Consider the following 282500-nt stretch of genomic DNA (forward strand, 5'->3'; position numbering starts at 1 on the left):
TGTGTGTGTGTGTGTGTGTGTGTGTGTGTGTGCGTGTGTGTGTGTGTGTGCGTGTGTGTGTGTGTGTGTGTGTGTGTGTGTGTGTGTGTGTGTGTCTGGACTGTGGCTCTAATTGTTTTCTGTTGTACTCTCAGCAAAACCGGACCCTCCCAGTGGTCTGACTCTGTCTAATGCTGAGAGGGTCAGTGTGACTCTCAGCTGGAGCCCAGGACTCTCCCACAACAGCCCCATCACAGGTACCACACACACGCACACAAACAAAACATGCGAATTTTGGTATCTGTTGTCATGTGCTGATAGTGGAAGCAGCTGAAGAGGACATTTTCATTTCCTGCTGAGACTCTTAAACCTTATGAAATGTTCTGGATTTTTCTGAGATGACTGAAAAAGGAGTACAGCAGGCCACCAACCTCCACCAATCACACTCCATCTTCATCAGTTATGAAAAACATGGGTAACGACAGCGAGACCTGGATGGGCATGATTGGGAGGAAAGGCCTCCCCGATCTGAACCCGAGCGGTGTTTTGTTATTGGACTTCTGTGCAAATCACAGTTTGGCCATAACGAACACCTCGTTCGAACATAAGAGTGTCCATAAGTGCACGTGGCACCAGGACAATCGGTTTTGTAATCGTATCACCAGACCTGCGACCATATGTTCTGGACACTCAGGTAAAGAAAGGGGCTGCGCTGTCAACTGACCACCACCTGGTGGTGAGATCGATCAGGTGGCGGGGGAGGACGCTGGATAGACTCGGTGCACCTAAATGCGTAGTGAGGGTGTGCTGGGAACACCTAGCAGAGGCCCCAGTCCGTGAGATCTTCAACGCACACCTCCGGCAGAGCTTCAACAGCATTCCAAGGGAGACTGGGGACATTGAGTCCGAATGCACCATGTTCAGCATCTCCATTGCCAAAGCTGCTGCATTGAGCTGCGGCCGCAAGGTGGTTGGTGCCTGTCATGGAGCGCTGCTGACTTTGACTGAGAAAATTGTCAGACGGTGGAAGGAATACTTCCTGGACCTCCTTAATCCCACTGACACGTCTTCCGAGTAGGAAGCAGAGTCTGGGAATGAGGGGGATGACCCGCCAATTTCCAGGGGTGAGGTGACTGAGGCAGTTAAACAACTCCTTGGTGGCTGAGCCCCTGGTGTGGATGAGGTCTGCCCCGAGTTCCTGAAGGCTCTGGACGTTGTAGGGCTGTCCCGGTTGACACGCCTCTACAATGTTGCATGGAGATCAGGGGCAGTACCTGTGGACTGGCAGACCGGGGTGGTGGTCCCCATCTTTAAGAAGGGGACCGGAGGGTGTGTTTCAACTACAGGGAAATCACACTCCTCAGCCTCCCTGGGAAAGTCTATGCCAGGGTGCTGGAGAGGGGAGTTCGTCCACTAGTCGAACCTCGGATACAGGAGGAACAATGCGGTTTTTGTCCTGGTCGCGGAACACTGGACCAGCTCTTTATCCTCTCCAGGATACTTGAGGGTGCATGGGAGTTTGCCCAACCAGTCTACATGTGTTTTGTGGGCTTGGAGAAGGCATTCGACCGTGTCCCTCAGGGTGTCCTGTGGGAGCTGCTGCAGGAGTATGGGGGTGTCTGGCCCATTGCTACGGGCCATTCAAACCTGCAACAACTGTTGCAAGAGCTTGGTTCGCATTGCCAGCAATAAGTTGGACTCGTTCCTGGTGGGTGATGGGCTCCGCCAGGGCTGCCCTTTGTCTCCGGTTCTGTTCATAATTTTTATGGACAGGATTTCTAGGCACAGCCAAGTGGCGGAGGGCTTTCGCTTTGGTGGCCTCAGAATCTCATCTCTGCTTTTCGCAGATGATGTGGTTCTGTTGGCTTCATTGGGTGAGGGCCTCCAGCTCGCACTGGAACCGGTCCGTCGTGATGAAGAGAGAGCTGAGTGTAAAAGCGAAGCTCTCAATTTACCGGTCGATCTATGCCCCTACCCTCACTTATGGCCACGAGCTGTGGGTAGTGACCGAAAGAACGAGATTGCGGATACAAGCAGCGGAAATAAGCTTCCCATAACGGGTGGCTGGCCTCTCCCTTAGAGATAGGGTGAGAAGTTCAGCCATCCGGGAGGGGCTCAGAGTAGAGCTCCTCCACATCGAAAGGAGCCAGCTGAAGTGGTTTGGGCATCTGACAAGGATGCCTCCTGGGCGCCTCCTGGGTGAGGTGTTCCGGGCATGTCCTACCGGGAGGAGGCCCCAGGGCAGACCCAGGACACGCTGGAGAGATTATATCTCTCGGCTGGCCTGGGAACTCCTTGGTGTTCCCCCGGATAAGCTGAAGGAGGTGGCTGGGGAGAGGGAGGTCTGGGCTTCTCTGCTTAGGCTGCTGCCCCCGCGACCCAGCCTCGGATAAAGCAGAAGAAGATGGATGGATGGATGAACACCTTAGGCATTCCTGAAACAAACCATGTTGCTCATTCAACTTTATTTAAAACGTATTTATTTGAAAATTACAAAGAGTAAGAACAACATTGAAAAGAATGTCTATTTCAATAGCGGGAGTTAAATTCTGGAATGAGTTAAAAGAAGTAATAAAGGTCAGTAGTGATATAAACCAGTTTAAAATAAAACTCAAACAATAAATTTTAAATAAGTATAAGAATGAAGAAAATGCAATTAACCCAAGACAGCAGTCAAACTCATGTTTATTTTCTTCTGCAAATTAGCAAATCTAAATATAGTTTTAGTTGAACATGTGAAAATACTTTTTGAGATGTTATGTTCTAAGTTGAAGGCGTTGTATACGTTTTTGTTGTTCAAATTTAGATGATGAGGATGTAAACCTGAGGGGGTAGGGCTAAATAAGTATATACTTCTGCCTACTCCTTTTCAAACAACTGTATGGAATGATTTTATGAAACGTTGGTGAATGTATATGTTTGAAATAAAAAAGAACTGAACTGAACTGAAAAACCGACCTACAGCTGAAAAACAGCTGATGAACCGGATCATGTCTGACTCCTTCCAGAGTTCATCATACAGGCTCGGGAGGAGTACCACACGGAGGAGAGGAAGTGGACATGGGAGGAAATGAAGAAAGTGCCAGGCGACTTCAACCACGTGGAGCTGACCCTCCATCCATTCTCCACCTACCGATTCCGGGTCATCGCCATCAATGAGGTTGGCAGGAGCAGACACAGCAACTCCTCAGACCACCACAGCACGCCACCTGATGGTAAAGAACAATACCTCAACTTGTGCTGTGCAAATGTTGGTATAGATCCAATATCAAATAAATACAGGGCCAGTACTGCCAATACCAGTACTGATACCAAAGCTTAAAGGCAGCTTATGTAGGGAAGAGCAGCATGATTTATGAGATTCTGATTTCAACTGTGATTTTTAATTTCCACAATAATTAGTTGACACAACAAAACACACTCTTCAGCTTTTCGTGTATTTTAAATTGGGAGGTTTTTTAATTTATGTTTGCTATAGGACATAAATAAAATAGACGTGACCGTGAACATCACAGGTGCATGTTTGAGGTATACACTTTATTTAACACAATTCACTGGGCTACGTGCTGCAACTAAAAGATAGAAATAAAAATCGATCCTATCATGATAGTATCGATCCGATACCAGTACCAGCATTGGTATCGATCCGCCCACCTCTAGCCTTAAGTGATAGGATCCATGTGTCAGAGGCTGGAAAAGACTTCAGTGAATGAAACAACAATATAAGCTAGCAGCAGATGTGATGAGCTTTAGAGTTACAACTGCTACTAGCAGTGATTTTTATAGACTGTGTCCAGGAGCTCAATATGAGGCGTGGCATTACCCACCGGTTTTTGGAACAGCAGTTTATGGTCATCACCGTGTTGTTCTTCTGCAGGAAGTTTGTTTCTGCTGTGAAGTTTTACCATGGAGTCTGACTCACAGCTGAGCCTCAGGCTGACATTAGAGGGACGGAAAATGTATTTACCATTAATTACATTATCAGTCTGAAAGTTTCACAAAGAAATATAAAACATGGTTGATCAATGGTCATGGAGATCAATAAAGAAGATCAATACAGGATGACTGAAGTGTGTTTATTAAACTGAGATATTTTCCTTCACCCTTTTAGTTCCCTCCATCAACCCTACAGGAGTGCGCAGTAACTCCTCAGAACCAGGGACACTGGTCATCACGTGGGATGTGAGTACGTCAGCGTGTATGCAGTGGGCTCGAGTAAACATCCTCTGATATGTTTCATGAAAAGCACAGTCCACGGGCACTTCATATTCTTACTTTCTGTTGCAGGAGATAGACAAGCGTTTCCATAACGGCCAGAACTTCGAGTACGAGGTGCTGTGGAGGGAGGCCGATGGGTCAAATGTAAACTGGACCTCCAGCCGTGTGAGGTCTCCACCGTTCATAGTGAACAACACAGGAACGTACACACCGTTTGAGATCAAAGTCCGATCTGTCAACGATCTCGGAGGAGGACCGGAACCAAAGTCGGAGAGCGGGCACTCCGGAGAGGACAGTACGTCATCCCAGAGCTTCATCCCTGTGGCCGAGTGCTGTAATGGGAGGGCCTGTTATTGTGTGTAACTGGGAACCATTACAGGGCTAAAGCCTGTGTGCACCCACTGAGAGGACTGGAACTAAAGCTCATACATACACATATAGAGACAGTACATGATATCTACAAGTCAGTAATACTGATGACAGTGAGCCAGTTCTGAAAATATCAACTTAAAACAATCTGAGTTAACCATGTTTATCCATACAGCTTATGAATGCCATCAGTCATAAATAATCTCACTGCAACAGCTTCATGAAGCATCACATCACAGCTCTTTCTGTCAAAATGTCAAATCTAACATCTCTTGTTGGAGTGCCCGGCAGCTGTACACATGAATGCTTTGCTGCTGTGCAGGCTGTTAATCACTCAGAGCATATAGTGAAGTTTCCTGTCAGTGCTTAGATCCTGCTGGGAAAATGTCTTTAGGTCAAAAGTCAAGAATCTCAATGAGTGGATGATGGGAATGATGCAGCTGAGGGTTTAATGTCTCACGCTGAATGTTCGGCATGTGAATCAATAATTGCCTCTTTTGTAATGTTGTCATTTTGATGAGAAATACGAGTTTCAGCTCGAACTGACTTATTTCTGTTTAGGAGGTTGCACATGCGTTCTTTCACAGGCTTAGAGAACTGTTCAGTTAGAGGGTAGTTAGGAGGTAAAAAGGTGATGACTGCCAAGGTCATTCCTCACAGCAGTCATCACGGTTTCCTTCAGTTACCTCGAGCTCTGAGGTCTTCACTGGTCTTTGGAAAGCTCAGTGTTTTATCAGCAGCAGCAGCAGCAGCAGCAACGCGTGACATGACACCGTCCAAAGGTTCTTACCAACGGGCTAAGCTTCTTCAGTTCTAGGGTCAAATGGTGGAGAGTCCCAGATTTAGGCCATATGGGAGTGTCCCCCCCACAGAGGGACAAAAGGACCCCCTGATGATCCTCTAATCACATGAGCCAAGGTGTGAAACTGGGTGTGGGTCACAATCAGCCAGAGTTTCAGGTGAGCTCATTGTGAAACCTGACCCCACCTTATTATGTCATTTCCTGAGGTCAGATGGCCCAGGGTGTGAGTGGGCGTTAAGGCATCTGGGAAGGATCTCAAAACTGGATTATAGATTGCAGACAATTGGTGTCACAAGCTCCGCCCTCTGTTCAAAGATGGTCGCTCACAGTGGACATAGATGCTTCTTTCACTCCTCTTTCAAACCATCTGTCCTCTCTGTCCAAAATGTGAACATTGGCATCCTCGAAAGAGTGTCCTTTATCCTTAAGATGCAGATGGACTGCTGAGTCTTGTCCTGTGGAGGTGGCTCTTCTGTGTTGTGCCATGTGCTTGTGAAGTGGCTGTTTGGTCTCTCCAATGTAGAGGTCTGAGCATTCCTCGCTGCACTGTACAGCATACACCACATTGTTAAGTTTGTGTTTAGGAGTTTTGTCGTTCGGGTGAACCAGTTTGTGTCCAAGTGTGCTGCTGGGTCTGAAGTAAACTAGGATGTTGTGCTTGGAGAAAACTCTCCTGAGTTTCTCTGATACACCGGCTACAGAGGGGATGACAATGTTTTAAGTGTTTCCTTTGCATGTGTGTGTTCCTTCTTTTTTCCTTCAGGCTTAGAGGGAACATGTTCTGCCCGGTGGTGTAGGGTCCTAATTACTCCAAGTCTGTGTTCCAGAGGGTGATGGGAGTCAAAGAGGAGGTACTGGTCCGTGTGCGTGGGCTTCCGGTAAACTTCGATGTTGAGGTTTCTTCTCAATGCGCACAGCACAGTTCAGGAATGACAAACAGTTATCCTTTGTGTCTTCCCTAGTTTGACACAAAGGATAACTGTTTGCCATTCTTTAGGAGTTTTCTCCAAGCACAACATCCCAGTTTACTTCAGACCCAGCAACACGCTCAGACAGAAACTGGTTCATCCCAAAGACAAAACTCCTAAACACAAACTTAACAATGTGGTGTATGCTGTACAGTGCAGCGAGGAATGCCCAGACCTCTACATTGGAGAGACCAAACAGCCACTTCACAAGCGCATGGCACAACATAGAAGAGCCACCTCCACAGGACAAGACTCAGCTGTCCATCGGCATCTAAAGGTCAAAGGTCACTCCTTCACACATCTGTCTTCTCTTGGCTCGTGTGATTAGGTAGAGGGTCAATAGTGGGTCCATTGTCCCTCTCGGTGGGTTACTCCCAAAGAGCTTAAATCTGGGACTCTCCACCATTTGACCCTAAAACTGAAGAAGCTTCTCGAATGAGAGGTGAAACGTCTTCAAGCAACTTAAAGAAGTCCAGACGCTTTTCTTTCCAAGCTCCTTAGACTACGATGACCTGGATCAATGAGGACCTTCACAGACACATGCTGTTAAACTATTCATCATTTCAGGTTCACGTGCTTATATTATGACATCACCGTATTGCTTAGAAATATCCTGACAATCACAGACAAGTCATTACTGCAGCAATGGGTATTTACTAGTGTAATGAATTCAGCAGAAATTCAGAAGTTTGTCTCTGACAGAAAACCGTGCACACACACATACACATGTTGCGTATTCATATCTTGTGTGTAACTGACATAATGCTTTCCCTAGCCCCTTACCCTAAACCTAACCATAACCCAGTTGTAACCCTGACACTAGAACCACCTTTTTTAGTTTTAAAAATGCCTTCAGACTTGTGAGGACCAGAATTCTGGTCCCCATGAAGGCTGTTGGTCCCCACAACTATAGTAAAAGTCCAACTTTTGTCCCCACAAAGATATCAATACACATTCACACACACAGTCATAAACTGCGAGTTTGTGCAAATAACATCGCTGCTGTGCTGATTTCTTATGTTCATGCCTTGCTGCTTCTCTCAGAGCCAGAGGAAGCGCCGACTGGAGTTTCAACCACCGTGATGAACAGCACCATCAGAGTGAGCTGGAACAAAGCCCAGAGGGTCCGAGGTTGGCTGCTGGGATACAGGGTAGCACTTCTCATTGAGTTTAATTACCTGACTCACATCACAGAAATGCTCTTAACATTTAAATCCTCTGTTCATGTAAGGTTATTACTTGGTGCGATGTTTCAAAAATTTAATTGGACTTTGGCTTTGAGCCTCTGCCCATCTTTAATACTGAGAAACTTTATAATCTTTCTGTCAATCAAACCCCAGAAAATAGTCCCGAGTGGCATCTTTGATTAGTAGAATAATGGATGAAAACACAGGCTGATAAAAGTTTTTATCGTGTTCTGAATTTTTTAATTTCATTTTCAGCTGTAACTTTATCAAAGCACATAAAGTGTGTTCATGTTTCTCTATGCTTGTTTCAGATCTACTATAAGAGGCTGGCTCCCAAGGCCGAACGGAGCCGGAGGTCTCTCAGACAATCCCAACATGAGGAGGACAGAGGAGAAAGATCTAAACAATTGAGTGAGACAGACGAGCACAGCTGGCAGGTGGAGGAGGTTGACCATAGCAAGACCTCAGCGGAGGTGACGGGACTGCGACTGTTTTCTGAGTATGAGCTGACGGTCACTGCGTTTAACAGCAAAGGGGAGAGTCCTCGCTCCCCGCCGCACCACTTCCACACGCCGGAGGGAGGTGAGTTTCAACCAAACACTGCTGTTTGAGGGTCATGTGACCATGGATCGAAGTGCAATTTGACAGGTTCCACAAGTCAAAGGTCAGCTGATCTGAGCAGCATTGTGTAGTAAGTTAGCTGTCTGCTTTAATTACCAATTATTTGAAGGTATCAGAATGCTGCTCTTGTTCCAGCCCATTGCAACCTCTGCACCTGACCCAAAAGCTTACGACACGACATTCATATCCGAGCGGACTTTGACATTCAGACAGAATAAAGTCAACCGAACTTTCTTCCCTCGTGTCTAAGAGTTCAGGATCAGTTCTCAAGTTACACAAACCTCACCTGGAACTGTTCTGTGTGTGCAGTTCCTGGTCCTCCTGCAACTCTGGAGTTTGAAAGCCCGACAGAAAAATCCCTGATTCTCTCCTGGAGCCCTCCAGCTGAGACCAACGGCATTCTGCTGGGATACATAGTGCAGTACCAACGGGGTAAGGTCTGATCCTGGCTGCGTCATGAAAATAAGATGAAGTTTAACGATTGTGACTTTTCTTTTTGTGTTCATCCTTGAATTCTGTTGTAACTTTACTTTCTGGTGTTTCCTTCAGATTTCAATGTTTTTCTTTGTCCCTGTTTAAGTTTTATTTATTTCACTTTCTGGGAACAGCGTTTGGCCACCAAGCGTTCTTAGTCATGTTTTTCTGCCTGGTTTGTGTTTCATCTGTAGAGGTGGAAAGCAAAGACAGTCCTGTGGAGATACTGAATGTCAATGATCCCACAGTAAAGCACATCACGCTGGACAACCTGGACCCCGACAGCCATTACATCTTCAAAGTAACAGCATGCACAAAGAAAGGAAAAGGCCCTCCCATCACACGCAGGGGAGCCACCCTGCTTGATGGAGGTGAAACTTCAGAATTCTGCCTCACACCGTTTAGTGTTCGGCTTTATTTAGTGAAATAAAACCAAATTCTCAAATTGACCTTGTTTTCTCCACCCCCCTGCCTTCTAGAGCCTCCGAGAAACATCACAGTAACCTCTGGTAACGCATCAGTCCACCTGAGCTGGGTGCCCGGAGAGAGAAACCGAAACCACGGCTTCCACATCCAATACCTCAAGAAGAGCGGTAAGGACAGGACGGCTTGCAGGGAGAGGAAGTTTGAGGGGGTCTGTGAGCATGTGTGGACAATGACTCTTAGAAAGGGGAATAAAGGAGCTGGAGAGTAAGGAAGGAAAACATGTCTGAGTCCTTCTCAAAGTCTTGATAACAGTTCCCGGCGGTGATTCGACCAATTATTTTGAAGATCCTGACTCTAAATGATCGAACAGAGGTTTAAACTTCAGTGTTGAAGAACAGCATGCGGAGGCTCAACAGTCAAATCTGAAAAAACTCTCAAATGTCCAAAAAATAAACCTTTAAGGCTTTTTTCTCTTGAAGTTATACTTTGGTCTGAGAACATGACAGCCTGACTAATGGTTCAATCCAAAGTGAGACGAGCCTGAAGAACCTGCAGTGAACCAAGAACAAGTAAACAGCTCCCAACTTGTTATGATGATAACAAGTAGATTAAACTGTCACGACTCTCTGATGTTTCATGCGTATCCAGTGATTTGAATATGAATTTTCACACTGTTTTGCTTCTGCAGCGTCTCTGGATCAACATCACAGCAGAATTATTAGAAAGAGCAGAAGAATCAGAGACAGTTCATTAAATGAGAGGAGGAACAGCTTTAGGATTGATTCCTACTATGTTCTTCATATGTTTCATTCTTCTCTGCCGTGTGGCTGCAGGAGGCGGTGGGTGGGAGAAGTCAGAACAGGTCAACACTACGCAGGGTTTCTATATGCTGACGGGCCTCCAACCAGGAGCTCAGTACCACCTGAGGGTCATGCATGGAAACTCCACTTATTGGCAAGGCGAGGCAAAGACCGTGGAACCATGTAAGTATGCAGAGTAGTAGAGGTTGATGCCACAATCTTCACAGATTCACAAATCTAGCACTGTCGACGTCCTGATGCGTGCTCAATCATCCAGGTAAGTAAATCCCAAAAAGTTAATTCTGTTCATCTGGACGTAACGTTTTCAGTGGGAGAAACACTTCATCACTGATTTAAGCGACTTCTTCAGTCTCAGCTGACTGCAGGTTTCCCCAACCTTATAAACAGGACATTTGTATAATGACTGAAACCAGCCCACTGAAGGAACAATGGGCTGGGAGGTCAGTTCCTTGATCATTAGTATGCAAATTCTCTGAACAAAGCTTGACCTGGAGCTTTGATCTGGTTGGAGGATTGCCAGGATTTATACATTGGAGAAAGTAAACAACCTCTGGCGAAGCGGGTGTCACATCACAGAAGAGCTACCTCGTCAGGCCAAGACTCTGCAGTCTATTCACACCTACAGGCCAGTGGACACTCTTTCAATGATGAGGATGTAACATCCTGGATAGGGAGGAACGCTGGTTTAAGGGCGGAGTCAAGGAGGCCATTTATGTGAAAAGGGAAAGACCATCTCTGAATCGAGGAGGGGGCCTAAGGGTCCATCTGTTACCATCTTACAATGCTGTGATTGCAGCCATTCCCCAACTCTCTGTGAATGGGACTCATGACCATTGATCAATGAGCTTTGATCAGTGGTTGTTGATCAATGGTCAAGAGAATTTGCATATTAATGATCAAGGAACTGACCTCCCAGCCCATTGTTCCTCAGTGGGCTGGTTTCAGTCATTATGCAAATGGACTGTTTATAAGATTGAAACCTGCAGTCAGCTGAGACTGAAGAAATCACCTGGATGATGACGAAGCGTTTCTCCCACTGAAAACGTTACGTCCAATGAACAGAATCAACTTTTGGGACTAGCACTGTGGAGTTTTCAGGCGGGCTAATCTCGCTACCTGTGTGAAAATCATAATTCCAAACGCGTCTGGACTTCTTTAAGTTGCTTGAAGACGTTTCACCTCTCATCCGAGAAGCTTCTTCAGTTCTAGCGTCAAATGGTGGAGACACCAACTGTCTGCCATCTTTAATCCAGTTCTGAGATCCTTCCCAGACGCTTCCTGGGCCATCTGACCTCAGGAAATCACATGTTAGGATGGGGCTAAGTTTCACAATGAGCTCACTCGAAACCTTGGCTGATTGGGACCTACACCTTCACACCTTGGCTCATGTAATTAGGTAGAGGATCATTAGGGGTCCTCTCGGTGGGTTACTCCCAAAGAGCTTAAATCTGGGATTCTCCACCATTTGATCCTAGAAGCTAGAAGCTTCACAGATGAGAGGTGAAACGTCTTCAAGCAACTCAAAGAAGTCCAGACGCTTTTCTTTCCAAGCTCCTTAGACTACGATGACCTGGATGACTGAGAACCTTCACAGACATCATTCCAAACATTTCTGTGACAGTCTGTCTCTGTTCTCTCAGTGCCGTCAGAGATAACCGGCAGGTTCGCCACCCAAGGCTGGCTGATTGGACTCATCAGCGCCATCGTGCTGCTGGTTCTCATACTGCTCATCCTCTGCCTTATCAAACGCAGCAAGGGCGGCAAATATGCAGGTACGCTGTGGTGCGCAGCTGGACTCACACTCTCTGACTCACACAGACTCTAACGCAGAGTTAAAGGTTTCTTTTTTTCACAGTGAAGGACAAAGAAAGTAAGGAGGTGGACTCTGAAGCTCGACCAATGAAAGATGAAGCCTTTGGAGAATACAGGTGGGCCTTTTTGAATGTCACTCATGATTACAGGCTATGCTTGAAATGCATTTGCTTCCACACAGAACAAAGTGCTACGGTGGCCCTGCAGGTACAAAATACAGCAAGAGCACAAAACACAGAGCGACCCTGCGATTTGAGTCAGTGTGTTGTTGTTTAGTTTTTGCACAAAAATCCTTCATGTCGACACAACAATGAGATCAGTTATATACAGTATGTTTTTATATAAACAGTGATAATATCCCTGCAGTAAATCATATTATGAAACTTTGTTTTGTTTCTGAAACATCGAGTTTGACGGCTTCATCTGAGCGTGCAGCTCGTCATGCTCGCAGCTCTGCTTCCTTTCATTCACTTTTCTTTCTCCCTTCAATGCTCTGCCTGCAGATCCCTGGAGAGGTAGGACAGTTCACCCCTCTGTAGCACTCACATGTGTGTTTGTGTGTTTGTGTCGAGAAGCTGTTTAGATTTAATGAAACTTTTCATTCTGTGTGCATTTCTTTGAGTTTTTGTGTAATTAGGCATCATTTGCATAATCAGCCTGCAGTCCTTGAACACCAGGAAGAATTTTATTAACATTTTATTCATGTGTTATTTTATACTATGTTATTTCATATTTGTCTTTTCTGCATTTTTAAAATTGTTTATTTTATATCATTACATTTTTTTTATTTAAATACTTTAAATTTATTTAAATACTTATAATAACTTGATCCTCCTTAACATGATGAACTGTTAAAGAGGATGTACTTACCCATGCAGTTTCTTTCTTTCCATTTTCAGTTTGGGACATATTTCACAAATTTGACACAGTTATGATGTCACCGTGTCTGTGTGATGCTACACAGCATGTTCCTGCATTTATCAGACTTCACTTTTTGTCTGTGAGAATTTACACTGAATCTCTGTGCCGTCCTCCAGCGATGGCGATGAGAAGCGCTCGGACAGCCAGCAGTCTCTGGAGGAAAGTAAGATGGGCAGCGTCGACTCTCTGGCTGAATACGGGGACAGCGTGGACATCCAGTTCAACGAGGACGGCTCCTTCATCGGCCAGTACAGCGGCCGGGCATCTGTTCCCCACGGCAACGAGAGCTCGGGCCCCGCCTCCCCCGTTAATGCAGTCCCACCTCCCCCCGTCGCTCCCTCCATGTCGAGCATCCTAAATCGGCCCAGCTAGAGACACACATGGCCAAAACACACACACACACACACACACACACACACACACACACACACACACACACACACACACACACACACACACAATGTCAGTACATTCCATTGGTTTATGCAGTGAAGCTGTTTACAGTTTACAAACACACACAAAAACACACACACATACAACCGCGTGATTAGAAACTCGTATGAGCGAACAAACTGAGTGAGGTGAGGGCGAGAGCTGCACCAGCTGCTCCTGAGCTCGGTGAGTCAGGTTACATGAGCTCAGTCTGTTTGCAGGATTGTTACTGAACATGTAAAACTTCTGATTTTGTAACAACTGAGATGGTGTTCGGGACGCGTAGCCCGCCGAAGACACGCAGCGAATGTTATTCTGGTCTGCAGCATCTGATTCAGCTTCACATGTCAGTAACTACTCACATAGATTAACACCCAAATGAGTACATGGAGACAGTTTAAGAGCTATGAAACTTCAATTGAATTCATAATAAAGGGATACAAAACAGACTAGTTCTTATGTAGGATTATTAATGAATATTTAAAATTCTGGACTAACTTTTTGTAGTCAGTGACCACAAAGCAAACAGTTTGCTAGTCTGGAAGAACCAAGTGACAGCTGATTGGCTAACGGTGAATATCAGCTTAAACATAAAAATAAAATAATAAAGCTTATTAATACTAATTCTGATAAAGGATCCATTCTCTGTGCATTTTAGCTAATACAGTTTGAGCTTCTGATGTCCTCTCCGTACCCTTCATGACGAGTTCTGACACCTCAGCATATCTCAAACTAGAAAGTCACCTGAGCGGCTGCAGGTGGAGCTCCCTCTGAGGTTCTTTGGCTCTAACTGACATACATCTCTGGATTTATCTGGACTTCACCAGGTTTGTAGTGACCATGTTGTGGTTTGTTTACACGATGGAAAGCTTTGTAATTGGGCAGAAACAATTTACTGTTTACTAAAATCTTTCCTGATTTGATGAATGTAATTGCGAATTAAGCCGGGACTCGCTGAGATGGCCTTAAAGTGAAACCAGTCTCAGTCTCATAAGGAAATGAGTTTCATGGCTCAGAGTGTTGCGTCTGATTCTTGGTTGCTCCATCTGTCCACCAGGACAAAGCTGCTCTTTGACTTTTTACCTTAGAGTGGTGTTTGCACATGACGCAGTAAAGTTAGACTTTAAATAGAAACTTAGAGAAGCTGGTGCAGCTCAGCCCAGGAGACGGAGATGATTTATGGGAGAGCGTCACAAAGAAAAAGAAAAAATCTGGGAGTTTTTCATCTTTCATCTTGGACCAAATCACTTTATTTCATCGTAAACAAACATTTCAGTCTCTTTTTGTTTCCTTAGCATATTTATATGTCGATTTTTTATATTTATGTGTTTTTGTTACCAACTTATGTATCTGAGTTTGCATGCATGCGTCATGGAACGGTTTTTACTATTGATAGATGCATGCCAGCTTCCAGGCATTTCTAAAGCATTTCATTGATATTTGAGTTAAAGAGCGAGACTGTTACGCTCTGTGTGTGTGTGTGTGTGTGTGCGTGCGTGCGTGCGTGCGTGCGTGCGTGCGTGCGTGCGTGCGTGTGTGTGCTTGCTCTCCATCCCTGCCCTTTGACCTGCAGAGAGGGGAGCTCTGTTGCCTTAGGAGAGTCCAGATGAACCTCCTCTCCTCCCTCTTCCTGTCAGTCATCTCTCCTCAGACGCAGCTTCATGTGTAAAAGTTTTCAGCGTTGCAGTTTCTGCAAACGTCCATTAAACCCTGTAAACGGCCAGCAGACGGCACAGTTCACTGCTTCAGATGTTTCAGGGCTGCCTTTGAATATGATTGGAAAAATTCCTATGCATACACACACACACACACACACATACTGATGAACACATGAAGTGGAGGCCCACATGGCGGGTCCTCTGTAGCAAAACGGACCCTCTGACGGAGCGAGGGAGGAGGCAGAGGAGAAAGAGGATCAGATGTAATCGCTCCCTGAATGTAAATAGAACCTTGAGATTGTCAGTTTTTTTATTTCCATTGCTTCTTCTCTAAAATCATTGAATTGCAGTTTGTCTTTTTATCTTTTGCTCTGTTTGATTTTGTACTTGTATTTTGTATCAACACCCTCCCCTCCATCGTCTAATCTTAGGTTTTCCTTTCGTGTCGCTCAGTAGCCTCGAGACGTTTAGAGAAGATTAGAACCGTAGAGAGAAAAACACTCCCCTTCATTCATTCAGTTTCTTTATAGCGCGTAGCAATGCAGCAAATAATACTGATTATTAAAAAGCTATGTCATAAATGTTTCTACAGCTCGCTGAGCTGTTTAATGGCAGCGGGTGAGATGATGTTCTCTGGATGGACCCGCACCGGAAACAGTTTTATAGCTCAGAGGGTTTATTTCGTTGCCTTGGACACGCTGCACTGATGCCAATGCGGATCAAAAAAAATCAATCCGATGAAAATATGTGTCGCAGGATTACACACAGGGAGCCCCGTGTTCCCACCCACAGCTGACGCTTATTCTTACAGTCTGTCGAGCAGAGAGACAAACCCGACGAAGCGATTCACGCAAACCAAGCAGAAAAGACCAAAACCAACAACCACTTACTGTAGACATAAAACTTTAAACGACCTTCCAAGATGATAGTTTCCCATAAAAACAAAGTTCATTATTATCCAGCAAATAAATTCTCATTATAGTTGAATTCGTATTTTGCGCTGTAGTGAGTGTTTGTGACTGCAGGAGGGTGAATGGGTTTTCCCTCCATCTGTGGCTCTGAGGTATAAACTGGTCCCACACCATCAAACACGATATTATTCCTACTTTTATTTTCACTTCAAACAGGCAGGAGCAGTGCATTTGTTGGGAAGCAGGGAATTACATCACTGGTTCTCTACTGTGTGTCTGTGTGACCATAACCTACATCTAAAGGATGGATGTAGTTTTTGGGCCTCAAAAAGGTGAAGTCAACCTAGAAGTGCCTCAAACCTGCATTCTTTCCAAAGCCCAGCAGGGGGCGACTCCTCTGGCTGTATAGAAGTCTGTGACTCAGTGACAGGCCTGTCCTACATTTTAGGACAGGGCGTCTTGTCCCCTCAATGCTCACTTCAGGGGTCAAAAAAACAATCCTACTACAGAAAACTAGATTTTTGACAGTTTCCAGACAAAAAGTGAGCCCACATCCAGCACTGGTTTTGGTCTTTTCAGTGGATTTTCCTGCAAAAGAAAAACTACAAGCGAGCTAGAGAAAACTAGAGTGAACTCATGGACAGGGAACTGCGTATCTCGAGCTGAATAATCACTGCTGATTGTGAAATAACAGCAGCGAGCAAACGCTCGTCTTCCTTCATGTACAATAATCCAAAGTCCGACCTCATCTTGTTGCCTTGATGGACGTCTCCCCGCCCTCGACCCCACTCCCGTCCGTCTGTCTCTCTGCTCTGACTCTGCTGTACAGCCCTGTCTGCCTGTTTTTGTCACAGCCTTTTTTATACGTACATGGGGAAAAAACAACAATATTAAAAAACACTTAAAAAAGACAAAAATGTAGTTATGCATAATAATTCTGCTTACAATAACAACAGTGCTGTAATCTAATCAGCCACGATGATGACGTCAGTGTCATCCTCATGTGGTCAGTAACACAATGAACCAGTATCACAGGATCAAGCAGGGAGGTGAAAGTGGGAGGATGGGAGAAGAGGAGTCACACATATGTATACAGGGGCGGTGCGTGGGGTGGGAGGGGGTTACTGCAATACTGAGGTGTGCTGATGTTGTAACTGCTTGTTGCGTTGTGCGCTGAGCTGTATCTGATGAACTAACCCAGCTGTCAACTAATAAACACGGACTACGCATATCCTTAACTAGTGGCTCATTTGTGTGTGTGTGTGCGCGTGTGTGCGTGTGTGTGTGTGTGCGTGTGTGTGCGTGTGTGTGTGTGTGTGCGTGTGTGTGTGTGTGCGTGTGTGTGCGTGTGTGCGTGTGCGTGTGTGTGCGTGTGTGTGTGTGTGCGTGTGTGTGTGCGTGCGTGTGCGTGTGTGTGTGTGTGCGTGTGTGTGTGTGTGCGTGTGTGCGCGTGTGTGTGCGTGTGTGCGTGTGTGTGTGCGTGTGTGTGTGTGCGTGTGTGTGCGTGTGTGTGCGTGTGTGCGTGTGTGTGCGTGTGTGTGTGTGTGTGTGTGCATTTTGAAAATGTACACTTCTGGAGCTGTTAAAGAGTTCAGTTCAAGTCTGACCAAAGTTATAAACCTCTTTACATCCTTGACTGTCCCGGGATGTTTGTGTATTTGAATGCACAAATCTTAGGGAACATATTTGAGTCTGGCTTTCATCCAACCATACATCTTGATGTATGCTCAATCATCATTCAGTCATTATGCAAATGTACTGTTTATAAGATTGGGGAAACCTGCAGTCAGCTGAGACTGAAGAAGTCACTTGGATGAGTGACGAAATGTTTCTCCTGCTGAAAAGCTACGTCCAGATGAACAGAATCAACTTTTGGGGGCATCATCCATCCATCTTCTGTTGCTTATCCAGCAGGTCTTGCAGGGTCAGGATTCTAATCAGGGACACAGCTCCTCCGGGGGGACACTGAGGCATTCCCAAGCCAGCTGAGAGGCATCATCTCTCCAGCCTGTCCATTCTGTTTTTGGCCTCCTCCCAGTTGAACATGCCCAAAGGCAAACTACCTCAATCAGCTCCTTTGTGAAAGATTTAGGTGTACTTTGAATTCCTGCTGAATGATCAAGCTGCTCATTTTGGTACCTCGTATCCAGAGCTCCTTCGGTCACAACCCTGAGCTCACGGCCACAGTTTAGGCTGACTTCATGCTAGCACTCTGCCCTTTTCTGGCTGAGAACCGTGGTCTCAGGCTTGAAGATGCTAATGCCCTCTGAGCTCCAAACTGTTCCACTGTACGCTGAAGGTCATCGTTTGATGAAGCCAAGAGAAAAACCAGGTCACCCACAAAAGGAGATCCTAAGAACATCCATCTCAGCTGAGTTGCTGTTTTGAGTCTTTTGGTTCAGCTTCCATTATTATTCTGGTATTTTATTTCTGGTGAATGGACTGCTTCTTATATAGTGCTTTTCTACTCTGAGCACTTTACACAACGTGTTCATTCACTTTTTCTATTCTTCTAACAATCACACACATTCACACTCCGATGGACGCATCGGAGAGCAACATGGGGTTAGCATCTTGCCCAAGGATATTTGGCATGTAGACTGGAACAGACTGGGATCGAACCAACAACCATCCAGTTAGTATGTGACCTGCTAACTGGATAGTTGCTGCTCTCCACCAAACGTACGCTGGCCAGTTTTCACACATGCACTGCAGCCATGAGTTTTTCTCAGCTGGCAGACGAACTGCACCAGCCTCACTTTAACTCATGGCTCATTCTGTAGGAAGCATCTTTTAGTTACGTACTTTACTCATCAGTAAGAATCGTGGATGATGTTAGCCGTCTTATTGCATGCTACTCAACAGCAGATGGATTTGTGCGTGTCAGTGTTTCAACATTTCGCTCGATTGATCTATTAAAGCTTGGATTTGTAGCAACAAGTTGACCATTCACATCCTGTCTTCCAAACCAAGCACATTTCTTTAAAAGGAAAATACGTCTTCTGATGCTTGAAGTAATGATATTTTTATTGGATACTTAATCAACCTTCCATCTGTAAGAGGAAAAAAATAAAAGGATTAATAGCCACACCCTCATGCTCACGGTCAGTATGAATGTTCAAACAGCTGATAAGGGGCTTTCAGTGTGGTGAAATGCAGGAAGTGCAGAGCAGGAAGTGATTTCATTTAAACACACAGCACCGCCTGTGTGACATCACAGCAGTATTTAGACAGTTAATGTCCTCCTAAGAATTTCTTTCTCAGTGTTCATCATTCAATTCAATTTAAATATCGACGCTACGCCTCTGTAAAATAGTGTGTTTCAGTGAAGCTGTAAACTTATGCCACATTCCAGACACCTCTGAACTCGGATGTCAGAACTTGTCACTCCTCAGTTAACACATTCCAGAAAAAGTGTGGAACAACAGGATCTGCTTTGGTTCTTTGGAAGGTAGAGAATACAAGACATCATCAACCACAGAGGCTGTGAAAACAGAAAACCTGAGTGAGCAGCCGGCAGAGGAAGTAAACAGCTTCTTCACCCGCTTTGAAACACCACAACAGCAGCGCTCATCTGCCTCAGCCCTGCTCCCATCCTCATCCTCACCTTCCTGCACCGCTCCATCACTGTAACGGAGCACGAGGTCAGACGTGTGCTCCTAGCAGTGAACCCCAGGAAGGCGGCCGGTCCAGACGGAGTACCTGGCAAGGTACTAAGAGCGTGTGGCCACCAGCTCACCCTCATCTTCACCAGACTCTTCAACCTCTCACTGGATGAAGCAGCCATCCCATCCTGTCTAAAATCAGCCACAATCATCCCAGTGCCGAAGACGTCTCCCATCACCAGCCTGAACGATTACCGCCCTGTGGCCCTCACACCGGTAATCATGAAATGCTTCGAGAGACTAGTCCTTCAGCACATCAAGGATTACCTCCGCCCAGAATTCAACCCGCACCAGTTTGCATACCACGCAAACAGATCCACAGAAGACACCATCGCCCTGCATCACGGTATGGTACGGCAGCTGCACTAAGGCTGACAGAGCGAGGATTCAGAGTGTGGTCAAGACACAAAAAATCATCGCTCAAAGCTGCGAGTCAACAGAAGCTGAACAGCTGCAGACTAGTTAAGTAGGACTATCAGACCAATGAATTCCAAAAGAGTGCATCACAATTTCCTGCTCAGCTGGATGTGAATCTGTAAGGAAAACTGGAACGACGCTGTTAAATACAGACACGGTGGAGAAAACGTGACGTATCTAATCTATAAATGCCCATTAGTGCCGCCTTGGCCTGGGTTACCTTCCCTCCACTCATTCATACATGTGCCTACAGTGTGCATTACTTCACACAGAAACATCCCAGCTAAAAAATAAGAACACCTGCTGGCAGGTAACGACCAGCCGCCCTGCTGCCAGCCCTTATTCAATTAGAAAGGCCACATTGCCTGTCACAGCACCTCCCTGTGGTTACATATAGAACTGCGCAGGCTGTCGCAGCTTTTAGCAAACATGCTGCATCTTTGTGACAATTTATTTCCTCTGTATTTACATTTTCTCATATCCCACTTTTTGTCCTGATAATACAGACTACTGTCTACACAGCCCTCCACCAAATCTCAGCATAAGGCCGTTCTTTCTGATTCTGGAAGAACTGTTAAAGCACATATTATCATGTACAGTTAGGAAGAGCAGATCCCAGCAAACTAACTACGGAGCAAGGAAGAGTACGTCTGCGTTGGACACATTAATAATGCTGACACGAATCTACAAACTCTGCAGGACAGATATTCAGTATTTTATCTGAGGACTGTTTTCTAATGCTGGAAGCAAAAGTGTTTAGGATGTCACGTGTCCTGTATGTCCTGTATGTCCTGTATCCGCTCTGTAATCGTATTTGTGCAGATTTATTAATCATGTTCAGGTCCACACGATTTCTGTGAGACTCTGCTAAAGACAATCAAATGTGGGGCACAGTGTCTGAGGGTGGATCACACTGTGTATGTCCACCTCAGACACGTCACCATGGGAAAGGGTCTGACTTTTAACTCTCTGTGACGTAAAAGCCTGCGACGAGCCGTCTGCGTAGATTTTGCGTGTTTAACGTCAGCGGTGAGTTCTGCCTGACTCTGGCTCAGCTGTCCTGGAAAGTGAAAGCAGTGCAGAGGGCCTCAGGGGCCATCGGGGGTCGGAGGGTGTGGGGGTTGGGTGCATTCCCGCCGACAAACAAACCAGCTCCTTAACGGCCAAAAAGCACGTGACCAAGCGTCCTCCACACGAAACAGTCCCGTGACCTTTCGGGTAACAGTGTCGGGGGGCCCCTTTAAGACTCTGTGACAGGATGACGGCAACGAGGTGAGAGCAGAGCGCGCGCAGCATCACGACAATCCCCACAGGAAGGACAAAGAGGAGGAGGAGGCGTGGCACACGATGGGCGCGTCATTAACGCACGGGCTCGTGCTGATGTTTACGATGACAGAGGCGTGAGACGTTAAACCTGCAGGACTAGTTAGTCTGTGACAACGAGGACCGGCCTCTCCGCTCCGCCCAGCACCGTCTGGCTGGCTCCACGCTGCCTGAGCGGGCAGAGACACGCACCGTGGCTGCATGCAGCAGGCACGGAGTCATAACACACAAACAGATATTGCGACGCGGTGAGCCACGAGCAGATCTGCGGGATGATGAACGGAGGGCGGATCGCAGCAGCCGGAGGAGACACCCCGGGGGCCGCGGGGAGGACGCTCCGGTTCCAACGGCCGCACGGTGAGTGACGGGCACGCGTGCACGCGCACTGCGCATGACCGGGATGTAAGAATAGCACCCTGGTTATGTAATAAAACACACACACACACACTTCCTCTTATTTCATTCATTCCCGCAACACACTGTGTGCGCGTCACCGTGACGCAAACTGTGGATAATGTCATTGATTAGCGGGCAGAGGGCGTGATCATCATCATCATCATCAGGAATACTGTTAAAGCCAATCAGCGTGCGCGCGCACACACACATTATATAAGGACTGCGATATATCGGGCCTGCTGTGAGCGCGCATATATGTCACAGCGCGCGGTCTTTGAGCTGCTGTCAGGCATGTGCTGGGTGGTGCTGCTGGTTTGATAAGACACGGCCCGCGTGGGGAATGGAGTCCAGGGAGCAAAGCGCGCACCCCATGCGACGGCGGCGCGTGCGGTGTGAGAGCACAGGTGAGGTTTGTTTCCCTCATTCAGAGAAACGCACCGCTGACCTCCCCCAGGTCGCACACGTGACCTGAAGTCTGGCTCGATGGTCACGTGAAGTGAGAGCCAATGCAGGGCCGGATCCGCTGTCTGAGAGGCCGCGGGCAGAAATCCGAGAGTGGGCACCTTTTAATGCTGGAGGAGTGGACGACTTTGAGCCTGCGGGGTGGGGAGCGTGTGCTCGCACGGCCACTCTTATTTTTATAAAAACGCAGCCTGACCAGCAGCAGGTCCTGTCTTTGGACTCTTATCAATGTGTAAGCGGGGGATGTTCTGCAGTGTGGTGGCGTGGCTACAGCTCACTGCATGGTCAGCATGTCTGGGCCTTAATCGCCACCGTGTCAGTGCTGGGTTTCACTCCTGTGATAAGAAGCAAATATGTAGTTGAGAGCAGGATCTTCTGCAGTACGTCGTGCGGTCAGGCCTGACTAACGGTGACTGATGTACGCCGTGCTCTTTTAAACTTCAGGCCGTGGTCATGTATAAAACCAACAGCAGGCTGTAGCATGCTGCTCGTGTCTAAAAATATAGTAAAATTGAAATTTCCTGCATGGTTTTGGCTTCACTTCAGTTAATGACGACAAAGTTCACGTCCCGGCTCGGCTGCAGGGAGGTCTTTCCACTCTGAGGTCTGTTTGGTCAGCCTGTGGCAGCTCGTGTGTGACTGGCGCTCTGTGATGGTTTCTGTCGTGTTGACATGATTCAATCTCGCTCCGAGCCGTCTGTGACGTGTGCAGCGCTTTTAAAAGACGTGTTTATGTTGAGCTGAGTATAGCAGTGAATGCTTGGCTGCTTTGCTCTGTCGTGGCTGTAACTTGGGTGGGTTTCTTTTTTAAACTAATAAATGTGACTTTTGTCCACTCCGAGCTGATAAAATTCCCGAAGGCATTTTTGGTCAGTTTTCAGTCCTGACTAAAAACACAGACACACTGCATGCCTTTCACACAGCTTCCTTTCATGAAGGAAGGAAGAGGCATGAAGACAACAATGCTTCACTGGTTTTTACTGAAATCTGACTTGTGGATGGATTCAGTTTGTGTCCATGTCAGTCATTTAGAAATAATCAGGCGGAGCATCTTTGCCGTGTTGGGTGTAAACCACTAAACTACAAAGCCACTAAAATATAAATGAGGTACTCAGGCCTGAAAATAAACTTTACGTTGGCAGAAGAAACGTAGCCGTTTGCTTCATTAGTCTTTTTTTTAAACCTCGGTGACTGAAAACTGATGACCTCTGACCTCAGATTCTTTGGTTTTTAGTGTTCGGCTCACTGTTGAAGAAAGCTGTGACGTGGGAACAGAAGCGTGACTTCGTAGGAAATGTTCTTGCTCAACTTCAACTTCTCTGAGCTGTTGATGACTTGAGCAGATGTGCGTTTCACATGTGACCCAGCTCCTGTTTGCTCACTGGGAGCTCCAGCAGAGTAAACAGCAGCTGCAGGAGCTGCTTATGTTTACTGACTGATCTGTGTTTATATGTTCGGTCAGTACTGCACATCATTAATATTTTAACTTCTGTGTAGAAGCTAAAGTCAGACCCAAACCACTAAAATGGCATGTTTTCCCTTTATTTAACTCTCATTTATTTGTCCCCAAAATTCAAATAAAAGTGAGTGATCCATCCACGGATCCATGTTTTCGTGACGGTGGGAAGGTCGAGTACCCGCCGAGAACCCACGCAGACAACAACACGCAAACTCCACACAGAGCGACTGCAGCTGGCCACTGGTGCAGTGGTGCAGTGGTTAGCGCCGCTGGCTCACAGCGAAAAGGTTGTGAGTCCAGTTTCAGTTCTGTACAAAGCTGTGTGTCTGCTGCAGCGTGCAAACAAGGACGGTAACAGGATGTAGTGTGACGGGTGTTTAATCTGAAGATGCTCGCCTTGAGCTGTGTGCAAAGGTCCACGTGTTGGTCTTACCTTAGATAAGCTTTCTGTTTGCGTTCTGATTTTATGTGTTTATGGCAGCATCACGCTGAGGAGACGAGTGGAAGCCTCTATCTCCTCACTCCTCAGAACAGCGTGCCGTCCTGTCGGCGAGCCTGTAACGCCTGTTTGCTGCCGTCCTGTCATTTACTGCCATCTTGTGGCCACTGTTGGTTACTGTCTCTGAACACTAGCTTTGACAAAAAAAATTGATGTCTCTAATAATGAAGTTTTTTGGGGGGTGACAGTCATGTCAGGTAGACTCAGACCTGACCTGACTGAAGACCTCAGTTTCCCTTCTCACTTCCCTCTTAATCGCTCTCGCTCGCCCTCTTCTGGTGTAATGTCTGCTGAGCGCCGTTTTATGCACTTCCGGTAAAGCAACATGTAGACTTCAGCTGCATAAGTATTATAGCGTCCCTCCTCCTCTGTCTGTCTGCGTCACTCTGTGAGACAGAGCAGGACAGGAGGAGCTAACTCGACTGTAAATAAGAGCCGTCTGCTGAAAGGAGATAAACTGAGATAACGAAGGGAAAACTTTTTTCAATGTTGCTTAACTTGCAAAGGAGTGACGTTCAGTACCGTGCAACAATCGTGAGCCAATTTCATTTCTCTGTATTCTGCTGGAAAATGGATGTAAGGATTTATTGAAGCATGTTCAAAAAGATGTGTGGGATTAAAACATATCAGGCAAAAATGGATTTCTGTGAATGTAAAATGAATATTTTGGTATGATCGCCTTTATTTCTCTGAACTCTCTCAGACAGATTTCTGTCATTTAAGTGTCTCCAGTCATTTCTCTTCAGGCCTCTAGAAGGACGTTAGGAGCTCTTCTCAGACTGTTTCTGCTTTGTTTTGTTCTCTGTCAGGATGATCCCACACTGCTGTAGTAACGTTGAGGTGTGGACTGTGTGGAGCCCAGTCTGATGGCAGTGTTTCACTCTGTTTTCCTGCCCGGGTATATTTTTACTGCAGGTATTCTCCTACTCCCAGTCAGGTGCTTTGCAGATGGCTTTAAATGGCTGCTGCATTTAGAAGTTTTAGCGAACACCACTCGCTCCACTGCAGCCTGAACCATGACAGAGCCTCCACCGTGTTTCACAGACGTCTGCAGGCTCTCACCAAAAATGTAACTTGGCACACGTCAGCCGAGAGCTGCACAATTACTTGTATTTGATGTCCCAGAATTAAATGAGCCATCAAAGCAAAGGCAAGCCAGGCGCTCCCTAAATAAGCAGCCGACCACTCGTCTATATGAGCCAATCACAGCCTTTCCCTGCTCCATGCCTGGAGCAGCAACACGGAAAATGTATCTGTGTGTGGCACTGCAGACATGGTGTTTGGTAATACTTCATTTTTAAGGCAGCTGATGTTAAACATGAAGGCATCACATGCACAGAGTGCTGCAGAGTTGTGTCTGCAGCACAAACAACAACAACTTCTTCGGCCAGCTGAGGGACTCCATCAGCAAAGACTCCATCAGCAAAGACTCCATCAGCAAAGACTCCATTAACATAATTAATGCATTAAAGCCAACGCTGCAGTGCAGCTCAGACATGCTGAGGTCACCAGAGTCTTTCACAGCAATGCAGAGATTTGTTTACAGTGTAACACACATTTTGTTAATCGTGACAAATAGTTGTGGTCTCAGTGTTGATCACAATGATGGCGATTATCAGTTAAGCTGTAACTGTGCAGCCGTACCTCAGCCTCTCCTCCGGGGTTTGTCCTCCATTCTCCGGTTTCTTCATTTATTTATTTAATTTTTTAACGACACACTGAACACTTTGCTTAGATATGCTAAGATTTTATCCAATAGCTCTTTGGAAATTCGTTCATTGGTGCAAAAATACTGTTTTATGCAGGTCAAACGGTGTAGTCTTTGGCATGTTTTGTGACACATGAGTAGTAGTAAAGTGTCTGGAGTTGGGTTCATTGAATGATTCATTGGTCAGCAGTTAAAACATTCCTCTGAAAATGGTCAGGTACAAGGAGTGGACTGAAAATGGGAGAGAACAAAACAGGTTTGGCTCCTTGGAAGCAAAATCGTCTTGATTTTGCTACGTCTTGCAGCACTGTGGTCACGTGAAGGTGGATTAATGATGGTTAATGCAGAAAGGTCAGGATGTCCAGGCACAGTCTGATCTGCTCGTTTCTTAAAGTGTTTTTGTTTGGTAGAAGCTGTTTTCCACACATGCAAAAACATGACTGCCTCTAATAATTACATTTAAAATGCATTTAATGAATTTGTGCAGTTTGGATTTTCTGCTCTTGTTTCTTTTTAATTACATTCAGTCGTGTGTGTGTGTGTGTGTGTGTGTGTGTTTATCTCAGGACTGGATTTAAATACAACAAACAAGTCAGTCACCACCCACATGGTTGATATTAATGAAGGCCTAGGTCATGTGACACACACACAGGCCTCGGCTGCTTTCATTGGGTGTCAGCTGATAGAATCACAATAGAGCCGCTCAGCATGGTTGTTACCCGTTTATCACGTTACACCACAGTGCTGCTGAAGCTCCTCCCACTCTGATGTGGTGTGAGAAAGTTCAAAATCTGAACACAGCTGGGAGAGCGCCTTTATCCCGTCCTCCTGTTCACACACACACACACACACACACACACAGAGCGCAGATACAGAGGAGAGGTTCACACACACAGACACACACACACACACACAGCTCAGATACAGAGGAGAGGTTCACACACACAGACACACACCTGGCTGTTGAAGCCATGTCGCAAACACTCACTCAGAATCCTCTGGAGAAGACCTGGGGTCCATGGATGCAGAGCAGGCTGAACAGACGGCGAGGCTGTAAGTACACAAGCGCACACATGCAGCACATGTGCGTGCACACACACACACACACACACACGGTTTGCGCTGTGATGCCTTGTTTTGCTTTGACATGCTGATACTTGTGCGTTTTCTTCTGAACAGCTTGTGTGGATTCACCAGGTGTGTGTGTCTGTGTGTGTCTGTCTGTGTGTGTGTGTGTCCTGACGGCCATTCACCCTAAAGGGTCGCTGCGTGATTGCGTGCGGTCAGACAGACTCAGACTCAACAATAACACGACAAATGTGCATTTAAAGAATTTTGTAAAGTACAAAGTGAAATTAAACATCTAAAGAATCACAATAACAAAATATTTTGAAGAAAGAGTTACAAAGTATGAAAACTAGGCTGTTGGTGGACAAGTGTGTGTGGCGAGGCTCAGCCTGCCCGAGCGGGCGTTTTGCCCGCCCAATCAAACGTCAGGACCGCACGTTTCTGTTTAACCGGCAGCGCAGAAAAAACACCAGAATCATTTCTAGCTTATGATTGGGTGGCAATTTTCCGATCTTCACCCCCTGACTGAAGGAAAAAATTCCCACCACACATTTATAACCTTATCAGTGCAGGAGCGTCTGACTCTGACCTCAGAGCGGTCGTGGAGCTGCTGATTCTCTGCTGTAAAGTCCACATTTCTGCTGCTGATGTGACGTCTGTATATATCTGAGTGCATGCAGAGGGCTGTTGAAAGTAAGATCCCACACGGAGCAGCTGTCAGAAGAAGAAACAAACGAATGTCAGGTTCCTCTCAGATCTTCCTTGAAGCTTTCACTCAGACGTGTTAACATTTTGCAGCTTTGTAAGCATTGAACGGGCAGCCTAACAACGAGGGGGGCGACAGCAGCAGCCAAACACCTGAAGAGGAAACTCACCGTTCCTCACCACACGTGAACAACCAGTGCTCACTGCTGCTTTCTGAGTGCTAAAGTTTTTATTTGGATCCTTTACCAAAGTAAAAGCACAAGAATACGTGTGACATTTCCCTGTGACTGCTTCGTCTGTGCAGTCGGTGTGTCTGCAGCCTGCGGTCGGAGCTGTGGAGATGTCACAAGATGGGTCTGAGTGGTTTTAGGGTGATTTATGGTCTTAACTCCACATCAATCGGTAATCAGGTGTGATGTATTTATGTACAACAGACACACAAACACAGCGTGCTTTACAAAAGCCAACGACAGCAAGAAATGAGATCAGTGCTGATGTGGGAAAAGGAAAAACACAGTAAATGAGAAGAAAACGTATTTCAAAGAACAGCAGTAAACTTCACTGACTTCAGCTGCACTTCCTACTTAAACTACAGTAAAGTGCACAAAGGTTGGGAAACAAACAGATGAAACTGAAGCGATGAAGAAGAGAGAAGCTGGCCATGAGCTTAAAATCACCTCCTTTCTGTACGGCGAACGTGTGTCTGTGGGAGGAAAGATTACAGCCTGTGACTCTGAAAAATGACTCGCGGTCAGACGGTGTTCCTTCTTATCACCAAAATAACGTTTAGTCCAGCTCGAACCCTCCGTGGCACACTTGTACTGACGTCAGCGAAGGAAAGCTGTGCAGTCAGACATTGTTTACGAGATGAGCCGAACATGGTTGTGTTGTTGCTGCCTCTCCTTCACAGCCAGGCATTAACTTTTAGATCAGGATCGTACGGAGGACCGAGGCTTCAAAGAAATGAATGAAATAAAAAGGAAGTAGTTCTAATGTCTTTGACACATTTTTACATAAAAAACAGAAATGAATTTATAAACATTTACTTAAATGTATTTATTTATTAAGAGAACACCCAACAACCATATGTCCCCTTTAAACAAGCACTTTGGCAACAGCGGGAAGGAAAAACTCCCTTTGAACAGGAAGAAACCTCCGACAGGCTCAGGGAGGGGCGGAGCCATCTGTCGAGATGCTAGCATTGTAATGTAGTAGCTGGAGTATTTTGCAGGCTTGTGTCAGTATTTATAAGACTGATGTGTTTGAAATGTTCGTCAGACTTCAGATGGTAAAACTTTCACGGCTTCTTTGAGACGTCGGTGTGTTTTCCTCCTCGGACACCTGCGCTGGTCACCTGTAGTCACCGTCTTTGTGTTTGTGCGTTTCAGCCTCGGTGCCCCAGTTCACCAACTCCCCGACCATGATCGTGATGGTGGGCCTCCCGGCACGAGGGAAAACCTACATCTCCACGAAGCTCACCAGGTACCTGAACTGGATCGGCGTCAAAACCAAAGGTATCGGCTGCCAGCGCGGGGCTAAACTGACACACCAGGCCGTCGCCACACAGATGGAAACGCATCTGTTAGTGTGAGCTGTAACGCAGCTCGTGTTCGCAGGTGCTGTTTGATGCAGCTTGGAGTGATTTCTGTAAACCTTCACACAGACTCTGACTGAGCAGCAGAGTAATAACGTTTCTCAGGTCAAAGCTTTGTGAATAAACAGGCAGGTTACAGAGATGCGGATGAGAGCAAAGGAACTGTTTGGCCGCGGCGTTTCTGGCTGTCCGGACTTTATTTGGTCTGCTGTGTGTTGCCAAAACACTTCCAGGGCGCTGAGGCCTCCTCAGGACTCTGAAGGTGCTCTGCGGTATTTGACACCAACATGTTGGCAGCACATCCTTCAGAGGATCCTAACACTGTCAGATTTCAAGGATCTAAAAAGTTCATTCCAGTCAGCATGGCTCTGATGAGTCTGTTGATGACATTTTAAATGATAGTAAGGAGATTTCCATCCTCGGTCATAACAGCTGTAAGCTGTGCACATACTTTCTTCTTCATCAGTGCAAAAATCTGTTATTCTCCACACGAGTTTTCCATCTGCTCTTCTGTTCACAGTGAAGCTGTACGGTTTTATGGAGCAGAGCTTGTGTTTAGAGACCGAAGCAGAAGTTTTAACATGGGAGTCTATGCAGGGTGGGCAACTCCAGGCCTCGAGGGCCGGTGCCCTGCAGGTTTTAGATCCCACCCGGGGTCAACACACCTGAATCACATGATTGGTTCATTCCCAGGCCTCTGGAGAACTTCAGGACATGTTGAGGAGGTCATTTAGCCATTTGAATCAGCTGTGCTGGATCAAGGACACGTCTAAACCCTGCAGGACACCGGCCCTCGAGGCCTGGAGTTGCCACCCCGGGTTTATGGGGACGGACTGACTGCTGGAGCTTCTGCTGGATGTTAGAGGAACTGCAGTTTGGTCTTTTTCAGCCATCTGAAAGCATCGTGGGTTAGAACGTGTGCTGCTGTCAGCCACAGTTACTGCTCCTTGTTTGTGTTGTTATAATCCTTCATGGCTCGTTCTCCTAACCTGTGATGGTCACTGCTAAAAGCCAGCAGATGGCATCCTCATTAGCATGTTTAGCTGTAAGTTTAGTCTCTGAGCGTTGTTAGCTCATTGCTACAGATCCAGACCCTGTCACTGTGTCAGCAGGATTGTGTTCTCTGTGTTCCAGTGTTTAATGTGGGGCAGTACCGCAGACAGGCCACCTGCTCCTACAACAGCTACCAGTTCTTCAGACCCGACAACGAGGAGGCCATGAAGATCCGCAAGTACGAACCCTCAGCTGCACGTGTGCCACACCTCGGCATTAAGGCGTTAGTGTGTGAGGCTGTGTTTATGAAACCCACAGCATGTTGCTTCAGAGGAGCCAGACTACGCCGTCATTTTTAAAGTGCTCGTGAGCAATACGAGTCCAACTCTCTGAAGGTCTTTAAAAGTTACTGTTTGGACATTTGCTGCTTTTTCTCCCGTTTTCAGTCCAGTTCTTGTACCTGAGCTGTGAGTCGTTTAGGCGTAAAGACTGAAAGTGACCGTATCAGATATTCATTTTCAAGCTTGTTAGAATCGTTCACACTTTGTTTTTAGACTTTTGTTGTTGAGTCATAAACTGGCCTTAAATAATCTGTGACACAAAGTGAGATGGGAGCTGGAGCAGTTCACTGCAGAGCTCACCGTCCATGATCTCGGCCCCTCAGCCCCTTCTTCAGTCGGTCGCACTGACCTGTAACTCTCCACAGTGCTGCTCACCTTCCATTTGATGTCCTGCAGATAAGATGAGCTTTTGTAGCGCTCACAGTGGTCAGATCGCAGCAGTATGTAACAGACTTTAAACACTCACAGCTGTCCAGCTGTTCTTTGGCATAACTGAGGTGCATGAAACTCAACACACGTGCACATACGTGGAAATGCAGCATGAACGGCTGAAGCTGTTTCCTACTTTCCTACCAGCATGTAAAGATATGAGGGGTGAGTCCCGCCTGCTGACAGTGTCATACATCGTTAACGTGTCGGTTTCTGTGTCGGCACGCAGGGCCTGTGCCGTCGCTGCCCTCCAAGACGTGTGCGAGTACATCAGCAGGGAGCAGGGTCAGGTGGTGGTGAGTCAAACTCAAAGTTTCCTCCAAACTGCTCAGCAGCACGTTTTTGTTTGTAGTGGACACACAAACACAATATTACAGTGACAAATCAGATCTCCCTAAAACGCCGTGAACACAAGTCATCACATCCTTGTGTGAGCAGCTGTTAAAGTCGGTCAGCGTGGTCTTATTGAGTTTGTCTCTTGAAGGTTTTTGATGCCACGAACACCACCCAGGACCGCAGAGAGGTCATCCTGAACTTTGCCAAAGAAAACGGCTACAAGGTCAACTTTCTTTCTTTCTCTTTATTAAAAATAGAAATGTGTTCGTCAAACCTCTGTGACAGCTTTTGTTTCCCTTCCTGTTCAGGTTTTCTTTGTGGAGTCGATATGTGACGACCCCGACATCATCGCTGAGAATATTAAAGTAAGTGAGCCGAGGCGAGTCGCTGCTCGGAGCCGGGATCCGGTGCGCTTTCAGTTTGTTTTTGTTGGAACGGGCTGAACCGAGCTCGCTGTGCCAGCCCGCGGGTGTCTTGGCAGGACCTGGACTGGTTTTTGTTCCACAACAAAAGCGTGGAGAAACCCTTCCTGCAGCTTCTCCGTCCTTTTCTCTTTTCTCTTCAGTTTGGCTCGTTTCAGACTTCATGTTGTGCGTGCAGCTCACGTCTCTCTCAGCATGTGCCCTGCTTTAGTCGTGACTTTTCCCACTCTCTCTGCCTGAAAACAGCAAGTGAAGCTGAGCAGCCCGGACTACGCCGGCTGTGACAAAGAGGAGGCTGTGGCCGACTTCCTGAAGAGGATCGAATGTTATACGATGACCTACGTCCCCCTCGATGACACCAAGGACAGGTGACTGCCTCTGCTGTGGAAAATCAGCTTCTGAGTCACATCCACACCTCGTGGTTCACTGTTAGCGTGGAGGCAGATCAGCCACACTCTCTGTTCATGCTAAACTCATAAAATAACCTTACACAGAGAATTTGGAATTAAACTCCATCATCATCATCATCACATCAATCACTCTGCACAGTCGATGTTGGTTTGAGTTGATGCCTCTGAAGCCCATTAACCCTTTAAAGCCGGTCGGAGCAGCACGCTCCATTTTGTGTAACTATTTTTAAATCCCGGTAGCTCTGCAACCGTGTAAGCTAGCGCAATAATTTGTTTTGCATATGAAACCGGAGGAGTTGTACTTACATCTGATGCCATCAGCTTGTCCTCGGTCACGGTTTCCTTCCACATATAGTTTTGCAAAAACTGCATAAAAAGCACTTGCAGGAACAAAAACATAATATTCCAGAAACACGCTTTGCCGATCCGATCAGCTGTTCGTAACACTTCCTACGACCATCAGCGCGAACTATCGCATGTCCGCCATGACCTGCCCGAAACCGGAAGTGACGTCATTTTGCGGAAATGTAGTTTGTTTGTTTGTTTGTTTTTACCATCGTGGCCTCATGAACCTATACTTGTGTTTTTAAAAGTTATCTTTGACTTTCTGAATTTCTGTGTGGTTTCTGGGATGCTGAGGACTCATATTGCACTGCTGGAAATAGTTTATTTTGATGCATATGCTGTTATTTTGTAAATTTGCATTATAATATATTTTTTCGTTTTTCCTGCAGTATATGAAAATTGGTGTATCTCAAAAATAAAACTATGAAGACACTTAAAATAAATTTCCTTTGGAGGGAAACTAGTTTGTGTATTTACAGTTTTGAGGGATAAGCCTCTTAAATTTCTCTAACTAGAAATATATGTTAAAAAAACAAAAACGATTTTCAATTTTTTTGTAGTTTATTGCACTTTTTTGCAATTTATGTAATTACTATGCACTTAATGCAGACATATTATTAAAATTTGGGCTGTAATGGTTGTATTGATGTATAGCAACTTGAAATGCTCCCAAAAATGGCTCCACAGCAGGTAAAAATATAATATAAGCTCTGGCGGACTTGGTGCTATGGTAGGTCTTAAAGGGTTAAATATGACAATATGTTTAAATTGTAATAAATTGTGGAGCGAGAGCTTTACGGACGTCCGTCTCAGCTGGTGCAGCGGTTGCACGAGCCAATAATACGGCAGGATTCCTCACATGACTGTGGCTCAGGAGGCTGAGCGGTTTGCCCACTAATGGGACCGTCTGTGGTTGAATCTTGGGTGAGATCCTGAAGTCGTCCCTGAGCATCCATCACACTGAGAAAAAACAAAATGCGTGTGCATTAAGTACAAATGTAACTAAGTACAAATATGATGGCAGAAGAAATGAACAACTTTAAAGAATGAAATCTTTATAGGAGCTTCACATTGATACATCGCTGCGTGACAGGTTGTTGGTCCTGCGTCTTCGGACTGGGCGATCTGTGTCTTTGTTACGTAAACGCACCGTTGTGTCCAGCAGAGGAAGTTAAAGAGGGCTGACGCTTTTGGGTCTCTTTTCCTCGTCTTTCTGCAGGAACTTGTCTTACATTAAAATCTTCAACGTGGGCAGCAGATACCTGGTGAACCGGGTCCAGGACCACATTCAGAGCCGGATCGTCTACTACCTCATGAACATCCACGTCACCCCGAGGTCCATCTACCTGTGTCGCCACGGTGAGAGCGAACTGAACCTCGTGGGTCGCATCGGAGGCGACTCTGGGCTTTCCTCTCGCGGGGCGAAGGTTCGTTTTTTGTTTTGTTTTTTTTTTAAATGCACCTGTGATCTCGGGTCATGTTGTTGTCAGTGAGATTTTTCTCTTGTCCGTCAGTTTGCCAGCACTCTGGGCACCTACATGCGTGGGCAGTGCATCAGCGACCTGAAGGTGTGGACGAGCCACATGAAGAGGACCATCCAGACCGCAGAGGCTCTGGGAGTCCAGTACGAACAATGGAAAGCTCTCAACGAGATCGACGCCGTACGTAAAGAAACGGCTCGGCCGCTTCACGTAGATGATTTCTGCTCGTAGGAGACGAGTCTGACTTCCTGTGTGTTTCACTTCAGGGGGTTTGTGAGGAGATGACGTACGAGGAGATTCAGGAGCATTTCCCCGAGGAGTTCGCGCTGAGGGACCAAGACAAGTATCGCTACCGCTACCCTAAAGGAGAGGTGGGTGTGGACCCTGCGTACACCTGCTGGCCAGCAGGGGGCAGCTGCTCTGGCTGTGTAATAGGAGTCACTATGAGTTTAGGTCTCTGTTGCATGTTTTACTGAATAAAACATTAAAGCGATTAAAAAATAAATCTGGTCCCATTTTGAGTCAGATAGTAAATCCGAGTGTTTGACGACAAGAGGAGCCTCGTTCAGCTTCACGCGTTGACAGCAAAGTGACTGATGTCTAACTGTGTGTGTCTCAGTCGTACGAGGACCTCGTTCAGCGTCTGGAGCCGGTCATCATGGAGCTGGAGAGGCAGGAGAACGTTCTAGTCATCTGTCACCAGGCAGTCATGAGGTGTCTGCTGGCCTACTTCCTGGACAAGAGTGCTAGTAAGTGGTTCTTCTGCAGTGGCTTTGCTGAGGCTTTGAGCCTTTACGCTCATGTTTGTGATCGAAAGGTGATTAAAACCAATGTTGTTTTGAATTATTCCCATAAATATCACCCTATGAACCCACCGCTGAGAGTACAGGATCACTTCTTATTTATCTTTCACAGGATTTTTTCGATAATGAAACAAATGAAGAAACGATGATAGATTCCCCGAGTTAATTTCTCTGTGGTTAGAGTGATGGCAGCAGGCATGCTGTGGATAAACAAACATTTCTCTGTGTTCAGACGAGCTGCCGTACCTGAAGTGTCCTCTGCACACGGTTCTGAAACTCACGCCAGTCGCTTACGGTCAGTCTCGCCTTCTTCTGCCTCTGACTTTAACGTCCTCCTCTGTTAGTATCATTAAAACAAGCTCTGCAGCGTAAACTAGCAAACACAAAGTAAGATGATGAAAGTTGTTTTTGAACGGCGTGCTGGTGGAAGAAGTCACGACGTGCAATCACAGCGTCCGTCTGTTGTTCCCTCAGGTTGCAAAGTGGAATCCGTCTTCCTGAACATCGAGGCCGTCAACACGCACAGAGACAAGCCGGTGGTAAATATGAAATATGATTTTTCTTCTTTTAAACACAAACGGCTGAACACAAGTCGTAGCGTTAACGAAACCTGACACTGACCGAGGTGCAGAGGAACCGCCCACACTCGGTGAACTAATGGTTTTAATAAATCACAGGTGTGTGTGTGCGTGTGCGTGCGCGTGCGTGCGTGTGCAGCCTGCATTGATTCAAAGCGCTGCGACTCTGTGCATCAGACTCAGTTTGACTTTCTTTCCCAGAACGTCGACGTGGACCGAGACCCGGCCGAGGCCCTGGAGACGGTCCCTGAACACATCTAGAGGAGGCGGGCAGGGAGCTCGTTTTTATTCACTGATGGAAGTGGCCTTTTATTGTTTTTTAATTTAAGTAATCTTAGAGATCATCGCTGTTGTGATTGTTGCTGTTGTGACAGTTTGAAGCTTCACAACACTGAAAATGAGACATTTCTCTGTGGTAGCCTCTTTCCGTTGTCGATGCACTTTATAACGCAGGACCGAGGCCGGGTGAAGAAGAGGTCTCGTCTACTGTGGGAAAAAAAACAAAGTAGTGCTGAACATGTGCCGGGGGGTCTGCGTTACCGTGTTCCCTCCTCGACTCTTCCTTACCTGTACCTGTGCTGTAACCAGTGTCAGTCTGAACCGTCATTGTAGGAAGTTAACTGTCCACACTGACATACCGAACACGTGGTGCTGGTTACCGTCAGCGAGTAGAGCGTTGTTACAGATCCTTAAAGGACAGGTTGAAAGGATTTTTAGAATTGCTGAAAAAGTTTTTATTCCTGGCAGTAAAACCGTCATGTTTGCTCTGGTGGTAAATGTACCAACATTTCTATTCTGATCTAATCGACTTCTTAAAGCCACATTCACGCATTGAAGCCGGACTTCCACCATCACGCCCGCGGGCCTTCTTCCAGGGCAGAAATAAAACTCTCCCTGAGTCGTGTGTTTGGCGCCTCGATGCTGATAAAACACCCAGAACACGCGCTCTAAAACAACAAGGAAACACTTGATGATCATCAGGGGGGGGGAAAAAAAAAAAAAAAGAGTTAAAGTCAAGACAGAAAGCAGTTTAAACACCTATAAAACTGGAACCCAGCTATCGCCACCTGGTGGCCTTCAGACAGAATGCAGGTAGATGCATCCATGTTTTTACCGTGTCTGCGCCTCGGGACTTCTGCGAGCCTCAGCTCTGATTACCTTCAGCCTGTTCAGAAACTGTGATGATAGTTTAGTGTTTTAATCTCTTTTTAAACGGCCCGCGTTCATTTAAAAGAAAAGAAAAAAAAGATGGAGGAAAACCATCCCTACCCGGATATCCACAGGCGACTGGAATATAACCTGAGGGGTCGGTGATTGGATTCAGCAGGACTGGCTGACAGTGTTTGGCTGAATGTGGTTTTTGGTAGTTTTCAGTATTATTCATTGTAAAAGATAAAACAGGAACGAGGCCTTCAAAGCACACGACCCATAATTCCTGCGTAAAACATGAGGGGACAGCTGGTCCTGTAACTGCCCGATACCTCAATGTGCCTCATAAACACACAATCCATGACTGCTCTATGCACCCCACTCTTTAGTGGGGGAGGGAGGTCTGGTGCATCTTTTTTATTTTTTTCTGTGAAGTTACACTGACTGTTCGTGGTCCTGATGATGTGTCCGTCCGCTGTAGTCCTGCTCTTTGTCTCCTGGACTCGCTGATCCAGGATCACTGGTATCATGAACTCACCTACAGGCAGGTTGATGTTAGGAGGGCGAGTGGTTCATTACAGGCAGCACAGACTGGTGTCGTACTAAAAGTCACTAAAGATCAATGAAAGCATCAGTTAGATGCTGGAATCAAAACGGCCACATCCTGTGGTCATTCGAGGGACTGCGTTTGTGGTTCCAAGCATCGGATTGCTGCTCGGATGAGACGCTAAAAACTGTGCTGCTGATGAACGCTGCAGAATTAATAAGCTTCATGATGATAGTGAAGCCAAACACCTGCGTAGGCTTCCTTTGCAAAAGGAGTCGCACCACCCGTGTTAACACCTTCAGGTGTTCTTAATAATAGTATACAGGATCAAATATACCTCAAAGCCTGCAGTTTAGGGATGTGCTCACCTGAGAAACTGTAGAAAAATGCACATTTTCCAGAGTAGGTAGCTCAGGGTTACCATGGTGATATGCTGTAGTTAGGTGAACCAAGTTCATGATACCAGTAAACCTGGATAGCGACTAACACTATTACTCAGATGTGATTGGAGGCCTCTGTGTGCTGGAGCATTATGTTCTGCGTTGTGCAGAATCACCCGGTGTAGCAATAGAAAATCAAACCACCTCAGGGGATCCTCATCTTCACAGTGTGAGTCAGTTTTACTGTGAGTGGTAGCAAACCTGCAGTGTTGAACAGTAATTCTGTGTTTAAACGAGACTCGTACAGTAACCCCGCCCCGTGCCGCTGTGTCACCAGCAACCAGTCAAATCAATGCAATCACTGTTGTTGGATCAATTATAAAACTTTATTTTATAAACGTGAAAAAAACCTGCTGTTACGTTAAAATCCAGGCAATAAAATCTAAATGGATACTGAACATTTGTGGGGGTTTTTTTCTCATGTTTAAAACGAAGGCTCACACGGGTCCAACACGAGGCTCTAATGTAACCGGGATTCACACTGTAACACGACCAGTCCACACAACGCTGCTGGTGCAGCTTCTCTTTCACACACGATAAATAAAAAGAAGGCAGGAGAAACTGTCAGGTGGTTATCTCTGACTGCTGCTGCTGGTGGAGGCCTGGCTGGAGTTGGGGAGGGAGTGGGCCTGTCTGTACTGCTGAGTCCAGGTCTTAGGGTCCTGTTCATGAAGCTGAGATCGGACACAAAAAACCATCATTAGTAGCCACAGCTTCATCTGCAGGTGTAGGCGTGCTCTGCTCAGCAAACTTACTTCACCCATGAACTCCAGGATTTTGGCTTTCGACACCTCTGCGTCGGCGCGCTGACCCCAGCGAAACTCGTGCTCGATGGGCTCCGTGTGAGGGATCCGCACGTACTCCAGGTACCTACACACACACACGCACGCACACAGGAATCAAACTGAGCATTAACAGAAAAGATGTCAAGTAAATGAGTGTGGAAGTCGATATAAACTGAACGTGAGCAGCGAGCTGCTCTTCACATCTTATAGAATAAAACATGATCTTCCTATAAACTAAGGTCGGGCGAACTGAAACGTCGAGGCTGATCATCACATCTGGTTACAGAAGTCGAGGCCTCCCAACAGGACCTGCGATCGCCCGCCTGATTATTTATGAGCTGAAATATAAAACTGCAGATAAAACTTAAAGCAGTAAAGAGACTTTGGGGAAAACCCATCAGCCACATTATAAGTGCTGATGGGCCGTCCACCACCTGTGACAATAACAAATAAATTCAGCCGATAAATCTGTTCAGTCTCCAAATATCTGAGTCTTAAATCCTTATCAGCCGGGTTCACTTACAGATGTTGTGCCTGCTTCCACTGACAGCTGTGGGTTTAACTTCAGGGTAAATGAAAATTTTTACATTTTGATGAAAACCACTTTAAAAAAAAGAAACCCAACATCAACAGATCCTTTTAATCCAGACTGAGGAGTAATCATGTTAAATAATCATTATGAAACATCAGTGATGCTGCCAGCATGTCGCATGGAAGTCTTTCAGGTTGGAAAACATGAGTTACAATACAGCGAAAAACAACAGACGCTGAAGGAAAAAAGCCCTTTATGATCCACTGCAGCCTGTTTTTGTAGGAAAGCGATGCATCGTTCGAAAACAGACGCAGAAAAGTAACTGAAGACAAAATGTCAAAGAAATGCGAACCGAAACACAACACGGGGTTTTCTGACCGGTTTGGGAATGTTGGAGGAGCTGGTCCAGGCACGGTGCTGCGGTGCTCTGGCCTCCTGCGCCCTCCTGCTGCTCTGTGGTGTGGTATAAACCAGAGTCTACGGTCTGACAGACGCTGGCTCTGAACACACCAGTGCGCTACGACTACAGCGACCCTGCCGGGCTCGAACCCGCGACCTTCTGCTTACACGGCAGTGCCTTTAGAAGCCTGAGCCATCGTCCGACTGCAGGACGCAGGTACTTCACACCTGGCCTGTGCTTTCCAAGGTGGGGGAGGGGTTTACATGCTATCGGGTAATCAGATTACATCCAGTTCAGCGCAGTAACTTCACATCTTGAACTTTAAACTGTCCTTGATCATTTGTGGCTGACCCCACAGTGACCCGGTTACCACGGTGACAGAGCCCATGACTCGGGTTGCTTCCTACCTTTGACGCACAAACTCGTCGGTGACCATCTTCCTCACGTCACCAAACTCCTCGTGCTTCTCTCTGCGCACAGCAAACAGAAACGTTTAAAGTCAGATTTGTGCCGACTCCTGACGAGCAGCTGGGCGGCGACTGAGGGGCGTGGCCTCACCCGGGGTCCACGCGCAGCTTCCTCAGAGTGTTCCAGATCAGATCTGTGCGACGAGGGAAGACAAACGTGTCAAACTTGTGTCCTTCCACAGATCAACTCGCCTTTGTTTTATTTAAGGAAGACTGACACTCACTCTCTCTGACGACACCGCCTTTCATGAAAATGACGCTGAGGATCGCTAACAGCAGACCCATCTTTGGATTGGACGGGCTCCTACGCGCCACAGGAAACAGACACTTGTTACACAAATGCAGGTTTTCTGATGACGCACTGATGTTGGCTGTGTCAGAGTATAAAACACGCAGGTATTCAATAACTGAATCCTGCTGCTCGGCCTCAGCGTTTAACTGTTTAGGTTGTGATGTAACACATGATGTCACCACTAGATGGGGCTGCAGTCTCTGCCCAGTTTCTTAAAGCTTAAAGTTAAAGACCTCTCGGACTCCACACAGCGCACACAAACATTTGTACTGCTGATGTTTAGACGCTCGTTTCCCCGGTCTATGAATATATGCATGAATACTCACCTGACCGGCGAGGCTTTGTCAGGCGTCTCCAAATTATTGACCAATATGTACATTTTATTTTTAGGGTCGATTTCCACCAGCTTCAGGCCGAACACCTGGACAGAGCAGCAGATGAGCGCCGTGCTGAGACAGTTTCATTTGCAAATCGAGACGCCGATCATCTCTGACTCTACAAACCTGGTCAAACGTCCGCGCCGCCCTCTTTAGGATCTCGGGGTAAATGTTTCGGTAATCCTTCACCACATGTTTCACCAGGTCTGAAACGGCACGGAGACGACGTTATCTTTCATTACTGTGCTTTATACGCGTGTCTGGGACATCCACGGCTGCGAGCAAGGTTTTAAAACACCTCAGACTCACAACGTCTTCTTCAGAGCCCGACACGACACGCTGAGCACTTTTATTTTTTCAAACAAACTGAAGCAGCCTCTGTTTTCGTGGACACTTCTGTTCCTTAGCACTCAATTTAACTGTTACCCCCGTTTGATTTCACAGTTGAGCTGATATAACCCTCAGAGGGCTTTTCAGTGGAACGCTGCCGTGTATTCAAACGCTCCCTGGCTGCTGTCTGTACCTGCTCGCCGTACAGGCATCTTCTTCTGGTCCTTCACCAGGAAGTACTGCACCACCTCAGCAGTCTGCAGACGGACGAGTGACAGAAAAAAAGAAATTAAATACATTTTACTGATCATTAAGAATCAAACTCTGGATTTCTCCTGGTTCTGTACCTTTTGGTCGACCTGTGCAGGTGTGAGCTTCTCCAGCCCTCTCTGCACCTGTGACGTACTCGGCTGAGTGAAGGTCGCATCGTCATCCTCATCCTGAGCCACCAAGTTGCCGGTGTGTCTCTACGTGGGAAAAATGTACATGGAGTCAGTATCTGTGAAACTCACTGACACCCTCAGATTCAGCTTATTTTTCTGTACGGCAACTTTGCCTTTTATCAGCTGGCTGTCTAAAAGCTCTGGGAGAAGATGGAGACACGATATGGTTCTTGCAGTAATCGCCAAACACACAGACCTCCAGAGGGTCAACACCAAAAACCATCAAGTCCAACCAATCAAAGCTATTAGGTTTCAAAGAGAAGCAGCAGCGTCAACGAGCTCCTGGGCTGCATGCTGCCCCAAGCATCTGACTGCATCAGTCACTACGCTACGTTCACACTCCTTTCCTATGAAAGTTTGCTGCTCTGATTTCCCGGCAACGTCAGCGCAGTTTCTTTCAGCAGGTCGGCTCGGAGCCCACGCAACTTAAAAAAAGTCACTGGGAAGAGCGATCCAGCAGCTGAGACCAGTTCAGGATGGTTATGGTTGGTCTGAGCTTGCAGTTTGAACCCTCCACAGGTCAAAGCTAATCTTGCCTTTGCTGCTCCGCTGAGGCCTCAAACTCGCAGCCCCTATTTTGATGTGAAGAAATATAACGCAGTTTGACTCTTTCTGTTGGGGAGGTTTGTTTGTTGTTGAGTGAAATGTTAAAATAAGCTCTTTAAATGATTTATTATGAAGGTGACATGAGCAGAGAGCACAAACATGCTGAGGGATCGGCTGTGTTAGTTCAGCGAGTCACAAACTAATGTGAACACTTGTGTCTGTGTTTGTATTTTGTTACGTATGACAAAGTGTGTCTGTCCAGGAAGAGGACAGGTGTGTTTGTTTGCTAGTTCAATAAAAGGCTTCGGTTAGTTTGCAGTTTTGTCTTGTTATACAATATTTTAAATAAAAAAACAAACACTTTTGGAAATATTTGCGATTTCTTCTTGTTTGTTTTGTACTATTTGAACACTACGGTGAGATGACAGTGCCAGCAGTGGCCCACAGCTGATTTACGTTTGAGACCCCTGACTTAGGCAAAGTGCCGATGACCCTGAGGTACCCCGCTGAAGATGTGGAAGGTTTCCCAATAAAGTGACCATTCAGACCACCTCACCGCCATCAGGGACCGGCCTGTTCGTCCAGCTGCTTCAGCGGTTTCTGCTCGTAGCATCTCTGATGTTTCTCAGCATGTGTTTAAGAAACCATGCAGAACGTTTTCTCCAGTGAAGACAGAGCAAACATCCAGAGAGCTGGAGCTTGTTTCTGCCCCTCTGCATCACAGACATCAAATTACTGCACTTAATTCAAACTCTATATCCCATGATGCTGAAGCTCCTATCATTGGGACACGTGGAGTGGGTGTAATAATTATTTAACATATGCCCTCACAGTTGGAATCATTTTTCCTGCATGGGCTGCTTTTTTTTTTTTTCCAGCTGCTGTGGTTTGATCTGGACGTGATCTTGAGTTTATACAAAGGCGTTCACCACTTTACCCTAGCACCTCTCATTACTGTAACAGTGCAGACAAGTAAAAAGAATTTCTTCTGTGGTGGAAACGAAGGACTTACTCTCTGAGAGGAGCTCTGTGTGCTGGACGGTCTTTTCCTCTGCGTCATGGCGACACACCGCCTGATAAAGGAGACAGGTAGGATGAACAGATGTGCCTCTTTAGGTTGGACTGCACAGCATTTTAATTCCTGGCCCCCTGCACCACATCTCGAATAGTTCTGCAGTACATGCACTTTTCTAAAGTCTGACTTTCACATACATGAAGGGGAGGCTGTTTATTGTTATCTGAAGAGGATCAGCCTGTCACCAAAGGTCATTCTGTTTGCAGCTTTGCACAGCAGGAAATTATGGTGTGAGGTGATACAGCGTGTGCATCATCACTGGATTAAAAATGGTAAAATTGCCAGATGTGTCTGTACGGTGGCCCTGAGAGGCCAAACGGACTGCAACTTCAGGAAACACTTGCAAAAAGAAAACAAAACACAACGGAAATGTTTCTGGGGAGACAATAACCCGACGGACCAGTTGCACGAACCAAAACATGCTAACAAGTGCGCTGGGAGACACTTCAAGGAAGTGGATGAGAGGTAAATGTGCTGTAATCATATGATTCTAATAATACTACAGATATCTGGAATATACATGCATGCTTTGGTTCGTGCAACTGGTCCGTCGGGTTATTGTCTCCCCAAAGAGAACCCCCCCCCCACACACACACACACACACACACACACACACACACACACCACACAGGCCTCCTACCAAAAAAAAAAAACATTATAGAAGTTATAACTTAATTTGAATGTTATTGGTTGAAACATGTGCTTGACCCACAAGCCCCTCAATGCAGTGAAGAATCCTCTTCACCCTCTGCAGGAAAGCAGCCCACAGCATGTTTACCAGCCTCCGTGATTGGCTGTTCCGTCTCACGCCATTAAAATCTAAGTACCGTAAAAATCAGAGTCTGTTCATTTCTTTGTAAGAGAGCAAACCAGATGTTAGACTCAGCGCTGACCTGTCCCACACAAACACAGTTTTTGCCGCACATTTATTCTGTTAGGACCTGATCGCCGCAGCTACACCGTGTGTGTGCGTTTCGGCGCGTTTTAAACGAGAACGTCTGTAGGCTGAACAAAAACAAAAACCCGGAAGTGACCACAGATCCTTAACGCGAAAACCAGAGCAGACAGCGTTGCTAACTCCGTGCCCTAAAATACTTCACCCGGATTTCCCGGGATAAAGCGTGGCAAACAGAAGCTTCAAATAGTCCGTATGTTTTAGAAAATGACTCACTTTGATCCTCCACCCGTTCCAAACGGTCAGATTCCCGCTAATGGGGCTTGTAGGCGCGTGCTGATGACGTCATTTGCACTTGCCGCTTTTCCTTTCCGTTTCATTCGTCGTTGGTTTCACTCAGTGACTGTAAAAGTCATTGGTTTCATCTATTAATTAAATAAAAATTGAGTGGTTTTATTTATTTATTCCGCCTGTGACAGTTTGATGGTTTATTATACCGAGAAAATTATTTTTATTTTACAAATTCGCCGGAATAATATTGTTCATTAGTTTATGTGTAAAAGGACCTAATTGGCATAATTACTAATGAACAGAAATATGAACGTTTGATAAAGAGATAAATAATCATACTGATATAACTCATGATTATATGATAAAATTCATGACGCACACAGGAGGACAGGCGTGAGAAACTACTGAAATTTATTCTACAGACTAGCATATTTAAAATGAAACTAACAGGAATTTCAGAAATCCAAGAGAAGCTTCATACTTTATTCAATTAAATTGATATTTCTTTCAGACCTCTGCAACTGTTGACTTTTCTTCGGCTGTTAGCTTCTGAGATTGGTAGGAAGAGCACATGTGTAATTTTGAAATGAGCTTATTAACTTATCAAAAGCCTTTTTATAATAAGTTAAAAAGTCTTCTCGGCATTCCATTGGAAAGTGTACCAGCCTCTGTATGAGATAAATATAAGTGTCCATATTAAAGACGAAGCTACAGACCCTTTCATCCAACTATGAATATCTCCATGTAATCCTCTGGATGAGGAAAAATCACTTTCGTTATTCTTACTTTTTAAAATTATAATTAAAGTCCCATGTTTATTGTTGCGCCAGTCTGATATTTGAGAACATAAAATTTCTGGAAAAAGGTGCGTCAGTCTTAGAAATTCTTGATTTGAACAGTTTCAAAAGTAAAATACTTTATGTACTTTTAATTCATCACCATTTTTAATGATCAGCTTAGGCTTTTTATTTACCTAAACGTTGTACTACATGAGATTTTAGAGTTTTATTGAATAAAATATGCAAGTCACAGTAATTGACGTGTGAACAAGAAGCACAAACGTCCACCGAGGCATCTCTCTCTCTCTCTGAGCAGTGATATACTTAAGGGAATAATATTCTATTTTTATATAAACATGTAAGAGGGGATAACTTTGTAAACAACCGGACATGAATAACTTGAGGTTATTACATAATAGCAGAGTTTTCTCTCTTCCTCTTGAAAATACTTTCCTTAAAGATTTTGCACATTTTAGGATCAATAAAGGCAGAAATGTAAAACAGAGGTCAGAGGTCAAATGTGAGATGATATTAGGATGCAGCTATGATGTGAAAGTCACCATACACCGGTATCCTTTCCTCAATGTAGCCAGTACGAACAAACAAGCAGAATCTTAAGCACAGTTTTAAAGATAAAAAATGTTTTGTGAAAGTTTGACCTTATTTAACCTGGAAGAAGAAGTCAGAGGTCCAAAGTACCACAATATTTACAATCCACATGTACGATTCCCTATTTTTATCCACTTCCTTGTTATTGTTGTCAATATGAACAATGGGAAAGAGAAGTTTAAAATAGCACTATGCAGCATTATTATCATTTTGACCTTCAGATCGATCCACTGACCTTGAAGGAGACGTCAAATGTGGCATATTTCACATGTTTTATGTTACTTTGTAGATTTTGATGATACATATCACACTTTTAGGAAAAATTGGGGTTTTTTTGGCCATTTTTCACCAATAACTCCTAGAGATGACCTTGAAGACGCTGGTGGATGGAAGCTGAATTTCAATGGACCGTTAACATGACGCCATCTGCAGGATCTGAATTTATTCAAAAGTCTTTGTGTTTTCAGATGGGAAGACACACAAACACTGCCGGAAGCAGGACCTCCTCAGCAGAGGTAAGGAAGACTTTGCAGCAGTGAAGGACCCTCGGGTGTACTATTGCAGTGTAGTATTTTTACTTTGGACAGTGTTAAGAAACCACATCTTTCGCTCTGCGAACACCAGAGGGCGCTGTATCCCCTGTTTCAACCTTACCTGTGAATACACCTGCGGCAGATTTTTATAAGCTACAAAAATATAAAACAGTGGTTTAAAGTGCGCCATATGACTAAAGCAAAGACTTTATGGACATGTGAAGGGGTGACTGTGAAGATAAATTATTTACAGGAATAACTGTTCTTCTCGTTTCTGAGAACCTTCACAGACTTCTTCTCGTTTCCGCTCAGCTCTGAGAGACAAAGTCCACAGAGAGAGAGACGCGCTTAGACAGACACAGAGACACACACACAGACAGACAGCTGACAGTCGCACCCTCCCCTCCCTGGACAGCAGCGGTGTGAGGTGGTGAGGTTGCCCGGCTGTGTACTCGGGCCATGCGGGGTCAGCGGGATGGAGGAAAAGCCCAGAGAGTCTCCGTTCAAGAACTTCGTGGCTGGGGGTGTCGGAGGAGCGTGTCTGCTGCTGGCCGGACACCCACTGGACACCATCAAGGTGAGAGCTGCAGCCCGAGCCGAGCTTCAACACAGCTGATTTAGACCTTTAGACAGAAACATTCAGTCCACGTCCACGTGTGCCCGCGTGTGTGTGTGTGTGTGTGTGTGTGTGTGTGTGTGTGTGTGTGTGTGTGTGTGTGTGTGTGTGTGTCGGGGGGTAATGTTTCTCAAGAAGTCACGGGAAATGTCAGATCGTGGTGCTAAAGAGATTACCGACAAACCGGCTTAAACTGTTGCCGAGGCGGCCACCTGAACACGGAGTAATGAGGCTGCTTAGAGCCAGCGGGAGACTGTCGAGGAAATGTCACAGCGTGGGTACAAAGTGTGCAGCTCAAACTCCCGAAGTTAAAATCAGATTTCTGACGAAAACAAAGTAAAGGGATGAAGCATCACATGTATTGAACACATCACAATAGAAACGTCTCATTACTCTCACTGTCGCATTTTCACCTTTTCTAAAACGTATAACTTAGTTTTTTAAAGTAATAACTGCTTATGATTTTTATAACTTTATTATTCACATAATTGTGCATACTCTGTCAGCGCGCCCCAGGGCAGCTGTGGCTACAATGTAGCTGCCATTGCCAGTGTGTGAATGTGTGTGTGAATGGGTGAATGACTGAATGTAGTGTAAAGTGCTTTGGGGTCCTTAGGGACTGAGTAAAGCGCTATACAAATGCAGGCCATTTACCATATAGAAACTTTGAATGTGCAGAAATCTAATGTAAATGCTAAATACCAACAACCTATCGTTACAACATGGGCATTATTTTTAATCCAGATCTTTTTGTAGTCTATCTAAACCACGTCTGTGTGTTTGTGTGCGACACACTGAGTCTTTGTGAAGAAACAGTTTGATCACAGCATCGCAGTAACCGTCACATGAGCGCAGCACCGCCCTGTTTATCAGTGACAGAGCAGCAGATGTTAGTGGGTGTCTCCTCCTGTCTGACAGCACTCAGCAATCCTCCTGCATGGTCACTGTGTGTGTTTGTGCGTGTGTGTAATTCTTCTTATTTAAACTGTGTGTTTCAGGTGAGACTACAAACACAGCCCAAAGCCGCTCAGTATGTGCTTTACACAGGAACCTATGACTGCTTACGCAAGACCGTATCCAAAGAGGTGAGCGCTTTCTGCAGGACAGTCACACAGGCCACAGCCACGCAGCTCTGTTTTCAACATGTGACACATCAACTGAAGTATAGGCACTTTAATTAAAAACTAGAAACTCATTTAAAATCATTTGTGTGTGTGTGTGTGTGTGTGTGTGTGTGTGTGTGTGTGTGTCAGGGCATCCTTGGTCTCTATAAAGGCATGGGGGCGCCCCTGGCAGGTGTGGCTCCTATGATGGCCATCAGTTTCTTTGGGTTTGGTCTTGGAAAACAGCTCCAACAGACGGCTTCTGGAAAACCGCTCATGTTAGTTCCAACACACACACACACAAACACACACACCTTCAGAGAGCTGTGCATAAATGAATGCTGAAAACATCGAACTGAAGAAACACTGTGAAGATGAGTGGAATAAAACTCCACAGTGACGTGACAGACTCATGAAGTCACACAGGAAACAGTTGCTTCAGCTCATTGCTGTTAAAGCTGCTGAATCATGGGGTGCTCTTACAGCTTCTGCTTTTTGGCTTCATTTTTGTTTAAGAGTGAGTTGGTGTGAAGGCTCATGTGTTGTTGTTCATCTGAGGCTGAATTGATCCAATGTTAAGACCTGCTTAACACCTTAGAAGTGAAAGAGAGCGCACTTTCTCTTTAGCCCCGTCTGTGTTTGTAGGCTGGAGCAGACCTGTTACACATCCAGCTGTTTTTAAAATAGGCTCAACATCAGTAATGTGTAACTATCACAGCTAAAAGGCTAGATCCAATCATTAAACGTCACCTTAACCTTCAAACACTCCTCCAAAGCTTACACACTGTCGCTTGTGTGTTTCTCTATATATAACTCTCGCCCTGCCTCCCTTCCTTCTGTTGTCATTCGTTCATTTGAAGCAGCACGCCCCCTTCACACACCCCGTCCTGTTACCCTGACGTACATATGAAATGTTAAGCATGAGTTGGCGATCACTGGTAGCTTCTGTCTCACCTCTGAAGACTTTATAGCAACACAGTCAGCGTGTCTGTAGTTAAGTGAGCAGAACTACAGTATCCTGTGTTCAGAGAGGACCTGATATCCTTTGTTTCCTGGCACTGATGTTCCACTGGTGGCCATAGTTTTAATACTGAGCTCAGTGTGTCTACAGTACTTTTAATTAATTTTTACATTTTATTATTTAATTAACCAGGAAAGACCCACTGAGATTTAAAATCTCAGCACTAAAATACGTTGCACATAAAATTTGAGAAATTACGAAACATTATTGATCCAATAACGAGATGACTTCAGTTCAGGCTTCAAACTGGTCAGTTTCTTTTCTACTCTTGGATCTGTATGATGTCATAAGTAGCAGTCTCATTTTTGGTCTAGAAGCCCCACCCACCTTTCAATCCAACCAATCAGAAAGCTATTTCAAGAAGAGAAGCCCTAATCCACCCATCATAGCGATCTGATCTCTGAATCTTCATTTATTGTTGTAAGAATGTTTTAAAGCTGCTCTTAAAGATGCTCATGTGTGGAAGTGTGTCCAAATACTCTCAGGTTTCCCCATCAACACCCTACTGATGTGCAGCTGACTCACAGGCGCAGCAACAAGAAACTGCTCTTTGCAGACTAACTGGTGCAAATATTGCATCTGCAGCTACAGAGGCAGATGTTTCCCTCAGCTGCTGGTGGAGATTCAAAGCGAGCGAATATTCAAAAAATCCTGAATTGAGTTTGAAAGAATTCTGCAGCTGTGCAGAGATAGTTGTAGAAGCAGATGTTCCAGAGGGAAACAGCTGTTTCAAATACGTATAAGATGCTGTTGGTCCTGCTGACCAGGGAAACGAAAAATAATATTAATCTGGGTCATGGTTCATGATAACTGCCTGGAAGAGTACCCAGCTGTTACTGAGGTGGCTGCCTGGGAGTGAGTCTGACTTCTACACAGCTGAACTTCCATCACCTGCTCTGTTCAGGTACCATCAGATATTCCTGTCCGGCTGTCTGGCAGGAGTCTTCACTACAGTGATAGTAGCTCCAGGAGAGAGGATCAAATGCTTGCTACAGGTAAGTGTGTGTGTGTGTGTGTGTGTGTGTGTGTGTGTGTGTGTGTGTGTGTGTGTGTGTGTGTGTGTGTGCGTGTACGCGTGCAGTCAGGTTCCTGTGAAATAATTAGAATCCAAAGTAAACACTTGTTTTATGGTTGATTATAATTTACGGTGCTTTTTGAGAGCAAATGCTCTTCATTCACAGACACGTGCAGAAGTCGCTCTGCTCACATATCCAGCTTTAAACATCAGTTGCGTAACTTTTATTCGTGTGGTTATACCATAACCTGACTAGTTATAAACTAATATCCATGGGAGGCTTTAATCCAACACATATTTAAAGGCATGACTGACACATATATTTATGTATTTAAGTAAATGTTGTGAAATGTGTGTTTTCCAGGTGCAGTCGAGCGGTGGAAGGTCCAAGTACGCAGGTCCGCTGGACTGTGCGGTCAGGCTCTATAAGGAGCAGGGGATCCGCAGCGTCTACAAAGGAACTGTGCTCACTCTGATCAGAGGTACGCTGCACTGTGGTTTGTGTATCTGTATGTTTGTGCGTGACAGTGTTGTGTGACCTCGAGCAGAGGAGCTGAGGTGACCCGAGGTTTAGCGGTGTGACTGTTTCTCTCTCCATCTCGGTCTCAGACGTACCTTCTAGCGGTCTGTACTTCCTCACGTATGAATATCTCAAGGATGTCCTGACCCCTGAGGGTCAAAGGTCAGTATCCATTTGAACAGTTCTAACTCCTATAAAGACCAAAGATTTGTCAGATGCTGTAAATCTGTGCTTTCACTTCTCTCTGACTGTGTGCCAGTGTGTCTCAGCTCAGCACTCCCAGAATCCTCCTGGCTGGTGGTGTAGCCGGAATATTAAACTGGGTGATTGCTCTTCCCCCAGACGTGCTCAAGTCCAACTTCCAGACAGGTCAGAGCTGAGTCCAAGTGAAGCTAGTATTTTCATTTCGTTAGTAGATTTTTAGACCACATAAAACAAGGACACCATGACATCAGTCAGTGGTTTGTGACGTTTCCAGCTTAGCTTTATTATCTGGATAAGATTAACACTGGATGGGTAAACTGTGTGTTTGTGTGTAGCTGCAGATGGGAAGTACAGAGGTCTGGCTGATGTCCTGCGAGCACTGCTTCGAGAAGAAGGACCTAAAGCTCTCTACAAGGGCTTCAATGCAGTTTTCCTGCGAGCCTTCCCAGCCAACGCTGTAACACTCATTCAAATATTAATACATGCTTATCTCACCCCTGATATCAGTACAGTGCACACGTGTTCATCATGGCTTTCTTCTCCTCTCTCCCTCTCAGGCTTGTTTTCTGGGATTTGAGGTGGCATTAAAGGGCCTGAACCTGCTCGCACCGAGCTGGTGAAAGACGACGAAGCAGTAACTGGAGATTTTCTCCCTCAAACAGTGTTGGTGAAATAAATCTAACGTGTACTTTTAAACTTTTAAAAATATATTTTCCAAAAACGTGGCGTCTGTCATTGTTCCTGAGATTGGGAGCAGTGGAAACATGTACAATTTGAGAGACAGCTTCTTCAGTTCTAGAGTCAAATAGTGGAGAGTCCCAGATTTAAACCCTGTGGGAGTTTCCCCCCACAGAGGGACAAAGGACCCCCTGATGATCCTCTAATCACATGAGCCAAGGTGTGAAAGCGGGTGTGGGTCACAATCAGCCAGAGTTTCGGATGAGCTCATTGTGTAACCTGGCCCCACCCTATCATGTGATTTCCTGAGGTCAGATGGCCCAGGATGTGAGTGGGCGTTAAGGCGTCTCAAAACTGAAAGTTTCAGCAAATCTTCAGGTCCTGTTGTTTACAAGTTCCAGACCTTTTCTTCTTCTTCTTCTTCACAGCAGATCATCTGCCTTCATCTTCTCTGCCTTTGCATCCTCTTCTGTCACACCGACTCTCTGCCTGTCCTCCTTCACTACATTCATGAATTGTCCTTCTCTCTCACTGCCTCCAAACATGCCTCCCCCCTCTCCTCTTCCTTTGTCAGTAGTAGCAGAGTTTCCCAGCTGCTCGTATGCACCAGTGCAGTCATAATAATTGTACGTGTGTCCAGTATCCTGGTATGTACCCTGGAATGTGAAGTACATGCTATTTATTAGAGAGAATAATACAGTGTGAATGCTACACAGGCACAACTAAGCTCCCAAACAGACATTGCTGGATGGTGATGAGATACCAGCATCAGTATTTCTTCAATCCAAGTATTTAAATAGATGACGTCACTTTGCTAGACATGGAATTGCTTTAAATGGGCCACTGGCCCACTGCAGGGGCAAAGGGCTCCATCTGCATTTGTATATGAAGCCTTTGAAGAGATCATGTTGCCTCTGCGAGACCTGAACAGGAGTTGAGACCAAACAAATACACAGCAGAAATTATGCAAATACTGTTGCCATGACGGAGCACGAGGTTTTTTTCTTTATGGTCATTTTAAATAACAAGCAAAACAGACGATAATGATGAGACCAAAAATGTTTGTATGGAATCTAAAGATTGCATTGAACAAAATAAATTCAAATATAAACTGTTTTTACTAATTTTATTTTCTAATTCACTGAAAAAATACAGACATATTCATGAACATGCACTGTGGAAAGCTGTATTTTTAATTACTATTGTGCGTACGTTTCACATGTGAAAATCTGTGAAAACTTTATTTTACCAACAATTTTTAAAGATCAAAACATCACAAGAATATATAGGCCCTGCGGACATGAATACCACGGTCAGCCGAGCATTTAATCTTGACCTTCATTGTCAATAGACAAAAGTTTTAGTTTAGTTTATATAGACTAGATTTCCTTATCATCGATGCTGACAACATAACACAGAGGAGTGGGGGTGCTGAGTGCTGCTATTAACGCAGTACTTATTTATTTCATTTTCGGGGCTTTTGCAGTTTAGTATTATTGTAATAACTGGCTACTTCCAGAAGTTGTATCCTGATTGAATACTAAATGAGCCATCTACATATGTTGTGTTTAATTATTATTTTCTTACAGAGAAGGTCCGATTAAAGAAAAAAACCGTCACCTTTGGCCTACTTCCCAGACTCCGTTACCCATAAAACCTCGTTTCTCATTGCTGAAGAGGTTGATGGACTACATTAAACCCGTTTAAAGGAAATAACAGCGTCTTGAAGTCGTCTTATTTTATGGAGCGTTAACGTGTTTGAAAGAAACATAAATATAAATTGCGCGCATCTGTAATAAACAGGGAAAACGTAAAGTTTAACCGAAAACTACATTACCCATAGTTCAGCGCGTGATAACAGCTTCCGGGGTTGGTGACCATCAGCCTGTTAGCAGGAGACAGGAGAAAGGTGAGGAAATGTAAGATGTGGTGATGTTTGCAGCTGTCGGAGTTTTCATGTCTTTAAATGTTTTTATGCAGTTTCAGAAAAATTAACGACGAATTTTTTTTCTGCATTTCTGAGGAAATAAAACCCGTTTTTAGCTAATCTGACATAATGTGAGTGCAGCTGCCGAGCACCGTTAGCTGAGACAACACTCCTTTAACATTTAACTCGGATGAGTTAAATTTTGAACTATGAACTTTTTCGTTGTTTTCTTTCATTATCACGTCTCTCAGAAGTCAGTGTGCCGTAAACTTTGGCTAGGAGCTAACAGGCTAACGTTAGCCGGCTGCTCTTCCTGCTCACTTCATCCTAAAGCTGCGTGAGCTAATGAGACAGCTGTGAGACATAAATATAACCACGTGGAATTTATTCAAACTTAGTTTGGTCTCTTATAGACGATACAAAGACTCCAAAGACACAACTTTATAAATTTGGTTCGTTTTAAGTTTCTTTTGATTTTTTTGTTTGTTCTTTACTTACTTTACTGTTTCGCGTGGCTACGGTGTCCTAAAGGTCCAAAACATCATTTCAACAGGTTTTTGTTTTATTTTTGCATAGCATAAAACTCTAAGATGTACTCGAGGACACACGTTGTTCGGATAAACTGTAGTTGGCAGTGGCTGAGATACAAAAACGACAGTTTTCAGATAACTTTCCTGTTTCGTAGTTGGGTTTAAACCTCAGAGGTCTGAGTCACCATGCAGGATTTGACCGTATCAAAGTAAGTTCAGGGTTAACCCTGAGGTGTGCAGACAGGAGCATGTTGAGTCCTCTTTGAACATTTTCAGTGCAAATAAAAATCCTTACAGAAACTATACAGGGACTCACATGGAGTTATTATTATTATTATTATTATTATTATTATTATTATTATTATCGTTACATACGGTTATATGTGGGAAGCTGTTTTTCTTTTTAATCATATAACACATGGAGGACTTTGCTTTTCAAACGCAGCAGACAAAATGTTTTGTTGACAGGAAACAAAAACCAAACAAATAAAGTTGTTGCTTTTAATGAAGATTAGCTCTTACAGTATGACAGCAGGAGTTTGGTTTGAGCGCCACCTGCTGTCTCTGTCATTCAGCCTCCCCCTGCGTGGCTTTGTGTTCAGGTGAGTGTGTGTGTGGATGTAGTGTCAGCAGAGCGCCGTGATGCCCCTGGAGGTGAGATGGCCGTTCCCTCAATGCCCCGCTCTGCCGTGGAGGGTCTCCAGCTCACTGATCATGGGCATGGTGGGCTCCTACTCCTACTTCTGGACCAGTAAGTTATAAGCTGAATGATAACTTGTACACTCTCGCTTATTAGCAGCAAACTGCACTTCTTTAAAAAGAAAATCAAGTCCCTTGGTTGCCTCCAACGGTCTCTGGGTGTTTATGCTCAGTGAGAGCATGAGTGACTGAACTGTACTGTTAAATAAAATACACAGTACAGCACAGAGTCTACACGAGGACGAAGATAACAGTGATGTGGCTTCACAGAGGAGTTAGAGGGAAAGCGAGCTGCTGATATCAACGAGAAGAAAGCAAATTTTACGTTCATCTTAATTTTCTGGATGTCACTCAGAGAACCTTCGACTGATCCTGCCTCCTGCTCTTCTTCCTAAGAGTACATGAACTGTCTGACGGTCCACAACCACGAGGTTCTGTTGAACCTGGTTGACCAGAGGCCTTCGGACACGCCCCTCATCACTCTATCCAACCACCAGTCCTGTATGGATGATCCGCACATCTGGGGTAAGAGCAGACACTCGATCTGAAATCTCACTGCTGGTTAACACTTGGATGGTAACGGCGTGTGTTTGCGGCAGGCGTCCTGAGGCTCAGGCAGCTGTGGAACTTCAAAAAGATGCGATGGTGAGCTTCATCTCGTTTCTTCTGAGCTTCAGCCTGTTAATGTTTTAGAAGCAGGGACGTGTAATTTTCACTTACCTGTGATTGGACAGGACACCTACAGCATCTGACATCTGCTTCACTAAAGAGCTGCACTCCAGGTTCTTCAGCCGAGGGAAGTGTGTTCCCGTCTGCAGAGGTAAGCCCATCTGAGCGCATCACACCACATGAGCCAAGTATCCGAGCAGAAGTCTGAACGTCGGGCTTTTACTGTTTCAGTTTGTTGTCCTGTGAATGACAGAAAACCTTCAGCAGACGTTTTCTTTTTCTTTCTTTCCATTATTTAACAAGGACAAGACACGAACACAAGTATATCAAACATACTGTAAACCTGGCTGATTATAGCAAAACTGCAAATTTCCACAGTCATGCAGCCAGTCGCATTAAACTTACTAATAAACTAATAACATAAATATAAGAGAAAACAAAAAGCCTTGACATAATAGACAGAAATGAGTGAGGAATGCTCACAGACCTTAATGGGACAAGTCCATGTAGACTCTTACATGCAAACAGGCACACTGACATTGTTACACGATATTATTTAAGTGATCAAAACGTGTGTAAAACCGTTTTGTGTCTGTAGGTGATGGCGTTTACCAGAAAGGAATGGACTTTATTCTGGAGAAGCTGAACAAAGGAGAGTGGGTGCACGTCTTTCCAGAAGGTCTGTGAACCTCCTCCTCACATGTCGTTATTTTTTTTCTTACTGTGAAAATGAACTCTTCTTCTCTGATTTTATTTCAGGCAAAATCAACATGACGGAGGAATTCATACGTTTAAAGTGGGGTGAGCGCAGTTTGTGCGTCTCTGTTGGAGCAGATGTCGTGCTGTGATCATCAGTGTGAACATTTGTGCTTCTGTGGTTTTAGGTGTTGGTCGGCTGATAGCGGAGTGCTCGCTTAATCCGATAATCCTGCCGCTCTGGCACGTGGGTGAGTGACGCTCCTGTTATGGCTTCAGAATATCTCAGACTACAGATTAAGATGTCACCACAAGACATTAGCAAGGTAGCAGCAGTCTGATGGCTTAAGGTCGGCGAACAGCGCCACGCAGTGATGCAGGTACAGAGGAAACGCATCACTTCTTCTCTGCTTCATGTCAGGTTTGAGCGACGTGCTGCCCAACGTGGAGCCCTACATTCCTCGCACGGGCAAGGTGAGACGCCTTCAGTCTGACTCCAGGATGTGTTCGGATCTTTGAGGGTTTTTTGTTTTTCAACATATTTCGTTGTCTTCCAGAGAATCACCGTCCTCGTGGGGAAACCGTTCAGTGTCAAAGATCTCGTTGAAACCCTCCGAGCTGAAAACAAGAGCCAGGTGAGCACGGCTTCATCTAAGGTGCTGTCATGAAGTTCGCTGACACCAGCAAGTAAAAAAACAACAAAAAACTTCTTCTGTCAGATAAAACAGGAGGTTTCAGGACGTCACCATGAACACCATGATTGAATCCTAACTAACTCTCACAGATTTCACTTTCTCAAATGTAGAAAGTAATTATAACAGATACTGAATGTACGTTTCAAATTTTCCCCTCAGTTGGAAATGAGGAAGACCCTGACGGATTTTGTCCAGGTGGAGTTTCGGAGCCTGAAAGCCCAGGCCGAGGCCCTGCACAAGCAGGTAGAGACCAGATCCTGAGTCCTAGCCGTCCTGCGTTTGCCTGCAGACACTGGTCCTTCACACATCAGCCCTGAGGATAACACCCCATGTACAGAGAAGCTCCCACACCTCCACACGGAGACATCACTGAGCCTCAGAGTGTTTCGCTGACAGTCGTAAACGAGCATTTCTGTAACTTTGGATGCAACTAACTCATTTTGTAATTCAGTTATTGCTTCAAAATCAGGTTGGTCCACTGCACACCTAAACAGGACGAGTAGCACTGCAGATGTATGAATGATTGATTACATATGAATACATGGTTTCTCTGGGACCCTTTAGAACCAGAAGCCCTCAGGAGAATTTCTTTTACCTCCTTGGTATCAGAAGGCATTTTGATTTTGATGATTCAGCTTTTCATGTCATCCAACTTTGAAGTCCAGAGCAGCAGCAGAAGCTGGTGTTGAGTCTGAGGAGGAGAGAGGAGGTCGGGTGATGGATGGGCGAGTGAACCTCATGACCTTTGTGTGTGTGTGTGGGGGGGGAGGGTGCGGTGAACAATAGCCTTGAACTTTGTTTTTTTTCTTACTGGTGAAACACACAATAGATCTCAAAAAGGGCAGCAAACCAAGACTAGTTAACCAAGTCCCAGTTACTAGGGTGAGCACCTGGTGACTGCCTGGCAACCACCAGTCACTATGTATGAATAAGTATTTCTGCCAGGCTCTAAGTAACAAGGAGGTTTCACCTAGCAACAGACAGCAGCTGCTCACCAACGGGTCATGGAGTGCACGTTTTATCTGGTAACTTGTCAGTGTGGGAGAAATGATCCTGCTCTGATCGGGCTCTGCACCAGCTGAATGCTTTTCTCAGTTTTGCTGAATTGTTCAATTTTGATGATCTGTTTAATAACCAGTTCTTTTTTTCTTTAAGATGTAAAGCTGCTGTTGTTTAAACTACTAAATATTAGTACTCATCATGCTCCTCTGTGCATGAGGAAGTCAAAGTGCTGCATGCCAGATGTTTGCAGCTGTTATCAGAAAGATGCTCAGGCAGTAAATGATTGAGGTAATCGCACTGTTATGTTTGATCATTGGATTGCTCCTTGCTGTTTTTCAGTCATCTCTGAGTTGTGTTGATAATTTTCTTTTTCAATCAAAGTTTTCCCGTTAATCCTAAAACCCCTGAATGCTGCCCCATCACCGATGTACATAACTTATTTTATCACAGAGGACAAAAAGGATTTTATAAGGGACAAAATCTGTGCTAATTTTATAAGTGTATCGCCTTAATGTGATTGCCACTCTTTCCTATACTTGATGTGAAGTCCAATAAAGAATCTGACTTTTCTAAGTTTGAATTTGTTCCATTTGTGGTTCATCTTTAAACTCTGCACCAGTCTAACAGATCCACGAACAGTTTGGTGGCATAATGAGTGCTTAGCAAACCTTACACTTTATGTAGACCAGGGGTGCTCAATCCCAGTCCTCGAGAGCTACTGTCCTGCAGCTTTTAGATGCATCCTTGTTCCGACACAGCTGAATCAAATGAATGGCTTGTTATCAGGCCTTCTCCAAACTTGATGGCATGCTGAAGAGGTGATCAAACATTTGATTCAGCTGTGTTGGAGTAGGGATGCATCTAAAAGCTGCAGGACAGTAGCTCTCGAGGACTGGGATTGAGCACCCCTGATGTAGACAAAGTGTACATTAAGCCACTAAAGATGACCAGTTTATGCTAAATCGTGAATGTTTCCATATTTTTGCAGAACGTAATTTTTAAGATGTTTCTTTGAAAAGTTAAATATTCTCACTTTGGATGATTAATTGGACATGTCGAAGGGAATTACGGTTTCCAATATATCTGTTACAGTAAATAATACTTGTATTTGTATTTAAAAAAGAAAACATTTAATAACATTAAATGACATTGAAATAATAGTATCACGTGAACAATAAATCATGGTTATTTGCCATTACTACATTGTGTCTAATATTAGCAAAATAAAACAACACTTACAAATAATAGAATATTAAAACGTTGATACATTTGAAGTAAAAATAAAAATTCCTTTTTCACATCCGCCGCTGCGCCGTCTTGTCACGTGATCTGGTCAAGTGATCTCGTGAAACGTCACGAGCGTGCTGTCAGAGGCTGTAAAGATGGCGGCGGGGGCACTGCAGCGGCGGCGCATCACTGCGGCTGTGGCCGTTTTTCTCGCTTTATTGAACGTGTTGAAGCTGGCGAGCTGCGACGACCAGGTGCCGCTCCTGCTGTGGACCAGCGGAAGGTGCGTAGCCGTGAAGTTTTACTGATTTTGGTCCCGTTTCCGCGGCTCCTTCTGCGACCTCAGCGGCTAACGGTTAGCCGTGAGACAAACAGCGGACAAAAACTATGTTCTCTGCTTCGTCACCACAGTACACGGCCCGGAAAACGTTTAATTTCAGCGGACTGGCTGAAACACGAGGTTAAGTCAGAGAACGTGACATGAGAATATCCTGCAGGCCCAATGAGTGACGGGTGCAGTCCACCTGACAGCTAGCAAACACTCCTGCATCTGTCTGTGCTGCCTGACACACAGAAGACAGAGCAGCATGTGTTATCAAAGGCTTTCATACTGTAAAAACGAATAAATTATGTATTTGACGGCCTTTGATGGGGGTCTTCGGATGTGAGAAGTTCACATTGTGAAGTGCTTGGGTTTTTCTCCTGTTTTAATAATATTCAATCATCTGTATCTGCAAGAAAATCAGGAATGTGCTGTTTGACGTGATGCAGGTTTATCTGCAGATAATTTGGTCCTCTCTCATTAAAGGCCGTATAGGTTCTTGCAGATGGTTGAAACGACAATAATAAAACCGCTTCACTGTGAATCCATCAGATTCTGTCTGGTAGAGGACTCTTCTTGTTATGTAGCAGCACTTCATGACTCCTCCACCTGTGCTTGGTGTCTCCTGCAGCATCTCCCTGCCAGCTCAGGCTCCTCCAACAGCCGGGCACATCGTTGGGCAGCAGCAGCTGGCCTCCTACCTGGAGAAAGCTCTGGACGTCGGACCACATAACATAGTCCTCTTCCTTCAGGACAAGGTAAACCCTCACGCTGTTGTTGAGTGTCCTTGATTTTTTTTTTTTTTTAAATTTCTTCTGAGGCACTAAAGCTAAACACAAGCACAAATGCTCCTCGTCTCGTTTGCTCTTATATGGCCCCGCCCCGTTCATGTGCATGATCATGTAGCCTTTTCGCATTTATCAGAACTCTTCAAGTTTTGGTATTTCTTTATTTAATTTGGTCAAGACTTTTAAAACTAATGGCAGACGGCCTCACAGGTCAGCAGTGTTTGAAGGTTAAAACCGTCTCTCACAGTTTCTCTTTGCTCTCTGTGGTCTAAAACATTTATGACTCATTGTTTTTCCTCTCGGTCTTCAGATGAGCATCGAGGACTTCACCATGTATGGAGGAGCCTTTGGAAACAAGCAGGATAATGTGTTTCCAAACCTGGAGGTATTATCACGATGAAACAAACCAAACAGAACGTTTCCGGTTTACTCTCAGGTGTGTGTCGGTCACTCATGGTTTTTCTTCTGTCACAGGGAGCTCTGATGTCATCATCCTCCTCTCTGGTTTTACCTGCTGTTTCCTGGCCTGCATCCAATGCAGTGATTGGCCAGCTGCAGGACCAATTGGACACCTCCCCTCTGTACATGGACCCTGAGACGCTGAGCCAGCTGAGACTGAACGCCTCGTCGCCTGCTCTGCTCGTGTTCAGACTGCCCTACGGCATCGGGTCTGTTGACTGTTCAATAATTAACCGTTAATGGGATTTCCTGCTGTAAACATTTTATACTGCCAGTTACTTTGTGACAAATGATATGATCAGTCATCCTCTGTCTTGGACTGCAGCTGGTAGTTTTGCTCATTTTGAGCTCAGTGAACTGAGTTCACATAGAACAGCTGTGGTCATGTCCTCCACAGGCTTTGATCCTGTTATAATGGTTTCTAAACGGGCCTTGATGTCGCTGTTTGTACATTTTCTAAAAATTGAAATTCAATTTCTCAGACGTCGCACGGTAAAGTTAAAGAAGTAATTTTCTAGAAGGGAAATAACCCACACACTTCATCTGGATGAGCTTTAAAAACACTGAAGCCTCTCCTCCAAAGACATTAAGACTCATCCATCCTTCCTGGCCTCGTTTGTCGTTTCAGAGCTGATCTCTTGTCAGCGAAAGAGATTCTCAGTGGAAACGGTGAGTCTGTTTAATCTGACCCAGTGACTGTGGAGCTCAGACTCTGAAGCATGCGATTCTCACAATCATCTGTGAGCTTTTTATTTGCCATCTTTTCCTGTGACTGTTTTCTCTGTGACGCGTGTTTTTCAGATGAAGTGATTGGTCAGGTGCTGAACATCATGAAGTCGCAGTCTGTTCCGTATACGGCTATCTACACCGCCCTGCGGCCCTCCAGGGTGAGTCCGAGTCTCATTCAGAAACATTTATACATGTTTGCAGCCATTTGTCATACCTGCCCCCCTCCCTCCATCTTTCTTTTTCTACACAGGAGGCAGCGTCTCTCTCTATGGAGGCCGGTCTGGGTGGGGGGCGCTCGCTGCTGCAGGTCAGAGGGGGACACAAGGAGAGGGGTAGAGAACGGGAGAAGCAGCGGAGGACCCAGGAGAGGGCTGAAACGTACCCACCCGTCGAGTTCAAGGTGGAGTCACAGATACCTGAGCAGGACTTTGACTCTGCTTCCTTAAATCATTTCATATTTGTAATCGTGATTATTTATTCATTTGAACTCTTTTTCCTAAAGGCTGTTTTCTGTTTCACTGTAAATCCCACCAACAACAAACTGTTGCAGAGCAAAATCAGAACTTTCAAGTCATGAATGAAGTTAACGCGCTGACATTGACACGATGTTGGATTTGCAATAAAAATCCAGAATATTCTCAAACTAATTTGAAACTTGGGTCGGCAGCTCACAGGGTGGCGCTGACGTCAAAGATGTTGTGGCAGAAAATCCAGATGCCATTGTAAGGAGAACCTTTCTGTTCACTGGTTATTCTGCAGGAGGGGGAGAACAGCTGCATCCTGCTGTGGGCTAAAAGCCTGTCGGTGAGCATCCTGCGCAGCGGTCGCTGGGAGGAGCACGACCTCACCCCGTCCACCTTTGGAGAAGGCGTCACCCCCAACCTCGACGGCTCAAGCTGCGACAAAACCAAAGCCAGGTGCTTTTTACCTGTGACATAATACAATATGTAAAAACAATCATTCATGCTGTGATGTGAATATCACTTAGCTCTGACGCCGCTCAAACTGGAGTCTGAAATTCAAATGTTTTAAAATGTTTTGTTTTTCATGAAATGCTGCTGCGGGTGTAAATTTAACGTGAGTTTTTTTTCTTTCAGTTTGGTTCTGAATTATAAGAACGTGCTGAACCACCGCAGCTTCAAACTGATGTAAGTGACCAGGATTTTGGTCCCCAAAAGTGTAGTAAACTTCCTGTTTCTGGTCCCCATAAAGATATGAATACACACACACACACACACACACACACACACACACATGCATTATTATATTATATCTATACTTTTACATTTATCAGTCCTGCTGCACTCTTGAAAACTTCCTGTTTTGCTGTTAAAGATATTTGATGCTCTGCTCGTTGGTGTTTTTCAGCTTTGCTCTGAGTCAGCGGAATTACAAGGTGTCGGCACGGCGCTGGTTCACGCTGGACGCCGTGGAGCTGGAGTACGACGGTACCAAAGCCACGTTTAACGGCAGCAGGAACATTTACGCTCCCGCCGAGTACTCGTACCGCTGCGAGTCCGTCACCAACTTCCAGTGGCCGCTGCTCATCCCGCGCACATCCAAAGACCCAGCCAATCAGTGGAGGGTCTCCTTTGAAGACTTCCAGGTAAGATTGTTTGGTCTTTGGTGATATAATAATAAAAATCCAACATAAGATGTCAGGTGTAAAATGGTTCCTCTGTTGGATGTCTGCATGTGCTGACAGCAATGAGCAGAGCGACTTTCAGACCATATTAATTATAATTGCAGAAGAATACTGGTTTGAACTGGATTATACTGGTTTTATAACAGCTGGAAGCTAAAATTACAAATGAAATAAAAATATTAGCACACACTTTATTTGTAATGGTGGCCGGCCTTCCTGCCGTCTGATGATGATGATAATACATTTTATTAATGAGCGCCTTTCAAGTCACCCAAGGACACTTTACAATAGGATAAAACACATAATACACACTCTGAGCTACAGAGGCTAATTTTTCACATCCCCGCTCGTCTTCATTGGTCCAAAGGCCGTAAACCATGGCTCAGCCCCCCTCAGCTCATCAGTTGGGCTGAATTAGTGAAATGGATTCATTTTTGTAGGTGAAACTTCTCCCCGTGTTTCCGTTTATTCTGGACACGTGTCCTAGTATACTAGGATTCCTGTCTACGTCACGGCCCGGCTAAACCCGGCCCCTTGTAAATATTTATGATGCTTCCTCACACAACCCCAAAGAAGCGCATCTATTCATTCAATAAATAAATAGATTTAAAAAAAATATTTACTTATAAACATATGAGTATGTCAGTGAGATTTCTGGCCTGTTATGTGAGTCTGAAATGAAGCAAACGCCACATTTTGAACCCCTTCTCCTTCTCGCCGTCAGATTCAGGGCTTTAATGTGAGCGGTGGTGAATTCTCATACGCCAGCGACTGCGCCGGCTTCTTCTCCCCAGGGATCTGGATGGGTCTGATCACCAGTCTGCTCATGGTCCTGGTGCTCACCTACGGCCTGCACATGATCATGCAGCTGCGCACGATGGACCGCTTTGATGATCCCAAAGGCCCGGCCATCTCTGTGCCACAGACAGAGTAACACACCTGCACCACACCTGTCCACCCTCCACTCTGTCCTCTCACTGCAATGCTTCCACTCCTCCCCCCTTCCATCTGTATTTGGGCATTATTCAGTGCGATCATAATAAGGTTTTATTCACTGGTACATAAATGTGTCCGTTTATATTTGAAATATGGGCTGAAGCTGGCCTCAGTTTGTCCTCATGTGTCAGCCTCTGTAGGCTGGATGCTTTTCCAGAGTCCTGCCTCCAAATTAACTCCTTAATGATCTTTGAGAAACACACACGGACTCATGTAGAACATGAACAAATCTTTGGGTGATCCTCCAAACTTTATCCTGGACTGTGTTCACTGTAAATCAGCTACAGTCTGTAATATGAAGGGATGATGTGACAGCAGGGTCTCAAACCTGAGACCTTCCATGACAGTGTGACCGTGACCTCAGCTAACATCAGCAGGAACTTCTCAGCCACACGTCTGTTTGGTGATGATCACAGGGCTGTACACTGGCTGTACTGCTCGAGGGTCCAAAGTTGTGTTGAGAATTATTTACATTTATTTATTTACTTACTTATTGAGCATTAATATGATCCTAAAATGGAAAACCTAAACCTTCCTGTACTTCATGTAATATGATGTCATGTAATTGTTTTTTATTGTTTGCTGTTTCTCAGCTGAGTCTGAGGCTGCAGGGATAAAAACCTGCTAACGTCTGCATACATCAGCAGCACAGCTCTCACTCTCTGTGCTCCCTCTGATGCACTCGTGGTCCTGTGCATGTAGTCTCGGCCCGGACTGAAACAGTTTAATTTGAACAGTTTGTGCAGCTTTTGTTCTGTGAGGACTCTGGAAAAATCCTTCAAAAACACCTGAGGCGTAAACTGAGCCCAGTCCTCAGGCTGGATTCATTTAACACAGGAAAGGGACGACTGTACATACAGGAACAAATGTACGTTATAGAAAAAGTTATTTGTTGGTGAAACTGATGTAATTAGTGTGTTTGTGTTTACATTATTTGACCAGTGAGGTGTAGATGTTGAATGAAGGGAGCCCGCTCTGTTTATGGATGCTAAAGGAATCATTTCCACTCTATTTATTAACTCCAACATTCTCCATCAATTTGAGGAAAAAGCTGATAATGAAGCATTAAAGTTTCCAGTCCGAGTAGTTTTACTTGATTTTTGTGTTTATTACTGAAGTGCACTGAAACCTGTTCAATGTGGAATTCTGTCTGTTTTTTCCATGATGAGCATCGTCGATGTTTGGTCCTGTGCTGCTGTGACCTCCAATAAAACATCTGTGAAGATGGCGAAGCTCGAGTGTTTAATTTCAGTCTGTCTCAGAAGCGCTCGCAGGCCGTCTGAAGAGAACAGGGCTCACAGTTTAAAGACGCCTGTGCTGAGATGAGGGAGCATTAGTGCAGATCAGAAGAAGACTGCAAAACACAAATAGTTACGCTGAGCAAAGAAAGTCTTACTTTGCGAGTTCCCTTCACACAACTAAATAAACAGCTAAGCGTATAAAACAAAGCGAACGTTCACAAGGCTACGGCGTAATCTAAATTCAAAGTGTAGTTATGCTGTCACCGTGTTTAGATATTCAGAATGTGCACATGTTACAGTGGTTTTGTATGGAGTTGTTTGATTTTGTGTATAAATGTTCAGAGTGGCACGTTTACAGGTCACGTTATTGAGGACCTCAGTAAGGCCACACACCATGCAGTGACTGACATTAAGGACTTTACTCAGTATGTTGAGCTTAAAGTTTTGTTTTTTCCTAACCAGATCACCATGGTAACACGTTAACTTTGGGGCGGGGTCTTTATTAGTTTGGGCTGAAATCATCTGCCGGAGTCGTGTTTGTCTGACTGCCTTCTGCAGTGACACTAACACATTCACATGTTCAGCACACAGCATCCTGTCCATGAATTATGGGATGGACACCTATAATGTTAAACACAACGCTGAGGCAGGGCTGGTCGATTAATTTTATTTTGTAATAAGAAGGAAAAATTATGAGACGTTTAATCAGTTTGACGTTCAATCATCTGTCGACAGCCTGACTGTCCTGCAGGCCACGTGTTGCATTGGATTTATCTACCTAATGACTACTGATTGGATAATCGTTCCATTTGAAGCACAAACATGGTGTTTTATTGATTTCATGGATTTTCTTCTTCAATCACATCTGCAAAGAAAACAAATTATTTTCACAAAGAGTTTCATATCAAGTCCTATGGGCTCAAATTGTCCTCATAAATATTTTGTACTTGTAAATCAGTTTTGTATGTGCGTTTTTAAAAAAATAAAAATAAAATAAATATATATATATATATATATAAAAAAAAAATAATTTATTTGCGTGTGGACTTAGCCAAAAAATATGTGTGAAACTCTTGACCCTATTTTTCTTCCTTCATCTGATTGGCCAATGTCATGTCAATCACAAATTTAACAATCCAATCAGAGGTTCTCTGATTGGACCTAAAACCTGATTTGCAAGTACAAAATATTTATGTCCACAATTTGAGCGCATAAAGTCCCATCTACTGAAATATAGGCGAGCTTTGATGCGTAGCTTTGTAAGCGTGAGTACACATGATTTTAGGTTTTCTGGTGTCTGCAGAGATTTGAGCTGTTCAGGAGTCGTTCAAAGGGTCTTTGAGGCACTTACTCTCGCAGGTGTAGACCACCTCCAGGTACTTGTAGGTGCCTGGACACGGGTCTCCAAACATAGAGTTCCTTACTTTGATGGAACAGCTGTTTCTGCCGTTACAGCTGTGAATGTAAATGAGAGTGAGTGAGCAGAGGCTCTAAATACTCGAGTCATCAGAGAGAAAGTGTAAAGAGTCTGTACCTCTCGGCTACTTTGCTGGTGGGAATTGAGCACTGGGTGTTACTGAGCTGAGCGGGAGGACGTTTGTAAGAGCACGTGGTCGAGTCATCGCGGCCGTATTCAGCCAACAGGACGACTATAACGTGTCCTTCATCTGAAGAACAATTCACACTGTTAAACTATCAGCCTGTTATTATTGATATATCAGTTCTTTTTCACTTGCATGTTTTATTTTTATCGCATGAAATCACCACAGTTTTAAATGATGAATAGAAAAGAAGCAACTTTACCACAATGAAGGTTTGCATAAGAATGTTCACATGTGATACTGTGGACTGAAAAAGAAACACATTTCCAAATGCAGATTAATCTCTCGAGCACAGATTTGTCTTTGACCATATTTTGAAGGTATCAAAGCCTCAAGGCACTTACACGGACAGTCGTAGGCCACCTCCAGGTACTTGTAGGTGCCTGGACACGGGTCTCCAAACACTGAGTTGCTCGCTTCGATAATGCAGCTCCTTTTCCCGTTACAGCTGTGAAAGCAGACGATGAGTGAGTCGGCCGAGGCTGGAAATACATCTGAGTGAAGATGTAAGGCTGAGCAAAGATCGAGCCTCTGTACCTGTCAGCTACTTTAGACGTGGGATTGATGCATCGGGCATTCTGGATCTCACATTCTGGACGCTGGTAAGAGCACGTGGTCGTATCGCGGCGTCCGTAATTAGCCCAGTGGACGGCGATAATGTGTCCGTCATCTGAGGAAGTGTTCATGGAGTTAAACTATAACTGTGTTTGGGTTTCTATTGAACCAATCCACCAACGATACAAAAGTATGACGTGTGTTCTCACCACAATGAAGGTTTGCCTGAGACCCTTCACATGCTACGGTGTGCACTGATGAGGAAGCAAATTAGAAACTAAAAATTCATCTACAGATTTCATCACTGTGATTCAAAAATCCACTCAAAACATGTTCGTAGGGACCAAAGCTCTGCAGCAAAGTGTCCCGAGGGCATGTTGGAGCTCTGTTACGACTCTGAGGTACTTACGCTCACAGTCGTAGGCCACCTCCAGGTACTTGTAGGTGCCTGGACACGGGTCTCCAAACACTGAGTTGCTCGCTTCAATAATGCAGCTGCTTTTCCCGTTACAGCTGTGAAAGCAGGTGAGTGAGTCAACAGAGGCTTTACATACTTTGTCAGGAAACATCTAAACCAGTGTGCACAGTTTGGGAAACCAGGGTTAACCTGTAACCTGGGAAGAGAAACATTTAGCACATCATCTGTGTGGTGCAGTGGGACGAGGTGACTGCTGATAGAAGCAGCAGGATGAACTGTGAAGTGTTCAGTCACATCTGCGTCGGGCTGAGGGAAGAACGAGCCTCGGTACCTGTCAGCGACTTTAGTGGTGGGATTGGGGCAATGGGCGTTTTGGATCTCGTGGGTTGGACGATGCTGAGAGCATGTGGTCGTATCGCGGCGCCCGTAGTCAGCCCAGTAGACGACTATAGCCTCTCCTTCATCTGAGGAAGAGTTCACCGTGTTAAATCAGCACCATGTTTGTACATCAATGAAACAAATCCACCTGAATCGCAGAGGAACTGCCCCACTCACCACACCGAAGGTTTGCGTTGGATCCTTCACACGCTGTGCTGTGGACTGAAAGAGAAACACCGCGTCACAAACTGTAACAACTCACGGGCAGAGTTTGGAAGTATCCAGATACAGACCTGCTGGGAAGCAGGCGAAGGTGGTGTCCAGGTATTTGCAGGCGCCGGGAACAGGAGTACCAAAGATCTGGATGTCTATGTCACACGTTTTCTTTCCGTCACAGCTGTGGGGAGAGATGGAGCTCACTGACGTGATCGTGTTATTGTTGCAAATGTTTGTTACCGACAGTGGTCACCTCTTCTTGATGGCCTTCAGTTTGTGGTGCTGAGAGCAGTGTTCTTCATCTCCACATGTGTGCTCGACTGACTCCACAACGATCACGCCGCTCTCTGTTTCACGCAGTATGACACAAAAGCAGAGATTAGAGAGGTTCAGAGCAGAGATGGATGGATTTTTACAATCGCAGGTGTCGCCCCCAGCTGGACATGAAAAGAATTTAGTCTTAGGGTTCTTTAGTGTTGGCTTTTAAATCTATAGCCATCCTTTACATACAGTCTGTGTCTGCCTTACCACAGCACAGGTGCTGGACCAGGTGGCCGTCGCAGGTGATCACTCTGGTGCTGGATATGGCAGTCGCAGTGGACGGGACAAAACGTTTGGCTCGGGTTACACCTGGAGGGAAAAATAAAGAGTTAAAAAAGCAGAGTGGGTATGAGCTCACAGCTGATGGTGTGTGTGGGGGGGGTCAGCCGACGGCTTCTGTCTGCTGTTTTGACTCTACGATGAGACTCAAGGACAGCCTGGCTGTTTGCTGGGAGCAGAGACTAAACGTCTGACCTTATCTGAGGCTCTCTCTCCTTCACTGATTCATTTATCTTTATTTTGTGCTCTTCGTCTCCTCCTGCTGAACAGTTAGCGCCGCCATGGAGTCAGCTGACTGACGCAGAGTCACAGCACAAACCGACGGTCTGACGGCTTTTCTGTCTCTGAAAGCTGCAACAGTCACGTGACGAGGTGAGAGTGACGGCGTTGAATCGAGGCAGACACGAGTGTGATTTAGAGTGGGGGGTAGTGGGCAGGTGTTCCCGCCGTGTTTGTGGTAAATGAAACTTTTCCACAGATAATTTAATGTTGATTGGATCTGTGTTAAAATTCAAATAGGAGCTTAAATCTTCTAAGAGTTTCTGTAAGTGTCTGACCTTTGACCTTTGATGCTGTCTAAGAGCGTGCACCTGCTCATGTGGACTGAAAAACACATTAATCTCACAGTTTATTCAAATCTGCCAGATTTATATCCCCACTACTTTCCAAATCCCACGATGAGCCAGGCCTGCAGCTCAGGGGCAGAGAAGTAAAGGTGAGGATCATTTTTAAAAATGTCCATTAATGAGAATAAACCAGGTAACAGAGAAGCACAAAAACAGACTTTTACCTGAACTCGCGAGTAAACATGTTGCTGCCAGCACTGAAAAACAAGAAGGAAACCTGAGTGTTAGACTGAGTTTGGTTCGTCTCCAAACTCACACATGAAATGATATCGAATGAAAAAAGGAGAAAACTGCAGTAAAAGGTCGGAGACCCCGATCATATTTCTATTCGCTGTCAGTGCAGCTCAGCATCTGCATACAAATGATTTTATCAACAACATGAGATGATGTCAGAGCTCCTTCCAATAAACATTTAGATTAAAGATGTTTGTCTCTTGTAAGAATGTTGGAAACATTTGAAGCTTTTTAATAAAGTTATTTCTATTCAATGACTGAATTATTTAACAGCAGAATTGTATTCCCATCCTGTCAGCTTAAAAGCCATCCTGCATAAACCATTTCTTACCCTTTGATTATTTTCAGGCAGCACATGAACCCTGATCGTCTGATCAATAAACACGTGTATCTACAGAGCTGTTTGATTATTTGCTCTATGAAAGTAGAATCTGCAGCAAAGCGAGCACACGTGCATTTCTGCATGAAGGATTATCAGTGTGTGCTACTCACACAGCGTGTTGCTGAGTCCGGAGCAGAGCATCGTGTTCGGAGGTCTGGTTGTCGGTGACGAGCTGAGCCGATGGCGGGTCGGACGGAGACCTTGGTGTATTTACGCCGTTTAGCTGAGAACTTTTACCGACGTGCAAAACAAGCAGCCAATGGAAAAATGAGAATCCGATGCTTATCAGGTGCAGCAGAGCCAAGGAGAAAACTAAACTGCTATCAATAAGAAACGATTATAGAAGCCAATCGCAGCTCGCCCAGTGTCAGCCAGGATTGGCTCAAGGCCCCCCCACGACCCTGAACTGGATCGTGGCTCGAGAAGATGGAGCCACAACACAAAACAGCCTTTTCTTTCTCAGACTGAGATGTTGAATCGGTTAAAGAAGGAAATCCTTTTAAAAGCTGCATAAATGCACCTCGGACTGTGGGACACCCCCCAGCATTCAGATCATCACAGGTGGTTAAAAGGCCTTCGGTCAACAAGCTGTGATCATCACTTTAACCATGACTGTTGTACAGTTTCATTAACCATCAGCGTTTATTCAGAATTATCACGATGTGACAGAAAAGAGACGTCGTGACCGCTGGCAGCTCGTCCTTCACGCGGAGCTTTGGTCATCGTCTCTGAAACACTCGGTTCAGCCGCAGTGTTTCACAGTCTTAACATACTGACACAAACACGAGCGCACGTTCACACGTTCACGTGCAGAAGTGAAGGACACGATAATCAAGCATAAACTAAAACAAGGTGGTTTTCACAGAATCACCCCGACGGGCCGAGTGAGGCCGTTCCACAGTCCAGGAGCTAAAAGTCCAACCGTGGTCGCCTCTGGATTTAAAATAAGAGTGTGGAGCAGGTGAAAGGCCCACGTCCAATCAGCAACAAGCGCTTAAATAAAGGCTCCGGCAGCGTTTGGATGGAGAACAGCAGCTGAGGTTATCTGTGAAACAGCTGCATGAACACTGTGACAGACGGATATCACATCCTGCTGTGAAAACACGTATCTGTGTGTTTGTGTGAAAGCTAGCAGCAAACCTCTGAATCATCATCAGGCTCCTCGGCTCTCTGCAGAGACAAGGAGCCCGGCACAAAGTGTTACAGAGTGACACGTTTGCAATTTCATTACATAAAAACAAAATGAATTCATCAGACAGCTGGAATAATGTGTCAGCAGCTCTGTTAAAAAGCGCAGAACTGAAAGAGATTCATAAGTTTCTCAAAGGAAGTCAATAAAACGAGGAAAGAGCCGAGCTGCTGTGTAACGGTGGAAGAAGTGCTGAGGAGGACGATCTACGTCAGGGGCGTCAAACATAAGGTCTGGGGGCCAAAATTAGACGGGCGACTACTCCACCCACTGGATGGCTTTGGGAAATGTGATGGATGGGATACATTTTGCACTTTTGTGTTTCCATAAGTTTATAAGTTTCCCCCGCGGCCCTTCATGCTGCACCAGAGTAATAAAATCACAATTACTGAGAGTTCCTGTTTTTCCTCTGTAAACTATAGAAATGTCTGTTTCTTACAGCGGCTCAAACAACATTTTCTGTGAACAGAAACTTTGTTTAATAATTACAGGACAGTCTGGACAGACAGCTCCCAGAACTTCCTCTGTAATCACACATTTATTTCTTACAGTCGTGCTGACAGACGTCTTTACTGCAGCAGCATTTCTTCATCATGTAGAAAAACTGAGACGCTGCTGAAACGTCTTTTTCTTATGTTAAGATATCTCAGGATTAAATGTAGAGTTAAACTTGTTTAACTGACACAAAGACGACTTTCACTGGTCGATCAAAGCTGTATGTGGCCCACCATGTAAGATGACTTTGACATCTCTGATCCAGAAGGAAGTAATGAAATACAAATACTTTGTCAGTGTACTTTTACTCCCCACATTTGTACACACATTTCTGCACTTTCTACTGCTTACATGTTCAAAACAGACTCGTTACTTTTGCTTTGACACGTCTGAGGGGAGTTATGTTCTCACAGTTCCCACAAGTGCAAACAGCAGTTAAAGTGCTGAAGTGGAACCTGCTGCGCTTTTTGAACTGGGGACGAACAGACGCGAGAACATAGCATGACACAGCACAGAGGAGGCACAGAGACAGGAACTATGAATAACAATGATATCAAAGGCTATTAATAATTCAGACACACAAAAACCTGGCTCACTGCAAACGTTGCATCAATTCACTGCGATATTTGCTTTTCTTTAGATTTAAAGTTAAGTTGTCAGCATCAGAAGTACTGATGGTGTATTTATGTCACACAGGTTTTTCCATCACAGCTGCAGGGAGACAGAAAGCATTTTGAGGTTTATTAAAATGATCAGATGATGATTTGAAGCATGAATGACTCACTTTCAGGTCAACATTTCAGTTCCTTTAAATTTTATTGAATTTATTTTCCTGTTTATTGTGATATGAAATCATATTTATCAACAGAATCCAGCAGTGATGTCATCGAGGCTTGACATCCTGCTGGAAGTGACATCAGCAGTGAGGCTGTGACATCATCATGTCAGACGTGTCAGGACACGAAGGAGCAGTTTGTGTCTCTGACACAAACAAACCCTCTCTGTGAGTTACATCCTGAGTCGTTGACATAATCTTCTCCTGTAAAGAATCAAAACAAAGAAATAAAATCAGAGGTCTGTGCTGTAAATGTTTTCTTCTTCTCTAATGTAAAAAGAACAAACACAGTTCTTATAAAGACCTAAGATCACATGACTTCAGTCAATATAAAAACCAAACACATTTCATCAACAGGCCCACTTTCAGTTTGTACCTCCACGGTTTATCTCCATACAATCTTCTCCTCCTCCATAGTTGTCAGGTTGTCCATTACCCCAGTTTGTGAAGTCAAACTGGGAACCATTACTCCACTTCCACACAGTTTCCTGGAAGAATAAAGTTCAGTTTGTTCTGATGTACTTTGATGCATCTATGCTGAGAGTGCAGACATGAGACCTCTTACACCACTCGAACACAACGAAGGTTCATTTTGTTTGTGCAGGTAAAAAATGAAAAGAAAAGTCAAGTCAACAGCAACATCTGTCTCCAGGAACAAAGTCCTGATTAATCAGTCTGTCACATGTTGACCTTTGAATCAAACTGATGAATATGAAGAGAAACATATGAAATATCAGAAACAGCTGCAGCTCATCCTCTTTATCTGTGAAGCACTTACATTCTCTCTGTCGTTGCCTCCAACCCAAGCTGGTGTATACGACCCTGCTGCTGTGCGAGTGAGCTCTCTGATGAAGGTGTACTCAGCTGTGCTGTGGTATGAGGCCAGATGTCCACCGAGTGTCTGACAGGAACTCTGAGGAGGAAGATGAGGTGCACAGAAGATGAAAAGTGTGAGAATGCATTTAAAATCAGTCAAAGACAGAAAGTCTTTATATCATCAGTGATGCAGCGACAGCTGCTGTTATTTCCTGATGTACCTCAGCATCAGTCCAGGTCTTCATGCTGCTTTTAAAGAGGAAACAGCGACCTCCAAACCAAGTCCAACCAGATGGGCAGGAAGCATCTTCAAAATGATTGCAAAGTTAAAAGGTCGGTGAACAGATTAATGGTTCCTCAAAAGAAAGTAATTTCTCCCCATAAACTTCAGAACAGAAGATGAAGAATTTCATAACAGATATCTGTTTCATTATTTTTCATGTGTTCCTAATAAACTGTCAGTTGAGTACACGCCAAAGCAAAGCAGTCGATCATCTCATGTTAGAAGAAGCTGAGCTTGAACAATGACTTTCATATTAACGGCTGGTTAATTATGTAACTGACTAACTACATCAGTACGACACTGCCTGGGTCTTTCTAAGGCCTCAGGTTTGTACAGCTTGTTGTACTTGTTAGGCGTCCCATCACACTTCTCTGCAGTTCTGATAGTTGGGTAACTTCCCTCCTTTCTGCCTCTAGTTTTCGTCTCCACTGAGGCTTCTGTTCTTGTGTTCATCTGATATTCAAGGATCCCTGTTGCTGTGTAGATCAGCTGGCTGTTTGCAGTGATGGTCACAGAAGGAATTTTATTAGTGTGCGCTCAAATATATGGCTTTGTAGGAATGCTTCAATGTTTTCACATTTAATTAGCAAATACAAGCACATTTTTGCTTTGCACACCGCAGAGTGAAGGCAAAGGACCAACAAGCGCTCAGCATCTCTGGGAACTCCTTCAAGACTGTTGGAAAACCATTTCAGGAGACGACCTCATGGAGCTCATGGAGACAAGGCCAAGAGTGTGCAAAGCAGAAATCAAAGCAAAGGGTGGCTGTTACCAAGAATCTAAAATATAAAACATATTTTGAGTTATAATTCTACATGTTCATTCATAGTTTTGATCCCTTCAGTGAGAATCTACAATGTAAATAGTCATGAAAATAAAAAAATAAATGAATAAGGTGTGTCCTGACTATGTTGATAAATCTTTCATGCTGAAATGAGCAAATGTAACAAGTTTTACATATTTTTATGTTTTTGTAAAATATATACAAGTATTACAAAAACAAAAAACATTGTTGTTTCTCAAACTGTATTTTGGGAAAGACATTCAAATTCATGTGTATTTTCAATTAAATACGCATAAATTTTCTAATTAAATATATTTTTAAATCATCCAAGCAGAAGGCTTGGATGATTTGACATGATATAACCTGTGTCTTTGTGCTTATCTAGTCTCTTTTTTCTGACTACCTAATTTTAATATTGTGTTGATCGGAGCTCCTGTCATTTTCTGTTTTGCATTTAACCTTTTTCTTTTAATTCTGTCTAGGGCTGTGTGATATGACCAAAATCTCATATCCCGATATAAAACATCTATCGTCCGATAACGATATAAATCACATAAATGTAACATTTTCTGTAAATTCTGTGAATCTCGGGCAGCTCGACTTGCCTGAAGTGTTTCCAGCTGGGCGTTGTGTAACTGGAGTCGAGTGTTTTAACCGATGCATGAAACGATAGATTTTTAGACACAAGTTGTAACGGCGCCGTTTTCTTTGTATTTATTACACGGCGTGCTGCGGGGAGAAGCCTGTTCTAACGTTTGAGTCTAAGGTTTATTTTTTAGCACCTGGCGGCTCTTTTTTAATTCTCATCCGTAAATAATCTGCATCTTTCACGTGATTCAGTTTATTTTGAAAAGTCTCAACAGGATCTTGAGCTTTATTGTGAAAGGTTTATGTGGAACAAGCGGACACACGGTGCTGTTACCGTCGTTGTTGCTAATGACAACGCATAAAAACAGGCGCTTGTCCGTCTGTAGTGTGGTGATATTAAATATAAGAGAAAGAGAGAACTTTAAGAAATGAATATAGCCACTACAGTGACCATCAAACCATGAACAAATATTGCCGTAAACCGTAACCAGGAAACAAACAACAGCGTAAAATGAAACGATCGACGTTTTTACATCGTCATCCGATATATATCGTTATATCGAACAACCCTAATTCTGTCTGTTTGATTTTTACTTGTATGTGTCTTTAATTTGGTCGGAGGACTTTATAAACTCTCCCTTTTAATGTACTTTTATTGCAAAATGTGTTCATCTCTCAACTTCAGATTGTTATTAAAGAACTGTTACACTGATTTACTGCACCATCCTGTGGTATAAAGCGGTATCTCTGCCTTATCTTCAGTTGGTAAACACAACAGATGTTCTGTTCTCCACATTCTGTCGATGTTCAGGAAACATCAGCGAATAAAACAGAGACGTTTTTTATTTACGATGTCATTTTCATTAGCTTACTTGATAAGCTTATGAAAAAAAATTCAAATTCAAAATGTATTTGTATGGCACATTTAAGAACAACAGAGTTGACCAAAGTGCTTCACAATCAGTTAAAAACAAGAAAAAACTGTAGAGAAACAAATATACACATATGTGTGTGTGTGTGTGTGTGTGTGTGTGTGTGTGTGTGTGTGTGTGTGTGTGTGTGTGTGTGTGTGTATATATTCTTATATTTTGATTTGATCTGTATTATGGTTTTACTGGAAAGCACTTTGGTCTTTAAATGTGGTATACAAATAAATTTGATATGTTATGATATGAATTGTTGACAATGTAACAATGAAAGACTATTCGCCTCACAAATATAAACCTTACGTCACTCTAATTCATTGCTCACCAGTCTAAACGAAACATTCTTCGAGATTCTGGTTTGACTTTCAGAGCTCTTAGTGGACGATCAGTGAGCCTTTACAGCCATCAGCAGGTCCCTGAGGTCATGTGATCAAGAGCTACTTATTGAACATGACAGGAGGTTGAAAACTAAAGGAGACCGAGTTTTGACCACAGTGGTTCCCAGACTCTGAAACTCTCTCCCTCTGAGCCTGAGATCTCAGTCGTGTCTTTCAAGAACCAATAAAAACTCAGTTTTTAGGCATGTTTTGGATAACTCTTTTTTATGCTCTGTTATTTTTTGGTGAAGCACTTTTGATCTCTGTCTTGAAAGGTGTTTTATAAATAAACTTTTACTTACTTACTAAAGACGTTAGTAACAACAACTGAACAAAGTTTAAGCCACATGAATAATAAAATGTGGGATGAAGCTCAGTTCACATGAATTAGCCAATCCATGGTGCCCAGTCTTCCAAAAGTCCATACAGAGTCAGGCCTGTCATGTGTGAGAGCCTGGACCCTCTTCACTTTGTGTATAGAGGTTTTCCATGTGACATCATCACAGGGAGTCATATGATTGTTGAGATTTTCTCTGTTTTGTTTCTATTATTCTAAGGTCTCTACTTTTTTTATACAAAGCAACTTGAGGCAATCTGTTATTTGGATTTGGTGCTGTATAAATAAAACTGAATTGCAGCACTTTTAAAACTCAGAGGACTTTTCACACATCAAAGGAAAAACATCAGCTGTTGCAGTATTTTTTAAAGCAGGTCTAACACTGCAGCATTTAGGAGAAAACAGACTAATAGATTTTTACATTTTGTTTTGGAGTATCTATATATTGTGATCAGCATCACTGATTTCTTCATTAAATTACATTTTTCCATAATTAAATTCTATAAAAATCACAGGATTCTGTTTTTTAAGACTTTCATAAACATCATTTCAATTTGTTCACTCAGGATCTGTAAAAATAAGCTGACAAGATATTCATGTCAGATTATTGAGTCTTTTTCAGCAATGACCTTTTTATGCGCACAGGAATGAATGCAGTCTAAAGGTTTCAGGTTCTTACCCTGACAGTCATAAACCACCTCCAGGTACTTGTAGGTGCCACCACAGGGGTCTCCAAACACTGTGTTTGATGCTCCAACAGTACAGTTGTTCTGCCAGTTACACCTGTGAATGCAGGTCAAAGGTGAGTCAGCAGAGGACTGAAGTACGTCGTGTCATCTGAGAGAAGATGGAAAGAGAGTCAGCATCTCTACCTGTTAGTTACATATTCTCTACTACTGGGACTCGAACAGAGAACATTTTTGACGTGATCAGGATTTCCATCAGGGCACGTGGTGTTGTCACGGCGACCATAATTCACCCAGGAGACGACTATAACCTGTCCTTCACCTGAGGAAGAGTTCATGAACTGTAACCATGTTTGTAGTTCTATCAAATGAATCCACTAAAGTTACAATAAATGAGAAAAATAAATCTGACCACACTGAAGGTTCGCCTGAGATTTTTCACATGTTACACTGTGGACTGACAAAGAAACGCATCACATTAGAAACTGTAATGATTCATGTACAGATGTGACTGATTGTTAGCTGATAATCACAGATGTAACAGACTTGCAGGGACACAGGTGTAGGTGGTGTCCAGGTAGGTGCAGACGCCGGGATCAGAAGCACTGATGATGTTCATATTTATGTCACACACTTTTCTTCCATCACAGCTGCAGGGACACAGAAAGCAGCTCGTTTTCAGCTTTGTTAAAGTGTTTCAGAGCTGCTGCTGTTTTTATTCAAACAGTCATTTGTTATTGAAGATCTTAAACTACCTGTTCTTGATGTGCTGAGTGCCAGTCTGAGAGCAGGTTTGTGTATCTGCACATCTGTACACAGCTGACTGCACAGTGATCACTCCCCTCTCTGTTATACACACACAGTATCAGAGAAAAGGAGAAACGACATGTAGTAAAGCAGGTTTGATGCACTTTGTGTTTTAGACCCAGCAGCTGCAGTCACATCCATAAATGTTAGTCCGACCTCTGTACACCACCACCGTGGATTTTACATCAAACCTTCTCTGATTGGTTGATTTATTTGTCATGTTAAGAGTTCCAGTGAACATCCAAGTACAAACTAAGATGTTTTATGTGCTAAAGTTTGAATGAACTGAGGGAACAGTGTCATGGTCCGGGTGAGTACAGCTGTTTTGCCTCTGAGCTGCTGTCTCCACCTTGGGGTGGAGTTACTGTACAGTGGCGTCTCCTCAGCTGTGAGCGACTGAGCTGTCAACATTTATGGACCAGCGCTCACTTCACTCTTCGCCACAAGTTCTGCTTCACCTAGTCAGTGTTGCTTCAGACAATTAACAGGTGATTGTGCAGACTGAGACTCACTGTGTTTTGCCCATAGCTCACTATCTGGGCCCACGTCCTCATGTTAGGTTTGACAGCGTTTAGTATTGAAAGTTGAATGCTTGGACATTAATTGTGCTGCGGTTTGGGGAAGGCCTGGAAGGGGACTGGCGACGGCTCCCGGGCCGGGCAGATCCCCATGCACTAAATAGGAGTGAATCTGCCCCTCACCCGGACCTAGTACTCCCTTTGTGTCCGCCCTCCGCCCGGCAAAATTCGGTGATGTTTTCCTGGACACTTTCCCCCAGGCCTAGGCACTAAATCCACTCTCCTCCCGTTACAGCGCACTGAGACTCCCGGTGCATTTCCAGCGTCTCCCCTCTGTGCTCTCGAACAGAGTGTTTTTGTTTCCATGAAGGTTTCAATTACGCTGATTCATAGTAGCAGTCAAGCCCTTGTTCCATGTTAGGTTTATATGCTTAGAAGACAACGTTAGTTCATAGTACGTTGCAAATCATATCTTGACGTTTTTGCTTTTGAGAATAAATCCTTGTTCATGTTTTCGTGGTGTTACGTGGGAGTTCTGCATTTGAGCCCTCCAGTCAGCTCGGCCGTGACAAACAGGCCTCACCTGGCCATGAAACTGCTGTCAGTCAACTATTTGATTCCTGCTGAGCAAAAGGAGCGACTGTGCATAACAGAGGCAGCAACACGTGCCCACCTGGTCGCCTGAAGGGACCGTGAGAGTCGCCCACAGGGCATGCTCTGAAAATACTGCAGGTTACCATGGAAATAAAAACTGAATTTAAATGTGTGGCTGTACTTTTTTAACCAGTAACATCTGGATTACTAGAGATTTGAATGGTAAAACTGATTTTCTGTGTATGCACTCAGACCTGTCTGAGGTCAAAGTTCAGCATCATGAAGATAAACTGCCATTTTTCTCCGCTGAGATAAGAAAGCAGGCGCAGCCCGAAGGAGGATCTAGATGCAGTTTTTACCCCGACAGAAAAACATGGCAGAAAAATGTTCTGTTTTCACAGTGAGTGGGAGGCAGAGCTCTTTTCTACAACAGCTAAAGAAACGTGAGCGTGTCTCACTTGTGGGACGACTGTGGCGACGAGAAAGTGACACAGTGGAGACACACTTCAGTGCATGTCACACAAGCCTCCGTGCTAACTACCCACCTGACACACAAGCAGAAAAAGTCTGTGAGGCAGCTTTGAGCAAACTTGTGAGTTTTTTGAGGGGCAAGAAAACCAACCATGGAGCTGTTATTGAACAATCTGTAACCTCAACATATCAAAAACCAAGGAACCAACTGTGGACTTCAGAAAAGCTCCCAACATGTCTGATGCCACAAACATTAAGGTGGAATATGTGCAACCCTATAAATATCTCGAGACGATTGTTGATTCAAGACTGTCTCCGTGTTTGTTTTACTTAAGGAAGCTGCCTTAGACTGTTTCTCTAACAGCATTAGAGAAACAGCTTTGTCCAGGCTGCTGCTGTTTATTGACTAATCTGTAGCAACTTGCACACGTTTATCTCTTTTTAGGTATTAATGTTTTAAACACTTTATTATTTAGTAAATGTAATTTTATTAACTCTCAGCTGGCCTGGTAACGCTTTGGTGTCCCCCAGACAAGCTAAAGGAGCTGGCTGGGGAGGAGGAGGTCTGGGCTTCTCTGCTTAGGCTGCTGGTTTTTGGAGACTATTTTCCATCTTACCACAGCTCAGGCGTTGAACACTGAGGCTGCTAAAGGTGATCACTCTTCCTCTGGATATGGCCGTCACAGCAGGAGGAACGGGAAGTTGTGCTCTGATAAAGCCTGAAATCAAAATATTAAAAAACGTAATATGAGGGTAAAGCAATGGAGGGAAATGTAAAAGTAACACAGAGAAGGCCGGCCGTCTTTTTTTCTCAAAAGGTTTGATGATGTAGTGAAAAGGCTATTTGGTTAGCTAACGTAGCTGTTTAACTGCTAACAGGCAGGAACACGCTGTGTGCATTTTTTTAAGTGATTAAAGTCAGTAAAAGATTACAGAAACACAGAAACTGCATTGAGCTGTAAGTTTATTCAAATATGGTCTCTAAGCAGATTCTTACTCTGGATGGCATTACCTCGGCCTCCAGTAACGCTGTGAGGAACCTTGGAGTCATTTTTGACCAGGACACGTCCTTCAACGCACATATTGTTAGGATGCCTGGGTCGTTGACCCGGGGTTTTTGAGTTTATTATATTATTTAGAATTTCTAGTCTTTGGTTTCTTTGAGTTCTGTCTTATGGTTTATGTCTGTCTTCTCTAGTTGCTCTGTCTCCCCTGTCAGCTGTATCCCCTTGTCTAGTTGGCGTCTCTGTGTATCCTTAGATGCTATATCCCCGTGTCCAGTGTGTCTGCCCTGGTCCCACGTCTCTGTTCCCTCTGTTGCAGTGCCTGCGAGTCTGTGTCTTTAGTTCAGACTGTGTCATGTTTCCTGTTTTATTTTGAAGGTCCTTGTCTGAGGTTAATGTATCTGGTTTCGCTTCCCCTGGTCTCGTTAGGCCTGATTTGCCCCAGCTGTGTTTCCCTCCTGTTACCCATTCCCTGATTGTTCCCTCTGTGTATTTAAGCCTTGTGTTTCTCTGTCTGTGTCGTGATCTACTGTTTTTCTAGCTGTGTGTTCTGTCAGTCCTCTGGTGTAAGTTTATTTTGATTTTTCCCCCCCGTTATGTTATATTTGAGTTTAACATTAAAGCTGTTTTGAGTTCACATCTGTCTCCGGAGTCTGCACCTTGGGTCCTATTCCTGTCTGCACACAGCCGCTCATAACACATATTAAACAAATATGTAAGACTGCTTTCTTCCATTTGTGCAACATCTCTAAAGTTAGAAATATCCTGTCTCAGAGTGACGCTGAAAAACTAGTTCATGCATTTATTACTTCCAGGCTGGACGACTGTAATTCATTATTATCAGGAAGTCCTAAAAACTCCCTGAAAAGCCTTCAGCTGATCCAAAATGCTGCAGCAAGAGTCCTGACAGGGACTAGAAAGAGAGAGCAGATTTCTCCTGTTTTGGCTTCCTGTTAAATCCAGAATTCAAAATCCTGCTCCTCACATACAAGGTCTTAAATAATCAGGCCCCATCTTATCTTAATGACCTTGTAGTACCATATCACCCTATTAGAGCACTTCGCTCTCGCTCTGCAGGCTTACTTGTTGTTCCTAGAGTATTTAAAAGTAGAATGGGAGGCAGAGCCTTCAGTTTTCAGGCCCCTCTTCTGTGGAACCAGCTTCCAGTTTGGATTCAGGACACAGACACTATCTCTACTTTCAAGATCAGGCTTCAAACTTTCCGCGAGCTATGACAGCGATATAAACCCTCAGACTTCATTCAAAATGTGGGTGTTTGATGGAGAGTTGCGGTTAGTGAGAGTTTGGAGACAGTTTGGAGGTTTATGAGAGTGAGGAGAGAAAGTCAGGAGAGAATGGAGCCAGCTAAGAAGAGGAGGATGTCCTCCCCTGTGTGGGAACATTTTGATTTTATTCCTCCCAACAAGGTATGTAAATTTCTACAGAAGATGTATTTTCATAACACTGATGGTGCAATAAAACCTATGTTAAGCTGTCTGTACTTTTGTACAAGGTGAAGTGTTTGCTATGTGCCAGGGAGCTGGGATATAACAACAACACCTCATCCATGCTTAGGCACTACAGAGCTTTGCATGAGAATAAGGGGGACACCGATTGTGGAGCAAGACCAGGTGAGCCATCAAATGCAATGATAATATAGCATGCAGTAATGTTACTAAATGATATAACAATATTATACAACTGTTATAAGTTACGTGTGTGATATTTATATTTGTGCTTTGTTCTCCTGAGGAAAGACAAAGACAATCTCCAATAGATGAAGACCTGGTCAGCATGGTGATTGAGGACTCCCAGCCATTTAGCATTGTGGAGGACAAAGGATTTAAAAGATTTGTTAAATCATTAAATCCTAGCTATGTTCTCCCCACTAAAAAGGTCATAAAAGCAGTGAAAATTTAGTTTTTACAGAATAAAATGTGAACAGGCAGGACTGACGCCTCAGTGTGTAGCTGTCCATACCTCAACGTTACAAAAGCACAACTACTGTCCACACCCCAACCACACCTCACCTCACAGTAAATGATCATTTCCATTTCAAGCATTTCCAAATAATCATTTCCCATACTGCCACTATAAATATACACAGTATACTGCCATCACTACAATATACATGTTTTACACACTCCTTTTGTTGTTGACATTTACAGGCTGTGTGCAAAATGCCACACTCTTCAAATTCATGCCAGCTATTATTTTTACGTCCAGTAGGTGTCCTGCTAGAGCAAATGAAGCTTCAAGAAGCTTTGCGCTGGGGTGAACCAATTGGATGAAAAGCTTCAGTGCTTCATGAAGCTTCATCTGCCCATCACTACATTATAGGTCATGGATTTGCTGTGTGGCAGGCAGCATGTTGGACCAAAAAGCAGGACTCATAAGCAAAAGGGTTAACTAAAAGAGGCAGCTTTACTCTAGTGGCAAATAACTCACTTCAAATACAAACCTTAACTAGAAAAGAGAAAACAAACCAGGAACTGTGACTAGAAAATGGCTGGAAACACAGAGGGTGTAAGACAACAACAGACAGAGGAAAACACAGGGCTTAAATACACCAGGGAGTAACGAGGGAATGGAAAGAAGGAGGGAAGCACAGCCGGGACTAATCTGAAATAAAGAGATAAAGGAAGCAAAGCAGAACACACTGACATAGGACACAGACTGTCAAAGTAAAACAGGAAGTACGAGGCATCCACAAAGACGCAGACTAGACAGAGACGTGGAAACACGACAGACTCTGGAACAGAGACAACAAGAAACACAGAAACAAAAGTACCAAGATGTGGGACACAGGGAAGAGAGAAAAATAAGACTACACATACAACACACGGAGAACAGAATTAAACGTTCATCAAGAACATGGAGGAGGCACAGAAACAGAAGAGACACCTAGAAACCAGGAACTACAAATAATATACAAACAGGAAACCATAATTCAAAGAGTTTAACTTCAACCAAAAACACAAACACGGGGTCACCAGACTCAGTGCCGTGACAATATTAGACTCAGTGGGCTTCTGTCAAACTGTAAAAGAACCCACTTTAATCACACTCTAGATCTTGTGTTAACATATGGCAGAGAAACTGAACACGTAACAGAGTTTCCTGAAAACCCTCTGCTGTCTGATCATTTCCTGATAACATTTACATTTACACAGCGGTGGAGAGTAGACTTTATCACAGTAGATGTCTTTCTGAAAGCGCTGTAACTAAGTTTAAGAATATAATCCACCCACTGTTATCATCTTCAATGCCCTGTACCAACACAGAGCAGAGCAGCTATCTGAACGCTGCTCCAACAGAGGTCGATCATCTTGTTAATAATATTACGTCTTCACTGTGTACGACTGTAGACACTGTAGCATCTCTCAAAAGAAAACCTCAAATCAGAGGAAGGACTTGACTCCTTGCTGTCGCTCAAACGTGCATCTAGATAACTCGCAAGCTGGAGAGGACATGGCTCCTCTGATATAAAAGATCACCAGCCTGGAAAAGTTGTTTTTGCTTTATAAAAACCTCTCTGGTGGAGAGAAATAAAAACTGGTGATATGTGAAGGTTGTTCAGTAGTTGCACAAGCAGAAGAAGAGCTCAGGTTCAATGATTAGCATGATGGAAGTATAAAGTTAACAGCAAGGCTGAGAAATATAAGAAGCAGTAAAACAGCATTTACCTGAAGTGATGAGTGAACAGGTTGCTGCCAGCACTGAAAGAGACAGAAAGAAAGCTCAGTGTCAGACTGTGTGTTTGATATCAAGTTGAATTCACCTCAAAACATGAAACAGAAATGAAAAGCAAACAGGAGAAAGCTGCTGCTTTCATTCACACCTGGATTCTTTGGAAACTCTTTCTAAACAGCAGATTTCAATGACACATTTATTCTCTTCATCTTTCCAACTTTTGTCAATAAACTTATTTGTGTTGACAGTTTGACTTCAACTCTTCAAAGTAAATGATCAGCCATGAATTGCTCTCAGGACTCTGTGAAGCCTAACTGTCCTGCTGAGGTGATGCAAACATGTATTTAGGATGTTAGATGAACTGATCCAATAAAGCAGAAAGAAAAGCATGTCACAGTACAGCACAGTGGAAAGCTAGAAAAGGATTAGACTGAACATGTGCAGCTGATTTCATGTATAAATAAAGGATTATCAGTGTGTTGTACTCACACAGTGTGCTGCTGAGTCCGGAGCAGAGCATCATGTTAGGAGATCTGGATTACAGTGAAGAGCTGATGGAGGATCAAACACAGAGCTGCTGGATTCACTCTGTTTCAGTAACACCTGTGATGTACATGCAAAGCACAGCCAATGGAAAAGCAGGATCTGTTCCTTCTCAGCTGCAGCAGGAAATAAAACTACTTTACATTAAAAGTTATATAAGCCTGGATCAGCTGACCCAGTGACAGCTGGGAGGGGCTCGGATCATCATTTTAAACACGATTAATGGTAGATTACATTTATTTTAACATTTAATACAAATGATTGTGTTAACATGATGTAAATGATTGCAAACATGTTGTTCCAAAGTTTAGGAGCTACAGTTTGAAAATGTGATCACGTCTGGATTTAAATGAAGAGCACAGAACAGTTCAAAGAGCCTGATCAGCTCAGAGAGAAAGTGACACTCCCCTGTTCGTCAACAGCGTCCTAAAGAGGGAACAAAGAGGACGGAGACCAAGTGGACGACACAGACACACATGCAGCAGCAGCTGTGGGTGTTCAACACACCAGTGTTTACAGTGGTTTAAATGGGGTGGTACAGCAGGTATTTATGACGGCTATTTAATGATTCACTGGATGTTACTATAAAACACACAGGTCCATGATATGAATGTAACAGACAGGCAGGAGCACAGCTGAGAACACATTTGACTGGAAAATATTCTGCTTTGCATGAAACATCTCCACACGTCTCTCTGTTCAGAGACCACAGAGGAAGTGGATTCATGGGAAAACACCAGAAACTAAAAATGAGCTTCAAAAACATTCAGAGTATTTAGAAAGAAGTCTTTCTACTGACTGCTGAATTAGTTCCTGATAAACACAACATGTCATTGTGCAGCAGCGACAGCATCATGCAAAAGGTTTGGAGCACAGACAGAACAGGACCTTCATAAACACCCAAATCATCATCCAGGAAACCTGAAACTGAAAAAGCCATCACACCTGTGTTTGAGTGTGTTGTTCAAGCTCACCATGAAGGACTCTAATATGTCTTCTGAAAACAGATTTGATAAACAGTTTTTTCAACATCTGAGATGTAAATGGATTTCTGAAAGAGTGGCCTTTCTGGGACAAATGTCTTGACCCCAACCATGTAACTGTTCAGTTTTATTTATAGCGCTCCATGACACAAAAGCAGGCACCTCGAGGTGCTTTACACTGTGAAGTAAAGAACCTACAATAATACAGAGAAACCCCAACAATCAGACGACCCCCTAAGAACAAGCACTTGGTGACAGTGGGAAGGAAGAACTCCCTTTAAATAGGAAGAACTCTCCAGGCTCAGGGAGGGGCAGACATAACGACCTGTTGATGCCGAGGGGAGGAACACAGGACAAGGACACGTGTGGAGCCAGAGATTAATAATCACAACTAATAATTAAGTGCAGAGAGGCGTATAAACACAGTGAGTGAAGAAGCTGGCAGCAGCCCAACTATACTGTATATGCGATCACTTCTCTTCTCTTTGCACTGCTCCTGTTTCCATGTTGTTAGAATGAGCTTACCTGAAGTGCTTTATTACTGTGCCTTATATTAATCTCATATTACTCAAACCTGCCATATAATCATGTGGCGTAGTGTTCCATGGACACAGCGCTGAATAGACTCTCGCCCATGTTTGCCTGTAGAGCAGTAGATAAGAGGGAACCATCTTGTAGTGGAAACTTACTGAAGTGCTGTTGTTGAGACTAGAATAGGGTGCCCAGTAATGGTAAATGGCCTGTGTTTGTATTTTACTCGTCCTTAAGGACCCAAAGCCCCAAAGCCATCACACATCCACACACTGGTGATGCTACATTGTAGCCACAGCCACCCTGGGGCACACTGACAGAGGCGAGGCTGCCGGACACTGGCGCCACCGGGCCCTCTGACACAACGACCGAGACTGTCCGAGCCGGGGCTCGAACCGGCAACCTTCCAATTACAAGGCGAACTCCCAACTCTTGAGCCACGATCGCCCCCGATTGGTAGTGAAACCGTCAGGTGCCAGTCACCATTTTCAGATCCGCAGCAAAGTGTCAGAACAGATAGTGAGGAACAAAGGTCCACTAAGTGCAGTTACTGTTTATAAAGGTGGTATTCAGATTACAGCTACTTTGTTGAAATAAATGGATTACATGGCGGTCTTTTCCTGTTTCATATGTTCGGCTATGCTCTCTCTATTTTTGGTAATTCCAAGCTGGTGGAAACCCAAACCAAACACACATGAAGAGGCTCTAATGACGTGTCTCAATCTCGCGGCCCATGTCACCTCTATTTGCATAATGACGTGAAGAAATATTTTTAAAATTATTATTCAAAAAATTATTTAATGTGAAGGCAACAGGCAGAGTGTTACGGGTATGACAGTCCATTCATTTCATTTGTTGTTGTTGTTGTATATGTGCAGCACTTTGTGATCTCTGGTTTTGTGTTAAAGTGCTTTATAAGTAAAGCTGGTAAAGTTGCAAAAAAAGATAAATACATAACTTTACACAAATACGATTAAGCTTATTCTTTTCTTCAGATGTAAAAATAACTGCGTTATCAGCATCAGGTGATGAGATCCCAGCATCAGAAGTACTGATGGTGTATTTATGTCACACAAGTTTTTCCATCACAGCTGCAGGGAGACAGAAAGCATTTTGAGGTTTATTAAAATGATCAGATGATGATTTGAAGCATGAATGACTCACTTTCAGGTCAACATTTCAGTTCCTTTAAATTTTATTGAATTTATTTTCCTGTTTATTGTGATATGAAATCATTATCAACAGAATCCAGCAGTGATGTCATCGAGGCTTGACATCCTGCTGGAAGTGACATCAGCAGTGAGGCTGTGACATCATCATGTCAGACGTGTCAGGACACGAAGGAGCAGTTATGGACCTCTGACACAAACAAACCCTCTCTGTGAGCTACATCCTGAGTCGTTGACATAATCTCCTCCTGTAAAGAATCAAAACAAAGAAATAAAATCAGAGGTCTGTGCTGTAAATGTTTTCTTCTTCTCTAATGTAAAAAGAACAAACACAGTTCTTATAAAGACCTAAGATCACATGACTTCAGTCAATATAAAAACCAAACACATTTCATCAACAGGCCCACTTTCAGTTTGTACCTCCACGGTTTATCTCCATACAATCTTGATCTCCTCCAGAGTTGTCAGGTTGTCCATTACCCCAGTTTGTGAAGTCAAACTGGGAACCATCACTCCACTTCCACACAGTTTCCTGGAAGAATAAAGTTCAGTTTGTTCTGATGTACTTTGATGCATCTATGCTGAGAGTGCAGACATGAGACCTCTTACACCACTCGAACACAACGAAGGTTCATTTTGTTTGTGCAGGTAAAAAATGAAAAGAAAAGTCAAGTCAACAGCAACATCTGTCTCCAGGAACAAAGTCCTGATTAATCAGTCTGTCACATGTTGACCTTTGAATCAAACTGATGAATATGAAGAGAAACATATGAAATATCAGAAACAGCTGCAGCTCATCCTCTTTATCTGTGAAACACTTACAGTCTCTCTGTCGTTGCCTCCAACCCAAGCTGGTGTATATGACCCTGCTGCTGTGCGAGTGAGCTCTCTGATGAAGGTGTACTCAGCTGTGCTGTGATATGAGGCCAGATGTCCACCGAGTGTCTGACAGGAACTCTGAGGAGGAAGATGAGGTGCACAGAAGATGAAAAGTGTGAGAATGCATTTAAAATCAGTCAAAGACAGAAAGTCTTTATGTCATCAGTGATTCAGCGACAGCTGCTGTTATTTCCTGATGTACCTCAGCATCAGTCCAGGTCTTCATGCTGCTTTTAAAGATGAAACAGCGACCTCCAAACCAAGTCCAACCAGCAGGGCAGGAAGGAGCTGCAGCATGATTGTAAAGTTAGTAGAGCAAAGGTACATGAAATTATATGTTAACATGTTGTTCAACATAAAAACAATGTGTAAGAATCCAACATTCAGATTCAGAAAACTTTATTGATCCCCGAGGGGCAATTGAGAGACTGACCTTGCCGACCGTACATACAATACACAAACACATGAAGTTGAGAACGGAAAATGTTTTATAGACGTGCTTTATCTTTGCTCCTAATGAATCAGCATCTGAGTCCACGTCAAAGAGAAGTATCCAGTCCTCTCATTCTAGCTGCTGGTTCTTTAACTGACTGACTACAGCAGCAGTGATTATTTAGTGTGACACAAGCAGCAGTTCAAGTGTAATTTATGAGCAATTAAATCTGATTAATACGGAATTGATTCTGATTTATTCTCAAGAACTTTCTGAAAGCTGTGATTTCAACCCGTTCACTCAGGATCTGCAAAAGAACTGAAAACGTTTTCATGTCTGATAATTTCAGTGACTTCTTTATAACAGAAATATGAATTCTTTAATAATGATTAATAATTATCTGTACATATAATTGAATTCACAGAGTCATGAAGTTTAAAGTTCTTACCCTGACAGTCATAAACCACCTCCAGGTACTTGTAGGTGCCACCACAGGGGTCTCCAAACACTGTGTTTGATGCTCCAACAGTACAGTTGTTCTGCCAGTTACACCTGTGAATGCAGGTCAAAGGTGAGTCAGCAGAGGACTGAAGTACGTCGTGTCATCTGAGAGAAGATGGAAAGAGAGTCAGCATCTGTACCTGTTAGTTACATATTCTCTACTACTGGGACTCGAACAGAGAACATTTTTGACGTGATCAGGATTTCCATCAGGGCACGTGGTGTTGTCACGGCGACCATAATTCGCCCAGGAGACGACTATAACCTGTCCTTCACCTGAGGAAGAGTTCATGAACTGTAACCATGTTTGTAGTTCTATCAAATGAATCCACTAAAGTTACAATAAATGAGAAAAATAAATCTGACCACACTGAAGGTTCGCCTGAGATTCTTGACATGTTACACTGTGGACTGACAAAGAAACGCATCACATTAGAAACTGTAATGATTCATGTACAGATGTGACTGATTGTTAGCTGATAATCACAGATGTAACAGACTTGCAGGGACGCAGGTGAAGGTGATGTCCAGGTAGGTGCAGACGCTGGGATCACAGGTACAGACCATGTTTGTATTTATTTCACACACTTCCTTCAAGTCACAGCTGCAGGGACACAAAAAACAAATTTCTAGGTTTGTTGAAGTGATCAGTTCATGGTTTCTAATATCTGCTGCTTTCATTTGAGCTGCTGGTGCTTTTTATTGTAATCAAAGCAGTTAAACTATCCGACAGTGTTCACCTTTTCTTGATGAAGTCCAGATCGTGAAGCCGAGAGCAGATTTCTTTATCTGCACATCTGTACAAAACTGACTGCACAATCATCACTCCACTGCCTGTTACACACACAATGAGACAAAAGGAAAAATGAAATGTTAATATCAATAACGCAGGTTTAAGACACTTTGGCTTCACTTTACAGACTCAGAAGTGTCAGTCAGATCCAAAATGCTTCTGCTCTTGGCTCTTGATGGAGGCGGTCACACTTTCTCCCTCTCCCTTATCTTTCCTGCTTGGCTTCTCATGTCCTTTGTATAGTCTTGGATATTCTCTAACCTTAAGAGAGTCTCAAAGACTTGTTCTCTGAAACATAAAGAAGAATTATGGATTTGATCCCACCCTCCTGGGCTTGGGAGAGCCTGATTGTCCTGCAGAGACGTTTGCTGTCGGATACTCGATGGTCGGTTGCGTCGTGTGTCTGGTGACACTCTTGATGGAGGACACTGAACGACATCTACCAATTTGGAACCACGGTAACAGAGTTGTGGCTGATTGGAGCCGGCTCGGCTTATCAAAGAACAAGAAGCAGCTACAGCTGTTCAAAATCCCACAAAGCTGGCCGACATGATGGACGATGGGCAGGGCTGTGAGTACTCAGACTGTGTTTTTTTTAACGCAATATGGATAACATCTTGAAGAAGAACAACGAGAAGAGACCTGGTGACCAATGATGGCCATTAGACCAGCTGTAAAATTGGAAGCAGTTTGTTCGCATTGACCAAAACAACTACCATCTTCATCTCATGCAGCCCCCCTGGCGCCAGCTGGATGATCAACTGAGGGGAATAACAAAATTGTCTCTTAGATAACAAGATGTGTTGTGACTCTCCCTCCTCATTCAAGGCCACCCGCGTGGAAGATTGTTGACTTTTGCTTAACCAGGTGAAGGGACACTTTCTCTTGGCTGAACACGGAACACACACACACACACACACACACACACACACACACACACACACACACAAACCTACACTCACCCTCCCACCCCCTCCAAACACCTTCGAAGCTCATGTCTTCCATAATGTCAGATGTGGCGATTCATGTGCTGAGGTTTTTTTCTGCTCTCAAACTCCCTCTCTGACCCGTCTTCCCCATGTGATGTTTGTGTAAGATGGTGCTGGAAAGTATTATCAATCAATCAACCAAAATAGGTGACTGTGTAAAAGATTCATTTCCAGCGATGGTCACCTTTGAGCGGGAACATCACAGATGTAACAAAACATTAAAATTTCATTGAAACAAATAATCATCACTTTTATAAGTTCAAGTGCACAGTGTGGAGGATGTCATAAGGCCTTGAGGCAATCAAATGCAAAGCACAATATTTATCAGTGTTGGTCAGATTTGACCCAAACATCACGCGAAAGTTTGAATATAATTCTTTTATTAAACTTCATGATTTGAAGCTGAGAGTCTGCACTTCAGTCACATCCTGACTGTCCAATTTAAGATCCACTGTGGTGATGTACGGGAGCAAAAACAAGTCACTGGGAATATTCTTATGGACCTGACTTTACATCCAGCTTTAACGTACAAACTACACCCTTCTTACCACAGCTCAGCTGTAGGACACTGGGGACGTTAAAGGTGATCACTCTCCCTGTGGATATGGCCATCACATTGGAAGGTAAAGAGAGCTGGGCTCTGGTAAACCCTGTAATAAAAACTGAATGCATAAATATAATTTTATACATATTTTCCAGTACAGCAGCATTAACAAAAACAAACTAGACTATCAATATATGTTAGGATATGAGGAACAGCACAATATATACAAGTCACCAAGTAATAAATACTCAGGGTTGACAGATATGATTATTAATAAATGTCAACAAATTAACTGCCACATTACAGAGTAAGAAAGAGTGTCTGCAAAACTATTGCAGTGTTTACGTGGTATTAAATGGAGGAGTTGTACAGAATAATCTCAGTCTCCCACTGAGCGACTACTTTTAATTAACTGCTTTAGCCCACTTACAATGGAAATTTAAAAAAATCTTGTTCGTGACCTGTGTAGCACGTTAACACTATTGGAAGGAAAAATAACTTGACTCTCTCTCCTCCTGTCTGAACCTCTGTGTACTTCCTGTTTTACTTTGACAGTCTCCCGTCAGTGTTGCGTTTACTCCTGCCTTGTCTTGTTATGATTATCAGTGTCACCTGTGTTCCCCGTGTGCTCTCCCTTTCCCTTGTTAACCCTCTGTGTATTTATGTCTGCGTCTCCCTCATTCATGGCCGTGTGTTTCTCCGTCTATTACGTTATAGTTTCCCAGTTTAGTTTGTATGGTTTTCCTCTCCAGCAATAAAGCTGTGAAGTTTGAGTTCATTCCTGCCTCCGTGAGTTTGCGATTGGGTTCTCATCCAGCCTGCACACAGCCGAAACATGACACATGGTTGAAGTCACCAGAGATCACCATGGAGGCACTTGGGTGCTGAGTCTGTAGCCGGACTATGGCAGAGTGGATAGTGTCACATGCAGCGGTGGGGTTAGCAGAGGGAGAAACATAGACAGCCACCAGGATCACATGGGTAAATTCCCTGGGCAAACAATACGGCCTGAGTCCAACAGCACACAGTTTAATTTCCGGGCAGCAAATCTTTTCTTTGATTATTAAGTGGGCAGGGTAACACCACCGGTTGTTAACATAAACAGCAAGCCCACCTCTTTTCCGCATACTGCTCCCAGTGCTATCCGTGTCCGCCTGAACAGTCAGAAGCCTTCCACAGATACGTTGTAGTCATGAATATCCTGGTGCATCCATGATGCACTCCCGGTATTCCCTCTAACTGCTTACATGCACTGTCAGCTCCTAATTTTTATTTGATAAAGAACGAGTAGCGCCCATTATGATAGATGGCAGACACGGTTAGTACCTTCTCCTCAATTCGAGCCACCGCTCTCTCACAGCTTCTTTCCTTCTCCTTTTCTGTCCTCCACCTCTGCATCTCCGATGTGTTTTCCTCCAGATTTCAGCTGGTACATCTGTGGGTCTGAGCGATGAGCCAGCATCAAGGCGATCAGCTGATTTATAGAGTAAACAGCCCAAGTAGTATGTAGGAGTTGTGCCACAGTCCCGTTCCTCGATAAAAGTAACAGTTCTGGGTCATTTTGACCCAGCATTTTGAGTTTCTTATGTTTTGGTTTATTTTTGAAAGCTGGATTGTCTTTCATGTTTCTCTGGTGCTTTGTTGATTTTTATGATGACTCTGTGTTTCAATTCTGGTATGTTTCTGTATTATGATTAATGTTCTGGTTGTATTTTGTTATTATTGCAGGTTTAGTTCAGTGTCTAGTCTGTCTCACTCTGTTGAGTCTGTCCTAGTAACGTGTGTCTTGTTTCCTGTTTTACTTTGAAGGTTCATGTTCCTGTCTGATGTCAGTGTTTCTGTTTTGCTTCTACCCTGTCTCGTTAGTCTAATTTCTCCCAGCTGTGTCTCCCTCCTGTTGCCCATTCCCAGAATACTTCCCAGTGTATTTAAGCCCTGTGTTTCTCTGTGTCAGTGTCGTATCCTCTTTATGCTGTGTGTTTGCCTCCTGTGCATGTTTAGTTTCTTTCTTAGTTTCTTAGTTTCTTACCCCTAAGGGTACATCTGTCACCATCTTACAATGCTGTGATTGCAGCCATTCCCTAACTCTCTGTGAATGGGACTCATGACCATTGATCAAAGACCATTGATCAAGATCAGTGGTCTTTGATCAATGGTCATGAGAATTTGCATATTAATGATGAAGGAACTGACCTCCCAGCCCATTGTTCCTTCAGTGGGCTGGTTTCAGTCATTATGCAAATGTCCTGTTTATAAGATTGAAACATGCAGTCAGCTGAGACTGAAGACGTCACCTGGATGATGACGAAACGTTTCTCCCACAAAACGCTACGTCCAGATGAACAGAATCAACTTTTGGAGATTTACTTACCTGGATGATTGACAATGCATCAAGACAAAACATGAGAACTAAAAACGCTGGGTCGAAACGACCCAGGACCATAACATTAAGTATCTGTGAATTATGAGCAAACACTACAACTTTTACCTGAAGTCATGAGTAAATACGCTGCTCCCAGCACTGAAAGACACAGACAGAAACATCAGTATTGGACTGTGTGTTGAATACAGAGGATTTATTCAACTTAATTTCAGCTTCATTTAAATAGTACCAAATAAGAAGGAACACACACATGTAAAGGAAGCACTCAAAACCTGCGGCTATCCTAAATGGGCGTTCTTAAAGTCAGCAAAGAGGCACAGAAAAGAAGACCAGACACCAGCGAGGGAGGATAAGAAGGACAGACGCAACAACATTGTCATCCCCTATGTAGCCGGTGTATCAGAGAAACTCAGGAGAGTTTTCTCCAAGCATGACATCCCAGTGTATTTCAGACCCAGCAACACGCTCAGACAAAAACTGGTTCACCCAAAAGACAAAACGCCAAAACACAGACTTAACAATGTGGTGTATGCTGTACAGTGCAGCGAGGAATGCCCAGACCTCTACATTGGAGAGACCAAACAGCCACTTCACAAGCACATGGCACAACACAGAAGAGCCACCTCCACAGGACAAGACTCAGCAGTCCATCTGCATCTTAAGGATAAAGGACACTCTTTGACGATGCCAATGTTCACATTTTGGACAGAGAGGACAGATGGTTTGAAAGAGGAGTGAAAGAAGCCATCTATGTCCACTGTGAGCGACCATCTTTGAATAGAGGCGGGGTTTACGACACCAACTCTCTGCCATCTATAATCCAGTTTTGAGATCCTTCCCAGACGCCTTAACGCCCACTCACATCCTGGGCCATCTGACCTCAGGAATTCGCATGATAAGGTGGGGCCAGGTTTCACAATGAACACACCCGAAACTCTGGCTGATTGTGACCCACACCCAGTTTCACACCTTGGCTCAGGCGATTAGAGGATCATCAGGGGGTCCTTTTGTCCCTCTGTGGGGGGAAACTCCCACTAGGTTTATATCTGGGACTCTCCACCATTTGACCTTAGAACTGAAGAAGCTTCTCGGATGAGAGGTGAAACGTCTTCAAGCAACTTAAAGAAGTCCAGACGCTTTTCTTTGCAAGCTCCTTTGAGTACCAAATAACACTTTATATCATAAAGTAAAGATCTCAGAATAAGACAGAGAAAAGCACAACAACTGAATCGACATATACAGCGCACAATGTTCCTTACCAATGTGCATCTTTTTGTGATTTTTATGCCTCGTTGTGTCTTCCTGCAATGCACTGATAACCTTCTGTCATCAAGAACTGATCAACACTGGCCTCAGTCTAAACCCAGACTTTACTTTGAAATAGACCCATAATATATCACCTGAGATTATCAGACCACCATGTGCTCCATTTGTTATTGTCAGGAACAACAAGTAACTCAGGGGAAACAAAAGCAGGGATTCAAAGCTGGCTATCGCTTCAAGCTTTGGAAACAACAACGCTAACCCTCGCTTCCATCCATTTCCCCACCAACACCAGATCCAAGGAGAAGGACCCAGGACTCCAACAAAGACTTGAGCAAGGAAAACGGCAATGGACTCTGTGCACTAGGGCTAGTGCCATAACTGCAGAATTAAAGACAGTGGAGGCCCTTTGATCTACCCTGTGAGCTGACGGTAGCCATAGTTACCAAAGACTAAAGATAAGATAAGATGTGGGAAATTTGTTTTGTTACAGCAGTGGACAGTGCAAAATTACATGGAAAAATAGAAAAAAAGAAAAACACTGGAATAAGACATCAATAGATACTGTACACAACTGTACACAATAGAACAGAATAAAATGCTATATACAATCGAATAAAATAGAATACAAATGCTATATACAATTGAGTATAATTGTATACAGCACCTACGGACACAATCAACATTTACAGACCTATAGCCCTCGCATCGGCAGTCAGCACAGTGACGAATACCTACCACCCTCTGTTGAACACTGCCAATTTGCTTACAAGGCAAATCATTAGCCATTTACCATCCTCTGTGGACTGGACTGGTTCTTATGTAGTACTATTCTACTCTAACTGACCACTCAAAGCACTTTAATACAACTTACCTCATTCACCCATTCATACAAGCACATTTTTCTATGCTTTTCCTATGTCAGTGCTTTCTATCTAACATTCACAAATGTTCACAGACTGATGCATCAGAGAGCAACTTGAAGTTCCAATTACCAGAAGACCTGCTCTTCCTCCTCAAAGTAGGTGGTAGAATGCCCTCACCACCATCCTTCACAAAGCACTTAGCCACCGCCCCTACCTGAGCCTGGTTCTGCTGTAGGTTTCTTCCTGTTAATAGGTGACTTCTTCCTTTCCAGTGTCGCCAAAATGCTTGCTCATATGCTGCGGTCATGTGATTGTTGGAGGTTCCCTTGTTGTATTATTGTGTGGTGGTCTACATTACACTATAAAGGGCACTGAGGTGACTGTTGTTGTGATTTTGCACTGTATAAATTGAATTAAATTGAATTGAAGAAGAACAAGAAGAACTACTGATGATATAGCTAAGGCTGGATATGGTGGCCTTGAATCCTCCCTTAGTTATCCTGAAATACATGTAGGCTGCTGCATCATACATGGTATGATGCACTGAGTGTTTCTTCCTCAGTGACCTTGCATTTGGTACCTCTGTCCCTGCTTAGCAAAGCTTTAAATTTCCTTGGTTGATCTACGTTTCTAGTTTGAATGGTGACCAAAAGAACAAGATCACGCATACAAGCAGCGGAAATTCGCTTTCCCGTAGGGTGGAGGGCCTCTCCCTTAGAGATAGGGTCAGAAGCTTGGCCATCTGGGAGGGGCTCTTACTTTGTTATTTGAATAATTACAACTCAAAAGTTACCACATTATAACATTTTTGTTCCTACCTTGTTACTTTGTCACTTTATTAACAAGCTGTAATGGAAAATGCTACTGTAATTCTTGGTCGTAGATTAACATTTACAAGATAATTATGTACGTTGTGGTAAACATGTTCTTAGTAAATGATCGGCCATGAATTGCTCTCAGGACTCTGTGAAGCCTAACTGTCCTGCTGAGGTGATGCAAACATGTATTTAGGATGTTAGATGAACTGATCCAATAAAGCAGAAAGAAAAGCATGTCACAGTACAGCACAGTGGAAAGCTAGAAAAGGATTAGACTGAACATGTGCAGCTGATTTCATGTATAAATAAAGGATTATCAGTGTGTTGTACTCACACAGTGTGCTGCTGAGTCCGGAGCAGAGCATCATGTTAGGAGATCTGGATTACAGTGAAGAGCTGAGCTGATGGAGGATCAAACAGCTGCTGTCCAGAATAAAACTGTGTATGCAAAACTGTAGCCAATGGAAAAATGGGAATGTCTCCACAGACCAAACAAGGAAGCAAACCTACTTTATAGATAGATAGATAGATAGATAGATAGATAGATAGATAGATAGATAGATAGATAGATAGATAGATAGATAGATAGATAGATAGATAGATAGATAGATAGATAGATAGATAGATAGATAGATAGATAGAACTTTATTAATCCCTCAGGTGGGTTCCTCTGGGAAATTCGATTTCCAAAATAGCACAGCACCGACAGAAGTTACAGAGTTACAGAATATTATATATATATATACACACACACACACACACACACACACACACACACACACACACACACACACATATATATAAATACAGAGACAATATAAATAAAATATACGAAGGGGATAAATAGAATAAATAGGAATAAAAAATAAAAATACAAGTGAATTGCACATTTCAAGTATTGAGGTCTATTGCACTGTTGACTATTTACAAAAGTATTGCACAAAAGGTATTGCACAGTGAGGTGAAGAGGCACTACAGCTTAGTTGTTCCCCCCTCCTTTGTCCTCCTGTTTCCCCTCCCTCTCCCCTCCAGAGAGGAGTTAAACAGTCTGATGGCGTGTGGGACAAAGATTATAGGTGCGCGGCTCAGCTCAGTTGGGGACAGCTGTGACCAGATCTGCCCTTTATCCTGAATTAGAAAAGTAGTTAAGAAATGAATGGATGGGAATCGAGTATCAAGCTGAAATAAACATCCATCCATCCATTCGCTTCTGCTTATCCTTTTCAGGGTCGCGGGGGGCGACCAGCTGTCATGGGGCGAGAGGCGGGGTACACCCTGGACAGGTCGCCAGTCTGTCGCAGGGCTAACACACACAGAGACAGACAACCATTCGCACTCACATTCACACCTAGTGGCAATTTGGATTATCCAATTAACCTATCCCCACAAGTTGCATGTCTTTGGACGGTGGGAGGAAGCCGGAGTACCCGGAGGGAACCCACACAAACACGGGGAGAACATGCAAACTCCACACAGAAAGACCCCGGCCTGATGTTGGAATTGAACTCAGGACCTTCTTGCTGGGCGGCAACAGAGCTAACCACCGTGCCACCGTGCTGCCCATCAAAATATGATAGTTTAATAAGAGAAGAAAATACTATCTTTAGGTTTTAAAATTTTAAATGTTGCCGGTCTTTCATTTTACTTTTGGCCTCTTCAGCCTTTGTAGGACAGTACAGAGACCATCCTAACGTCACTGTACAGCTCTTAGCCCTGCTGCTGTTCTTCACACAGCAGGTGGACAGTGCCAGGATTGTGTTGCCACAGTAAGGGAACTTTGCTTCCTCGTGCCTGATTTGCATGAAACACTACTGGAAATTCCAGGAATCGAGTTTCTCTGGGTTGCTGGATGCTATTCGAAACAATGAGCGGTTTGTAAATGTGACGCACACCAGCAACACACACACCAAGTTTTACACAAAATGCAAAATGTGGCTACAAAAATAGCAGCAGCAGAAAGTCAGAACTGAATGTCTTTATGTTGCTGATCTCCAGGAACTACACACTGCAAAAACTCAAAATCTTACCAAGGATATTTGTCTAATTTCTAGTCAAAATATCTCATTACACTTAAAATAAGACACAATCAGCTACAAAGTAACAATTCAGTGAGATATAGGAACTTGTTTTTAGACAGTGCATCTTGGATCTGGAGAATTTTCACTTGTTGCATTGGCAGATTTTTCGCTTGATACAAGATATTTTTTTTTTAAATTGATGAAAAAAAATCTGCCAATCTGTTGCAGGCCACAGCAGAGGCGTGTCATGGCTGTGGCCGCTGTTGTCAGGGAAGGCACAGATGGCAGCACTGTTTAAACTGAGCTGTTTAAAGGGAGCCTCATGGAGCCCAGCCTGTGCAGAGCCATCCTGCACAGGCTGGGCTCCATGAGGAATCACAACATACAGTAGTAAATGTCAGCGACCGGCCCTGTGTGTTTGTTCGGCAACTTCATAATGTGGCAGTGCAGTGGCTTTGGCCAAGGTCACACGCCCACCGCACGTGACAGGACATCTGCAATCGGCGTGCCGTTATCGTTAGCTGAGGTGCTGATCGTACGCCACTCGTGCCATGAGATCAGCTGACTTTGCGTGTGCATGCACTGTGCACAGCGGTGTGTACTGGGAACGCAGGCATCTGTTTAAAGAAAATGGATTTAATTTTAACAAGTCAGGGGTGAAACTGATTGAAATTCACTGATGAGATGATGGAGCTGGTCTATGCTGGGCTCACATCTACCCCCTGGCCCAATCCCTTTTTGTCCCCCATAAACCCCCCACCAGAGCAGCCAAAGGTTCGCCATCGAGCCCCGCCCTCAACAGAGCAATCGAAGTTACATTCCTCAGGCAGGTAAGTGACGGAAGTGACGGACAAGGTAAGCGACTCATGTTGTAACTGACGTCAGACGCCGGAGATTTTGGCGGAAAATTAAAGCGAATGGTAGTTTAGATTTGAACAAATTCATTTAAGCTTCAGTATTACCAAATACACTTATCAATTGTCTTATAACAACAACATTTGTCTAAATCATCTCCAACACTCTGGAGAACAACGGGGAGAGTTTAGAGGCTCTCCAAGATTACATTGATCAGTGCTGCCAGGATCTCGTAATGAAGAAGGCCCAGAGTGTAGCTTCCCCGGCCAAATCTGAGACGCCGTCGTCGAAAAGACAACGCCCGGCAGATTCCCCCGGCCAGCCGGCAAAGATATTGTCGACATACTGGAGTCAATCGACAAATGATTGTCCAGTTTCGATGCAAGGCTGTCCTTGGTGGAGATTCTTCACTGGGAATTTAAATGCTTGCGAGAATCCCTGGAGTTCAGCCAGCAGCAGGTGGAAACGCTCGCTGCTGAAAATGCCACGCTAAGGGAGTCGGTGAAATGTCTCACAGAAAATGTTACCCAGCTCAATAGAGAAAATAAAAAAATAAAAGAAACAGTTATCGATCTACAAGCTCGTAGCATGCGTGATAATCTGGTATTTTCTGGTATTCCAGAAAATACCAGTTTCACACCTTGGCTCAGGCGATTAGAGGATCATCAGGGGTCCTTTTGTCCCTCTGTGGGGGGAAACTCCCACTAGGTTTATATCTGGGACTCTCCACCATTTGACCTTAGAACCGAAGAAGCTTCTCGGATGAGAGGTGAAACGTCTTCAAGCAACTTAAAGAAGTCCAGACGCTTTTCTTTGCAAGCTCCTTTGACAATGAGAGGTGGTGGATTGGCCAGATGCAGGTCGATGTGTAAAAATAACTCAGTTGTTTGGTGGTGGCTATGGCGGGGCTTCCACAGAGGCCAGCAGGTGGATGAGGGAAGGGGAGGCAGTAGGAGAGACCCGAGGCAGCCGCCAGTCCGAGTGTCAGGTGAACTGAACTTCAGGTAAGAAGTTATGACCTGCAGTCTCTCTGGGTCAGATATAAACCAAGTTTAGGTGGAGTTTATTTTCGTTGTGCTGACTTTTTACCCTCAGTTGCAATAACTCGTACTGCGTTCTAGCCAGCTTGATGGAGTTTCTATACAGCTGGGTGGGTGCTATGATGTTACTGATAGTGAACTTTATTTTATTCATACGTTTAGTTAGTAGAGTTGCCAACGGCTCCTTAAAAAAATGGAATTACACGTTTCATATTGAGCTGAGAAGAGACGCAGTTTGTCCCGGATTTTAGTTAGAATGGAAAAAGACACAAAGCTGGAGTTATTCTGTGTTTACGTTGCACAGCTGCCTCTTCTTCTCTCGTTCTCTCCCCCCCTCCCTCTCCTGTTGCTACTTCAATCATGAAACTGATCAGTGATCAGCTGATCGGCTTTTCTCTCTTGTTTGTTTATCGTCCACTTTGCACCAGAAAGAGGAAACCAGCGGATGTCGCGCTAAACAACAGCAGCACGTTTAAGCTTGATCAGCTGTTGTTAGAATTTATTTAATATTAATTTCTAGTATCAGCTGATGTTTGCTGGAGCCACAGCTGTAAAGCTGCTGGTCATGATGTCGGTTTGTATATCTGGTGAGAGGGAAACATGAAGATGAAACCAGGAGATGTCCTTACTGAATCATCAGAGCTGAACAGGTGATGGAGAAACAGGTTTACCTTTTAGGTGACATGAATGAGTTGAAGGGAAGTTATGAACTGTTTCTGAGAGACAAATAACACCAGGATCCTTTTTTTTTATGTAGCTGACAGCTGGTAACTGTGCAGGGGCGGGTCTAGCAAAGTTTTGCCAGGGGGCCAGGTAGGGAATTAACAGGGAGAGGGGGGCACAAAGACATACTTTTCTTTCTTATTCTCAATTTAAATGTCTCGCTTTTATTAAATAATTATCTAAATCTTACAACCAAAGTTTTTATCTGACGTAAAATGTATAGAAATCATACATATACCAACAAGACTGTACATCACTGTCACAACAGGGTTTGTTTTCAGTCAAAGTCTTTATGGCTTTACTACCTGGTGGGTCGGTCTGTAGTCAAAATGCCCGATTTTCTGTCCCAGTCCAGCCCTGCAGGTTAATACTGGCAGTGTCACCATGCCAGCTGACTGTATTTCATCATCAGCCAGTGCTGTTCTTTATCAATATTACCAAAGTTGACCATAAGGCAGCATAGAAAGTATTTACTTGCTTTCAGGTTTTATTCAAATGTTAGTCTTTTCAGTTGTTTCCCCACTTTTTTCCTGTTTCAAAATCAAACACCAGTTTGTGAGAAGATGATCTTCTTTTTTTAACAGGCAGATAAAGTTTTACATTGGAATTTGTCAATTGTTTGTTACAAATGTTCGTATTTTAATATTCAAAAATGTTTTTGCCCAAAACATATGTGCACTACATGTCAGTAAAAATGCTATGCAAATATTGCTGTCCTTGAATGCTGAGTAAACATTGACAAAGCACTGATTGTATCTCTTGTACTTTATCAACGCAGTATCTAAAAACCGTAGTGGTTAAAATCTCATTCTAATAAGAGTTAAAAGCGCATTCGGTTATTAGGTTTATAGGATTATTGAGTTATGGTTAACGGTTGGTAGAATTTTTTTTTAAACATCTGCCAATTACATCTGCCACCCTTCTCCAAATCTGTGCCCCTACCTGGCCCCCCCAACAAAAATTTTCTAGACACGCCACTGCTGTTACCTTGTTGGTAATTTCTGGTAAATAAATAAATACAAGAGAATGAAACATCAGTATATAAAAACAAAAGATTGAGAAGAATTTAATAAAAAAAAATAAAAAAAACGATGAATGGCTCAGAGAGACTGTATGGATTTCTGACATTGAACTGCTGTGATTTTCTTTAAGACATTTTTAACAGCAGAGGGAATTTTGGATTGTCATCTGTTCTGTATATGCACTGCTCAATCTCGTCCCGTAAAGAAGAATCAAAATGAAGAAGAACAGAAATAAAATCAGAGGTCTGTGCAGTAAATGTTTTCTGCTTTTCTAATGTAAAAAGAACAAACACAGTTCTTATAAAGACCTAAGATCACATGACTTCAGGCAATGTATAAACCAAACTCATTTCATCAACAGGCTCACATTTAGTTTGTACCATCACGGTTTATCTGTATACAATATACTGGTGGATTGTTTGGTTCTCCACTGGCCCAGTTTGTGAAGTCAAACTGGGAACCATCACTCCACTTCCACACAGTTTCCTGGAAGAATAAAGTTCAGTTTGTTCTGATGTACTTTGATGCATCTCTGCTGAGAGTGCAGACATGAGACCTCTTACACCACTCGAACACAATGAAGGTTCATTTTGTTTGTGAAGGTAAAAAATGAAAAGAAAAGTCAAGTCAACAGCAACATCTGTCTCCAGGAACAAAGTCCAAGACCAGTAATGTTCTGGGGACAGAGCTGGGCTCCCTTAAGGTGGTGTCAGAGAGGCGGATGCTGTCCAGGATAAGGACAATACCTCCCACCCACTCCATGACGTGCTGGCCAATCACAGGAACATGCTCAGTGAGAGACTGAGATTACCCATAATGCACCGCTGAACAGCACAGAAATCAATCCTACCTGTGGATCTCTCTGTACAGCTCCTCCATTGAATGCACAGTGAAGTGTAGTAGGTGGACAGCCTACTATCTGCATCTCTCTACAGAGACAAAAACTACTACTATGATAAGAGGGGCACCTTAATTTCAGCTTAATGTTTTATTACTTTTGTGTAATATATCAGGGACTGTGATATATTAGAGCTATTGCATTTTATTCAGGGCTTCACCTATCAATAATTCTAGTCTATCAATTGTTCCATCGATTGAAGAATCAAATAGCAATAATTAATATTCAAAAGAGGAAGAAAAGGTCTTTCAAAATAAACTGGTCAGTGGTTTCCGTTTTAGAAATGTGTTTTAATAGTTGTACTGCATACATATAACCATGCATACCTAAATTATTTCATTTCACACACGATATTAAAATGAAAGAAAGCTTAGATGCAAAAATGAATAAACAATAATAATAATCAAGTACAGCAATGTCAAATAAAACAAGGTTTACATGTACCTGAAATAATGCATTAAATGTTTTACAGTGTTGTAACTCCTGGGTGACGTAGGTTATAGTGTTTTTTAATAGTTTATGTGTGCAGTGAGTGAGTTTGTGACTGTAAGCCTCTAAAGGACTATGTGGTGGCTGCAGAGAAGAAATGTGAGCATGTCAGCATTCTGATGTTGTCCTGTGCTTTCATGACTTCATTTGATGGTGTAGACGTTTTACTGTCCCATGTCCAACTTTATTGGCCTGCTGAGGGAAAAAAAGGTTTTACAAAATGTAAAATTTAATACAGTTTATTAATATAATATATTGTTTCTCTTTAAATATGAAAAAAATGTTCCAAAAAACTTACAAAAAATAAATAATCTAGTGAATATGTGCCCCTGCTTGCTACATGTACCTCAGTGAGCTACTTGATTTAAACATCAAATGAGATTACATAGATCAAAGTTAAATTTTAAAGGAGGCGACATTAACAAACATGTGCAGCAGGACAAATCTTAATGTGCTGAATTTACTGAAGAGCCTCAGTGTCAGTTTTGTGACTGAACGTTATGTGTTTTTTTGCAACTGATGGCAAATGTACTTGTTTCTGTTTCAGGAGGACAATATTTAAACGAGTCATAAAAATGTGAATTAATAGTCTGTGGAACACAATTTAATGTAAATTGGATGAAATGTAATCATGAAAATCCTGTCCTCTGCCTGTTGTGGTTGTGATAGCTGCTGATAGGTTTATTTTCAGTAGCGTAATATATTATAGTTTGCTCAATATTCACTTGCATGGATGCTCAAAGCTGTTATCGCAGTGCCAAAACGTTGTTTGTCCTAAAACTTCACACAGTCATGATCCGCGCTGAGTGTTCAGAGGTGAACGCCATTTATAACCGCTTTCATGAATCAAAGCAGAAATGAAGTAAAATAAGCATCGTTTGCCAGCAGTGTGCACAGAGCGAACAACTATCTATAAGAAACTAAAAATGTTAGAATAATGGCTGAATGCTGCGATGTGCTATTAAAGCCAAGAAGCGATGCATGTTTCACACACGTCGCAGTAGTAGCTGCATGGCTGTTTTCAGAGAGAATTTATTGTGTGAAACCTGAGGTTGGATAAGATTCTGGTTTTCTTATTTTTCCTGCTGTGACCCAGTTTAGCTCCTTTCCTCTTCATCTTTAAGGAATTCTGTGATTGCAGTAAAATTCCCTCCATCATCACTGATCCCAGCTGACCTGTACTGAACTAAACATGAATCCTAAAGCCTGTAATACAACAAAGAACATTACTAATGAACACTGATTACACAGAACCTTTGATCAGTTAATATATAACTACATAGATTTTATTGCAGCAGCGTGATGTTCAGAGTTTGGCTGTGAGTTTAACAAATTGTTGTTAAAAACCATAAAAACCACAAAGTTTAGGCATGAAGTGTAAAATAAAGTTAGAATCAACATACATGATCTGTACACCTTGTTTACATCCTGCACACATCCTGTTCACTTCGTTGCCTTTTGAACACCTACTGCTGATTTAGAAAACACACCCACATTCACTGGTGATGGTCACAGTTTAATGTAACGTCACAATAGCCTGCACAAAATAAGCAAATGTAGCTCGTTTCCTCTGCTGCAGCTTGTGTTTACCCTCAAGGTGTTCTTACTGTCTTGGAGCAACTGGGGTTAAAAGTCTTTTAATCGTGTAGGACTTAATTAGATCTTCCCTCCAATCTGGACGACACCAAACTTCCACTGAAATGTGAAAAAAAATGTTTTCTTTGTCTTTGTTATTATTATTTTTTGTTTTTCATCTAATCTTTTTGTTTCTGTGTCCACATCATAACTTTTTCTGTCCTTTTTGATTTTCTGTTTGAATTATACAAAACTACATTTTGCTTGTTAAAATTACTTTGTAAACAGTTTGTCATGGTCCTGGGTCGTTACACCCAGCATTTTGTGTTATATTGGTGTCATCGTATGCTTAGGGTTTATTCTTGTTTTCTTAGCTCCTAGGGTTTTGGTTCTTGTGCTTAGTGTGCTGTCCTCCCCCCAGGTGTTCTGTTTGTGTATCTGAGTTTGTGTTTGTAAAACAGCCTGTGATCTTCCTGTTTTACTTTGAAGGTCCTGTCTCATTATGCCCATTAGTTTCAACTGTGTTCACCCCATACGTGTCATTTCAATACAATACAATTTTATTTATATTGCACATCTAAAAACCAGATGTATGCCAAAGGGCTTCACAGAAACCAAATAAGAGCAATGATAAATACAAGTAAATAAAATGAAAAAATTAAATATGTACAAAAAAAATGTACTATATACTAACAGGTGGGAGACATAACTAACCAATCATACAGCAGGCATAATCATAAATACAATAATAAAAGCAAAAAAGATAAGTTACAGTTCACTTAAAAATGCGAGCTCTAGGAGGCAGGGAAGGCAAGGCTAAATAACTACGTTTTTAATCAAGATTTAAAAGATTGAATTAAATCAGACGTGTGAAGAGCTTGACGGAGATTATTCTAGAGGTAGGATGCAATAGAGGCGAATACGTGGTCACCTCTGCTCTCCCACGGGTATTAAAAGCTGAGGACATCCGTAAGAAAGCTGGGCGTGGTGTTATTTATGATTTTAAAAGTGAGCTATAAGATTTTAAAATCAATGCAATATTAAATGTAAAGCCAGTGCAGGTCGCAGAGAACTGGAGTAATAGACTCAAACCTACCAGTTCCGGTTAAGAGACGTGCAGCAGCATTTTGAACGAGCTGCAGTCTGTAAACAAGGGCAGAATGGAGACCAGTATAGAGGGAATTAGAGTAATCTAATCTTGATGTAACAAAGGCATGGATAAGTTTTTCCAGGTCCTTACGTGGTAAGCAGGGCTTGGCCTTAAAGATTAGATGCAATTGATAGAAACCAGATTTAACTACAGAGGACACATGTTTGTCCAGCTTGAAGGAACTGTCCAAGACAACACCCAAGTTCCTCACAGTGTCAGAAAGGGAGTCAGCAAAGAGCCCAAATATACCAGTTACTTCAGCCCGAGAGGAGGGAGAATCAAAGATTACAATTTCTGTCTTCTTATCATTTAAAATGAGGGAATTGCTCAGTAGCCAGTTTTTAACTTCACTCATACATTTAAAGAAGTGTTGCAATGACGATGTGACATCACCAGCCAGTTTAAAATAGATTAGAATGTCATCCGCATAAAAGTGAAAAGAAAAGTCGTATTTATCAAAGATTTGGCCCAAGGGTAACAAGTACAGAGAGAACAGCATAGGACCCGGCACAGACCCCTGGGGGACACCAGAGGTAAGAGGGGCAATGGAGGAGGTGTAGGTACCCATGGTGACAGAAAAGGACCTTTCTGATAGATAGGATTTAAACCAGCTAAGGGCACTGCCCGTGATGCTCAAGCTTCATTAAAAGGACATTACAGTCCACCTAATCAAAAGGACAAATCAAGCAAAACTAAGACCACAGGGCGCCCTGAGTCAGCAATTGAGAGAAAGTCATTAAGATTCTCAGTAATGCAGTTTCCGTGCTATGGCGTGGCTTAAACCCTGAATGAAATTTTCCCCGATATTATTTGCATCCAAATAAGTTGGTAATGAACAATCTTCTCTAGGACTTTAGACAGAAAGTTAGTGAGTGGACTGAGGCAGCTCTTTTTGAGTATAGGTTGCACTACAGCGTTTAAAAGTAGCTGGAACATAGCCCAATAACAATGACAGATGCATTAGAGATAAAATACAGGGCCCGATAACGTTAAACCCATCTTTAATAATGTAAGATGGAAGGATGTCAACAGCGTTTCCTGTCAATAGGTCCGGGTTTGTGGTGGGGCGTGGTCTGCGGATGCCATGCGGATGCACCTGCATGGCGTCCGCAATCACGCCCAACGAGTTAAAGACACGGGGATTCAGGGTTGTTGGTGTGTGTGTGGTGGCAAGGAGTATGTGTGGCCTGCAGCTGAGAGCTGTAGTCACACTGTGTGAATGAAGTTCGCTCTCAAATCAGACCTCTGGACCCGTCATGCGTCTTCCTTGCCACATATGGTTTCAGGTTTTGTTTGTTATTTAGTTTAAGTTTATGTTTAGTTCTGTCCTTGCTTTTGTCATTTCCAACTAAAGCTTCCTTGCATCACAGCAAGTGCCTGAATTTTGGGTTCTTTCACACAAACCCCACATGACTGCTGCTGCAGCTATAAATGTCAAATTGGTTTAATTAATTTTTTATTATTATTATTTTATTATATTTGTATTTTTTTGATGACTAAATCACATTTCTGTTATTAAGTATTGTGATAATGATGTGCGCGTTCACTCAGGATCTAAAACAAACTGACGAAATCTTCGTGACTGATGATTTTCTGATGATTCTTTTCAGCACAGAAAGGTTCATCTTTTAAAAATGATGAAGAATTTTCATTTTCATTCACTTCAAAAACAAGTCTGAATGTACCGACCCTAAAAGATTATCTTTAGAAGTTTATTATTTGAGTTACTTACCCTTACAAGTGTAAAACACCTCCAGGTACTTATAAATGCCACCACACGGGTCTTCTGAGATATTTGCATCAACAGTACAGTTGTTTGTCCCATTGCACCTGTGAATGCAGGTCAAAGGTGAATCAGCAAAAATTCACTGCATCATCTGAGAGAAGATGGAGAGCTGAAGAAACAGAGTCAGCATCTGTACCTGGTAGTTACATAGTTCATGCTTCCTGACCAGGCGCAGTTAACGTTGTTGACGTGATTAGCATATCCATGAGAGCACGTGGTCGTGTCACGGCGACCATAATTCGCCCAGGAGACGACTATAACCTGTCCTTCATCTGAGGAAGAGTTCATAGAGTCAAACTGTAACCATGGTGATATTTTTAACTGCATTAAATGTAGAAAGACATAGAAGCTGTGTTCTCACCACACTGAAGGTTTGCCGTTGATCCTTCACATATTACACTTTGGCCTGAAACAGACACAGATCCCATAGAAACTGTAATCATTCATGTACAGATTGGGTTCATCAGTCATTTCTAATCACAGGTTTAACAGAGTCGTTACGTGGGAAGCAGTCGTAGGTGGTCTCCAGGTATTTGCAGACTCCAGGATCATAAGTAATGTTTGACTTTATGTCACACTCGGTTTTTCCATCACAGCTGCAGGGAGACAGAAACAGCTGGTTTTCAGCTCAAAGATATGAAACAAGTTACTTTCAGGTAATCATTTACTTCCTGTTAGTTTGAGTAAAGCTGTTCAACAGGTTTTAGTTTGTTTCTTCTTTTGAATCAAAGGCTCACTTCTACCATCCCACAGTGCTCACCTGTTCCTCACGTTGTTCACAGCGTCACCGTGAGAGCAGATTACTTCACCTCCACATCTGTACTCAGCTGACCTCACAATGATCATTCCACCCACTGTTATACAGACACAGTATGAGAGAAAAGGAACAACTCAACACAACATGCAATAATCCAGGTTTCAGGCTTCAGTTTCAGACTCAGATGCTGCAGATCCATAAATAATGAGGATTGTACCTCTGTACACCACCACAGTGGATATTACATTAACTCTGATCAAGGAGGAAACTTTAAGTCAGTGTTTTTGTTTCTAATCTACATCAAATGTTTCTGAACTTTTATACACAGTCCAACATCCTCAGAGCTTTTTTAAAGAATAAATGCACTGTTGGTTTGTTGATCAGGAAAATACAATTTAAACTGAAAATAAGCAGCTGTGCATAAAAAGGCTGTAAACTATAAACAGTTCATCCAATACTTGTTAAGTTTGTTGAATTTAGCCTGAGAGTCTGAATTTGATCTGCAGTGAATTCTTGGACACTATTTTCCATCTTACCACAGCTCAGGCGATGAACACTGAGGCCGTTAGAGGTGACCACTCTCCCTGTGGATATGGGGGTCACCTTGGAAGGAAAGGAAACTTGAGCTCTGATAAAGCCTGAAATAAAAAATAAATTGTACATTTCTGATAAATTAATGGGGAATGTGTTGATCATTTTCTTGCTGAAGGTGAAGCTACAGCTGGTCCCTCATCTTACTTTAGTTTTCCCTGATGGATGTGAAACACGGTTAGTGTCAGCGAAGCTTACAGTAACCTCTGTCTGCTGAAGCTGCTGGCTGATTTAGCTCCAGGGTGGACAACAAAGATCACAGTTTGTAAAGAGTGCAGAGACATAATATCTATCATGTTATTATATATCTATATTCAACATTGCATCAATACATTTGTCAAAAAATGTCTCTCTGAGCAAAATGGGTTCAAAAACATAAACAGCTGTGGGATCCTGTTAGTCCGTGATTTGAACCGAGGGAACAAATCGTGGCAGGATGAGCCTGATGTTATTTGTATCCTGCTGTAACTTTACTGTATAAAGAGCAAACATCTCCAACATGTCAGGAGCAGTTAGTCATTACAACAAGTGTTTGAACTAAAGATCAAGAATGTGGGATCCTGTTTGTCCGTGATTTGAAGAGCCCAGCGCTGCTCCCGACGCAGGGAAACCAGTTCTGCAGGGAGACCGACCTCAGCACCTGTGCAGGTGAAGCCAAAGGGCAGATTTGCTTCACCATATTTTCTCGTCTTTGGCTCAGAATGAAGTTGGTTTGGAAACATATTCAGCGACGCTTCATCTCCTGCTTTGCGTTTCTGTGGCCGCCCCGTGCTAGCAGTGTCCAAGCGTTTTGTATCCCCCCCCCCCCCCCCCCCCCCTTTTCATACCCCCCTGCAATGGCTCTGTGCCCCCTCCTAGGGGGTGGACCCCACACTTTGAGAAGGTCTGCTTTAAATCAAAATTGATTTAAAGGATTGCAATCCAAAGCCTCTATCCCTGATTTCCTCACATGTCAACAAGGAGCCCCACAACATCCAGAACCCCCCCACCCCACCCCACCCGCCCAGCAGCCACCAGACAGGTTTCATTTCATTTTCACTGGGAACAGAAATAAGATTTTAAAAAGGTGTGTGTGAAGGATAGAGTTTAGATTTTAGATCACACAAATACAATATTTAGTAGTTACAGACAGAAGAAGAAGAGGTGAGCTCTAATAATGAGAAAGTTCACAGAAAGGCTCTTTGTGACCAGAATATAAGAAGCAGTAAAACAGCATTTACCTGAAGTGATGAGTGAACAGGTTGCTGCCAGCACTGAAAGAGACAGAAAGAAAGCTCAGTGTCAGACTGTGTGTTTGATATCAAGTTGAATTCACCTCAAAACATGAAACAGAAATGAAAAGCAAACAGGAGAAAGCTGCTGCTTTCATTCACACCTGGATTCTTTGGAAACTCTTTCTAAACAGCAGATTTCAATGACACATTTATTCTCTTCATCTTTCCAACTTTTGTCAATAAACTTATTTGTGTTGACAGTTTGACTTCAACTCTTCAAAGTAAATGATCAGCCATGAATTGCTCTCAGGACTCTGTGAAGCCTAACTGTCCTGCTGAGGTGATGCAAACATGTATTTAGGATGTTAGATGAACTGATCCAATAAAGCAGAAAGAAAAGCATGTCACAGTACAGCACAGTGGAAAGCTAGAAAAGGATTAGACTGAACATGTGCAGCTGATTTCATGTATAAATAAAGGATGATCAGTTTGTTGTACTCACACAGTGTGCTGCTGAGTCCGGAGCAGAGCATCATGTTAGGAGATCTGGATTACAGTGAAGAGCTGATGGAGGATCAAACACAGAGCTGCTGGATTCACTCTGTTTGAATAAAACTTGTAATGTATATGCAAAGTGCAAAAAAACCCAAAATGCAGATTATCTTCTATCTCAGATGTAAATGAATAAGGAAATAAAACTACTTTACATTAAAAGTTATGTAAGCCTGGATCAGCTGACCCAGTGACAGCTGGGAGAGGCTCACATCTCATATTTGTTGATTGGTTAAATCAGTTTAGCAACTGGTAAGAATTTTCTTTTTTCTTAAAACACGATACAAATTATTGCAACTTTTTTTTGTAATGATTCAGATGTCGTGAAGAGCTGTTCCAAAGTTTAGGAGCTACAGTTTGAAAATGTGATCACGTCTGGATTTAAATGAAGAGCACAGAACAGTTCAAAGAGCCTGATCAGCTCAGAGAGAAAGTGACACTCCCCTGTTCATTAACAGCGTCCTAAAGAGGGAACAAAGAGGACGGAGACCAAGTGGACGACACAGACACACATGCAGCAACAGCTGTGGGTGTTCAACACACCAGTGTTTACAGTGGTTTAAATGGGGTGGCAGCAGGTGGATGTTTTAGCTGCTTGATGTTTGTAGTGATAAAACGATTATTAAAAAAGAAAAACAGGGTGCAGCATGAGTGCAGCAGGAACACATTTGTATAGAAAATTTTCACATTTGCATGGATTATCTCCACACGTCTCTCTGGTCAAAGCACGCAAAGGAGAAAGATCTGAGAAAGTGGGTGAAAATGTGTTCTGAAGCCAGTTCACGAGGAAAACAGAGTTTCAAAAACACTCACAGTATTTAGACAGAAGTGTTACTTCAACTCTGACTGCGTGAAGAACTTTTCAGGTCCGGCTGTGCAGCAGGTAGAGTGAGGATCCAAATTACAGGGCGCAGATACAAAAGGATGAACTGAAAGAGGCAGCTTTATTGCTGTGGCAAAAACACTCAAAGACACAAAAACTCAGGAGAGAACTGGAGACTCAAAAATATGGAATACAGGGAAACACAGAGGCCAACAGAACAACAAGCAGAGGACGACAGAGGACTTAAATACACCTAGGCTAAGGCGAGGATGTGAAACAAGAGGGAACACAGCTGGGACTAATTGAGGCTAACGGGACGAGGGAAGCCAAACTGTGCACACTGACACAGGACAAGAGAGCGCCAAAACAAAATAGGAAAAATACTGAAAAACATAACATGTCACTGTACACAGCTACACCTTCATGCAAAAGGTTTCTGGAGTTTCCACTTTCATCCAAGAGGCGTCTTCTTTTTTAAAGCCTGTCCTGTCTGACAGCTTTTCCCATCACAATTGTGACCTGAATGTGATCTTGTGGCAAACACATTTGCTTTTTTAAGATGAGCTCTATGAAGCTCCTCTTGTTCACGTGTTGCCTTCATGTATTTCTTCATTCATTTCACTTCCATCACTACAGTACATGTGCAATATGGAAACATGGCCTCTGTCAGGGTCCTGGGTCGGTGATGCAGTGTTTGTGTTCTGAATTATTGATAGTCTTTGCTTTTGTAACATGCACTGCCTGGCTAAACAAAAAGTCTCCACCCAAAAAAAAGGTCACACACTCTGATATTTCATTGGACCGCCTTTATCTTTGATTACTCGCTCATTCGCTGTGGCATTGTTTCGAGAAGCTTCTGCAGTGTCACAAGATTTATCTCCATCCAGTGTTGCATTAACTTTTTACCAACAACCTGAGTCTGCTGCACAAAGCCTTCTCCAGCACAGCCAAAGATTCTCAATGGGGTTTAGGTTTGGACTCAGTGGTGGCTAATCCATGTGTGACAATGATGTCTCATGCTGGAAGAACAACTCTTTCACAATTTGAGCTCGATGAATCCTAGCATTATCGTCTTGGAATATGCTCATGCCATCAGGGAAGAAAAAATCCATTGATGGGATAACCTGGTCATTCAGTATAGTCAGGTAGTCAGCTGACCTCATTCTTGGAGCACATACTATTGCTGAACCTCGACCTGACCAACTGCAGCAGTCCTAGAGCACTGCCCCCACAGGCTTGTACAGTAGGCACCAAGCATGGTGGGTGCATCACTTCACCTGCCTCTCTTCTTACCCTGATGTGCCATCATTCTGGAAGAGAGTAAATCTGGACTCAGACCACATGACCTTCTTCCAGTGCTCCAGAATCCAATCTTTATGCTCCCTCGCAAATTACATTTTTTTCTGGCCACATTCCTACCTCTAAGATGCTCTGTCCCCACTGTCCACTAGCTGTTTTCTCTGCTTGATGCATGACAATGGTTTGACCCTTTTTACACACACTATCATCTTTTCCACGACCACGAGATGTGTCTTTCAACAAGGTTGTTTAAGAAATGAGAAGCAACTCATTGCATCATTTGGGCAACTTGTTGCCAACTGAAAGATAATCACCATTCAGTATTTGTCCAATAGGAGGCTCATACCTAATTGATTAGTTACATCCAGTTGGCGAAGCAGTGTAGTTAAAAAGGTTTGAAGTTAAATCCTGCTAAATGGGACAATGGCATCACCTACTATTGCAAATGTCACCCTGCATTGACTATGAAGGGCAAAGAATTGTGAGTAATCTTCAGAGTGATGAAGGATTCCCACAGAGGTAACGAATGTAAATGTTGTGGAAAGAAATCATGTTGCTAGTCCATAACATTAATAGAAATTGACTTGGTTATTTTTGGTTAAATATCATTTGCTGTGGGTTACTTCTGTCATCCTTATGTTGGGTTAGATGTTCGTTCCATGTGAGACTTCGTTACCAGGAAAGAGACTAGCGAACTATGCCGTCTTTTCACACAGGGCTCACACTGGTTGTTCACCAAAATTAACCATTCTACTTTGTTGGTCTTTGTCATGAATGCAGGTATGTGACTGTGCACTGCTGTTAGAGTTTGATACACAGCCCTCCTCTTTGCATTTTTATAATACGTTATTGTTCCATGTGTCCTCTCAGGTTCCCTGTTTTTGTGTTCCTTTGCGGTACTCTCTGTAGTTGCCTCCCAGTTTAGACTGTCGAGGTACGGCTGTGCAGCACGCAGGATGTTGGACCCAAACGCAAAACACTCGATGGAGCAGTAAACTTGGTGTTGGCACAAGACATTGAGGAAGATAACAGTGGAGGAATTATATCCTTAAAATTATTCATAGCACTTTCAGAAAGACATTTACTGTGATGTACCTTGAAGTTCTTAAAATATTCACTCAGAGGGCTTATGAGGCGATGAGAGGAGCAAGGGAGTGGCTGGAAATGGCTCAGGTTTCAGATGAGGTGAGGTTGTGACCTTTAAGTGGGGAAGCAGGGGGCGAGAAGGTCCACAGCTCTGTGAATCCATAGAGGAGGGAGCCATCAAAGGATGAGCAGGCAGGTGAATTGTTGAGGTGAGTATCCCAGTGGATAGGAAACCACTTCTTGAGACTAGAGGATGGAAGCACACTCGGAAACACAAGGAGAAATGCTCTTACTAGCACTCATAAACTATAAATCTAAGGAACACAAACTAGGCCTGGTTTCTGCTTTGAGAGATAGATCATCTGGCAGAGACTGGATGGTCCATATACAGTGAGTGGAAAGGGCTATGGGGCGATTGCCACCCAGCTTGGTGAAAAAAGAACAACTGTTGGAGCAATTTTCAGGAAATGGAAGAGGCTAATGATGACTGTCAATGTCCCTCGGACTGGGGCCAGGCGTGGGGTTTCAATGATGCCAAGAATGGTGAAGAATCAGCCCAGAACTACACGGGAGGAGCTGGTCAATGCCATGAAGAGAGCTGGGACCATCGTTTCCAAGGCTACTATCAGTAATACACTAAGACGTCATGGTTTAAAATCTTGCATCGCATGGAAGGTTCCCCTGCTTAAGTCAGCCCATGTCCAGGCCCATGTGAAGTTTGCCAGGGACCATCTGGATGGTCCAGAGGAGTCATGGGAGAAGGTCCTGTGGTTAGATGAGACAAAAGTAGAACATTTTGGTCTTAACTCCATTCGCCATGTTTGGAGGAAGAAGCATGATGAGTATCATCCCAATAATACCATACCTACAGTGAAGCATGGGGCTGGAAGCATCAAGCTCTGGGGGTGTTTTTCTGCACAGGGGACAGGACGACTGCACTGTATTAAGGAGAGGATGAATGGGGCCATGTATTGTGACATATTGGGTAAAAACCTCCTTCCCTCAGTCAGAGCATTAAAGATGGGTCGTGGCTGGGTCTTCCAACATGACAATGACCCAAAGCACACAGCCAGCAAAACCAAGGAGTGGCTCCGTAAGAAGCATATCAAGGTTCAGGAGTAGCCTAGCCAGTCTCCAGACCTAAATCAAATAGAAAATCTTTGGAGGGAGCTGAAACTCCATGTTGCTCAGCGACAGCCCCGAAATCTGACAGATCTAGAGAAGATCTTTATGGATGAGTGGGCCAAAATCCCTCCTGCAGTGTGTGCAAACCTGGTGAAGAACTACAGGAACCGTTTGACCTCGGTAATTGTTAACAAAGGCTTCTGTACTAAATATTATTATTTTTTGACTCAAGTGATCAAATACTTATTTGACACAGTAATTCACAAATAAATTGTTCAAAAATCATACAATGTGATTTCTGGATTTTTCTTTTTAGATTCTGTCTCTCACAGTGGAAATCTAACCTATGCTGAAAACTGTAGACCCCTCCATGATTTCTAAGTAAGAGAACGCGCAAAATCACAGGGTGATCAAATACTTATTGACCTCACTGTATACTGCTGCTGATGAGACAGAGCTGATCCAGCCAGGGAGTGGAAGGGCCCCAATCTCATTATCAGGCACTCAGATTTTACACATTTTTTTATTGAAAGGTCAAATTCAAAGGTCAAGCCTCTAGGAAGTAGATCTAAATACAAGCACAAGAGACTCCAGACCACCAAATTAAAACAGGAAGTAACAGATGACAAATACACTGCATGCATATTCGACTGAGTTTAAAATAAAGAAGACTGAGTGAACAGAATACAAACAAAAGGATCTCAGAAACTCAGAAGTAAAGGAATGTAATAAAAAACAAGGAAATTGTATCAGTAAGGAGATAACAAGACCTATGGACACTAAGAAAAACAGGAAGCTAAATGCAAACACCACAGAATACAGAATCATAAGACAATCAAGAAAATAAAACTAGAACGAACAATGAATGCACTTGAAACAATTCAGGGTTCAGTATCTTGTCCAAGGTTACTTTGGCATGCAGGCTGGAGCGGCCAGGGATTGGACAACCAAATGCTCCAATTACTAGATCTCCTGCGCCACAACCCCAGCAAGAATCACAAAAACAAAACAATTTTTTTTTTAAAAACTAGGTCGAATGTATGGTAATCGACAGGGTGCGGCAGGAGGCCAGCAAGGAACACATTTGTTTGGATTTGCATGGAAAATGTCCATGTGAGAGAGAGCACGAAAAGGAGACAGTATTTTGGAGAATGAGTTAAAATGTGTAATTGAGTTGGTTACTGGGGAAAGCATCATTATTGCTTCAAAAATCTTTAGTATTATTGAGAAAGCGGTTTGCATCAACTGTGACTGTGTGAAGAAATGTTGAACTAGTCCATGAAAAACACAACATACCATTGAACATACCAGCTACAGCAACATGCAAAAGTTAAACATGTGACTGAGAATGGTTACAATCCAAGTCTAATGGTGTGATAAAGTGTTTGTCCCTTTGCTGATTTCTTGTATGTTTGTCATACTTAAATGTTTCAGATCATCAAAGAAATTTAAATATCAGACAAAGATACAAGTAAACAGAAAATGCAGTTTCTAAATGAAAGTGTTGGGGTCACTTTTTCATACCACTGTAAGTAGGTTCAGAAAAAGTGACCTTTCTGCAGACAAACTCCTCAGCTCCAAGTGTAGAAACCATCCAAAATATTCCAGTACCAGCAACTAAAATAGGTTAATGAGCTTCTGTGCCAAGGCCGAGTGGCCGGTGATACTCGGAGTTACTCGCCAAGGGGGCAAGGACTCTTTGTGGTCACACGGCAAGTGGGAGATGTTGACTAGGACAAGGGAGGAACCACACAAACAAAGCATGGAGAAAGGCTGAAACCACTTCTCTGGTGAGCATGGTGAAAGAAAGAGATGAGTTGGGTCCGGAGGTGCCAAATTCCACAATTCCCACCTCCCTCCATTTTGATAACCATCTCACACAGGCCCAGAAAGCGGATGTTGCTGCATTGCAACAACGTTTTGCAGATGTGCACCAATTTAACACACTTCTGTTCGGCGTGTTCAGAGCCCCGGTCACTTTTCAGCGTGTCATGGACTGGGTGCTGCAGCCGCACGCTGCATATACTGCTGCCTACCTGGATGATGTTATCATCTACAGTGACACGTGGGTGGAGCATGTACAAGAGGCGGCAGTGGTCCTGGGGTCCCTGTAGATCAGGTGTTCAAGGCTCGCCCCAGAGGAGAGGGAGAGGCGTTTCCACGCTTGGGAATATCTCTATTGCGGCTGTGCTGGGCAATTTCGTAGCAGCCTTAAGATCCCGCCTGCTGGGAATCTCGGAAATACTGGTGGGTGGTTCATCTTTTCCTAAGCCCTGATTTTTGCTCTCTGTAAGATTCTATCACCAACAAACCTCACATCTCCTACGTGCTTTTGTGGACATTTCTCTGACACCTCTTTAGCTTCCCATACCCACCACCACTCTGAACAACAAGGTTTTTGCAATGATCATCCACAACACTGAACCTGTACGGTTAATCCCCTCTAATTTTCGCTCTTTTGGCTCTTTTTTTTTTTTTTTTTTTTTTTTTTTTCTAAATGACATCAGAAACAGCAGTATGCGACATTACGTGATGGCAGAGCTTCAGTTCATCCTTTGTCATTTTTTTTTTTTTTTTTTTTTTTTTTTTTTTAAATAAATAGGACAGGGGGAATGAATGAGAGAGAGAGGGGGAGAGAAAGAAAGAAAACCAAAGGGGAGAAGAGACGGTGAGAAGGGGGGGGAAGAGAGACAAAAAAAAAAAAAACTCCTGGGTCACCTGTATGGAGAAAAAAAAACAAACAAACAAACAAACAAACAGAGGAGACAGCAAACAACAAAGAGCAACATAATAATAGAGAAAACAAAGCACCATCACAATAAACTAGCTAGTCATAGATATCAGTATTTACTAAGTAATAAACAATATTGTGCAGCACGCAAGATAGACAGCGCACAGTGTGCTTTGAGGCAGCAGCCAAGAAAGCTTTATTCCGCGTCTGTGAATACCCATGTGTGCATACCTGTGTGGATCAGCATGCTTGCATTCCGCTCTTTTGGCTCTTAACAGAGGTGGTTGCATCTTTTTCCCTCTCTTATCTTTCCTGTTTGGCTCTTTGTCTTTGTCTAGTCTCGTCTGATACTCTCTCAGTCTTTTTCTGTAAAAACTAAGGAATTATGGATTTGATCAACTGGTCTCTTAATGAAATTGACACCTTCTTATCGATGAGAAGCCTGGGCTCGAGGAAGCCCAATCATCCTGCAGAGACGTTTGCTGCTGGACATGCAACAGCTGGCAAAGTGGAGTGTCGTGTGCCTGGCAACGTTCTCAACAGAGGACATTTGAAAGACATCCAACTATTCGGAACCATGATAGGTTCCATCAGGTTTTGCCTGATCAGAATTGGCTCAAACCTGGCTTATCGAAGAATAAAGAAGCTGCTCAAAATCCCACAAGGGCTGGCCGGCACTGCAATGGGCAAGGCCATGAGTACTCAGACTTTGCTTATTGAACATAACATGGATAAGATCTTGGAGAAGCTCACGACTCTGCAACAGGGAATCGATAGATCTGGGGACCAGTGATGGACATTAGATCAGCTGGAAAATTGGATGAGCTTGTTCACACTAAACCAAACCCAAACAACCATTATCTTCATGCGGCTGCCCGGGGCCAGCCAGGAGATGGCTGTGTTCAGCGCCGGAAAGATGGCTGCAGGATCGTATGGGGCTGTTGTGTACCTCAGCTAACTCCATACCCGATACCACCCCTGTTGCAAGTCACATGTTGTTTTCTATGGTGTAAGACATGAAGATCCATGTGCTTTTCTGTGCTGAGGTGTTTTTTTCTGTTCTCAAACTGCTCTCCTGTAGGAGCACAGTGTGGGATCCTCTCCCCTTGTGTATTACTTTCAGTGTTTTCTTACCTTCCTACCTGTTTCCGACCTGTCTTCCCAATGTGAGGTTTGTGCAATGTAAGTATGGTCAGAAGGGGGTCAAATTTTCACTGCAGGTAACATGTATATGTAACATTGCATGTGACAAATAAAGGTTTGATTGATTGATTGATTGATTGATTGATTGATTGATTGATTGATTGATTGACTGACAACCGACCACTGGGAAACTAAAACTTTCTCCACACCTACGTCCCCAGATACTGGGACAGTAGCAACAATAAGGCAGTGAACTGGAGTTTATTCTGCCATGCCCACTGTCTCAAGTTTACTTTTCCTTCAGGTCCCCGGAAGTGTCACCCCCTGCTCTACTGACCTTTTTCTCCAGGCCAAGAAATACCTAGCAACAATATAGCCCTATCTTTACCACCACATTCCCCCTATGACTGTACCATTGGTCTCCTTCCTGGCGCCATGCTCTCCACTCATACAAGCTTTGTATGAGTGGAGGGAGGGAGGCGATGGAGAAAGGTATCAAGGAGTCATTGGCGGCAGGAACCATTTGCCACTCTACCTCCCCAGTAGGGACAGAATTTTTGACAGGCAATGGAAGTCTTGTACTGCTGACCTCCGACTATAAAAAATTCCAGGGGTATCCCACCTTTGAGACTGCAGCACAAAGGCCTTGCTGTCCAGGCCTTTGTTTGAGGGCTCCAACCAAAAAGACTGCAGGAACACATTCACCTATATGTACCAAAAAATTTAACAACAGCCCTAATTGAAGCAGTACGAGCTGAACATGTGCTTGGCTCAGAGGAATATACCTTCAGCACAAGTCATTGAGTGCACCAGGCAGACTGTGAGGGGAGCAACAACAAAGAAATGACCCACCAAATCTCCAGTATGCCCCCTCGATGGCTACAATGGGGGACTTGAAGAGCTCCCTGGCAAGCTAGAGGTGAATGCTACCAGTGTGGTTAGCTGGGCCACATCGCATGCTACTGTCCAGCACCGAGTGCATAAACCCCAGCACCACAGTCAAAGTAAGGTTGGGTGGCATAAAGTAGGAACTGCCACCCACAACAAACCCTCCCAACCTCACTAAGCCACAACTGCAGGTTGGTTGGGTTGGCGTCTAGAAGCCGGATCCAGACTGTCCCTGGTTTGCACTAGTACCCTTCCCGGTATTGATGGCCCAAGTCCACAGGATTTGAAGCCCACAGATCTCCGTATCACAGCAGTCACTGGTGAACGGGCCAGAGTGGTAGGAAAAAGATCTCTCCAGATAACTGTTTCTACCTGCACTGTTGACCACAAGTTCTGTTTAGCCAACATACAAGACCCCTGCATCATTGGTCCAAACATGCTGACCAAATAGGAGGCCACAGTGGATGTACCCAGAGCTACTCTATATTTGGGCACTAAGGCTGTGGAACTTCACACCACGGAAGAAGTGTGGCAGCTTGTTCCCACCTCTAAAGCCAGTATTGGAGAGCCTGAAGTATAACCATGTTGTAAGCACAGGAGGGGTTTCCACTGACCCCTCAAAGGTGGTCGCATTGAGGAACTGGCCCATTCCTCGCAACGTTGCAGAGCTGCGGAGCTTCCTTGGCCAGGCATTGTATTACAGGCGGCTCATCAAGGACTCTGCTACCATTGCAAGCTCCCTGCACCAGCTCACACAGAAAGGCTGTGCATTCCATCTCACCGAGGACTGTGCCACACCCTTTAAAAGGCTTCAATCTGCACTGATTTAGGTCCCTGTGCTGGCCTATCCAGACCTGCAGTGCCCATTTATTGTGGACATGGATTCCAACAACACGGGTCTGGGAGGCAGTGAGAATGATGAGCAGGCCATCTCCTACTACAGCCATTCTCTCAGCAGAGCAGACAGTAACTACTGCATCACCCGTCGAGAGTTGCTAGGTCTCCGCCACTTCTGACCATATTTCTATGGGAAGAAATTACTTCTGCCCACTGACCACGCCTCTCTCACCTCGCTCTTGAATTTTAAGAAACCAGAGGGTCAGCTGGCTGGGTCACTGGAGATGCTGCAAGTCTGGTTGGCTCCATCTTAATGAGGTTTGTACCCGACCAGAGTGTTGCTACCACAGCTGAGCGTCTGGTCAATGAGATGTTCTGCCACTTTGTTATACCCAAGGAACTACACAGCAATTAAGATTGAAATTTTGAGGATGCAGTGAGTGATGGGCTGGTGGAGCACTTTACCCACACACTGGCCACCCAGCTTGCCATGCTTCCTGACCAGAAGCAGTTAACATTTTCGAGCTGAGAATTAGGATTTCCATCAGGGCACGTTGTGTTGTCACGGCGACCATAATTAGGCCAGGATTTGGCTAAAACCTGTCCTTTACCTGAGGAAGAGTTCATAGAGTCAAACTGTAACCTTGACCTCCCGCCAGCAGCAAAAGTGGGACAGGCACCTCCCCCTTGTAATAATGGCCTACTGCATGTCAGTCCAAGAGTCTACTAAGCGTACTCCTGCAGCCCTAATGTTTGGACATGAGCTTCGTACTCCAGTGGACTTGGCAACTGGGCCTCTCCTTGAGTGGGAGTTGTGCAGTGAACCCAGATTGGACTACCTTCACAATCTCCATGAACGGTCACGTGAGGTACAAGAGCTGACCAGACATGGCCCCCTTGAGGTAGGATCATGGGAGAACCCTTCACATGCTACGGTGTGCACTGATGAGGAAGCAAATTAGAAACTAAAAATTCATCTACAGATTTCATCACTGTGATTCAAAAATCCACTCAAAACATGTTCGTAGGGACCAAAGCTCTGCAGCAAAGTGTCCCGAGGGCACGTTGGAGCTCTGTTACGACTCTGAGGTACTTACGCTCACAGTCGTAGGCCACCTCCAGGTACTTGTAGGTGCCTGGACACGGGTCTCCAAAAACTGAGTTGCTCGCTTCAATAATGCAGCTGCTTTTCCCGTTACAGCTGTGAAAGCAGGTGAGTGAGTCAACAGAGGCTTTACATACTTTGTCAGGAAACATCTAAACCAGTGTGCACAGTTTGGGAAACCAGGGTTAACCTGTAACCTGGGAAGAGAAACATTTAGCACATCATCTGTGTGGTGCAGTGGGACGAGGTGACTGCTGATAGAAGCAGCAGGATGAACTGTGAAGTGTTCAGTCACATCTGCGTCGGGCTGAGGGAAGAACGAGCCTCGGTACCTGTCAGCGACTTTAGTGGTGGGATTGGGGCAATGGGCGTTTTGGATCTCGTGGGTTGGACGATGCTGAGAGCATGTGGTCGTATCGCGGCGCCCGTAGTCAGCCCAGTAGACGACTATAGCCTCTCCTTCATCTGAGGAAGAGTTCACCGTGTTAAATCAGCACCATGTTTGTACATCAATGAAACAAATCCACCTGAATCGCAGAGGAACTGCCCCACTCACCACACCGAAGGTTTGCGTTGGATCCTTCACACGCTGTGCTGTGGACTGAAAGAGAAACACCGCGTCACAAACTGTAACAACTCACGGGCAGAGTTTGGAAGTATCCAGATACAGACCTGCTGGGAAGCAGGCGAAGGTGGTGTCCAGGTATTTGCAGGCGCCGGGAACAGGAGTACCAAAGATCTGGATGTCTATGTCACACGTTTTCTTTCCGTCACAGCTGTGGGGAGAGATGGAGCTCACTGACGTGATCGTGTTATTGTTGCAAATGTTTGTTACCGACAGTGGTCACCTCTTCTTGATGGCCTTCAGTTTGTGGTGCTGAGAGCAGTGTTCTTCATCTCCACATGTGTGCTCGACTGACTCCACAACGATCACGCCGCTCTCTGTTTCACGCAGTATGACACAAAAGCAGAGATTAGAGAGGTTCAGAGCAGAGATGGATGGATTTTTACAATCGCAGGTGTCGCCCCCAGCTGGACATGAAAAGAATTTAGTCTTAGGGTTCTTTAGTGTTGGCTTTTAAATCTATAGCCATCCTTTACATACAGTCTGTGTCTGCCTTACCACAGCACAGGTGCTGGACCAGGTGGCCGTCGCAGGTGATCACTCTGGTGCTGGATATGGCAGTCGCAGTGGACGGGACAAAACGTTTGGCTCGGGTTACACCTGGAGGGAAAAATAAAGAGTTAAAAAAGCAGAGTGGGTATGAGCTCACAGCTGATGGTGTGTGTGGGGGGGGTCAGCCGACGGCTTCTGTCTGCTGTTTTGACTCTACGATGAGACTCAAGGACAGCCTGGCTGTTTGCTGGGAGCAGAGACTAAACGTCTGACCTTATCTGAGGCTCTCTCTCCTTCACTGATTCATTTATCTTTATTTTGTGCTCTTCGTCTCCTCCTGCTGAACAGTTAGCGCCGCCATGGAGTCAGCTGACTGACGCAGAGTCACAGCACAAACCGACGGTCTGACGGCTTTTCTGTCTCTGAAAGCTGCAACAGTCACGTGACGAGGTGAGAGTGACGGCGTTGAATCGAGGCAGACACGAGTGTGATTTAGAGTGGGGGGTAGTGGGCAGGTGTTCCCGCCGTGTTTGTGGTAAATGAAACTTTTCCACAGATAATTTAATGTTGATTGGATCTGTGTTAAAATTCAAATAGGAGCTTAAATCTTCTAAGAGTTTCTGTAAGTGTCTGACCTTTGACCTTTGATGCTGTCTAAGAGCGTGCACCTGCTCATGTGGACTGAAAAACACATTAATCTCACAGTTTATTCAAATCTGCCAGATTTATATCCCCACTACTTTCCAAATCCCACGATGAGCCAGGCCTGCAGCTCAGGGGCAGAGAAGTAAAGGTGAGGATCATTTTTAAAAATGTCCATTAATGAGAATAAACCAGGTAACAGAGAAGCACAAAAACAGACTTTTACCTGAACTCATGAGTAAACATGTTGCTGCCAGCACTGAAAAACAAGAAGGAAACCTGAGTGTTAGACTGAGTTTGGTTCGTCTCCAAACTCACACATGAAATGATATCGAATGAAAAAAGGAGAAAACTGCAGTAAAAGGTCGGAGACCCCGATCATATTTCTATTCGCTGTCAGTGCAGCTCAGCATCTGCATACAAATGATTTTATCAACAACATGAGATGATGTCAGAGCTCCTTCCAATAAACATTTAGATTAAAGATGTTTGTCTCTTGTAAGAATGTTGGAAACATTTGAAGCTTTTTAATAAAGTTATTTCTATTCAATGACTTTGAATTATTTAACAGCAGAATTGTATTCCCATCCTGTCAGCTTAAAAGCCATCCTGCATAAACCATTTCTTACCCTTTGATTATTTTCAGGCAGCACATGAACCCTGATCGTCTGATCAATAAACACGTGTATCTACAGAGCTGTTTGATTATTTGCTCTATGAAAGTAGAATCTGCAGCAAAGCGAGCACACGTGCATTTCTGCATGAAGGATTATCAGTGTGTGCTACTCACACAGCGTGTTGCTGAGTCCGGAGCAGAGCATCGTGTTCGGAGGTCTGGTTGTCGGTGGCGAGCTGAGCCGATGGCGGGTCGGACGGAGACCTTGGTGTATTTATGCCGTTTAGCTGAGAACTTTTACCGACGTGCAAAACAAGCAGCCAATGGAAAAATGAGAATCCGATGCTTATCAGGTGCAGCAGAGCCAAGGAGAAAACTAAACTGCTATCAATAAGAAACGATTATAGAAGCCAATCGCAGCTCGCCCAGTGTCAGCCAGGATTGGCTCAAGGCCCCCCCACGACCCTGAACTGGATCGTGGCTCGAGAAGATGGAGCCACAACACAAAACAGCCTTTTCTTTCTCAGACTGAGATGTTGAATCGGTTAAAGAAGGAAATCCTTTTAAAAGCTGCATAAATGCACCTCGGACTGTGGGACACCCCCCAGCATTCAGATCATCACAGGTGGTTAAAAGGCCTTCGGTCAACAAGCTGTGATCATCACTTTAACCATGACTGTTGTACAGTTTCATTAACCATCAGCGTTTATTCAGAATTATCACGATGTGACAGAAAAGAGACGTCGTGACCGCTGGCAGCTCGTCCTTCACGCGGAGCTTTGGTCATCGTCTCTGAAACACTCGGTTCAGCCGCAGTGTTTCACAGTCTTAACATACTGACACAAACACGAGCGCACGTTCACACGTTCACGTGCAGAAGTGAAGGACACGATAATCAAGCATAAACTAAAACAAGGTGGTTTTCACAGAATCACCCCGACGGGCCGAGTGAGGCCGTTCCACAGTCCAGGAGCTAAAAGTCCAACCGTGGTCGCCTCTGGATTTAAAATAAGAGTGTGGAGCAGGTGAAAGGCCCACGTCCAATCAGCAACAAGCGCTTAAATAAAGGCTCCGGCAGCGTTTGGATGGAGAACAGCAGCTGAGGTTATCTGTGAAACAGCTGCATGAACACTGTGACAGACGGATATCACATCCTGCTGTGAAAACACGTATCTGTGTGTTTGTGTGAAAGCTAGCAGCAAACCTCTGAATCATCATCAGGCTCCTCGGCTCTCTGCAGAGACAAGGAGCCCGGCACAAAGTGTTACAGAGTGACACGTTTGCAATTTCATTACATAAAAACAAAATGAATTCATCAGACAGCTGGAATAATGTGTCAGCAGCTCTGTTAAAAAGCGCAGAACTGAAAGAGATTCATAAGTTTCTCAAAGGAAGTCAATAAAACGAGGAAAGAGCCGAGCTGCTGTGTAACGGTGGAAGAAGTGCTGAGGAGGACGATCTACGTCAGGGGCGTCAAACATAAGGTCTGGGGGCCAAAATTAGACGGGCGACTACTCCACCCACTGGATGGCTTTGGGAAATGTGATGGATGGGATACATTTTGCACTTTTGTGTTTCCATAAGTTTATAAGTTTCCCCCGCGGCCCTTCATGCTGCACCAGAGTAATAAAATCACAATTACTGAGAGTTTTTCCTCTGTAAACTATAGAAATGTCTGTTTCTTACAGCGGCTCAAACAACATTTTCTGTGAACAGAAACTTTGTTTAATAATTACAGGACAGTCTGGACAGACAGCTCCCAGAACTTCCTCTGTAATCACACATTTATTTCTTACAGTCGTGCTGACAGACGTCTTTACTGCAGCAGCATTTCTTCATCATGTAGAAAAACTGAGACGCTGCTGAAACGTCTTTTTCTTATGTTAAGATATCTCAGGATTAAATGTAGAGTTAAACTTGTTTAACTGACACAAAGACGACTTTCACTGGTCGATCAAAGCTGTATGTGGCCCACCATGTAAGATGACTTTGACATCTCTGATCCAGAAGGAAGTAATGAAATACAAATACTTTGTCAGTGTACTTTTACTCCCCACATTTGTACACACATTTCTGCACTTTCTACTGCTTACATGTTCAAAACAGACTCGTTACTTTTGCTTTGACACGTCTGAGGGGAGTTATGTTCTCACAGTTCCCACAAGTGCAAACAGCAGTTAAAGTGCTGAAGTGGAACCTGCTGCGCTTTTTGAACTGGGGACGAACAGACGCGAGAACATAGCATGACACAGCACAGAGGAGGCACAGAGACAGGAACTATGAATAACAATGATATCAAAGGCTATTAATAATTCAGACACACAAAAACCTGGCTCACTGCAAACGTTGCATCAATTCACTGCGATATTTGCTTTTCTTTAGATTTAAAGTTAAGTTGTCAGCATCAGAAGTACTGATGGTGTATTTATGTCACACAAGTTTTTCCATCACAGCTGCAGGGAGACAGAAAGCATTTTGAGGTTTATTAAAATGATCAGATGATGATTTGAAGCATGAATGACTCACTTTCAGGTCAACATTTCAGTTCCTTTAAATTTTATTGAATTTATTTTCCTGTTTATTGTGATATGAAATCATATTTATCAATAGAATCCAGCAGTGATGTCATCGAGGCTTGACATCCTGCTGGAAGTGACATCAGCAGTGAGGCTGTGACATCATCATGTCAGACGTGTCAGGACACGAAGGAGCAGTTTGTGTCTCTGACACAAACAAACCCTCTCTGTGAGTTACATCCTGAGTCGTTGACATAATCTTCTCCTGTAAAGAATCAAAACAAAGAAATAAAATCAGAGGTCTGTGCTGTAAATGTTTTCTTCTTCTCTAATGTAAAAAGAACAAACACAGTTCTTATAAAGACCTAAGATCACATGACTTCAGTCAATATAAAAACCAAACACATTTCATCAACAGGCCCACTTTCAGTTTGTACCTTCACAGTTTATCTCCATACAATCTTCTCCTCCTCCAGAGTTGTTTGGTTGTCCATTACCCCAGTTTGTGAAGTCAAACTGGGAACCATCACTCCACTTCCACACAGTTTCCTGGAAGAATAAAGTTCAGTTTGTTCTGATGTACTTTGATGCATCTATGCTGAGAGTGCAGACATGAGACCTCTTACACCACTCGAACACAACGAAGGTTCATTTTGTTTGTGCAGGTAAAAAATGAAAAGAAAAGTCAAGTCAACAGCAACATCTGTCTCCAGGAACAAAGTCCTGATTAATCAGTCTGTCACATGTTGACCTTTGAATCAAACTGATGAATATGAAGAGAAACATATGAAATATCAGAAACAGCTGCAGCTCATCCTCTTTATCTGTGAAACACTTACAGTCTCTCTGTCGTTGCCTCCAACCCAAGCTGTCGGATACGACCCTGCTGCTGTGCGAGTGAGCTCTCTGATGAAGGTGTGCTCAGCTGTGCTGTGGAATGAGGCCAGATTTCCACCGAGTGTCTGACAGGAACACTGAGGAGGAAGATGAGGTGCACAGAAGATGAAAAGTGTGAGAATGCATTTAAAATCAGTCAAAGACAGAAAGTCTTTATGTCATCAGTGATGCAGCGACAGCTGCTGTTATTTCCTGATGTACCTCAGCATCAGTCCAGGTCTTCATGCTGCTTTTAAAGATGAAACAGCGACCTCCAAACCAAGTCCAACCAGCAGGGCAGGAAGGAGCTGCAGCATGAACGCAAAGTTAAAAGGTCAATAATCAAATTAAAAATTCCTCAAAAGAAAAAATAACTTCTGAAACTTCACCATGAACTTCAGCTTAGAAAAGATTTAATAAGAAACACACATTTATTTATGTGTTAATTTTGTAACTGACTCACTGCAGCAGTGAATCTTTAGTGTGACACTGAGTGTAATTAATGTTTAATAATAATTTACTTTAGTTAATGTTCTAATTTTACAGCAGATGCCTCCACAGCGGGACAGAGAGATTCACATGTTTGTGTGATTTTGCATGTTTCACTTTTAACTTCTACTGATCACATCTGGGTCTTTAAAGCTGCAGAGCGTGAATGTTGACCCCCCATGATCCTCCGGTGGGTCCTGTTTAAGGTCGAGGTTTAAGTCTAACAGTGAGTGTGCTTTTACCATCAGGGCCTTTGACTGTGGAATGACCTGCCTGAGGAGAACAGGCTCCAACAATCACAAACCTCCTTTAAATTACTTAAAGCACATTTTAGAGAAAACAGGCTCCTAGCACAACCTGGGTCTCGAATGAAGTCGAGAGGAGACCGGGCACTTGCAACCGTGGCACCCAGACTCTGGAATAACCTCCCTGTTCATGTTCGTACTGCCGAGTCTATCACGTCTTAAAACTTATCTTTTTACATTGGCTTTTGGTTCTAACCAGTTGGCTGTTCTAGCTTGTTGTGTTGTTACCTATTGTTTGTTGTCCTGTTTTATTGTGTCTTTTAATTGTCTCCTGCTTTTACTGACTGTGAAACACTATTGTTGTTTGAATATGTGCTGTATAAATAAAATTTGATTTGAATTGAATAGTGCTTCAGCAACTACAGACACATTTAGAGATAAACAGTATCAGTGATGAATTCCAGTCTGGATTTAAACCGCGTCACAGCACCCAAACTGCCCTACTAGGAGTTTTCAACGACCTCCTTCTAATCGCTGACTCTGGGCGCTCTGCGGTCTTACTTCTATTAGATCTGACGTCACCTTTGACATGGTCGATCATGATATTCTTTTGGCAAGGTTAGAACATGTAGTTGGCCTTACAGGAAATGTTCTTTCATGGTTTAAATCATATCTTTCAGAGAAGTCCTTCTCTGTCACAGTGGGTAAACATTCCTCTTCTTCTGCCCCTGTTCGCTGTGGTGTGCCCCAGGGCTCGGTGCTGGGTCCTGTGTTGTTCTCTCTGTACATGCTGCCCCTGGGCTCCATTTTTGAAAAACATAATGTCTCTTTTCATTGCTGTGCTGATGATATTCAAATCTACCTCCACTTGACTGGGGATGTTTCATCTTCACTACATCCTCTGTGGGGATGTCAAAGACTGGTTACTATGTGACTCTCTTCCCTTAAATGAAAAGAAGACGGAATTATTGTTTTTGATAGAAATATGCTTCTGGGACAACTGACTGGCACACTGGGGCCTGTTGCTAACCGCCTCACTGATGCTGTTAGGAATCTTGGAGTTTTCATGGATACTTCCTTCAAACTGGATCAACAGGTGTCCACTGTGGTAAAAAGTCGCTTCCATCAACTGCGCCAAATTTCTAAAGCTAAACATATTTTTACTGCAGGAAACGTACAAAGAAAGAGAAGCTGTGTTCTCACCACACTGAAGGTTTGCCGTTGATCCTTCACATATTACACTTTGGCCTGAAACAGACACAGATCCCATAGAAACTGTAATCATTCATGTACAGATTGGGTTCATCAGTCATTTCTAATCACAGGTTTAACAGAGTCGTTACGTGGGAAGCAGTCGTAGGTGGTCTCCAGGTATTTGCAGACTCCAGGATCATAAGTAATGTTTGACTTTATGTCACACTCGGTTTTTCCATCACAGCTGCAGGGAGACAGAAACAGCTGGTTTTCAGCTCAAAGATATGAAACAAGTTACTTTCAGGTAATCATTTACTTCCTGTTAGTTTGAGTAAAGCTGTTCAACAGGTTTTAGTTTGTTTCTTCTTTTGAATCAAAGGCTCACTTCTACCATCCCACAGTGCTCACCTGTTCCTCACGTTGTTCACAGCGTCACCGTGAGAGCAGATTACTTCACCTCCACATCTGTACTCAGCTGACCTCACAATGATCATTCCACCCACTGTTATACAGACACAGTATGAGAGAAAAGGAACAACTCAACACAACATGGAATAATCCAGGTTTCAGGCTTCAGTTTCAGACTCAGATGCTGCAGATCCATAAATAATGAGGATTGTACCTCTGTACACCACCACAGTGGATATTACATTAACTCTGATCAAGGAGGAAACTTTAAGTCAGTGTTTTTGTTTCTAATCTACATCAAATGTTTCTGAACTTTTATACACAGTCCAACATCCTCAGAGCTTTTTTAAAGAATAAATGCACTGTTGGTTTGTTGATCAGGAAAATACAATTTAAACTGAAAATAAGCAGCTGTGCATAAAAAGGCTGTAAACTATAAACAGTTCATCCAATACTTGTTAAGTTTGTTGAATTTAGCCTGAGAGTCTGAATTTGATCTGCAGTGAATTCTTGGACACTATTTTCCATCTTACCACAGCTCAGGCGATGAACACTGAGGCCGTTAGAGGTGACCACTCTCCCTGTGGATATGGGGGTCACCTTGGAAGGAAAGGAAACTTGAGCTCTGATAAAGCCTGAAATAAAAAATAAATTGTACATTTCTGATAAATTAATGGGGAATGTGTTGATCATTTTCTTGCTGAAGGTGAAGCTACAGCTGGTCCCTCATCTTACTTTAGTTTTCCCTGATGGATGTGAAACACGGTTAGTGTCAGCGAAGCTTACAGTAACCTCTGTCTGCTGAAGCTGCTGGCTGATTTAGCTCCAGGGTGGACAACAAAGATCACAGTTTGTAAAGAGTGCAGAGACATAATATCTATCATGTTATTATATATCTATATTCAACATTGCATCAATACATTTGTCAAAAAATGTCTCTCTGAGCAAAATGGGTTCAAAAACATAAACAGCTGTGGGATCCTGTTAGTCCGTGATTTGAACCGAGGGAACAAATCGTGGCAGGATGAGCCTGATGTTATTTGTATCCTGCTGTAACTTTACTGTATAAAGAGCAAACATCTCCAACATGTCAGGAGCAGTTAGTCATTACAACAAGTGTTTGTGAACTAAAGATCAAGAATGTGGGATCCTGTTTGTCCGTGATTTGAACAGCCCAGCGCTGCTCCCGACGCAGGGAAACCAGTTCTGCAGGGAGACCGACCTCAGCACCTGTGCAGGTGAAGCCAAAGGGCAGATTTGCTTCACCATATTTTCTCGTCTTTGGCTCAGAATGAAGTTGGTTTGGAAACATATTCAGCGACGCTTCATCTCCTGCTTTGCGTTTCTGTGGCCGCCCCGTGCTAGCAGTGTCCAAGCGTTTTGTATCCCCCCCCCCCCCCCCCCCCCTTTTCATACCCCCCTGCAATGGCTCTGTGCCCCCTCCTAGGGGGCGGACCCCACACTTTGAGAAGGTCTGCTTTAAATCAAAATTGATTTAAAGGATTGCAATCCAAAGCCTCTATCCCTGATTTCCTCACATGTCAACAAGGAGCCCCACAACATCCAGAACCCCCCCACCCCACCCCACCCGCCCAGCAGCCACCAGACAGGTTTCATTTCATTTTCACTGGGAACAGAAATAAGATTTTAAAAAGGTGTGTGTGAAGGATAGAGTTTAGATTTTAGATCACACAAATACAATATTTAGTAGTTACAGACAGAAGAAGAAGAGGTGAGCTCTAATAATGAGAAAGTTCACAGAAAGGCTCTTTGTGACCAGAATATAAGAAGCAGTAAAACAGCATTTACCTGAAGTGATGAGTGAACAGGTTGCTGCCAGCACTGAAAGAGACAGAAAGAAAGCTCAGTGTCAGACTGTGTGTTTGATATCAAGTTGAATTCACCTCAAAACATGAAACAGAAATGAAAAGCAAACAGGAGAAAGCTGCTGCTTTCATTCACACCTGGATTCTTTGGAAACTCTTTCTAAACAGCAGATTTCAATGACACATTTATTCTCTTCATCTTTCCAACTTTTGTCAATAAACTTATTTGTGTTGACAGTTTGACTTCAACTCTTCAAAGTAAATGATCAGCCATGAATTGCTCTCAGGACTCTGTGAAGCCTAACTGTCCTGCTGAGGTGATGCAAACATGTATTTAGGATGTTAGATGAACTGATCCAATAAAGCAGAAAGAAAAGCATGTCACAGTACAGCACAGTGGAAAGCTAGAAAAGGATTAGACTGAACATGTGCAGCTGATTTCATGTATAAATAAAGGATGATCAGTGTGTTGTACTCACACAGTGTGCTGCTGAGTCCGGAGCAGAGCATCATGTTAGGAGATCTGGATTACAGTGAAGAGCTGATGGAGGATCAAACACAGAGCTGCTGGATTTACTCTGTTTCAGTAACACCTGTGATGTACATGCAAAGCACAGCCAATGGAAAAGCAGAGTATCCTCCTTCTCACGTGCAGGATGTTGGATGTTTGGAATGGAAAAAGTATGAGAAAAAGAAAAAAACAGGATGTGAATAAACAACATGTAAAACAGGGTGCAGCAGGAACACAGCAGGAATATATTTGTATGGAAAATTTTCATATTTACATGGAACATCTCCACATGTCTCTCTGGTCAGAGACCACAAACGAGACAGTGTTTGTGATGCTGAGTCAACAGTATTATATTGTAAGTGTTTAAAGAGAGGTTTCCATTGACTGTGACTGTGTGAAGAACTGTTGAAAGTTCCTGAACAACACAACATGCCATTGTATGGCAGCTGCACCATTGTACACTATCTCTACTTTTAACTTTCCTTTTTGCTAAAGCACATAGTTGGGACCAAACACTCCAGGAACAACAAGTAGGCCTGCAGAGCGAGAGCGAAGTGCTCTAATAGGGTGATATGGTACTACAAGGTCATTAAGATAAGATGGGGCCTGATTATTTAAGACCTTGTATGTGAGGAGCAGGATTTTACATTCAATTCTGGATTTAACAGGGAGCCAATGAAGGGAAGCCAATACAGGAGAAATACAGCATTTTGGATTAACTGAAGGCTTTTCAGTTAATCTGCTTCGTGCATGGAGAGGGAGACATTGTCTAAGAGTTCTTCTGTCTCCTACTACCTGAACTGGGTCGAGGAACATCCTGGGACAGAGCTTATCCACCCGCTTCCTCTCAGCTGTAGATAAGCTGCTGTTCCAACAAACAACAACATAGAAGATGGCCGACAGCACCAGAGAGTCTAAAAAGGTCTTCAGGAGTTCCCCCTGCACTCCAAAAGATCTCAGTCTCCTCAGCAGGTAGAGTCTGTTCTGACTCCTGACTCAGTGTTGTCTTAAAGACATTCCTGCAATTTAATTGGCTACAAAGAGCTAGGTTGATCTGCATACCCAAGAAGTATGCGATGCCTTGTAACGATACCTTGAAGAAGCATTTAAAATATAAACAGAACTGGTCCCAGCGTGGAACCCTGAGGAACTCCATTATTAACCTGAGAATGTGAAGAAGGCAAATTGGAGTCTGTTAGACAGACATCACTGAAGTCACTGCGGTGCAGAAACTTTAATACCTGCTGCATGCTCTGATCTCTGTAGTAAAAGTTCATGATCATCAGTATTGGTATCAGTATTTTTTCACTCTAATAGTTAAGATTTTATTTGTGAAGAAATTCATGAATTCGTTAATAGCTGAGATTAAAGGAATGTTTGGAGCTCTGTTTGTCATCCTGGCTACAGACTCAAGTTTGTTCTTATTTTCTTAAAAATCAGTGATGAATAGTAAAATGGGGTAACGACGTTACGTGGGTAACGACAGCGAGACCTGGAGGGGCGTGATTGGGAGGAACGGCCTCCCTGATCTGAACCCGAGCGGTGCTTTGTTATTGGACTTCTGTGCTAATCACAGTTTGGCCATAACGAACACCCTGTTCAAACATAAGAGTGTCCATAAGTGCACGTGGCACCAGGATGCTCTAGGCCGTAGGTCGATGATCGATTTTGTAATCGTATCACCAGACCTGCGACCATATGTTCTGGACACTCGGGTAAAGAGAGGGGCTGAGCTGTCAACTGATCACCACCTGGTGGTGAGTTGGATCAGGTGGCGGGGGAGGACGCTGGACAGACCTGGTGCACCTAAACGCATAGTGAGGGTGTGCTGGGAACGTCTAGCAGAGGCCCCAGTCCGCGAGATCTTCAACGCACACCTCCGGCAGAGCTTCAACAGCATTCCGAGGGAGACTGGGGACATTGAGTCCGAATGGACCATGTTCAGCGTCTCCATTGCCGAAGCTGCTGCATTGAGCTGCGGCCGCAAGGTGGTTGGTGCCTGCCGTGGTGGTAATCCCCGAACCAAATGGTGGACACCAGAGGTGAAGGGAGCCACTAGGCTGAAGAAGGAGTCCTATCGGGCTTGGTTAGCCTGTGGGACTCCGGAGGCAGCCGACAGGTATCGACAGGCCAAGCGGAATGCGGCTCAGGCAGTGGCTGAAGCAAAAACTCGGGTGTGGGAGGAGTTCGGAGAGGCCATGGAAAAAGACTTTTGGACTGCCTCGAAGAGATTCTGGCAAACCGTCAGACGTCTCAGGAGGGGAAAGCGGTGCTCTACCTGCACTGTGTATAGTGCTGGCGGAGCGCTGCTGACGTCGACTGAGAAAATTGTCAGGCGGTGGAAGGAATACTTCGAGGACCTCCTTAACCCTCCTGCCATCCTTTAAAAAACTCACACCCATCACCCTAGGGACCATTCTCAGCCACGCCATAAAAAGACCATATATCCATATTTTATTCCACTTTAAATTAGCCAACCTTGTAAAACTACTCCTCCCTGAAATATTCATGTAAAGTTTTAATTATATTTTCGTTGTTTTAACCCTTCAAATCCCAGTGTTATTACATGAGCGCCCTGTGTTATAAGCCCCAAAAACCAAAAAACGAAACTAAATATTTCCACAAAAAACCAGTTGAAGTAATATGTGATTGTCATTATAAGTAGGCCTTTAGATGGACCAAAGATTGGCACCAACATACATTTTGACCTGCCATTATTTTTTTTGCATTTTTTTTGCAATTTAAAAATTAAAACTTCAAGGCCCTGAGTCTTCATTGACATCCAAGAAAAGAAGAAAAAATAAAATCATATGATGATAATTTGGGGTTGAAAAATAGCGTTTATAATGGAAGTCAATGGGCAGAAAATGGTCCCCAGGGTGATGGGTGTGGGGATTTCTGCTGCTCAGCCATTTTAGGCTGATTTAAGGAATTCACACTGGAATATTAACATTGACAGGTAAAAACTATCCTGTGGCAAGTTTGGTTATATTCCACTGAACACAGTGGAAATGGCAGCCATTTAACACATAGCAGTGGCACAAAAAGGTCCCAAGAAGGCAGGAGGGTTAATCCCACTGACACGTCTTCCGAGGAGGAAGCAGAGTCTGGGGATGAGGGGAATGACCCGCCAATTTCCGGGGGCGAGGTCACTGAGGCAGTTAAACAACTCCTTGGTGGCAGAGCCCCTGGTGTTGATGAGGTCCGCCCCGAGTTCCTGAAGGCTCTGGACGTTGTAGGGCTGTCCTGGTTGACACGCCTCTGCAATGTTGCGTGGAGATCAGGGGCAGTACCTGTGGACTGGCAGACCGGGGTGGTGGTCCCCATCTTTAAGAAGGGGGACCGGAGGGTGTGTTCCAACTACAGGGGGATCACACTCCTCAGCCTCCCTGGAAAAGTCTATGCCAGGGTGCTGGAAAGGAGAGTTCGTCCGTTAGTCGAACCTCGGATACAGGAGGAACAATGCGGTTTTCGTCCTGGTCGCGGAACACTGGACCAGCTCTTTATCCTCTCGAGGATACTTGAGGGTGCATGGGAGTTTGCCCAACCAGTCTACATGTGTATTGTGGACTTGGAGAAGGCATTCGACCGTGTCCCTCGGGGTGTCCTGTGGGAGGTGTTGCGGGAATATGGGGTGTCTGGCCCATTGCTACGGGCCATTCGATCCCTATACAACCGTTGCAAGAGCTTGGTTCGCATTGCCGGCAATAAGTCGGACTCGTTCCTGGCTCCGCCAGGGCTGCCCTTTGTCTCCGGTTCTGTTCATAATTTTTATGGACAGAATTTCTAGGCGCAGCCAAGTGGCGGAGGGCTTTCGCTTTGGTGGCCTCAGAATCTCATCTCTGATTTTTGCAGATGATGTGGTTCTGTTGGCTTCCTGCCATAAAAGACATCTACAGGAAGTGGTATCTGAAAAGGGCTGGGAAAATCATCAAAGACCCCAGTCACCCATCACATGGACTCTTCACCCTCCTGCCCTCTGGGAAGCACTACAGGAGCCTCCGGACTAAGACCACCAGGTACCGGAACAGCTTCTTCCCCACAGCTGTCAGACTCCTGAACTCTGCCTCCTGACATCTGACCCACGTTAAACTCATGGTCTGAACATACACACACCCACAACCACCTACACACCTTTCTCACTCACTATGTGATAACAGACCTCTCTGCATTGAATCATATCTGTTATTAACCTCTGTCTCTCTTCCACAGCATGTCTTTATCCTGTCTTCCTTCTCTCACCCCAACCGGTCGCAGCAGATGGCCCCGCCCCTCCCTGAGCCTGGCTCTGCCAGAGGTTTCTTCCTGTTAAAATGGAGTTTTTCCTTCCCACTGTCGCCAATGTGCTTGCTCATAGGGGGTCATATGATTCTTGGGATTTTCTCTTTTTACCATAGGATCTACTTTACAATATAAATTGCCTTGAGACGACTGCTGTTGTGATTTGGCGCTGTATAAATAAAATGTATTCAAACTCAACTGAATTGAAAGCTGAAGGCTCTGCTTCCCATTGTATGGAGCAATCACATGTAAACCAGCAGTCTGAGAGCGAAGTGCTCTATTTGTCGTACGGCACTGTAAGGTCATTAGGATAAGATGGGGCCTGATTATTCAGGACCCACAAAGTCACTTGGAGGGATTATTTTTCCTGGTTAAATGATGATCTTCTAAATGAGTGCATTTCCTGTGCAGCTTTTTCCAAGACTCCTTTTTTTGTCGTGCAGTGTTTGAATAAATCCTGTGATCTACATGCAAACCCATTGCCAGTTGACGGTAATAGACAGGGTGCGGCAGGAGTACAGCTGGGAACACATTTGTATGGAAAATATTCTGATTTGCATTGAAAATCTTTGTTCTAACTCACAAAGGAGAAAGTGTTTCAGTCCATGGGTCGAAAGCTGTAATGAAATCAGCTCGTTGGAAAAACATCTGTTAGAGAGTGGACTCAGGCGCAGAGCTTAGAAATAGAGACAGTGCGTTTATTTACAGTGCAGCAAGGTGACAACAGTTCAAATGTGTGTGACCAAGTGGTCGGCGGGGTTCTAAAAGAAATAATAAAATGACAACGCCACCTAGGGGAATTCCACCCCCAGGAAATATATGTTTAAGAAAAATAGATAAAAAGAGGCCGCACAGATTCAAGGATGCACACTGAGGCAGGTTGGCTCCAATATTAAAACAGTTTTATTTATAGTAAAAGAAATAAAGAATAAAATATTAGGAGAACAAAATGTTGACAGTGCCCTAGAAGTACAATAAAACAATGTTGGAACTTGGACTTACCAGCAGCCGTGGACCCAAAAGAAAATCACACAAAAAGAAAATCACTGCAGCCCACCCGGTGCTGTACAAAAGAAAGTGTGAAAGCGACCCACCACCTGAGGTCCCAGGGCCACTGGCACGTCCTCCGTTCACTGAAATAAAACAGAAAAATACGTTAAAGGAAGAAAAGGACGCTGAGCGTCTGGCTCGCTACACATCATAAAAAAACTAAAATACACTTTAATAACTTTAATAAAAGAAATCGCACACACACACACACACACACACACACACACACACACACACACACACACACACAGATCTTCAGTCATGTATCCTGTGCTTCACAGTAACTGTAATTTTATTGGTTGTATTTGTGTATATAACCCCCCACCCCCCACCCCTGTCCTGTATTTATTGTTCTTATTTGTCGCATCTGTGATTACAGCAAAAACATACACTCAACAAAAATATAAAGGCAACACCTTTGTTACTGCTCCCATTCCCCATGGGATGGACGTAGAGACCTAAAATTCATTCCAGATACACAATATAACCATCCCTCCCAAACAGTGGTCACAAATCAGTCCAAATGTGTGGTAGTGGGCACATCTGCTATATTGAGATAATCCATCCCACCTCACAGGTGTGCCACATCAGGATGCTGATCTGACATCATGAGTAGTGCACAGGTGTACCTCAGACTGCCCACAACAAAAGGCCACCCTGGAATGTGCAGTTTTTTGCGCTATTGGGGGTCTGGGGACCCAGAACCGGTCAGTATCTGGTGTGACCACCATTTGCCTCATGCAGTGCAACACATCGTCGCATGGAGTCTATCAGATTGTCAATTGTGGCCTGTGGAATGTTGGTCCGCTCCACTTCAATGGCTGTGCGAGGTTGTTGGATATTCGTGGGAACTGGTACACGCTGTCGTATACGCCGGTCAAGCACATCCCGAACATGCTCAATGGGTGACATGTCCGGTGAGTATGCTGGCCATGCAAGAACTGGGACATTCTCAGCTGCCATCTGCCCTGAACAATGTGAACCATGATTCATCCGTGAAGCGCACACCTCTCCAACGTGCCAGACGCCATCGAATGTGAGCATTTGCCCACACAAGTCTGTTACGGCGACGAGCTGGAGTCAGGTCAAGACCCCGATGAGGACGACGGGCATGCAGTTGAGCGTCCCTGAGACGGTTTCTGACAGTTTGTGCAGAAATTGTTTGGTTGTGCAAACCAATTGTTCCAGCAGCTGTCTGGGTGGCTGGTCTCAGACGATCTTGGAGGTGAACCTGCTGGATGTGGAGGTCCTGGGCTGGTGTGGTTACACGAGGTCTGCGGTTGTGAGGCCGGTTGGATGTGCTGCCATATTCTCTGAAAGGCCTGTGGAGACGGCTTATGGTTGAGAAATGAACATTCAATGCACGGGCGACAGATCTGGTTGACATTCCTGCTGTCAGCATGCCAATTGCACGCTCCCTCATTGCTTGTGGCATCTGTGGCATTTTGCTGTGAGACAAAACTGCACATTCCAGGGTGGCCTTTTGTTGTGGGCAGTCTGAGGTACACCTGTGCACTACTCATGATGTCAGATCAGCATCCTGATGTGGCACACCTGTGAGGTGGGATGGATTATCTCAATATAGCAGATGTGCCCACTACCACACACTTGGACTGATTTGTGACCACTGTTTGGGAGGGATGGTTATATTGTGTATCTGGAATGAATTTTAGGTCTCTACGTCCATCCCATGGGGAATGGGAGCAAAAACAAAGGTGTTGCGTTTATATTTTTGTTGAGTGTAGTTACAGGCTTTTTTTACCTTTTAATTTTTAATGGTTTAATAAAGGTTCCATGAATTTTTCCCCCATCTGGTGGTACAAAGTGGTATTACAGCCCCATTTATGATGACCAGTACAGTACGTATACGTGAGCATGACGTCACATTCTGTTAATGTTTGTTCATTTGGGAAAGTTTAGGTCACTGCTTTTGTAAGATCAAGTGGTTTGTAGCTTAAACCCACTCGCTGCAACGTTCAAGACAATTTACTACACAGCAAAAGCAAGACACAAGTAGGGAAAGTTCTTTGTGTTACTCATGCATGAGGGAGGCCTGCCTGGAAGTGTCGTTCCAACCACTTGACCTCCGTCAGACTCTCGTCCGCTCCCCCGTAACACGGCTCTTTTATTGAGGTTACATGAATATACATAGGTTCATTAACATATCACGTATACATACACACACAGAGTACCTTGCCTGTGCGTTGTGTAAGTGTGTGTGTGTGGGGGGGGTACGACCTCTCCCATGCCCCCAGGGTGTGGGTGTGCATGACCAACATGACATTGATTATAAAACTCTGAGCATATATGAGAAGATATTTCTAAGCATAAATGACAATCCACTATATAAACCTGACATCAAGCTTCTTTCATCTGTGACAGCCAAAATAAAGCCCATCTTATCAAAGCAGCTTTTTGAGACTGTAATCCTGCCTTTGTTACATCTAGGCTGGATTACTGTAACGCACTTTACTGTGGGGTTAGTGATGCATCCATTAGATGTCTGCAGGTGGTGCAAACTGCTGCAGCGCGTCTTTTAACTGGAACAAAATAATCACATTACACCACTGGCTATGATGTTCACATCCTGGACAGGGAGGAACGCTGGTTTGAGGGCGGAGTCAAGGAGGCCATTTACATCTGTCACCAGCTTACATGCTGTGATTGCAGCCATTCCTCAGCTCTCTGTGAATGGGACTCATGGTTATTGATCAGTGGTCATGAGAATTTGCATAATTAAGATTAAGGAACTGACCCCCCAGCCCATTGTTCCTCAGTGGGCTGGTTTCAGTCAGTAGATGCAGACGTGAGCGTGCATGTAAGACAGGCCTCTTCTCTTTCTGAGTTTAAAACTCTTCTTAAGACACATTTATTTGCTCTTGTAAGGGGCTGACTCAATAGGACTTTTTTAACATGTTGTATTATTTTATTTAATCATTTCATTTGTTGTTGTTGTTTGTATATGTGCAGCACTTTGTGATCTCTGGTTTTGTGTTAAAGTGCTTTATAAGTAAAGCTGGTAAAGTTGCAAAAAAAAGATAAATATATAATTTTACACAAATACGATTAAGCTTATTCTTTTCTTCAGATTTAAACATAACTGCGTTATCAGCATCAGGTGATGAGATCCCAGGATCAGAAGTACTGATGGTGTATTTATGTCACACAGGTTTTTCCATCACAGCTGCAGGGAGACAGAAAGCATTTTGAGGTTTATTAAAATGATCAGATGATGATTTGAAGCATGAATGACTCACTTTCAGGTCAACATTTCAGTTCCTTTAAATTTATTGAATTTATTTTCCTGTTTATTGTGATATGAAATCATTATCAACAGAATCCAGCAGTGATGTCATCGAGGCTTGACATCCTGCTGGAAGTGACATCAGCAGTGAGGCTGTGACATCATCATGTCAGACGTGTCAGGACACGAAGGAGCAGTTATGGACCTCTGACACAAACAAACCCTCTCTGTGAGCTACATCCTGAGTCGTTGACATAATCTTCTCCTGTAAAGAATCAAAACAAAGAAATAAAATCAGAGGTCTGTGCAGTAAATGTTTTCTTCTTCTCTAATGTAAAAAGAACAAACACAGTTCTTATAAAGACCTAAGATCACATGACTTCAGTCAATATAAAAACCAAACACATTTCATCAACAGGCCCACTTTCAGTTTGTACCTTCACAGTTTATCTCCATACAATCTTCTCCTCCTCCAGAGTTGTCAGGTTGTCCATTACCCCAGTTTGTGAAGTCGAACTGGGAACCATCACTCCACTTCCACACAGTTTCCTGGAAGAATAAAGTTCAGTTTGTTCTGATGTACTTTGATGCATCTATGCTGAGAGTGCAGACATGAGACCTCTTACACCACTCGAACACAACGAAGGTTCATTTTGTTTGTGCAGGTAAAAAATGAAAAGAAAAGTCAAGTCAACAGCAACATCTGTCTCCAGGAACAAAGTCCTGATTAATCAGTCTGTCACATGTTGACCTTTGAATCAAACTGATGAATATGAAGAGAAACATATGAAATATCAGAAACAGCTGCAGCTCATCCTCTTTATCTGTGAAACACTTACAGTCTCTCTGTCGTTGCCTCCAACCCAAGCTGGTGTATACGACCCTGCTGCTGTGCGAGTGAGCTCTCTGATGAAGGTGTACTCAGCTGTGCTGTGGTATGAGGCCAGATTTCCACCGAGTGTCTGACAGGAACTCTGAGGAGGAAGATGAGGTGCACAGAAGATGAAAAGTGTGAGAATGCATTTAAAATCAGTCAAAGACAGAAAGTCTTTATATCATCAGTGATGCAGCGACAGCTGCTGTTATTTCCTGATGTACCTCAGCATCAGTCCAGTTCTTCATGCTGCTTTTAAAGAGGAAACAGCGACCTCCAAACCAAGTCCAACCAGATGGGCAGGAAGCATCTTCAAAATGATTGCAAAGTTAAAAGGTCGGTGAACAGATTAATGGTTCCTCAAAAGAAAGTAATTTCTCCCCATAAACTTCAGAACAGAAGATGAAGAATTTCATAACAGACATCTGTTTCATTATTTTTCATGTGTTCCTAATAAACTGTCAGTTGAGTACACGCCAAAGCAAAGCAGTCGATCATCTCATGTTAGAAGAAGCTGAGCTTGAACAATGACTTTCATATTAACGGCTGGTTAATTATGTAACTGACTAACTACATCAGTACGACACTGCCTGGGTCTTTCTAAGGCCTCAGGTTTGTACAGCTTGTTGTACTTGTTAGGCGTCCCATCACACTTCTCTGCAGTTCTGATAGTTGGGTAACTTCCCTCCTTTCTGCCTCTAGTTTTCGTCTCCACTGAGGCTTCTGTTCTTGTGTTCATCTGATATTCAAGGATCCCTGTTGCTGTGTAGATCAGCTGGCTGTTTGCAGTGATGGTCACAGAAGGAATTTTATTAGTGTGCGCTCAAATATATGGCTTTGTAGGAATGCTTCAATGTTTTCACATTTAATTAGCAAATACAAGCACATTTTTGCTTTGCACACCGCAGAGTGAAGGCAAAGGACCAACAAGCGCTCAGCATCTCTGGGAACTCCTTCAAGACTGTTGGAAAACCATTTCAGGAGACGACCTCATGGAGCTCATGGAGACAAGGCCAAGAGTGTGCAAAGCAGAAATCAAAGCAAAGGGTGGCTGTTACCAAGAATCTAAAATATAAAACATATTTTGAGTTATAATTCTACATGTTCATTCATAGTTTTGATCCCTTCAGTGAGAATCTACAATGTAAATAGTCATGAAAATAAAAAAATAAATGAATAAGGTGTGTCCTGACTATGTTGATAAATCTTTCATGCTGAAATGAGCAAATGTAACAAGTTTTACATATTTTTATGTTTTTGTAAAATATATACAAGTATTACAAAAACAAAAAACATTGTTGTTTCTCAAACTGTATTTTGGGAAAGACATTCAAATTCATGTGTATTTTCAATTAAATACGCATAAATTTTCTAATTAAATATATTTTTAAATCATCCAAGCAGAAGGCTTGGATGATTTGACATGATATAACCTGTGTCTTTGTGCTTATCTAGTCTCTTTTTTCTGACTACCTAATTTTAATATTGTGTTGATCGGAGCTCCTGTCATTTTCTGTTTTGCATTTAACCTTTTTCTTTTAATTCTGTCTAGGGCTGTGTGATATGACCAAAATCTCATATCCCGATATAAAACATCTATCGTCCGATAACGATATAAATCACATAAATGTAACATTTTCTGTAAATTCTGTGAATCTCGGGCAGCTCGACTTGCCTGAAGTGTTTCCAGCTGGGCGTCGTGTAACTGGAGTCGAGTGTTTTAACCGATGCATGAAACGATAGATTTTTAGACACAAGTTGTAACGGCGCCGTTTTCTTTGTATTTATTACACGGCGTGCTGCGGGGAGAAGCCTGTTCTAACGTTTGAGTCTAAGGTTTATTTTTTAGCACCTGGCGGCTCTTTTTTAATTCTCATCCGTAAATAATCTGCATCTTTCACGTGATTCAGTTTATTTTGAAAAGTCTCAACAGGATCTTGAGCTTTATTGTGAAAGGTTTATGTGGAACAAGCGGACACACGGTGCTGTTACCGTCGTTGTTGCTAATGACAACGCATAAAAACAGGCGCTTGTCCGTCTGTAGTGTGGTGATATTAAATATAAGAGAAAGAGAGAACTTTAAGAAATGAATATAGCCACTACAGTGACCATCAAACCATGAACAAATATTGCCGTAAACCGTAACCAGGAAACAAACGACAGCGTAAAATGAAACGATCGACGTTTTTACATCGTCATCCGATATATATCGTTATATCGAACAACCCTAATTCTGTCTGTTTGATTTTTACTTGTATGTGTCTTTAATTTGGTCGGAGGACTTTATAAACTCTCCCTTTTAATGTACTTTTATTGCAAAATGTGTTCATCTCTCAACTTCAGATTGTTATTAAAGAACTGTTACACTGATTTACTGCACCATCCTGTGGTATAAAGCGGTATCTCTGCCTTATCTTCAGTTGGTAAACACAACAGATGTTCTGTTCTCCACATTCTGTCGATGTTCAGGAAACATCAGCGAATAAAACAGAGACGTTTTTTATTTACGATGTCATTTTCATTAGCTTACTTGATAAGCTTATGAAAAAAAATTCAAATTCAAAATGTATTTGTATGGCACATTTAAGAACAACAGAGTTGACCAAAGTGCTTCACAATCAGTTAAAAACAAGAAAAAACTGTAGAGAAACAAATAAAGATAAATAAGAAGACAATGAATTAAATATAAAAACATAAAACAGGCCTGATTGTACTCATACTGAACTCTATGTAGCTCCCGTTAGCCACCACGCGGACAAGTTCTTGTTTACAGATGATTTATTCAATGTTCGGCGACAAGATCACTCAGCGTCGTCATCATCATCATCATCGTGAGAACTACCCAAAGAAAACGATTGCAATAAGCAACATGTTTACAATAACTCTTATCACAGTAAATCCAAACAATAAAGGTATAGACACATAAATGCCCTTTTATGGCACTTTCATTGAAACTGAAATTAACAGAGGCACCCTGAACACACCTCATTGCCTGCTGTAGCCAAACGGGAGAAAGTCCGTTCTTCGCGCGAGCCGCTACTCCTCTCAACGGAGAGTCCACAATTGGGTTTAATTTAACTTAACTTAACTTATGTGTTCTTTAAAACTTAAGTCCAGTTTAAAGCAGTAGGACGATGCAGCTGAACTCACAGAGCGCCATGCTTCTCTGCTCTAGTGTCACCACAAACTCAGTCCGTGCTGCACGTTACTTCCGCTACCACCAATTACAAAACAAAGTTCCACAATTAAAGGAAACTTACAAATATAAACACAAGAAAAACATTGGAACACTTCACTGTTAGTTACACTCCCACCAAATCACCTGTGATTTTCCCATAAAACGTAACATGTATGGATATAACAAGAAATCACATTTAACATTAATTGAACTTGTGGATTGGCAAAGTGACTCTTCAATTAGCCTCCAGTAGAGTTACAGTCTTTTGAATAGGTCTCTCCAGATAGGTTGGTTTTGTGGTGCGCCTTCCTCTAGCATCTAGAGTTGAGTCACTGATCAACAACCTCACACTTCTCACCTTTCCATCCTGTCCCAGATAGACATCTATGATCCTTCCCATCTTCCATTGACTACGTGGAGCAGAATCATCCTTGAGAAGCACAATATCATTGACTTTCGCATTTCGTCTTGCTCTGTTCCATTTTTGTCTGCTCTGAAGATTCAACAGATATTCCCTTTTCCACCGTTCCCAGAAGCTGTTGGCTAAGAACTGTACTCTGCGCCATCGTTTTTGCAGGTACACATCTTCCTTGATAAACTTTCCAGGAGGTGGGGGAATAATGCTTGACTTCATTGTCAGAATGTGGTTAGGTGTCAAGGGTTCTGGACCAGATGGATTGTGCAAATGCTCTGATGTTAATGGCCTGCTATTCACAATTGCCATAACTTCGTAGAGGAAGGTTCTTAACGAACTGCTGTCGAGCCTTTTAACTGCTTGGTCGAGAACGGATGCCAGAACATTACGCACGGTGCGTATTTGGCGTTCCCAAACCCCACCTTTATGACTTGCAGATGGTGTGTTCATAACAAACTCACATCCAATTTTCTTGAGGTTCTCTCCATCCATCTCCTTCATGGCTTCAGCGAACTCGTGCCTTGCACCAATGAAATTGCTGCCTTGATCACATCGAATTTGCCTGACACTTCCACGCAATGCAATAAACGAACGCAAGGCATTGATGAATGCATCAGTTGTTAAGTCCTCAAGCATCTCAATATGTATGGCTCTTGAGCACATGCATGTGAGTAAAAGCCCATAACGCTTAAGCTCCTTTCTGCCATCCTTGACATAGATAGGCCCGAAGCAGTCCATCCCACAATATGTGAAGGGTGGAGACAACTCCGTGCGTTCTTGTGGGAGGTTCGCCATCCTTTGTCCTTCAGTGTTCCGTCTAAACTTCCTGCATTTTGTGCAGTTGTAAATATGAGAGGAGACTGCCTTACTGCATCCAAGAATCCAAACACCATTGGCTCGCAGCTCGTTAACAGTCATACCTCGACCTTGGTGCTGCACCTTTTCATGATGATGCTTGATGAGCAGTGTTGCCAAATGGCTTCCTTTAGGAAGGATAGCTGGGTGTTTCACATGGGGGTGAAGACTGGACATTGTTAAGCGCCCTCCAACCCTGAGTACACCCTGCTCATCAAGGAATGGGTTTAATTTGTGCAATTTATTTGCCTTGTCAATTGCCTTGATTTGCCCATTAAGCTTGAGACTCTTCATGGTTTCAGCAAGGTGTGTTGCTTGAACCAGTTTGATGAGAAAAACTTCTGCCTCCTTACGCTCCTGCAAAGTGGTGGGTTCACTAAACCTTGGTTTGTGGCCTTTAGCTGCCCTTGCTCTGCGTTTCAGTATGGCTACAGCTTGTACTGCTCTTGCCCAATCTGAAAACCTTTCAAGACGATCTAGCAGTGACCTCTCTTCCCTTGAGTGAATTTTGTGGACATGAGTCTTTCGTAACTCTGGGTCATCTTCTGATATTTCTCCCACTGTGAACACACTACTTGGGAGGTTTAGCTGCCACAGAAAATTTGGACCTCTAAACCAGTTAGATGCCTTGAGCTGTTCTGCTGTCTGTCCCCTAGAAGAGTGGTCAGCGGGGTTGTCTTCTGAAGCAATGTAGTTCCATTGGTCAGGATGTGTGCTCTGCTTGATACGTTGGACACGGTTTGCTACAAAAACATGAAATCTCCTTGCATCATTGTTGATGTAGCCAAGGACAACCCTTGAATCAGTCCAAAAGTATTCCTGCAGGCCTTCCATTTCAAGCTCTCTCTGGAGCATGTCACTTGTGCGCACTGCCACCACTGCTGCAGAGAGCTCAAGTCTTGGTATAGTTGTTACCTTTGAAGGAGCTACCCTTGCTTTCCCCATCACGAGGGAACAGTGCACTTCTCCCGATGCGCTTATTACTCTCAGGTATGAGCACTCTCCATAACCTGAGGCACTGGCATCTGAAAAATGATGCAGCTCGTATTTCACAACTTTGCCAAAGCTTCCTGGTAGGTAGCATCGTTGTACCTTTATGGTTGCTAGATCTTGCAGTCCTCTCAACCAGGATTCCCACTGGGGCAGCAGATGGTCTGGAAGAGGATCATCCCAACTAACTCTCTCGAGACACATTTGCTGGAGGATTTTCTTTCCTAAAAGGATGAAAGGTGCGACAAAGCCAAGCGGATCAAACACCGAGGCCACGGTGGACAATACCCCTCTTCTGCTCATGGGTTTTTCTTTCACCACCACTCTAAACTGGAAATCATCTGATGTGACACACCATTGTACACCAAGGGCTCTCTCCATGTGTGGTTCATGAAGAGCCATATCCAAGTTGTTGGCTCCTCCAGCACACTCTTCCTTTGGGATTGATGACAACACCTGCTTACTGTTGGAAATGAACTTATGCAACCTTAAGTTGCCAGTGTTGCAAAGCTCCCTTGCTTCATTCACTAGCTGGATTCCCTTTGCTTCGGTGGATACACTAGTCAAACCGTCATCAACATAAAAGTTTCTGTCTATGAAGCGGACGGATGCTTCGCTGAAATTCCCCCTTGCCATTGCAGCAAGATGTTTGAGGCCATAATTAGCACAGCCTGGAGACGAAGCAGCTCCAAACAAATGGACTCTCATGCGATAGACTGCTGGCTGTGCTTCTAAATCTCCATTCTCCCACCAGAGAAAGCGGAGGTAATCTTGGTCTTCTGCCCTCACGTGAAATTGGTGGAACATACGTTCTATGTCACACATGATTGCAACCTTTTCCTTGCGAAACCGACACAAGACACCAACAAGGGAATTTGTCAGCTCTGGACCAGTCAATAGATGATCATTTAAAGATGTCCCCTGAAACCGGGCTGAACAGTCAAAAACAATGCGGATTTTCCCAGGCTTTTGCGGGTGATAAACACCATGGTGTGGGATGTACCACACTGGGTGTTTGTGGAGATCAGCCTTGGGGATCTTCTCAGCATCTCCACGCGCTATGGTCTCTTCCATGAAGGTTTTGTAGTCCTGGTAATATCTGCTGTTTCTCCTTAATTTCCTTTCTAGGTGCTTAAGGCGATGGATAGCACACACCATATTGTCTGGCAAGCTCGGCCTTTCTCGTTTAAATGGAAGAGGCATCTCAATATGACCATCTTCTTTGTGTTTGATTCCTTGTTTCAATTTCGACAAAAACTGGAGGTCATCTTGAGAGAAGTGATTGTCCTCAGCAACTCTCTCATTAAAGTCACATTCAAGCGCTTTAATTATGTCAGATGAGATGACTTCCTTGATCTGTGTTCTGCATACATAGTGAACTTTCTGTTTGGGACTTGATGGAAGCTGAAGTTCCGGTGTCACTTGCCTTGTGATGACTTGATGACTCACTCCAATAGTGTCTCCACAGTCTACGTATGGGCTGCCATGTCCAATAATGCTCCATCCCAAGTCTGTTCTCTGTGCAAATGGTTGATTTTCTTCACCGCACACCACCTCTCTAGGAAGAAGTGCCTGAGAACAGTTGTAGCCAATTAGTAGACCAACATCACACCCTTGACGAGGAGCAATCCTATCTGCAATCTGCTCAAGATGGGGCCATGCCATTGCTGTCTCTGGTGTGGGTATGTGGTCTCTGTTCGCCGGAATGAACTTTCTTGTGTAGGTTGTAGGAAGAGTTATTTTCTTCTCTGAGTTGAATCCTCTAACTTGCAACCCAGAGATCCTTTGGCAAGCTACAACTTTGTTTGTAGAGGCCATAGTAGATAACTTTAGCTTGACCTGTTCCCCCTTTGCATTTAGAGAATCTGCTGCCTCCTCAAGAATGAAAGTTGTGTCACTTTGCGTATCAAGGAGAGCATACACAAGTGTTTCTCTGTCAGGCTCTTTCATCATTGAAACCCACACAGGAATGATTGTAGATGTCTGAATGTTGGTGTTGTCATGCTGAACTCTGTTGGATGTTGCTTCACTTATTGCTATAGCTTCTCTTTCTTCTAGCTGTTCATTGCTTTGTTCTCTGTGTCTAGCTTCCTGCCTTATTCCTTCAGTCTTTCGTGTCTTTTGTTCTCTTTGATCATCGTGTAAGCAAGTTGGATGCCTTTTCTGGCATGTACTGCAAGTGCTTCTGTACTTACAGTCTCTCGAGTGATGTCCAGGCTTTAAGCAACCAAAGCATAGCTTATTATCTTGAACAAACCTGTGTCGTTCCAATATTGGTCGTTCCAAAAATTTTCTACATTTGTACAGACTGTGGCCTGGTCTTTCACAAAACAGACAACTGCTGGCAGCAATCTTCTCATCAGTGTTTGTTGTTAGAACTTTAGCTGCAGGAGTCTGGTTTCGTTGTGGCTTGACCTTTTCTCCATCGCACTGTTTCAAGGCATGGAGTGAAGTCACAGGATTGCATGCGATCCTGGCTTCCCTTATGAGAAACTGCACAAACTGGCTAAAGCTTGGAAATCTGCCAGTCTCCTCCTCTATCGTCAACACTTTCCTATTCCACCTTGATGTCAACCAATCGGGGAGCTTGGAGAGGATTTTTTGATTCTCATTGCAATCATTAAGAACCTCTAGACCTTTAATCTGGCTTTCCGCAGCTTCACAGCTCCGTAGAAAGTCCACAAATTCCTGAAGTTCCAGACTGTCCTTGGAGCCAATTCTGGGCCATGCACTGAGTTTGTCTCTGAAGGCTTTGGCAATAAGGAAGGAGTTTCCAAATCTCTCATCTAATACTTCCCATGCTGCCTTATAAGCAGCCTCAGTGCCTAACAGGAAATAGTTTTCAACAGCCTTCTTAGCTGGTCCACTAACGTACTTGCACAAATAGTAGATTTTCTCAGAGGCTGGTATGTTTTTTCTTTCGATTAAAGTTTGAAAGGCAGCCTTCCAGTTCTTATATTTTAGCGGGTCACCACTGAATGTTGTCGGCTCTGGCATAGGAAGACGACTGGCACTAATAGAATCTGCTAATAACATGGCAAGTGCTGCGATGCCACCATCATGCTGTGGATGTATAACAGCTTGTTGTGGTAAGTGTAACTCTGGTGAGTTATGTATGTGACTTGTGTGCTGAAATCGGTCCCCTTCCCTTTGGCTTTCAGTTTTACATCCATGCAGTAACTGCTTAATTTCTTCTTCTGAATCTTCATCTTGCTCTTGCTCATACACTTGCATGGTTGCCTTAGCCACCCTTAACTGTTTGAGTGCTTCCAATCGTTCCAGTTCCTTGCGTTTGTCTTCCAAAAGCTTTCGCCTGGCAGCATTTTCAACCTCAAGTTTTGCTTGTAACTGTGCTTCTTCTTCCTCCATTCTTAAACGTCGTCTGCAGGCTTCAGCTGTTTGTTCTGCAATCTGTCTTTTATCTTCAGCCTCCAGCTGCAGAAGCTCTGCTTGCTGACACTGTTGTTCATGAAGGATTTCCAGTGTTGCTTGGGCTGCAGCCATTTTAGCAGCAGCTTCTTGTCTGCTCATGGATGACGCACTGGAGGACTTAGAAGCGACTCTTGATGCAACGTGTGACTGTTTGTATTGACTGGAAACCTGTGAGTGCTTACTGACGCCATATGATTTCTCAGACATTAAAAAAGATTCATCTACATTAAACTGTGGTTTGACTGGTGCCTTTCCTCTCAAACGTCTTTGTGCAGTCTTAATAACAGTTCTTGTTACCTCCTCGCAAGTATCAATTCTGCGGCGTGCATTGTTATCAGGAATGTCCACCTGACGCCAGTTTTCATATGCTGTGTTTAGTTCGCTGGAAGCAGTATTAATATTGTTTATTATTGCTTGCAGCTCTTCATCTGAACAATTGTCAGAAATTGAATGGTTAGCATCCTTTGCTAGAACCTTCCACTTTTCGTACTTGATCTTAAAACTTTGCTCCAACTCCTTAATCCTTTGGTTTAACATTCCTCTTCCCTTTTCAGTTAAGGTTCTTGACCTCTGGCTTTTACGAGGTGGGTTTTGAATTTTTTGTTGCGCACACTTACTTGTTGATGGATGAACATCTGATGTTACTCGAACTTCTTGTGGACCATCTGTATTTTGCAGAGGAGAACTGCACAGTGGAGGGTTTTGCTGAGGCCTGGTCACAGTCTCTGCCTCAGGATTGTCACTCAGTTTAGAGAGATTTGTGACTGACATGTTAGGCTAAGTAAAGGAGTCTGATAACATAAAATAACACTGCTTATAGCTTGTAACAAACTTGGTTACTTCCTTTGAATAAAACCTTGCATAAAATCCAGGACTGCTTTAGTAGCTTATTCTTATAACCCTTAAACACATGTCTGAAATCACTAACAACCCTTAAAGACACATATTTTTCAAACTCATGATCAATTGTAAACTTGAACCTTCTTGCTTGCAGCTACAATGAAGCCACTTCAGGACACCCTTATTAACACTTTAAAGCATCCAAACTTGCAAATGGTCTTCAGGTTAATTTTCTGCAGCACACTTGAGAAGATCAATATGTCCTTTCTTTGAATTGTTAGGATGAGCAAACCCGTTCTTGGCTTCTGGCAGGAGCTTGGGGACCCTTGTAGACACGCTAGAGATGACTTATGTTCCTTTCTTTCTCGCCCACTCACAAGGAGCAGATGAGTTCTCACTGTAGCTCCCGTTAGCCACCACGCGGACAAGTTCTTGTTTACAGATGATTTATTCAATGTTCGGCGACAAGATCACTCAGCGTCGTCATCATCATCATCATCGTGAGAACTACCCAAAGAAAACGATTGCAATAAGCAACATGTTTACAATAACTCTTATCACAGTAAATCCAAACAATAAAGGTATAGACACATAAATGCCCTTTTATGGCACTTTCATTGAAACTGAAATTAACAGAGGCACCCTGAACACACCTCATTGCCTGCTGTAGCCAAACGGGAGAAAGTCCGTTCTTCGCGCGAGCCGCTACTCCTCTCAACGGAGAGTCCACAATTGGGTTTAATTTAACTTAACTTAACTTATGTGTTCTTTAAAACTTAAGTCCAGTTTAAAGCAGTAGGACGATGCAGCTGAACTCACAGAGCGCCATGCTTCTCTGCTCTAGTGTCACCACAAACTCAGTCCGTGCTGCACGTTACTTCCGCTACCACCAATTACAAAACAAAGTTCCACAATTAAAGGAAACTTACAAATATAAACACAAGAAAAACATTGGAACACTTCACTGTTAGTTACACTCTAACACTGCCTGTGAATGCAGAGTTCATAAGGTTGAGATTTTTTAATGAAGCGATTCAGTTTTCACAAAGTGGAAAGGAAGCCTGCATAGTAACAGTGGCACAGGGGTTAATAACAGAATTAAAACTAGAAAATGCATTTTCTGAAGAAACTGCAGCTTGGATGCTGATAGTTGAATGTTTTGAGTTGAAATGAAGCTGTTAAGTTAAAAATGTTGAAGGGGGCGCAGTATGAAAAGAAAAACAATAAAAGAACGCTTGGACACTGCTAGCATCGTGGACAGGTTTTTGACGGGGCTCCCGCACAAACGCAAAGCAGGAGATGAAGCATCGCTGAATATGTTTCCAAACCAACTTCCTTCCAAGCCAAAGACTAGAAAATATGGTGAAGCAAATCTTCCCTTTGGCTTCACCTGCACAGGTGCTGAGGTAGGTCTCCGCTGCAGAACTGGTTTTCCCTGCGTCGGGAGCAGCGCTGGGCTCTTCAAATCACGGACAAACAGGATCCCACATTCTTGATCTTTAGTTCAAACACTTGTTGTAATGACTAACTGCTCCTGACATGTTGGAGATGTTTTCTCTTTATACAGTAAAGTTACAGCGGGATACAAATAACATCAGGCTGATCCTGCCACGATTTGTTCCCTCGGTTCAAATCACAGACAAACAGGATCCCACAGCTGTTTATGTTTTTGAACACCGTTATGCACAGAGAGGCATTTTTTGAAAAAAATAAATTGATAGCAATGTTGAATATTATTACACAGGAAAAAAACAGCTACATGTAAAATAATCACACTGTGACACCTCTGCCTTTGTAAATGAAGGGACAGTTACTGCGTGTGTGTATGTAAGCATGTAAAACCTGAAGATAGTCAGATTAACAGTATTTCGTCTCTATCAGCCAGGGCTGGCCCGTGGCATAGGCCGTATAGGCAAATGCTAAGGGCGCCGTCCATCAGGGGGCGCCACGCCAGTGCCACAAATGTTGAAAAAAAAAAAAGAAAAAAAGTTGGTACTATTATTTCTAAATACAAAAAATAATCCCACGTTAATTAAAATGCAAAGTAAAGCTTATTTAATAGAAATATTATTTGTTACAACATTACACTACACTGCTGATGTAGGGAGGCGCCACCTAAAATCTTGCCTAGGGCGCCAGATTGGTTAGGGCCGTTTCTGCTATCAGCCATTGTAGAAATGAACCTCATGTAAACAATAATGTTATTTATGTGTGGACGAAAGGCCCAAACGCATAGAAACAGCTGCGTGTAGGTGTGGACGCAGCGTAAAATTACTACCTGTAATTTATTGCAGTTTACTTTTATTTGTTTAATTGTTTACTAAATGTTTGAGGTGTGAATTAAACCGCAATGGAGTTTGATAACAAAATATGTGTGTGTGGTTGGAGAATTTTTTTGTGCGGGGGGGTTCATGTAAAACAAAGGGGGGCCTAGCAAGAAAAGATTGGGAACCACTGACCTAGAGTGACCAAACTTTAAAACGAAGCCAAGACACTGAACTATTCAACTTGTATTTATCTTTTCAATATCTATTATACTTTTTCTTCAGTTCCAGTTTAAGTTTCAGAGTTTCAGAAGTACAGGCTGTCTTTACACTGTCACATGTCTATTTAATAAACTCCACAGCCATGAAAAGTGAGAATTCGGTAGACTGGACATTGCTGGCGCTCGCAGTGAAAGAATTTTGTCAATATGACTTGTAGTTTTCTCTTGGGAAGCATTTGTTTTGGGGTCACTTTTCTGTTTATTTAAAGCAGCAGAAGAGAGGCGCAAATCAAATCAAAATTTATTTACATTCCAAGGTTCCTTACAGTGAGCGAGAGGCTGGCGAGAGGGCCTAAGGCATAGGTGTCAAACTCTGGCCCGCGGGCCAAATTTGGCCCGCAGCCTAATTACATTTGGCCCGCGAAGCCATACCAAATTACTATTAGAGCTGGCCTACTGGTATTATACAGCTAATATATATATATTGTTTAGTATTAAGCTTTGCTTGTTCCATATTCAGTTTTCCAGAAAAACTTGAGTCCATAAGAAAAGATTCATTCTTATATCTGGAGGAAGATTTTTTTTTTCAATAAATATTAATGTTAGCCCGCGACTTTGTTCCAGTTTTGAATTTTGGCCCACTGTGTATTTGAGCTATCAGCTATCAGCATTCACATTGCAGTTTCTTTAGAAAATGCATTTTCTAGTTTGTTAAGCAGTCACGCAGGATGCGCAAAGACACCTGGAGCTTGTTTTTTATCCAGTTTCTCTCTGCACCTCGACATTCGCATCTGAGAGCACAGGTGGCATCATTAAGCCAAGGTTGACGTGTAGATTTGGTGCGTTTAGTCCTTAGTGGAGCAACATTGGCCCGAGGAGAGCTGAAAAATGAACAATCGAGGGATTTAGGATGAAAGTCCACAGTGACCTGGTGCCCATCCGAAGAGTGATCGTTCCTAACAGGAGCACTTCCCAGCGGACGAAGGTTACTGAGATTCATGCCACCTCTGTAGGTCCACACCCATCGCCAGACAGGTAAAGGCTTCGCTGGCAGGTCAGAGGGAGCAGGAAGTCCAACAGGCCGGATCCAGCGATGGCAGCTGAATCTGTAACTGGACTGGTCCCAGAGGGCTTGAAAAGATGGTAGCACACCTGTAAGAGTACGAGGTTTCTTTACTCCATGTGATTTCAGGTAAGCCTTGAAGCGTAAAAGGATGCCACCTCGCTTTCCCTGTCTTCTAGAGCGCTTCCTGCGAGGCAGGGCAAATGGTGAGTGATGTAGGCAGTCAGGTATGTCCGTCAAAAGTGGAGGAAGACTTTGTGGCTCACTTTCCAAATCAAGCATTCAGTGTTTTAGTGGCCGACGGTTCAGAAGAGTTTGGCGATCATAGACAAGTAAAGCAGAACCATCAGGGCAACATAGAAAAAGAAAGGTAACAACCAGCAGACACAACCCAAAGAGACGTCTCGCCGTGCACACTGGTGCCATCTTGGATGCTGCCAGCATAACTAAGGGATGTTGCTGACATATTCTTGAGATAATTTTCATAAATATATAAAATGATTTCAATCTTTTAGGGTCTGCAAAAAACTGACAATGTTTTGGCGTGATTTCAGTCTTTTCAGCACATAAAGGTTAATCTTTCAAAAATGAGGAACAATTATAATTTTCATTCAAACAAATATGAATGTACAGACCCTAAAAGATTATTTTTATAGGTTTATTGTTTGAGTAACTTACCCTGACAAGTGAAAAACACCTCCAGGTACTCGTAGGTGCCATGACATGGGTCTACTAAGCTTGGTGCTTCAACAGTACAGCTGTTCTGCCAGTTACACCTGTGAATGCAGGTAAAAGGTGAGTCAGCAGAAGCTGAGAGAAGATGGAGGGCTGAAGGAAGAGAGTCAGCGTCCGTACATTTTAGTAAAATATTCCATGCTTGCGGACCAGGAGCATTTAACATTTTGGAGCTCAGAATCAGAACGTCCATCAGGGCACGTGGTTTTGTCACGGCGACCATAATTCGCCCAGGAGACGACTATAACCTGTCTTTCACCTGACGAAGAGTTCATAGAGTCAAACTGTAACCATGGTGATATTTTTTTTACATGAATGCTCAAACGTACAAAGACATAGAAGCTGTGTTCTCACCACACTGAAGGTTTGACTGAGATCCTCCACATGTTACACTGTGGCCTGAAACAGACACAGATCCCATAGAAACTGTAATCGTTCATGTACAGATTGGGTTCATCAGTCATTTCTAATCACAGGTTTAACAGAGTCGTTACGTGTGAAGCAGGTGTAGGTGGTCTCCAGGTATTTGCAGACTCCAGGATCATAAGTAATGTTTGACTTTATGTCACACTTGGTTTTTCCATCACAGCTGCAGGGAGACAGAAACATATGGTGGCCCTGAGGGGTCAAACGGACTGCAACTTAAGAAAACACCAGCAAACAGAAAAACGCAGCAAAAGCACACAAAACACCACAGAAGGGAAAAAAAGAAAAAAGTTCATGAAAACGTTAAATTTGGCTGACTGTCGGCAAAGTTATGTGATAGTTACGTGATAGTTACGTGATAGTTACGTGGGCTCACTGACTGCAGCACAGATAAGATCTTGGAGAAGCTTGCGGCTGCCGTGAACACTCAGAATAAGACCTCTGAGTGTAAATTGGATCACATCTTGGAGAAGCTCACTGTGGTCGTGAGCAGAGATGAGCAGAGATGGGCAGTAACGCGTTACTTGTAACGCGTTAATCTGATTACTTTTTTCAGGTAACGAGTAAAGTAAGGGATTACTATTGCCAAAACGGTAATTAGATTACCGTTACTTTCCCGTAGGAACGCTGCGTTACTGCGTTACTAAAACCGTGATTTTTTTGCGAGAATGTCTCATGACAGTGACGTAAGCGAGTGCTACGTTCGTGACAACAGCTGTGTGCAGATCAACAATGGATCATATATCGAGTGCAGAGAGAGTATGAGCTGCAGCGTTTAAAGCGTGGAAGTACTGACCTTACTTTGAGTTTGATTCCATAAAAAGTGCCAAAAACATTAGTGTCCGTTGTGCGTGGGAAGAAAACTTCTTTTTACAGCGAAAAAAAACCCTAAACTTCCAAGCAAGCACCGAGTAGCTACGACGTAATGGGAAACTCACAGAGAAACTCGCGGATTCTTCCACTGACCGCGGCACACCTGCACCAGGGTAAACCTCCGCCTACCCCACTCCTGCTTTACAGGTGAAAATAGAGCAACAGGACCGCTGAGTCTTTGACTTTATTTATTTTCTGCTGTGTTTTACTTGCATCTATTTGAAAGACTGAGTGTAAACACAAAAAATATTTTTATTTTATGTGCTGGAATGTGCAGAAAATAGGTTTAAATGTTAAACTAATTTCTTCCAGTCAGAGAATGTTGCAGATAATTAAATGTTTGCTTGATGCATAAAGTTAAAAGATTAAAACTAATAAAACAAGTTTTAAAAAGAGACTTTTCCATTTGATTACATTTTGTATGATGGATTATGCAGAAAAAGTAAGTTGATCTATAGTGTTACATCATATTCTATAAGGATGTTATGTGTTTGTAGACTTTCTGCCCAGTTTGACCCATTTAGCAGACGTCAGCCTGTTTAAGGCTCTGATATCTATTCTGTGTGACTTAAAGCAGTTATGACATGGTCTGATTTTCTCACCCAATAAAGGAATATTTCATATATCAATGTGCTTATTTTACCAAATCAAATCAAATCAAATCACTTTTATTGTCACATCACATGTGCAGGTACATTGGTACAGCACATGTGAGTGAAATTCTTGTGTGCGAGCTTCACAAGCAACAGAGTTGTGCAAAATACAATAATGTAAACAAGCAAAATACAAGAATGGCTACATCTGAAACTAATAAATATATGTACAATATATAATAGTATATGCATTTCTATACATGCATATACTATGCATGTATGTACTATGTATATACTATATAGATACATGCTACTGATGAAATTTTGTGATTTTTCTTTTTTTACCCATTTAAGTAAGCTTTCGGACAAATGTAGTGGTGCAAATACAGTGGAACCCCGACTTACGAATACCCCATTTAACGAAAAATTTAAGTTACGAAGGCGCTGAACGGAAATATTGCAAAATGCCCATGTAACGAAATCCGCTGGCTCTGATTGGCTGAGCCTACAATGCCCACAATGCCTTGTGACAAATGTGACAAACCCTAATTGCGCTTCGCTGTTCCCCTTGAATGACATATTGTTGTTCTAGTTAGCAATTAGCCTATAGCCTATCGTTCAGCATCGCCTCACTCAAAACGCGCGATGGGTGCTTCGACTTACGAAAGACCCTCGGGAACGAATTAATTTCGTAAGTTGGGGTTCCACTGTATATTAAAAGAACAATATCTCTTTCATAGATAACGCATCCTTATATACAGTGTCACACATATTCGTCTTTGAGATAAAATAGATATAAAGTGATATGAAATAGTTGCACCTTGAATGTTTGCTGAAGTTCAGTATTTGAAACAGAGTTACATTTCACTGTTGTAATTTTCTAATTAAATACATTTAATTTATTAATACAATAAATGTAATGTTGGACATATTATATTTACATTATATTACCAAACTTTGGTAGTTATTGGTCTCATGAAGTATATTAGCTCACTGGTTACTAGCTCATCTCTAGCCTCTCCACACAGCAAAAGTAAAAATAAAATAAAAGCAAGACTTTTGCCTTCATTTCTGTCAAACTATGCGGTTTAAAATGTTTCCAGTGCATAATGTCATTGTTGCTAGGCAAACTGGGCGGCGCATTGAGGGCTAGATCAGTGTTTTTCAACCTTTTTTGAGTCGCGGCACATTTTATAGATTACAAATATCCTGTGGCACACCACCAACCAAACATGTTCCAAAATGACACATTGTAGCCTAATACAGTACATATAATGGCAAGTTAGTCTCTCAGTTTGTTTATACTCAGTGTGAAACCTGGGCCTGTCTAGATGAACACAAAGATGATATTCTGGCAGGAATTGAAGAAAGGCATACACAAAGCTCTTCCTCAATAGCTCTTAATCTCTCTCTGTTTCTAGTTTTTATAGCAGCCATGCTCAAAAAGCTTTGCTCACATAGATATGTTTTTGAAAATGGGAGCAATGTCAAAATGGCTCTGTTTGCCAGAGTGGGGAACGATAGATCAGCAAAGCTCAGCTTTAAACCACAGTCTTGTCTCAGTTCAGTTAGTTCCTCCTGCTCCTGCAAAGTCATATCCTTTCCGATGTCCTGTCCCTTACCCAGTCAAGGCATTCAGTGGAGACTGAGGGGAAATAAATTTACAACTTCTCCTCAAGCGTTTTCAAATGTTTACCTATTATTTCACACAGTGTGGCAGCTTTGATATCGCCTTGCCATTTCTGAGCAAGTGGGAACGTGTCAAGGTTGGCATTTTCCAGATGTTGTTGCCAGAGATGCACCTTTGAACGGAATCCATTTATTTTATCTGTGCTTGTGAGCAGGTTTTCATCTCAGCCTTGTATTCGTGTGTTCAGTTCATTCAAATGCAGAAATATATCTGCCATGTAAGCCAGCCTTAGACACCACTCATCACTTGCAAACAGCTTTGCATCATTGTACCTCCCCTCACTCAAAAACACTTTTAGCTCTTCTCGCAGCTCATACACAGACCATTGGACCTCTGTGTGAAGCAATAAGGCTGTATGCTCCGCTCCCATTTCCTCGCACAGAGATGCAAATATGCGCCTTTTCAGAGGTCTTGACTTGACAAAGTTCACCACGCGCACGACATCATCCAACACAGGAGCTAGGTCTGCTGGTAAAGTCTTGGCAACGAGCACCTCATGGTGCAGAAAACAGTGAGTAAGAATATCATCGGGGTGTATCGCTTTCACTCTGCTAACGAAACCTTTGGTGCGCCCGACCATGGCTGCTGCTCCGTCACTGCAGACACGTGTGCAGTTTTCCCACTTAAGTCGCCCTTGTTCAAGATATTTGGATGTAACCCGAAAAATTTCCTCTCCTGTTGTTTTTTCTGGCAGTGCCTTGCAAAATAGAAAGTTTTCTCTGATGGAGTCTCCATCCACAAAACGCTCATTGGCCAAGAGTTGGGAATGTCCACTAATGTCTGTAGACTCATCAAGTTGCAATGCAAACTTCCCACTGAAGCAATCTTCTCCAAAACCAGAGCAGGACTTTGGCTGTTTCTTTAACCGTGCCAGGGCCCAGCATCTTATTCACAACGGCTTTGCAGGCAGGTAGTATTAATGTCTCTGCTACAGTGTGTGGTTTTGTTGGATTTGGCTATAAGTTCAGCCACTAAGTAGTTAGCTTTGAGAGCTCTTTTAGACACCTTTGTGTTTTTTCTCATTAACGTTACCTGTTTCTCAGCGTGTTCACGCAGGCGAACAAAATAGTCTGTGTTCTTGTTTTGAAGTGAGGGACGTTTGTGTGGAGATGGCGTTTAAGCTTGCTTGGGACCATGGCACTGTTTGAGAATTTTTCTCCACACACCAAACATAACAGAGTCGGTGCAGTGAAAGTAAAGCTCACCGTTTTTGATTTCTTTTGACCACCACTCGTAAAGGGCTCTTCTGGATTAGAATTTTGTCCAGGGCCCAGTTCGGAGGCCGCAGTTTTTCTTTTCAAATATTTATCCATCTTTGTTGTACGACTTGCAGCTGCCACGTACCGCGCGCATCACTAACGCTAATGTCTTAACTTAACAAGGTGATATTGCGCTACCCACTGACATGAAAGAGTAATGACTCTACCAGTCACTGCATTGAAAGCACAGATGCTCAACAATGATTTTATTACTTTTATTATTATAATTATTAAATTGTATTTTTTTGGACCAATGAATGAAGATAAAATAATTTCCCACGGCACACCTGATGATCTCTCACGGCACACCTATGTGTACTTTTTTAAGTTGCTTGAAAAGCAACTTAAAGAAGTCCAGACGCTTTTCTTTCCAAGCTCCTTAGACTACGATGACCTGGATGACTGAGAACCTTCACAGACAGGGTTCATTACTGTTGTGAGGGAAATCGATTCAATGTGTATTTTAATCACATATAATAGATGCTTGCTATCAGCTGTTTAGTATTAGCTTGTCACATCCGGATCTAGTTCTTCAAGTCATTATATCCCCCAGAAACAATCCAGTTTTTGTTTTCTATTTCAGTTTTGTTTGTATTTTCTATTTCCGTTGTGTTTTTCTGCTGCTCATGTTTTCTTAAGGTGCAGTCTGTTTTGCCCCTCAGGGCCACCGTAGGGGAAACAGCTGGTTTTCAGCTGATCATTTCCAACACGTTCTCATCCCAAAGCGTAAGCCACCCAACCAGTCTGTATGTTATGCATTCGGAAACCGTTTGGAATCAATCTACAAATGTACATTTCTTTAATTTCTCATCATTAATCGCTTTGAAAAAATACTATTCAATACGATTAAAAGTGTGGTTATGGTTAGGGCTGGAATACACGGCTGGAACGTGTGTTACCGCCGGGAGCGTCATTCCATTGGAAGCCACAATCCGGCACATATCATAAGGACATGGAAGGTTACCTTTCGCGTTCGTATGGGAGGTGTCAGGATGAGACAAATCAGATCAGTTGGTGCATGCACACTCATATCAGACAGATATGAGTGTGCATGCACCAACCAGCATGCTGTCTGCTGTAACCCATAATTTCCTTTGGAATTAATAAAGTATTTCTGATTCTGAAACAAATTACTTTCAGGTAATCATTTAATTCCTGATAGTTTCATTAAAGATGTTGACAGGTTTTTGTTTGTTTGTTCTCCAACAGTGCTCACCTGTTCCTGACGTTGTCCAGAGTGTCACTCTGAGGGCAGATTGCTTTATCTCCACATCTGTACCCAGCTGACTGCACAATGATCATTCCACGCACTGTTATACACACACAGTATGAAAGAAAAGGTACAATTCAACACAATAATTGCAATAATCCAGGTCTAAGGATTCAATTTCAGACTCAGATGCTGCAGTCAGATCCATTAAAATTAGACGATGACAGTTGTTGTAGTTTTACCTCTGTACACCACCACAGTAAATGTGACATCAAACAAAAAAGTTAAAGTGCAGTTTTTTACTTCTAAAATGAGTAATTCTGTACAAAAATGACACATATTTATAAACAGTTAATCCAAAACTTTTGTTACATTTGTTGAATTAAACCTGAGAACTGTAATCACATCATCACTGTCTGATTAAAACCTTGAGGTTGATTTAACGAGTTTGATTTAGTGACCTGTAACTGGGTGTCATTACTGCCGACGTGAATTATGATTTTACTGTATTTACGTTTACCCTTAGCCAGCAGTTTTAAATTTCCCTCAGTGTCGCCTGCTCTGGCCCCTGGAAGACACTTGACTATGCTTGCCGGTGTCTCTAGCTTCACATGTCTGAGAACAGAATCACCAATTACCAGAGTTTGGGGAAAACAGTTAGACACATGAACAGGTTGATGGTGTACATGCTAATGGATACCCGCCATAACTACGCAGTTACTGCGGTGACACTCACATTAGCTGTAGAGGAAATGGATGAGCTCACGCCTCTCCCTGTTACACCTTTTAAATCACCAGCTCCGAAGAAGGTGATGTACGAACTAGGGCCGGGTATCGTCACTGATTTCTAGAATCGATTCGATCCACGATTCGTTTCGATTTGAATCGGGGAAATTTTGCCTCAGACAGTCAGAAATATTATAACTTTGATCACTTATCAGTACATATCTATATTTTTATATCTATAAAAAGAAAGCTGACACTTGCCAGACTTAATCAAAGGTGTGAGCAGCACAGCAGACGCCTTTGTGTCAAAGTAACTGAGGATAAAACAGAAAAACATGAAGGTGATTTTCCTGGTCTGTGTTTTTTTAATAGCAGATGACCTTAAAAATATTGTCAAAAACGAAGTGAAGCAGAGCAAAGTTACAGAGGTTTGATTAGAGACAAAGCTCAGCGTTTTGCAGTTTTGCAAAATTTAAAAAGTTTCAATTTGTTCAGTATCGAACAGCAGAAATGAGGCTTTCTGTCGGAAGTAAGTAAAAAACAAAAAAAACAGCAGCCAACAATGTGGACTGGTGGGTAATAAGCAGTGTTGGCCAAGTTACTTTGAAAAAGTAATTAATTATAGTTACTAGTTACTTCTTCAAAAAAGTAACTGAGTTAGTAACTGAGTTACAAGATTCAAAAAGTAATTAATTACTTGAAAAGTAACTATTGCGTTACTTTAAAAAACATTTTAACCCTCTGGGGTCCAGGGTGTAATCGCCATTTTTAACTACTTCTGATGTTTCCTCCACATTTCACCTTTAAAAACAATTTACTTTGTCTTGTTTGGTCTCATCAGCACAACCTCACGTGTCTGAATCTGCAGTCATGCTTTCATTTTGACTACTGTAGTAACACAACTGATCTAAAATCAGACAAAAAACATAAAATCAGAGTAGATAATGTTATATTTTTACTGTAACAACCACAAACATGTTTATTGAATCATATGTCATAACCTTAAATGTAAATATAAATTGTCAATTTTAGAATAGAATAGAATAGAATAGAATTCAACTTTATTGTCATTGCACATGCACAGGTACAGGGCAACGAAATGCAGTTTGCATCCATCCAGAAGTGCTTTAGTGATATAGATATATTACAATATATATTAGCAATAATATAGATATGTGAGTATATTACAGAAATGGGTCTATTATGGTATGTTATAATGTACACGGTATGAAGTATGTTGTGAATATTCTATAACTATAAGTATGTACAGGCTGTAGTGAGTACAAGCTATGAACAGGATATAAATATGAAAAACTATACAGAATATGAAATAAATAACTTTACAGAATCTGAGATATACAGCTATACAGAAATGGGAACTATGCAAGTTGTAAACAGTTGTAGGATTAAAGATTATCGAATGTACAGAATGATTATTTACACAGAGCTATACAGTAGTGCAGTTAAGATAAGTGAGGGTGTAGATAGTTTCTACAGAGGCTATATAAAGTGCTAGTGGTTGTGAGTGGTGGTTCAGTCCATGTTATTATTGTGTTTGAGGGTACAGTTGTCCATTGTGGGTGTGTGTATGTTCAGTCCATGAGTTTAACGTGGGTCAGATGTCAGGAGGCAGAGTTCAGGAGTCTGACAGCTGTGGGGAAGAAGCTGTTCCGGTACCTGGTGGTCTTAGTCCGGAGGCTCCTGTGGCGTCTCCCAGAGGGCAGGAGGGTGAAGAGTCCATGTGATGGGTGACTGGGGTCTTTGATGATTTTCCCAGCCCTTTTCAGACACCGCTTCCTGTAGATGTCTTTTATGGCAGGAAGTGGTGCTCCGGCGATGCGCTGGGCAGTTTTCACGACCCTCTGCAACGCCTTCCGGTCCGAGGCAGAGCAGTTCCCGTACCAGACTGTTATACAGTTGGTCAGGATGCTCTCGATGGTGCAACGATAGAAGTTCACCAGGATGTCTGAGGACAGGTGGTTCTTCCTCAGAGTCCTCAAGAAGAAGAGGCGCTGGTGAGCCTTCTTGACCAGCTTGGAGCAGTTGGTCGTCCAGGTGAGATCCTCGGAGATGTGGACTCCCAGGAACTTGAAGCTGCTCACACGCTCCACAGCCGTCCCCTTAATGTGGATGGGTGGATGTGGGTCAGCATTCCTCCTGTAGTCCACGATGAGCTCCTTGGTCTTCTCGGTGTTAAGCAGCAGGTTGTTTCTGTCGCACCACTCAGCCAGACGATCCACCTCCTCCCTGTAGGCGGCCTCATCGTTGTCACTGATGAGGCCAATCACCGTGGTGTCATCTGCAAACTTAATGATGGTGTTGGAACCATCAGCAGGTCTGCAGTCGTGGGTGAAGAGGGAGTAGAGGAAAGGGCTCATCACACAGCCTTGTGGTACACCGGTGTTCATCGTGATTGTAGATGAGCAGCGGTTATCCAGCCGGACATGTTGGGGGCGGTTGGTCAGGAAGTCCAGTAACCATTTGCAGATGAGGGAACTGATACCCAGGTCTGTCAGTTTCCTGATGAGTTGTGAGGGGTGGATTGTATTGAATGCTGAACTGAAGTCTATAAACAGCATTCTGGCGTAGGTGTTGTTGTTGTCCAGGTGTGAGAGGACAGAGTGCATTGCGATGGAGACTGCATCCTCTGTGCTCCTGTTCCGGCGGTATGCGAATTGGTGGGGGTCCAGGGTGGGGGGGAGACAGGATTTGAAGTGTGCTAGGACCAGTCGCTCTAAGCACTTAGTGATGATGGGGGTGAGTGCTACTGGGCGGTAATCATTGAGGCAAGATGGGTTGGAGTTTTTGGGTATCGGGACGATGGAGGTGGATTTGAAGCAGGCCGGTACCACAGCGTGGGCCAAGGACAGATTGAATATGTCTGTGAGCACTCCTGCAATTTTAAAATCCTATGCACAAGTTTTGCAAACAACAAGTTATTTGCAGCCATTTACCTTTGACCTTGATCTTTTAAATAACCATTTCAAACTGTTTACACAACAATCAGCTGTTCTTCAATAAGATGCCACAAATTATTTGTGCCACTGCAAATATTTCTGTCCACTATAAAGGAAACATCACAGCCTGATACCTGCAGGTCTGACAGCAGCAGGTGTGTCACTCCTGTTTCTACCTGGAGACAGCAGTCGCCTCATTGTTCTGACACACAACACTATCCACAACACTACACACTAACTACACAACACATTAACTACACACTCCAAACACGCTGAACGTCACAAATCTCTCACATCTCAAAACTCCACAGCTCCTGAAACTTCCACTGTTTTAGGAGCTGTGTTGTTGTTTTTGCTCATAAGCAGAGAGCGTCGCTGCTGTCCTTAGACAGACGTGACGAAACTATTGAGGAAGAACACGCGTATATCTTGTTTATTATCACTCTGGTTTTACTGGCCTATCAGTTTATAAACTGGTATATGTCACCTTGTTGCTTTGTCTGTAAGTGGTCATGTGATTGACCACGACTACTTTACTCTTCCTCAGTCAAACAGCAGCACTCATGCGATTGTTTTGCCCCCTGAGCTCCAGCTGTTGTGCCAGACAGGGATCGTGATCACCGTCCGCGGGAGCACAGCTGCTCAAATCTCCTGCCTCCGTTTTTACTGCTTGCTTTCATAGAGAGTATCGAGAATAACACCCTCCATCCTGCTCTTACTCAAGGTCTCATAACACTTATTCCAAAACCAACCAAAGACTTACTTTTGTGATAATTGGAGACCCATCTGTCTGCTCAATAATGAGTATAAGATTATGCCTTTAATATTTGCTAACAGAACTAAAGAGGTCCCGGACACAATTATCGATGAGACACAGTCAGACTTTATGAGAAACAGACACCTTTCTAATAACATTACACTGATTAATCTGATCTGGTACCTGACTATAGCTTCATTCTCTTCCTGGATTTTTTTAAAGGCTTTTGATACAATTGAACATAAATTTATTTTCCACTCTTTGGAAGAATTTGGTTTGGAGAATTTTTTTTTTGTTACTTAAAGGATAAAGACACTTTAAGGATAAAGGTCACTCTTTCGAGGATGCCAATGTTCACATTTTGGACAGAGAGGACAGATGGTTTGAAAGAGGAGTGAAAGAAGCATCTATGTCCACTGTGAGCGACCATCTTTGAACAGAGGCGGGGTTTACGACACCAACTCTCTGCCATCTATAATCCAGTTTGGAGATCCCTCCCCAGACGCCTTAACGCCCACTCACATCCTGGGCCATCTGACCTCAGGAATTCGCATGATAAGGTGGGGCCAGGTTTCACAATGAACTCACCCGAAACTCTGGCTGATTGTGACCCACACCCAGTTTCACACCTTGGCTCAGGCGATTAGAGGATCATCAGGCTCTACCAGGTGTAACATCCAGGCATCCATAAAAAAAGAACATGTGAAATTTAACAGAGTTAGAAGTTAGCTTGCTGGATTCCTCCTAAACATGATACACCAGCTCTGCTGTCACCTCCAACATAAATGAAGACAGGAAACTAAACAGCAGTGACGTTTGTAGGGTTACTGAAGTTGGGCTAGCTGGTATATAATGATGTGCTACGTGATCGCTAGCGACACAGCTATGTTAGCATAAACACAGTGAAGCTGGAGGATGAATGCTAACTCGTTTCCACTTGATAAAAGTTAACGTGAGGGTTCCTGACAGTGATCACTGGCTGTTTTTAGGGGCTTGTTCAGATGTAAAAGAACAAGATAAAAAGCACTGAAACATGTTAAAACACAACAGCCTTAATAAACGCAGGTAGTTTGGACTCCAATGCAGGCTTCATACATCATCACTTAAAAGACCAGCTCTCGGGGCAGAGATAGCTCAGTAGATAGAGTGTTTGCCCCCTGATCTCTTGGGGGTTCAAATCTACCGAACAGCGGCTTTCCTGAGGTACCCTTGAGCAAAGTACCGTCTCTACACACTGCTCCCCGGGCGATGGATTTGTAGCTGCCCACCGCTTGTGAAAGGGTTAAACGCAGAGGACTAAGCATGTTCCTACAGGATTAATAAAGTATACATTAACAATGAGATTCAAGATACGGCAAATTCGATAATATTCGACACACCTATAAAGCAGAAATATCAGTAAAATACACAGGAAGTAATATGACTGAAATATTAATAAAAAAAACTTAACATAATTAGTGAATAGGACACTTTTGTGGCGTTTGTCAACACCATTACAAAAAGTGTCAACACCGTCAGACAAAAATCTGATGGTGCTGACAAAATACCGACTTTCTCTCATAACACGTGTTTTTCTGACAGAAGCTTGTTTTTCAACAGCTGCTTATGGCCTCAACAATCTACCTAAATGAAGCTTTTTACAAAATAATTAAATCTTGCATTTCATCGACTTTGGTGGCTGTGACGCAGTTTTATCACAAAGTTGTGCCATAAATGAAATTAAAACAAAAAAACTCACCATGGCATGTGTATCGAACAGGAAGTGGTAAAGGGGTCCTCAGAGTGTAAGCTGCCCACAATCATTCCTGATTTTTTTGTACTTTTTAAAAAATCTGATGGTGTTGACAAAAACTCTGGACACGATTTTAATCACTTAAAATATGCAAAAATAAATTTCAGGTGTACATTTTGATATTAAATAAGGTATTGACTTAAATACTTAGTGACTTGATGTTTAATTTTACATTACTGTTCATTTTTCTCTCTGTTTTAATATCATCACACCTGCTTGTGGACAGTGGATTTTTAGGGTACTGGTAATGTATTGTACCATTTAAAGTAAATATATATGCATAACAAAACACAAAATCATACTTTTGTTGTGTAAACATTGCCTTGGTTTGTCTCTTAGTCAGCTGGGTTAACACTTGTGTGCATATTTTTAACCCCAAAATCGGGTTTTATCGGCGGACGTGTTTTGTCCCTTATCTCAAGAATCACTGACGATGCGAGAGCCAGGAGCAATGTGGTCAAAGACAGGATTTTTATTTCCACATAAATGACACAAAGGCTTCTGTGGACAACGCAGAGACACCAAAGCGAATGTTTGAAAGAGAACTCACTGCAGTGAGGCTAAGTAAACAGTCTTCCAGCCAACCCAGGTGGCCTTGCATGGAATGGGAAGAACAGACTAAACACAGTCGTTATCAGGGTGTTGTTGTTCGGCTCCAGCCTTGAGACCGCAGCTGGCGCCGAGAGGGTCTCCGCATGAGTGATGGTTGTTTTTACTTTAGTGCGAACATCTCATATGAATTTCAAAGCAGTTCTACAGTCCAACACTGGTCTCTCAATCTCCCGTTGGAGAGCCGCGAGGTTCGCCATTGTTAAAAGCCATACTTGCGCTCTGTGATGTTGTCATTCTTGTGCTCAAGGAGCCGATTCTGAGAACTCACGACCGCAGTGAGCCTCCCCGAGATGTCATCCAGTCTGCAGTCAGAGATCTTATTCTGAGTATTCACGGCAGCCGTAGCCTCTCCAAGATCTTCTCCGTGCTGCACTCAATGAGCCCATTTTGAGAAACTCACGCCTCGTCCCATCGTTCCAATCCCAGCGGGCAGCCTTGTGGGGGTTCGAACAGCCGGTTCCTCTTTCTTCATTCTTCGATAAGTCAGGGCCAAGCCAGCTCCAATCAGAACCCTGTTACCATGGTTCCGAATAGGTAGATATCTTCAGCACTCAGGCTCACCCGAGCCCAGACTTCTCATTGAGAAAGGGGTGTCAATTGCATTTAGGGACCAGATCCAATCCATAATTCCTCTTTTAGGTTTTAGAGAACAGACTGTGAGAGAGTGTTCCAGGGAAAGTAATACAAAAAACACGAGACTAGACAAGGACATAAGAGGATAAGCAGGGAAGCTAAGGGAGAGGAGGAGGAGGAGAAAAGTGCGACCGCCTTCGTCAAGAGCAAGAGCAACGCCCACAATGCAGCTTTATTTGTAAAATGGTAAAAATGGTAAATGGCCTGTATTTGTATAGCGCTTTACTTGGTCCCTAAGGACCTCAAAGCGCTTTCAGGCATCCACACATTCACACACTGGTGATGGCAGCTACACTGTAGCCACAGCATTTGTAAAGGACAGTAAAACAGGCACAGAAGAATAAATAAGTAAAAAATAAAAATAAAAACAGGCATAAAATACACACAGAAATTAAAACAGCCTGAAACTAGAAGGTCAACAGCCATACAACAAAACATGATGAAAGGATTTAAATCAGCCAGATGTCAACAGCCCAGGCAAAGAGACGGGATTTCAACATACGCCTCATGAATGTGAGGCGTAGGGCTCCACAGCCGCGCCTCCGAGGACCACACCTGGGGGGCCCTGAGATGTTCTGAGAGAGGCGGAGTCTCCCCAGGTCCGGGCACCATGCTCTGGTTTATATGTTTGCACATCGTAGAAATAAATGAACGATCATCGGTTTTCTTGACTGTTTTTAAGCATTTCTGCATTTCCATTGGTGGGAATCTGTCCTCGACCACACTTTTTATGAAAACCTCCACAAAATGATTGAACAAATGACTGGAGACCGTCTACGTGCATTGATCGGGTCGCTGAGGCGGTGAGAAATTTTTTTGTACAGGATGCTCATGATCAGATGAGAGAAGAAGAGAGCTTCTGAAAAGTGTCGCTTACCCAAATGAATAATAATAGATTGCATTTATACAGCGCTTTTCAAGGCACCCAAAGCGCTTTACAATTCCACTATCCATTCACTCTCACACACTGGTGGAGGCAGCTACAGCTGTAGCCACAGCTGCCCTGGGGCAGACTGACAGAAGCGAGGCTGCCATATCGCGCCATCGGCCCCTCTGGCCAACACCAGTAGGCGGTAGGTGAAGTGTCTTGCCCAAGGACACAACGACCAGGACAGAGAGCCCGGGGATCGAACCGGCGACCTTCCGGTTACAGATACGCTTCCCAACCCCCTGAGCCACGGTCGTCCCAAATAACATTGAAGATTATGTATGTATAAGTGATTTTTGCACACACATTGCAATTGTGCTCATAGGAATTGTCACTCGGTCAAGTGAAGGTCAAAAACGTCGTTCAGCGTGACTGACTGAACTGATATATTGTAGGGATGACCTTGAGTGCCGATGGGTAAATGCCAACATGCTTACACACATAATCAGGCTGATCCTTTTGATTAGAGAGTCCCGAACACGATAGGTTGAACCAAGTTTGAATAATTAGATCAGAAGCACAGAGCACAGAGAACCACAGCTCCAGAAAATGTGTTGTTTAGGAGGCTAAAAGCTTGTTAAGGTTAAATGAGAGCATAAAAGTAATGAAGAGCAATGAGAGCGACTTTAGTAATAGTTTGCAGGATTTCTATGTGATGTAAATTGCCCAAAAATAGTGTTAAGACCAGATATATGTTACCCCTGGAGGGGGTGAAAAATCAGGAGTAAATCTTTAAAGGTTAACTCTATAGAGGCTGTTTCCAAAGAGTGACAAAAGTAATGTAGAACCTTTTACCAGGAAAAGCCAATTAAATCTGTTCTTAGTTAACAGGAGTTATTGAGGGGGTTAATTAAGTTAACTAATAGAATTAGTTAAAAAGGGGGAAACTGTTAAGAAATAAATATATAATCTTAATGCTTATTTGCTGATTAGATTGTTTTATGAGAGGCCCAGACTAAGTCACAGGCTGACAGGAAACTGCATGTTTTTGCAGCATATGAGGAGCAGAGAGTGAAACTAAGTTCAGACGAAGGGCGACAGGTTGCCCTGGCAACAGACCTCAGAAAGGGGAAGCTTTTGCAAGCTGCACAGGAAGTGAGACACAAAGAAAAGAGGAACCGAGTAGTAGGAGTTGGTTGTATTGAAACTGTGTGACGTCTGAAGTACTAAAATAACACATATGAGACTCATGTTGAGCTTCGAATGTTAGAGATTCTGCAACTGGCTTTGGGCCGTGCAGGGCTCTCTCTCTTCCGCAAGAGGATTGAACAAATATATAAATGTCCTGACCAAAAAATAAATAAATAAAATAAAATAAAATAAAATAAATAAATAAAAATAAATAAATGTTCTGACCACTCGGAGTCGGGTTTTCTATCGTGGGGATCAAAGAATCGGGTTTAAAGTAGGGTGAAAGCATTCGAATCTATTTGTTTTTACTTACCTGCACTGACACAACATTGTGTGTTGTGAAACGTTAAATGAAGCATGCAGTGAGGAGACAGCACCATAAATGGCTGAGAAGATAATCCAGCAGAAACCTCTCCTCAGTATTTAGTGACGTTTCTAAACTGCCTCATGTGTGCTCACACCTATGAGGTTATATCCGCACATAGGTGTGCATCTGGCTTAGTGGGTGAAAGGAAACATGATCCTAACAATTTTCTCTGAACCTGTTCAAAACTACCTTGTTCAAATGGTAAATGGCCTGTATTTATACAGCGCCTTACTAGTCCCTAAGGACCCCAAAGCGCTTTACATATCCAGTCATCCACCCATTCACACACACATTCACACACTGGTGATGGCAGCTACATTGTAGCCACAGCCACCCTGGGGCGCACTGACAGAGGCGAGGCTGCCGGACACTGGCGCCACGTTCAGGCCCCAAGTCCTGAGCTCTGATGATGAAGTGAATGACATCGATCACCTCTTCATTGTGGCAGATGGTAGTCGGAGCGAGTGAATCTTTTGTCCTCAAAGTTGATGTTAGAAGCAGAAAAAAAAACGGGCAAGAGGACCAGGTCATCTCCAAAGCTGCAGCTCTCCTTCCTGGTCTGCAGGGGTCAGTATTTTTCAAACGGACGGTGTGTCCAGCACATCCCACTGTTGGTAACGTGCTGGTACCACAGCACATCACTGTTTTGGCAAGCAAAGGAGGACCAACAAAATACCATTATCATAAGCTGAAGCCTGATCAGTGAGGAAATCTCATATCCAGCTCAAACTTCCAGCTGCTACTCCAGTAAAAATATCACCATGAGAGATTCCCCAACAGCACAGAGGTAGGGGGCATCATAATCCCCGAGTCTGTATGCACAGAGCCATAATCCAGCCTGTAAGTGAGACACGATTATCAGGATTCAGTTAGTGATGGTTTCAAAAACCTAAAAAATATTCTGTTTGTCACTAACTGGTTTGTGCAGTAGTCCAACAAACATGAGTGGCGCTCGCACACATACAGCTGTATCGTTCACCAACCGATCAACTCAGTTATATTTAAATGGGGCAACAGAATTACCTCAAAGTGCTTTATATTGTAATAATACAGAAAAACTCAACAATCATGTGTGGAAAAGTACGGTATTAATTTTATAGCATTTTGCAAACTCAAACAGGCAGAGGCCACTTTTGTCCACGAACACACCGAGTGGGAGTTTTACCTACTTTGCTTTCCCTGCACAAAAATAATAATAACAATGTTGTTGTTGTTAACTGATCACAGTCTGTACTTTTAACACCACAAGAAGACCCAGCAGCACTGAGTAGAGCAGAGTGCACTGTACAAACAAACTGCTGCTTTAAGGGTTAAACACTTAAAATAACCAGTAACTGGTGTTATTAAAAACAACATGCAGTAATAGCACAAAGAAGTCACAGGCGTAAGCTGTTGGGTGAGTGGATAGTGTTTTTGAACAAAGGCAGAGGGCTAAGAAAGCAGTCTGTTTTCAGGCCTTGAAGCTCCGCCCACCTTCTCCCCAAAAACATGTGAGTGTTTTTAAATGTCATATTTTAGAAAAATACAAACCCTGGGCCTCCCTTGTGCTGCAGGACTGAGGGCGGTCTGCTTGTCTCCACCCTGGGGGAAAAGGTAACATCTTCAAGGTTCTTTATTATTTGTCACATGCATAGTTATACAAGTATAACACACAGTGAAATGTAGCCTGACACGCTCCTCGACATGTGCAAAAATGGGGGGGGGGGGGCGCGCGCGGGGGGGGGGGGGGGGGGGTGTGTAGAGGAAGAATATATATATATATATATATATATATATATATATATATATATATATATATATATATATATATATATATATATATATATATATGAAAATTAAAGGAATTGAAATGTACATTGTGCCTTGGTTTAGTGTCTGGAAGAGTCCTGTCTCAGTCAATTATAGATGATGTGAGAGGGCGGGTGTGTGTGTTTAGGGCACGGATGGCCCCCGCCTGCCAGTGGCTGATGCTCTCAGGCATCCCAGGCTGGGCGCTCAGGTGTGTACTGGCTTGGCGGGGCCTGGCGCCCGTGGCTCGGTCCGCTCTGACGCGGTTGGCTGTCGCCACAGCCCCCTCTGGCTGCTGGGTGACCCCCTGTCTGGGGCTCTCCTCAGCAGGGTGGTGTGGTTGCCCCTCCGGTGGTCCTCCTCGGGCTCTCGCACTCAGCCTCTGGAGCTCTGGGGCCTGAATCTCCTCCATGGCTGCTTCATGCTCTGGGGGCGGGGCTATGGCTCCCCACACCCTCTCAGAAAGCTACATGGAGAAACCGTGCTGATCCACACAGGTGTGTGTACGCACGCACGCACACACACACACACACACACTCAGGTACAGTGTGTGCGCACCTGTGTCTTCCTTAGCTGCTACCTCAAAGCATACTGTGCGTTGTCGGGCTTGCATGCTGCTCAGCAACACTCGATATCTATCGTTTACTGTTACTTACCTGCTGTGGTCTGTTCTTGCTTGTTTTCCTTCCAGAAGACTTTAATGTCTTTTTCTTGAACATCTTTTCCTCTCCTATCCCCCAGTCATGTCTGTTCTGTTTGTAATAACTTGAAAGTTAAAAAATAAATGAATAAAATAAAAATAAATCTTAATAATTTATTTGATCTTAATTAATAATAGTAAAGATCAATCAAGTGGACCAATAATGATCCACTTGGAAAAATAAATCCACTGGACAATAACTCTGCCTGCAACAGTGGCGAAGGCGAAGAAGAAGAACTTTTCATTTGTGTGCATTTTGTGCCAAATACATTTCCTTCTGTACGATGAGGTCAGCGCACAATGTTTTGTCCTCTTGGCTCATGTGTCGTCTGATGAAAATATCATGGATGTTTAAACACGCGACACCTGGAATAACAGAAGCAATAATACTTGAAGCTGACTTTACTACCAACTTAAAAATTATAAAGACAAATAATTTATCGAATGAAGGAGTGATGTGGCTGAAGATAAACGGCATCACGTGGAAACTGCACAGAATCAGCTGATAAACAGCAGCTTTGATTGGTCCTTATGGGCTAAAATGGTGCATCAACGATTTGTTGTTGTTGAGTCTGAACTTTAACTGGTGTCATCAGATATCCTTGATTTTGCAGTATGAAACATTTGTGCAGGAACAAAGAGGTGAGAGGAGCAGAGGCAGTAGTCATGTTCATTTACTGTCATTGCAAACACTTTGACACAAACAGGGAAACAAACAAAACGCCAAACTGCAAATCAGCTGCGTTCTTTCCTCCACCCGAGTCAGACAGACAGGAAGAGCTTCTCGAGTTTGTAACCCAGCTCACTGCTGCACATGTGGTTGGCACACTGATACAAACAACAGAATTAAAAAATAAAGGACAATAAAAGCTGAAATCGAACCGGCCTTTAAATCACAATCAGACGTCTGTCGAGCACACAGAGAAAGCTTTCAGGGCTCCAACAACCTGCTTCAAAGTGTTCTCACTTTAATCCACAGACCTAGTGTTCATGTTTTCACTCCCACCTCAAATTAAACCACATCGTTCACAATTCAGGTTTTTAGTCTGAACCCCAAACAGAGCACAAACTCTGCTGGTTCGGTCTTTTTATAGAGTAAAGTCAGCAGGTCGATGAGTTATGAGTCACTGAAGGTTTTCTCTGGTTCCTCCAGACTGACACACGAGCCGATCGCTGCTCAGCTGTTACAAACAAAACAAAAACAGCAGGACAGAAGACCCGAGGTGCGATCGCAAAAGTCTGAGAAGAAATCATGTTCAGAGGCGGCTCGTCCCCGTGCGCCTCTTCCAGCATCGCTCTGGTTTATAGACTGCTCCTCAGGAAGTCCCGCTCTCCGTCGTGTTGACTTCCTGCAGCAGCGCTGAGAGGTCCGGAGGTACCCGAGGAGACGGACTGAAGGGGAGATCCAACGCTCAATCCCGGATCATTGGTGGATGCAGATTCCTGGAAGCTTTGATCATAAATCAGAAGCATGCAGACACACAAACCTAAAAGATTCCTACATAAAAAAGGGACTACGTTAAAAGTAAAGCCGAGCGTTTTCATGGTTAGCTAATCGTCAGCATACAAAACGGTACTGTGGCACGACGGGAGGGGAGGAGTCAGCGTGGGAGAGGGGTAGCGCTTCACATCGGCCTTAAACCAGGAGACCGACACCCGACATCGGTCAGGTGCCTCTTAGCTCATCTTTGGCTAAAAAACTGGGAGAAGACCAACATGAAGTGTTACCCTGATCCTCAACCGCTCAGCTCGACTGCAGGGCGGTTAGAGCAGCGGCGTCAACATCTGGAAACATCTGCAGGTGGACGTGCAGACAGATGTGACGGTTTGAGGAGTTACTGCACATGTGGACACGCCTACGATCTACCTGCAGCCAAGCCTTCTCACATCATCACCATCAGGAGCTAAAGGTTGTTTGCTGTACAAGTTTATGGGCTCCTTCCTCCTCCTCCTCCTCCTCCTCGGCTGGTTCGCAGCAGCTGTTCCTGCGTGTGGCTGCAGTCGGCGTCTCCCTCCGAGGATCCCGGAGGCGTCACACCGCCGTGCAGCATCTGTTCTGGAAGAGCTGCTCGACCACCGTGGAGTCCGCCAGCGTGGAGACGTCGCCCAGCTCCCGCTCGTCACAGGCGATCTTACGGAGCAGCCGCCTCATGATCTTCCCTGCAGACGGAGAGAAGGCAGAGCTCGGCTTCAGCAGAGCGACTACAGGTGCGACCGCGTCAGCCGCAGGTAAAAACGACACACCTGAGCGTCGAGGAGGAACCCTCACACGTCTCTAACGTGAAACAGAGCAGCTAGCTTCGTTACCAGATCTGGTTTTGGGCAGTCCGGGCGCGTTCTGGATGTAGTCGGGTGTGGCGATGGCGCCGATCTTCTCCCTCACTGTGAACACGAAGTATAACTCGCGTCAGATGATGAGAGCTCACAGATCAACAAGCCTGACAGGAACGAAGCTTCGGAGGAGACTTACAGTCCCTTCACCCACCTTGCTTTTTTAGCTCCGCCTCCAGCTCGCTGTTGTACATCACGCCATCATTGAGCGTTACGAAGCAGTAGAGGCTCTCTCCTTTGACCGGATGAGGTCTGCCCACCACGGCGGCCTCGGCGACGGCCTCGTGCTCCACCAGAGACGACTCCACCTCAGCTGTGCTCAACAAGTGACCTGGAGGGCAGACGGGTCACCGTTACACCAGAAATCACCCTCGGGTGTCAGACACGAAGACGAGCGCATAAAACACGCAGGAACGCGCTGAGACGTAAAAAAGCTCAGAACAGACGAGAAGGTGCAAAATAAAATCTATTAAAAGTTTTTAAAAATGATCATTTAATAAAAGAAACTTAATAAAATCAAATAAGAATTAGTTTTGGATTTTATACACTTACAGATCAGAATCCCTGCGGCTGCGTATGAAACAAGTTTACAGAGCAACAGCTCCCTCTGCTGGTCAGACAGGTGTTTAACAGCTGGGTTTCACAGGCAGTCACTGGGTGGTCGCGTCTTACCTGAGACGTTCAACATGTCGTCTATCCTTCCTGTGACCCAGAAGTACCCGTCCTTGTCTCTACGGCAACCTGCGAGAAAATGAAGGGGCGGGATTAAAAAGTTTAGTGCAGCCGAGACGCCGAGTCGTGTTTTAGATCCACAGCAGCTGTGAAAGCCACACAGACCTGTGGCCACGCCCCTTTAGAAACGCCTGGTTAATAATAAATATTACAGGTTACTTCATAAATGAGAAACTTCTGATGTGCTAAGGTTTCAAACGGTCGCTGCAGAGGCCTCAGTCTGACGCAAATACGAGCGAACACGTGAAAAGTTTGTGTAAAAGTCGCCGAGTTCGTCTCTTTGACGCTTGCAGAGTCGAGTCAAACATGACGCGCTGCTCACCGTCTCCTGTGACGTAGTATCCTGGAAACTTCTTGAAGTAGGTGCTTTCAAACCTCTCGTGGCTTCCGTAAACGGTGCGCATCACGCCGGGCCACGGCTGCTTGAACACCTGTGTGAGAGGGCGGAGACAAACGGCAGGTGTGACGCGCTCGCAGACGCGCATGAAGCACGAAGACAAATAAAGGCTCATTTACTCAAGGCTGACCAGGTATCCTTCGCTGGGCCCCTCCAGCTCCTCCCCAGACTCGTTCAGGATGGCCGGCACCACGCCGAAGAACGGGAGCGTCTGTGGGGACACGCGGGGGAGGGGGGAACCGAAAGCAACGAAATGAAAAAGAAAACATTTTTAAAAAGACGATAAATGGTGAGAAAACCTGATTGACTTGTTTCTGCGTTTAATGTCTTTTTACTTCACTTCTATCACCAGCTTTCCTCGCTTCCCTTTTTCCTTCATGAATTTATCTTTAAATGTTTTTGTTTTCAGATTTACAGGTTTCCTTTGTCTTGTTTGTGGTGACAGAAGCATAAAGGCGGGTCTCACCTGGACCCAAACGCATCGTCAGCACTTTCTTAGATGTAAAGTTTTGAACCTTTTAAACCCAAAGTCTGCCAGAGCTCCTCTTCATGCCCATAGTAACTACACAAGCTGTGGAATAAACTACAAACAATAGAAAATCATTTGTGATTCTGTTTTTGTTTGTTTTCAAACACATTTCAGAGGTTTATCCCTCAAAACTGTAAATGCAAAAAAAAAATTGCAAATATCCAAGCACGGGAAATTTTTGAGCATCTTCATAGTTTCATTTTTGAGATGCAATAATTTTTATAAACTGCAGGAAAAACAAAATAAATATCATTGTGCACAGTTTTCAAAGAAAACAGCATAAACCTGTTTTCTTTCGAGCCTCTCAGGAACCACACAGGAGTCAAACGTGACGTTCAAACACAGCAGGAAACCTCTGAAAGGCCCTGCAGGGAAAAAACTACGTTTCCACCAAAAATGACGTCACAGATCAGCAACGCTCGTGTCTGGATTATGATGATTTTGTTGTTGTCAGTGCTTTTACAGCATTTTTGCAAGAAGCCGTTTGTGGAAGGAAAATGTGAGCGGAGACTAGATATAAGCAAGTACGACTCGTCCAGTTTCACATGCAAAGAAAATGATTGTGCTAGCCTACGTGGGTGTAATTCTACTGGAATTTAAAAACAGTTGTGCACAGCTGCAAAGGGCTTAAAAGGGTTAAAAGCCTCGATCACTGTTTTATCTTATTGTCTTCATTTAACCTTTTAACGTTTCTCCCAAACACACGTTTGAACCTAAACGTCATGTTCAGCCTTACTCACAGCAGATCCAGGCTTCATGGGCGTGGCCGCGGGCAGAGGAGTCAGGACATGTCCTCCCTGAAAACAGAAAGCAACTTTAATCTCAGGCAGCCGCCCAGCAGGGGGCAGCACAGCCCACAGTCTGAGGTAAAAGCTCAGCAGAGAAACAGCAGGTGCACAAAGAAGCAGAAAGGCAGGTTGGAAATGGAGACCGATCTGTTCTACATAAAGACGTTTGGAAGCGGCGGTGCTGAAGCTGCAGGAAACCATCACTCACCGTTTCCGTCTGCCAGAAGGTGTCGACTATCGGGCACCTCTTCTCGCCGACCACGTTGTAGTACCACTGCCAGGCCTCGGGGTTGATGGGCTCTCCGACCGTCCCCAGAACCTTCAGAGAGCTTCGCTTGTACCTGCACACAAAGGCACAGGTGAGTTACCCCGCAGGCTCCTCGTGGAGGGAGGAGGGGCCTCGGCTCACCTCTGCACCGGCTCGTTTCCAAACTTCATCAGCAGCCTGATGGCGGTGGGAGCCGTGTAGAACTTGGTGACGTTATATTTGTCCACGATCTCCCACATACGGCTCACGTCGGGGTAGGTGGGCAGACCCTCGAACTGACGCACACAAAAGATTCATGTACAAAAATAACTGCAGGAAGTTTGGAGGAAGTTCCAGCCTCTGATCATCAGACAGCTTTGGACTCATCTATCCGGGTTAAACCGTCGCAGACACATCAGTGTTACATCACACGTCAGCCCACACCTGTAAACAGGAAGTCTGAGCGCGCTCGCACACTCACCAGGACGCTGGTGGCCCCGTTGGCCAGCGGGCCGTAAGTGATGTAAGAGTGCCCGGTGATCCACCCGATGTCCGCCGTGCACCAGTACACGTCGTCGGGCTGGTGGTCGAACACCACTTTGAAGGTGGTGGCGGTGTAGAGCATGTAGCCGCTGACGGTGTGGAGAACTCCCTGCAGGCGAGACGAGAGGAGCGAGGAGCATGTGAGCAGGCTCAACGTGATCAAAACAGGAAGTCATCAAATGACCCCACAGTTATTCCACTTCCTGTTACTCCAAATATGAGCTGCAGTGTGGGTACCACCCGTTTCCAGCAGATCTTAGTAGTTAAATGTGTGGAAGAAGCAGCTGGTGGAGGTGGGTGGAGGTGACGCTCAATGAAAGTTAGGGACAAATGCAATCGCATGGCAGGATGCTGCAAATGGACCAGGTGTGCCCCGCCCCTCGCTGTGACAGCCGGGAGCGTCTCCAGCGCCCCTGATCTGGATGAGTCGATGAGCTGGGACTTCCCCTGCTGTCGATCCCTTCTAGCACAAACCCAAACACTGTTTATTGTTGTGGCCATTTTTGATTTTGTTTATACATTTTGTATTCATTTCTGTTTTTTCTTTAAAGTTGTAACAATATGCTGACCTGGTTTGTTATGTAAATTTGTAATTTATTTTATTTTTGGAAAGTGATTGGTTTATTAGCTTATGGACCCTCCCATTAATCAAGGGCTTGCGAGCACCCTGGAGGCGTGTGGTAAAGATGTTTGTTTGTCAGATGATTTGGCAAACAATGATTTTTTGACCACTTTTTGAACTTGTTAAAGCAGATTAACTTTCGTTTCATTTTAAGCTGTAAGAAGTTATTTGGTTGATTTCTGTTCATAATTTTCCACGAAATAAACATCATTTAGTTTTAAACGATGAAGTCAGAAGTTCTAAAACAAACCTGTCACCACCCACGTTTGGAAAATAAAGGCCGTGACAGTTTATGGTTATAACATTCATGTCTCACTCTCCGGCTCACAGACACCCTGAACGAGTTACTGAAGCTCCGCCTGCTGCGGTGAGCAGGTGATGATGAAGGTGGGCTTTCCTCAGACACAGAGTATCTGAGCAGGACGCCTCATTAAGTGAGACGCAGGTGACCCACAGGTGTGTTTCCTCACCTTCGGCTTGCCGGTCGAGCCGCTGGTGTAGAGGATGAAGAGTGGGTCTTCAGAGTCGCACCACTCTGGTTCACACTCGTCTGAGACGCCACGCAGCAGAGCGTGCCAACACAGGTCCACCTCGGGGTTCCACGGCACCTGAACACGCGCATGCACGCGCACACACACACACACACACACACGTGAAACTGCCAAAGTCGTGCCTGAAACCCGGTCGATCGGCCTGTAAACATTCAGACCTGTAAAATCTAAGACACCAAACAGTTAGTCTGACACTCACACCTTCAAACTACTGAAGACAGTGAAGAAGAAGCAGCAGCTGTGAATCTGAGAGAACAGAGCCACAGAGAGTTAGAGAGGCCACGCCCACTGGTTTCCTGCGTGTCCATCAGACCCCGGGCGACGCCAGCGTTTTTAAAAACCACACAAAGGAACCTGAAGCCGAGATATTAAAATATGTCCAACGATGAATTTAATGTCAGCGGCACGTTTCAGACGAATCATCTGGGAGATTATCCGATAACTAACGAGGATCCGGAATAAAACGCTCCTCCCACGGAGGAGCAAAGGCTGCAGCTGTCTGGGGCAGGGGCGCGCTCCACCCGGGCACACGCGGCGGTTCAAACTACAGGGTCTCCATCTGGGAATGCCGAAGAAGAAAGCCGTGAACACCGAGCGGGTGGATTTTACATACGTACCAATGTTTGATTCTCAAAGTTACATTTACAAAATAAATAAATATAAATTTTATTGTGTACGTTTCGTAAACTCAGTAAAAACCCAGCTCACTGACAGCACACCTGACGGAGCCAACACCACCTTCAGGTGACGTCTTCTATTCCAGCACCAAACACTGACCTGTGTTAAAGGTCCAGATGTGACTGCAAAAACATCTGGACTATGTAAATGCTTTAAAGCGGACGTGAAGGACGAGTCGGCAACAATCTCCCATTACTCCCAGTGCGTTGGCTGCGTGGCCGCTTGGCTCCATCTCGTTTGCCTTTTTGAGCCAAAAACAATCCGCTGACGAGCCGCGTTCACACAGGAAATCGACCCGGGTCTGATGTCACAGAGTTGCGGCTCCCACGATGCTCGCGGTCGAACAGGAAGATACAGAGCTGACGGGTGAACGTCGAGTGGGCGGGGCCTCGGGTTGGTTCCAGCTAAAATAAATCTGCTCAGGTTTACATGCAGAGGAAAGAAGAGCAATTACCACCCTGGGACCTGAATCTTACCTGGCTGTTGCACAGGTAAGCTCTGGTGGGCAGGTACGTAGCGTGAAAACACGAGGCCCCGCCCGCATCTTGGTTAGCGAGGAAGAATCAGAGCTCTGTTTGTATCCAGAACTGGACCTGGTGCACCTCAAGGCTCTAGTTTGGGTCCTGCCTTGGTTGCAGTCTACATGTTGCCACTGGCTCCATGTTCTCACGCTACAACCTCTCATTTCAGGTTGCAGAGGACTTGCATCGATCTGCCTTTGAAAGCAGGGACAGACTCACTGCAGCTGTTATGCAGCTGATGTCAAACAGTGGATGGCTTCAGTTTTTAAATGAAACAAAACAGAAGTTGTCATTATTGGTAACTGGACCAGGCCTCTCTTCATCGTCTCCAGCTGCTCCACAATGCAGCTGCTCGTCTGCTGACTGGCACTAAACTGAACCCAGTGTCGGCCTCTCACTGGCTCCCGGTTCCTCACAGGGTCCAAATCTTACTTTTTGTTTTTAAATCACAAACCGGGCGAGCCCCTTCTCACCCGTCTGAGCTCCTGTTGGTTTATGCTCCAGGAAGAACCGCGAGGTCCAGGTCAGAACTAAGCTTAACTACTCCTGGACTGAAGTGTGGTGGTGACAGAGGCTTCTCTGTGGCAGGACCCAGACTCTGCAATAGTCTTCCTCTTAATATTAGACCTGCACAAACACTCTAACACTTTAAATCATCACTAGAGACACATTTTATGGTCTGGCTTTTCACACACGTTGAACATTTTGGTTTTAACAGCCTTATTTGTTGTTGTTTTTATTGACTTGTTTTCCTATATTTTACTGCATCATTGTTGTGCATCTTATTGACTTTACACTGTTAAGCACTTAGTGCAGCATGAGCTGTTGGTGATGTGCTATACAAATCAACCCGACCGTCACCGTTTCAACGTTACGTGTGTCAAAGTGCGAAACATCTGCACCAGATGTGTGATGACATCAGAGCAGCGATGCGGTTTATAACCCAGCCCACCTGATTACCCTGGGAAACAACAAGGGGCGGAGTCCTCTGACATCTACCTGTGGTTCATGTATGTGTCGGCGACACCACCCATAGCTTACCACCGTCAGGCACTGCTGACTCGAGTCATCAATCGAGCGGTGCGAACAGCTTGGTGGGCTCACCTGAACCGAGTAAAAACCAAAGTCCTCCGTCTGTCACTTCATCGTAGCGAGCGCCTCGTTCAGCGTGCACTCTCACTGAGGGATGGCTGAGTCATCGATTAGTCTTCATCCGTGTCTCCGGATTTTATTTTCCGGACAAACGGAGCTCTGATTCTTCCCGACTGGCAGCGTTTAGAGGAGAGAAGCGTTACAGCAGGTTTATCAGACACCGAGTCGTCTCAGGGCGTGGACAACGCCCACAGGCGAGCGCTCGCCTCCGTCAGGACTCACAGGTGAAAGTGCACAACACGAGGAGTGTTTGCACAACAAAGAGAAAGTGTTAGTGTTAATCCACACTCAGAATTCACTTTTTATTCCAGCGAGTTTCAACAGTTCAGACAAAGATGCGACAGAAAGCAGCAGCACTTCCATCTTTGAAGGTTTCCTCTAAACGCAGCGCTGAATGATGTCATTATTTAATGTTCTCCAAATATTTAAAACTCATTTCAGATCTAAAGAAAATCTGTTTTTATTGGTTTAATCTGAACTGTCAAAAATCAGAGGAACAAACTGCTGCTGCAGGTAAAACAATAAATCAGCAACGAGAGCTTTTAAATCTTATCAGAGCTTTTGAAAGGACGATGCCAAAAATGACTGAAAGCTTCCAAACGCTCAGTGAGACTTGAAGCTTTCGCTCTTATCATGTTTATTGTTTCCGCTCCGCAGCAGATTCTGCAAATTCTTCTCAGAGTGAAACTCCCTCTAAAACAAAGAGTCGAAGCAAAGATGTTATCGAGGGTCAGCTGTGAAAATACCTTTGGTACGGGACGCGTTTTCTTTACTCTGCCCGCCTGTTTTTCCTGCTGGATGGGGGGAAGATGGAGGAGGAGGAGGAAGAGGAAGGAGAAGTAATGAGGGAGAAGGATTATTGAAAAGGAAGAACACAAAGATAAAAATCAGGATCCCCAAAATCAAATCGTGACAGTGATGAAGTTTGAAATTTCAGATTTAACAGAACAAAACAGAAAAAGAAAGAAAAGTCAGCATCCTGCAGTTCCTCTAGTGTCCAGCAGAGGCAGTGAGTCACTCCCACTCACTTCCTGGTTTGGTTTCCCCTTTATAAAATTTTCAGAGCCAATTTATAACCAGGAATTTCCACAAAACTCAAACTCTGAACGACTACAACGGAGGTCCAATCAGACGGCTCAGTGGCTACCTCCATCTGCAACAGGAAACACTGCCTCCATCAGGTCAGAAGTTACAGGCAGACCTGATGGTGGCGGCGCTCGCAGTGACTCAGGTGAGGAAGACAAAACCTTCAGGTGTGTGGTTTACCTGCAGATCGGGGCACGGCCGTTTGGCGGGAGGCGACTGCGAGCCCAGAATCCCCTCCGGTTCTTTGGACAGGTGCTTCAGCATGATACAGCGCCCGACCGGAAACCCTCTGCACAGACAGACAGACAGACACACATGCGTACGCGTCACTGTGACCTCACAAAGGTACGCAGCACCACCTAAACTCAAGGCAGGGGTGAGTAGATCCCACACTCTGCACTGCAATAGGAGCTCCCACCCATCAGTGTGTGCAGGCTCGATCATTCTCATGCAAACAACAAAAAGCACATTCATGCTGGAACAGCGATCACACACGTGAATCTATGGTGAAAAATCTACGTCACACCGAGCAGCAAGGTCTCACAGCACCAATCGGAGCACGAGGACCGGCTCCACACCGCGATGGTGGAAGACAGACTACAGGTGATAGCAGCAGCGATGACGTGCAGATACATAACCAGCCCAACACGGCTCGCTCTGCTGCAAGGAGCCGATAAGGAAAGCACAGGTATCAGCGGCGTGCTGCACGGCGCCGCTTTAACACAGAACGAGAGGGCAGCAACGTTACAGGTCACATGATTCCTGCCTTCATTTGTACTCAGTTCATAACAAAAAAAAAAAAGACTCCTCCCACCTGACTGTCTCAGATTTGCCTAAATGAGAACCTTTATTATGTGTGACATCATCAAACTGAGACAGAGTCGAACAGCTCCAATAACGACGAGCTCTTCCTGCAGCTGCTACAATAAAGTTTAACACGCAGCAGGAAGTCGAGTCTGGAGGATCTGTGACACACTGCGTCACGCCGCTCTGCTGGGACCAACAGCAGCCACGGTTGGAGGGGGTGAAGTCGCTCTGATAGGCTAACACACCTGAGCGTGTACTTGTTTACATATCTTTGTGGGGACCAACAGCCCGTCCCCACAAGCTTGAAGACATTCTTGAGACTCAAAATGTGGCTTTAGCATCAGGGTTACAGTTAGGTCATGGTTAGGCGTTCATGTCAATGACATGTCCTCACTAAGATATGACAACGTGTGTGTGTGTGTGTGTGTGTGTGTGTGTGTGTGTGTGTCTTACTTGTCTCTGCATTTCTGCAGCGCTTCATCAGCTAAGAGCTTCAGGTTGATCAGCTTATCTCCTCGATAGAAACCATCTACACACAAAAGGAAAGATGATTTATCCTGCCGTCAGACACACACACAGACGCACAGACACAGACACACACACAGACACGCGCATGCGCACAGACACGCACGCACAGACACGCACACACACACAGACACGCACACACGCACAGACACGCACGCACAGACACGCACACACACACACACACGCACACACACAGACACACGCACACACACAGACACACACAGACACACACAGACACACAGACACACACAGACACACAGACACACACGCACACACAGACACAGACACACACACGCACACACAGACACACACAGACACACACACACAGACACACACGCACACACAGACACACAGACACACACACACACACACTCCATTAGCTGGATTACAACCGTTGCTGGTTTCAGTAATCGGGGTTCAGACTGGGGACTCCTTCAGCTCAATGTCAGTAATAAATCTGCGTTAGTGCAGCAAAGAGCTGAAGTCAGCATCCTCCATTAATCAGTCGAACCTCCTCCGTGTCGGTCCGTCAGCTGATCAGATATGCTCTGCGTGGTTTCTGTACGCTGCTGCGTCACTCGAGCACACGGACCCCGACAGCCGAAGCTGTGACATCAGACTGGTGGAGCTCAGCTTTCACTGCAGCTCCATCAGCGAGTCACTCCCCATGTGCTCCACCTTCAGTCTGATCCTCGTCACTACAGCCAATCGCTCTCCCTTCCAGCAGAGCTGATGGGAAATGCTTTGCTTTACGCAGCAGCACCTGTGATGGTCACAGGTTAACTTTAGCTTTACTGTAAGATCCCAGCTTTAAAAATCCTCAGCGCCTAGTTTAAGGACGGATGCTTCCTCGCGATAACGTGCACACGGATTAACAAAGCATCAACTCTGCAGCTACGCCTGCACCAGTTTACCGAACCTCCACCTGTGCTGGTCACAGTTAACGGCAGCCACAGAGGCACCGGGCCTCATGATCTGCTTACAGGATGAATGAGTGTGTGGCCAATAACGCAGCAGATTAACTGGATTATATCACCACCCTCTAATCCAGCTAATAAGACTGATTATTGGCCCCAACTCAGCACCTCGGCCAGCGCCTCTCTTCACCGCCACGTCCAGCTTGGTGGGTGAAACGCGTGTGCACGCTGCATAAAAGGTGAAAGCGTGAACTCAAAGGTGCGCGTTTGGTATGAGATCATCAGGACGAATAAACGAGCAACATAAACGCTCCACCCTGACGCCGCGAGCGTCCCGGCTCCACCTCTGGGTGAAGACAGAGATCAATAAAGATGGAATGATTGGCGTGAGCAGCTTTTCGTGGGTCTGGATCTCGCTCCCCAGTTAACTCGGCCATTTCACCTTTTTTACAACCCACGAGTAGCTTATTGTCCAACCAAAGGAGGTCAGAGGTCAAGGTGAGACTCAACACTGCTACCACCCCCCTGCAGGATTAAGGATATCTTTAATGAGCGGGAACTTGTTGCAGGTGCGTGAGGCTGACCTGCAGTGATGAGCAGGCAGCACTGAGAGTCCACGATCCTCTCACACAGAGACTCTGCAGAGAAACCTGCAAACTGAGAGCAGCAGACCAGCGTTAGCCTCCATCTTTAACTCAAACCACCGTGTTCACGGGTGTCTGCAGCTCACCACGATGGAGTGGACCGCTCCGATGCGTACGCACGCCAACATGGCGACCACCAGTTCGACCACCATGGGCATGTATATGGACACGCGGTCGCCCTTCTTCACGCCTGGAGACAAAAAAGAGAAGCGAGCAGGATTTACGACTCGATCCAAATATCTGAGCACATAAAACCATCGTGAACGAAACCTTTCACTTCATAGAGCGCTGAGAGGGGGCGGTGCCAGCGAGCGGATAACTCACCCTGAGCTTTCAGGACGTTGGCGAACTGACAGACTCTCTGCAGCAGCTCCCTGTAGGTCACCGTCAGCTCGTCGCCGGGGTCGTTGCCCTCCCTGAAATCAGCATTCAACACATGCATTAAAAACAAACAACAAGATGTAAGGTTTCCTCACATCTCGATGCTTTCGTCCTCCGAGAGCCGATGACCTTCAGATCAGGAAACACATCACTAACACGCGACACCGGGCCTGTCACACGAGCTGATGAGCTCGACGGTCACTTTCCTGATTAAAGCCTCTGCTCTTTGTGCTCGCCAACGTCCGTCACATCGATTTCTGTGCTTGCGACCAAAATCTGTGTTTCTGGTTTGTGTTGCACTGTTTTAAGCTCAGAGATCAGTGACTGCGTACACACAACTTCCACACAAACATAGGGCGTAATTGTTAGGCCACAAAGCTGAGAGGAAGTTACAGTGAGCGTCGGCGGGAGGCTCCATGATGCACAGGAGTCGTTCAGGATCAAATCAAACCCTGAGCAGTCTCTCCTCTAGCTAATGTTAGCCAATGCTAGCTCGGCTAAGCTGGCTGCTGGTTTCACATCATTTTAAATCAGCCAAAGTTAAAAACCGTCACTGGATTCACGCAGCGCGGCGCCAAAGAGCAGCAGAGGCGTGATACTCAGAACAGTCAGGCTGATAACGGCACTGCTGGTACTACGTGACAGAAATCTGCACTTTGATTCAGTTTTCCACTGAACGGTCCCAGAGGTTAAAGTAACTGAGGGCCATCAACGACTTCATCAGGCCTCTGTGCAGGAAAACACTGATGTTCATGCTCTCTCAGAACAGGAGGTCACGTCCATCCAGCAGCACACTCGTGTAATAAGGTCAGCCTCCATGTAACGACCAACCAGAGCAGAAATTTGGGCAATTTCTCATATTTATAGATCCTGAAGGAGCCACACTGTGTTTGGGTGAAACTAATGATTGAATGACCTTTTACCCCAGACTGGACAAACAGGTTTTGGTGTTCCTTTAAGAACAACAACTCACAAACCAACCAGAGCAGAAACTCCAAGTCTTGGCACAGACTTGGTCTTGAGCAATCTTCACATTGTTGAAGTTGCCTCATGAAAACTTTCTGCTTTTTCACAACACGGCGTCATTCTGGCCGTTTCGGGAACTTGCAACAGCGACACTCGAGGGCACATCCTCCCTCCCTCTCCTGCACACGCGTGCAGTTTGCAGGGATGAGATGAAGCCTTTACAGCAGACAGAGGCGGACGAGCTGCGACAGCTCTGCCTCTGCAGATGATTGAAGCCCGGGCAGCTCGCCGGGCAGCTCGCCGGGCAGCTCGCCGGGCAGCTCGCCGGGCAGCTCGCCGGGCAGCTCGCCGGGCAGCTCGCCGGGCAGCTCGCCGGGCAGCTCGCCGGGCAGCTCGCCGGGCAGCTCGCCTCGCAGTGTTGCAGGCTGCAGACAGAATAATGTGGCTCAGATCCCACGTGGACAAACTCGACTACAAACAGCACCGAAAAACTGCAACTACAACCTCACACGCCTGCAGATTCACACACAGGCGCCCCCCTCACCCTCCTGTTAGATACACCGACATCGCCTCATTTACACACCTGCTGTCCACGCTGCCTGGACGCCAGTGAATCATCTCTCAGCTAGTTGAGTTCACCAACTCCAAACTGGAACCAGCCCAGAACGTGACTCTGTTCAGTGTAGTGCAGCTGCTCATTACACCTGAAACTGTTTGACTGCTGTTCGGAGCGCAGATGAAATTTGGCACAAACCAGGATTGAGGTTTATTTTTAAAAATTCATACATCTAAAAATAAGTTGCATACATTTCAGATCAAAGGCTGATTTTACAGTGAGCTGTGAAAACTTGTCAGTTTTACTTTCATAGTGTTGAACTTACAAACTTGCTAAAGAAAGAAAACGTTTCTTTCACAACAGGAAACTAACACCAAACACATTTCAGCTGCTTTCTAGAGCTTCGTGTTTGCCGTAAGAATGACGTTACGCTCGGCGGGGAAAAGCTGCATAAATTTGACACGTTTCAGGTGTAAAGTGCTTCTTCTGGCTCTCGCTCGTTTGTCGTCCAGTACGGACTGGTATCAGCTGCACAACCAGAACCTCAGCAGCAGCTGGGATCCCAATCTGCCTCTGTCTGCAGCAGCGAGGGGCGTTTCAACACTGCTGTGTGCACGTGCACGAGCGTGCATGAGCGTGTGATGGTGGGAGGGCCGCTCACATATCTGAGCGGTCTCTGTGACCCGCCTCCTGCTCTCAGCTGATTGGGACTCACAGCATGCAGCTGTGCTGAGTTCCCGACCTGTGCAGGCACTTCCAGGCTGATATCCGAGCTGCCGGGTCCGCGTGCCCGCCGTCGGGCTCACGCCCCTCTGGCGTGACTGATTGTGTGGAGGTGCTGGGCCATTTATAGCACCACCACATTAACACTTTCAGAGCTGCACACGTGTCTGTTTGTGCATTTTACAGGAGTCTCAGCAAGCAGTTACAGCACGACCAGAAAACACCTCTGACATCATTTGTTTTAAATTTGAGCCACATCGTTTAATTAGATCGTTAAACGGGACTGCGCACGTTCTCGAGCAGCAGCAGCTAATCTGGTGTTAACTTCTTCAGTGTTTAACAAGCTAACGCACACACTCTGGAAGCAAACACTCCAACAAAAGGTCACGGCGCTTCTTAGCCCAGTCATCACAGCAGCCTGTGTTAGAGGAACACACACGCACCTATAAATACACAACAGTGTTGGATTTATTTTCAACACTTGGCTCAAACGTCACTGAGACTCCAGGAGCTGTGAGGAGGTTTTTCACTGTCTCACAAAGATCAGACTCAGTCGCTCTGGGTCCTCTCCCCACTCAGAGGGGACCTGCTCAGGGTCTCACGCTCTGAGGAAAGAAGGTCAATACAGGAAAAGGCCAAAAACCCTTAAAATCAGCGGAGCTTCGACTCCATAACCAGCACTGAAACGACCCTGATAAAAACATTAAAATATATTATATTAGCTCCGCCTTGTTAAAGCAAGCTTCCTTCTAGTTGGCTGCCCCACACAAACAGGTGGGTGGAGCCTCTGACATCAACCTTCTCTCACCCCAACCAATCACAGCAGATGGCCCCGCCCCTCCCTGAGCCTGACCCGGAGGTTTCTTCCTGTTAAAAGGGAGTTTTTCCTCCCCACTGTCACCAAAGTGCTCATAGGGGTCATATGATTGTTGGGTTTTCTCGGTATCACCTTGAGGCGACTGTTGTTGGATAAATAAAACTAAATTGAATGAAACTGTGAAGTCAAACCTGGAGTTTTAAAAACATGACATGTTAGACTCGCTTCTCTCTGCTTTGTTATTAATGCCTGAGCATTTTCAGTTTAAATCCTCTAAAACAAACTGAGGTCAGTGATTTATGTGACAGGTTTAATGCTTCCTGCAGGGATTTCTCTCTGCTGCAGGCAGCCCACAGGTAATTCAGCTCTGACACGGGAACAGAGATGTCGAGTCTTAAAGGTGATCAGCTGCACTCGTGTGGAAACATTTTATTACTTCGAGCATTAATCAATAACCAGATTAATCTGCTGGATGACGCTCAGCAAACTTTGGACTGAACCTTCTGGATGCTTTCCAGAGATTGGTGGATAAAAGCCTCTCCAGTGACCTGCTGCTGCTTTCAGAAGCTCTGCTCGCAGCATCCACTCCTCTGTGACCACAGGACAGTGACGCAACGATGAAAGGAAGCCTGAGAGGGCAGAGCTGGCTTATCTAAAATGCCATTTATGTTCAAGTCTCTCAGACTTAAATCATTTTTATTCTGACGTGAAAATGAAACATTTTCTTCCTCCTCAGGCTGTGAGCTTCAGTGACATCACTCGTTTCAGATTCATGGTTGATAAACCCAACCACACAATCTGTTTGAGAGACGGAGACAAAGGAGAGGACGGCGGTGTACCATGTGCCCGTGCTCGGTCCTGCTACTGTTAGTGTTGTATCAGCCCCAAGAACGAACGGCTGGCTTGGACATGACAGCCAAAGTTCAAAGGTCGTGAGAACAAGATGCAGCTACTCAGAGGCCAAAAGCATTTTTAATTTTTTATATATTTGAGCCTGTTGTTTATATTTTTCCAGAATCTCGTATTTTCTTTTTTTCTTTTTTTCTTTTAAAATATGAGCTTTTACATATTATTTCTATGTAAGTGTTATTTTATTCGTCGAGTTCCTGCATTATCATCATTTTTAACTCATTGCTCTGATTAAGCTATTCCACTTGCATTTAATGTTTTGGCGTCTGTAACACAAACATCTGGGATAAGGTCGCTCCTCATTGGTCGAAGCGCCTGTGTGCTGGCTCACTGTAGCAACCAAACAGCAGTCACACCTTTGCTTTGTGCCAGTGCAGGTAAGACTGATGGAGAAACTCGCGTCTGTTTGGCTTTATTCACACCTGAGATTCACGATGTCGCCCCCACCCATGAACCAGCCCCCGCCTGCACGTGTCTGCCGGGGTCAGGGACTGGAGTCGTGCCTCTCTGTCCTCAGGGCGGACGAGCAGACTCAGCTGAGACGCCGAGTGAGTTCAGAGGGAGAGTCCTGCTGGCCCGACAACCGTCATGAGATGAAACTGGTTTTTGTTCTCCAGCTGTTTACAGGACCCAGTGATAAGAACACAGCTAACAGTGCTAATTTTATTTTAGTTATTTATTGGGGGGGGGGGGGGGGTCTCTTGATCAGAGTACACACACACACACACACACACACACACACACACGCCTGCATAACCGTGCGCTCATAGATCTGCTGAAATCACAGACACACACTGACCAGAAGAAGGCGACTTTATCGGCGAGCTTCTTCTCGTGGACGTTGCGGTCGAGCAGGTTGTAGCAGATGTTGGTGGACGCTCCCTCCATGCACTTGATGTAGATTTCTCCTTTGGTCACATCAAAGTTGTAGTCGAGGAACTGACCCGTGTGCTTGGTCTTCCAGAAGAAGTCCTTAGCAACGTCGCCCCAGAACTCTGCGGGACAGGAAGAGCGATCAGAGGGAGACGCATCAGTTTGCACATGAACTGTACGACTATTACAACAACAACAACAAACAGTAAATAAACATGGGGTTGCGGTTCCTTCAGTTACACACCCCGACGCATCTTCCATCACCACGGGCATCACTCCGTCTGTGACATCATCGTTAGCGTGGAAATACCAATGTACCCTTACACTGTATTATTACTGCAGTAACATCCTGGTACCATTTATTATTCTCTTTGTTGTATCACATAATTGCGTGGTTACATTATAACCGCCGTGTTACAGTATTTTACGCCCTGTTGTTCTTCCTGAGGACAGTTTATGTTCCAAGTACAGAGTTTATGCTCGTTACAAATACAGTTCATATTAAATATGTCTGCCCTCCTGACGCACTGCTCTGATGTGTTTACAGTTTGTTTTTAACACTAACACACACACACACACACACACACACACACACACACACCTGAAAAGGTGTCGCTTACAGCAGAGCCTATAAACAGCCGGCTTTAATCACCGTTAATAATCAACCAGCTCAGGTTAAACTGTTTAACAGCTGCTGCTGCAGCCAGACGCCGCTTTGCAACGTTTTCCTCTAAAAACTGTCATCTGTGCATGAAGCCTGCAGCACAGACCGGCTGATATCATGCTTTACACACCTCCCTCCAGGAAACCACCTGAGCAGGTAAAACTACTTCCTTACTGCCACCAAACTAAAATAATCTCAAAGTTCATGTCTATGGGTTACACTAAACTACACTTATTACAAACAGAACAGCAAAACTTTCTTTCAAGTCATAAAGAGAAGTTTCATGTTATTTTTGCCCAAGCGGTCATTTAGCTTCTGAAACAGAACAAAGATGACATGAGTCTTTGCATGGTTTTATGTGACACTCTGCTACATGTTTAATTTTATAGATGCTGAATCTTTTCAGCTTCTTCGGCCTATTGGTATCAAAGTTGTTTCCCATTACAATAAATGGATTACATAAATGCTTGGATCATTCATTGTCACCCTCACTAAACTTTGATGGCTTTAACAGCAGCCTGCGTAGCCACGATGCCAACACGCCGTTGTGTTTCCAGAGGTGACCACATGTGGATGAGAGGGTGGAGTCAAAGGTATCACCAAATGCTGTGCGGTCACCAAGCTGCATCCTTGGACCGTATTAGTGCATCAACCCGGAGAACCGCCTTCTCAGATGATTAGTGCAGTGACCTCACAGCAGACATTACTGGTCACATGATGTCATCACAAAGCTCCAAAAGGCTCCAACAGCACAAACACGACCCAGAGGTCCAGTTCTGGGACTCTATGGGTACCGACTCAGTGCTGGCGCCTCCGCTGGTCACTAGAGGAACTGCAGCTTTCACACCCAAAATCTTGTGTTTCTTTTTGTATTTAATCCATTTCATCTTTTTGGATTTGTGGTTTTCAGCTAACTGGTAAGACTAAATTGGTCTCCATGGTCTCTGGCTATGATGTCACTGCACCTGCCTGATCGCTTGAATCCAAACCAAAGAGCGGAAAATGTCACAGATCAAAGGAGAGCACAGAGGGCACGCGCAGGGAGCGGTGCATCTGTACATGAAGACAGGTCTACACTCCACCCCCGTGCGCGTGCATTCCGGGACTATCTGCACCTGCCCATTCACACTTTATAAGTTTAGCTGACTGTACGATGACGTTTCTGCACTTCTGCTTTAACCCTGACCCATCACCTGTGTCACCTGGGGTCGCAGGTGTCGTCTTTGCTACCTGAGCTACCGTTTTGAGGAGACTCACCGTCCGGGTTGTCCACGGACTTCATGTAGAGCTCTCTGTACTTGTCGAAACTCGGGACGTGAGCCTCCTTCAGCTCCTCGGAGCCGTGGAACACGTTCTCCTGCGGGGGTTTCTCAGGGATCATGTCTGAAACTCGAGCCGTGAGCTCAGCTTCCAGAAGAAACAACGGGTCTAGCGGGCAGGTGTCCTTCAGCTGCAATTAATGAATGGTGGCTACGAGGCTAGCAGGGTGCCAGCTAACGGCTAGCAGCAAAGTTCATTTAGACTTCCTTGTTCTGCAGGAGCTTTTTTGTTGAGCTTCCGCTCAGACTTTGTGTGCAGAAGCCGAGCTTGGACCGCAAACTCGCAGGTGCGTCTGTAAACCGGATCCCAGGTGAGTGTGGGTGCAGCTCCCGTGGACTCTGTCCGCTCCTCTCGAGGAAAGTCCTGCAGATCGGACACGGAGCAGCTAACAGGCTAACGCGCTGAGCTAACAGCCTTCAGGAGAAAGAGAATTCACACGCGTGCGCAGAAGATTCCTCCCGCTTCAGCGTGTAAAGTGTGTTCTGGATAAATGTGGGCAGCAGTTGGACCTCTGGCCGAGCAGAGCCTGTGTGGACTCTCCGAAGGAGCCGCTGAGAGGGTTTCGTCTCTGAGCTGACAGGTCGCAGCTCCTTCTTTTTCTTCTTCTGCTCCAGGAAAGCGTGTGGCGCTGAGCGCTGTTTGGCTCCAGGGGCAGCCAATCAGAGATCACCGCTGATTCGCGGACTCACGGAACTGTAAGAATTTACAGTACTAACAATAATAAACAGGGCTGGTGCTGCATTCAAGTGCTTCTCACACAGGGTTTAAGATAGTAAAAGTTTTGTTTATTCAATTTTGGCTCAGTCTCGGTACTGTGCAAAAGTCTTGAACTTACATTGTGCTGGGAAAATGAGAAATAGGTAAAGCGATGAATGGAAATCCAGTTTAGAAGCCAAAAACAGAATTTATGTGATTCTAATGACCGTCAAGTCGGACAGATGGTGTTGCACGGTGAATCCAACTCTTATAGAACTTTTTTGTGTTCAATCCATGCGTTTTAAGTTTACCTGTGACAGAGCTTCATCCTTAGAATTACTCAAATATATTTTGCAATTCTAGAAGCGGAAGTGAATGGAAGGGTGGTGTTTTGAGGCTAGTTTCATTTTTCCTTAGATTATTGATAACGGTCCAATGCTGCACCCTTGTGGGCACAGCTGTGTATTACAGCAGTCCCTCATATCATATTTTTATCTATTTATTTTTTAAGTATTTGAGTCAATCCGGCAGCATTTCTCTGAGACAGGAGAGCGGTCTCAGAAGCTCATGACCCGTTATTGATCCTCGTGAAAGAGAAAAATCTTTAATTATACATTTATCACTCAGTCTCCTCCTAATCAGTTTTTATTCTGTAGGATGAGCGGTGGCTCGACAGAGCTCTGACTGTTTGTCAGCCTGGCTACAGAGCTGAAGAGAAACCTGGGGTTGTTCTTATTTTCTTCAATCAGTGATGAATAGTAAGATGTTCTGGCTTTGCAGAGGGCTTTCTTATAAAGCAGCAAACTATTTCTCCAGGCTAAATGATGATCCTCTAAATTTGTGACACGCCATTTCCTCTCCAGCTTACGAGTCATCTGCTTTAGGGTACGTGTTTGAGAATTATACCACGGAGTCAGGTACTTCTGATTAGAGACCTTAGTTTTCACAGGAGCTACAGTATCCAGAGTCGTACGTAGTGAGGAGGAGAAATTATTAACAAGATAATCGACCTCTGTTGGGGTAGCGTTCAGATAGCTGCTCCGCTCTGTGTTGGTACAGGGCATTGAAGATGATAACAGTGGGTGGATTATATTCTTAAACTTAGTTACAGCGCTTTCAGAAAGACATCTACTTTGATAAAGTCTACTCTCCACCGCTGTGTAATCAATTATTGTAAATGTAAATGTTATCAGGAAATCAGGATATTATACTGTAATCGGCTCACCAGCCACTTTATTAGGTACACCTTGGTAGTACTGGGCTGGACCCCCTTTAATACTTCTTGGCTCAGATTCAACAATATATTCTGGTGACATGACATCATCATGACATCATACAGCTGCAGCACCCATAATGAGAATCTCCTGAACATCCCGAAGCTGCTCTGCTGGACTGAGATCTGTGACTGCGGATGTCGTCCGAGGACAGCGAACTAATCGTCATGGTGAGGAAACCAGTTTGGTCTTAGCTTTGAGATGTCGGAAATCTGGGATTCATAGAGTATTCCTCTGACGCCGTCACAAGCCATCAGCAGCCACCCCTGGGTAGGCTTAAACGATGCTCGGCTGGTCCTGAAACCCCCCAGCAGCAACCTGAACACGGACGCTCTCGTGACGTTCACACCACAGATGCGCTTCACACACCAGTGCATAAACACTACAAAGCTTTCCTCCAGTTAAAACAAGGCCAGCTTCAGGTGGTGGCTGTGGAGACCTTTACAAACATGTACATTTTTGGCCTTTAAGGATTCAAGATCTTTGTGATTATCAGCGTTAACTGAGAATCGAACCTGAAACATCTGTAGCTCATCATCATCCACTCACAGACAGCTGCTGACAGAGCAGAAAGAGCCTCGTCGTCTCAGAGCTCACATCAGCAGCTGGAAGCTTAGAGGCACATCTGGGAAGAGCAGAGGAGTGAGCTCAGCTCCTGCTGTGACTCACACCATCGCTGCTTCAGGAGAACATCTGGACCTCCTGCAGATGTTAGACTCAAAACCCAGCAGACCAAAAAAACCCATCATACTCTCAGCTTTGCTGCCTCTCTGAGTGGGAGTGGTTTTTAACAAACACCTGAAGGATTGTTTTCCTGTCATCGCCAAGTTGGAGCGCGATTCTGTGGAAAGGAGGAAAAACAGCCGACTCAGGCGTGGAAATACTGTTTTATTGTCTGTACGAAACTTTATTAAAGAAGTATAACAAACACAGAGAGAAGCCCGGACAGAGAAGACTCGGGTGGCGCTTGGCCCGCGGCGTGCACGCTTATCGGCACAGAGCGTTAAAAGGGGAGAGAGGTCAGAGGTCAGTCAAGCATCATTACCTTTAAAGCGAGTATTTCCCTTCGCTCAGAAACGTTCTGTACCAGTCAGACATGAAACACCACCACAGTCCTTCTAACACTTACAGTGACACACTTATCGTTCAAGCAGACCGCAGTCCGCGTTCGGACGTGAAAAAACTCTCAGCACAAAGACAGAAGCGCCGTTAACCTGGTCACCTGATGTTGGCAGTGCGGAGGAAGTAACGCCGCTCTTCCACCAGCGTGATGCTGGGACCTCGCCCTCAGAGGTTCTCCAAGAACAGAGCAGCTGTGTCCAGGTGAAGATGCTCCGTACCAGCTCTGGAGTGGCTACTGGGACCACAGGGGTGGAAGAATAGAACCATTACCTCTTTTCTACCAACTCTGTGCTGCTGAGAGCCCAACATGGCGGAGGGTCAGCGGCTGAAGAAGACGTTTATGCTACTGAAGACAGCGGTAAGTGTGGACGCAGCAATGCCGCCATGCTGTTGCTGTTTTGGTTCAACATCAAATACCTCCGAGCACAGACGAGCATTCTTTAGACCAAACCCAAGCTCACTTCCTGCTCCTCTAATCCCCTCAAGAAAAGATTTAGACAGAAAGTCACAGTTCCACGCCGACGTGTTTTTTTCCTAACAGTTCAGAGCTTCGTGTGAATTTTACTGAAGGTTTTTACTGGTTTGGAGGGGCGGGCCTTAATGGGGTCAGTCTCTAGGGAAGCTCCGCCTCCAGTTCCTCACGCCACCAGCTTTAACGTGACGCCAGCAAATGTTTCAACAAATTCATTCGGACAAACGTGCCAAAATACAGTTCACGTAAAGTTTAATGTTTAATTGTCTTCACCCCCACCCATCTCCACCACCTCTGCCCGGCCGCCAGGGCTTCTGATCCGCCTGTTTTAACTCCGCCCACTCGTCACTATGACGGAGCTAAACGGCACACGCAAAAATAAAATTAGAAAAAAAGAAACGCAAACAAATAAAAAATTAAAAAAAGTTCTTTGATTTTTTTCAAGAATGCAGAAATGTCTCTTTCCAGAAAGAAACCCAAATCCACACTCGGGTCCCTCCGCCCGTGAGAGAGCTGTAACCGGCGGATGGAGACGGCAGAGGGAAATAGTTCCTGCATAAAACGGATCACGAGTGCCTTTTCTTTTGCGTGGTTCACATTCTTCTGGAAAGAGAGATCCCTGCAGAGCTTTCAAACCTGCTTTTGTGCCTTTATGAACTTTCACATCAGTCGCATTAATCAGAAGCCAGACTACAACTTAAACTAGGAGACTACTTCAGTTTTCCTCCTCGGGTCCGAAAGCAACATGTGCTGCAGCACAGACCAAAAAACTAGCCGGCAACCCCACCCCGAGGCTCCGCCCGCTCTTCCAGAAAATACATTCTGAAAAAGATGGAGAAACGAAAAGATCGGAGACGCTGAAGGCAACAAGCAGGAGAGCGGACCGAGCCTCAGCCGGACACTTTTGGGAGCGTTTGATGGAAGACGGACGCCGAGCGTTTCCCCACAACGACCTCCAGACTGACAGTAAACGCACAAACAGTGCACACACACACACACACACACACACACACACACACACACACACACACACAGTAAAGAAAGATTAAGGCCATCGATGGAACATTTCAGAAACTGGGCTCCAGTCAGACCCACGACAGCGCTGCAGGGACGTGTATGCAGACTCGCAGTGATTCCCACGCGCTTCCTTCAGCACGCTAAGCAATACGCTTAAACCCCGACGCAGGACACGCCGAACTCGCCGAACTCTAACAGGAAGTGTCCGCAGACAGACCCAATCGGCCGCGAGCCCGAAAGAGCCGGACAGGCTTTTAACCCGCGCGCGCAGATTGAAGACGAGCTGACTGCTGTGCAAACCAAAGAGGGGTTACAGCGAGTGCATCAGAGGGGCGGAGTCAGTGACAGCACAGCCTGAGGGTGGAGGTACCCCCACCCTCTGCCCCCAGCTGCTCAGTCGGGTTTCGGCTGGAGCGCACAGCATTTGGGTTTTCCGTGATGTGTAAGGGCCGCTGCAGGAAACAGACAAAACAATCTGGTTTGGTTCTTTTTTACTAAACATTGTCGTGTTGATCAGAAGGCTGCCAAACGCAAACACGTCCTGCAGTTTGTTAGGAAGCCTGACATGTCCGATGTGCTACCAGGAACATTTTCAGTGTGAGGGAAAAATCTCTGCGCTGACGTGGCTGCGATCAGAAAGGTGAACAACACGTGCCAAACACAAAAACACAACCAGTGGAGAGAGGTGGGAGGCGTGAAGAACAGGAGCATCAATTTACAAAAGCTCAGCACAAATAAAGATGGTGGAAGAAGGCCAGCAGACGAGCCGGCGGCGCCGCGTCCCAGACTAAACCTGCACAAACCCTCAGCGGGTTCGCTCGGAATGTGTCGGGATTAGTTTGGGAAGTCGGCCGGGTCTGCGGAGGAGGATCTCCACGTTTCATTTCAAACACACACAGACAGACACACACACACACAGAGAACATCATCACCGTGTTTTCAAATCAAAGTTCGTTACAAACACCAGATATGTTTGTTGGCACCATCCGGTTTTGGGAAAGATGGAGTAACAGGGGGAGGCGGGGCCGAGGCTTCGCGGTAAAGGATGTTTGTCGAAGGTGAGACGAAGGAGAAGTCCAGCAGGTACTTTTGGGGGAGGGGGGGGGAGGGGGGGGGTCAAGCTGAGACCGGGTTCGGCGCTGGATATAAAAACCAAAGGCTCGGCTTGATCGGGGTGTGGAGGCGGGTTGGTGGGCGAGGACGTCTACGAGAAACGTTGCTGCAGTCTTGAATATTAAAACTCCTCCTGATCCTCAGCGTCCGGTATGACGAAGCCCTCCTGGAGACAAACGCAGACGGGACACAGTTTTAGGCTCAGCACGAAATGTCACTTCCTGTTTGCACTACAAACCAATCATGTGCCGTGCTGCATTATATCAAATGAAAGTGTGTGTGTGTCCAGTGAAGAAGCACTTTTTAAATGTGTTTACAGTCAAAGTGCCGACGTGTGTTTAGGATCCTTCCCGAGGAGCTTTTGGAAGTTTTGGCATCGCCTGCGGCCGAGAGCCACAAACCACACCAACGAGTTCAAGAGCGCATTTAAAAAAACAACATTAATCTGCATAAACACAATAATGATACATGTGTGTAAATGAAGCAGCAGCGTGGGAGGCTGGCACAGTGAGCTGCATGCCTCTGCAAGAATCCACAGCAGCTGTTCACACTGCAACAAATGGCACTTCCTGTGAGGAACACGGAGCGCATTTCAGCCAATCAGGTGTGAGGGATGTCTGGTGTGTCATATCTGAGCTGCAGAGTAAAAATGGATCCTCCGGTTCTGTAATTTAGCCACGTGATTCATGAATTATTGAAAGCTAATCACTCACGTCTGTGGCGTAGAGGATGTCGACAATCCTCTGCAGCGTCGGGTCGCCCTCGCCTTCCTTCTCCTGGCAGATCAGCTCGATGTTCCTCAGCTTTCCAAAATAAAAGTCTCTCTCCTTCTCCATGTCCTGGATGGTGGATTTCAGCATCTCCATCTGTGGACGAAGATAAAGACACCTGATCAGCACTCCTCGCCTCGCCGTCGTCCTTACAGAGGCGACAGTCTGCCCTCTGACCTCATTGATGAGCTCAGCCACCTCCTCGTCGTTTCCTCCCGTCCCCGCCTTCTTCGCACTGACCGGAGCCACCTTGGGCGCCACCTTAGCCACGGGGGGCCTCTGAGGAGCTGAGGAGAAATTAGAAGGTCAGCGACACGATCAAAACTTCAGCACTTCTAAACCCGTCTGTAACTGTCACCCATCTGAAATCTGACCAATCAGACGAGTCGGCTCTTACCTTGATTGAGGGCCTTTTTGGGTGGTTTGTTGAGGGCTGACGTGGCGGGGTTGGGCGTGGGCATGGCGTCCTGCCCCTGTCTCGCCTCCACGGGGTCGTACTCCTTTCCGTCGTAGTTGGCGTCGAAGAACTTCTTGAACCACTGTACGAACTCGAAGTTATCCTGGAACTTCCCCTTCACCAGTTTGTCCACCGGAATGATCTGGAAGAGACGGAGAAATGGCGCCAGGCTGTTAGCGGCGCTCTGACTGCAGGGTTTACATAAAAACTCAAGTTTCATCACTTTTGTCTCTTTGACATTTAAAGTTCGACGGACATCATGTTAGTCCCACCCTGGACCGACACAGAGTCCCGTTAAACCGTCTACAGCAGCGGAGTCCAACTCCAGGCCTCGGGCGCCGGTGTCCTGCTGGTTTTAGATCTCACCCTGGGTCAGCACACCTGAATCAGATGATTAGTTCACGACCAGACCTCTGGTGGACATTATTTAGCCATTTACATCAGCTGATAACGCCGGCCTCGAGTCCCCCCACCTGACATGTTCATTCTTTCCGTTTTGTCATTTGCTAGAATGAAATTAACCGTTCAGAACAATCAGACCTCAGGTTTGTTTCTGCACCAGCTCACCACCACCTCTCGTTCCAAACAAGCGCCTCGTCACGAAGAGTCATGAATTCAACGTTCTCGTCTCCGCCCGTCGAGCTGCAGCAGGATCGTCTCTGCAGCTCTTTGGACTGCACACGTCTGAAGCGCACAGAGTTAAAAACCTTCTGGAAGGAGCTCAGAGATCATCCCGAAAGAAACACGTTTGGATCCAGAGGACAAACTGAGCCGACATTAATGAAGCTCAGTTTGCTAGAAAGACCAGAGAACAGGAAGCACCAGAAACAAAGAAACTTCCACTAATGCGAATAAAAGAGACAAAGTCAAACAGAGACTTTCAAAGGTTTGAGGAGCTTTTTTCAACCCTCAAAGATGTGCAGCGAGCCGAGCACAAAGCGAGTCCGGTCTGATTCACACACTGCTGTAAGAACAGGTGTTTGGTTACAGATCACAGCTGTTGGCGAGGGAGCGCCGCGCTCCTCTGCTGCCTTTATGTTTGCACTGTCTTTAAAGCTTTTAAATAGCGTTAGTAAAAAGAAATACAAAGCAAATGTGCACGTTCAAAGCTCGCTGGGACATTTCCTGAGCCGCGCCAACATGTCCACACTCCTCTGCTGCTCTAATGGGACCATCACTTCCTGAACTTCATCCTTTATTCATTCGGACTGAGAGCATAAAGTCATCAGGTAAGCGTTTACTGAGCTCAGAGATCGGGAGGGCGCTCGTTTGCTCTCAGTTCCGAGAAAGTGGGCGTGGCGTCAGTGGTGGCGTCTTTGCAGAACAGCGCTTAGAGGCCGGGGGTCAGCCGGGATCAGCCGCAATTCCTTGCGTTCACGCTGTACGCAGGACTTGTGTCCTCGCTTCAGCTGAACGACTTCACTGTGGCAGGAACAGCGTAGCATGTAATTAGCTGTGGATTTCCCACAGAAACCAAATCCTCGCTAATCCTCAGAGTGATTCACGTCGCTCAGGCCGAACACACCCCTGCTCCAGTTACGCCAATGCTTCCTGCGGCTGCTTCACAACAAAAGACCATCACTAGGAAACCACAGGAAGGTGGTAATCCTTCATGTTTTAATATGACATCAGTTCACAGCAGCAGGCGTCTCTCTTCATGCTGCGAGGTAAAGAACCAGCGACGTGATGTACCGCGAGCAAAACGGCTTCACGACAGAGCGGTGCGGTCTGCATCCGTACGAACACGATTACAGTCGTCAAACAGAAACGTTTAAACACGTTATTATTATTGTCTGCATCAGTGAAACGGATGATCTCAACATCTGAGGATTGTGCGTCGCCGCCAACAGAAACTCATCAATGAGCATGACTTACTTTGTCGACGCCCATCTTTTTGAAGGCCACCTGCAGAAGCTTGAAGTTGTGGATGTACTCGTGCTCGAGCTTGGCCCCGAACTTCACTTTCTTCAAAGGCACAGAGTTGGGAAACAGCATGTCCATGAACTGGCAGTAAGCAGCACCTGGACACAGGAAACACTTTGACTACAGGCGGAGAGGAAACACCGCGTCAACGGCGGCGTCACACACCACAAGAAATCAAAACTGACAAACTGCACGTTTGATTTTAGAAATAGCTTTAATCGTCTCTTTCCCGTTCGCTGTGTGATGTAACCCACACAGTGATAGAAGTCACATGCTAACGCCTCAGGATACGGAGACGAGAAGAGCGTGAGGCCACAGAAAGGTTAGTGTGACTGAATCTGTTCAACGGTGACCTGAAAGGGTCAGAATAGGGTTTGTAGACTAATCTGATCATCACCTGACGTACGTTTAGGTGTCAAATATGAAGGCGGTCCCTCGGCGAGCTGCAGATTTAAGAGAACGGCACAAAGAGTGCTGAAAGTCCTCGCTTACCTGAGCACAGCATTTCTATCTTGGTGAGGTTCATCTGTAGAGACTCGTTGATCCACACGAGCATGTCATGGCGACTTAAGTTGTCGCTGGTCACTGAGGTCGAGTACACGTTCACAGCCATCGTCGGTCACCTGACCACACAGACACACACACACACTTACATGGTGGCCATCACACCGACAGCTCGTCGGGTTGTTACTGTCACTTTAAACCTGCTCGATCAGGACCTCGTCAATGAGGATGACCCGATTAGATAAATCCTCTACTCCGTGGAAACACTGGACTACTTTTTGAATTAATCTGCTGAAAAGTAATTGTTTTGGTTTGTCAAATTTCAGAACAAAGGACATGAAATGCAGTTTGATCACAGTAAACTCAGAATTTCTGTTTTTCAGACAAGACAAACAAAAAAAGCACGACTTCCTGTCCTTTTGTGATGGAAACGGGTGAAATGTGGATCTGAACCGACTCTTTGGCGTTTGCTCGTACTTGCAGGCCCGTCTGTGGCTCTGCGTCAGATAACGAGCTGCAACCTTCGGCCAACATTTAATCTGCCGCTGAGGACGAGGCTGCAGGCACACCCAGATACAAACCTCCCAGATGAGCACAATTTAAAACTCAAAGCATTTTATCTACAGGAGCAGTCGCAGTTTTCTGAGTCAGCGGCAAAAATCACAAACTAAACAGACAGCAGTCCCGACGATGCCTGTTTCAGGTATGTCCTCTGCAGCTGGAGGTCAGTGCTACACAATGTACAGATGTGGTCAGCTGTCACATCTTAAAGGCCAAAACATGTGGTTATTGTAGGAGTCATCTGTAAGCAGCCTTCACACCAAGAGATCCTCTCAGGAGAGGAAGCTGAATGCCATCGATGACCAGCAGAAAATCTACAGCAGAGCAAATGCTCCTGGGCAGGTAGTAAACACTGACAGGTCCATCAGCTGATTTCATTTAGTGACATCACTGTGAATGTTGCTACAAAAACTTGTGTGATTCAGCAACAGTGTCATCATGCTTACAGCTGTTTACAGGAAGCTGAGCAGACAGTGGGCGGAGTCACGTATGGTGAGGTACCAACCAGGTCGTGAAGGTTAATAAACGGACATCTTTCCCAGCCAACAACCATCAGTTGTCAGTCTGAAAGTAACAGTGACGCATTTGTTGGGTTTTTTTGTTTTCCTTATCACAAACAAACCATCTTCCAACATTTATTCAAATATTATTCAAATATCATCTCCAGTAAATGCAGATTAGCATATTTCTCAAAGAAGAAAAGTTGGTTTTATCTTTGCTGTTAAATTCAGATTTTCGTTTTCTTTATTCAGAGGACCAAAAATAAAGTTTTAAAGGTGGGCAGTGGCCCCTGTAGCTGACCAGATGAGGCCGGGCTCCTGAGCTGTGAGGAAGTGACCGTTAGCCACACGCTGCTAACATTAGCGGTGATCAGCAACGTCAGGTCCGCGGCTCCAAGCACCGAACGGGTCAGCGTCCGGCTCCCTGGGAAGACACTGGCCGAGCTCCGCTATCTGTGTTAATATTAGAAAGCTCGGTCATCGGCTAAACGCGCCCACACCGGCCGGCTGAGTCAGTCACCTCCCGGACCTGCAGGCGGTCCCCCCCCGCCCTGAAGCACCGCCCGGTTAGCTCCCGTTAGCCTCGGCCATTATTGAGTCAAGCCTCCTCGGATAAGAGCCGTTAATAGCGGTTTAAACCGTCACCGTACCGGCAGCTGCCAGAGCTGGAGCTCGGCCCCGGGGTGCCCGGTCCGAGGCTCCGGGATCGCACGGTTCTAGCTACATGCTAACACTGAAGCTAACAGAGCGCGCCGCCGTTATCCAGCCGCTCCGGCCGGCTTCAAACCTACCTGCAGCCGGTTTTCTTTCGCGGTTCTCGAACTTGGAGCTTTTACTTTTCTCAGCGGGAAATGTTTCTCATAAAAAAAACAACCTGCGCTCGTTTCGACGTTTGTTCCTCTTCTGCTTTTTTCTTCTCTTCCTCACGTCCACTCTGCCGGCAGCGGAAGAAGCGATGCGATGACGTCAATACGTAAAGGGAAACGCCTAAACGTAAGGACGGCGGACGGAAGCGAGACGTCCGAACAAAATGGTCTATGGTGAGGTCATTATTCATAAAAAGGATTATGTTCAATAAATTCATCATTCACGACAAAAACATCCTCATATTATAGGAGCAGCGGGTCAGGTTTACGTCACTCAGTGACGTATCGACATCCCAATAACCATAGTAACATCATTTTCCTCCTGTAGTGTCACAGAAACATGTGCACTCCCACCTCCTGCAGCAGCAGGCCTTCACTCTGCTATCACAGGAAGCTGAATAATGGAAGAACAGCCTAGCTTACATTTACATGGAGATTTTAGGAGCTTAACGCCAAATAAAGACCACAAGAGAGAAGAGATGAACTGATTTTACTGAAAAACGGCCACCACCTGAATCTGTTGGTATTAAAGGGCCCAAAGAACCACAGCACAGTCACCGAAATCTTCATCGTCTCAGTTTAAACTTCAGCAGGTCGTCTTCACCGTGTGTGAGCTGCTGCCACACGATTGGCCGATAAGACATTTGTGTCATGGGCAGTTGAAGAGGCGTACCTAACAAAGTGGCAGGTGAGTGTATTTATTTTTGCCCTGCTCTCACACAGCTGCTAAAATCCACCAGGACTGCACACCAAAGATCCCTCTAATGTTCCCTCTAATGTTCCCTCTAATGTTCCCTCTAATGTTCCTTCTAATGTTTCATGTGTCTGAGGGAGCACACTAACTCCCTGAGCGTCCCTTGGACCACTGTGAGCGACAGCAGACGTGTGCACTGTGGTCACGCCAGCATCCAATCCATGCAAGTTACAGCTTATTAAAATAATCAAATTACAGCATTTACATTTATGTTAGACGACTTTTAATTAACTGCTTTAGCCCACTGACAATGAAAATAAAAAAAAAATCTTGTTCATGACCTGTGCAGCATGTTAACACTATTGGAAGTAAAAATAACTTTGACAACAATTTTGAAAACACAACTTTCTTTATTTCTTTCAATAAAGCTCTGACTTGTATTATGAGTCTGTGGTCTGGGAGAGAGTCTGTAACTCTGTCTGCAAAATACAGTAAATAATGACCAATGTTGGGCAGTTAATTATATAGTTACTTCTTCAAAAAAGTAACTGAGTTATGCAAACAACAAAGTGTTTTGCAGCTGTTTACCTAAAAATGCAGCCAAGGCGTTTTTAAACAAACATTTCAAACTATTTACAGAACAATCAGCTGTTCTGCATCAAATCTGATGCCACACAAATTATTTTTGCCTCATTGTTTTGACACACACAACAAAACTATTGACTACACTACACACTAACTACACACTAACTACACAAGATTTGCGCTGAACGTCGCAAATCTCTCACATCTCAAAACACTCCGTCACTCCTAAAACTTCCTCCAGTATCTTAACAACTAAATGCCATGTTTTGATTGGTCGACATGGTACATTTTTCCACCAATAGGAAAGGGCGGGGTGTTTTGTTTTTGTTCACAGGCTTTCCAGCGTTTTCTTCCCGCAGTAAATATAAACAACGACAGTATTCAGGAAGAAAAACAAACATTGCAGATATTTTATCATAACTCTGGTTTTACGCGGCCGATCAACACAATTTAAAAACTGGTATAAAGTCCACACTTTGTCCGTCAGTTGTTCCGTCTGTCCTGCTCACATCTCCAGTGTTTGTACACAATGGCGTGTCCAGCGGGGTGGCCTGGATGTTGCGCTAAACAACAGCAGCACGTTTAAGCTTGATCAGCTGTTGTTAGAATTTATTTAATATTAATTTCTAGTATCAGCTGATGTTTGCTGGAGCCACAGCTGTAAAGCTGCTGGTCATGATGTCTGTTTGTATATCTGGTGAGAGGGAAACATGAAACCAGGAGATGTCCTTACTGAATCATCAGAGCTGAACAGGTGATGGAGAAACAGGTTTACCTTTTAGGTGACATGAATGAGTTGAAGTTATGAACTGTTTCTGAGAGACAAATAACACCAGGATCCTTTTCTAAGTAGCTGACAGCTGGTAACTGTGCAGGGGCGGGTCTAGCAAAGTTTTGCCAGGGGGCCAGGTAGGGCATTAACAGGGAGAGGGGGGCACAAAGACATACTTTTCTTTCTTATTCTCATTTAAAATATCTAGCTTTTATTAAATAATTATCTAAATCTTACAACCAAAGTTTTTATCTGATGTAAAATGTATAGAAATCATACATATACCAACAAGACTGTACATCACTGTCACAACAGCGTTTGTTTTCATTCAAAGTCTTTATGGCTTTACTACCTGGTGGGTCGGTCTGTAGTCAAAATGCCCGATTTTCTGTCCCAGTCCAGCCCTGCAGGTTAATACTGGCAGTGTCACCATGCCAGCTGACTGTATTTCATCATCAGCCAGTGCTGTTCTTTATCAATATTACCAAAGTTTACGATAAGGCAGCATAGAAAGTATTTACTTGCTTTCAGGTTTTATTCAAATGTTAGTCTTTTCAGTTGTTTCCCCACTTTTTTCCTGTTTCAAAATCAAACACCAGTTTGTGAGAAGATTATCTTCTTTTTTTAACAGGCAGAGAAAGTTTTACATTGGCACTGGCTAATTTGTCAATTGTTTGTTACAAATGTTCGTATTTTAATATTCAAAAATGTTTTTGCCCAAAACATATGTGCACTACATGTCAGTAAAAATGCTATGCAAATATTGATGTCCTTGAATGCTGAGTAAACACTGACAAAGCACTGATTGTATCTCTTGTACTTTATCAACGCAGTATCTAAAAACTTTGCACTGTAGTGGTTAAAATCTCATTCTAATAAGAGTTAAAAGTGCATTTGGTTATTAGGTTTATAGGATTATTGAATTATGGTTAATGGTTGGTAGAATTTTTTTTTAAAAAACATTATCTGCCAATTAAATCTGCCACCCTTCTCCAAATCTGTGCCCCTACCTGGCCCCCCCAACAAAAATTTTCTAGACACGCCACTGGTTGTACACGTTGTCGTTAACGTGGCTTCACTCCACATCAGCCGCTTTGCTAAAACACCGGCACATAGCCTGTCAACCCTTAGCTGCGTATATACGAATGTGAATCGCATCATTGGCTGGACTAGGTGCAGAGAAGTACACACCCCCATCACCATCAACGGCGCTGCTGTGGAGAGAGTGAGCAGCTTCCGGTTCCTTGGAGTACATCTGGCTGAGGATCTTACGTGGTCAGTACACACAAACAAAACAGTGAAGAAGGCGCAGCAGCGCCTCTTCTTTCTCAGGAGACTGAAAAGATTCGGCATGAGCCCCCGCATCCTCAGGACCTTCTATCACTGTGCCATTGAGAGCATCCTCACTGGATGCATCACCACCTGGTATGGCAACAGCACCGCCTACAACTGCAAAGCTCTCCAGCGAGTAGTGCGGTGCTCTGAACGGATAATTGGAGGTGAGCTTCCCTCCCTCCAAGACATCTACAGGAAGCGGTGCCTGAGGAAAGCGGGGAGGATCATCAAGGACTCCAGTCACCCCAGCCATAAACTGTTCAGACTGCTTCCATCAGGAAGGAGGTTCTGCAGCATCCGGTCCCGTACCAGCAGACTGAGAGACAGCTTCTTCCACCAGGCCATCAGACTGCTGAACACGTCATAGACACCTCAGCTTCACTACTGGAACTTCAACATTATGCACTCCACACTGTATATAAATGCCACTTGTTTTGCACATATTCAACTCTGTATATTTTATATATTTTATTATTATTATTATTATTATTATTTTTTATTTTATTTTTTTTTACTATTTAATTTGTAAAAATGTGTATACACACACACACACACACACACACACACACACACACACGTAGGAAAATATTTAGTATACACATCCAGAAATGCATACACTATTATATATTGTACATATATTTATTAGTTTCAGGTTGGCCATTCTTGTATTTTGCTCGTTTGTGTTGTTGTGTTTGCACATCTCTCTTGCTTGTGGGGCTCGCACACAAGAATTTCACTCGCATGTGCTGTGCCAGTGTGCCTGCACATGTGATGTGACAATAAAAGTGATTTGATTTGATTTGACTATGTGATAAGGTGGCATCGTTCTGATCCCATACAGGAGCAGCCAGTCACTGACTCACACTGCAGAACAGAATTGTTAACATATTTACTTTAATTTCAGTTTAGGTTAGAATTTTTTTTTGTGCGCAGAGACCGTGCCATCAGTGCGCAATTGCGCACGCGCGCAGCTTAGAGGGAACATTGCTGCTCACAGGTGTGTCCTTCATTAGTGTAAAAGAGGCGTGGCTACACCTGGAACATCAGACTGTAGCTGTGTCCCAGCGACCGCACACTTCGTAGTACCCGCACTTCACGGGCTACGTGAGGCGAGTACTACGAAGTGTGTGGTCGCTGAATTGGGACACATCTTGTGTCCTCCACTGTGTGTGGCACTCAATGGCTGTGTCCCAATTCAGCGACCGCACGCTTCGAGTACGCATTTTGAGACCTATTACGTCACAGCGACGCGAGGACGGCTGTCCCAATCCGAAGCGTACTCCAAATGCGCCGTCGATTTCCCCAAATATCAAGCGTGGTCCGGTGCACGCTTCGTGGTCCCACAATTCATAGCGTGGCAGTGGGTGTGGATAATTTTGCCGCAAAATACGGCAGAAGGGAGCGGCCAAGAGTGAACTGTCAAAGTACTGAATATGACGTCACTTATTTATGTGCGAATGTTTAATAATGAAGAACATTAAAACATTACTGTTGGCCACATGTCGGCAAAGTTATGTGACATTAGTGACGTTTGTGCTAACTTGGTTTTAAAGCCTTTACTTCAAAATATCCACCATTCAATAGTCGACCTTAATCCTACAGAGAATGTGGTGATTTGATGGATAATTAAAGTCCGTCATATATCCACAAACACAACAAGCTGAAAGTCAGTGATGCTGCTCGGTTTGCAGTCCTGAACATCACGGCACAAGCAGGATTCACTCTGATTGTGGAATAAAAGTATGAACGTGTGTTTATAAGTTACACTTGTGTTTGAATCCTGCAGCTTATCACACATTTGATTTCCATGTGTGACGACTGCAAGTGTCCAGAGTGAGGACAGACTGAGGGACCCACTGCTGCACATCATCTGTGAGGCTTTGCAGCCCTGATGATCCACCAGGACAAACTCAGCAGTGTGTGAGGAAGAGGAGGAGGAAGAGCCAGCAGCAGCTGACAGATGGAGAGAATAGACAGACTGTTCCCTGTTTGTGAAGGACTGCTAGGAAAGTTTAACATAACTGTCTGTGCTGAATCAGTCTTATTAGGTAATGTTCACATAATGTGATCATCCCAGTGTTTCCAGTGTGGGAGAAAGTACTCAGAGTACTCAGGGCCTTCAAGTTACACACTATGAAAGGCAGCAACAAGTTTAATGTTCAGAAACCTAAAGTCTGTATCAGCAGCAGAATGGAGCTAAAATAAATGTTGGTTTCAGTTCTATGAAGCTTTGAGTATTTTGGATCAGTAGCTGCTGTGTGTGTTGCATCATATTGCTGTAACTGTTTATATGCTTTATATATTCTGAGCTAAGTTGATCTATAGTGTTACATCATATTCTATAAGGATGTTATGTGTTTGTAGACTTTCTGCCCAGTTTGACCCATTTAGCAGACGTCAGCCTGTTTAAGGCTCTGATGTCTATTCTGTGCGACTTACAGCAGTTATGACATGGTCTGATTTTCTCACCCAATAAAGGAATATTTCATATATCAGTCGACTCTTCATTCTATCAGACACAGTTATCACAGCTCCTACATTTGCTTTTACACATGTATGTAAGCATTGAGCCACATTTAGTACCAACATATTAAAAGAATAATATTTGTCTCTTATGTATAACACATCTGTATATGCACTGTCACAGATACTTGTGTTTGAGTGAAGATTTAAGGTGACAGGAAACACAAATAACTGCAACTTGAATCTTTGACCCAGAGTTCAAGCTCACTGCTGTGATATATCCTGTAAAATATCTCATAATAATCTGACAATAAATATAATATTGTCCATATTATATTTACATTACCAAAGTGAGATGATTTTAGTCTCATGAACAACATCAGCTGTTCTGCGCGTACTCTGAAGCGTGCGGTCGCTAAATTGGGACACAGGCACTGAAGCCGTCACACTGAAGCATTCTGGGAGTTTCGTGAATGTGGAAATAAGCACAACAGCTGTTATACCTGAGAACATAAAACGCAGCAAACTAAGTTATTGATAACGCTGCTGATTACATCACCGGCCTCTGAGGCAAGGACGCCCGCTGCCTCACCTGCCCTTGTTTCACAGGTGGGAGGGACTAAGACGCCAGGAGTCGAGGACGGGCACTTGAGTGTGGCGCCACCTCCAGGCTGTAAGCTCCACTGCTGACAAAGACACAGACGCTTCTTCAGAGTGAGATTTGATTTATGTTCTTTCATTGAAAATTAACAATTTTAAATAAAGTTACTTTAACATTTCATTAATCAAACGAAGAAAAAAACGGAGGTGATGATGTGTAACTGTGATTTAAACGCTCGAGCAACATTTGAACAGTTTGTCACGTCGGCTCGGTCTGGTTTTCCTCGCTCGCCTCAAATCCCTGAGACTGAAGTCAGAGCCGAGCTGAAAAACTGCAAACCAAACAGTAATACAGATGTAGTCAACATCCACAGATCAGTCCTGTGTGAAATATTAAGAACATACAGTGACGTGTGTCACGGTCGCACTCATAGTTTAACTGATTTACATCAACAACAGTAGAATTGAGGATTGAGGCATAATTTAAGGAAAGCACCTGGTTACAGCTTCATTACAGAAGCACACAGTTCATCAACGAGCACCACAGTAACAAAGGACCTCAGCCTTTAGGTCGTCACAATTTTATTGGAGGTAGAGTCTAAACACACCTGAGCACACAGCTGAGCACACACTGGGTTCCCGGCCTGTGTTTGAGTTTGAAATGCATGACTTCATAGTTTTTAAAAAAGGAGTAAAAAAGGTGATAAATAAAGAGCTGACATGTCCTCAGCTCTGCTGATGCCAGAGTGTCTGACACAGGTAACCTTAGACGCAGGTGTCAGATTCCTGCTCCCAGACACTGCAGAGGATCAACATGTTCAAGTGTCGCTGAATTTATTCAGCAACTTTCTTTTGCTCTGATTTATGTTTAAGTAAAAAAAAATAATCTGTTTTTCTCCTGGAAACAAGAAACATGATTAAAAATAGTTTTTCTAATTATCCTTCACCACCAGGGGGCAGCGTGCTGACACTTTCAGTACTTCCTTTCAGCCCGTCCTCATGGCCTTTTTCACTCAATAAAGCTTACGCTTACTCACTGCACCATCTTGTGGTATGAAGTGGTATTACCTGAAAGTACACCTGGAATTAATTGAACCCAAATTTTAAAATGAATGAACCTGCAGAGGGCTCATTTGAACTGTATTAAAAGGTTTAAATTAGTTTGAAAAACATTGTTGTGCTGCTGAATCTCTCCAGCAGTGAAAGGTTCATCCATCAGCGTCGTCCTCAGGTGAGAAACCGCAGATACCTGCGCACAGACTGACACGTCAGCACTGTGTCGCTGATCAAATGACCACATCTGAACGGTAGCGCCTCCTCCTAACTCGACAGCTGCTGCTCTGCAGGGGCACTGGAGGACTGTGAGGAGGGGGAGGAGGAGGTGGTGGCAGCTGTGGTTAGAGGAGATAAGTCCTCACAGGTGAAGTAGTCCTTCAGGGGGGCCAAGAGGTGACGGACGACGGGGACACACCACGCCTTCCCGAGCACCTTCTGCCGCTGCTGCCGGTTCATGTCCCGCACATCGGTGTAATGTTTAGGGAACCCGAAGACTCTGCAGGGAGGAAGGAGGACACCTTTAATAATCCACCCATCTAACAGGACAACACTGCTCGTGGCTCAGATAAAAACTCAGTGGATCCACAGAAATCAGCCCACAGGCTGTTAGAGACGAGTGGACGAGAGACGTTACAACCCTTCAGCCTGCTACCTTTCCAGCTCCGTGATCCACAGTTTGTCCTCTTTGCCGTTGTAGAGGACGGGAAGCTTGTTGACATTTTTTCCTTGTTTCAGGGAGTTCGCATTGGTGGTGATCGTCCTCACCTTACACATCTGGAACACAAGCATGAGAAGATCATGTGGCCGAGCAGCTGTGGACGGATCACAGCGAGGAGAAGATTCAGTCACTCACCGTGGCCTTTCTGCCCAGCTCCAAGCACTCCTGCAGGTCCAGCTTGTCGCTCTGGGTGGCTACGATGGGCCTGCGGGTGAAAAATAAAACTTTATTTAAAGCGCTTATCCGGCAACGCATTTGAACTTTTTTCCCCTTTTGGCCTTGGAGAATCTCAGTACCGTATTTTCACGACCATAAGGCGCACTTAAAAGTCTTAGATTTTCTTCAAAAAGTGCGGCGCGCCCTATAGCGCGGTGCGCCCTGTGTGTTGTAAGGAGGACGTAGTAGAGAACACCATGAGAACGTTAAAGGGTGAAGTGTGGGCGTTGATCGTATATACCGGGACAATCGCACATACCTGTATAAAAGAACAGGTATGTGCGTTATGTGGAACATCGTTGTTTTAACAACCCTGAAAATGGCAAAGAGACACGCTTACGAAGCACAGTTTAAACTGAAGGCCATCAGCTACGCGGAGGAACATGGAAATCGAGCAGCGGCGAGAGAATTTAAGATTAACGAATCGATGGTTCGCAAATGGAGGAAGCTGGAAAACAAGCTCCGGCAGGTCAAGAAAACGCAGCTGAGTTTCCGCGGACATAAGGCGAGGTGGCCCGAGTTGGAGGAAAGACTCGAGCGGTGGATCATCGAGCAAAGAGCGAGCGGGAGAAGCGTTTCGACGGTCACCATTCGGCTAAAAGCGGTTTCACTAGCTGAAGAGATGAACATTGAACATTTCCAAGGAGGTCCGTCTTGGTGCTTTCGTTTTATGAAACGGTGCCATTTTTCCATCCGGACCAGGACTACGGTAGCGCAGCAACTTCCAGCGGATTATAAGGAAAAGCTGGCCATCTTCCGCTCCTACTGCAGCAAACACATCGGCGACAAACACATCCAGCCCAGCCACATCACTAACATGGACGAGGTCCCGCTCACTTTTGACATCCCGGTGAATCACACTGTGGAGAAGAAGGGGACCAGCACGGTAGCGATACGCACAACGGGGTTTGAAAAGTCTTGTTTCACTGTTGTGCTTGGCTGCCATGCTAATGGACAGAAACTGCCGCCTATGTTGATTTTTAAGCGAAAGACTTTGCCTAAAGAGAAGTTTCCAGCAGGAATCATCATTAAGGCAAATGAAAAGGGCTGGATGGATGAGGAAATGATGAAAGACTGGCTGAGGGAGGTGTATGTAAGGAGACCAGGTGGTTTTTTCCACGCAGTTTCACTAAGAGTGGAAGGCAGCGCCGGGCGAGTTACGCCACAATTTGCCAATGGATTGTAGATGCTTGGGCTAACATGTCTGCTGGCACTGTTGTTCGAGCTTTCGCAAAAGCCGGCATCGTTTCCGAGGAGCCGCACGGCACGGAAAGTGACTCTGACAGTGAAGACAGTGAACCTGGCATGTTTGATGGAGATTTAGCGCAGCTGTTCAGACACAGAGGATGAGGACTTCGATGGGTTTGATTGATGATAAAAATGTGAGTACCAAACTTTATTTTGCTCCTGCTTTATTTTTAAATATGCACACTTGTATGCTTGTGTGTTGTTGATGATGACGATTACTGGTAATAGAAATGTGAGTAAGGTACCGAACTCAGGTTTGCTCCCGCTTTATTTTTAAATACGCATACGGTACTTGTATGCGCCCTATGATCCAGTGCGCCTTATGTGTGTGTTAAATACAGTAAGGGCACACATAACTGAGACTGCGCCTTTTAGCACAGTGCGTCTTATGGTCGTGAAAATACGGTATTTGCTCTTATTTTGAAAGTTTCGTTGCTGCTAACCGCCACAGCCCTTCCTGTCTGCTTGGGTCGCTGTGGCCGTCCCAGAGCCGGCGTCGCTCGCAAAAAAACTTTTCCATCGGAAAACTTTTGTCTTCCTGGAATGAGGAAACGTGCACTCACAGAGCTCACCGGGCGTTTCCCTCTAACGATCTTTGCTTCAGATTTAATCACAGCGATTCATTAAAAGCTGCCGTCCTCTGCAGCTCCAGCTCAGCACAAACCCCACGATTCATGGAGGCCGCACTTCCAAAGAGGAAACTCTACGAAAACATGAAATATCCGACTAATATTAAAAAGATGCTAAAGCTCACGTACCTCCTCATTCCCGGGATGTTTCCCCAGAAGTAGCGAGCTCTGCGGGCCGGAGTTACGTGCATGGCGTCCACCATCACCGGGTTACACTGACGGGAAAACAAGACACAGTTTACACCTCGTCAGTTTAACTAAGGAAGCACACAGGAAGAGGAAGAGCAGAGGGTTATGGATCCAAACGGAAGTGAGTGCGTGCAGACCTCCAGGAAGCGGCAGATGCTGATTTTGTTGCAGGTGTTCATGGCGACCGTGTTCTCGTACAGCCAGAAGAACGGCCGCGGGTCGTCCTCTTTGGGCTTCAGCCACTGAAGGATGCGGTAGTAATCAAAGAAAAGCCTCCCGGTGCCCTCTGCAGGAGGGAAGTGACACAGGAACACCAACAATAACCTTTAGACCACTGACACCTGTGTGACCGGACGAGCTGCAGAAACCTACCGTAGAGGCCTTTCCTTAACGGGTTGACGATGGAGAGGTCGTTACAGGGGCTGCCGCCGATGAGCAGGTCAAAAGGTCCCCACTGCTCGAGCTGGAGGAGCAAAGAAGACGTGGTGAGAAAAGGGGGCGGGGCTTCACCGCAGCACTTTCTATATTCTGACCCGTCAAACACACAGTCAAATCTTCTGTCTCAGCTCAGAAAAACAAACTGGAGACGCCCTCTCAGTCTGTCCGCCACGTTGGTCTCCTGCTCGCACGGATACGTACCGCTGTGGAGACGCCAAAATAAAACAGAGCGCGTCCTCATTTGTGGAAAGAGGAATTACGAAGGACATACGCGTTCCTGAGTGATGTGCCGCACGTCTCCGATGTGGACGATCTTCCCGTCGTGGTTGACGGTGGCAACGGCGACCGAATCCTCGCAAACCTCAGAGGCGACGTATTTGTCTATTTTGATGCCCAGGACCTTGAGCACGTAGAAACCTGTCGGGACGCGGAGAAAAGAAGGGGCTGTGTGGAAAAGCAGGAGCGTATGGCCGTTTCACAGGAGCAGAAGGGCAGGTAAAGCTCACCTGTGCCGATGCCGTCGAACAGCGACAGGACTCTGACGGGTCGGCGGAGGTTTGCAGGGATGGACGGGTAGACGCGGTGAGGCTCCTGCAACAAGAAAAACAGCATCACACAAGAGCCGGCGTGATTTCTGACGAGACGACAGGAAGTCACACCTGACGCACAACACGGGGTGCTCCGATGTAAAAAAGTGTAAGTGAGTGGATCTGATGCCGACACCAACATTTTATTTCTAATTTCTATTTATCTTGAAGAGAATTAAAGTAACTGCGTCACCAACATAGTTTAAACCTCTACACAAACACACATAAAACCACAGAAGCACAGAACTCCTGATCCTGCTGCCACTGATGACTGCAGTTCACCACGTGGCCACAGGGGTCACTAGCTGTGACAGAGGGCTGCAAGGAGCTGTGTGCCGCTGCTGGCACGTCCTCTCATTTTAGTGTTCAAGTAGAAAACAAAGCTGTTTTGTTTTTTTATTTCAAAACTGCAGACATGAGCACGTTTCCCTCTGAACTCACTGAACTACCAAATAGCCCGTCCTCTGTCCTGCATTTTGTTCGTATGTAAAACACAAACGCACACTTTAGTGTTCACGTGAGTTTGTGACGCTAACACAGCCGATCCCTCAGCATGTTTGTGCTCATGTTGCCTTCATATTCAATCATTTTTGAAGATTTTAATATTGCACAACAAACAAATCGTCCCTAACAGAAACGTCACCTCAAGGGACAGACGGCGTTATATTTCTACGGGCTGCGAGTTCGGCCCGCTGCGCTAAGCAAGCATTACTTTGACAACTGTCGGGAATAAAAATGAACTTTCTGCCACGATATGGACGAAAGAATCTGCTGTGCGAGTACCTGAGAAAACCTTTGTGTGGGAGCTACAGTTACAAAAAGGGTTACGCAACACTCTTACTTTGCAGGTTCCCTTCACACAACTAAAAGAAAGTCATGAGTAAAACTGCTTGTAGGTCTTGTAGCTTATTTGTGAGAATCAGAGTCTAACCCAGCGTATGCAATAATGTGGATATTTAAAGATGCGTGCAAATTTACACTTATGGATAATTTGCAGGGGGCAAGAAGGTCCTGAGTTCAGTTCCTCCATCGGGGTCTTTCTGGGTGGAGTTCGCATGTTCTCCCCGTGTTTGTGTGGGTTCTCTCCAGCTTCCTCCCACAGTCCACAGACATGCAGTTAGTTGGGATAGGTGGAAACACTAAATCACACCGTAGGTGTGAATGTGAGCGCGAACGGTTGTCTGTGTGCCCTGCCACAGACAGGAGGCGTGTCCAGGGTGTACCCCGCCTCCTGCCTTAAGACAGCTGGGATAGCCTGCAGCGCACGCCGCAACCCTGAGAAGGTTACGTGGAAGCAAATGGACGGATAATTTTTTTAGTAACGCTGTTAGTCTCCAAGCAACTGCAATGATCAGATACCCTGGGGGAGTTTAAGTCCATGTTAAAGGAAGTTTTCAATGTCGCTCTTAATTTGATGTGTTGTCAGATTTTCACGTGTTCGTACAGGATATTTTATTTGTTTTAATGTTATATACTTATGTGCTACATGTATTTGACTTTTGTTGCCATGGTGGCAGGAAATTAGATCTCAATGAGATTTTACCTGGATAATTGAATAAAGGACTAATAGAATCAGCACCTTTGAGGGCTTCCTGCACACAGATCTTTACCAAGGCTGGTTTTCCACTCACAAACTCCATGCCGCTGTCATTGGTGAAAAACTCCTGCACGCGGATGCTCCAGTCCTCTCTGGGGATCAGCGCTCTGTGGGGTCTGTGAGCCTGACACAGGTAGCAGATCCACGGGTCCTCCAGCTTCAGCGAATCAAACGTTCCCGGCCCGACGAGGATGTTCAGACAGTCCTCGCAGTAAGACCTGAGGACGGAGAACAGAGGTTAAGAACGGAGAACGTGCTGGCACATGCGGCCGAAACACTGAAAGAAGCTGAGAACCTGCAGCAGCCATCGTTGCCACACAGCAGGACGTCCATCCCGTAGCAGCAGATGGTGCAGTAGGACTGATATCCATCGCCGTCGTAACGATATAAGGTTTCTGTGAAGTTATCCTGCAGGCACACAGACACCATCACAGCCAGCTGCTCAGGAGGAGCTTGGACGTTTCGAACAACACACAGAAACAAAGGAAAACATCTGCTCAGTTCTTTAAAAGCTCTGCAGGATTCCTGTTTCTGCGTTAGGTCTACGCTGCAACCCGACACCACAAACTGCAGCAGCGTCCATGCAGCTTTAAACTGCGCGTGCTGATGGATGCACGGGTCCTTCCTCACGACTATCAGGGAGTCGAGCACCAAGCCTGAGAGTAGCTCCTCACCTTACACTTCAGGCACAGGCCGCCTTTAAACAGAGGGTGGAAGATCTCAATGTTGTCCGTCCCACAGCACAGACAGTACCCTGCAAACAGCACACGATCAAACACACGAGCGTATACACGCAAAGATTCCAGGCATGCAGCGCTGCACACTCACCCTCGATGTCCAGCTTCATGTCCACGATCGTGCTGATGATCGTCTCTGAAAGGAGCAGTGAGAGAGAGTGAGCCACGTTCACACCTGCTCAGGTGAGAGCTGACAGCGGAGGCTAACAGCTGCATCGCTAACAGCCGCCGAGCGTTACCTCTGTGCTTCTGGTCGGGCTGTGCGTAGGAGGCGGTCGGCTTGTTGACCTTGTTGTGGAGTTTGGTGTAGATCTTCTTCTTGCTCGGCATCCAATCAGACGACACGTCATCGTTCAGCTCGCCTCGCTTCTTATGAGCCTTCCTTCCTCTCCATCCCGTCTTACTCTTCCCCTTTCCTCGCCACTCCTCCTCCTCCTCCTCCTCTTCTTCCTCCTCCTCCTCCTCTTCCTCCTCCTTCCCCTGTCTCCCCATCTTTGACCCTCCTCCTCGAGCTTCCTTCTCCTTCCGTGCTTTGGGGCCGTGCTCCGCAGGATGACCTTCCTTTTTGTTTGCCGTTGCTGGCTTTGAGGCCTTCCTGATGGAGCTGCAGGACAGCCTCTTCAGGCACACCTCCACATCTTTCAGGTTGATGCTGGAGGAGTCAGGAGAAGAGGAGGCTTTATGGGGGAGCTTCTTCATCACCCTCGACCACCAGTCTGCAGAGGGAAATCAAACATGTGATCAAAATACATCATAAATAAGACTGAGCACGTCAAGTCTGTCCTACTCTGAGCTCCTCCTGTACGACCCCTGACCCCGCCTCCACGACTGACACAGAAACAGGCGTTCACAGGTGAGCCACACCGTGACTCCGACTCAGTCAGGCAGGTAGTATCAATGTTCTTACCGTTCTTTGGAGCGTTGGGCTGAAATCCTTCAGGCCCCGACGGCTGGAAGCCTCCCAACGCCCAGTCCAACATCTGCTTCAGCAGCTCCTCTCTGCCCTTTGGAGGAGGAGCGAACTGCTTCTTACAGCGCCGAGCCGCCTCCTGGTGCAGAGGAAGGAGGACGTGTCACATACGAGCACACAGACTTTAGTTTAGCAAAACATATTTAAAAGAACATAGTAAGAACTCAGAATAATCTCAGGTTCCGTGAAGTTTTGACCTGTTCTTTACAAAACGAGTCCAGGACTCTTCAACTCCAGTATTTCTCCTGTTTGAACAAACACACCTGCAGGGACAGGTACACGGCCTCCTGGTAGGTGTTCAGGATGTTGAAGGAGTCGGCACAAAAGTTCTGGGTGAACGCAGCGAAAGGTTTGAGATCCTGCAAACTGACCTGGGATCAGAGAGAAGGAAAACATCCATCCACCGCGGGCCGATCGGCACAGGAGAAAAGCACAAATACAGATTTTACTAATAATTTAAAGCAGAAGACAAAGAAACGACCGTCTGATCACGTCTGCAGAGGAAAGGACTCAAACTCAGGGCATGCACGCACAAACGCACACACACAACCCCGTTCAGCTATCTTAGTGAGGACCTTCATTGACATAATGCTTTCTCTAGCCGCTTATCAAACCTGACCATAGCCTAACTGTACCCGACACTAAAACCACATTTTGAGCCTCAAAAAGGCTTCAAACTTGTGACGACCGTGTGTGTGTGTGTGTGTGTGTGTGTGTGTGTGTGTGTGTGTGTGTGTGTGTGTGTGTGTGTGTGTGTGTGTGTCCTCACAAAGATAGCTAGACAGGAACACACACACACACACCCCTCATATTTGACAGGAGGGGCTCTCTAACAGCAAATCATTTCTCTTCTTAATCAAACATAATGAGTCTAACGTGACTGAGAAAACTCAGGAGAGAGAGAGAGAGAGAGAGAGGAGGTGAAGCGGGACGTCAGGTGACTGTGTGTCAACAGCTGTGATTGGATGTCCCGAGAGGACGAGCGAGGGACTCAAATGAGTATAGAAAGGGGCCCAGGAAGCTCCAGGTTGGTACTTCCACTGTGATTGGCTCTGGGGGCACCAGAGGAGATGCTGACACTGAACTCTGGTTGGATCTATGACCAGCTTTGTTCTGCTTGAATTTACAGTATCAATTCAGCAGGATTTGTCTCCCTGTTTCTTTATCAGAGGAGGACCGTCGGACGTCTTCATCAGTCAAGCTCTGCCCTGCGCTCTGGGTACGACTCACTGGATCAGAGCCTGGACTAAACAGAGAGCTGATCCACACTTCCTGGTTCCACAGGTCGACAGCATGGTGCGACTCACCTGTGAGGACGTCTTTTGTCCGTACCACTCCACCAGCGTCTTCCCTGGCGGTGGAGTTTCTCCTCTGCACGGCAGGACGACGGCCGGCCACAGCGCCGAGCTCCCAGCGTAACCCCAGACCAGCTCCCCCTTCAGGACAAAACACACACAGATGTGTTCACGCGAAACACTGTAAGTTTCTGTTGCCATAGCGACCAATGTGTGAGCAGGTGATTTCACAGTAAGCTAAACTGAGTCGACACCAGCAAACACACTTTGCCATCGCTGCCTTCAACAAACGCACGCCGAGTTTCACATTTTTGTACAAGACGCTGCAAAATAAGAAACTGCCACGGTGTGAAAGCGCTGAAACTTTCTGATGTCCTTAAACGCATCGTTTCATGTGACCGCCGCCTCCAAACTCAGCTTTCTGTTATTTGTTACCAACAAACTCAAACTGTCCCTGATTGAGAAGAAAAGTTTGGTGCTTGGCTGTTCAGCTGAAATGTTGTGCAGATGCGTCACACGACGGCTGCAGTGACACATCACTCATGAACACAGTAAACACAGACAGTGCTGCTAGTTAGCAGCTGGTGTGAAATGCCTTACAGGTGATTGTTCCCGCGCCGATGCTACTCGGGTCGGCGTGGCTGCCGAATCCTCGTCATCGCTGCTCATGACAAAATCAGACTTGGCCTGACGATTTCTGTGACCTGCAAACGAGACGAGAAGCGGCTGAAGCAGCTCAGCGAACAAATACAAACAGAAACGGCCCTTTCTTATTGCACCGGTGTGACATTTCTTACTGTGCAGCTGCCTCAGTCTGTCAGCCCGACACATTCTGGAAGCTTCTGTAACATCCACCACATCTGGATAAAAACAGGACACGCAGTCACTGATTAACATCAACGAGGCGTCACATCAACTTCGTGTCAGAGCTGCAAACTCCGGCGTCAGTCCTACCGGAGGAGTTTTCTGTGTCGCCCGACTCCTCCGTGCTGCTGTATTCCCTGGAACGCACAGGTGGTCTGGATTTGGTCCAGTCGCTGTCCTCCGATGAGCTCAGTTTGTCCACTTCCTGTTTCCTCTCATTATCGTGAGCTGTCTGGTGACGGACGGGTATCTTCCTCCTGCGGTTGTTGGGTCTTCTCGCCCACATCCCCGGTTCAGGCAAAGCTTTGGAGGCTTCTCGGCTGTCAGGAAAAGTCTTGGGGATGTTCGACACCTTGGGATTAAAGCAAAGACAGAAAAAAGGGAAATTATTTATCCCTTCCCACCTGGGTCGTGTGGGCCACTCACATGGCTTTGACCTCTCACCTTAGCAAACACCTGGGTCCGGTGCAGCGAGCTCGGCAGGGCCAGGAGGGTCAAAATGAGCCTGCGCAGCGTCGAGCCGGGGCTGACTTCGCTCACCATCTGCAAACAGACACGCGTCGTCTCGGCTCACGCACAGAGCTTTTATCCATGTATTTACTGCAGTAACCAGACGTGTGGACGTTCAGGCCACGCTGGTGCTCTCACCTTTGCCCAGGAAGTAGCTTCTCCACTTCTCGTCGCGTGAGTCAAACTGAGGTAGTCGTCCTGAAGTTGATCGGCTTCTGAAGAGGCGGGGTCACACAGACGCAGCTCTACCGCCATCTCTGACAGCACGCTGCTGGATAGCTTATTCTGAGGACAGGATGTTGCATTGCAGAGTCATTAGCAGCAGGTACAGACGGCATCTTATGAACACAGCGTAACAAAGTGACCTTTAAAGTGCACAAATCCTGCAGCCTGACAGCAGCTCACAGGAGCAGCCAGGACCGTGTGTGGGTCAGAGCATCTGGCTAATCTACCTACAGCACACATGTACTGGAAGCTCTCTCTCTTTGGGGAGCTGGCGCCCTGGTTATCGTCGCCGCCCTCAGGTCTAAACGTCATTTGAATCGACTACTCAGGAAATCAGAGACAAATACCATGTGCAGAATAATTTGGTGTATATCAAAGCAGCTTTGATTTCACACACTCGAAGGTGATTCATGATAAAGTAAAATGCAGATTTGAGGAGGGAATCCGACTACGAGCCAGGAAAATCCTGCTGCAGCCGCTTTTCTTAGACTACAAGTCGGCCGGGAATCAAACCAGCGACCTTCAGTGTACCAGCCCTGCTCTGCCTCCAGCAGCACACAAACAAAGGCGTCTTACGCTGACTCTGTGAGGGTCTTTCTGGACGAGGGTGATGTTCCTCAGCGCCGAGTCTCCGAGCTGCTCGGGAACGCTCTCGACCACGCTCCGCAGCGCCGCCTGGTAAAACACCCGCGCGTCCTTCATGAAGTCGGCCCTGTCCTCGTCGTCCAGATCCACGGCCGGGGTGGCCCGCAGGAGGTTTTTGACTCGAGCGCCCACTTTCACCTCGGCTGCGGGCAGCAGCTTCGCCTCGCTGCTGAGCAGCTTCACGTCTCGCCTCCTGAGAAAGTCGTCGAGGGCGGCCGGCTGCAGGACCCTCGCCGCGTACGAGTGAAGCAGCACGAGCGTGAGCTGCAGCTCCACTCCGACATTCGCAGAGCCATACTGCTGCAGCTCCTGGAGCGCCCGGAGCGGCTCCAGCGCGTAGGCGAGGAACAGGAAGTGTAGCTCAACTTTCGGATCGGTCAGCCGGACGGTGATTCGCTGGGTGCTGATGCGCTCGGCGTCCACGGCCAGCGCCTCAAGTTTAAAATACTCCACCAAATCCGTCCAGCAGCCCGCCATCTTCTGCACGGCGTGGATGAAGAACAAGCACTGCGAGGAGACGGGGCGGGACAGGTTGTGGTGCTCCACGTCCGCAAACAGCTCCTTCAGGCTGTCGTTGATGGAGGCGCAGGTGGAGTAGTGACGGTGGATGTCTTTCACCAGGTCGACCACGTGACTGAAGGATGTGAGGAGTCCGGCCTGGCACGCTCGTCCCGCCATCCCAGGAAGGCCGCAGAGCGATACCAAGCTGGGGCTGAAAAGCCGGAGCTGGGCTTCAAACCTCCGGCTCACCTGTGGGGGCGGAGCATCACAGTAAAACACAGCCAGGTTGGAGAGAGGAAGGCCAGCCTCCGTCAGCGCCTTCATCAGAAGGTCTGGATCTGACTCCGGGGCTCCGACTGCCGAATCCACGCTGAGCTGCACCGCGAGCAGCGCCCTCACCACGCTCGCACCCGAGCAGCCGTCGAAGTAGCCAATCAGGACGATGCTCGTCCTCCGGCCCCCGCCCAGCTCCACCCCGACGTGCAGGTACAGGCAGTACGGCGTGCTGCGGAGCGCGTTGATGATTTGGCCGGTCGGCGTCAGGTCCACGTCATCGCGGCAGTACTGTTTACTGAATCGCAGCAAAACATCGCCCTCGTCCACCAAGGAGTCTGTTGACTCCGCCTCCTTCACCTGCTCAGGCGGAACACACTCGTCTATGTTTGTTACCGACTCCATCGTCAGGTCCACCACGTCGTCCTCGTCGTCGGAGATCAGCGAGATTACATCATTTGCTTTTTCTTGCTCTATGGTTTTACTGTCCGTCGTCACGGTGACGGCGAGTTTCTGATTCGGCAGAAGAAATGCACCACCTGCGGGGGGGGGGGGAGAGCGTTAGGCGACAGCTTTGAAGTGAAGGTTCACATATTAAACTTCTGGCTTTAAAACGAGCAGCGAAACATTAAAGCTTCAACGTTTCCGGTCGTGCTGACGATCTTTACCGTTTGTTAGCGTTTCTGACCCACTTTTATAAACTATTACATAAAAGATATTAAATAAATGAAATAGCCTGTGGCAAATGTTTTAGTGTTGTCTGGTCACTATACATACTCTATGCAAAGTATAAAAAATGATATTTTCACAAACAAACTTCTTGTAGTTTTGCGACATGGTGCTGCTTTACGTGCACCCGGATATGCGTCATGCTTTACGGCAAAGATGTGCGGATCGATCCTGAAATATCGATTCCTCCGATATCAGTCATTTATGTTCTAGAATCGATTCTCACATTAAAATATTGATATTTTAGTAATTTAGGGTAAATTTGTAGTTTATCATTAACACAGTGGAAAGAAACTATAACATTCGGATCGTCTACACTGGAAGGAACTACTTCCTCTTCCGCCTTTCATAGTCATGTGCGAAATACGGCTGCATAACTGTGTGGCAGCCCCTGGCGTGCGCACTCACAACAACGGCTGAGCGTAAATGGAGTCATGTGTGGACGTGTTTTACCTCCACAAACAGCCAAGACGCAGTTTGCGATGTGGCAAGACAGTGAGGTTTCGTGGCAGCTCCACTGACCTCATCAAACACCTCAGAATAAATCATATCACAGAATATGACGAGCTTATGTTGAGGCGAACTGAAGAGGAGGAGAGGGACAGGTGCTGCTAGGGCGAGACAGACGTCTGTGGCAGAGTCCTTTAGTGCTGAACATGCTCAAATGGCAGGTTTTTTATAAGTATACAAGTTATACAAGTAATCTGATGTCCTGTAATCATTATGAAGCTATATTATTACAATTACATAATACAATGATATATTGTATTATGTAATACAATGAAACATCAAGTTTTTGTATCGGTATCGGATCAGTATCGTCGATACCACCCTGAATTTTACTTGGTATGAGATCGGAAAGGAAATCAGTGGTAAATGGCCTGGATTCGAATACACTACATCCAGTCATCCACACACTGGTGATGGCAGCTACATTGTAGCCACAGCCACCCTGGGGCGCACTGACAGAGGCGAAGCTGCCGGACACTGGCGCCACCGGGCCCTCTGACCACCACCAGTAGGCAACGGGTGAAGTGTCTTGCCCAAGGACACAACGACCGAGACTGTCCGAGCCGGGGCTCGAACCAGCAACCTTCCGATTACAAGACGAACTCCCAACTCTTGAGCCACGATCGCCCCTGGTATCGCACATCACTGCTTTACGGTAACTCAAAAACGATGGACGCTTGACAGGTTGCAGCTTCATGCCCGGACATGCACCAGGCAGAGACGGCTGCACAGGCAGCCCAAGAAGAAGCACTTTTACCAAAACGGGGTACGTCTGTGATTTGGTTACTTGTTGGGTTCAACAGCACCAACACAGAGCAGAAGACGCCCATTTGTAAGCTATGCTATAAAACTATTCCTGCGCCCGATGGCAACACAACAAATCTCTTGTATCACCTACAGAAGGCCCACGAAGAAGAATCCAGAGAATCCGAGCTAAACCAAGCTGTGGAACGACGGGAGCAAGTTGGGAAAGAAAAACTATACCAGCTGAAGATGCAGCAGCCTTTCACACGAGGCCCGTATGAGAAAACGTCCCAGCGCCATAAACAAATCACAGGCGCCGTCTCGCGTTGCATTTGTAAAGGCATGGCCCTGTTTATGTAGTTGAGAAGGACGGCTTTTGTGACCTCGTCAAAGTCCTTGATCCGAGGTACGTTATGCCCGGTCGTAAGCACTTCAGTAAAGTCGAGTTGCCTCGCTTATACGAAAGCATGGCGGCCAAAGTAGAGCAGGATGTTTGCAGTGTCGTGCATTAAGCCTTGGCTGCTGACCTGTGGACGAGCAGAGATACGCAGCCCTGCATGAGCGTAACCATCCGCTTCATTAACGAAGACGCCGCGCTCGCTGTTGACAGACTGCGGACTTCCCACATGACCACACTGGAGTCATGTTAGCCCAAGGTATGAGTCTGCCGTCGCTACGTATTTACCGTGCATAAAGTACATTATGTGCGTATATACGTGCACGTAGTACTAGTATACATACACACATTAGTTTTACTAGCATATATGATATGCATGTTAGTAAAACAAATATTTTGGGCAGAAAACCTTGAAACTGTTGTGCACTTTAAAAAGTTCATTTTAAATGTATGATTTTGAAAATAAAGAAGGCCACAGCTGTTTTCCTTTGATGCGTTTATATTGCTGCACTAAAATGCACGTTTCTCATTTGTGACAGTTCCTTTAAACCTTCAAAATAAAGTTGGAGAAAAGTGAGCAATGACATCTGTCACACTTTTCAGAGAATAAGTGGAAACATTGTGGTATATCGTGATATATATCGTTATCGTGATATAAAATAATTCACATCGTGATAAATATCTTTTCAATATCGCCCAGCACTAGTTCCCAGCATCGGTTTCCCTGAAAACACGCTGTGTGACACCTGTGCGAGACACACCTAGGTCAGCAGGAACCAGGCTCTGTCCTCCTCTAGCTTCCAAGGCGTTGTACTCCCTGCCATCATTGTGCTCGTCGAAGAAGATCTTGAACCACTGGAGGAAGGTCAGAGCCACGGCCGAGTTCCTCTTCATCAGCGACTCGATGGGGATGTGCTAGGCAGAGCAACAGAGGATCTTTAGGTGCGTGTTTCTATCAAAGAACGAGCGCCAAGTCATCCTGCTGTTTCTAACACAGGTGTGCAGCGAGCACTCGCTTTAATGTCGGGACCTGAAAGCGCTGCAACACTCACTCTGATCACTCCGGCCTTCCTGAAAGCAGCCTGCAGCAAGGTGAAGTTGTGCAGAGAGTGCATGATGGTGTCGCACTGGAACTGGACCCTGGAGAGGTCCAAGGAGCCGGGAAACAGCCAGTCCATCAGCTGGCAATAAGCCGCACCTGGATACAAACAGAGCAGGAAGTATTACACATCATTTATATTATTAACACGGCTTTATCTTTACACTGGTCAAACTGGCTTTTCCTCGTTGCCTGTCATATATGTCCTGTTCCTGTTGCAGGGACACATGACCCGAGTTTCTAATGATGAGCCCAGTGCAGGGTCAGGGAAACCCTGTAAGCCACACACTCGGGCAGCACAGGTTTTTCCTTTGCTCTCCTTCCTGCTCTGTGTAAATAGTCTTATTTATGGTTTTCTTTTCACAACATGCACCACGAGGCACACCTGCTCAGTAAGAAATGATAGCAAGAAAGCTGGGCCACCGTCCACAAACACAGTAGTCCTTTTTAAGAAATGAGTCCTCGTCAGAGGGACAGCTCAGAGTCAGAGGCTGACACGGTTTCAGCATGTGCAGAGGACGGAGGCTGAAGATGAAGCCGCCAAGCAGGAGGAAAAGAGGAAGACCTCAGGGGAGGTTCATGGATGTAGAAAAGGAGGACAGGCAGAGGGTTGGTATGACAGAGGAGGTGGAGGCAGATCCTCCACTGTGGAGACCCCTAAAGGGAGCAGCCGAAAGAAAAGAATCCAAGGAAAGGAGGAAAGAATAGGAGTGATGTGCGAGTGCCTGTTGGTTTCTGTTAGCCAACCACAGATGGGCTCAGGAGGACGGAGAACTCCACGTGAGAAGTAAGGCGGAGGCTGTTAGCAATGTACCAGCATCAGCCATGCCTGTTAAAACACACCCACCTGTGCATGCCTGCTCCACCTTGGTGAAGCTCGTCTGTAAGGTTTCGTTTAGCCACGCCAGCAGCTCGTAGCGATTATACAAAAACGTCCCGTTCAGGGTCACATGCACCGCCATCTCCAAAAGGCACCTGCACACACATCACAATGTTTTTAAAATCATACATCAATGCTGCAGCCCTGCACAGACTGGCGACCTGGCCAGGCTCTACCCCGCCTTTAGCCCCATGATAGGCTCCGGCTGGAGGGATGATACATGAGGCAAAACAAATATTACTGAGGCATGCATTACACAAGAGCCTGATGAAGTCAGAGTGACATTTACACACGTAAGAACACTCATGCAGTAATATTTTCCTGTAAGCGCCCCGAAACGAGCCCACGTGTTTGCACAAATGTCTGTCCAGAAGGTTTACTAACAGTTTGAAAGAGCCCGATCTCCCTCTGCAGACCTCCGTCACAGCGTCACGGACACCGGGGTCACACAGTGCTGCTTCAGGGGCTGACCTCTTCCTCTGTAACGACTTCTTCGTGAAAGCGTTGCATTTAGGGTCCCATTAAAATGTCGTTTACTTCACATTCAATCTATAGAATGGAAACGAACGAAATGAACACGAGCGCATTCTAGGCGAAGTTGGAATTCCCGAGTTTCCAGCCGGAATCTTCAACTGTAACCTCCCCTCAAGTCTAATTTACAACTCGGCGTAGCCCTGCCCACCCCGAGTTAACGATCACGGCTGCGTTTACGTGCAAAAACAAAAACACTTCGTTGTATTGCTAAAGACGCAATCTTGCGACAGACAAAACCTTAACACCGGGACGCACGCATCGGAAATTCCAAAGTTACCGGAACGCAGCACACATTCACAGTGGCCTCTACACCAATCAGAGCAGAGCGGGGGTTATTCTAGCCAATAGAATCAATGGAAGCGGCACCGATGCGCTCTTAAATTTGTTTCCGGAAACTAACACGTGGGGCTGCCGTCGGAATAAAAACAATCTGATCTCAGGTCAGCTGGAGTCATGGTTGCATGTGTGATAAAGTGCGGCTAACAATACAATAGCAACTACAGCATTTAACGGCAATAACACCGCTACCGTTTAGAAATTGTCTCGGAGTTTAAGCGGTCACTCGGTGGTCAGCTACTTTTGTTCACACCCCCACTTTCATTCAGCTGACTTTTACTCTGAGTTCCCAAAAAGATGATTCTGTTCATCTGGACGTTTTCAGTGGGAAAAACGTTTCGCCACACATTCAAGTGCCAGATAGTTTCCCACCTTATAAACAGCACTTTTGCACAATGCCTTAAACTAGCCCACTGAACGAACAATGGCTGTGAGGTCAGCTACATGATCATCATTTACTCAGAGACCTTAATAACACAGCGAGATATCCGCATTAGCTCGCGACGCTGACTTACAACATCAGTACAAGTTTACGGCAAAGTCACAAACGGCCTGTGCGCTCCCGACGGTTTATTCTAGAAGAAATGTACAGTTTTCGTTTAAAATCATGGTGAAACCTTTAGCGAATTCATGCAACAGGCTGCTAACAAACATGGTGGACTTACCTTCTCTGCTCAGCTCGCTCTGACCGATTCAAATACCAAAGAAGTCAGCCTCGACGACCCCCAAAACCCACCCAGCCCTCTGCCGCGGAAAAAAAGCGGGTGTTTGACCTAGTCACTCAATTTAAAAACAGCCAGAAGTGTGAATAAAATAAAGGCCCACGCCCTTTAACACCACAGGGGTCGAAATTTAACTTTAAATACCAGCTAGCCAAACTCTTTGGTTATGTTAATGTCGCCGTTACTGAAACATCCGGTTCTACAGCTGCTAGCTGCAGTTAGCTTTAGCTCCTAGCGTCACACTAGGCGACATCGGAGTTAGCAGATTTTCCGGTTGGCTGTTCCGACAGCGCTGCTCCACGAAAAAATCGCTTTTATTTAAGCTAACCGTTTACACTATTTAAGACAGAGTAGTACAGTTGTAGAGCTCTACGGAGAAACCCCAACAATCAGTACTTTGGCGACAGTGGGAAGAAAAACCTTTAACAGGAAGAAACCTCCAGCAGAGCCAGACTCAGGAAGGGAGGAAAAAAGACATGCTGTGGATGAGAGCCAGAGAGTGATTAATAATTCATAATTAAATGCACAGTGGTGTGTAAACACATAGTATGTTATTTTATCTTATTCTATTCTAGTGTATTTCTTCATTTTTGCTGTTTGTAACTTTGTACTGTCCAATTTCTGCTGTGACCCAACAAATTTCCCACGTGTAGGAGTAATAAAGGTTTATCTTATCTTAAAAGGGGTGAGAGAAGGATAAATACTTAGTGCATCATGGGACTCAGCCTACACTTTTGCAGCATTGCTAAGGGAGGATTCAGGGTCACCTGATCCAGCCCTGACTACATGCTTTAGCCAAAAGGAAAGTTTGAAGAAAGGAAGGCAATAAAAGAAAAGGATAGGGAAGGAACAGGGAGAAGACAGGAGAAGGAAAGAGGAAAATACAATCAGTGGGTAGAGGAGAAAACAGGGAGCATGGGAAGAGTACAAGGAGTGAAATTAAAAAAGTGTGCGCTTCCTCTCAAGAGCATGGAATAATCCCCAGGCCACACTGCAAAGAAGAGTGAGTGGGAGCTAGCTCATAGTGGCTATGCCTCCCTGAGGCAGCAGAACAAGAACTGGCTCCTCTTACCAAGAGAGAGGTTCAACAGCATCACAAAATAATATTAAGGGCTTCTCACAAAAGGTTGGCTGAGTAGGATACTATTGGTTAAAAAATTTCACTAAGCACCACGCAAGGCGTGGCATACAAAACCATGAATTGCTCTCAGCTGCAAGGGCCGCACCACTGAACAAGCAGGTGGTCAGTCAGTGGTTTCCAGTTTATGACAACCTGCTCTGCACTCCCAGCCTCGAGGGCATGCCTTCCCATATGTATGGAACTGCGACGAGTCTGGTCCACAAAACCAGTACTCCTTAACCAAGGTGCTTGGAGTGATTGGCCAACCATGTCTGGAGGTCTGTGCAGGTGAGAAAGGTGAAACTACCACCTGCATGGCAGCCTTCAATGCAGAATGCATTTTCAGTCAAACTGTGATTATGTTTAAAGGGAAGTGGCTGCGATGTGAGTGGCTCCAACAGTGCCCTGAGAATGTTACTGTTCAGGTCTCAGATAATGGCTGGATTAATGATGTCTTCCTAGAATGGGCTCAGTTGTTTGTTCAGTCATTACCTAAGGATGATGCCAGAGATCTAGATGGACTTGCAGACCCCAGACAGCACCAGCAATCAGATCCCAGACACCACCAGCACCAACAAGCAGACCCCACCAGCACCAACAAGCAGACCCCAGACAACACCAGCACCAACAAGCAGACCCCAGACAACACCAGCACCAACAAGCAGACCCCAGACAACACCAGCACCAACAAGCAGACCCCAGACACCACCAGCAATCAGATCCCAGACACCACCAGCAATAGCAAGCAGACCCCACCAGACACCACCAGCTCCAGCACCAACATCCAGACCCTAAAATCCCTCAGCCCCATTCATCCCCCTGCAGCGGTATCTGAGGTGCCCTCAACCTTTACATTCTTGGATGGTTGGATCTGAAGAAATAACAGTCAACTTTGAATGTGTTCCTGAGATAGAGATGGTCTTTAACCTGTTCACACCAAAGGAAGAGCCATCAACCTGAACTTGTATTACATTCAGTGATCTGTGTGTCCAACCAAAACAACAGAGGACTGTCAGAAAGAGGGCCAAACCTCTGTCATTTGTCTTCACAAGCGATGGACACGTAGACTACGTTTCCACCAAGGCAGTGCAAACTAAAAAGATAGAAAAGACCAGAAGAAGCAAAGGTGCAAAGAAGGATGACGTGCCCTGCAAAGCATGTAAGGCAGTCTATGGAGACAAAAGTGACCCAAAGGCCAGTGGGGAGTGGATCAGCTGTGGGAACCGCAGCGCCTGGTTCCATGAGACGTGTGGAGAAGAAAGTGGCATCTATGCTGACGATGGATTCTTCTGTAAAGACTGTCTCTAAAATAGAACATACAGTTCTTATGAAAATGTTGTAATAATTAACTAATTCTAGTTCTTTTTAATGCCAGTGTTTTTATTCATGAATTATTAAATCAACACTTGAATGTGTTCATATTTGTTAAAATGAGTTCAAATCAAAGCTGACTGATAAAGTGGCCCACTTTACCCTAAAACACTGCTCATCTCAAAAATGTTTCAAAAGCTATAGGACCTGAATAATTATAATTTATGAAATTAAATCAAGGTTTACATATTGAAAACAACTCATTAACAACAAAAACACAATTCAGTCTCACTTAGTGCTTATTTTGCAGTTTACCAAATTTGCCAAAAAATATGAAATTTGCCAAAAAGTGTCCCAGTTTAACTGATTTCACCCTGGAGATAGTGTCTGTCTCCCGAAACCAAACTGGAAGCTGGTTCCACAGAAGAGGGGCCTGAAAACTGAAGGCTCTGCCTCCCATTCTACTTTTAAATACTCTAGAAACAACAAGTAGGCCTGCAGAGCGAGAGCCAAGTGCTCTAATAGGGTGATATGGTACTACAAGGTCATTAAGATAAGATGGGGCCTGATTATTTAAGACCTTGTATGTGAGGAGCAGGATTTTGAATTCTGGATTAAACAGGAAGCCAATGAAGGGAAGCCAAAACAGGAGAAATATATTGCAGAATTTTGGATCAAATAAAGTTTTTTTAGGGAATTTTATAATGATAATAATAGTAATCAGTTACAGTAGTCCAGCCTAGAGTAATCAAGTCATGAGCTAGTTTTTCAGTGTCACTAATTGCTTCCTTGGCGCAGTAGTTAGTCTCAGATGGTCTCACCACCTCTGACTTCTGACCTCAGCTCGGTTTTTGCCCTCGCACCGTGACCAATTTTGGCGTGGAAGATGATGTCAGCGTTTCAACCACCTTTGGTTCCTTCAGGTTCTCAGAAGTTGTGGTTTTAGTGGACTACAGACGTCAATCTTGTCTTTTTGTGAGATAAATCACGATCTCTGTCTTTTCTGTGTTGAAATTAATAGCAATCTTGTCTGTGAGATATTTCATTCTTTGCCTGTTGTCTGAGTTACCTGGTTGTGCTCAGAGGACAACACATCTACTCTGATTGGAACAGTTTTCTGATGGGGCTCCACAGGGTTATGTGTTCGGACTGCTGAGTTATTATCACAGTGAGCAAAAGCAAAATAAAGTCTTAAAATTACACATAAAATTAACCAGCTTAAGAATTTTTTTTTCTAATGGCAACTAGATGAATATTTAAGTCACAGTGCTGCTTGCTGATCATCACCTCTCTTCCTAATCTAGCTCCAACAACTCTTTCCCAAATCTTCCCGGTGTGGCTCATCAGCTTTATCCCTCTGTAGTGACTACAGCTCGGCTCGGAGATTGTGTCAAACATCTCAGAAAGAAAGCCACTGCACTTCTTTAAGTTTAGCAAAGACGAAGCTTCTTCACTTCTGAGGTGAAACGACTTCACAAACCGTAAAGCAGTCCAGCCGCTTTGGTTCCACACTCCTCAGACCACCATGACCGGATGACTGCGAGCCTACAGACCTAAGCCTGGTCACAAAGCTCTCTCTCCTACACACCTGCCTCCACCTCTGCTCTAAGGTTATGTACGATTTGTAGCCAGAGGCCTGGCTGTGTGCTGCCGTCTGTGATTGGAAGAAGAGGCTTGAAAAGGAAGTTATGAACGGCTGTGTGAAAGTGAAAGAAACTAGAAACAGACGACTTGAGCGCCCTCTGCTGGAATCAAGTTAAACAGCAGCACAGACTCGCTGTGATTAACCAACGAAATTAGTTTAATCGGGATTTTAAAGAGTTTTAAAGAGTCTACTTAGCACAGCTGTACTCTTCCGTTTGTGTGAGGTTCACTGATATCGCTGCTGGGTGGGGGCAGAGACCCTGTTTACCTGTCGGAGCTGTGGCGCTGGCTTCCTGCCGGTGTGTGGTGGGCTTCCTGCTCGCTGGGTGTGTGCTGGTCCATATCTTCTATGAGGACCCCCGCTGTTTGTTTGCCGTGCTCTGCAGAGCTGCCGTCTCAGTTTGTCCCACTTTAACCTTTTTAAAGAACAACGCCCGACGTCCAAGGGCAGAGGGAGGGGGTGCAGGGCTGGAGTCCAGGTGAGGCTGAGGATGCCCCGGAGACAGGAGTGGTGGGAAAAGCTCGCCGGCCCTGTTTGATAAGCTGCGGTTCCCTGAATGATCCGGAGAGAACAGGCCGTGGTCTCCGGCAGGACTCGCTGACTCTGTCAGGTGTTTCCGGATTCTCCTTCCTACAGGTGAGCGCAACTGATGTGCGCAGTAGAATCATACTGTCCTGCTAACCCAGAAGCAGCTTCCTGTCATGTTTGATGTCCAGATAAGTGACTCCGAGTTTCCTGCTTCCCACTTGACCTCTTCCTCTTTTTGTCTCCTCCCAGTGGAAGCTGCTGTGGATGGTTTGGCCCCTGCTGAGGGGCGAGTCTAGGTGACTCCGTCTGAACACCAGGACGGTTTCATAACTCACCACGTCTCTTTAGCTTCTGCTGCGTTTGATCGATGATGTGTTTTCCCTGAACGACGCTCAAAGTTCCCCCTGATCGCTTCACTCTATCCCACCGTCAGTGTTCACACAGCCACGCACAACGCTGACGTGACATTTCAGGATAAGTAACCACTCGGCTGTGTCCTTCATATGTTAAACACGCAGTTACTCACACACACACACACACACACACCGAAGCCGACCCCTCATTCCTCAGCATTTTAGACTGAGTTATAAGTTCACGTTTTTAGTGTTGAGACAAATGAATGCAGACAACATTTAGATGACTCCGGGTTCTCTCGTATGTACTGAAACTCTGCTCAGTTTCAAATGAAATTTTAATGGACAGATGCAGATCGTTCTCCTGAGCATGGGTCAGTTCTTGGTCGGTTCTCTTCCAGGTGAGGTGAAGGACAAAAGGAGAGTTTTGAGGTTGTGGAGGTTAACGGTTTATAAAGAAGCTTGAGAGCCACCTGTGCAAGCTGGCTTTCATGTACTTTGAGGTGTTTCTGCTGTTTCAGCTGCCAAGTCTCATTTTTTATGAAGATAAATATGAAAATAAATAAACTTATGAAGCATTGTATTATGATTCATGTAAATAGTTAACACAGATAATTGTCAACATGATTTGAAAACCTGCAAAGACATCAAGTAAACTGAGTGGACTCTCTTACTGTAGCTTTGCATGACACAGCTCAGAATGATCAAGGTTTGCACAGCAGGTAGGCGGGGCTTCTCCCCTCTCTGTGATAAACTGAGTGTTTAGAGCGGCCTGCAGTCTGAGCTCTGGGCTCACTGTCGTCACTTCCAGAGTGTATGTTTGTTCTCTCTCCCTGAGCCTGGTTCTGTTTCCAGAGATTTCTTCCCGTCGCCAGGTGCTTGCTCTTTGCTCATGCTCTTAGCCTTAGTGTACAAAATGTGTTAAGGTGATCTTTGTTATGATTTGGTGCTATATAAATAAAACTGAATTGCTGTACATCAGCTGTGGAACACCAGCTCATGTGCTTTTTAATTGAGAGCAGCAGAGGCCAGCTGATCACCGCTTCACAAGCATCCGTACAGAAAGGCTCCGCCCAGATTTGAACCCAGGACCAAGGGGAAACCCCTGTGCTGCCCCACAGGTTCACGAAACAAGTCATCATGTCACTTATTTCTCAGTGAATCTTTTCTTCATGCTGAACTTTTGGACCTGATCCTAGGCCCCGCCCAGCAGCCAAATCCCACTTTAACCCCTGCTGGCACAGTGTGAACGGTCCCTGTGACACTGCACCAAAGAAGTCAATACAAATCATTAGTGGATGAAGCAAAAAGAAGCATAACACTGGGCACGGCCATATTTAGGTTTTTTCTGCATTTTATTGAGTAAAAATTATATATGCTGCTATAGAAAGTACACAAAAATACAGCAATGTTTTCCTCTAATAAAATAAAGTGTAAAAATGTTTTTTTTTGGCTTTTTCATAGAAGATTTATAAAAAGGTAAAAGAAAAAATTTCAATGGGATTATAGGTCACACACAGGCGTCCTCACTTTTCATAAAAAAAACATCAATAACTTCTTATTAATACGAGCTACTCTGCACTAGAACATTAGAAAGCGAGCTTTATACTGTGTTAATATAAACTATCATATAAAATGTTTAAAAAACCCTTTTTTTTGTTTTCCAGCAAAAACATTCAACGAGTTCAGCAGTTATTAATGAAGCATGTAAACATGAAGTTTTTGGTTTGCGAAAGGCCGTTCAACTCAGGAAAAAGATCCTGGCGGCACTTGAAGTGACTTTTGAAGCACCACATCTGTAAAAGAGCCTGAAAGTCAAAAAGGGTCTTTACAAAGACTTGTGCATTTTTCAAAATAAGATGCAGTTCTTAGTCAAATGTGAGTTAAAACACTTGTAAACCTTTCTATCGATACAGTACACATGAAGTTCCAGTGATAAAATAGAAGCTGTTTATACAGAGAGCAGACGGCTACAGCATGTGCTCACAGACGTGATGGTGTAGGAGGTAATACCCGTTCACTTTGGTTTGGTGACGGCCTTAAAACAGCATTTCAAAGTGTTCCAGTTAACAAAAAACCAACAAGTGTTTCAGGACTGCTACCCATAGATGGCGCTGTGTGGGGGCCGCGCTGAAACACGCTTCACCTGCGTCGCAGTGGCGTGGAACTTCTTTTGGGAAATCGACGATCTAGAATAAAGTAGTCACGAGAGTTCACATCATCTCAGAAACACGGATTTGGCTGAAACGTCCTTATCAGAAGGGCAGCAACAGAGAGCGCTAAGGACTCTAAAACACACGTTCTCCACACAGACCAGGAAACAGCACCGCGAGATGGTTTCTCGTTACGTTTTCTGGAAACATCGTCGATGAACAGCAGTTGTGACCTTTCACAGCCGAGGCGTGGTCACCAGTGTTTCTCCCTCTCGGTGGAATAGGAAGAGCTGTGAGGCCGCACACTAACGCTCAGAGACTCGCAGCCTTTCCTGGATTCTAATAAAATGGCATCTGCCTGTTACAGTAACAAAACATCTACAGTAGCACAAACGTCATGACTGCATTCATCAGCTGTCTGCAGACATTAACAGAAGATGAGCCCCTCCCTGCCTTTCAGTTTTTGTCTTTCTGCATCAGCTTGTTTCAAGTATCCAAAGAGATACTGAAGAGATCGCCGTGACAACATCCTGAGCGCGCCCACATCACGCTCGCTACAAACTCAAAATAAAACGCATTTCTTTATACACCTGTTCAACCTTTGACCTAAACGCTTGTTTTTAAGGCTCTCTCCTTCCTGACAAGCACAGTCTGCTCTGATTGGTCAGTTTGTGTGATAAAGTGATACTTTTTTAACCACCTCTATAAAAAGGAGCTGTGAGGACTCTCTGTGGCCTGCTCCGATTGGTCGGATTCATCCGGAGCTTGTTACATATGTAACCAGCAGACTTTTCTGTGACTTTTAACTTTGTATCCAAGCCATTGTTTAGCATTTGTTGTTCAAAATATTTTTACATTCAAATATCACTGATGAGAATACTGATTCAGTCAGGTGACATCGCTGTTATGCCTCCAGAGTATTAGCTCTGAATTTAGAAAGCTTTACTTTGGTGTAAATAGCTTCCTATTTGTTCCCTTTTTTGAAATGTACACGAATGTTTAATTAGCTCTATGAAGTTTTTGGCTGTATTAAAACATTCAAACACCATTTACCACCAAACTAACACTAAACTAACTTCTTCTTTTGTCATTTATTTGAGCGTTCCTGACTACGCACCGGTTTAACGGCTGTCACACCAGCGAGTTACGTGGTGACAGAGAAAAGTCTGGACTGGCGTGTGAGGCAGTTCAGCAGCAGTGTTTTCTTTGGGTTCGACTTTGCAAACCTTTAACATGCAAAAACCCTTGAACAGACTGAAAGTCAGAGGAACAACGAAAAAGTAAAATACAGCCACTTGAAACTAGTGTGCTAATATAAAAAGGAGTAAACAAAAGTACTTTTATTTCCTAAAATCAACAAAGTCTATCAATATAAAGTGATCTAAATATAAAGCTAAATCCCGTCTCATGTTTCCAGGTTAGCTTCAGGTCAGTAGCTTATACCGATCAACTTCCCCAATGAGGGTTTCTTAGTTTGGTCCTTTAAAAACATCCTGCAGCAGTTTTACTGTCGAGTGCACTCACAAAGTTTGGACCAGAAGCCACAGCATCATTACGGCGGACTGACCTCGGCGGGTAAAACAGGAACAGGACGTCAGCTCCGCCTTTGGTTCAAGTCACTTTTAAAGTGTTTTTGTTTGAGATTGAAAGCTCGCTACTACGCCGTTCTCCATCTTCTAAAACTTCTAGGTGTTATCTTAAAAACGATGCCTTCCAAGAGCGTTTAAATGAAGCTAAAATCCTATTAAAGTCACGCTACAGTCCTAATGTTAACAAAGCAAAGGCATGGGTGTCATCGTTCCCTTTTAACTCCCCGATGAATGGCGAATCGCCCTACTGGCCTCCTTACCCATCTCACCTTTGCTCACCTGACTAGACTCCGCCCCCTCTGTTTCCAGGGCAGCCGACGTCTTTCTCTAAGCTGTGAATCTGTGTTAGTGTGTGTTATGTGGATCTAAGGCAGAATCCAGGCAGCATCTCGAACCGTTTCCCCGCCGCGCTGACGTTTTGTCAAACCGGCCATTTGCCTTCCAAAATGTCCGACGGAGGGGAGGAAACGGCTGGCTGCTGACGGTTCTTGATAAAAAAGCTGGTGTGTGTGTGTTTGCTGGTGATGGCGGCTTTCTTCTTATTCACAGGCAAAGTAGTCTTTGAGCGGAGCGAACAGATGCCTGATGACGGGGACGCTCCAAGACCGGCCCAGGAGCTTCTGCCGGGCGCCGCGACCCATGTTGGACACGTCAGTGTAGTGGACGGGGAAACCAAAAATCCTGCAGAGGGGAGAAGACCAACCGGCTGAAGATGGTATATTTAAAGTTTTTGTGCACAGTGAGAAAGAAGACCGAGCGAATGCCGGTGTCGTCAGCACGTTAGCTGGGATGCATCGCACTGGACCCTTTCACAGTGTAACTGCCAAAAGCAGCAGCGCGAGTGTTGTCCGCTCACCTCTCCAGCTCGGTGCACCACAGGATGTCCTCCTTCCCGTTCATCAGCACGGGGAAGTGCTGGTCTTTCCCCTGTTTGATGGAGTTGGAGCGAGTAGTGATGGTGCGCACCTTTCCAAACTACGAGACAACAGACGCGTCGTCAGTCTAGCACACAAAACCTGCACGTGAAAACGTTTCTTTTCACGGTGTACGTGACCAACCTTTGCCACTCGGCCGTGATCCAGACAGTCCTGCAGCTGTAGCTTGTCCATCCCTGAGGCGCACAGGGGCCTGAAGCACAGGAGAGATCACACTGTTCACTCCGTCTGCCCTCACAATGCCGGGCGAGTTTCTGATGAAGCATCTGCTCACCTGTTCATCCCCGGCAGGTTTCCCCAGAAGTATCGAGCGCGGTGAGCAGCAGAGACCTCGATGGCATCAATCATCACAGGGTTACACTGCAAAGCAAGGTTGACAAATAACTGAATACATCCCATAATTACTCATGAACACACAGACGGGTTTTTACACCACATGTTCTCAGAGCCGTGAAAAATGATCCAGACATTTTTTTTAAATCTCAAAACATTTTTAAATATGTCGAGTAAATGATGTTTGTAAGCTCGTCACAGTAGGAAGGACCGAGGCGTCGTCTTTTCATCTTTAACGGAATCTTAACGTTGTTTAGACGTCCTGCAGATTCAGTTTTCAGGCTTGTGCAGGGAGCAAAGATGTTTCTTCCCGACGCTATCATCATCTGTATATTCAAGTTACTTGTTTTCTTATGTATTTGAGCTCTCAAACTTGTCCTGAATTTACACCCAAAACGTTTCCACCGCTCCTCCTGCTCGCGATCGTGGCTCAAGAGTTGGGAGTTCGCCTTGTAATCGGAAGGTTGCCGGTTCGAGCCCCGGCTCGGACAGTCTCGGTCGTTGTGTTCTTGGGCGAGACACTTCACCCGTTGCCTACTGGTGGTGGTCAGAGGGCCCGGTGGCGCCAGTGTCCGGCAGCCTCGCCTCTGTCAGTGCGCCCCAGGGTGGCTGTGGCTACAACGTAGCTGCCATCACCAGTGTGTGGATGTGTGTGTGACTGATTGTAGATTAAAGCGCTACACAAATCCAGGCCATTTACCATCTAACTGCCAGCTGAGTCTCAGGAGGTGTTAGCAGCACCAATGTTACGTCTGTAACTCACACCACAGACCAGGCATGTAAATCCACTTTTAATATCTACGGTCATAAATTAAAATAATTCAGCTCAGTTTCTGAGGATTTATATTCATATAATTTCACGATTTTGTGGCTCCCGGATCACTCGGAGTACGTCACTGAAACAAGGACACCATATGGACCAAATACACTACAACAGATTTCAGGGCAGTGGCTGTTTGACCATCTGAGACATGTTGAATCTACGTGGTACAAAAGTCCACCTGAACAGATGTGTGACTAACAAGCAGACGAAATGAACCAATGAGATTACCTCGCCGATGGATGGAGAAAGTGCCAGCAGGCAGGGGGCCTGGGGGTACCTCTGTTACATCTAACAATGCTGTGAATACAGCCATTCCCCAACTCTCTGTCAGTGGTACTCATGGCCATTGATCAGTGGGCTTTGATCAATGACCATGAGAATTAATGATCATGTAAATGACCTCCCAGCCCATTGTTCCTTCAGTGGGCTGGTTTCAGTCATTATGCAAATGTACTGTTCATAACAGCGGTCCCCAACCCCCGGGCCTCGGACCGGTACCGGTCCGTGAGTCGCTTGGTACCGGGCCGCGAGAGTTGAGGCTCAGGTGTGAAATGTCTGGTTTTCATGGTTTTTATCGGTTTTCAGCGTTATTTTGTTATCGTTTTTATCAATAACTCGGTTTTCCTGGGTCTTTTCACGTGTGTTATGAATAAATCTTCTTTTTTTCAGTACTGGTACTAGTTTTATTTTGTTGTATTTATCCGCGACACCTTAAAGGCCGGTCTGTGAAAATATTGTCGGGCACAAACCGGTCCGTGGCGCAAAAAAGGTTGGAGACCGGTGACTGGGGAAACCTGCAGTCAGCTGAGACTGAAGAAGTCACCTGATGATGATGACGTTCCCAACACTGACTGTTAGCATTGACAACCTGCTAGCTGCAAATAATCATGTGCAGTTCTTAAAGCAATACCAACTACATTTTTAAATCTTAATATATTAAGTAATCCAAAGTACAGGGAGTGCAGAATTATTAGGCAAATGAGTATTTTGTCCACATCATCCTCTTCATGCATGTTGTCTTACTCCAAGCTGTATAGGCTGGAAAGCCTACTACCAATTAAGCATATTAGGTGATGTGCATCTCTGTAATGAGAAGGGGTGTGGTCTAATGACATCAACACCCTATATCAGGTGTGCATAATTATTAGGCAACGTCCTTTCCTTTGGCAAAATGGGTCAAAAGAAGGACTTGACAGGCTCAGAAAAGTCAAAAATAGTGAGATATCTTGCAGAGGGATGCAGCAGTCTCAAAATTGCAAAGCTTCTGAAGCGTGATCATCGAACAATCAAGCGTTTCATTCAAAATAGTCAACAGGGTCGCAAGAAGCGTGTGGAAAAACCAAGGCGCAAAATAACTGCCCATGAACTGAGAAAAGTCAAGCGTGCAGCTGCCAAGATGCCACTTGCTACCAGTTTGGCCATATTTCAGAGCTGCAACATCACTGGAGTGCCCAAAAGCACAAGGTGTGCAATACTCAGAGACATGGCCAAGGTAAGAAAGGCTGAAAGACGACCACCACTGAACAAGACACACAAGCTGAAACGTCAAGACTGGGCCAAGAAATATCTCAAGACTGGTTTTTCTAAGGTTTTATGGACTGATGACATGAGAGTGAGTCTTGATGGGCCAGATGGATGGGCCCGTGGCTGGATTGGTAAAGGGCAGAGAGCTCCAGTCCGACTCAGACGCCAGCAAGGTGGAGGTGGAGTACTGGTTTGGGCTGGTATCATCAAAGATGAGCTTGTGGGGCCTTTTCGGGTTGAGGATGGAGTCAAGCTCAACTCCCAGTCCTACTGCCAGTTTCTGGAAGACACCTTCTTCAAGCAGTGGTACAGGAAGAAGTCTGCATCCTTCAAGAAAAACATGATTTTCATGCAGGACAATGCTCCATCACACGCGTCCAAGTACTCCACAGCGTGGCTGGCAAGAAAGGGTATATATTGGTTTTTGTTAAGTTGCCTAATAATTATGCACAGTAATAGTCACCTGCACACACAGATATCCCCCTAAAATAGCTGAAACTACAAACAAACTAAAAACTACTTCCAAAAACATTCAGCTTTGATATTAATGAGTTTTTTGGGTTCATTGAGAACATGGTTGTTGTTCAATAATAAAATTATTCCTCAAAAATACAACTTGCCTAATAATTCTGCACTCCCTGTATTCAGAATACGTTACTCACAGTGGGTAACTTAACAGAATATGACCAAACTACATTTTGGGGCATGTAATCTGTAATCCGTAGTGGAATACATTTCAACAACACTGCCTCCAGAAACCTGCAGCAATCAAACATATCTGTCAGAACACACTTGTTGGAAATGTTGAGGAAGCAACTTTAAGCAGATTTCCTGAACTTTAACTCCATTTACTGCACAGGCCTGCTCTCCACCCATGTGACTGACCTCCAGGAACCGCGAGATGTCCCTCTTGTCGTTAATGGCCATGGCGACCACGTTCTCAAACATCCAGAAAAATGGGCGGTTCTCGCCGTCCTTGGGCTTGGCTTCGCTCAGAAGTCGATAAAACTCGAAGAACAACCTGCCCGTGCCTTCTGGAGAGACAAAAACCATCAACAGTCAAGAATGCTAAAATCGAACTAGGAATACGCAGGCAGATTATCGCTGCATCAGAAACAACCTTTAAAGAGTTAAACTATCACGCTGTGTGGCTTTAGTGCCTTTAAAAGAGTAGAAAATCACCAAAACACACGTTAAATATACCCAGAATGCACTCAGGGACTCACCGTACAGGCCCTTCCTGGCAGGATTGACGATGGAGAGGTCGTTGCAGGGACTTCCTCCGATCACCAGGTCAAACGGACCCCACTCCTGAATCTGAGCGAGATGACAAAATCAGACAGAACACAGTTCCTGTTTTCAATACGACAGGATGAGTTTAATGTTTCGGCCAATAAAAGAGTTGAAGTTTAAAACTAATCTGAATAAAAAGAGTGAAACAGCTGATTAAATAATGTTTAGGTAAACGTGAAGCAGCAGAGGGTACGATTGTCTGATTCGAAGGGTTGTGTCTCCCTGTGTTCATATGTGATGTTTACAATGATTATTAGAAAGAAAAGACTTTGCAAAGCTCCAGCTGATGCAACAGTCCAGTGCCGCCCAATATTCAGCGAATAAACGTTCATTATTAAAGAAGGAAGTCATCAACCGTTCCTGTTCTGAGGCTTGAACCTCGGAAGTTTGTCAATAATAAAAAGTGTAGAAACTTTATCCTCAACACGAACGCTGTTTAAACCGTCCTCTGAACACAACCGAGGAATAAGTGTGAAGAAGGGAACGTGACGCGGCGTGCCTCTTATGTACTTCCTGTTTTATTTTGGTAGTCCTGTGTTGCTTGTGCTTTGTCTTCAGTCTGACCTTCTCTCCTGATTCTACTTCTACATATATATATAGTCGACCTTAATCTTACAGAGAATGTGGTGATTTGATGGATAATTAAAGTCCGTCATATATCCACAAACACAACAAGCTGAAAGTCAGTGATGCTGCTCGGTTTGCAGTCCTGAACATCACGGCACAAGCAGGATTCTCTCTGATTGTGGAATAAAAGTATGAACATGTGTTTATAAGTCACACTTGTGTCTGAATCCTGCAGCTTATCACACATTTGATTTCCATGTGTGACGACTGCAAGTGTCCAGAGTGAGGACAGACTGAGGGACCCACTGCTGCACATCATCTGTGAGGCTTTGCAGCCCTGATGATCCACCAGGACAAACTCAGCAGTGTGTGAGGAAGAGGAGGAGGAAGAGCCAGCAGCAGCTGACAGATGGAGAGAATAGACAGACTGTTCCCTGTTTGTGAAGGACTGCTAGGAAAGTTTAACATAACTGTCTGTGCTGAATCAGTCTTATTAGGTAATGTTCACATAATGTGATCATCCCAGTGTTTTCAGTGTGGGAGAAAGTACTCAGAGTACTCAGGGCCTTCAAGTTACACACCATGAAAGGCAGCAACAAGTTTAACGTTCAGAAACCTAAAGTGTGTATCAGCAGCAGGATGGAGCTAAAATAAATGTTGGTTTCAGTTCTATGAAGCTTTGAGTATTTTGGATCAGTAGCTGCTGTGTGTGTTGCATCATATTGCTGTAACTGTTTATATGCTTTATATATTCTGAGCTAAGTTGATCTATAGTGTTACATCATATTCTATAAGGATGTTATGTGTTTGTAGACTTTCTGCCCAGTTTGACCCATTTAGCAGACGTCAGCCTGTTTAAGGCTCTGATATCTATTCTGTGTGACTTAAAGAATAATATTTGTCTCTTATGTATAACACATCTGTATATGCACTGTCACAGATACTTGACAGGAAACATAAATAACTGCGACTTGAATCTTTGCTGAAGCTCAGTGTTTGACCCAGAGTTCAAACTCACTGCTGTAATAACTAATCATGATACATATAATAACTATAACATTGGCCATATTATATTTACATTACACAGTGAGATGACTTTAGTCTCATGAACAACATCAGCTGATTGTTATTTACTAACTAATCTTAAATGACTGTTCAGCCCAACAATCATGTTTACAGTCCTGTGGTCTCAGCCTCAGATACTCAACTAATCAAAGTGATGTCATGACAAAAATGAATGACCAACAAAACATTTTTCTCCTTCATTTCTGTCACACAAAGCTGTATGTAACGTGTCTCGCGGTTAGTATCATGGTTGCTAGGCAACAACAGCACAACAAAGACTAGACCGACCATTTCACAGCCTCGCACTTCCAACCTTCTCGGTCTTCGGAGGACGCGGCCCACGTAGACCGCGAAGGCTGCGTCCTCCAAGGCTGCAGACCCTGAGCTGGGACACAGCCCGAGTGTCCGTATGAGGAGTGAGCTTAACTGTTCGGACTCTGTGTTTGTGATAAAGGTATTACATTAAACTCTGGGTTACTTACTGAAAGTTTCACTTCAGCCATATTTGACTATAATTGTTGAGGTAAATCCACAGAGAGCTAAAGCTTTATGTTAATGCTCAGATGATCAGATTTAAGATTCCAGATCAGACCATCTAAGATGTTTTTAACAATATTGGATTTTTTCAAATACTTGATGTAAACTGATGAAAATAAAGTTTTTATTTATTTGTGTAAATAACCTCTTGTAGCTGACTGGCACCAGCTTCACAGCCCAGCAGGGGGCAGCAGACTGATTCTGTTTCACTGGTTTTATTTCAGTCAGTTTGAGCTCGAACATCAGGCTGAAAATACAACAAAGCAGAAATTCGTTGTCCTGCTTACATTTTTCTTGGTGATGTTCCTCACATCGTGGACGTACTTGATCTTTCCTTCATGCCTGACGACGCCCACTGAGATGGAGTCCTCGCACACCTCCGATGCCACATACTGACCCACCTTAAAACCCAGATCTCTCAGGACCAGGTAGCCTGGAAACAAACACGCTCATCTTTACATAGGAACACACACACACACACACACACACACACACAGACACACACACACACAGACACACACACAGACACACACAGACACACACACACACACACACACACACACACACACACACAGTAGCGGCTCTGAGCTCCTCGCCTGTCTCTCTGAGCCGGCCATCCTTCAGAGGAAACACATAACTTCACCTGTGACCACACCTGACCACGGGTGGGAATGTAGCCCGACCACTAAACTGACTGCTCTCAGCAGTCGGCGTCCGTTAGGATCTGTTGCTGGTGTGTCGACCACCGCTGTTCTCCACCTCCACGTTGGACTGCAGCTGGTGACGGCAGTCCTGGTTCACCAGAACATGCAGCAGGTGGAGAATCTGTCCGTGAGCCGGTACGGTGACCAGAAGCAGGACCACCAGCTGCAGAACAACTTGGATGATTTGGAGTCAGTTTGCAGGACGGGAGACTCTCTGCAGAGGCGGCTGATTATTTAGTTCAACAAAACACACCCTAAATATCTGCAGAGGGGAAAACGATGGTTTATTATTGAACCTAAGCCTGAGCTCGCCTTCATCCTCACCTGTGGCAATGCCGTCAAACAGGGACAGCACTCTGATTGGTCGTCTCTGCTCTGCAGGGACTGCTGGGTAAATCTTTGGCTTCTCCTGAAAGGCAAACAGAAAGCAACAGAAATGAGACCTGATGCTCAGCCGACGGGTCAGAAACCAAACGCAGCGTTCGTCCTGCTGCTCCCGCCGTGCACACGAGGGGCACAGAGCTACCCGTGTGATTTCATCAGGTGTGCTTTACAAGATCAGATAAAGACACGAAACATCTGAGAAGAAACTCACAAACTCCTGTCCGTTATCGTTGGCGAAGAACTCCTGCAGCTTGAGGCTCCAGTCGTGCCGTCGTTTGAGGACGCCGTACCGCAGCAGCGGCTGGCACATGTAGCATCGCCACGGGTCTAGATAGCGCGCCTGGTCGGACGCACCCGGGTCCACCAGGATGTCCAGACAGTCCACGCAGAAACACCTGGAGGGAGCAAGCGGAGAGGAGGTGAGCCGAGGGAGGGGCAAAGAGGGGAGATGGTGTTTCCTGTTCCTGTCCGTCGGACCTGCAGCAGTTCACGTTGCCGCAGAGCAGAACCTCTCGACCACCGCAGCAAACGGTGCAGTAAGACTGGTAACCGTCGTCGTCGTACATGTAGGACATCTCCAGGTACACGTCCTGAATACACACAGGAAACCATTCATGACTTATTCAACCAGGAAGCCCCTTCAGATTAAAAGCTCGTTCGTGGCAGACCTGAGCAAACAGCACACTTTGTGTTAGGTAATGAAAGAGGAACAGAACAAATATGAAGCTCTCTGACCTTTAACCTCTCCTGGAGGGGACAAAAAGCTCTTTCTTCTTTTTAAATAAGGAAATCAAAGAGTTGTGCTGCGTCACCCCGAGGGCGTCAGCTTCAGCGTTCACAGCTGATTAATAAACGACATCTGGAATGATGACAGAGCAGGAGGAAGTCTCCACACGCTCTGTGGTCGAAGCCCCGACAGCTGCAGCTGAGTGTCGTGCTGCCGTTTTTCAGGGTAACCATTTATTCGACTGCGCGGCGCCACGTTGTTTTTTTCTCCTGGGAAAATCCCACGCTGCCCACACAGGAAGTAGAAATCATTTTGGCTCCCAGACTGTTTCGTTAATGGGAGTTACCAGTTTGCATGTTTGTAAGAATCAGATAATAGACACGGTGTAAATATTATCAGCGTTATTATCACTATCAGCAGTTTGATTTTCTAATCAGAAGGTTGCTGGTTCAATTCCCCGTCTGCTCCAGTCTGCATGCCAAATATCTTTGGGCAAGGCACTAGCCTGTGAGCGTTAGCTAGAAACCATGGATGAGTGTGTGAGCGGGGCAAGTGTTGTTTCTGCTGCTCACACTGAACCCAGAGCGTCTCAGCTTCGTATCTATTCTACTTTCAGACGTTCGTATGGTAATTACACCACGCCGCCGTCACTCAGCGCTTTAATCTGTTCAGCTGAGAACACCTTCATCATCATCATCATCATCAAAAGCGCCCCACTCTCACTCTGTTTACTATGGAGCGTTACTTCCTCTGACACAACCAGCTTTACGACTCCTGTCAAATACTGGCTTAAAGCCAACGTGTAGCCCAATGGCGATATTACAGGGTGTGTGTGTGTGTGTGTGTGTGTGTGTGTGTGTGTGTGTGTGTATGCGTGTGTGTGAGTGTGTGCGTGTGTGAGTGTGTGTGTGTGTGTGAGTGTGTGTGTGAGTGTGTGTGTGTGTGTGTGTGTGTGTGTGTGAGTGTGTGTGTGTGTGTGTGTGTGAGTGTGTGTGTGTGAGTGTGAGTGTGTGTGAGTGTGTGCGTGTGTGTGTGTGTGTGTGAGTGAGTGTGTGAGTGTGTGTGTGTGAGTGTGTGTGTGTGAGTGAGTGTGAGTGTGTGTGTGTGTGAGTGTGTGAGTGTGTGTATGCGTGTGTGTGTGTGTGTGTGTGTGTGTGTGTGTGAGTGTGTGTGTGAGTGTGTGTGTGTGTGTGTGTGTGTGAGTGTGTGAGTGTGTGAGTGTGTGTGTGTGTGTGTGTGTGTGAGTGTGAGTGTGTGTGTGTGTATGCGTGTGCAGGGGGTTTTCATTAGTCCAAACAGATTTATAATTTATATGAAGACACTAATGCGGCAGTTTAATTTTACGAGCGTCTGGGTCATATGTATCGTTGACGAGTCCTCGCACGCCGTAGCCACTGGATCATGTGACGTGTGTCTGCCGCTCTACCTTGCATGTTGGGCACAAGCCTCCTTCAAACAGCGGGTGGAAGGTTGCACTCGTCTTCCCACAAGAGAGACAAAACTCTGCCAAAGACACACACAGAAAAACACAAAGATCAAAGTGGGATTTACCTGCCAAGGATCACGAGTCACAAACACACAGGTGGGAATGTTTACCTTCGATACTTCTTTTATTCTTCAGAACTTCATTCACCATTTGTTCTGGCAGGAAAGCACAGGAGATGTAAAAATAGGAAAAGTGACATAAACTGCGAACTTTATACGACTCAACCAACATAAAGAACAAAAATAATTCAACTGAAAGCACAAACTGATAGATATGAGATCTGTGTTAGAAAGAACAGCTGAGAATATCATCTCTAATAAATTGTTTCATTCTCAAAAACATAAAAGCTTGATTTTTCCAACATTATGCTTTAAGTGTAGTTTAGTCCTAATCACACACTTTATTGTTTGAATATGATTCTCTGAACTGGATATTTTTGTTCTCAATACACATTTACACATAAATGAGCCGAGATGTTGGGAGAGTTGCTCATTTCCAGCTCTTTATGTTTAACCTTGAACTCTACCAGAGTAGCTTTGCATGATTCAGATCATAATAATCCTTCTTTATTTAATACTGGGCCTCGAGGCAGCCCCTCAGTTCAGCCCCTGTCTAAAACGAGTTGTTTTAGCTCCTCCTGCTTTTGAAAGGCTGCAGTTTTGAGGAACAGGTGGGCGGGGTTTCCCTCTCTGTGACATCATAAGGATGCTGTAGTGTAAAAACTGTGATAAAACGGGTTCAGTGTGTCTCTGAGCACATCCTTGAAACATACAAATGTTAAATACATAACTTACACCAGATTTGCTGACATACATTTCTAAATTACATCCTCCACTTTGTGAGGGTTCACTGAGTTTAACCTTTGACCTTTTACCTCTGTTGCACAGCTCCTCGGGGGCGGCCTTGCTCTTACACAGGCTGAGTTTGGGCCGCTTTGCGCTGGGGAAGTACTCGCACAGGGACACGTCGAGGACGTGGTGCTCCAGAGGGTTACTGTCTGCGGACACATACAAACACACTTACATCCTGCAGCCTGTTTGGGATCAACAGTGAATGACAGTGTGGCTCTGCTGCCTTGCTCACTGGCACTGTGTGTGGGTTTCAGTCCTTCCTCTCCTTTGGGCAGGAAGCCCCCATTGGCCCAGTCCAGCATGGGTTTGACCTGGTCCTCTGGGCTATTCGACTTGCAGGGAGGAAACGTTTTCTCTGCTCGGATGCTCGCCATCTGAGGGGGAGACAGACGTTATCCTACCTGGGACGGACTGAGCACGTGCAGATTCAGGTGAAACCACGGTGACAGAAAGCATTTTACACACAGATGGGAAAAAGGATTCAGATGCTCCACACGGGCATTTAAGGCACGACAAGCCAGGCAGGCGACGCTTGACCAGTAAAATGTAAAACAGACTAAAGCAGGAGGGCGCTTTGGGTTCCTGTAAATTACTGCCGCCTGCGCCTGCAGGAGGAGCTCAGTTTGGCAGCAGCACGTCTGTAAAAGTTGGGACGGCTCAACAAAATCAAATCAAATCACTTTTATTGTCACATCACATGTGCAGGTACATTGGTACAGCACATGTGAGTGACCTTCTTGTGTGCGAGCTTCACAAGCAACAGAGTTGTGCAAAATACAATAATGTAAACGCTGAAAACCGAGAAGAGAAACAGCTGGAGGAAGATTTATCAGCTGGTCAGGTGACCCGTCAGCGCTGGGTCACATGATCGGGCAGAGCTTCACCAAGCTGCAGAAACTGAATCCTCACTGTGAACATGACGTCATCTACACACTGTGACATCATCAGCGCGGGGACGAGGACGATAACCTTCAAACGCTGCTCTGTGAGAAATCAGTGCGCAGGCTCAGGAACGCTTCCAGAAACGCCGTCTGCGAGCGACTGGGCGTGACGTCCGCCCATGTAGGCTCCATCACGTGGAGGAGAAGCCACGCGTGACCCCGATGGAGAAACGCCCCCGTCTCCTTTAAGACTGATCTGAGGTCAGACCCATCCAAACATGGACGCCATGTCCAGACCTTTGAGAACATCTGGAGCATCGTGAAAGCACCAACAGGACTGCTGAGCAGCTGGAACCCTCCATCAGAACGTGGCGGCGTTCCTCAGCTCACAGACCGTTACAGACCGATGGACCTGCTTACTCTGATTACACACCTGAGCCCTGTGTCGTTATGAATAGAACAGCTCATGAGACTTACAGCTCGCTCATGTTTGAGGAGTGATAACGGGTCTCTGTGACGGTCCATGTTTAACACGCACCAATGACTGGACAGGAGATAAGATGCAGGCGGATCGCTGTCTCTGTGTCACCCGAGCGTCACGTGTCACAGTGCAGACACACACAGACACACACACACAGACACACACACACAGACACACAGACACAGACACAGACACACACACAGACACACACACACACAGACACACAGACAGGTGTAAACATGCATAAATACACTTCCAGTGAACCAGTTTGTTCTTGGCAGGGAACCACGCTACATGTTTTTACAGCAGACTTTAGACCTGAAACATGACACACACACACACACACACTCACACTCACACAGACACACACACACACACTCACACAGACACACACACTCACACAGACACACACACACACACTCACACAGACACACACACTCACACAGACACACACACTCACACAGACACACACACACTCACACAGACACACACACACACACACACTCACACACACACACTCACACAGACACACACACTCACACAGACACACACTCGGTATCTTAGTGAGGATATCTCCCTGACATAATGCTTTCTCTATCTGCTTACCCTAACCATCATGAGTGAATGCCTAACCCTGACCTAACTGTAGCCCTGACACTGAAACCACATCATGAGTCTGAGTCTTCACACTGGTGGGACGGGCTGTTGGTCCCCACAAAGATATGTAAACACTAGGGGTGCAATGATACACAAAATTCACGGTTCGGTTCGATACTTTGGTGTCACGGTTTGATATTTTTTCGATACAAAAAATGTTCATGCCTTTTTAATTTGTCATTTATTAAAATTATAAATATATATTTTAACTCAAAAGTACAGTTTTTAAATTTAATGTTGCTGAAACAACAAAGTAATAAAAAATAATCTATCTGATGGAGGAATCCCTCATCTTTGGAAAAGAGAGTTTATTACAGAGAAATGTCTCTTTCAAAATAAAAGCTCTACTATACGCTTCTTCTGGGCTATATTCTCAGCAGCATATTAAACATATCAGGTCCCCATAAGGAGAATCCTGTGCTAACGGCTGTCTAAATGACTCGGGTAAAGTTTGTAGCATGCTGCTTGTTGTTTTTGTCTGCTTCCACTTTGCACTAGGATGATGTCGGAGTAAATGTGCAGTCATATTCGTTGTGTTCCCACTAGTGCTGTCAGCGTTAATCTGAAATGACGTTAACGCCACAACACGGCAAATCTCCGTTAACGAGCTACCGCCGATCGCCCCGTGCGTGGGGCTAGACGGCGTCAACACGTTATCGAGCTAACTGCGCTAACGCACTAGTTCCCACCAATTGAGCATTGCGTGGCACATCCAACACACTGTTTTACTTTTGTCCATAACGCGCTTACCTTCAGGGTCATACGTCACATGAAAACCAAAATAGTTCCAAAGGCCAGATCTGAATGAGGCTCAATTTGCCATGTTGCAAGGAGACCTTAACTTCTGTCTCGCTAGCTTGCGCTGCGCTCAGTGGATCTGCGCTCGACAGTGCAGCCTAGGCGGAGTAGTCGAGCGCAGATCCACTGAGCGCTCAACACAGACAGCATCGTCAGAAGGAAAGTTGATATAATAAATAAAAAATGTTGTATTGTTCCATACATATGCGTACCGAACCGAAAGCACTGTATGAACGGTTCAATATCGATACGAATATCGTTGCACTCCTAGTAAACACAGTCACACACATGTGATCCTGTGTGTGTTTTGTCTGCATGTCGCTGGTTCTGGTTTCTGACACTGGGACCTACAGCTGTAAAATTTTGCATGTTTATTGTTTATGTTACATAATATTAAGTGAACGACCCCGAGGGCGTGGGGTCGGGGGAGACAGGAACCCCAAGTTAATAAAAAAGAAACATCCAATCAGGACGCAGGCAGGGCGCATTTAAAGGTTGACCACATGGTTACACACCTCCAGGCTACATTTATTTAAGATGAGTCACAAACTCTGTTTTGCTTGTTTGATGACAGAAATGCTGCGCACGGTCATTTAAAACTAGATGAGATGTCAATAAAGCTGCACACCAAAACAAAGAACCAATCAGAATCGACTAGCTTTGGGTAACCGCTGTAAGAAAGAGGAAACAGTCTCAGAGGAGGTCTGCTGTCACACGAGGCTCATATGACGCAGAGAACTGCAGGTAACAGGTGCATCATGTGACATACAGGGAGCAGTTGCAGATAGCCAACCCTGACACTGACCTCCAGCGCCTGGAACACCGCCCTGCGGTACGAGGCCAGCTTGGTGTAGGAAGCCTGGCTGAAGAACTTGGGGAAGGCGGTGAGGGAGTCCAGCTTGTCTGCAGAAACCTGGAGCAGAGAACACGGCATCAAACACACACGTCCCGCCATCCCGACGCCACAGCGTTTCTGCGCCTCCTCACCTCAGAGAACTTCCCGTCCCCAAACCACTGCAGCCACCTCATGCCGTGGCTGGCCTGCCGCTTGCCGGTGGCTCGCCACGTCACCACGATCCCCGGCCACCACGAGAAGCCTTTGATCTTCCCCCAGACCAGTTCGCCAATCCCGAAGCCCTTGTTGTCCTAAACAGAGACACGGGAGGAAGTGCTGAGTTCATTCACGAGCATCGTCACTTTGTGTTAATTAAAGACGAATCAAAGATTAAAGTCGGGTGAAATCAGTGCGAGACGTTTCGTACAGCAAAGTCTCCTCATCGTGGACGTGAACGTCAAAGCGTTATCAGACGCCGGTCACGTCTGCGAGCATTCCCTAAACCTGCGGACCTCCCACTTAGTTGGTTTGTAGTTTGACTCTGTTCTGTTGTGGTGCAAATATAATAAAAAAGACTAAAACAAAATGTGTGTTCGTCCACGTCGGCTGAAGACTCGCTGCTTCCTCTGCAGAGACTTCATCACTGATGACATCACAGCCGTTTCCCGGGGCAGCGGCTCTTTAACGAGCAGCTGGTGGAGCCCGGGCCATGTGACCCTTCAGCCCAGCGGGCTGCGTGGATGCTACGCCCCTCTGACGGAGTGGCTCCTCTGAGCTCAGAGCTTCCATCACGAGTTTCCACGTGGACTCCTCGGGTCATTTCCAGCTTCGTTTATTATTCCTGGACTCCACCGGTTCCACCTGATTGGCTGCCCTTCTGTAAAAGTCTAAACAGCAGCCGTACTGCCTCTCTGTGACATCGTACAGTACCAACAGCAGAAAAAAACTGAACAATGAGAAAATAGAAAGCCAGCACAGGTCGCCCTGTGTTTGAAAGTGGCCTTAAAAGGGGAGGAGCTAAATCTTGTTGAAGACAGAGGATGAGAACCGCACTGATCACATCATCACAAACGGGAAGATTTGCACTCATGTGGACTTACGCTGTACTCCTGCTTGGTTTCGGAGCTGGACAAGGTGCTGGTGCTCTGGGCCGAGTCTTTGGAGTCTTGTTCCATGAGCTCCAGTCGAGGGGTCTCCGGGACCCCGCCGGACCCGACCGCAGGTGCCCGAGGATTCCCGGGACACTGAGGGCAGGGAGAGGGAAGGTTGACAGAGGAAGAAGTGGGAGGAAGACCTGTGAGGAGCACAGACTCGACAGCAACAATCATCCTGGAGCTGTGATGAGTCGGCAGCATCATCCCGCTTTGACCAAATATTCAAACACAAAGTAAAATGAATAAAAAGCATCTTTGTTAAACTCTTTTATGAAAGAAGAGAGGATGAAGGAGGAGAAGCGATTCTGCAGGCTGCAAACTGACAGCACCACCGCTACCCCACCCTGAGGTGGATGGATGTGTATCTGTGCAGCTTGTTGCATTGTCCCCTCCCTGCTGCCCCCTGCTGGTCGCTGAGTCAGTCGAGCCGTTAACGTTTTGCAGACTTTCATAAATCCAAATATCTTTTTCTGTATTCTAGAAGAAGATCAGCTGCATCTAAGCTCGCCGCGTGGACAACATGTTTTATGTTTTTAACGGCTGCACATTCCCGAGAGTTTACCCGAGACGTGCCGTGCTCCTGTTTGCGGCTCTGTCTGCGAGGCTTGCCGTGTGCGTGCGACGTCAGGCCGGCCTGGAAGATGGTTCTGGGTCGAGGCGTCTGTCTCAAGCCCTGAGACGCTCCTGAAGACTTGTCCTGCAAAGAGACAAACACCAGACCAGTGTCCCCTCTGCTCTCGCCTAAATCACAGGGCGGTGAAAAGCTCCTACGCGAGAGTCGTACCGAGTCCCAGGTGCTTTCCTCGTCCTCGCGTCTCTTCCTGCTCCTCTTCCTGCTTCCCCTCGAGCACTGGTTACCATCTGTGGCGGGAAGACAACAGATGGACAGAAGGTGAGACAGATGGTCCGAGAGAAACTGAATATTTTCGCGGGACGGCGTCGCTGGGCAGACGGCTGCCAAAGTCAAAGAGCTTAAACGTGACGATTTCGGCAGTTCAACAGCTTCAAGAACAAACACAAAACCTCACACAGCAGAACATAAACATCTCAGTTAAGTGATTAAAAATGCACTAAATGTTTAATAAGTGAAGACGCAGACACGCTGCATCGCTCCGTCAGGCTCCAGGTTCTCGTGACTTTTAAAGAACTGAAGCAGAAACTTAATCTGAAGAAATGCAGCTCATCATCATCATCATCATCATCATCATCATGCTGACAGCAGGAAATCATCGCCGCAGCAGAAACATGAAGTGTAAGTCTGAGAAACGCGTGACCTCACTGGCAGCTGTAATCATTCACACATTTTCCCTTTTAATGTGAAGTTTCTGTCCGCAAACACACAGGAAGCCAGCGGACCTTCAAAATAAAGGTCTCACATGAAATAAGTGACGGCGTAAAGACGAGTGCCGTGAGTTACCCTGAGGCGAGGCAGCGTCTCCGTTCTGTTTGGGGCTGAAGGGTGAAGGCGGCTCGGCCGCAGTCAGGGGGCTGTTCTCATTGGTCAGTTCCACTCCGCTGTCATTCTCGGACAGGCCCTCAGCTGGAGGCGTGTCCCCGTTCACCGCTGCCTGGAGACAGAACAGAATCACAAACACTGTTATCTGAGATAAAGCCTCGGAGTGAGGCGGGACGCAGACGAGTGGCAGAGGCGCCCCACAGAGACGCCATCGCTCCATCAGCCCTCCACCCGGAGAGAAGAGAGAGATGATGGAGCTCCACAGAAAACATTTTATTTTACATTTCACTTCCTGTTACCTTTTACTCAGTTTGTCACTGTTATTACCTGAGACTTGGCTGCGGCGCACAGAGTCGATGCTTTCAGGAACCGTAAACGGTAAAAGTTTGGCCTAAAACCAGCGGGAGCGCCGGTGACCAGCAGATGATCAGCTGATCATCTCCAGTGTCAGTTCTTAGTTTTTGGCCCTTACACGTCTTCTTCTCACATGTTTTTAAGGACATGCTGCACACAGAGATATCCCAGGTTTCCAGGTAACTGCTCTTTGGGAATCACCCTGTTCGTCTAAAAATACTAAACTGTGAGATTTTGACAGACTCTACTAACGAAACAGGAACAGACGATGTGTTGAAAATCTTTGCCCGTGTGTCTGTTATGTGCAGATGCCTTCATAATTAAATGAAAATAGTCCGGCACAAGATCAGCCAAATCAAAGGTTTTGTAAGACCTTCAGAAAGTCTGGCTCCTTGAAACGAGGGCTGGCTCAGGACTTCTGCACAGCACTGTGCTGCTTTGCATTGTTCCAATAAGCAACTTTTCCAACTCCCAGATTTTAAGTTCAGTGACGTTAAAGCCTGAAGTTTGTGACGCGAGCGCACGCCACCCTGACCCTGCAGCCCACACAGGGCTCTGCATGACGACGGCGTGCTTGACGTGCCGACACCAACGCTCCACATTCCCGAAGCCTCAGGTCATACTCAGGCAAACACTCACCGGAGCCTCTGGCCTCACCGCTGTGACGGCTGCCATTAAAGCGTCACGTGACAAACGATTAGCGCGCCTGACACTGAGCTGAGAGCGGGCAGCCGACGCGGTGCAGTCAGGACTTGTTCAGGCTTCTAATCTCCTGACTGCCGCAGACGTTTGGTGCCGTTCCAAGTGGGTCATCCGTCATCTCCAGCATCCAATACGTTAGCTTACTGTCCGTGTCGTACTGCTGCGCTCTGTGTGTGTGTCAGCTGAGACTCTGTGGTCTTGTGGGTCTTGCAGGCAGGTCTGCAGCGTTAAACACAGCCTGGTTACAAGTCCAAACACTGACATGTCAGCAGTTTTCTTTGTTGCTAGCTAAATAAAAGCACTTCAAACAAAAAGCCATCAGGCACGAGGATGTTGTGTAACTACAGTCCAAAGCCTCACTGCCTTTTACGCAGTTTTACTCTTTGATCTGGGAGAATCCACCCACCGTGTTTAGCTTCAGGCCACAGCTGTGTTTCAGGCACAGCTGTTCACGAGCAACACTGACACATCTGCGCCTCCACCTGGGGCGGTGAGAACCACCTCACTGACAGGTGGATGAGCGCCGCGTTGAACGGCTGCTGTCTCATCATACGTGAAGCGAGCAGCGTTCACACAACCTGTAACTTTAAGTGAAACTTTAAGTTAGCTTGTCTTAAAGAGACACCACACAACTGCGGCGGTTACAGCGGGCGTAGTCATAGCGACGCTGTACCGTTGGTGGTTTGATCCCTGGCTGCTCCAGTCCGACCCGACTGTGACATCAGGACCATCGTTTACAGCTGCAGATACATTTATAGACAAACTAAATCATGTCCTCCGCTTCTCCTTCTTCCTAACATATTCTACATATTTGAGATGTTTAGTCCACCAATCAGAAAACCCGAGGTCAAAAGGTCAAGAGTTCCCATTAGTGGGTTTCAAACTGCCCAGGAAGAACAGAGGGCAGGTCACGGCAGGTTTAAAGGCGCTGAGCAGTAGGTCTCCGAAGGTCTTTTCTTCTTCTGTGTTTTTACTCGTTTTCGGGTGTCTAAACAAATCCTGAGGCTGAAGCTGGTCAGAAGGACGCTGTCACGTTTCAATCAATCACTGCACCGATTTTGAAGCAGATACATAGAAAGCAATGACGGCTCAGGACTCTGTGCTTCATGAAACTGCCGGACAGGACGGCTTATTTTAGGAAAAACAAGGACTCGTGCGCGTTACTGTAAAACTGCGTCACCTGGCTGCCATCGCTTTCTTTTCGCACACGCGACGGCCCATTTACAGCATCTGTGCTTTGCACGACTCCTGTAATTGTTCTAATCGTTATCTCAGACACTGTCACACACTCAGTTAAGGATCTTGGAGTCTCTGGTGCAGGACCAGCACTCCTTTGAAGAGCGTTGGATCCATGACAGCAGATGACTGTATAGTTTTCATTCCAAGGCACACCTGGACTTGTCCCGTGCACACCAGTCTGCTTCGGCACACGGTTTGGAAACCAGCGGTTCATGTAATCCAGCGTGGCATTAGTCATGTATGTTATGAATGACCAAACATTTGGCCTGACTCCACCGTGAGAGGATCGAGGCTTCCAGAACAGCACTGATGGCGTTTCATCTTCTCACTTTGTGCCCAGCTTTGGTGGGACACCATCTGACTGGTCACACATATCCAGCTGGTTCATCCAATCACCTGCTGAGCACTCTGATTTGAAAGTGTCTTTGTCTGTTTCCAGCGAGGACTTTACAAAAACATGTTCTGTGTACTCAGGCATCGGGCATGTTCAGCAGCAGCTGAAGTCAACATCTGACTCAACAAACTACAGCCGTGAAAGAAAAGCAGCGCACGTGACAAATCTGCAGCGCTGGCAGCGAGTCAGGATACAGGAGCGACGAGGAATCCGAGCGGCGAGGACACGAAGGCGGGCAGGAATGCTTTCGTTGCTCCTTCTCCCGGCATCGCTTCAGAAGAGCCGGACACGTGAGTTCGTGCAGCGCCCTCCCTGCTCTGCCTGAACACGAACTCCAGCGTCCCACTGAAAGGACCGATTCCACCTTAATCCCCACTGTGTGTGTGTGTGTGTGCGTGTGTGTGTGTGTGTGTGTGTGTGTGTGTGTGTGTGTGTGTGTGTGTGTGTGTGTGTGTGCGTGTGTGTGTGTGTGTGCGTGTGTGTGTGTGCGTGTGTGTGTGTGTGTGCGTGTGTGTGTGTGTGTGTGTGTGCGTGTGCGTGTGTGTGTGTGCGTGTGTCTATCCCATGATAGAGCCGCCGCAGTAGCTGCTAGCTGTCTGCGAGGCTGCACCGCAGCTAGGTGGAGCCAAACATTTTATGTGTGAAGAACTTTGGTACTTGTTCTAATAGTGATTTAGTGACAAGGTGCTGCTGTTAGTCTGGATTTAAGCGAATGCAGGCTGAAGCTGCCAGTGTTTACGACCAACATCAGAGTGCAGCCTGCAGCGGAGCAGCAGCAGAAAGATCATCACGACACTTTAGAGAGTCAGAGGAAGAAAACAAGCAGCGAAGGGGAGGAAGAGGAGGGAAGGAGCAGCTGTGAAACAGATGGAAAATTCAGACTGTGCAGAGTTTTTAAGCCAAATGACCACAGTGCATATCTGCATCTGTTTGTGATTGTTAATGCTCGTAAAACAGTGTGTGTGTGCAAGTTTCCACTATAACAAATGAACTCTGTGAACTCGTGAGAAAGTGTGCGCTCAGTGCGGTTTGGAGCAGAAACTGCTGAGACGGCTAAACGAGGCAGGAAAAGTGAAACACGCTGAATCGTTTCAGCTGCTGAGACATTCGCTCACCGAGGTCACGGCGCCGCGTCCTCTGTTGGTTTGTGGATGCATTTATTCCCCAAGAGCTGGTCTCACAGACGCCACGTTAAAAATCACGACATATCCGACCTCACGTCCGGAAATCCATTCATTGTGGCGGGAATGAACTTTGTATACGTTGCGGGTCAATCTGCTCCATCGCTGCTGCTGTCTGTGCGGTGCCCATTTATTCCACCTTGTGCCCTGACTCCACCCACTAAACGCTGAGTCGGTTTCTTTGTTTGCTTTGTTACAATGAATGAAAACGCTGTGCCGGTAAGTTTACTGACTGGTTTTATTTATTAAATATTAAATATCACTTCCAGAGTCGAGTGATTTTTGTATTTTTGTCCATTCTGGATGTTTTTTGTTACTTTTCTAATTAGACTTAAATTCAGCTGAACTGAACCTTGTCCCACTTCCTTTTGGGACCAAATGAGTTGTTTTGTGTTGTTTATAATAAATATGTACACTCGGGCTCGTTAGTCGAAGCTCCTTCTGATTATGAGCCGTCGAGCTGCAGCCAGGCTCGCAGACACAAGAAAACAACGACGCTGACATTTCGGAGATTTTGATTACAGCATGATAAAGTTCAGCTACTCCACCCTGAAGTAGGTGGTCTCCACCTCATGCAGGACTGCTGCTGATGGCAGCTACCACTCGCACACCAAACAGAACTTTTCAGAAGGACTCGGGCCTGGAGCGAGCAGGAGGCACCGAACGCGTGGGCGGCATATACGACCTACCAGGCGTCAGGGCAGCGGTCGGGGGATCGTCCATGAACAGAAGCTACACGAGCGTTGACGTAGAGACCAGCTGGATTTAATTTAGTCCATCTTTAAACCTTCACCCGCAGATTTCTGGAAGTGAGAGCTGAAGCAGTGTGTGTGAGCTGACGTGGAGTCATCCATCCACCTGCAGCTGCTATGAAGTCCGAGTGGAGCAGACGAGGGAGGAGCAGCTGTTTCATGAGCCTCTGCATGTGAAAACAAGACCGGGGAGTCCCTGCTCCAGCCCACCGTGGAAACTGCTTAACCTAACAGCTGGATGAAACAGCACAGCTGGAGGGAGTTCCTGCAGCACAGCTGGATGTTACGTGGCCCCGGCTCTCACACCGCGCTCCGCATCGCTGACAAACATATTAAAACATAAATGATGACACTATGGTGTCACAGTCTGACCTAGAGACTCGTTGTAAAAACATCTGGCTGCACGCTTATGTGGTTATACACACTCTGACCCAGCAGCTGGAGCAAACGAAGCTTCTGCTGCTGGCACCAATATAAGAAAAGTGCTTCCTCAGGGACCCTGCAGGACTGAGCATCTCTCTCCTTCATTACTTCTGCTTGTCGGGTCGCGGGGGCAGCAGCCTCAGCAGAGAAGCCCAGACCTCCCTCTCCCCAGCCACCTCCCCCAGCTTGTCCGGGGGAATACCAAGGCGTTCCCAGGCCAGCCGAGAGATATAATCTCTCCAGCGGGTCCTGGGTCTGCCCCGGGGCCTCCTCCCGGTGGGACATGCCTGGAACACCTCACCCAGGAGATCCCCGAACCACCTCAACTGGTTCCTTTTGATATGGATGAGCAGCGGCTCTACGCTGAGCCCCTCCTCAACATGAGGCCCAGGTGAAGTCAGACACTGTCACCAACAGCATGATCCAGGTCAAAGGACCACAGAGCCTTCCTCTCCGCTCTCAGCTACTGAACTCCAGGTGACTGACGCTCTTCGTTAAATCGCTCATTCTGCCTCGTTTAGTTTCACACCAGAACCAAAACACGGCTCGGCGTCGGCCAGGTCAGCGCACACGCCATCATCATCCTCACCGTCCTCCCAAACCTGCTTCCCTGGATATCCGTCAGCCCTGTGCCTCAACAGGAAGTACAAAGCAACGCTTCACTTCCTTTTATGGCCCGCTGCTGTGGTCACCGACGCTTCTTTGAAAGATCGAGCTTGTGTTTACTGAGAGCCGCTCTGGCTGGTGTGACCCCGCGACACATCACAGGCTACGTCACGCACATTCCTTGGCATGAAGCAGACTGCCCCGCGGCGCTCCGATGATGCTGTCAAATCGTCTTAGTGACGGCCAGAATGATTAGAAACACCGGGTGGAGCGTTTTCACCAGGGGGGCTGGAAAGCAGCGAAGACCCGCCCCATGCCACAAGTACGGCAAAAACCGAGGCCTCGTATTTCCTGCTTAGGATTAGCTCGGACGTGTGTGCGTTTGTGTTCAACACGTCTACACTGCCGGCGTCATGACCCGCTCCTCCTACCTCCTCCTGTGCAGGGTGAGCGAAGGAGTGCATCCTAACCCAAAAGCCTTTCTCCCCTACGCACACAGGACGGTGCTGAAGCTGACAGCCAGTGACGATGCAACAAATCAAAAGATGCTGACTCACACCACCGCCGAAGTCCCAAAACAAAACGCGGTAAAGAAACCCTGAAATTATTCCCTGAGCAGGAAGTGTTACGGATCAAAGCTGCCCGACTTTCCCTGAATCCCAAAGAGCAGAAAAGAAAAGCTGCACAAACACTCGGAGACGAGAGGAGACGAACGGGTGGAGGAGGTGAAAGTGGAGAAAGAAGAGAAGCAGATGGTGGCGGATCAGTGATGGAGTGATATATGAGTGAAAGACAGGAAGTAACGGACGACAGGAGGAGCCAAGTGTGCGTCTGTGTGTGTGTGTGTGTCTGTGTGTGTCTGTGTGTGTGAAGTGAATCCATTTGCTGAGCTTATAAAGAGGCCACTGTGCTCCCTCCATCCTTTCCTCCTCGCTTCAACTCCTTCCTCCCTCTGTCCTTCTGTCTCCCAAACATTTCTGGTTTCCGCCTCAGCTGTGTGTGTGTGTGTGTGTGTGTGTGTGTGTGTGTGTGTGTGTGTGTGTGTGTGTGTGTGTGGCACTGCATGCAGCCTCTCTGCTGACGTGCATTCTCAATTGGACTCATGTAACATGCTGGCGGTCCTGCCCGGGCATCTGCCTTGGCAGCGATACACACTCTCCTTTAAACCCACAGCTGGCTCAGGCAGCAGCAGGGGGAGTGGCCATGACTGTGTGTGTGTGTGTGTGTGTGAGACTCACTGTGGCCGTCATGTTGTTGCTCTTCTCCATGATAGCAGCAGAGTATTTGTTGGAAGGCATGGCGGTGGCGCTGGATTCCCGTGTCTGTGCTGACTCCTTCTCAAACCTGCAGGACAAAAACGTGAGACAGTTTCCGTCAGCGTCACGTCTGCTCGGAATAACGCTCTTCTTCCTCGGGTCCTCGGGCAGCTGGACTTACAGCTGGAGTTCACTGAGACTTTACCAGAGGAGTTAGGGGTGGAGCAAGTCACCTACTGATCGTGAGGTTGGAGGTTTGATCCCCAGTCTGCGCTACTACGTGTGAATGTTAGATAGAAAAAAGCGTTTGTGTGAAACACATGGTTTTCAGCTTCAACCAGTTAAACCGCCTCTGAGGCGAGCTATTTTAGCCCCTCCCCCTGTCACAGGTAGTGCTGGGCTGCACAGGTGTGGGTCTATCTTTAGTTTTAATCCATCAGAGAGAGATCACACCTCCAGCGATCGAGTTAATTAAACGATCTCCTCACTCTTATTTTGAAATTCCATTCTGAAATACAACAAGCTCAAGTCTTCCCTCCAGGCCGAACCGGTCACCGGTTACCTCGTCGTCGTTCGGAGAGGATCTCAAACTCTCCGTCAGGTGGAGATACGTCCAGGTTCTGATAGGCTGAGAGAGACACGAAAACTAGCGGCTGCCTGACGGTGCAGGCGGAGTGCCTCGGCCTCTCTGGAGAGGCAGCCGACAGACTCGACAGGACGACCTAATCACTGCTTTAGGTTAAAGACAGAAAATAAGAAAGGATGTTTAACATAAAGCTGCGACCTACACGCCCATTCCACATCCTGGGCCTCTGCAGAGAGGATGCGCAGCTGAACAATCAACAATCGCCGCTGTGGCCTCGGATGAAATTCCTCGGATACTCCAGACTTCCTTCCTAACGCTGAAGTGCTGCTTTAATGACACAGCTGATGATGATCGTCAGTTTCACTCAGAGTTTGTTCGGAAGCGGAGCTCGAAATGTTCACGGCCGCGCTTCAGAGTGCGTTCGACGCAAACGGCGTGAAGAAGAAGGAGAAGTGCGTCGATGGGGCATTACTGCGGCTGAGCATGACGACAGAGGCAGAGCACAAACACGAATCTGTGAGAACAATCAGGAGGAAAGAAGAGCAAATAAAGTCACAGTGAGAACGGATCAAAGCATCGAAGGAAACGAACGACCGAACAGCACACGGAAGCTGGATGAGGGAGCAAAGGAAAGACAGAAGGAAGGAAAGAAGGAAGAAATGGATGAAACAGAAAATAATAGAAGCCAAAGTAAAGACGTGACACGATCGGACGCTCCCCGACCTGCCTGCGGGTTTTTTCTCCCTCTCCATTTCTGGGGTTGTTTATGGAAGTTGCTCCGGAAGTCAGGTGCTGAAGGGCATCTGAAGCTGTTTCCAGCTGTTTGCAATCATCAGAGCTGTTTAACAGCGGAGTCAGGTGACGGTCAGCGCTAGAATATTTCGCCAAGCCCGATAGTTGTGACGTGAGAGCGGACAGACTGACTGCTTGCCTGCTGTAGGATTTCACGAGCGCGGGTCATTGCTGGGAACATCGCAGCACGTCGTAGCACCACAGGACAAACGCAGAGGAGAGCGGGCCTTTGTGATTGCTGCGCACAAACTTGGAACAGCCTGGTCATCGTCTCTCCAACACTCGACATTTTTGAAACACGTCGGAAACACATTTTTACTCTTTAGCTTTGAATTGTGACTGAGTTTCATTCTCTGTGTGTTTGTTCTACTTTTTACTGCATGCAGCACTTTAATCAATCTGTGTTGTTTTTAAATGTGCTTATAAATAAATTGATTGATTGATTGCATATTTGCATTGACTATTGGACTAATTTATCACTGCAAATAAAAGCACTGCCTGTTCTCCAAGAGTTCACACCTCGCTGCTCTGTGGGACTGATCTTACCCAAAAAAGCCTGACGCAAACACACAAACCTATCAGTGTGTGTGTGTGTGTGTGTGTGTGTGTGTGTGTGTGTTAGGCACACACCATATGACTCTGCATTCTCCTGAGCCTCATGCTGGTCAACCTAAATACTCATTTTATTGTGTGTGTGTGTGTTTACACCACAGACGTGTGTGTAGGTTAGGATTTCAGCGAGGTTAAAGGTCAGTCTCTGGGTACTGAACGGTCGCAGGATGATTAAGGTGATCTTCTCTTTCTGCTCAGTTCCAGCTCGTCTCTTTTTGGACTACAGCAGCTTTGCATGATTCACAACTCAAAATAATCCTTCTTTAGGTGACACTGGACTTTGCTGCACAAAAGGATGGGCGCGCAATGGTAAAGCGGAAACTGCATCCAGGACACAAACAAATGCATTATGCTTCAGCTCTGCACAGAATACATCCTAAAGGCTAAGCTAGCCAGACAGCATGCTAACGCTAAGCTAGCCACGAATGTAGCGTGAAAGCTGACCCCAGCTGTGAGAGTCGGGCTGTGTTTGTACCTGTCCGTGTTTTTAAAGTAGAATCATCATGGCGACTGCTTTAATGTCTCGTTGTGCCGTCGAATTTGTGTTCATACCTACATACTAAGATGCCGTCATTAGCACGTGTCGCTGTGTGTCACCTGTTAAATGGTGATTATGTGTTTCAGGTCGTTTAACTTCCGGCGAGTAGTGCAACAAACTGATTTCTCCTGAGTGTAATTAAGTAATGTACCGCATCACTTTGAAGAAAACGCCCCAACGCCAAGGGGAAACACCTCCAGCACACACAAACATTTGATCCACAGTAGTGCTGGGCGATATGGAAAAATATTTATCACGATATGAATTACTTTATATCACGATAACGATATATATCACGATATACCGCAATGTTTCCACTTATTCTCTGAAAAGTGTGACAGATGTCATTGCTCACTTTTCTCCAACTTTATTTTGAAGGTTTAAAGGAACTGTCACAAATGAGAAACGTGCATTTTAGTGCAGCAATATAAACGCATCAAAGGAAAACAGCTGTGGCCTTCTTTATTTTCAAAATCATACATTTAAAATGAACTTTTTAAAGTGCACAACAGTTTCAAGGTTTTCTGCCCAAAATATTTGTTTTACTAACATGCATATCATATATGCTAGTAAAACTAATGTGTGTATGTATACTAGTACTACGTGCACGTATATACGCACATAATGTACTTTATGCACGGTAAATACGTAGCGACGGCAGACTCATACCTTGGGCTAACATGACTCCAGTGTGGTCATGTGGGAAGTCCGCAGTCTGTCAACAGCGAGCGCGGCGTCTTCGTTAATGAAGCGGATGGTTACGCTCATGCAGGGCTGCGTATCTCTGCTCGTCCACAGGTCAGCAGCCAAGGCTTAATGCACGACACTGCAAACATCCTGCTCTACTTTGGCCGCCATGCTTCGTATAAGCGAGGCAACTCGACTTTACTGAAGTGCTTACGACCGGGCATAACGTACCTCGGATCAAGGACTTTGACGAGGTCACGAAAGCCGTCCTTCTCAACTACATAAACAGGGCCATGCCTTTACAAATGCAACGCGAGACGGCGCCTGTGATTTGTTTATGGCGCTGGGACGTTTTCTCATACGGGCCTCGTGTGAAAGGCTGCTGCATCTTCAGCTGGTATAGTTTTTCTTTCCCAACTTGCTCCCGTCGTTCCACAGCTTGGTTTAGCTCGGATTCTCTGGATTCTTCTTCGTGGGCCTTCTGTAGGTGATACAAGAGATTTGTTGTGTTGCCATCGGGCGCGGGAATAGTTTTATAGCATAGCTTACAAATGGGCGTCTTCTGCTCCGTGTTGGTGCTGTTGAACCCAACAAGTAACCAAATCACAGACGTACCCCGTTTTGGTAAAAGTGCTTCTTCTTGGGCTGCCTGTGCAGCCGTCTCTGCCTGGTGCATGTCCGGGCATGAAGCACGTAAAGCAGCACCATGTCGCAAAACCACAAGACGGCGTTTCTTCATTTTTTTTAATACTTTATTTTCTCTTGCATAAAGTTAGAGAATGCATAGTGACAAGACAACACTAATACATTTGCCACAGGCTATTTGATGATATATTTTATGTAATAGTTTATAAAATTAGGTTAGAAACGATAGAAGACAAATGGCACGATAGACACTTTTCTGTCGTCCACACGGTAGATATATGTGGTCATGTCGCCCAGCACTAATCCACAACATGCAGATTATGGAATCAAAATCACTCAGTTCGTATAAATTCCCATCTCTACTCAGCAGACTTGTAATCGCTTCACAACAGCGAATGAAAGAGCGTTAAATGAGGTGAAGTTTCCTCATGTTGCAATAAACTGTGTGCACACTGGGGTCAAACTGAGTGTAGGAGCTACACAAACGCACATGCATCCTCTGTGCTGTGTGCACATTCGGGATCGTGCACTCTCACATGCTTTGAACCATAAAACAACCACCTGCATGACTCTGCCAGGTGCTTCCTGCACACTCAAACACATCAACTGTTTTCCATCATGAGGAGACTGGATCCACCAATGACTGTCGCTAAAATTCAGTGGCTGAAAATAAACAGGGGGGCGGTAGGCGAGGAAATCCACCGGCATGCCGCCATCGTGGAAGCTCTGAATTCAAGTGTTGGAGAGTGGATCAACAATCAGTCGATGCAAACAAGGACCCGCCTTTCAGGGCTGCGCTCAGGGGTCAAGGGTCATTTAAGTTTTTTTAGTTTGTTTTCTCGTTAACCAAGTGAGGTGACAGGTAGGATCTACAGCCCTGCTGCTCTGCTGAAAGCCCAACGTTCCTGTCAGCTGCACTGAAGCTTTCTTAGTTTCCTGTTCGAGTTTCCCGTCTCGGTGGACGGACACATCCTGTTAGTTTGGTCTGGAACGAAAGCACGAGCTAACTCAGTTTGTGGCCGCTCGAGCCTCACGCCTGCATGCACACCTGCAGACAAAAGATCCAAACAGGCCCTAAAAGCCTGTCTCTAAACTTCAGATCCAATGGTTTTATGCTAGAATCAGCTTTATCCCCAGGAGGAAGGAGGAAACCACAATGTGACTGTTGGGATAGATTTGTGGCCCCACAACGTGAGTAATTACGCCCACACACACAAACACACACACACTTATATGGCTGGCAGGCAGCAGGAAGTCCTGGGTGAGGAACTCCCCCTCCGGAGAGGTGAAAGAGTTCAGACACTAAACAGCGCACTGCTCCGAGTCCCCACGCTTTCAACCTTTCACCCACTGTGAAACCCAACAGGTGCCTGAAGAAAACGAGGTCTGACGAGAGGGTGAAATGGTCGCGCTCGCTGTGAGGAGCAGACATGTTTGGAAAGAGTGAATCTGACGGGTGGAAGGCGGTGAGGGGGGTCAGCCAGCCGTCAGACCTGGTTTCTGCTGCTGATGTGTCCAATTAAGCTCATCAGAAGCAGGAGAAACACTCCACCTCATAGGTGTCGTTCTCTCATTTAACGATTTTAGTTTCTGGCCTCGGCTCTCTGCATCTTCACCTCATGCTGTGGCACAAAGACCCAACAACAGTATATAGCACTGCTTATAGTAACAGCACTATAAGCCGTGCTCGGCGACGGCGCTCGGCATCACGGCCGTCATCAGCGGTGACGTACAGAATAACACTGTCTCCTGCTGCCTACACGACACCAGAACCGCACAGGGGGAGAATCTGTCACCACAAAGACTAAAGCTATGCAAATTTTACATGATGGAAACTCCCACAGAGAAACAGAACAAACGGCACAACTTCTCAGAGTTACTATGTTTCTACATCACACGGGAGACGACAGCGACGTGAGAAATGCACATGACTGAAACCCAAAGCTGCCATCGCCACAGAGGCCGGCAGCTGAAGCCAACAGGCTGGACGAGAACCTCAGACACGCTTCAACATTTTATTTATACAAATCACAACAACAGTCGCCTCAAGGCGCTTTAGGGTAGATCCTACAATAACACATACAGAGAAACCCAACAGTCATATGACCCCCTATGAGCAGCACTTTGGCGACAGTGGGAAGGAAAAAAACCCTTTTAATAGGAAGAAACCTCCGGGTCAGGCTCAGGGAGGGGCGGGGGGAGGAAGACAGGATAAAGACATGCTGTGGAAGAGAGACAGAGGTTATATTTGCCTGGATGGAGCTGGGACCACTTTCATCCACCAGGTTTCGCCCCCTGGTGGATGTTGAAGCAGGTGTAAGGCATCGTTCATGCTGTCTGTGGGAGAACAGACCACTCCTGGTTAACACTGGAGGCGGTAACGTTTCTGCACCTGCTGACCGATTCTCCGTCTAAAACTACACGTAACCACGGCTGCGTTAGCTCCCTTCCTGCTTCGCCCTCGCTGCATATCTTTAACGTTTTCCAGGCCGTGTGTTTGAGCTCCGAGAAACAGAAACAGAGGGAAGTGAGAAAGAATCCGAGGAGCTGAGGAAGGACGGAGGGCAGCGTGAGGGGCCCAGCGAAAGGGACAAGAGGGGGGGGCTTCACATCAAAGTTGTGTCTGGTGGCTGCAGATTAAGGAGCGCATTGCAAGAGGGGATTGTTCACTCCCAAAGAGTGTGTGTGTGTGTGTGTGTGTGTGTGTGTGTGTGTGTGTGTGTGTGTGTGTGTGTGTGTGGGAGGGGTCAGCTCCTCAGGGTCTCTCTCTAACTCTTTGGGGGCAGCATTCCTCATCTGTCATGTACTTTATGGCCCCTTCCAGCTCAGATGGAGCCTTTAGACTTCATACATTGTGTGCTTCGGCTCCTATTGTACAGAACGAAGGTATGCGGCTCCTCCAGCAGAGCCACGAAGAACACAAACTGCCACGAGCTCCCACTTTGAACTGTACACCAGGACTCCTCACAGAACTGCAGCTCTTCTGTCAGAACATCGAGCTACAAATAAACGGCTCGATGTTTAACATCAAAACCCCAGACTCTGAAAACGGAGCGCTCTGAGCCTCTGCTATCCACGCATGCACATGTCGATCATGCACGGCGCTCGACTGTGGACGAGCCAAAGCTTCAGTGCTTCTTGCTGCAGCAGCCACAGAGTGAAACCTGTGCTTTAACTTAGCTTAGATGCACCGAACACTTAGAGAAACTTCAACAAAACCAAGATTTCTAAGACTGAGCTTTCCAGAGCTTCAATCTCCAGATATCGCTCCTTATTGGATAAGAAAGCACCAATCCAACCTTTTCCGGCTCTGATGATCCTGGCTTTACATTTCTGCTGATACTGAGTGAGAGAAATGGTGGAAATATGGACCCTTTACATTATCAGCCCCAAGGGCACATTTATGTGATAAACACCTGTAAAGGTCACAGTGGACTTTTACTGTGGGCCTTTTCTGAAGGGAACGCCTCCTCTCATGAGAAAGACAATGTGCAGACATCGTCTGTACATCAGAGTCCTGCCTCAGGTGGAGAACACCATGCTACACGGGACTGTGGCGATCAGCAGACGCCGGACGCAGCGGCGAGGGTGATAAACACACACTGACCTCATTATTAGAGACTGGGTTCAGGGCGAACATCCGTCGCTGGAGCAGCAGACACGTGACAGGAAATGAGGAGGCGAGCTTCACAGTGACGGCGCCTTTGCTCTGCTGTCAGAGGTGAATGTTTCACGCTTGAGCTGCAGGACTGTTTATCTTTCTAGCACTGAGCTTCATGCAGCTGAAGCACCAAAACCTGCAGTTCCACGAGTGTCCAGCAGAGGCTGCGGCAAGTCACATGTTAAAACAGCAGAAATAAACATGTTTACAACCTGATACACAAACTGCTGGATTCTTTCCTCCTCTATAACACCTGCGCACATGTTTTTATAATTCACCTGGATTCAAGTTTGCATGGTTGGGGGCGTGGCTTCTCTCACCGACACGTGCAGGGTGACACAGGGAGCTGTAGCTGCTAGCTGTGCGCTAGCCTTCACCTCATTTAACTGGAGTCAATGAGCTGAACCTCTGGACTGTGTTTGTACTGTTGGAGCATTTTGATCAAAGTTTTTCCATGTTGGTGAAATTCTGGGATTTTATTTTAATATTGCTGACGAGCAGGAAAATTGAAAATAAATATTATTGTGCACAATTTGCAAAAAAACAGCATTAAAATAAATGATTTCCAACAGTGCAGTTTGAGTTCGGAGCGTCTCAGGAACTACACAGAGCGGCACAAAGTCAAACAGGAAACCAGCTTTTAAGGCCCTGTAATGAAAAAACTACGTTTCCACGAAAAATGACGTCACTTTTGGTTTTTGCAGGTAACGTGCGATAGTTCGTGACGTTTATTCCAACATAGGAAGTGCTATGAATAACTGATCGCATGTTTCTGGATTATAATGTTTTTGTTCTTGCCAGCGCTTTTTACCCGATTTTTGCAAGAAGCCATTTGTGGAAGGAAACTGTGACCGCGGACAAGCTGAACGCATGTTATGCAAGTACGACTCCTCTGGTTTCATAAGCAAAAAACCAAAAATGATTGCGCTAGGTTACGTCTTTGTAATTCTACTGGAATTTAAAAATAGTTACACAAATGGGAGCGTGCCCGCTCCGATGGGCTTCCTAAAACACTTAAATATCATTTCAGCATCATCTTACGACGGGACTCTCCTGAAGGTCTCGGGATATTTCGTGGCGGCTTCTGTGTCTGCCGATGCCGACTTCCGCACGCAGAGAAATCCACGTTTTTTATCATAAAAAATGTTATTAAAAGGAAAAGTAAATTCAAACGATTAGAGAATATTTTCTATTTGCTCTATAAAAACATGGAATTCTTTGGAGTTCCACAGAAAAATCTGGGTGGCCTGCATCTGTGTGACACTCCCGCCTGATCACCAAGCTAACCACGTCCTGTGCCTCCAAAACGCAGACGGCCTAAAATGTTCACAAACTGATGGTGACACCTTGGCAACCACGTCCATCTTTTGTATACAGTCTATGGTTTATGCTCACACTTCATTTGTTGAAAATAAAAGTCACCATGCCTCAGATGACACATCAAGTCTGTCTGCAGGTTTTCTGTCCCACTGCCAGATGTGCCAGATGTGCTTATGCAAATGTTGCTTGGCTGGGTTCTTGTACGACTCCAGCTCACACAAGGAAGTAAAAGGTTTATTTGTTTAAGGTGAGAGAGACTGAACAGCTCTCGTTTTCTGGCATTTATTAACAGATTAAATTTGCTGGATGTTTTTGGGGGAAATATTTGAGGAATTATTAACTGCATATTTATGAATGATCTGTAAACAAATGATGTGATATCCAGAATAAACCCTTTGCAGAGTGAGTCACTGTCTTATCATTTTTCTGACCACGCTGAGTCACAAAGAAGCTGCAGGTCAGAATTCCCCAGAACCTCAGTCTCAGTGTGAAACTCATTTTGAACTATGAGAACACTGATTTCAAACCACAGAGATCGCATTTATCAAATCTGCTTAAAATATAACAAATCGCTGCAGTTCTGTATGGAGCCGAGCTAAGGTGGCCTGCTCTTCTTCTTCTTCTCATTTCCAGTCATATTCCTCCTGTTCCATGATGGATCTTCATATTAAACACGGTTTCTAGTAATGAGCTCAGTGCATGCTGGGTAATCCCTGTGAGCCTGAAGCTCAGGCCACTCTCAACCTTCAGTTTCAGACACTTTTTCACCTTTAGGATGTGGATGATGTCATGGGAACCTCCTAATCTTGGTAATCTCAGGAACAGACGTCGTACCCAACCCACCACAAAAATTCTACAGCTGCCACCAAAGGCAGGCTGCAGTGTAAACGCTGTGTGCAGGTGTGAAACAGGTGGAGGGATACACCTGCTGCTGTCAGGCCTGCAGGTATCAGGCTGTGATGTGCCCCTCGCTCTTACAGTGGACAGAAACTATTTTTTGGAGAGGCGCAAATAATATGTGTGGCATCTTATTTGATGCAGAACACCTGATTGATAACTTTGTTGTTTGCAAAAGTTTTTAAAATGTACAAGTTTTATTTGCATTTCAAGTTATAAAAAGGATTAAATATGTTTGTTACAGTAACAATGTAACTTTTCCTTTGTCTGACAGCACAGTGTGTCAGTGCGAGAGAAACTGTAAATTAACTGAAAAGACTGACCCCAAATAAAGTGAGGCAAACAGTTTATGAAAACAGCTGGAGCCCAGAGCGTGAACGCAATACGTCGTGAAAAATTCGGTTTGACGGATTTCTGACGTTTTGTGTAAATTTAAACATGAAACAGTTTGATTGTTCCTAATAAAATATTAACAGTGTGAGACTTTAGTTAGACTTGTGTTTGTAGCTGATCACGTTGGGCCACATGCTTATTTGTTGTGTTTGCCGTACAGTGCATCAAATCTAAATTCACGTTTTGTGTAACTGTAACGTTTGATTTTGTGGGCTGAAGCCAATCCGAACATTACAGTGTGTGTTTATATGAAACATGTGTGTACTTGCTGTATTTTAACCACATGAATGACACATTACAGGAAGCAGCATTGATTTCCACCTTTTTCTAGATCCGCCCCTGGTTTGGGACATTTTTAACACACGTCCACCATGTTTGCTCCGTGCTGGTGTGTTTTTGGAGCACGAGGGCTCCGTGCGCCCCCGCCGGTGACCCCCCCGCAGATTTCTCCCCTCAGCCGTTTCTCTTTAAAGTCTCCTCGCGTGCTCATATCAGTACTTTCACTTGTGTGCCGCACATGTGTTCATACTTGCCATGACAGCAGGACTGTCAGGCGCACAGAAGGTAAACTCACCGTGCGCGCGTTCACAGCGCACAAACCACCGAGAGAAGAAAAACCCGCTGACCTTCCGTCCCCGCGCACTCCGCTGTGCACTCACTGACCGGAACAGCCAGGCTGTTATTACACGTGTATTACGCGCTAACTAAAACTGTTTTAACGGAGTTACGTTCCGCCGCAGACACGGAGAAGCTCCTCGGAGAGCCTCAGATCGCGCTCTGCTCCCTCAGCTCCACATGTGCGCGCAGCTGTGCGCACATGTGGAGCTCAGAGCTGCAGCGAGGCGCACTCTGCCCGGCGACGTCGCATTCTTTCTCGTTCCTAACTCTCTCGGTAAGTCCTGGAGGGACGAACACCCCGCGCCCTCCCCGGGAAAATACTTACATAACCATGCACGCGTCTGCTTCTTGCACAGCGGGAACTTTGGAGGAAACACTCTGGTGCCGAGTCCGAACGAGGTTTTCACAGCCGCTGAAGTTGAGCGCAGATTGGAGTGTGAGCTCTAATCCTCAGGCAGCAGGAGGTGTTCACGATGTGGAAGCATGCTGCTGCTCATCAGCTCTCGCTCTCTCTCGCTCTCTCGCTCCCTCTCTCTCTTGGGCGGGGTGCAGGCGGAGGTGGAAGCTGATTGGTGGCTCGGAGTGATCAGGTCTTTCCCAGGTGAAATGGTTAACTCCCATTTTCTGTCCGCGAGGTAAAAGTGAGAGCAGGAACTATTATTGAGCCACAATAATTACCGACACGCTTCTCTCTCTCAGAGTGTGTTCTTAGTTAGCCTCGCTTTACCACATTGTCTGTGGCACTGAGTCAATCTTCAAGGAGTTTCATGGATTTTCTCTGTCATGATCTCAGCCTATCGCTCAAAGATTAAAAAACATCATCACTCTGTTTCCACCACAGCGCAGGCTTTACTGCCCCCTGACGGGACAAGACGAGCCAGATGTGCCATGAATTAGTGCTGGGCCTCACTGATTTCTAGAATCGATTCGATCCACGATTCGAATCAGCAGAGATGGGCAGTAACGTGTTACTGTAATTCGATTACTTTTTTCAAGTAACGAGTAAAATAAGGGATTACTATTGCAAAAACGGTAATTAGATTACCGTTACTTTCCCGTAGGAACGCTGCGTTACTGCGTTACTAAAACCGTGATTTTTTTGCAAGAATGTCTCATGACAGTGACGTAAGCGAGTGCGAAGTTCGTGACAACAGCTGTGTGCAGATCAACAATGGATCATATATCGAGTGCAGAGAGAGTATGAGCGTGCAGCGTTTAAAGCGTGGAAGTAATCACATTACTTTGAGTTTGATTCCATAAAAAGTGACAAAAACATTAGTGTCCGCTGTGCGTGGGAAGAAAACCCCTAAACTTCCAAGCAAGCACCGAGTAGCTACCACGGGAATGAGAAACTCCCGGATCCTTCCACTGACCACTGCGGCTCACCTGCACCAGGGTAAACCTCCGCCTGCCCCACTCCTGCTATACAGGTGAAAATAGAGCAACAGGACCGCTGAGTCTTTGACTTTATTTATTCACTGCTGTGTTTCACTGGCATCTATTTGAAAGACTGAGTGTAAACACAAAGAACTATTTTATTTTGAATGCTGGAAATAGGTTTAAATGGTTAACATCGCTAACACCAGACACGAGCGTGATGCCACTGGGATTCCAGCTGCTGCGGGCGGACAGGACGAGAGAGAGCGGTAAGAGGAAAGGAGGGGGAGTGGCAGTGTTTGTGAACGACAGATGGTGTAACCCGGGCACGTCAAAGTGAAAGAGCAACTCTGCAGCAGAGACATTGAGCTGTTAGCCGTTAGCATGCGTCCGTACTACCTGCCCCGGGAGTTCTCGCATGTTTTCGCAATAACAGCGTATGCCCCCCCCCCCCCCCCCCTCGGCCAACACAGATGCAGCCTGTGACTCTCTCCACTCTGTGGTCAGCAGACTGCAAACACAATCTCCGAGAGCCCTTCTCATAATATCAGGGGACTTTAATCATGCCTCACTGGACTCCACACTGCCCACCTTCCCCCAGTATGTGACCTGCCCAACCAGAGTCAATAAAACACTGGACTTACTGTATGCCAATGCAGAAGAGGCTTACAGTTCATCACCTCTCCCTCCCCTGGGCAGATCTGACCACAACCTGGTGCACCTTGTCCCTGTGTATGAGCCCTTAGTGCGCAGGGAGCCACCAGCCACCCGTACAGTACAGAGATGGTCAGAGGAGAGCGAGGAGGCTCTTAAGGATTGTTTTGAGTCGACTGTGTGGGAGGTGATTTGTGATGACCACGGAGAGTTAATCGACAGCCTGGTGACATGCATTACTGACTATATTAATTTCTGTGTGGATAACACCGTACCTACCAGGACTGTACGGTGTTTCTCCAACAACAAACCTTGGATTACCCCAGAAATTAAAGCCGTCCTCAAGCAGAAGAGGAGGGCCTTCAAATCCAAAGACAAAGAGGAGTTGAAAAGGGTGCAGAGAGAGCTGAGGGGACTGATAAGGAATGGGAAGGACAGCTACAGGCAGAAGATGGAGAACCAGCTTCAGCAAAACAACGTTGGTGAAGTCTGGAGAGGCCTCAGAACCATCTCGGGCCACAAACAGCAGAACTCTCTGCCTGGGAGGGATGTGAGATGGGCAAATGAACTGAATCATTTCTTCAACACATTTGATTCAACCATGAGGCAGTCTCCAACATCGGCTGCAGACTCACCCACCCCCACTGCTGCTGCTCCACCTCTGACACCTCAGACCCTTCACAGGCAGGCCGGTGGCTCTGACATCCCACCTGATGAAGACCCTGGAGCGGCTGGTCCTGGCTCAGCTTCCACTGCAACCACTGAACATCCAAGGTATGGACATCGAGGCTGTGGACAGCTACAGGTACCTTGGTGTTCATCTGAACAATAGACTGGACTGGACTCATAACTCAGACGCCCTCTACAGGAAAGGGCAGAGCAGGCTGTACCTGCTGCGGAGACTCAGGTCGTTTGGAGTGGAGGGCCCACTCCTGAAGAAATTCTATGACTCTGTTGTGGCTTCTGCTATCTTTTATGGTGTGGTCTGCTGGGGCGGCAGCATCTCTGCTGGGGACAGGAAGAGACTGAACAGGCTGATCCGCAGGGCCAGCTCTGTTCTAGGATGCCCTCTGGACCCAGTGGAGGTGGTGAGTGACAGGAGAATGGAGGCTAAGCTGTCATCCCTGTTGGACAACATCTCCCACCCCCATGCAGCAGACTGTGACAGCACTGAGCAGCTCCTTCAGTGGGAGACTGCGGCACCCACGGTGTGGGACGGAGAGATTTCGCAGGTCTTTCCTCCCCACTGCTGTCAGACTCCACAACAAAGACTCCAACTGATCAAGCACATCCACACATGTGCAATAACACTAAGTGCAATACTCTTTTTCTGACAAAGTTGTACTTTTGTGTTTTCTTACTCTGTTGTATATAGCATTTGTATTCTATTTTATTCTATTGTATATAGTATTTTATTTTATTCCATTCCAGTGTCTTCTAATTTCTGCTACATAACTTTGTACTTTTGCTGTAACGAAACAAATTTCCCACCTGTGGGATTAATAAAGGTCATCTTATCTTAAATGTTAAACAAATTTCTTCCAGTCAGAGAATGTTAATGTTTGCTTCATGCGTAAAGTTAAAAGCTTAAAACTAATAAAACAAGTTTTAAAAAGAGACTTTTCCATTTGATTACATTTTGTATGATGGATTATGCAGAAATAATAGAATTGAGCTCAAAGATCTATCGCTTTATCACCTCTTCAGGTTGTAAATCGTTTTGTTAAAAAGTAACTAAGTAACTAAGTAACTAATTGCTTTTGAAAATAAGTAATCAGTAAAGTAACAGGATTACTTTTTGGGGGAAGTAATCAGTAATTAGTTACTGATTACTTTTTTCAAGTAACTTGACCAACACTGCTTATCAGTACATATCTATATTTTTATATCTATAAAAAGAAAGCTGACACTTGCGAGACTTAATCAAAGGTGTGAGCAGCACAGCAGACGCCTTTGTGTCAAAGTAACTGAGGATGAAACAGAAAAACATGAAGGCGATTTTCCTGGTCTGTGTTTTTATAGCAGATGACCTTAAAAATATTGTCAAAAACGAAGTGAAGCAGAGCAAAGTTACAGAGGTTTGATTAGAGACAAAGCTCAGCGTTTTGCAGTTTTGCAAAATGTAAAAAGTTTCAATTTGTTCAGTATCGAACAGCAGAAATGAGGCTTTCTGTCGGAAGTAAGTAAAAAACAAAAAAATCCAACAGCGGCCGACAGTGTAGATGGTGGGCAATAAGGGTGGGCTCTGATTATCAATTTAGAAAGAGAGAGAGCTGTGCATGAGTGTGATCGTGGTGGAAGCAAAACAGCCAAAGTCAGAGGAAATTCATGACGATGTTCATGTGAAGCGTAGTTTGGATCGTCTTTGGCTGCTGGTTCGGTCAATATTGTTTGAGAGAGAAAAACCTGCAGCTTCAGAATCAGCACAAAAAGGACGTAAACACAAAGCGACACTTCAAAATCAGCGAACTGTCGGCTTTCAGCCCCGACGGCGTGACCGCGTACGTGCCGTCGGGTGAGAAAGGCGACATCTCGCTGATTCTGACGCGTCGGGTCGGCGCTTCGTGTTTACGTCTTTGTGCAGAGACCGTGTTCCTGCTCTCATTTACTGCTTCAGCTGTTTGGTGGTTGTTGAAATTTTGTTTTAACCTGAAGCTTTAACCTGAGATTCTGGCGTTTTGGGCAAAATAAATTTATATTAAAAAATCGATTCAGGATTTTAATGAATCAATTTCACGTTATCCAAGTCAGAATCGACTTTAATCGATAAATCGATCATCAAAAGGCAGAAACTGAAAGCAGCTCCAGCTTGGATCTGTTTCTGGGAACAGTTCAAAGATCTGAAGCTGATGACCTGAGAGGGCTCGCTGGGCTGTGGACAGTTTCATTAGGAACGATCGTATTACCATCTCATAATCATTGTTATTGGGATCATTGACTTCCAGAAGCATCACCTCCAAAGGAAAACAGGTTTTTCATGATTTCCAGCAGCACAAGGTTTGCTGTTCATTTGGACCACAGGGGAGATTTCGGCCACGTAAAAGAACAAAGTCACTCGAGTCCTTCTGAAGTGCATCCAGAGTTTTTTGGAATTGAAGGCCTGAAAATCAAAGCCCGTAGAAGCTGCCCGGACTTGCCAACAGGGGGCGACAGCTGCAGTTACAAAAAGACCTGGGTCCTTCTGAAGTGGATGAGAAAACGACCCTCGGCCTGACCCCTGGATGATCTGATATCGTCGTGTCGGTGTTGTTCCCAGATCATCATGAAAATGTTGTTCCAGGTTCAACATTGCAAGTGACCAATCACATTGTTGTGACGTTATTCTTTGGCGCGCCAAGCCATTCATGCATTTATGAAATTCCAATGTTGCAAGGACAATATCAGTTCTGCTTAGTGTTTATTAAAGGGTCGGGGTCCGTTGATCGGCAGACAGAGGCGGTTTCTCGCAGCTTAAGACAGTTTTTTGTTTTACTGCAGTTTTTCCCGAAGTCGCAAAAGTATGACGTCACCACATTCTGATTGGTCACTTGCAATGTTGATCCTGGAACAACATTTTAATGATGATCTGGGAACAACACCGACACGACGATATCAGATCGTGCGCCTGACCCCTACGAGCACTTTGCTGATGAGTTCATGAGCTCAGAGATTTTTTCAGGTCGCTCTGAGTGAAACATCAAGTTCATTTAATGCGTTTTGACCATATTTGTGCCAAGAAGGAAGATCATCGGGGCATGCTCATTGGCTCGTGACTTGTGACTGACATTTTGCACCGTATCAGCATGATGCAGATGTGAGCTGTTTTCTGAACATCTGGTATTTATAGATGCTTTGAATTCTCCAAAAATTAAAGTCGTTTTCAGTGACATCACAAAACCCACCTGATCACAACTGTTTCAGTCATTTTGTGCTTTTATGTGTTCATTTTATTCTGATTTATTTGTGTATATGATTTTAATTCGCTGTACAAATGTAAGGAGACCTCAAGCATTTTAATGGGTGCCTATAAATAACATTTATTATTATTATTACATGAATGTCGCATTATTTGCTAATGTAAAATAGCATAAGAGACCGTAGCCCATTGAATACATAACATGAATACATGTCTAATGTTCCTGAATACGTTTTTATGTATTTGAAAATAATAACGTTTTTGACTTGATATTAATGACTAAACATTTAAACAAATGTTACTAAACAATGTAATTAAGCGCCTTGTTGTTGCTTCAGGATGCTATACAAATAAAATAAAATTGAAATTAATGTTCCACATGCTTTATATCCGCATGCATAATAATCAAAATAATTAAACTCGTGGTGAGAACATTCAAAGTGATTTTAAAGGGAACAAAAACTTTCAGCTTTTTTGCTACAAACTTCTAAAAGTTCGTCTTACAAGAACAAAAATAAATCTCCGTCAAACTAAAGGAAAAGCTTTCGTGAGGTTTGATCTTTCATTCTTCTTCTTGACCTGTCTGGCAGACACTTGTGCGCATGCGCTCATCCATAACCCGGAACTGCGCTCCGCAGCGGGCTGTGTTTGTTTTGGGGACGGTCAGCCGACAGAAACGATGCAGCTTCACTTCACTAAAGACGTTTTACCGGACTCTGTCGGCACCGACTTCCAGAACCTGAACAAGCTGAACGAGCAGGTAAGTCCGCGGCTTTAACGGAGCAGCTTTACCGGAAGCTGTCCGAGCCCCGGGGCTCGTTACGTCAGTGAAAGGAGGTTAACGGTCACAGCCCACCTGTACCTCACGGAATGTACACGTGTCCGTGTCAGCTGGCTGCCAGCTGATGAATCCCCGGGTGAACAAGCTGATGAGCAGAAATATCGCTCAGGCTTCAAACAGACGTCCGACAGCCACGAGCTGTTAGACTGAAGGGCACGTGATGCGCGCAGTCACAGCCGCTGTCACGTGACCAGACGGCGTCCAGCAGAACCCGCTTTGAACGTCAGCGTCCAGACTTATCGATGCCGTCGGTTTATTACTCACCAATAACAGTGCAGCACGGTGCTGTGGGGCGGAGCGCTGAGGCGCGTCACGGCTGACGGTCCGCCCAGCAGGATGGTGGCATTTCTGTGAGGTAAACACACCTGTAAACGGGATTTAAAGAGGACTTTGATGTACGCGAGGAGCTTCAACACCTCCAGGAGCTGCCGCTCAGCTGTAATCTGATTACTCAGCACATCTGATGATGTGTGTACAGTGATTAACACTGGAACGATGTCACAGTCTTCGCCACCTCCTACGCCGAGAGCGCCGTGATGTCACGGAGACTGACAGCAGAGCTGAGAGCCCGGGCCCTCGCGTGACAACGTGACATCAGAGAGCAGTTAGGCTGCTAACAGATTACAATAATCCAGAATATTAGGATTGGTCTGCAGGCTGATGCAGATTAGTGATGAGTACCTGAGTTACAGGAGGCAACCTTCACTGTGATGAAGAGAATCTTTCTTTATTCTTTAAACTCAGTGTGAGAGTCTTCATTCCCTCCTTTATCGGGAGCACAGCTCCTCACA

General features: G+C 45.2%; 18 protein-coding genes across 26 annotated transcripts in view; 6 read left to right on the forward strand and 12 right to left on the reverse strand.

Moving 5' to 3' along the window:
- The window catches only part of LOC146611458 (neural cell adhesion molecule L1.1-like), a 43355-nt gene extending 30296 nt beyond the window's left edge, over positions 1-13059 (forward strand). Inside the window, exons 15-27 of the mRNA XM_085344119.1 lie at positions 135-236; positions 2988-3194; positions 4091-4161; positions 4267-4492; positions 7381-7487; positions 7835-8105; positions 8454-8576; positions 8813-8989; positions 9098-9211; positions 9878-10027; positions 11506-11637; positions 11721-11793; positions 12715-13059. Of these exons, the coding sequence (XP_085200245.1) occupies positions 135-236; positions 2988-3194; positions 4091-4161; positions 4267-4492; positions 7381-7487; positions 7835-8105; positions 8454-8576; positions 8813-8989; positions 9098-9211; positions 9878-10027; positions 11506-11637; positions 11721-11793; positions 12715-12970 (2009 nt within the window). The 3' untranslated portion in view covers positions 12971-13059. The remainder of the gene's footprint in view (positions 1-134; positions 237-2987; positions 3195-4090; positions 4162-4266; positions 4493-7380; positions 7488-7834; positions 8106-8453; positions 8577-8812; positions 8990-9097; positions 9212-9877; positions 10028-11505; positions 11638-11720; positions 11794-12714) is intronic.
- Positions 13060-20984: 7925 nt separating this feature from the next.
- Positions 20985-37562, forward strand: LOC146611459 (6-phosphofructo-2-kinase/fructose-2,6-bisphosphatase-like). Of its 3 annotated transcripts, XM_085345420.1 has the most exons (15): positions 26304-26410; positions 26463-26581; positions 28690-28815; positions 30030-30126; positions 30888-30954; positions 31143-31217; positions 31303-31359; positions 31663-31784; positions 33391-33598; positions 33686-33832; positions 33919-34023; positions 34272-34401; positions 34688-34750; positions 34930-34994; positions 35235-37562. In XM_085345420.1, the coding sequence occupies exons 2-15, from the start codon at positions 26500-26502 to the stop codon at positions 35292-35294; spliced, it is 1404 nt and encodes a 467-aa protein (XP_085201546.1). In that variant the 5' UTR covers positions 26304-26410; positions 26463-26499; the 3' UTR covers positions 35295-37562. The 3 variants fall into 3 exon arrangements, with proteins under 3 accessions (XP_085201544.1, XP_085201546.1, XP_085201545.1); XM_085345418.1 differs by lacking the exons at positions 26304-26410; positions 26463-26581 and adding an exon at positions 20985-21361; XM_085345419.1 differs by having other exon boundaries at positions 26304-26581.
- On the reverse strand, positions 37482-43650 carry ndnl2 (necdin-like 2). The gene is made up of 11 exons (XM_085345421.1): positions 43588-43650; positions 42354-42414; positions 40700-40819; positions 40546-40609; positions 40149-40228; positions 39972-40066; positions 39578-39657; positions 39445-39487; positions 39294-39356; positions 37925-38039; positions 37482-37843 (listed from the first exon to the last, which is right to left on the reverse strand). Exons 2-11 carry the CDS (start codon positions 42399-42401, stop codon positions 37742-37744), a joined length of 810 nt encoding a protein of 269 aa, XP_085201547.1. The 5' UTR covers positions 42402-42414; positions 43588-43650; the 3' UTR covers positions 37482-37741.
- A 2250-nt stretch (positions 43651-45900) lies between these two features.
- On the forward strand, positions 45901-51725 carry LOC146611461 (mitochondrial carnitine/acylcarnitine carrier protein). 3 transcript variants are annotated; one of them, XM_085344353.1, is made up of 9 exons: positions 45901-46100; positions 47138-47224; positions 47393-47520; positions 49168-49258; positions 49643-49760; positions 49888-49960; positions 50058-50167; positions 50338-50459; positions 50560-51725. In XM_085344353.1, exons 1-9 carry the CDS (start codon positions 45999-46001, stop codon positions 50620-50622), a joined length of 894 nt encoding a protein of 297 aa, XP_085200479.1. In that variant the 5' UTR covers positions 45901-45998; the 3' UTR covers positions 50623-51725. The 3 variants fall into 3 exon arrangements, with proteins under 3 accessions (XP_085200479.1, XP_085200480.1, XP_085200481.1); XM_085344354.1 differs by having other exon boundaries at positions 50344-50459; XM_085344355.1 differs by lacking the exon at positions 47138-47224.
- Positions 51726-52554: 829 nt separating this feature from the next.
- On the forward strand, positions 52555-56595 carry tafazzin (tafazzin, phospholipid-lysophospholipid transacylase). 2 transcript variants are annotated; one of them, XM_085344701.1, is made up of 11 exons: positions 52555-52589; positions 53740-53888; positions 54233-54361; positions 54436-54481; positions 54571-54656; positions 55104-55184; positions 55265-55306; positions 55390-55452; positions 55623-55675; positions 55759-55836; positions 56056-56595. In XM_085344701.1, exons 2-11 carry the CDS (start codon positions 53780-53782, stop codon positions 56155-56157), a joined length of 789 nt encoding a protein of 262 aa, XP_085200827.1. In that variant the 5' UTR covers positions 52555-52589; positions 53740-53779; the 3' UTR covers positions 56158-56595. The 2 variants fall into 2 exon arrangements, with proteins under 2 accessions (XP_085200827.1, XP_085200828.1); XM_085344702.1 differs by having other exon boundaries at positions 52561-52589; positions 53762-53888.
- A 1685-nt stretch (positions 56596-58280) lies between these two features.
- On the forward strand, positions 58281-64282 carry atp6ap1a (ATPase H+ transporting accessory protein 1a). Its single transcript, XM_085344699.1, has 11 exons — positions 58281-58408; positions 59079-59205; positions 59546-59620; positions 59710-59903; positions 60323-60363; positions 60496-60581; positions 60674-60823; positions 61183-61340; positions 61521-61571; positions 61792-62029; positions 62793-64282. Exons 1-11 carry the CDS (start codon positions 58281-58283, stop codon positions 63000-63002), a joined length of 1458 nt encoding a protein of 485 aa, XP_085200825.1. The 3' UTR covers positions 63003-64282.
- Positions 64283-65144: 862 nt separating this feature from the next.
- LOC146611464 (rhamnose-binding lectin-like) lies at positions 65145-69456 on the reverse strand. Its single transcript, XM_085345380.1, has 15 exons — positions 69426-69456; positions 68864-68896; positions 68002-68103; positions 67727-67820; positions 67551-67654; positions 67435-67479; positions 67211-67343; positions 66871-66974; positions 66671-66715; positions 66444-66576; positions 66251-66354; positions 66109-66153; positions 65840-65972; positions 65657-65760; positions 65145-65170 (listed from the first exon to the last, which is right to left on the reverse strand). Exons 1-15 carry the CDS (start codon positions 69454-69456, stop codon positions 65145-65147), a joined length of 1236 nt encoding a protein of 411 aa, XP_085201506.1.
- A 2496-nt stretch (positions 69457-71952) lies between these two features.
- On the reverse strand, positions 71953-77658 carry LOC146611465 (uncharacterized). The gene is made up of 10 exons (XM_085345622.1): positions 77595-77658; positions 77387-77477; positions 77174-77281; positions 77044-77081; positions 76818-76953; positions 76625-76728; positions 72872-72957; positions 72613-72747; positions 72211-72322; positions 71953-72038 (listed from the first exon to the last, which is right to left on the reverse strand). The coding sequence occupies exons 1-10, from the start codon at positions 77656-77658 to the stop codon at positions 71953-71955; spliced, it is 960 nt and encodes a 319-aa protein (XP_085201748.1).
- Positions 77659-87124: 9466 nt separating this feature from the next.
- On the reverse strand, positions 87125-91768 carry LOC146611466 (L-rhamnose-binding lectin SML-like). The gene is made up of 10 exons (XM_085345623.1): positions 91696-91768; positions 89498-89591; positions 89254-89361; positions 89124-89161; positions 88898-89033; positions 88705-88808; positions 88026-88111; positions 87767-87901; positions 87365-87476; positions 87125-87192 (listed from the first exon to the last, which is right to left on the reverse strand). Exons 1-10 carry the CDS (start codon positions 91766-91768, stop codon positions 87125-87127), a joined length of 954 nt encoding a protein of 317 aa, XP_085201749.1.
- A 669-nt stretch (positions 91769-92437) lies between these two features.
- On the reverse strand, positions 92438-108815 carry LOC146611467 (L-rhamnose-binding lectin SML-like). Its single transcript, XM_085345624.1, has 6 exons — positions 108730-108815; positions 108471-108565; positions 108331-108375; positions 108106-108241; positions 107916-108013; positions 92438-92526 (listed from the first exon to the last, which is right to left on the reverse strand). The coding sequence occupies exons 1-6, from the start codon at positions 108813-108815 to the stop codon at positions 92438-92440; spliced, it is 549 nt and encodes a 182-aa protein (XP_085201750.1).
- Positions 108816-121741: 12926 nt separating this feature from the next.
- On the reverse strand, positions 121742-124700 carry LOC146611468 (L-rhamnose-binding lectin SML-like). The gene is made up of 8 exons (XM_085345626.1): positions 124670-124700; positions 123244-123345; positions 122969-123062; positions 122793-122896; positions 122677-122721; positions 122453-122585; positions 122113-122216; positions 121742-121911 (listed from the first exon to the last, which is right to left on the reverse strand). The coding sequence occupies exons 1-8, from the start codon at positions 124698-124700 to the stop codon at positions 121742-121744; spliced, it is 783 nt and encodes a 260-aa protein (XP_085201752.1).
- Positions 124701-127190: 2490 nt separating this feature from the next.
- Positions 127191-132562, reverse strand: LOC146611469 (galactose-specific lectin nattectin-like). The gene is made up of 10 exons (XM_085345382.1): positions 132529-132562; positions 132033-132065; positions 130757-130858; positions 130224-130317; positions 129965-130059; positions 129825-129869; positions 128110-128195; positions 127851-127985; positions 127449-127560; positions 127191-127276 (listed from the first exon to the last, which is right to left on the reverse strand). The coding sequence occupies exons 1-10, from the start codon at positions 132560-132562 to the stop codon at positions 127191-127193; spliced, it is 822 nt and encodes a 273-aa protein (XP_085201508.1).
- An 8770-nt stretch (positions 132563-141332) lies between these two features.
- On the reverse strand, positions 141333-162145 carry LOC146611470 (L-rhamnose-binding lectin SML-like). The gene is made up of 9 exons (XM_085345381.1): positions 162060-162145; positions 156497-156591; positions 156357-156401; positions 156123-156261; positions 155946-156043; positions 142234-142319; positions 141975-142109; positions 141573-141684; positions 141333-141400 (listed from the first exon to the last, which is right to left on the reverse strand). Exons 1-9 carry the CDS (start codon positions 162143-162145, stop codon positions 141333-141335), a joined length of 864 nt encoding a protein of 287 aa, XP_085201507.1.
- A 12968-nt stretch (positions 162146-175113) lies between these two features.
- On the reverse strand, positions 175114-195326 carry acss2 (acyl-CoA synthetase short chain family member 2). 2 transcript variants are annotated; one of them, XM_085344164.1, is made up of 19 exons: positions 194661-195326; positions 192666-192861; positions 187839-187930; positions 187601-187704; positions 187455-187527; positions 185882-185957; positions 184802-184910; positions 184282-184329; positions 181104-181241; positions 179950-180120; positions 179631-179764; positions 179430-179562; positions 179174-179230; positions 178035-178115; positions 177830-177938; positions 177448-177516; positions 176930-177106; positions 176752-176826; positions 175114-176604 (listed from the first exon to the last, which is right to left on the reverse strand). In XM_085344164.1, exons 1-19 carry the CDS (start codon positions 194782-194784, stop codon positions 176477-176479), a joined length of 2094 nt encoding a protein of 697 aa, XP_085200290.1. In that variant the 5' UTR covers positions 194785-195326; the 3' UTR covers positions 175114-176476. The 2 variants fall into 2 exon arrangements, with proteins under 2 accessions (XP_085200290.1, XP_085200291.1); XM_085344165.1 differs by lacking the exon at positions 184282-184329.
- Positions 195327-197473: 2147 nt separating this feature from the next.
- mapre1b (microtubule-associated protein, RP/EB family, member 1b) lies at positions 197474-206077 on the reverse strand. 3 transcript variants are annotated; one of them, XR_014905006.1, is made up of 8 exons: positions 205924-206077; positions 204060-204190; positions 203520-203665; positions 201585-201786; positions 201365-201474; positions 201131-201283; positions 197916-200583; positions 197474-197534 (listed from the first exon to the last, which is right to left on the reverse strand). XR_014905006.1 is itself a non-coding variant. In XM_085344501.1 (7 exons), exons 2-7 carry the CDS (start codon positions 204178-204180, stop codon positions 200539-200541), a joined length of 777 nt encoding a protein of 258 aa, XP_085200627.1. In that variant the 5' UTR covers positions 204181-204190; positions 206007-206077; the 3' UTR covers positions 197574-200538. The 3 variants fall into 3 exon arrangements, 2 of the variants coding, with proteins under 2 accessions (XP_085200627.1, XP_085200626.1); XM_085344501.1 differs by lacking the exon at positions 197474-197534 and having other exon boundaries at positions 197574-200583; positions 206007-206077; XM_085344500.1 differs by lacking the exon at positions 197474-197534 and having other exon boundaries at positions 197574-200583.
- A 7690-nt stretch (positions 206078-213767) lies between these two features.
- LOC146611473 (uncharacterized) lies at positions 213768-235513 on the reverse strand. Its single transcript, XM_085345108.1, has 26 exons — positions 235440-235513; positions 229472-229599; positions 228578-228723; positions 228287-228440; positions 224303-225684; positions 223640-223786; positions 223436-223534; positions 223082-223343; positions 222925-222987; positions 222728-222831; positions 222140-222268; positions 221096-221203; positions 220770-220911; positions 220102-220578; positions 219954-219998; positions 219800-219879; positions 219421-219533; positions 219160-219343; positions 217448-217532; positions 217213-217358; positions 216876-216966; positions 216641-216789; positions 216444-216529; positions 214357-214426; positions 214156-214277; positions 213768-213999 (listed from the first exon to the last, which is right to left on the reverse strand). The coding sequence occupies exons 1-26, from the start codon at positions 235511-235513 to the stop codon at positions 213768-213770; spliced, it is 4818 nt and encodes a 1605-aa protein (XP_085201234.1).
- Positions 235514-238014: 2501 nt separating this feature from the next.
- On the reverse strand, positions 238015-275403 carry LOC146611474 (DNA (cytosine-5)-methyltransferase 3B-like). The gene is made up of 22 exons (XM_085343882.1): positions 275268-275403; positions 264176-264281; positions 257248-257398; positions 256615-256691; positions 256393-256527; positions 255777-255920; positions 254829-254987; positions 254647-254754; positions 251257-251398; positions 251048-251170; positions 250284-250328; positions 250114-250190; positions 248438-248550; positions 248172-248355; positions 247901-247985; positions 247160-247305; positions 244637-244727; positions 244296-244444; positions 241005-241090; positions 240854-240923; positions 240652-240770; positions 238015-240476 (listed from the first exon to the last, which is right to left on the reverse strand). Exons 1-22 carry the CDS (start codon positions 275273-275275, stop codon positions 240335-240337), a joined length of 2460 nt encoding a protein of 819 aa, XP_085200008.1. The 5' UTR covers positions 275276-275403; the 3' UTR covers positions 238015-240334.
- A 6097-nt stretch (positions 275404-281500) lies between these two features.
- The window catches only part of commd7 (COMM domain containing 7), a 12631-nt gene continuing 11631 nt past the window's right edge, over positions 281501-282500 (forward strand). The window contains exon 1 of the mRNA XM_085345383.1: positions 281501-281628. Within this exon, the coding sequence (XP_085201509.1) occupies positions 281548-281628 (81 nt within the window). The 5' untranslated portion in view covers positions 281501-281547. The remainder of the gene's footprint in view (positions 281629-282500) is intronic.

The sequence above is a fragment of the Diplotaxodon limnothrissa genome, linkage group LG20 (assembly GCF_057381915.1).
Source record: "Diplotaxodon limnothrissa isolate DT_005_m linkage group LG20, D_limnothrissa_male_GT1.1, whole genome shotgun sequence".
NCBI classification, from domain to species: domain Eukaryota; kingdom Metazoa; phylum Chordata; class Actinopteri; order Cichliformes; family Cichlidae; genus Diplotaxodon; species Diplotaxodon limnothrissa.

Excerpts from the sequence above, each read along its gene's own strand:
- LOC146611459 (XM_085345418.1), top strand. The coding sequence starts at position 21,277 with ATGATGAACGGAGGGCGGATCGCAGCAGCCGGAGGAGACACCCCGGGG. Across the intron at positions 31,360-31,662 it reads TCATCGCTGAGAATATTAAA|CAAGTGAAGCTGAGCAGCCC; the intron begins GTAAGTGAGCCG and ends GCCTGAAAACAG. Across the intron at positions 34,024-34,271 it reads ACCGCTACCCTAAAGGAGAG|TCGTACGAGGACCTCGTTCA; the intron begins GTGGGTGTGGAC and ends TGTGTGTCTCAG.
- ndnl2 (XM_085345421.1), bottom strand. The coding sequence starts at position 42,401 with ATGACGCAGAGGAAAAGACCGTCCAGCACACAGAGCTCCTCTCAGAGA. Across the intron at positions 40,229-40,545 it reads GATGCCTGTACGGCGAGCAG|ACCTGGTGAAACATGTGGTG; the intron begins GTACAGACAGCA and ends GTGCCGTTTCAG. Across the intron at positions 40,067-40,148 it reads CGGCGCGGACGTTTGACCAG|GTGTTCGGCCTGAAGCTGGT; the intron begins GTTTGTAGAGTC and ends TGCTCTGTCCAG.
- LOC146611461 (XM_085344353.1), top strand. The coding sequence starts at position 45,999 with ATGGAGGAAAAGCCCAGAGAGTCTCCGTTCAAGAACTTCGTGGCTGGG. Across the intron at positions 46,101-47,137 it reads ACCCACTGGACACCATCAAG|GTGAGACTACAAACACAGCC; the intron begins GTGAGAGCTGCA and ends TGTGTGTTTCAG. Across the intron at positions 50,168-50,337 it reads CAAGTCCAACTTCCAGACAG|CTGCAGATGGGAAGTACAGA; the intron begins GTCAGAGCTGAG and ends GTTTGTGTGTAG.
- tafazzin (XM_085344701.1), top strand. The coding sequence starts at position 53,780 with ATGCCCCTGGAGGTGAGATGGCCGTTCCCTCAATGCCCCGCTCTGCCG. Across the intron at positions 55,307-55,389 it reads ATTCATACGTTTAAAGTGGG|GTGTTGGTCGGCTGATAGCG; the intron begins GTGAGCGCAGTT and ends CTGTGGTTTTAG. Across the intron at positions 55,676-55,758 it reads ACATTCCTCGCACGGGCAAG|AGAATCACCGTCCTCGTGGG; the intron begins GTGAGACGCCTT and ends GTTGTCTTCCAG.
- atp6ap1a (XM_085344699.1), top strand. The coding sequence starts at position 58,281 with ATGGCGGCGGGGGCACTGCAGCGGCGGCGCATCACTGCGGCTGTGGCC. Across the intron at positions 58,409-59,078 it reads CTGCTGTGGACCAGCGGAAG|CATCTCCCTGCCAGCTCAGG; the intron begins GTGCGTAGCCGT and ends TGTCTCCTGCAG. Across the intron at positions 59,904-60,322 it reads AGACTGCCCTACGGCATCGG|AGCTGATCTCTTGTCAGCGA; the intron begins GTCTGTTGACTG and ends TTGTCGTTTCAG.
- LOC146611464 (XM_085345380.1), bottom strand. The coding sequence starts at position 69,456 with ATGCTCTGCTCCGGACTCAGCAACACGCTGT. Across the intron at positions 67,655-67,726 it reads CTGAAGGCCATCAAGAAGAG|CTGTGACGGAAAGAAAACGT; the intron begins GTGACCACTGTC and ends CTCTCCCCACAG. Across the intron at positions 65,761-65,839 it reads ACCAGCAAAGTAGCCGAGAG|CTGTAACGGCAGAAACAGCT; the intron begins GTACAGACTCTT and ends TTACATTCACAG.
- LOC146611465 (XM_085345622.1), bottom strand. The coding sequence starts at position 77,658 with ATGACAAATAAATCAACCAATCAGAGAAGGTTTGATGTAAAATCCACG. Across the intron at positions 77,082-77,173 it reads ACCTGTGTCCCTGCAAGTCT|TGTAACATGTGAAAAATCTC; the intron begins GTTACATCTGTG and ends GTCAGTCCACAG. Across the intron at positions 72,958-76,624 it reads GGTGGTTTATGACTGTCAGG|ATGCTTCCTGCCCATCTGGT; the intron begins GTAAGAACCTGA and ends ATCATTTTGAAG.
- LOC146611466 (XM_085345623.1), bottom strand. The coding sequence starts at position 91,768 with ATGAATGAGGGAGACGCAGACATAAATACACAGAGGGTTAACAAGGGA. Across the intron at positions 89,362-89,497 it reads CTGGACTTCATCAAGAAAAG|CTGTGACTTGAAGGAAGTGT; the intron begins GTGAACACTGTC and ends GTGTCCCTGCAG. Across the intron at positions 88,809-88,897 it reads AGAGAATATGTAACTAACAG|GTGTAACTGGCAGAACAACT; the intron begins GTACAGATGCTG and ends CTGCATTCACAG.
- LOC146611467 (XM_085345624.1), bottom strand. The coding sequence starts at position 108,815 with ATGATCATTGTGAGGTCAGCTGAGTACAGATGTGGAGGTGAAGTAATC. Across the intron at positions 108,566-108,729 it reads GTGAACAACGTGAGGAACAG|CTGTGATGGAAAAACCGAGT; the intron begins GTGAGCACTGTG and ends GTCTCCCTGCAG. Across the intron at positions 108,376-108,470 it reads CACCTACGACTGCTTCCCAC|GCCAAAGTGTAATATGTGAA; the intron begins GTAACGACTCTG and ends TGTCTGTTTCAG.
- LOC146611468 (XM_085345626.1), bottom strand. The coding sequence starts at position 124,700 with ATGCTCTGCTCCGGACTCAGCAACACGCTGT. Across the intron at positions 123,063-123,243 it reads GGTCCAGCACCTGTGCTGTG|AGAGCGGCGTGATCGTTGTG; the intron begins GTAAGGCAGACA and ends TGCGTGAAACAG. Across the intron at positions 122,897-122,968 it reads CTGAAGGCCATCAAGAAGAG|CTGTGACGGAAAGAAAACGT; the intron begins GTGACCACTGTC and ends CTCTCCCCACAG.
- LOC146611469 (XM_085345382.1), bottom strand. The coding sequence starts at position 132,562 with ATGATGCTCTGCTCCGGACTCAGCAGCACACTGT. Across the intron at positions 129,870-129,964 it reads CACCTACGACTGCTTCCCAC|GCCAAAGTGTAATATGTGAA; the intron begins GTAACGACTCTG and ends TGTCTGTTTCAG. Across the intron at positions 128,196-129,824 it reads AACGGCAAACCTTCAGTGTG|CTCCTTCCTGCCCTGCTGGT; the intron begins GTGAGAACACAG and ends TTCATGCTGCAG.
- LOC146611470 (XM_085345381.1), bottom strand. The coding sequence starts at position 162,145 with ATGATCATTGTGCAGTCAGCTGGGTACAGATGTGGAGATAAAGCAATC. Across the intron at positions 141,685-141,974 it reads GAGGCAACGACAGAGAGACT|GAAACTGTGTGGAAGTGGAG; the intron begins GTAAGTGTTTCA and ends TTATTCTTCCAG. Across the intron at positions 141,401-141,572 it reads TATGGAGATAAACTGTGAAG|GAGAAGATTATGTCAACGAC; the intron begins GTACAAACTGAA and ends GATTCTTTACAG.
- acss2 (XM_085344164.1), bottom strand. The coding sequence starts at position 194,784 with ATGATCCCTGAGAAACCCCCGCAGGAGAACGTGTTCCACGGCTCCGAG. Across the intron at positions 176,827-176,929 it reads GGCGGAGCTAAAAAAGCAAG|TGAGGGAGAAGATCGGCGCC; the intron begins GTGGGTGAAGGG and ends TCGTGTTCACAG. Across the intron at positions 176,605-176,751 it reads ACTGCCCAAAACCAGATCTG|GGAAGATCATGAGGCGGCTG; the intron begins GTAACGAAGCTA and ends CTCCGTCTGCAG.
- mapre1b (XM_085344501.1), bottom strand. The coding sequence starts at position 204,180 with ATGGCTGTGAACGTGTACTCGACCTCAGTGACCAGCGACAACTTAAGT. Across the intron at positions 201,284-201,364 it reads TGGCTGAGCTCATCAATGAG|ATGGAGATGCTGAAATCCAC; the intron begins GTCAGAGGGCAG and ends CTTCGTCCACAG. Across the intron at positions 200,584-201,130 it reads ACATCCTCTACGCCACAGAC|GAGGGCTTCGTCATACCGGA; the intron begins GTGAGTGATTAG and ends GTTTGTCTCCAG.
- LOC146611473 (XM_085345108.1), bottom strand. The coding sequence starts at position 235,513 with ATGGACCAGCACACACCCAGCGAGCAGGAAGCCCACCACACACCGGCA. Across the intron at positions 216,967-217,212 it reads GGCACATCACTCAGGAACGC|CTCGAGCAGTGGGGACCTTT; the intron begins GTATGTCCTTCG and ends TTGCTCCTCCAG. Across the intron at positions 216,530-216,640 it reads GCATCTGCCGCTTCCTGGAG|TGTAACCCGGTGATGGTGGA; the intron begins GTCTGCACGCAC and ends TTTTCCCGTCAG.
- LOC146611474 (XM_085343882.1), bottom strand. Across the intron at positions 257,399-264,175 it reads GCAACAACATGACGGCCACA|GCAGCGGTGAACGGGGACAC; the intron begins GTGAGTCTCACA and ends TTCTGTCTCCAG. Across the intron at positions 256,692-257,247 it reads AGACGCTGCCTCGCCTCAGG|ATGGTAACCAGTGCTCGAGG; the intron begins GTAACTCACGGC and ends TTCCCGCCACAG.